The sequence below is a fragment of the Triturus cristatus genome, chromosome 7, assembly GCF_964204655.1.
Source record: "Triturus cristatus chromosome 7, aTriCri1.1, whole genome shotgun sequence".
In the NCBI taxonomy this organism is placed as follows: Eukaryota; Metazoa; Chordata; class Amphibia; order Caudata; family Salamandridae; genus Triturus; species Triturus cristatus.
In genome coordinates, this window is record NC_140590.1 from 1,717,053,890 (window position 1) to 1,717,342,247 (window position 288,358).

The following is a 288,358-nucleotide window of genomic DNA, read 5'->3' on the forward strand; positions in this document are numbered from 1 at the left end:
CCACACACATTTAGGGGTATATTAACAAGCTCCTTGCGCCACGGGTGCGTCACAAAAGGTGACGCACCGGAGACGCATTTTTTGCCCATTATTTCCAAGGCAGGAAAAGCCACCCGCGTGACTTTTCCTGGTCTTGTAAATATGGCCCATTTGCACACAGCACTTTGCGTGAAAGGGGCGTTCCATGGTTGCTGTGGGTGTTCCCACGTAACACCCATGAAACCAGACACATTTCCAGATTTACTAGAAATTGTAAATCTGGAAATGTGTCTAAATGCTATACCTCCCAAGGGGAGGCGTAGTGAGGCGCAACGAGGAGAAATGTATTAATTTCTCCTCGTTATTTTCCTCTTTCTATGCGTGTTGCATTCTGCAGCACACATAGAATGAGGTGTCCCTTCCTGCACATAAACAATCAGTAAAACAATGAAAATTTGCAAGTTCTATGTGTGCTAATGCAGCACACTTAAAAGTTGAAAAACGCCATTTCTGATTGTTTATGTGCAGGAAGGGAACCCTTCCTGCATATAAACAATCTCCCCACGACGCAGGAGTCCTTGCACCATGGTGCAAATGTGCCTGTGCAGGCGCATGGCAGCAGTTTGTGCACCAGCGCAGGGGGAAGCACAGAGATGCCCCATATTGTTGTAAATATGTCGCAACCCTGTGCTTTGAAAGTGACTCAATGCAGCACAGCCAAATGGCTTAAGGCACACACTGAGTCACTTTCCTTGTAAATCTGCACCATAGAGACAATGATTCATTTGTGTAAATTAGTGTATAGAAAATGTTACATAAGGCAAATGCAACTACAAGGTGCAGGATTCACATGTCAGTCATACTGGTAGGCATTTTTAAAGAGTGCTTGGTCTGCAGAAGCACAAACTCACGATTCAGCACATAACACAGTGGTTAGCATTGACTTTAACAATAAAAATGTATTTCCACCCAAATAAACCTTTTTAGCAGCATCAGGATAATGAAAGACTTGGAAAAAACATATGTTTCTAACTTGTACCATGCAGTTTGCAAGCAGCTCTTTGATGACAGTTTATAGGTCACTGTGCTAGATTATGATTGTCACTTATGAACTGCACAGTAACAAAAGAATCTCTGTGACAAAAGCAGTAACCCACTAACCTATGCACAAAAACTATTTTTTAAATGCATGGCACACGTTCTTTGCAGTAGGCATATTAACCCTCTGTGCTACATTAGATTAGTCAAAGCTGCCACTTGACAAAACTCTCATCTCTCTCCAGCAGGTACATTAATCACTGACGTTATCTTGACATTTTTATTGTTGCTGGAAAACTACTAATTCTACAAGGAACTTTGTTGTGCTTTTAAAATTACTGCCTGAGGACCCCCTGGGAATGTGTCACAGGCCCCTGGGGGTCCGCGGACCACAGTTTGGGAAACACTGGCATAAACGGTGACGCCAGTCAATGGAAAAGAGGGGCGGGGCTTAATGCCCTTTACAGAAAATACCCCATATCATTAAATCTCACCAGTGAGACTGCGCATGTGCGCAGCCTACGCCAGGCAAGACCTAAAAAGGGGGAGGAATTGCTATGATTTATCGTGACAATCTAAAAGCCTGCTGCAAGCCCATACCTAACAATGATTGTGAAGCTATCTCATTCAATGTAAAAATTGACAATAAATCCACTTTTGAAGGGATATTACTATATCGACCTCCAGGTAGCAAAGCAAGCTTTCTAAATACAGTTAAATCACTCATGGCAATGACAGGTCTTAGACAAATTGTCACAGGCCCCACTCATCAGGCAGGGCCTACTTTTGATGGTATTTTTTACTAATAATGACTCTACTTCACTCAAAGAAATCTTACCTCTGACCTGGACAGATCACTCAGCTATCTTTTTTGATCTATATAACTCTTCCACTTTGCTAGGGAATAGTTCTAAACATTTATCTGCAACCTACCGTAGCTGGAAACTAATTGACAGCAAAAGGCTGAATGGTCAATTACTGGAAAACCACTTTGAGCCCTCAAAAGATGCAGAAATTGCCTCTTTGCAATTTAACAATTGGCTTGCACAAGCATCCAACAAATTACCCCCCCTGAAAAAAGCAACAAACAAAAGAAAATCACCTACCTCCCCATGGTTCTCAGAGACTCTCAGAGCAAAATAAAAGAATGTAGGCGACAGGAAAGGCGTTGGAGAAATGATCATAACGCTCAGGACCTTGCCATTTATAAAACTCTTTTAACTGAATATAAAAATCTAATTAACGCAGAAAAATGCACCTACTTTACTAAACAAATTAATCAGGCAAAGAATTCCACTAGAGAACTCTTTCAAGTGGTTTCAAAGCTATCAGGTCCCTCAGAAACAAATTCTATTGAACCATCACAAAAATTCTGCGACTCTCTAGCACAACATTTCCTAAAGAAAGTGAAGCAAATCTATGACATCTTTGACACTAATATTAGCATAGACAACGATACTCCCATTAACATCTGTCCTTCTGAAGCCTCTAGCTTCTCTAAATTTGAATTTATCACTAATGATAAGGTTACCACTCTTATGCAACAGACTAAATCAGGCTACCCCATGACTCACTTCCCCCTAGTATCTTCATGCAAGCCTCCGAGATGCTAGCTCCTGGTCTTGCCGATATTTTTAACACTAAGTTCTCGCGTGGTGTTTTCCCTACCATATGGAAAACTGCTTCTATAGTACCTTTATTGAAGAAACCTAGTCTCGATCCCACACAACCTAATAATTATAGACCTATCTCTCAACTACCTTTTCCCGCTAAATCAGTGGAGAAAATCATGAATGAACAGCTGACTGATTATTTACTAAAAAAATATTATTATCTTGATGGGACACAGTTTGGTTTCAGAACAGAAGATAGCACTGAATCAGCTTTAATTAAAGCTACAGATGAAATTAGAGCGACTTTGGATTCGGGGGGAGCAGCCGCCTAGATTTAACTTGATCTTTCCGCGGCGTTTGACACCGTCAACCATGATCTTTTGATAAATCGTCTAATTTCTATTGGCATCTCAGATAAATCACTCACACTACTCTCATCCTTTCTGTCTGACAAAACACAATCAGTAGCCTTGGGAAGCTCTGAATCTCCGTCTTTCGTCCTCCCCTGCGGAGTCCCTCAGGGATCATCCTTAAGCCCCATGTTATTCAACATTTATATATCTGAACTGCCTAAGCTCATAAGAACCTTTGGGCTGGCAGTGACATCTTATGCAGACGATACACAAATTGTCTTATCTTTATCAAAAAAATATGCACCTCAAATGCAACATTTCAAGGATTGCATGCTTGCAGTCAGTTCATGGATGAAATCTCATTGTCTGAAATTAAACTCAGACAAAACAGAAGACATCACATTTGGCAATTTCCTACCTAACTGGTCACACAGCTGGTGGCCGGATGAACTGGGGTCGGCTCCGATTCCAGTCACCACAGCTAAGAACCTTGGCGTGATTTTTGATGATAGACTTAATTTTAAATCACAGGTAAATGCTGTCTCTTCATCGTATTTTTTCTTGTTAATAACCACAAAAAAGTACTCCCATTTATCCCCATGGACAGCAGAAAAACAGTGATCTCTTCTTTGATCCTGTACAAGTTAGACTACTGCAATGGTCTTTACATCAGCCTACCTGGGAAGCAACTCAATAAGCTACAGATGACTCAAAATGCAGCGGCGCGTCTTCTGTTGGGTATTCCTAAGCATTCATCTGTCAGAAATCATCTGCATAAACTGGATTGGCTCCCTCTCTCTGCATTACCTAAGGAGCACTCCAGAATACTGGCCCCATTTTTTTGGGGGGCGTCTGTTCTACTGGTATATTCCAAAAAGGCATCTACGCTCCGAAGGAGCTAAACTGCTAGCAACTCCGAGAATCTTTAAGGCCATATGGGGTGGCAGTAGCTTTAGGGCAGCTGTCCACAAACTCTGGAACAAACTCCCTTTTGCCATCAGATCCCTTCCAACTCTACTTGCATTCAGGAAGGCCTTGAAAACATGGCTGTTTGATAAATAGTCATCTTCATCTTTACAGAAACTGGCATTGTCCACGGGCCAGAGCCAAGACACCCCCGGGTAATCGTGCGCTTAACACATTTATTAACATAACTTAACATGTGACAAAGCAGTGTGGAGCACTGGAGCAAGACCAAGACTGGTCCATCAGGTGTTTCAAATAGGGTCGGTCTCCATCTGCAGTGACCCACACAACAAGCAGGGATGGACCAGTGGCTTGTTTTTGCTTTTCTCAGTGCGATGCCTCCAACTGAATTCGGTTTTCCTGTGCCATGGGACTCCAGCTGCATCACTGATGAGGACCAACAAGGCTGATCCAAGGATGTTTCTGTTTCCATTCAAAGGGGGCCTTGCCTGGCAGTTGCGCTGCTCTCCCTTCATTGGATCAGGACCAAGGCTCATTGCCCTGTGATTACTCCTGTCTGGTGGGATACGATGGGCAAAAAATGATGGACTGGAATGCAATATAGTGAATTTACTGACATCTGAGTTTAATTCAAGCGTTCTACCGTCTCTTTTTTACATTTATCTCGGTGAACCGATAATCACAGAATTTAATTGAACAGAGTGCGTACACCAGTGATGCGGCCACTGATGCCATGTCGTATTATGGCGAATATGAAACTGGATTCTCTCCTCAAAAGGAAACCAATCGGCTGAGAGAGATGTAGTTCAATTTCTTTACCTCAAGGCTTTGAATTCTCTGCTGCAGTCAGAATCCTTTTTTTGGGGGCCGCCCACCATTAATGTTGTTGCAGGTGTCTTTGTGCTTGTTGGCCTTAAGAGATTCGCCCATTGATCAGTTTGGAAGCTGGCGAGAACTCTCCTATGGAATATTTATTGGAAACTGGTTGTCGATGTCTTAAGGGCCATGGGGAACCTCTTCCATGGTGGCTTCTCCCACCCCCTCTTCCATCACCGCTACCCTCTGTTAATTAGTGACAATGTAGCACTACCCGGGTGTGTGCTGAACTTCGGGAAGAAGGAAAGAGCAGCACTGAGTGACCAGGCAGGGTGCCATCACAAGGTTGTGTATGACTGAAAACTAGCATGTGGTCACAGTGAAATCTAGACGGTCATTGTGGATTACCACAACTGCCTCTGCTCCTCCTTTCAATGAATATGAGGATGCTAAGGCTCCAGGGTAAAACATGGTCAAAGAAAGGTGGCTGTGTTCCAGTGTGTCTGCCAGGACCACAGCAGGGCACTTCACAAAAGCAACACGAACTCGTTACAAGGAAACTCTGATTGCATGAAGTAAGTGGCACTAAAAACCCACAATAAAAGGCCTCGTGTTTTGCAGTGCATTTATGAGCTATGGTTTCTAATAAAAATATTCTGGATAAAATTGTATGAATACAGATTAGTACAAAAGGGGGTGGTGATGGACGGAGCGTCAGAACCAATCAAACACTCACACCCAGTCAACAGATCTGGGTTTGATCCATCACCGTTCTTTAGCCCACTCTGCCACCCCAGTTCAGACATGACCATATGCAAATCAGTCTGACCCTGTGCCTCATGGGAACAGTCCAGCCCGAACTGCCAAGCCATGCCTTCCCTGGACCGGAAACAAGCTTCCTAGGACCGGTTTCTGGCATTTCAGCCATCTTCAGCCAGGCTTGCTTGAATCCAGTGTCAAAGTGAGCAAGGGACTCACGTCTGAGCATACCCTGCCAACTTATGGCGAACAAAGCGGTACAAAAGGGGGTGGTGATGGACGGAGCGTCAGAACCAATCAAACACTCACACCCAGTCAACAGATCTGGGTTTGATCCATCACCGTTCTTTAGCCCACTCTGCCACCCCAGTTCAGACATGACCATATGCAAATCAGTCTGACCCTGTGCCTCATGGGAACAGTCCAGCCCGAACTGCCAAGCCATGCCTTCCATGGACCGGAAACAAGCTTCCTAGGACCGGTTTCTGGCATTTCAGCCGTCTTCAGCCAGGCTTGCTTGAATCCAGTGGCAAAGTGAGCAAGGGACTCACGTCTGAGCATACCCTGCCAACTTATGGCGAACAAAGCGGTACAAAAGGGGGTGGTGATGGACGGAGCGTCAGAACCAATCAAACACTCACACCCAGTCAACAGATCTGGGTTTGATCCATCACCGTTCTTTAGCCCACTCTGCCACCCCAGTTCAGACATGACCATATGCAAATCAGTCTGACCCTGTGCCTCATGGGAACAGTCCAGCCCGAACTGCCAAGCCATGCCTTCCTGGGACCGGAAAAAAGCTTCCTAGGACCGGTTTCTGGCATTTCAGCCGTCTTCAGCCAGGCTTGCTTGAATCCAGTGGCAAAGTGAGCAAGGGACTCACGTCTGAGCATACCCTGCCAACTTATGGCGAACAAAGCGGTACAAAAGGGGGTGGTGATGGACGGAGCGTCAGAACCAATCAAACACTCACACCCAGTCAACAGATCTGGGTTTGATCCATCACCCTTCTTTAGCCCACTCTGCCACCCCAGTTCAGACATGACCATATGCAAATCAGTCTGACCCTGTGCCTCATGGGAACAGTCCAGCCCGAACTGCCAAGCCATGCCTTCCCTGGACCGGAAACAAGCTTCCTAGGACCGGTTTCTGGCATTTCAGCCGTCTTCAGCCAGGCTTGCTTGAATCCAGTGGCAAAGTGAGCAAGGGACTCACGTCTGAGCATACCCTGCCAACTTATGGCAAACAAAGCGGTACAAAAGGGGGTGGTGATGGACGGAGCGTCAGAACCAATCAAACACTCACACCCAGTCAACAGATCTGGGTTTGATCCATCACCGTTCTTTAGCCCACTCTGCCACCCTAGTTCAGACATGACCATATGCAAATCAGTCTGACCCTGTGCCTCATGGGAACAGTCCAGTCCGAACTGCCAAGCCATGCCTTCCCTGGACCGGAAACAAGCTTCCTAGGACCGGTTTCTGGCATTTCAGCCGTCTTCAGCCAGGCTTGTTTGAATCCAGTGGCAAAGTGAGCAAGAGACTCACGGCTGAGCATACCCTGCCAACTTATGGCGAACAAAGCGGTACAAAAGGGGGTGGTGATGGACAGAGCGTCAGAACCAATCAAACACTTACACCCAGTCAACAGATCTGGGTTTGATCCATCACCGTTCTTTAGCCCACTCTGCCACCCCAGTTCAGACATGACCATATGCAAATCAGTCTGACCCTGTGCCTCATGGGAACAGTCCAGCCCGAACTGCCAAGCCATGCCTTCCCTGGACCGGAAACAAGCTTCCTAGGACCGGTTTCTGGCATTTCAGCCGTCTTCAGCCAGGCTTGCTTGAATCCAGTGGCAAAGTGAGCAAGGGACTCACGTCTGAGGATACCCTGCCAACTTATGGCAAACAAAGCGGTACAAAAGGGGGTGGTGATGGACGGAGCGTCAGAACCAATCAAACACTCACACCCAGTCAACAGATCTGTGTTTGATCCATCACCGTTCTTTAGCCCACTCTGCCACCCCAGTTCAAACATGACCATATGCAAATCAGTCTGACCCTGTGCCTCATGGGAACAGTCCAGCCCGAACTGTCAAGCCATGCCTTCCCTGGACCGGAAACAAGCTTCCTAGGACAGGTTTCTGGCATTTCAGCCGTCTTCAGCCAGGCTTGCTTGAATCCAGTGGCAAAGTGAGCAAGGGACTCACGTCTGAGCATACCCTGCCAACTTATGGCGAAAGAAGCAGTACAAAAGGGGGTGGTGATGGACGGAGCGTCAGAACCAATCAAACACTCACACCCAGTCAACAGATCTGGGTTTGATCCATCACCGTTCTTTAGCCCACTCTGCCACCCCAGTTCAGACATGACCATATGCAAATCAGTCTGACCCTGTGCCTCATGGGAACAGTCCAGCCCGAACTGTCAAGCCATGCCTTCCCTGGACCGGAAACAAGCTTCCTAGGACCGGTTTCTGGCATTTCAGCCGTCTTCAGCCAGGCTTGCTTGAATCCAGTGGCAAAGTGAGCAAGGGACTCACGTCTGAGCATACCCTGCCAACTAATGGCGAACAAAGCTGTACAAAAGGGGGTGGTGATGGACGAAGCGTCAGAACCAATCAAACACTCCCACCCAGTCAACAGATCTGGGTTTGATCCATCACCGTTCTTTAGCCCACTCTGCCACCCCAGTTCAGACATGACCATATGCAAATCAGTCTGACCCTGTGCCTCATGGGAACAGTCCAGCCCGAACTGCCAAGCCATGCCTTCCCTGGACCAGAAACAAGCTTCCTAGGATCGTTTCTGGCATTTCAGCCGTCTTCAGCCAGGCTTGCTTGAATCCAGTGGCAAAGTGAGCAAGGGACTCACGTCTGAGCATACCCTGCCAACTGATTTGCATAAGGCCATGTCTGAACTGGGGTGGCAAAGTGGGCTAAAGAACGGTGATGGATCAAACCCAGATCTGTTGACTGGGTGTGAGTGTTTGATTGGTTCTGATGCTCCGTCCATCACCACCCCCTTTTGTACCGCTTTGTTCGCCATAAGTTGGCAGGGTATGCTCAGACGTGAGTTCCTTGCTTACTTTGCCACTGGATTCAAGCAAGCCTGGCTGAAGATGGCTGAAATGCCAGAAACCGGTCCTAGGAAGCTTGTTTCCGGTCCAGGGAAGGCATGGCTTGGCAGTTCGGGCTGGACTGTTCCCATGAGGCACAGGGTCAGATTGATTTGCATATGGCCATGTCTGAACTGGGGTGGCAAAGTGGGCTAAAGAACGGTGATGTATCAAACCCAGATCTGTTGACTGGGTGTGAGTGTTTGATTGGTTCTGATGCTCCGTCCATCACCACCCCCTTTTGAATACAGATTAGGCAAGGCACCACACACTTAGGTGAAAGCCTCCTTATTGACTGTAGATTAGTATTTTCATTATTTTGACAGATGCTGCGTAGTTTACAAACACTTACAACACACACTATGGTACAACGTCACCATGCTGTTGAACACAATATTACTACACAGCAGTTGTTACAACAGACTTATAAAGCTAGCCAAAGGATTCTGCCAGGGACCCCCTTTTCTGACCCTCACCTCATGGCCCTTCTCACAAAAGGGTCAACAGACAACAAACTCTTGTTGACTTTGTTGAAATCACCCTGTAGGACCCAGGAAGTCTTTGGAACTGGCCAATCAGGAGCTGGGTCAATATTTACCAGCTCCTGCCCTCTTCCTGCTGCCCTCACCTCCTGCCTACCCTGGTGTTTGTGCCTGTGGGCGAGCATGGGAGTAGGGGCAGTATATGAGGACAGGCTCTGGCCAGGACTCAGTCTGGCTGCCCCTCCTGACACCATGAAGGCCTGGGCCCTGGTCACCCTTCCCTGCCTCCTGCTGCTGAACCTGCTCACAGGATCCGAAGCCTCCCCGTGAGTTTTCACTACCTGGTGTATCCTCTCACCAGCTTTCTCTTGTCTTCTTTGAGTTATTTTTCCTGTCTCTTGTGAGCTATTACATGTTTCTACGAGTTTGAAAAAAAATCTTCTTTGAACCTTAACATGTTTCTTTAAGGTGTTTGAGCTTTCTTCTTTTTCCGTTGTCTCTTCTTTGAAGTTTCCATTGTCCTCTCTGAGCTTTCCCTGTATTTCTATGTTGCCCCTAGTCTCGTGTCTTCTTTGATTGGTCTCTAAGTATCTTCTTACGCCTTTCTTCGATAATTTGAGCTCTCTCTGTTGTCTTCTTTGAACCTTCCAACATTTTCGTTTTTTTAGGCTCTCTTGCGTTTTATCCTCAAGCTTTCTGTTTTGTCATCTTTGAACTTGTCCTCTGACATCGCTGAGTTTTCTCTACTGTCATCTTTGAAATGTCTTACTTGATCTCTTTAGACTCTCCTGTGCATCATTCTCTTAGGATTTCTTGAGTGGCTTCTTTGTGCCTTCATCTGTGCCTTCTTTCACCTTTGTATTCTGTACTCTGTGGTACTTCATTCTGGAAGCCTGGGTGAGTCTAGAAGACAAGGGAATGACTGAACAAGAATAGTCAGTGATCACTACAACGGTGTGGGTTGTTCTGGTGATAAAGTGTATGGAGAGTGTGTGTTTGGTGGAGTAAAGTCTGCAGTGCAGCATTAGCTGTAGATTGTGAACAGGAATAGATTGGAGTGATTTGGTGTTGATTGTGGCAATCTCTCCCTCTCTGGGTCTGCTTGTTCTTTACTGGAATACATTGGCAGGTGGGATTGCTTTCTGAACCTCTGGGGTATCGCTGTCTAGAAATCAGAATAACAATGCGATTTTTGGTGAGCAAATATAGTGCAGGCCACAATAGTGATTGTAGACTGAGCAGGAATTTAACAGCAGCAGCTAAGGTACGAGAGGCAGAATGCACTGTGACTGATTTGTGAGTCAGACTGGTTTGCATGGTTGTTGATGAGGGCTTAGGTGTAGGACAATGTTGCCCTGTTGGTTCATGGTGGTGGATGCACCTGGTTCTATTGTATGGCTGGTGGTTTGAGGAAGGGATCTTACTGAGGGTGAAGGGATTTTACTGAGAGTGTCAATTTTTTGATGCTGGTGCTTATCTACATTTTGCTTGGAGTGTGTCTGGATATATGCAGCACTGCATGCAACCAGAATGTTGTATGATGCTGTTTTAAGAGCAGTATGTTAGCAGTGACTGTGGCACATGTGCGTTGGACCACAGACTGCATCTGAAAGGATGAAGTCCTGCAGCTGGCACGGAGGAAGTCAGTGAGGAGTAAGTTAATGCGGTTAGTGTGAAACTATTGAAAGAAACCTAAAGCAGAGATGGGCTGTCGGATGGAGAAGAACTGTTGCTCAAGGATGTGGGCATATTTTATGGGGTGGGAATTGTTGTGTTTTGTGGTAAGATGTCTTATTTTCACATGCATTTCCTATAGTGTGGGGGCTTTCTGATAGTTTCCTTGAGGTGTGGCTGTGGTGGTGAACTGATTGTAAGCCTGCCATGCTTTGTAATTACCAGCAGATCATTGCACTGATATGAGTTTGCGGAGGCAATGATTGTTTTAAGATCAATGACAAATAACAATAAACACAGACCCAGCAAACCATAAAATAGGGCAACCAAAAGAAGGGCCCAAACATTGTCCTGTAACACCAGCCCTTTGTGCATGCCTGATTGTCCCATAGGCCAGTCCAAACCTGGGTTATATTGCCTTTTTTGGGTGTGCAGAGGGGGTGGCTGATGTGGTTGCAGATGTCATGTTCCATTGTTGTGACTGCAAGAGGGTGATTTAGTGGCTGTGTTCATATCATGCCATCTGAACTTTGGCTGTTTCATAGACATCTGGGCATGTGTATGAGGGTGAGTAGCTCAGCAAGTGGGGAGCAGCTGTATGGAAAGGTTTAACACGTATGGTGAATTCACTTGTGATGAGCAGTGTGAGTGTATAGCGAGGGCTAGAAGGTGATCCAGCGGTAATTACCTGGTAATTTCCCTATTCAAAACCTCATTACCTATGGTTTACCGCTGTAAAGGGTGAAAATGATGGACCTTTTGATGACCGTGTTTAACCAAACAGGAAACTTTACATAAATATGATAATTAAATGCAAACAATATTAAAGGCAATACTGAGAGTGGTGAGTTATTTTAAAGGGTTTTATTTTAAGTCAAAAGATAAGGTTCTCTGACTCTTTATTCATTAGTCAAATATCAATCAGGTTACAGAATTGAAAAATAGGAAAATAGCATTAATACAGAACATATTATAGTCTGCATATAAGCATCACATATAGGAAGGAAAATGTGGTGCAAATTGTCAGTCAAATTCTTAAAGAGTTTCTAAGGAAAAGAGTAAGTCTTACAATGTTAATCAATAATTAATAATGGCAAAAATATACCATAAGAGAAATAAATGCAGTTTAGCACCTGAAATCTAAATCTGTTCTGATCCTTTCAGTTCTTTCTCTCTCTTACCTCTGCTTCACTGTGCTAGTCTGTGTCTCAAGCTGCACCATAGCCCCCACAGAATGCAGCCCCTCCCTGTCTCTGTGTCCAGCACAGAAACTGGACCTGGCCCTCAGAAAAAAATGAAAAAAGAAGCAAGCCACTCCTCCCACTTGTAAGCCATATTTCAAGTAAAAGTTCACGTGCACAATCCTCATAGCTGGTCCAATCGGAACTTCAAGACACATCATCTCCCCATGGGCTGACTGGATACGTCATTAATCAGACTTGTTCCTGTTCAAATTTCAGTCTTGTGATTTATGAAAAAAAAATGTGTTTTTCTCTCCACGTTTAAACAGGCTACAAAAATATGCAACATTGTGAAGGTCGAAGGAAACTGTAGGCAGGATTTTTCAACAGAGCCCTTTCATTGAAAGTTGCTAGGGAAAGAGGAGTACATTCCATTCTGAGTGTCCAACGGCAAAAAAAACAAAAAAAAACCTACAAAAAACTGAGTCCACTAAAGTAAACTAAAATCACGTGGTTTTCTACACTGTGAAATACAATTCAGCACATTTCTACTCTTGCAAAAATACATGATGCCATTTTAAAAGTACAAATACATTTTCTAAATTAATGTGCATTCTATAGTGAGATTACATATGGATTAATCACATATAAACATGGCTGTTCAACTAATTAAGCATGTTTTCACATGAAAGCACCTCCAAACTGAAGCATTCTGATCAGGCCCTATGTTTTCATCTTGCTTGCGCCACAATCTGCGTGCCATTTTAGAATTCATGTCTGCAGCTTTTTGTCACACAATAATGCATACATTTTATAGGTGAAATCTAAGCTCTATCAAAGGCATGAAGGAATGTGGCATGCACAGGAGGTTTGGGGCTTGTGAGATATGGTAGCTGGGGGCATGGGTAGCTGAGACTGGTGTGAGTATTTGCTAGGCTGATTTTGGCAAGGTATTGTTTAAGGGTGTGCTGGACTGACTGAGATATTATGGCAGTTATGGCGATAGGGGCTTGTATATATGCCCCTCAGTTTGGGAACACCCAGTGACTTATTATGGACGGGGGGAGCTCTCTCTGACCTTGAGATAACCTCCCATCCAATTTGGGACCATTGTCCTTTTCTGCACATTATGAGGAAGGGTAAGGGAAATCTGGCTTCTGCCACTGCTTAAAAAACATGATGTCACAAATTTTAAAGAGGAGTGTTAACTGTTTCGAAGAATTTTGATAAGAATTGAATTGTTTGTAAAGCAGAAACAAATAAAAAGGGCCATGATATTTGTGAACTGTGCTCTGGAGAATTGTGAGGATCCTCATAGCGCTCTTTGGTCGCCAATCGCAGTGGCCTTCCTTGTATCTCTGAAATGGGATCATTTTTTATTCTTGTACATATTAGGTACTTTTTATACTCTTTCGAAGGTCTTTTCTGAAATGGAAAGATTGCTTGCTTCAAGGAGTGAGTTGAGTGACTGAGTTATTGACAGCGTCAAATCAGGATGTAGTCATGAAAGATTGAATTTCTCAGTGGTAAGCATTAGACTATCTCCTGGAGCAGGAGCATTTGTAGTGCTTTACAGCACAGGGATCCTTCCCAGTTTTTTAGGTGGCACTGATGGACTTTCTAGACGATTGGATCCAGTTAGACGGTTTGACCGCCCACTCCCATGTTGATTTTGGGACTTTAGTCAACTTTTGGTTGTCTGAGTAAACATTCAATAAATGATGACTGGTGTTTACAGAGACTATCCGTTAGATAACATGGTCACTGGACGAAGGGATTTTGCCCTGCGATGAGGCCATCTTGAATTTGGATTCTGACTTAAGGCAGTGGGGCCGCTTATCCACAACTTGGTTCAGGAAGGTCAGTTTTAGAGTGTATTTGGTTGCATATGTTGATGGTATGGCCTTGGCACAATCTATGCCCAATACTGAGTCCAACAGCACTAGACAGATGTGTTTCTGCAAGCAGAAGGCGGCTTGCAACAACGTACAAACAGGTGGAGCACTGATGGAGCCCAGTGGAGATACGTCTAATGGCAGAGTGGTGTGGGTGTCAACTCCACACACAGCACAACTGGGAGTTCACTGGAACACTAGCCTTGTAGCTTTCTTAGGACACTTCAGATCTCCTTCTGTTGTGCGACCAGCACGAGCCGTCTGCTGATAGTTACCAGTGACTGTTCTGGCAGCCCCCTTGAACCAAGTCACACATGTTCTGCACCTGCTGTGATTTTAATTAATTTTATAAAGCACCCATTAACCAACATAGGCATATTGGCACATAGGAGAAAGCATTAAACTTGTAAGGATGTAATACCAAGAGATAGGAAGAGACCAGCAGAAAAGGTGAGTTTCTAAGGAATTTCTGAAGGAAAGATTTGAGTGTTCTTAATTTGTAAAGGGGAGTTAATGCAGAGTTGAGAACCACGCAAAGGCCGCCCATCCAAGAATGTTTGAAATGGGCATTCAAGTGTAGGATCTGCTGGTTGGCGTGCATGGTTTTTGGAAGGGTGCAGTGGTAGAATCATGCAGGATGTGATTTCTCAGCTTCACAGAAAATTCTGTTCTTTATGACAATCTACAGCTCAATCAGTAGCCATTGGAGTTTAGCTGAGGCTTAATAGCATAGTCGAATTTACGCAACTTCTTACATTCCGTACTGTGAGGTTCGGTGTCCTCTGAAGCTTAACTAAGGAGGCCTCGAAGAGGCCCAGAAGAGCTTTGCTACAATAGTGAACTCTTAATAAATCACATGCTGAAACTACCTGAACATAAAGGTGATGTGGGAGGTATGCAACAATTGTCCTCAAGAGTGTTAAAGATTAGAAGCATGCTGAGGAAACAGTGTTAATCTGAGGTTTGAGGGAGAGATCTTGATCCCGCATAACTCCTAGAGACTATACTGTCTTTAACGGAAAGCAAACTTCTCTCATAGTCACAGGCCAGAGTGTATTTTGCACTTGCTCAATGTTGTTGCCCACTAACAAGACCTCAGTTTTATTAGCAATAAAGATGTTTTACAAAAGCCAAGTCCGAACTTCATGCAGACTTGTAGTTAGCCTGACTGCAGAGTTGGGTGCATGACTGCCCCTCTGTTCTTGGGTCCTCAAGTCTAATTGGCACCCTCACACCATTTCCCAGTCCTGTATCCCTATTGCGTGCTTGTCGGCCCCGATAAATTGCTGTGCATCCCCCTGGTCAATATAGTACAGGTGTGTGTTGTTTGAACAGCTTTGTATGTTTGCGTTATGTGTCCTTGCCTTTGTTTTTCAAAATGACGACACTTATCCTCGGATATAACTGGCACTACTGCAGGAGACACACCTAGTGGGTAATGAAGGCCAGCTTGTAGGATTCATGAGAGGCACTTGGGGACAGAGATGTATTCACGTACATCACTCTAATTCCAGGATTCAAAGAAATGACTATTCCTCAAAGGCATTTATGTTATGGCTACGGTTCAGTGGAGAGTTCACCAGGTGACAGAACTGTGGTGTATGTGCCACACCCACCTTACATGTGGAATCTGTGAACGTGATTGGTTGCATCATGACTGAAGTGTCAGACTCAATCCCGATTATTGGAGGGGACTTTAACAATGTCATAATTGAGGCTGAATTGAGGGTTGGGGCTTTTACTTCTGGGTGGTTTTTTGGTCTGATTGGCAAAGAGCAACTCTGGAAAATGTTGACTGCCTGGAGCATGTCTTCAGGATATATTTCAGTTCCTGGTGTGCTGCATATTTGAGCACAGGTGGATGTGGGCCCACAGACCAACTCTTCAAATGATTCAAGTGCACAATGGCTTGTCAGGGTTGTGTACTGGCCCCTGCCCTATCCGCGGACAGACTTACCGATTTATCTTAAAAGAAACGGCTTCTTTTTCTCCTAGAATAGGCAGGGTCCATATCTCATGTTTTCTACATGGAGACACTTTAGTAAATCAGTCTGCCAAGAAAGCAGGTGGCCCTGCCAGAATACTGCATTAATAATCACCTCACAGTAACATTTTGGGAAGAAATAATGGATATATTCCTGGCAGTTTAGAGGAAATCTGATGGAGAGCGAACATGCGTATAAATATAATGGCTTAAAATGTTCTGCTTCCTTAATCTAGGCAGTGAATTTAGATGAGTGATTTGTCCAGTCTATGATAACCTTGGGCGATTTAGCAAAGTTTAGTCGCAAATATGGGGACTATATACTAAGTCCATTTTATTAGCTTTTAAAGGTAAAGTACCACCCCTGGTTCAGTATGGTGCAGAACTACTGGCTTGTGACCATAGACTCTCCTGGAAGTCATCAAGAGAATCCCTTTGAAACATCTTCCACCCAATTCGGTGACTGAAGAGTCAAGCATGGACCTGGGCTCATATCAGGTCATGATCTGGAACGGGCAAGGCGAGTTAGATTTATACACTCTTTGGATTCTAGCATTCAAAATAAAATCTCCATCCTATGTTTGAGGGAGATATTAAAGAATGAGACCATGGGCCAGGTCAGTTTGAAGGCACAAAGACCTGCATTATGATTTTTGTTATATTCAGCAGTGGGGTGTTTTTTGCACCCATGCAAGCATTGAAGTGTTCAGCCATGAAATTTTGGTGGTGGTACACCTTCTTGCATGCACTGGTGACACGCTATCCTACATGCGCTGGTGGCACACTATCTTACATGCGCTGGTGGCACACCTTCCTACACATGCTGGTGGTACACCTTCTTGCATGCACTGGTGGCACACCTTCCTACATGGGCTAGTAGTACACCTTCTTGGATGCACTGGTGGCACATCTTCCTTAATATTACTCATGATATATGTGTGATGCAAAGAAGACGCAGAGGTAAGTGAAAGAAAGAGTCAATATTTGATAAGGAGTAATAAAGTGAGACCGTGACCCCCCTGCGCCCTATACTGTAATGAGCATTGTCCTAGAATCAGAATACCGCAATCACCAGAATATGTGGACATAGGGCGGTTGATTCCAGCACCCACTATTAAGGTTACCTCTGGTTGCCTTGTCTGGGCATCTCAGATTAAACCTTTGAAGAACTAAATCAATACCATGTTTATGAGTGAGTGGGTGATGATGAAGGACCGAGGAAGGTAGAGGGAAGAATGGCCCTAAAGGAGCCCATGTGAGTGTGATGGTACTAGTGAGAACAGAGCCTGACACGACCCTTGACCTCTGTATTCTTCCCTTCCAGGCACTATGCAGTACTGATCCCGGCAGAGATCCACTTTCCGCACACAGAACGGGCCTGCGTCCATCTCAACGGCCTCAATGGGACTGCACATTTGACAGTCAAACTTCACCTGCAGGAGGTCACCCTTACCCTCCTGGAAGAAAATGTTGAACCCTCCACATACTTCAAATGTGTCTCTTTCCAGGTACAGTATCCATGATGGTTGGCAGTGCCCAGGTCCTAGAGGTTAAAAGCCGACACAGCTATAGTACTGAATCCCCAGCTAGCTGCCTAGAATTGCAAGGTTCATGGTAAAGGTTAACGACTGAACGTACATGAAGGTGTATCACCACCTCACCCACAAGTGATAGATACTTCATAGTAAATACCCAAAGGCAGTACTTCATTTGATCCTGTGGTTTACGGTGCTCAGCACCGGGACTTATTTGTCAACACTGGCACTTATGACAGTCTGCCACAGTGTGGAGCTGTTTGTCTAATTTAGGTATGAGCACAGCGACAGTCATTTCTTAATTCAACATGCATTAAAAAGACTAATGCCTGAACCCAAGCCATTCTTATAGCTGATGAGGCTTGGAAAATTCTGAATTGTCACACTTGCAGGAGTGTGATGGTTTGTAGCTGTCTTGGTACTGGCATTGACTGCACTAGCAGGAGCAATGTGTAGAGCATGCCGCAGTAGCCTCCTGACAAGGGCCCTGGCACTTACATTTTTACAAATTAACCACTGCCTAAAGGCATCCTCATAGATTGTTCTGGTGAAACATTTAGGTACCTTTCGGTCTTTATGTCCATATTAAACATCTTACACCTCTTTTTCATCTTCAAACTACTTTTTAGAGGTGTTAATTTTCTTTTCTACTTTAGCTCTGGATGAGTTTAAACATTAGCTTCTCAGACTTAAGCCTATACTTAGCTCCAGAATGATGCTGGTCTGCATGGGCCTGGGTGTGTGCTGTTTAGGGGCCTTTACATCTGTCTGTAGTCACAGAATTCGCAGAAGCTGCAGAGGCACTAGGCTGATCCAACTGGATCCAAGAGGCACTCACATTATGCCACAGGTTAAAAATGTCTTAGAAGCTTGCGTATTCGTGCAATAATATGTTAAACTAAATATGTACTAACTTGTCTCACAACAGTACATATACAATGACCAAAACAATTACAACAAACCGCTGTATCACTGGTAGCCATTAGTTACTTATACCCCTGAGCTGAGTTTATATAAATAAAGGTGCTTTTATTATTTAGCATGAGTCCTTCAGTCTTCAAAAATGCTCACCATTGGCAAATTGCAGCAAAGATTCCAAGAGGATGCCACACCCAAGACATTCTCAGCAGAATATGTTTTCCATGTTTCAAGGCATATGCCCCTGTCAGCCTTTCCTATTTCTAGTCCATATGGAGGGAGGAATTCCTCAGAATCCATGCCTTCAGTTTACCCATACATGGTACATTCTCCAAGGTTCTTAAAGTACGCACTGAGCAGTATATACTCCTTTACTCACACTCACTCATTCCCGAAAGATCAGTAGTATCTTCTCTCTCTGAATCTGCATGTGGGCCTAGCCCACGAGGGCTTCACAGTTTATGAGCAGCATCAAACTTCTTGGGCTCGATTCACAAAGTGACTTACAACAAGTAGTAAAGCTATGAGTATGGGGTCTCCACACTCATGGCTGAACCTCTGCGCTTGTGGTGGAATCTCATTAACTCAGGCGGAATCTCCTCACGGCGCACTCTATGCAGTGTGTCATGCGGAGATTCCACCCCCAGTGCTCATCTTGGACATTCCACACAATGCTCACATCTCACTGCACCTCAACGCACTCCACTGGCTCCCAGTCCAGCAAAGATACCAATTCAAGCTGCTCATGTACTCCTACAAAGCCCTCAACAAAATCAGACCAGCATACCTCAACCACCGCCTCAACTTCTACCAACCCACCGGCCTACATGGTACTGTATGTACCCCTGCGGGGGACATTCCTTCTCACACATCGCAGCAAAAGCCTGGAACGACCTCCCGCTACACCTCAGAACTGCCTCCTCCCTCATGGACTTCCAAAAGGCGCTCAAGACCTGGCTCTTCCAGGAAAAAACAAACATAATTCTATCCATCCACCTTTCTCGGGTCCTCGCCCTACTCAGCACCTGGATACCCTCACTGGTCATTAGCCGTGCATTAGAAATCCACACAACATAACAGTGCAGAGATTCCACCACGAGTGCGGAGACTTTGAGACTTTGCACTTGTAACTTTACTACACGTAAGTCCCTCTGTGAATCGGGCCCCTTGTGTGGATCATGTCTTGAGTTGGTACAGCTGCCCAGATTCACTCTGTGGTTGCAGCCATCATGGGCCAGCCTCACTCCACATTAGTTGCCGGGCCTTGTCCTCCTGCCTCAAGTAATGCTCATAATCCTGGTTGTATGACAGCATGTCAGATACCACAGTATTATTTAGCATTTACCTTTCATCTAAGATATCACACATAATTAAATCATTTTTAGTATGAGTTACTCATTTTACTATTTTGTTGTCTACATTTATATTATGTTCCATTATACTATACTAAATGATTTTGTTAGTATTTATGTGCAGTATGTGTCCACACCTAGTCCCGACCCTTGACCTAATAGTTACATCACAACATACCTACCTATATGGGGTACAGATAATTTAAAAGCAGAAGGTATCATAATTCTCCATGCCATTGTGATGCAATTACAGTGATATTACTGTAGTACAATATTTTGTATGCAATATAGTGATTATGCACTGGGTGCATGAGGAACTGACACAGTGCTTAATTTGAGCCGGTGGTTTCTGGAGCTCGGCACCTGCACTTAATTGCTAACACCGGCACTTATGACAGTCTGCCACATGGTGGCACTGTTTGTTTATTTAGAGTTGAGCATAACAACAGTTGTATATTAATTCAATATATACGTTAAAAATAAAATACCTACAACCAAATCCATTCGTATAGCTTTGGGGGCCTTGAATAGCCTGAAGTGTACTACTTGTATGAGTGTGATGGTTAGTAGGTGTCTTCGTACTGTCGTTGGCAGCACTGTCAGGGGCGATGGATTGTGCTAGCTGCAGTGGCCATTGAGGAGCACCCTGGCACTTTATTCTTTTACAAATTAAGCAATGAATTGTCCATTATCTTCGCTGATGGACTGCTGTCAATCACACACTGTCTGCAGAGGTCATGATCCCCACTGTCTGTTCTCTCTAAATTTCTAGGTAAAGGGGTCTCTCTAACCTCCTTCATGTTCTGTCTCATCAGTTCCCGACAACAACTGGTCCAGATTATGAAAAGAAACCTTCAGGCGTTTTTGTGGCAAAATAGTGTGTAACTATGCCATGTCAGTTCACAGGCTCACAACTCAGTGACTTAAAAACTCAAGTCGACTCATAGACTGGAGCTTTTTCCCTCGAGTACCAACTCATCAACACATAAATCAATGATCCGAGCAAAACAAAAACAAAACATAGTGAAATTAAAACAATGTTTAATGTCAGTAAAATATGACAATTAGATAGTTGTAATGAAAAAACTAGAATGCAGTGGAAACCTCTTTACTTGTTGATGGAGGGGGTACGGGTAGTGAGTACAGCTGCCGGCTTTGGAACTGAGCACCCAAATCCGAATATCACCTTCAGCTCAACATCCAGTGATTTGGGGAAAATCACCTAATCTAACTGTGCCTCAACCAATAAAAAAGCGTGACGTTTTCTATTGTAAAGTGTCTTAATGCCCTCGGGCAAACATAGCTGTATCCAAAACTGCAAAAAAAAGAGTTTCAATCTGTAAGGAATACGTTTTGATCCACGGTGAGCATGGATACATTTTATAGTTTGCAAGATGCCCAAACATGTCAAAGTGCCTGCCGTGGACATCTGGCCTGATCTGCAGGCTATGCAGTTTTATCTTGGTAGGGCCAGCTCACCATTTCATCCTTCAGGGGTTTATAAATTAGGAAAAAATACGCTGAAACATTGTGGCAACTGTTATTTAAAGCGCTTCAAAGGGTAAAAATAGCAGTTTGAAGCACTACATAAAAGCAAATAAGAATCTATCACCATAATTTTAATTATTATAATTATATTAATGCAACTTTTAATTGTTCACATTTCGTCTCATGCTGTAAACTGTTTCTGTAATTCTGCAACCAGATTTTCTGAAAAAGCAAGATTGGGTTTTTACAGAGTGCGGCATTATTGACTTCTGCGCAAATCCTTATTCTGCTGATGGTAAACACAGCTCCCAATAAAAACTGCACTCAGTGGTATCAGTTTGTACCTGATGTGGTATTGTCTCTCCGAATACCATGTGGCATTGGTTTGTTTCCAAATCAGGATTCTAGACTTTGCTGCAATTACCACAACTTCAGTTTTTTCTGCAAATAACTTTCTGCCTGTAGAATTCATACAGAAGAAAACACATTGGGTCTGATTCACCAACTGCACTTTTGAGTAAGTTTACACTTTTGAATAAGTTTAGTACTTTTCCAAGCATAAGATTTAACAAGTATGCAGAACATTTTAAAAAGGACACAGCTACTACTAAGATGAAATGAATATGATTGCTTTTTATTACATTCATAATACAATTCTCAAAATACAGATTTTCAGACTTCTTTAGAACTGGCAAGTGAGAATGTTTTTTTAATAAAACAGAGATAGTATGGATAATTCTAGAAACGTTTCCAGTAATATTTTGGTTTAGCTGCAATATTCTGCTGGACTCAAAGAAATAGACTAATTAACAAAGCTGTTAATGATGCTGCCTTGCTTGCATTTGGTGAGGGGTAGCCCCTGTCAATGGTACCCTGAGAGGATGTGCAGTGAAATCTTTCATGTGTGATATGGTTTTGTTCCCTTACAGGTGCCGCTCCCCGCTGGTGGCTCCGAGGAGGTTGGGCAAGTGGGCATTTCTGTTGAGTCTGAGGGCCACACACTGAAAAACAAGAAGAAGGTGCTTTTGAGGACCGTCAAAAGTGGGACATTTGTGCAGACCGACAAGGCCGTGTACAAGCCGGGACAGACAGGTACCCCCAGGATATATCCTCCCTTCTGTGTTCAAGACAGAGCTTGGTTAGGAGTTTTGAGGAGTTCAAGCTCTAGACTCATTCGAACCTCACACAGTGTAGCGATATAAGCGAAGGAAAGAGTGAATGGAATGGAGTGAAAGTGAGGAAAGTTGCAAACTCAAAACTTTTGAACGATGAAAAGTGCAAAAGGAAGGATGACTAACAATTTAAAGCAGTACTGAAACATGAGTAAAAAAAAAGTGATAGCAAGAGTGAAGGAAGAAACAATCAGAAGAAATAGACATTGAAGGGATCAAAGAGGAAATAAAGGGCCAGTGAGTGATTGAAGGAATCATTGGCGGGAAAATGAGGGACAAGATGAGGAGGATGGGAAGTAACTTGTGTAGAAAAACTTGTTTGAAACCATGATGAAAGAAGTGCAAAGTTGAGGTTAATACACTTGTATGATTATGGACAATCAATGAAACTTAACATGATGTGGCAATGAAAAAGAGAAAGTGGATGTGTTACTTGGGGTCCAATTCACAATATTGTTTTCAGCGATTACGACAAATTTACTAATGACCAAAAGCTCAGTGAATTGGGCCTTCAGTACAGTACTGTGTGGGTGCTCCAACCTCCAGCTAAACTAGCTCCTGTCCCTCAACCATTTGAGAGCTGTGAGGTGAGACACACTCCTAGGCTCTGGAGGAAGGTGCACTTGAACTGATCTCAAGGTGTGGGGATTCTCATACCCAAAAGCCACCCACTAACACTCACTTCTTGTCCTTGCAGTGAAGTTTCGCATTGTGACTCTGAATGAGGACTTTATTGCGGAGAACAAGCCGGTAAGTAAATCTGAGCTGAGCAATGCGATGCTCTTCGTGGGCAAAGGAGAGCCATTAAATGTGTCAGATGGGTGTCTGCCTTGAATCACCTTTCCAATAGCCAGTGAGATAATTTCTGAATTAGAAGAAAAACCCAAGAGATCAGTGCAACTTATCTTATTACCTTGGTTCATACTTCTATGGAGTGTGCACAAACTGAAACAACTGGTAATGTCTAGTTGCATACTTAGAGCCTACGACACTCTGATCCTCAAAGGACGGTCCATTTCTCTATTCTTTTTGCACAACTCTCTCTCGAACTAGCTCTAAAACATAACAAATACAGAAAATGATCGTGTCTTAAAATAGCATTTCCCACATGGCTACATTTCAGTTTTCTTAGATATGAATTGCTTACTGGCATTTTTTGTTAATATTTGCTGTTAAGTTTCTTACAGACATAAAAGAATGCCTTAACTATAAGCTATCCTGTAGAACCGGTCTATACCCGTTCTATTATAAAAACTTGTATTCACGTTGATGTAGCACATACAGTGGAAACATTTGGTATCTGCCATTTCCTTTACTTTTTTGTCTCAATCCAAATTTCTCACTCATTTTTTTCTGTACAGAGGAGCAGCTAACATTTATGCAATATTTAACAAGCAGTTAGCACTTTCTTACCCAAAAACTGCCTACAACTCACTTCTATGGTTAGCAAATTTCTTTAGTATGCTGGCTTAAGAAGGATATATTTCACTCTCACAATTTTTCGGGCTTCAATCTATCACACCTTGTAGTTGAGATAAGCGCCCTGTTGAGTGCCCAGTAGTTTGTGCACCAATTTTACTTCAAACAAGGACAGCTCTTGAATTAGGAAAGTAACATGGATATTTAACTGCCTTCTTTCTAACAATCTCCTCTGTTCTCTTTCAGTACTCACTCGTGCAAATCCAGGTAAGAACTTTTAAGATGTCTGCTTTGTCCATCGTGCCTTTTAGTTGTTCACCTCCTTTTTGATTTATTATGTTTGGTATGTCTTGGCTGCTTTTTACAGATTTGTATTTTTTTTGTTATGCCGCACTTGTAAAGTTATGCAGTGCCTAACAGCTAACTGATTTGCCATAAAGCACTATTGATGACAAGAGGATTCCGCTGTGATGGTTAGTTGAATTAATGAGTCCGGTGACTCTTTCTGGCAGGTAGACGCAAGGAATGGCCAGTGGATGGAGAGCTGGATTGTGGATCCAAGGTTGTGGGTCTCATACCATGATGTTGCTCTCTTCTTTGATTAGGAATTGGGTTTCAGGGATGTTACAGAGGTCCAAGTATTTAGAAGAGGACATAATTCTACAAAGCTCTTGATTGGGATTTGACCATTACGTGGAATTGAGTCTTTCCGGTTGGCCATTATGGGTGAGAAGTACATGAGACCAGGTGGTAATAATATTGGACGATCTCCCTGCTGCCGTTGGTACATTTATCATAATGTCTTGATACGGCAGCTTGCAGCTGCATGGATTTTGGGTTGCACACTACCTATGGTCTACCCGAAGGTTGGTTAAGGAAGTGACTGCCTCAGTTTCACCTTTCAGTATTTTCAGTTTCATGAGGAGTTCTACATGAATTGTTGCTGTTCCAGAGTCTTTCTACCTACAACTTAATTAGTGCTTTCCAGAAGTCTAGATACTATAGTCATCGGCTGTCAGTCCCCTCCGAATTATGGGCTCCTTCCCCACCCCTGTTTGTAAACAAATATGCTTGTGTCACCAGATCTAGGTGACTTAATCTGCTTCACTATAAAATCATATCTACTTCTCATTGACTGTTGTGAATTTACGGGTCAATGTAAACTCAGGAATCTCACTGAAGACCCCTACAATTTCTCCCTCATGCTAACCATGTGCCATTTTTAATCACACCTGAGAGTCCGCTAATATTATTTCTGGCAAACAAGGGATTGACTCTGTTATCTCAACGCTGCATACTGGTATGAAAGCCTGACAGTACACTTAAAATTCTACCTATCGTAGGGCCTCCATCTAATTCATATCACTCTTGATGAGGGACAGAGGTTAGTTGACTAAAACACATTAAAGGTTTCAGGAACTATGAACCTACAATCTTCTGCACAACAGCAAACACACAGGCGAATGACGTGCAGTTAAATAACACAAAGAACAAACAAAAAAATGCTTTACCTTTGGTATAATCGTGGCACCCGCGCTTTACTGTAAATGTTATAAGTAAAGCGCGGGTGCCGCGATTATACCAAAAGTAAAGAAATGGATGTTTTTTTCTATTCCTTTACTTTTGGTATAATCGCGGCACCCTCGCTTTACTTATAACATTAAAAGTAAAGCGTGGGTGCCGCAATTATACCAAAAGTAAAGAAATAGAAAAAAAATCTATTTCTTTACCTTTGGTATAATCGTGGCACCCGAGCTTTACTTTCAAAGTTATAAGTAAATCGCGGGTGAAGCGCTTATACCAAAAGTAAAGAAAAGCAAGTGGCGCGCGCGTCACGCCTGACTCTGGGCACAATCATAGCTCCTCCCACGGCCTATTGGTGTCTATTACGCACTTGGTGCGCGTAATAGACACCAATAGGCTATGGGAGGAGCTATGCACACGCCTCTAGCCAATTGCGTGCAGTCTTTAAGACTAAGACGCACACAAGGGCCAATGAAAGAGCTGAAGAGAAAACGAACACGCACCAGCGTGTGCGATTCCAGGGTCCATTTCTGAACCCCGGCCTAAAGGACTCTCGCCTGCGCGATCACACTGCGCAGTGCAACGCAGGTCGCGAGACCTAAAAAGAACAGATCTTCAATCCCTATGCCTATTCCACAAAATGAATGTGCTATTTGTGGGCTTGGTGTTAGTACAATACATTGGTGCAAGGAAGACTTAGGTCATTGCCCCACTAAATACCATGGGTCTGATTCGCAAAGATATATAATATATAATTTGTGCTGGCACATTTACATATGTTGGTAGGAGATATCCATGCACAATTTGCATTCTTGTCAATTTACCTAACTTCTGACTATTTGTAAGGAATACATGATTTTTTATAAAAATCTTTGTGAATCTGGTCCTATGGATTCATCCAGCTACGGAAAAGTGTCCTTTAGTCATAATTCATGTTTTTTTTTAGAATAGCAGGACCCTTCGTGTCCTCACTTTATCAACAACGTGTTTAAAAAAAGCATCAATGCCTGAGCAATTAAATCAAGGACGGGACCGGTGTATCCAGCCAGTGGATCGTGAGCTATCAGTAGCTCCCAGTCACTTTCAGAGTAGCTCACAGCCTTGAGTTCATTTTTAAATAAGGGCGTATAAATTTTCCTTTTAAAGTTGAGGGAAGGCTGTGTTTATTTTACATTATTATCATCAGGTCTCAGATAGCATTGCCTTATAATGAGCAGTGCTCCGTCAGATTTATGAACGAAGGTGGGGCTGGGGCACAGGGGTGAACAACTGAAGCACTGAGGTATTTAAGTCTTAATCTAATGTCCTTGTCAACTCCGTATTGGAGCTGTGAACAAAATGATGATTCTGAATGCTTTTTAATGGGAGAAAATGAAAATGTAAGGTTACCTTAATGATTAAATAAACACTTCGGGGCAGATTTATGAGGTTTTGCCGTAGGGAAGCGCAGCAGGCCTTCCTGCTGCGCTTCCCTACGGCAAAAGAAAAGGGCAGGGATGCGCCGTATCTATAAAATGCGGCGCATTCCTGTCCTTTTCCCCTGCGCCGGCGCACAATGGGCTGCCTGCGCCAACGTAGGCACCTCTGCACCATGGTGCAAGGGTGCATGCGTTGCGGGGATGAATATTTTTGTATAGGAAGGGAAACCTTTCTGTACAAAAATAATCACAAGAGGTTTTTCCTCTTTGTATGGGTGCTGCAGAATGCAGCACACATAGAAAAAGGAAAAACGAGGAGAAATAAAGATATTTCTCCCCGTTGCGCCTCCCTTACGCCTCCCCTGGGGAGGCGTAAGCTTTTGGCGCTGCCTCAGATTTACGATTTCTCGTAAATCTGGGGCAGTGTCAAAAGGCCATGGGTGTTACTGGGAACGCCCCCAGCAACACCCATTGCACGCCCCTTTAACGCAGAACACTGCGTTAAAGGGACTGATATTTATGAAGCAGCATTAAGCCACAAAAAGTGGCTCAGTGCTGCCTGATAAATATCACGCAGGCTTCTGCGCCACGGAACGTCACAAAAAGTGACGTTCCGATGGCGCAACGGGCCTCATAGATCTGCCCCTTCATTTTTATTTTCTCCCATTTCAAAGAGCATTTACAAACAGCAGTCCCCTTACTCCCAGTGGCCAGTAGACACTGTGCCATAAGTATAACTATAAAATACAGCAAGGTTTTTTTAAATGAGTGAAATTTAAAGTGCAGAAAAATGTTCCATATTATGAACATTTTTGCAGAAAATTTTTCTGCACTTTAAATTTTTCCCATTAAAACAAATTATTGTATGTTTGTGTTACAGATGTAACGGTGCTACATATGGTGTAAGGTATGTCCTGTGCCACAAGTACATATGACACAGTCTCTCAGTCACCCGTAAACATATATCCCATTCATGCGCACGCATGTTCAAACATCCCCAAAGGCCACGCTCTCACTGACACACATGGCAGCCCTGTTATAGTGCCCCTAATCAAAGTATTTTGCTTAAACCATAGAATCTGGCTCTATGGACATGAGGCTTAAAAGAATTGAAGCTGGGTATGGGGGTGCCTGGTAACACTGCACAAGTTGTTTAGTATTCAGTAGCTGACAATGATTTTCTCTGATCAGAAGCAGCTCTCATTGCAGAAAAGGTTAGAGACTCTAAACCCACTTTTTATTACATAAAATTATATTTAAAAAGTGTTTCCACAGAAGCCCTGTATTCATGTATCTGTATGTAGTAATAGGATAGCGTGGGCCTCACCGCATTGATAGAGGAGTGATTTACATCTGAGTGGTAGTGGAGCTGTACAAGAGGGAAACCACAAAGACAGCGAAAAGCAGGAGAATCTACTAGACTTCAATTCCAGAAGGATAGTTTGTTCAAAATGTAGGTTTTGAACAGGGCTTTTTTAATGCCCACCAGTCAGTGGTAAACACAGATTATATTCTTTTCTATAAAACGGTTCCGAGGTATGAGTGCATATCATGAAATCCGTGTTTCAGAAATAGAAATGTTTCATTTAGGAATGGTGAGAAGGTGTTGTGGTTTACTTTTTGTGAACTTTGAGCCTCCACGCAGTGACATTTTCTCTTTGAGGTACGTAGGTATTACTCAAGACATTTATTACAGTGATCTGTACATTAAGAAGGAGATAATTATGTTTTATTAAAGGGGTTATATCATCAGACTTTGTTCCTCTCGATGTGATAATCTGCTGAGGGTAGAATGACATTGAAAGGGAATAAATAGTGGTTGGAGAACACTAGTAAGTCTCTTACTAAATCAATGTGGGGTTGAACAAAAGTTTGTACTCCATCACCCTATGCTCTGTTCCCTCATCTTTGAAGGGAGGCTTAATATTCAACTTATTGAAGAAACTGAATCAGGACGTTCACACCTTAAGTGATTACCAGTCTAATACTAATTTACAATCCTCACCAAACTGGTAGAGTATGTTCAGAGGGCCAACTCAAAATCTTTCATGACCCATACCACTACTGTTCCACGTTCAATCTAGCTTCTGGAATTTTGCCTTGGGATATGTTGATGGAGATCAAGCTACCATTGTTATAAAATGGGTTTGTGGTTGGCAGAGGTATGCACCCTGTCTAAGCAAGAACCATGATCCCAGTCAGGGTAAGCGAGATACATACTGAAAGAAAGCCTGTGCTCACCCTATGAGAGCTTGGCACAGAGCAGTCAGGCTTATATAAAGAGGCAATGTGTAAAGAATTTGTGCAACTTACAAACAGTAACACAATGAAATGACCACAAAAAAACTCCTAACAGTTTAGAAAAATAGATCACAATTTAATAAATAATTTATGGTGAAAATGACAAAAATACAATGTGTAGAAGTGGAGTTATTGAATAGCAGAAGAATGAAAGCAGTGTAGCACTTAGAAACAAATAACACAAAAATGGGTTATTTGGTCGCACTGGACCTGGGCAAAGTCAAAGTTCGGGCTGAATGGATGGAGCATAGGCCAACTACAGGACCCACGCTGGCCCCGGTGAACAGAGTACCTTTCCTGATTGCAACACAAGATGTATCGTGAGATGTGTTGATGCTGATCCCGCAAGTCGAAAGATGCATCAATCTTTTCCAGGCAGTGGCGGTGATGCGCCGGTTCCATAGACGAGGTGCTGGGCCGCGATGCGCTGATTCCGTAGCGTGATGCTCTGGGTTTCTTCAAGCAGTCGAGTGATGCACTGATCTCTCCGAGCTGCTTCAATTCCACTGAAGTTCAAACCAGCGTATTTGATAACTGAAAGTCCAGTAGCAAACACCTTGTGCCCTGAGTTTTTGAAATCCTCTGTTATCTTACTTGCACTGTTCACGAGCACTGTGCTATCACTTTCATGTGTTAACCAAACCAGCATAGTTGGGTGCGACAGACATTGTATCAGCATTCAAAATATCATTATTTTACTTCCATAGCATTAATTACACTAAAATTTGTTATTGCCCCTTTAAAAAAAATATATTGTCTTGTGGCAATAGACACCTATCGCATGTGTATGCATTTCTTGAAACATAAAAGCATGTGAAGTATTACTTACTAAATTCTGAAGGAACTGCAAGGACTTATGCTGTAGAAATAGAAATAAGACCTTATTTTTGCCAGGCGTATTTTTAAGACTGTAACTTCAGAATATCAGCTCTTTAGAAGTTACCATTTATTATTCTTATTTAAAACATGTACATGTCAATGAAGGTACTCTCTTCAAGTATCAAACTTTTTATAGTGTTCTTAAATTGGGATACAATTAAATGCTCTGGAAAGGCAAGTGTTATTTCTTGTTTCATGGTTTTATTTTGGGGTTTTACTTTCGTTATTATTTGGGTCTCTACTACTCATGGCATTCCCGTCTTAATATTCTCTGTATTTCTTGCAATGTTCTGTATTGTTGTACATCCCCAGCATTGTTATATTCGGTTCACTCAAGGTCTCCTTTTCTTGTTATTGTTCCTCGCCGATGGCTTTCTCTTCTATACACTCTATTGCATTCTTCATAACATCTTCTCCTTTTTGGGCTGGTCTATATTGTTCTTGAAATTCTATACTAATATTTATCTCCTATGAATGTTTGTAATCAGCTTTTGCACTCCTCTTTAGCAGCCATGTATTTTTATTTCCACATTTAAAGTGTGTATTATCCACATTGTTTTCAGTTTTGATCTATTGAATAACATTTGCTAATCATTTAGTTCCAGCACCTGTTTTTTGTTCAGTATTGTCTTTCCTAATCTTTGATTTTGCGCCTCTTCTTTTTTTTGGTTGTCTGCTATTCTTTTTATGCAGCTTCCTAATTATCCTGCTAGCTCCTTTGCTGTTTTCTTCTTTCTTTTTTTTTTTTAAGTTTGAGTTTATTGAGGAAATAGGAGGGGAAGGAAAGGGGGAGGGGAACAGGGTATAATCATCATGAAAAGCATATACAAAGAATAAACAATTCAATAAAAACTCTCATTAAAAACAAAAATAATAAGCATGTGAATTACATAAGCAGAACCAACTATGTAAATGAAAATACCATATAATATAGTAGAACGCAATATCATGGCAGAGAGGCATTAAAGAAACAAGGCAATCATGGCGGTTTACGCACCTCAACTGTGTCCAGGCCTGGAGAGGCGTGTGTTGGGGCAGAGGAGGAGAGATAGGATACCAGGGGAAGCCAAAGCAGATCACGTTTAATTGCTAGGGAAACGGGAGATACGTAACTGGTATCTAGGCGATGATGGAAACAAACTGCATTCCACCAAGATTGATAGGAGACATTTGCAGCTTGCTTCCAATTAGAAGTAATGATATGAAAAGCCACAGCCACTAGGAGATCTAGTAATAGATAATGGGAAGGAGATTGCGGGAGTGACGGTGAAAGGGAACCTAGAAAAACTTGCAAAGGGGAGAAGGGAGTTTGAAGTTGGAATATTTTTTGTATCTGCGTCCAAACTAGGTGCCAGAATTTGGAAATAGGAGGGCAATCAAACAGCATATGCTTGAGATCTGCAGTGGAACAAGAACAGGACCAACAAGTAGGGGACATGTCAGGAGAGAAGCGGGACAAAGTATGTGGAGTATATAAAGTTCTGTTATAGATAAAGTATAAGGTTTGGGTAGTATTAGCAGCTCTAGAGGTCTTATGAAGCTTAGCCCATATCTTGTCCCAACAAGCATTTACAATGCAATGGTCTCGGCATTGTTAAAGTTAGAGCTATTGGCATTGCTCATGACATTCTTTCCGTTTATGTTTTTTTATGTAAAACATTTAAAGAAACGGCATTGTTATTTACAACGTCAATAGCTTAATCACTCTCAAATGCGAGACGCATTGCATTTGCACCCACACAGAGCCACACACAAAGCCACCCACACACACAGAGCCACACACAAAGCCACCCACACACAGAGCCACCCACACACAGAGCCACTCACAGAGCAACCCCCCCCCACACACACACGCAGTAGCCCACTGACCTATTTACATTATGTGGTTTTCCGCGACTGTATAACATCGGCACAGCAGGCTTTGTAATCTGAATATTTCTTGATTAAATAATACTCAAAACAAATGAACCTCAATATAGATCTCACTATAAAGTGCAAGTGACTATTTACAGAAACATAATTGTCATAAAACAATGGCCAGCAAAAGATTTTTAACCAATCCCACAGTTCTGGCCTGAGGTTTCTAAGGCTAAAAAGAAGCATTTAATTACATTTAGCAGCATCTAGAGGATAACAAAGACCCACAGAGTGGTCTTCAGGCAACACTGCCAGCAACATGAGGATTCTTGGGGTTGAAGCGACTGTTGAAGATCCTGTTGCCGAAGTAACTGATGACATGTTCCTACCCCTTGTCAATAATCCACCTATCTCTGAAAGGCAGATTTAAAGGGCCACCCAATGAGTGATGTCACAGTAGGTCTCTACAGCCAAGCACACAAAATCTGGAATCCATGCTGCTGGTGATTAACAGTGCTACAGGGCATGATAAAGATACCCCCCCACACCCCTTATGTTGTATGACCCTTTTAACTAGTGCACTATTAGAACTTGACTTCACAATCTCCATTATGTTTTGGGCGTCCTCTCTTGTTGCCTTGATCATGCATGAGGTAGTAAGTGCGTAATACCTTGCACTGCTCTCGTCTGACATTCGGGCTCTCGGATGCAGCTATCGAACTCTGCCTTAAAATGGAAACATTTATGGTCTGCATCCCTGCTTTCAGGCTGCTGCACTGCCTCCTCTTACTTTTTATTCACCGTTTTGCCTTCAGGGTCCCACGAGGCTCCCTTATTATTTCCATCAATGAACTCCCCAGACCAAATCACCTACTTGGCTCGGCCTCTACACTTCTGAATGAGAGCGACTCTGTAGCACACACATTTACACAGAATCGCAAGTGCAACTGGCATATGTGATCACTGCTCTGTGCGCTCTACAGAGAGGCCAAGGACTGGATGCCAATGTGTTATGAACACCTTTTGGCCGACTGACAGACACTGAGAAACTCGCGCTGCCTTCACCCTTAACTCAAATATGGGACCTATCTTCACCTAGATGCGACTCAATTCAAAGCAGGCACTATACAAGAGTAATACGCTGCCTGAAAAAACTACCTTAACACATCCTGGAAGTAAAGCTCTTGGGGGAAAGAAGATATGTAAGGCATGCGAAATATAAACAGCGATGTCTTGCATTACCCTAACTTATTTACACTAGTTGTTCAGAAATCGATCTGATTTTTTGCCTGTAAAGTTAAGGATATGAATACAGTCCCCGAAATTGACCCATTTCAATGTCCGTTTATAAATACTTCCAGGTCCACTTAAAGCCCTGCGTTGGCATGTTTTTACCCCTCTTTGTAGAAACGCCGAACGCCATTAATACATACATTTCCAAAAGATTTTTTTGTGTGTTTAGGACGAGGCACAGAGGGGCCGTGAGAGGAAGTTAGACCGAGGAACCGCGCAAAAAAAGGTTTCTTACATCACCCGGGAAACATTGAGGTAGACATTTCCAGAACAGGCGCGTGACAGAGGAGAAATGCAAAACATAAAAATGCAAAAAAGCAATAATCACGATGACCCTTTTAGTGCACCGAGTCCAGTTTATTCGTGCAGCTGTTTCGCTGACCTCCGCATCAACCCAGCAAGATCATTTTCAAAGCGGCCCACAGCGAACACAAGCCAAGAAGCTGTTCCCGGCTCTCTGGAGGGATCCGCGCCCTGCTCCGGACATGAGGCAGAGATTAACAGGGGAGGCGGCACCGTAAATCAGGACGCAGGGGGGTGTTATTAACCCCACACCAGGAATGACAACACCGGTGTGAAGGGCACACCCCAGTCATATTACAGATTCTTCCCCCGCCTCTAGGCACATCCCTGGCCCCACTGCTCCTCTGTCCTCCCAGGCCCCGCTGGCTGAAGTTTACCGTCTTCATCTTGAATACCCAAACGTATACAAGCCGCCGCCTCCGTGATTATTTTTTTACAGACTTACAGCTTAACTGCTCGTTTACTGCTGCGTCCTGCCTTTGGCCTATGTACGCGCTGTACAAATATCCCATCCACACATAGCTGGGAGTCATTATTTACAACAACAAAATCCTACGAGGCACCCCCCTCCGCCCATGCACAGCCCCACACGAGCTCGCCACACGTACTTGCCTCAGAGGAACCGCCTGTGCCCATGAAGGGGCGGGAGCTAGCATGATAGGCAGACCCCATCCCTGCAGGAAGTGGTAATGTTCGTGACTCATCAACATGTTCAGTCACGAGCAGCCTTTCTGAAAATGAAAAACACTACACCACGACGCAGTAAAAGTCACTTCCGCTTTCAGGCCGCACCCAGCCCTTTAACTGCTTGTTTACTGCTGCGTCCTGCCTTTGACCTATGTACGCGCTGTACAAATATCACATCCACACATAGCTGGGAGTCATTTTTTACAACAACAAAATCCTACGAGGCACCCCCCTCCGCCCACGCACAGCCCCACACGAGCTCGCCACACGTACTTGCCTCCGAGGAACCGCCTGTCCACACATAGCTGGGAGTCATTTTTTACAACAACAAAATCCTACGAGGCACCCCCCTCCGCCCACGCACAGCCCCACACGAGCTCGCCACACGTACTTGCCTCCGAGGAACCGCCTGTGCCCATGAAGGGGCGGGAGCTAGCAATGATAGGCAGACCCAGCCCTGCAGGAAGTGGTAATGTTCGCGACATCTGTTGCAGATCCAGGCTCTGGATGAGATCATGTGTTTACTTCTCTTCCCGTTTTCACAAGTGTGGATGACACAAGGCGAGCTTTAGAGCAGGAGGAAGCAAACACCACAACTCCGTGATGATGCTAGGGTAGAAAACATCCGACTAGGCCGATTACGACCATCTCTCCATTCCCAGCCGATCCCCAGGGGCATAATATAATTAAACAGAAAATACGCAGATATTTAGGCAGTGAAATTCTGGGTTTCTACCGGGATGTACGTTTCGCAACAGAAGAGTAACCCGAAAACTGCCATGGGCCTAAACAACACACCACTGCCTTTCTCCGAGGTCAAGAAGAAATGCCTCGGAGAAACGCAGTGTCCTTTTCGGATTTGGGGGCGTGTTTGTCTTTTCTCTCCTCCAGCCATTGGCTGGAGGAGAGAATGAGACTTTCTTTAAAAAACACGCCCCCCGATCCGAAAAGGACGGGGCCTAATCGGAGTGACTGACCTCTTCTCCAGTGGCTGGCCAGCATTTACGAGGCCAGCCAATGGAGAACAGGAGAGAAGAGGGGCAGGTGCAAGCCCCTCTTCTCAAAGTCACTCAAACTCATTAAATCTCGGAGCGAGACTGCGCAAGCGCAGCCTTTCGCAGCCGAGACCTAAAAAGGTATTGGCCAGGTTTGAGAAAGATCCAATTCCCATGCAATTTCGAGTTTAAATTTTAGTCTGTCTGTGAAGTATCGAAAAGAGTTATAAATAGCAGAGGCTGAGGGAGACGACTCCAATAATAAAGAGGTAGCTTTGCGGGCTAGAGGAATGTCAGTAGATGGCGCCAAGGAGCGAAGATACAAAATCAAAACTGGAAGAAGGGCATTATATTGCGATTGAGCAGAAGAGGGCAGTGAGAAAAGGGATTGAAGATCTTGAAATGAGAGAGGAGTATCCTGGGAAATTAATTGAGAGATCCAACGTAATCCTCGAGAATGCCATGTCTTCCAGAATATGGTGCGACTACGGATTTTGATAAGAGAGTTATGCCATATCGGCTGTTCATGAATGGAAAGAAGAGAGGGATAAGATGATAATAGGTAAGGATAAAGGAGAGTATGGGAATGAGAAATAACAGGCGTACGAAAACGAACTAAAGAAGACGTGAAGGATAAGAACTCACGAAAGGTAAAGGGAGACAGAAAGAAAGATTCCATACTTAACCAGAGGGGCGGGTAATGCGGAAGGTCAGAAGAGAACCAACGGGACGATTGTTTCAGAGAAAATGCTCAATGATATTCTCTGAAATCTGGAAAACGCACACCAGATTGAGCTTTATCCCTGCGTAGTGAGGACAGAGCTATCCGAGAACGTTTGCCATTCCATAAGAATTTCAGCAACAAGGAGTCAATTCATTTAAAAAAGAAACCTGGAATGTGTATTGGAAGCATAGAAATGGTGTAGAGAAGAAGAGGGGATAGCATCATTTTTATAGAATTAAGCCGACCCCACCAGGATAAAAAGAGCGGGTGCCAACGCTGAATAGCCGTGTCCATTTTCTTAAAGACATAATCAAAATTAAATTTAAGCGTATCAGACAGGAGAGGAGCGAACCAAACCCCCAGATATTTGATCTTAGACGGTTGCTATGAGAAACCCGTTTGAGAAAAAAGATGTTTTTGACAAATAGGGTTTAACGGTAAAATCTCGCACTTATCAGGATTCAGGCGATAACCAGAGACCGCGGAGAAGGAAGACACCTGCTGAAGAAAAGAGGGAATAGAAGAGAGAGGATCAGAGCAATAAAAAAGAATGTCGTCAGCATAGACCGAGAGTTTAACCTGACGCGATACAAATTTAAAACCAGAGATACTGTTGTCCAAACGAATTTTAGTAAGAAAGGGTTCCAAGGCCAAAACAAAAAGTAGGGGGGAAAGGGGACAGCCTTGTCGCACTCCTCTGTGTAACGAGAAATAATCCGAGGACATCCCGTTAACAAAAATGGAGGCTTGAGGATGGGAGTAAAGTAAAGAAATAATAGATATGAATTTGGAAGAGAAACCGATCCAGCGTAAGGCTTGGAACATAAAATCCCAACCAATCCTGTCAAAAGCTTTCTCTGCGTCTAAAGAGATAGCCGCAAAGGGAAGCGACAGAGAGGAGGCCTTGTTGAGTATATTAAGAAAAACACGGGAGTTGTCAGAAGAGAGACGTCCTTTAACAAAGCCTGATTGTTCAGGGCCAATGAGGTCGGGTAGGAGGGGATCCATGCGTAATGCCAAAATTTTGGCCAGAATTTTGTAATCCGTATTAACCAGGGAAATTGGTCTGTAATTTTTGCATAATGTGTGATCCTTATCTTCTTTGGGAATCAAACAAATTAAAGCCTGTTGGAAAGAGCCGCTAGAAGAGCCCGCAATGAGGAAGGATTGGAATAATAGTAATTGTTTGGGAAGAAGTAGAGAAGCAAAGTGGCTGTAGAATTCAATAGTGAAACCATCAGGGCCTGGAGATTTACCGTGACGTAATTTGGAAACAGCATGGGAAATTTCAGAAAGCGAGATGTCCTGTTCCAGAGCGGTAAAATCAATGTGAGAAGCCGGGGGAGCGGGAAGTGAATGAAAATATGAAATAAGATCCATAGTCTCCGGGGTGTGTTCGGGAGTATAAAGATTATCATAGAATTTAACAAACTCAGAAAGAATGTCTTTATCTTTAAAACAGGAGTTCCCAGTGGAAGTCTTAATGGACGCAATCTTTGTACGCTCCTTCCTTATCTTTAAGTAATTGGCCAAAAGTTTCCCCATTTTGTTCTTGCCCCCATAATACCTGGAATTACATTTCAGCAGGATGTTAGAGGCAGCATCAGTTGTAAACTTATTGAAGGAGATTTTCGCATCAATAAGCTTTTTAAGAGAAGTCTCCGAATTAGAAGCATGGTAATCAAGCTCTAAAGTCTTAATGTTAGCTAAAATGCATTCGGATTTGGCTTTTCGGAGTTTCTTTCGGCGGGCAACAAAATTAATGATAAAACCTCTAGAGGCTGCTTTAAAGGAATCCCAAACAGTAACAAAAGAGGAGTCCAGAGTATGATTTAAGAGGAAAAATTCAGTGGCAAAGGCAGTAAATTCAGAACAAAAAGTAGGTTCCAAGAATAAGGCGTTGTTAAAACGCCAATTGCCAGAGTGAGGGGAGAAAGGAAGCAGGTCAAGGTCCACGTGGATCGGAGCATGGTCCGATATTAGAATGGAACCAATGTCAGAGCGTATAGCGTGTTGAGAGAGGGATTTACTAAGAAAGAGATGGTCAATGCGGGATTGTGATTGATGTGGAGGGGAGTAAAAACTGTATTCCATAAGGTCAGGGTTACACAATCGCCAGATATCCACCAAAGCATTATTTTGAAAGGTATTAACAAATTGAGAATGCATCTTGGAAGGAACAAATTTAACATTGGAATGGCGATCAAGGAAAGGATCAACAACTTGGTTACAATCTCCCCCAAGTAGTATGTAATCTCCAGAAAGAGAGGATAGCTTAGTTGAAATAGAGGGCCAAAATGATCTGTCAATCCTGGTTGGGGCATATACATTAAAAAGAGTAATGGGAATATTATCAATAAGCAATGTAACAATAACCCAACGGCCATCAACATCACATTCGTGAACAATTGAGGAAAGATTAAATTTTTTATGCAATATTATCACAACACCATTTTTCTTAGAAACTGTGGGAGAGCAAAAAACATGACCCACCCAACAACGCTTGAGTTTCAGAGCCTCTTTTTCTGAAAGATGAGTCTCCTGGAGGAGAGCAACATCAGACTCAAGTCTCGCTAAGTGTGATAAAACTCTTTGCCTCTTAATGGGATTATTTAAACTTTTAACGTTCCATGACGTAACACGGAATGGAACAGTAAAAAGAAACAACTAATAACAACATGCTTACCAGTGCGGAAAAAATAACTTGACGCAACTGAAGGAGTTGTAACAAATTGAGGGAGAGGAGAGGAAGGAAAAAGAAAAAGCGGAGAAAAAGAAAAGGAAAAGAGAAAAAGGAAGGAACCACTGTGAGTATAATAATGAGTCAAAAGAGAGGGAGAGACAAGAAGGGAAAAAGGGAGGAGAAGGAAAGAGAAAAAAGAGAAGAAAAAAGCAAGGGGTGGGAGATCAAGGAAAGAAAAAAGGACAGAAGCAGAAACCAACAAGAAGACAGTACACGTTCGAAACGAACGACTGAAAAACATACTTACGAACGAAAAACTCAAGGACGAGGATGGGGTGATAGCGCCGAAAGACAACGGCGGCGACATCCAGAGCAGACAACAAACCCCGGATATCACGAATCCAAAACACAACATAAAGAAAATAATGTGGCACATCAAGGTGAGAAGAAGGGAGAAGATATCTTCATTAACGATTCTAGCAGGGGGCGAAGGGTGCCACAGTGTAGCGGGGGTGTTCACATGTCGAAATCCGTGCTGTCCGCCTCCGAGGGTTCAAAGAGACTGCAAAATCCAGGCAAAAAATGCGCCGGTCTCACGGAGCTCACGGGAGGTCCGCCATTCTCCGTGGGCGCTAAGCCACGCCCCCCGCTGTTTCCTTCTTTCAATATTACATTTACAAATTAAGGGGCCCATTAGGATGGCAGGCAGTCCTGCACCTGCAATTAGGATGCCACCGCGGCGGTGGCATCCTCCATTCCCAGCACCGCCCGCCACAATGCTGGGAATGCACTGTGTGCATTGTCATGCACAAGGTGACAGGCACCGCGAGGTGCCTGCCACCATGTCCATGACAATGCATGGGTGTACCATAGGTACCCCCCCTGTGCACCCCCCACGCCCTCGACTACCCCGTGGGCCGGCAACAGGCCCCCAAAGGCAAAACCTCCTGCCTTTCCATGGCGTAGTCTCCGCCATGGAAAGCCAGTTCACCGCCACGATGATAATAAGAATGGCGGTGCCTGCAAGGCACCACCACCATATTCCTGGGCTTTTCCGCCCGGTAGGCAGTCGGCGGATTGTCTACCGGCGGAAAACCGGTGGACGGTCTTCCCGTCTGCCGGGGTCCCCCCGCCATCGTAATGTGGTGGGGGGGGGGTGGGGGGAAGTCATGCGGGCGGTAGATTTTAGTGGGCGGATCGTAATGACCCCCATAGTCTTTTTTGGTCAGCGTTTTTTGTGTGGTTCCTCTTGTCCTGATTGCATACCCCCTGGCTGTTATATTTCCTTCAAATTTCATTTTTAATGTTGATCGAACTTTTCTTCCATTCTGCTTGCTAAATAACAATATTTCTTTTTTCAGTTGTCATTTTCCTGACCTCCTGACATTCTTCAAATAGACAATTGTTTACTTTTTGATTATCCTTGAGTTCCTTCTTTATTGTTTGAGCTGTTCATTACATACTTACATAGGCATTTCATCTTTTGTTTATACATATGAGTGTGAAGTTTTTGGATTAGAAATGGTTTGCATGTTAAACATCTTTTCCTGTGGACAAGTCTGTGAGCATCACATGTTTCATTAGATTTCTCCCATCCTAAACTCCTCATGTGTATGTTTGGTCAGGACCCGAACAGTAACCGCATTAGTCAGTGGCTGGAAGTGGTTCCGAAGCATGGCATCGTTGATCTGTCCTTCCCGCTGTCAAGCGAGCCTCCGCAGGGGACCTACGTTATTAGTGTGGGAGATGCAGCTACGCATCATTTCCAAGTGGAGGAATATGGTAACGTATCATGGAGCATCCAGGCAGAAAGTGTTGGTTTGGAAATTTGGGCAGTAAAATGTGCTCAATAAAAGGCTCTACACCAAAGCGTTTTTCTTGGTAAAGTTACATTAAAGTACTCTTAGACCACATGTTGGACTGGGACAGAAAATAGACCCAGGTACCAAAATTAAAGTAGCCCCATTAGTGAATTAGAAAGCTGAAAGAAGTGGCTCATGTTTGCAAATTGGGGCAGTTTTGACCTTGTAAACACATGCCCTTATAAGTGTTTTCAAGGGATGGAACACTACATGGATATGAGCTTTCTGCAGGCAATGTTTGTTTCAGTATCAGGCAAATCAAAAGTAAATACTGGCCCAGCACACCATAAAACGGGCACACAAATAGCCAAAAGAAAGTCCCACTCACTGACCTGTCAGACCAGCCCATCAGACCCTGCCCGATTGCCCTATAGGCCAATCCAACCCAAACACCATGAGGGTGCTTCTTGAGTATCTGTGGGCTTGCAACAGCTGAAGCTGAGTTACTCCAACACAGGACGAGATTTAAAAGCATGCCCGGAAGCAAACTCATTAGAAGTGTTGTCAGGTAGGCTACAGCTGTTTGGTAAATGGTCCAGAGATTGCTTATGCACGTCTATGGTTTATTTTGGATTTGTAGTAACAAGAAGGCCAAATCCAGTTGATCAAAGGGAAAGTCTTCTTTGAAACTAGTAGCGTACAACAGACTGCTGCTAGATCACCTGGTGCACCATGCTGAAAATGTGACAGATCACTAATTTCTAAATAGCTAATGATCCTGTCACCAGTGGTTCAATGTGCCATTATGGGATTAGAGTCCATTAGAGATTCTTCACTTGTATATCTTATACTGGGCAGTTGCTGAGAGCAGGAGGCTAGATGCCTAGATGGAGACTACATAAGAACCATGGTAATTACCTGGGATCTTTCAGGCAAAAGTCACCTAGACTAGCCTAGCGTCTGGAGGTTTGCAATCTGACCATAAATGCTGTTTGGTCAAGCATATTCATTCATTACTTCTTTGCTGTCCATTGAGCTTTTTGTGCCATGAGGGCTCACCTTCCTGATGAAGCTTAACAAGACTGAAACGTGTCTGCAGTCGCTTGTGTTCCTCTTCAGAGCAGAAGCAGCCTAGACGGTTGCTCTGAAATGCCACTATGGGTGGGGCCAACACTGATTGGCATGTGGTTAGTCCTTTCCTGGTATAATATAGGCAAACGAAAAACAAGAGAATGGAATGCTGTCTAGAGGAATGATTAGTGAATGAGACTGAGTCGCAGTCCATGACTGTTTTCCATTTGAAGTGTAATTCATTCATTACTGCTGCTGCCAGGAGTGTGCCGGCATACGCCAGTTGAATATTGGCCAATAGTTTGAGAGATCCACTGGATTCACCTGGGGTTTCTTCAGACATTTAAAAATGGAATCAATAAAATATGGCTTATGATGTGGGGCCCAGATAACATGTGTAAAAGATGCACCTAATTGGCCCTTATGATTTTGCCTCCAACACTGATCCCAACTTAGACCAACTCTTCACAAATGCCACGTTTGTGCTCCTTACCTCCATCCTTATGCATGCCATGGAATCTTGTTCTTTTTCACGTTTGGTTTGTGAAGTTGCCTTTTAGTCAGATTGAGAAGGTGTGATTGATCGTGCGCTCATTTTTCTCTGTTTGTCTAATGTTTGACATGTATTTTGACATTGTTCGAGTGAAAGGGACCATGTAGACTTTGCCATGTTGGCCTTCTAAAGTATTTGCCTGTAGACATGAACAACCCAAGTTTGGTGGAAAGGGAAAATTCTCCTATCTGTGAAGTAAGTGCCTAATCCAGGGGACAATGCATCAACAGAATTTCCTCCTTTCTAGGAAGGTTATGGTGAGGGAAATTCCAGTGATGAATTCTGCTCTGGATATATAATTTCATTCAAAAAGGATTTTCTGTTACTACCCTATTCTTGATCAATCACTAAGTTAGTTTGGTGTATGGCTTCATTCCACATTGCCAGGTGAGGAACATGCAAAGGGATGCATAGTGCCTCACCAGTGTGCATGTTGCTGCATGAGAATGAGATGTTTTTGTCTATGCAGGTCTTAGAAAGAGGCAGCATCAGGCAGATATGTTGAGGGGTGGGGCAGGGTCCCGCACTAGTGCATGTTTGTTAAAAAATATCATGAATTTGGAAACCCACCAGATGTTTCACAAAATTTAAGAGATGCTGTGGAATATACATCATGCAGAGTGAAATTAAATTTAAATCTTATGATGTTTTTAGCACAATGAAAACTATTATTTATTTATGTTTTGAAGCAGTTATACCATGTCGCAATTTAGAGAAAGTTGAAGAGCATGTGCTTTATCTTTTGTTCGCCATGATATCTATGTACACAAACTCACTCTGAATGATCAAAATCCTCTTTCTCAACCCTCCCAGTCTTGCCCAGGTTTGAGGTCCAAATAGAGCTTCCCAAAGTTGTCAGCATTGTAGATGAATATTTGAAGATGCAGTTGTGTGCCAGGTGAGGTGAAGTAAAGTTTTGTGTTCCATTCCAGCTGTCACTGTGTATGATCCTTGGTGCAAGGGAAACATGTTTCTTTGTGTATACACCTGTGTGTTGAACTTCTTTGCTCCTTGCATTGGAATGTGCCAAATTTCAGCTTTGACTTTAGAAAATGTTTCACTGGAACTGAGGTAGTCCATTTTAGACTGAATATTTTTTGTGAGTGTACTCCTAAGCCAAAAATGTGCTAACCCGGCAGCTCCTACATGGCATTTTATCATGTTGAAATGCATCACTAGGGGTGTGCAAAGGTTTTTACTATGCAAGCATAGCGTGTTGTGACGTTACCGATTATCGACCTTCACACAATTCCTGGAATTTCTTCCCTTTCTTCTCAGTGCCCCAGTGTGGATTCTCCATGAACTCAGCGTGCATTTCCACAATGAACTGAGATGTTTCCAAAATGTTTGCGCTAGTGTTATTTGGTTCTTGTCACACCCAGTTTGTGATCCCTAGGATATGCAAGGGTTACTAGACCAAGTCGAGGGTACTGAGTTCGATTGCCTCTGGCGTGTTCGGAGGACTTACTAGGGCCTGAAATCTGGGTATTAAGTACTCCATGGTGGCGCAAGGACATTTGGCAATGGCGCAAGAAAACCTACTCATCTATGCAGATGCGTCAGTTCCTTGTAAATCTGCCCTTAAGTACTCCACTTTAGCTCTTAACTCTCAGGATAGAAGTTTTAGCACTCCTGGGCTTATCAAGGGAAGTAGCATTAGGTTAGAGACTCAGAACTCAACATCTCACAAAATAACTCCCAATAATAGGATGGTCCAGCCATAACTTTAACTTGGTAAGAAAAATAAACTTATTCTAAACATCATGGGCAATATCAATAGAGTTTAATATTGGGGGAAACACTAACATTACGCGAACTAGACAAATAGATCCTTACAAGGTAATAAGTGATTCAGTTTATGCCCTTTCCTTGACCCTGAAGGTCAACTCGTAAGCTTTCTGTGGCACTGCATTCTATCGCGATTGGCGGCTGCCCACCCATTGGCAAATATAACTGGCAGCCATTATGCAGGCGTGGTTCCAAGTGAGACTATTGACTTTGTGATGCAGTGCATGGCAACCAATCCAAGGAGAGCACTGTTTTCTTGCAGCTGCAGTATTACAGCTCCTTTGCTCGCATATCCCTGCCTCTTCTTCTCTGTTTTTAGCATTCTCACAGGGTAATCAAAGTTTGGCCGTGCAAAGTAGCAGATCTTCATACAGTGGTTACAGGCCCTAACAAACCCTCAGGTAAACAAGAAAGAATATTTGAGTAAATCAGGGGGTCTGCCAGGAAATTAATCTGTATATTGCAGGAGAACTAAAGTTGACTCTAGGAATTTGTTCTTTAGGATTGCCGGGCTGCAATGGTGAATGGGTACAAAAGTCATATGAGTAGACTCTGCGGCACTACACTTAGGGCCTGATTTAGAGCTTGGCGGACAGGTTACTCCATCACAACGGTGACGGATATGCACTCGGCCGAAATATAAATTCCAGTATATCCTATTGGATTTGTATTTCAGTGGATGGGATATCCGTCACCGTTTTGACGGAATAACCTGTCCCCCCAAGATCAAAATCAGGCCCCTAGCTCTTTCGGTCATAGAACAACCACTGGCCCTGGTCGTCCTAAGTAAATCACTATGCGCTTTGTTGAGCAAGGCCTGCTTGGTGACAGGAGATTCCTGCATGCGCAAAGTTCTGTAAATAGTTAATGACCAGTGCCATTTCAACTGGGCTATCCCCCCAAACACTTCCAGGCAATGGAGGACAGCAGAGATGTTGCTAAGATCTGGTTGGGTGCAGCGAGGTCATTCTCTTCCAGGTCATTACAGATCCTTACAGCAACGTTTATCCATTAATAGTTTTTTTCCGGAGTTTTAAATAGCGCAAACTTCACCCATAGGTATCAGAACGCTTTACATGAGCACCAGTTGCATTACAGACGGACACATTCATTTTTGTCAGGCACAGGGATGTTAAATGATTTGCCCAGAATCACAGGATGTTGAGCGTCACTGCAGAGACTCGAACCCGGTTCCCTAGATTAGAGATTGACCGCCCTAGCCATTAGGCTACATCCTCTCCCCACACTTCAAAAGGCAGTGGTTGTCTGTAGTTTCTAGTGCAACTCTCTGAGCAGGTTCTCACCATGCAGACACAGTTGGGTTCTCTGGGCAGACCCCTCCTGAAGGGACAATTCAAGCATCACTCTCTCAGCAGGATAGCAGGCTCATCCTCCAAGGTAGAGCCTCAGCACCTTCAGCAAAAAGTTGCAGACGTCACAAGGGAGGTTCCCTTGTCTGACTGGAAAGTTGACTCTCAAGTACATCAGTTCTGATCTCACAAGATTCTACATCAACAAACAGGGTGTTGCCTATAAAGATGAGAAAGACGTCCTGGAATGTTGACATAGGTTTCCAGTCTTTCTTACATCACATTAACAAGCAGTTTGTGTATTCCCCTGACTCAATCTGGGACTGGTTCGAGGCAGTGCTGTGATTTGTGTATCTACAGACAGGACAGCCATAGTCTTTGTTTTCAAAAGACAGCCTGAAAAAGGGGTGGCCCCTGCAATCTTTTCATTCAGAAAGACCCCAAAAGAGCGAGAATCATTCACACTCTACACTCATCAGGCTTTAGGGTACTGCACCTCCAGGAGAACAAAAGTGCAGGTCAGGGCCGAAGACTAACTCTGTATTTGTAAAGAAACATCTGTTTCCTGTACGTCCACATCACCTATCAACCTGATGAGTGTGATATCTAAAGGGAAAGGAAGGGCAGGACCTGACCAAAGGCTATCCCTGCACTTCTAAAGAGACCATTGTCTCCAGTTCTACTCCGTCATGTCTGGGGAACATCTCAAGGTTCAGGAATGTCTGCAATAAACATAATTAGTCTGGCTGGCATCCTCCAACCTCCAATTTGTACACCTTGCTTAGGTGGAGATCCAAAATCGATTACACTGTTGCACCCCTAGCTCATCCTACATCACACATACAATATGCATATGTGCTTAGCCATGCACACTGAATGGGGAAACAGCGTTTACAACGCTGTCATTACATCACAGTACTGTTACATTACAGTCATTACAGCGACCGCGTTGTTAGTATGCGATGCATTTACATCGCAAGTCATTATAATGACTTGCTGTAGCGGGCGCTGAGGTATTGGGAAATAATTCCAACACCTTCCCTACTGTTGCACTAACTGTAGTAGGAATAGTAAATAATAGTATTCCTAATTCCAGCGTGTGAGAATGTGCCATCTTTCTTGCATGGTATGCCCCCACTTTTTGCTGAATTGATGATGTACTTTGACTGAGTGTGCCCTGGGCTCCTGCCAATCAGGTACCCAGGGCCTGTGTTCCTTCCCTAAAACTGCATGAAGCCTAAACCCAATTGGCATCTCTGGCCACATGTCAGCCCCTGGTAAATGGTACCCAGGGCCCTGTGACCAGAGAAGGCCCCTAAGGGTTGCAACACTTATTGTGCCACCCTTAGAGGCCCTGTACCCTTTGCAGGCTGAGTGTATTGGTGCAGACCAAAACAGAGAGTCGACATGGCACACCCTATGTGCCATGCCCACAAACACACTGCCCTGGCATACCTCAGTCACCCCTCTAGATGGGTGCACTATGCCAATGGTGAGGGTACAAGTGCATGAGCCCTGTACCCCTACAGTACCCAGGGCCATTCCTGGGCACTGTAAGTGCAGTGCTGCCATTAAGAGTATATGGTGCTGGGAGGTAGTCATCATGAACTCCACAGCACCATGATGGATACACTGAAGACTGAGAAGTTTGGTATCAAGAAGAAAGAAGACCTGCCGTGCAGCTAACAAGAGGAAGACACCAACTGACTTGGCCCCAGCCCTACAGGCCTGTCGACCCTCGAACCTGCTCCTGCTAAACCCCGGCGTCTCCAGTGGTCAGCAACCTCAAAAACCCCGGAGGACCTGACTGCCTTGTGAGTCTAAAAAGACTGGGACTGGGAAAGCATGTAACAGACCCCTGGCACCAGCCTGGAACCGCGACTCCTGCACACTCTTCTTCCGAAAAGCCTGGCCTGTGCCAGAGTGAACAAAGACCATGAGGACGTCCCCCCGGTGACTGTGACCAAGAATCCAGCACCCAAGGACCCTCCTCGACGCTCCTGACGACACATGCAGCCTCAACACCAGAGACCCCCCCCCCCCCAACCGCGACCAGCTGAGGCTAAGATTTCCCAACGCGGCCCCCTGTGCCCAGCTCCTGGGTGCCTACCTAACCTACAGCTTCTAACTTACCTCTCAAAGTGGTGGTCGCACCTGAAGAATCTTCGTCCCCGAGCTTGCAGCCTTTGTTCATCTTGTAGCTTCTCCATAGAAATCCATTGAGCGCCCGACGGCTCAAAAGCACCCTGCACCCAGCCGCCCCAGTGCCCCTGAGAGTGCAACATCTATCCTAATCTACTTCCCCACATGCCCAGAGCAAGTGACCAGGAGCCCAGCTCCCACAGCCGCGTGGCCTGCTTGCCAGCAGCCACCAACCAAAGGCCCCCTGCCCGCCATAGGAAAACATTTGGCCTAACTTTCTCTGCACCCGGTTGCCCCTGTGCTGCTGACGGTGTAACAACTGTACCTACCTGACCCTGGGAGACCCCTGAGTCTGTGCCCAGAACCTTAACTCTGCCAGTCGAGTACTTACCCAAAAGCCGATAACTCACTTTTCCTCCATAGGGTAACATTGACTGGCTTCACTTGGAAACTCCTTCAAGTCCCGAGTTTTGAAACTTTAAAATATTTACTAAAAATCAGCCAATCAACGAAAACTAAATTACTCACCTGTTATCAGGAGAGATGCCAGTGCTGGATCTTGGTGCCCAGCACTGACCCTGAAAAGTAATCACAACTGTACTTACAGATAACTTAATTTTCCTCCATAGGATAACATTGCCTGGTTTTTGCATTTACTTAGAAATTCCCATTGAGCTCAATGTTAAAATTGTGTTTGAACTGTGTTGCCTATTGCAACAACTATAACTATTGCATTCAAAAGTCTATTGCCTATTGAAAGTATTTAACTAAAGCATCTCATTCTGAGAAAGTATATTTTGATACCTATTGTTGGTTCTAAAATAAAACAACGATATATTTTCATATACAAACCATTGGCCTAGAGTTCAGTTCTTGAGTGTGTGAGACCATTTGCTGACTGACTGTGTATAACAAATGCTTTACACTGTCCTCTGATACTGCCTTACTGCTCGACCAAGCTACCACTTTAGACAGTAAGGGTATATCTAAATTTAGCCTCTGCCAAACCTCTGGGGACTGTGCACTCTGTGCACACTGAACCTTACTTTGGTGCTGTGTATACAGAGCCACTTTCTTACACAGCGCCCCCCCCCCTTCTGCAAATTACTCCTGCATACAAAGTTGTGAAAATGGGTCACATGAAGGCTTACAAACCAAACAACGTTCCTTTTCCTGCAACATTAAGCATCGTAACCTTTGTTTATGTTCAGCCTTTTTGGCCAGAAATAAGCAAAAGCCACATGAATTAGTTTTTTACTTTTTACATTTCTTTATAATATACTTTAATACACATACATTAGAAAGACTGATAGTGTAATTATGAGATGTATGAGAGAAAAACACTTTTAAAGTCCACTGAAAAAGGAACAGATTTCCCCCAACAGGGAATGAAAATTTGTGTAAGTTATGAGTTAATCTGTGCATCTTAGTGGTGGTTTGTGATGCTTTATTAGCGCACTCGATGTGTACATGACATTCACTGCTAAATAAAAAACGTATAATTAAACTAAATCATGGAGCAACATCATACCTGCAACCTTTGTTTCACCCTATATTCAGGTTAAATAAGAAAGGAGGGCCAAATATGTCTACCCAATTCAAGAAATACCTATTTGAATGTTATTGGGACACTGTACTTTTGCTGATGGATTAAAGTGCGTAAAACCTGATGGACAAGGGTTTCAATGCCATCAGAGGATCATTTAGTTTTTTTTTAGGTGGATCAGTTGAGTTCCAGTGGGTTAGATATTACATATTTACCATGCTGTTCTGCGGTTTCAAATGCTACATGGAAATGCAACTTATTTAATGTGTGCCCATTTACTTTAGATTATATGTGCACAATCATTAAAATCCCTACCATATAACTATGTCCAGCTATATATATATTTTGGACATTTATGGACAGTTACAACTAGAGCTGTCAACTTTTGCACCAAAATCAACTCACATTGTTAAGTTCTCAAAAGTGACACAAGATACTTCAGTTTACACTCTTTCTAACAACTTTTTAAAAAAAAGAGATTTTCTCAGGTTATGTAAAATATGCGCCTTATTCTGAAACTGCCTCTTTAAGAACAAAATTTGCAGAACTACTGCTTGTTTGTATCTGAAGAGTGATGAGTTGAGTGCAGTGGCTCGGAAAGCCAGCTCTAGTCCTACATACTGGTTTAATACATTTTCTGAAAACAATATAATTTAATTATTTTTTGCTGGGACAATAAACCATCATTTGAGTTAAAGCGAAACTCACTATTTCTGAAAAGTTAAATTTATGTAAATCAGTATTCCTTTTCTGGAAATTTTCAGTGCCTTCCATCTGTATGGCAATAATTAGACTATTTTTTTTTTTCAAAAACAAGTACTGGTCATTTCTGAATTTGACCTAAAATGCCATTAAAGTTTCATGCTTGTCAGATTACTAAAGCCCACTAGACCTTACAATGCTTGAAGCTGTCCCAGTGGTTGGTGTACCAAAGCTTATAGAGCCTGATGTCCCACGGCTGTTGCATACTCACTGATATTATCAGGGGCCCTTCTCCTTTCGAGCCCTTCTCCGAAGGTGACGCAGCACCCTGTGTTTTCCTTCTGATCTTGCTTGGCTGACACATACTATCCAAAGACAGCACATCCTCCGCCACCACAGATAAAGGACATTGTTCAAGGGGTTGCACTACAGGGTTAAAGGGAGATGCCCTTATCTAGATAATATTGCCTTCATTTCCTTCATTACCCTCCTCAAGTTATGCTCTGTGTAGGAAGTTAGCTCTTTATGTTGTATACCAAAAAGAGGTATACTGTGCAAAGAGTTTTGGTATTCCCTTATGAGTGGACAGGGGATTGCTCTCGCAATTTTAGGTGGTCCTCTAGGGGGACGTGTCGTCAAGCAGCGTTAGGATTATCAGAGAGGAGTGTTAGACATATGCAAATACATACACAGTCAATAAATAATGCACACGACTCAATAAGGAGATCCACACCCATTTATAGAAATAACACATATCTTTATATATATTTAGGCACCCGAATCAATGCAATCAGGTAAGTACGTTTTGCAAGAGAATTACTTTTAGGTATTAATAGTCAACTCCGTGCATTTTTCAGAGGTTGCAATGTTATCCTATGGGAGGAAAAACAAATACGGCATACAGTTAGATTATAGCAACTCACTAGACCAATCTTCTGGACTTAAATTGAGTATGGGGCATGGTCCAAAGCAGCACCAAGAGGCCACACTGGGTGGCACTGGGGCGGTGAGGTGAGGGGCAGAGGTCCAATACAGCATCTGGTGCCCAATGTTAGTCTATGGGGATCGGTCTCTGTGAAAAGAAGCTGCAGGTTTGGACTAGGGGGGCCATTCGAGCTGAATCAACCATCTTAGGGTACGTGGGGACACCTTTGGTCATCTTCTTGAAGGCCAGAGGCGACGGGTGCAGAGGTGCCATTAGGTGTCGGGTTTTTGTCCCCAGGAGCAGTCGCTGTAGAGTGAGCCTGCAGACAGAGGATTCAGGTGATGTTGGTGGGCTTTGTCTCTGGAGGGCTGGGGGACCACTTTGGCACCATTGCCCAACTTCAACTCAGGCTTGCAGTGACTGGGGCAGTCGTGCTTTCCGGTGTTGGGTTTTTGCGGTCTTGGAGTCCTCTCAGGTTTCTTTGGGTACCTGCAGGATGCAGGGAAGCAAATCCGCTGCTTCACTGGAGTTCCTGAGTCTTTAGAGAAATGCTTGCAGTCCTCTCATGCTTTGGAAGATCAGCAGCTTCCAGAATGAGACGACTTTGGCACAATTGTCGAATAGGTGATCAGGCCGGCAGGGTTGGCACAAAGTCAGTTGGTTTGCCTTCAGTTCTTGCTTTCATGGTTCTTCGGCCATTCTTCTTCTTTTGGTTGGCAGGATCTAGTTACCTGGTGCCAGGAGCTCCCCTAAATACTAGCTTGAGGGGCTCTGGAGAGTGTGGGGTAGAAGCCAATGGGCTACTGATCCCTGGGGTCACTATGCCCCCTGTATGACCACTTACTGCGGGAAGTGGGTATAACCTTGTCCCAGAGTCCCTAAGTTTGCCATCACCAAGATGGCAGACTCCGAAAAGTCGTATCCACTTCAGGTAGCCCACCTTACGGGTGGTACTAGCCTGGGGGTGGGCTTGCCTATCTGACTACTAATTTTCCTGCCTGTCCCGGTGCCAAAGGGGCTCTGGACACAGGGGATCTGCATCCTCTCCTGTGAGGAGGGCCGGACTGGCTGTACTGTGCATCAGGTGTTTCCCCAGGAGACTGGAAGGGTGGGTGCCAGTTTTACAGCGGTGAGGGCAGATGTTGTTATTGGGGTCCAGTGGTGCTGCACTATCGGCCCCCAGTAACAAAAGCAGCAAGCGTTACCAGCCTCCCGGGGCCAGGCAGAGCTTCCCTAGGGGCTGGTCCAAGAAAATTGCCAGGGCTGCTTTTAGTTCTCAGTCCTACCTATGAGGGAAGCCTGATTTGCATACCAAAGGTGGCGGGCTCTTTGAAGCTCTCTGCCTTGGAATGCTAATTCACAGGTCATTCTGTGGGAGGGAGTGTAAACACCCTCTGCCCAAGCAGGCTTTATTCATTACGCCCTGAAAGCAAAGGCACTCATCCGTTGCGGTCAAACTCATCTGTGGTGGCAGGCTGGCTAAGATGACTCAGTCAGCACACTAGTAGTAGGTAGGTTTCCAGGGGACACCTCTAGTGAAGATGGTGATCCTCCCCAAGCTGAACTATTTGTTTGATAACATCCCTTAATCTTTTCCTATGGACAGCATAGATAAGATACAAGGGAGGATAGAGATCTTTTTTTGGACCTCTAAATGTCCTAGACTTAGTTGGAAGAAACATAGAAGGTAGTTAGTTAATGGCGGGGTAGCATTGCCAGGCGTTTTTCTTTAATACCTCTCCTTCCAATTCAGGAACTGCAGAATGGTCTTGGTGAACCCAGATAATTCTAGTAGAGGTAAAATCTATGCATGGCTGTTCAACTCGATTGGGCAGGAGGATATCCTGTACATGTTCGGGGAATAGAAGTACTTCAAGAAGGTCTGGCTTAAAGTACTGCAGGCCTTCTTGGAAGTTTGTTATTGTATGAAGAACATCCTTGGAATTGATTACTGCTCAGAGTTTGCCCCAGTTTGGAACTCCCCCGGTACTCCTCCTTTCTAGTTGGACAAACTGACCATCCCTCTGAATAAAGTGGGCATTAATTGCTGGGGCAGCTACAGGAAGATACTGGGCTAATTTTGTGGGTGGTGTTAAGTGCAGAAACCAACTATTTCTATTGGGTGCGTGTTGCATGTGAAGTCGGAGCTCCATCCCCCTTCATCACCAGGACTATTGGCTGAGGAGACTAATGCATCCCCTTGCAGAATCTGTGTATGAGCTCATAGCAAAGGTTAAAATTCTGGTGCATCAACCCAGCCGTTTATCCTTCAGAGGTTAATATAATGAGTACTGTTGAGTTGCTAATAAATAACATGAGAGCCAAGATGACCCAAAAGGGTGAGCATATACTTTACATCTACATATGCTATGTTATGTGAGGCTACGTCATCCTTACCCTCACTTCCGATAACCCCTCACAATATGAATACTATGTTGTAGATACAGTTACCAGTGATGAGATTACTATTAGGCTATAGAAAAGGCTATGCCAGTGACTTTCACTGGACCCATATCAGGTGTTTTGGTATCACTGCCATCTGGTCATGTTGTTACTTTACCCAGAATCCTGTGACTGATGCTCCTATTTCTCTCTGTTGATGACAGGTACACATACGGAAAGCCGGTCCAAGGACAGTACAGTGCTACTGTATGCCGCAAGCCATTTTATTACCTGTGGAGCTGGAGTTCCTTCAAGTACCCCCCAGATCTGTGCATGACAATGACAGGCAAGGTAATGGGGCATGGGTTAGGGGTCAGTGTTTTGAGAAGGAAGAGGAGAGTAGATTATAAATCAATGGCATTTGCGTGCAGCATTGTCTTCAGAGCTGATAGCCACTATTGCACTGTTACAGAAGGCACAACTTGCTCTTCTTCGGCTATTTTAAGAGTTTCGTCATTCTTTGTCCCTATTGCTTGCTGTCTTCCATTTGACCTGACTATCATCTGTATGACCCGTATTTCGGCTACGTCCAGAGAGGTCCTCAGAATTGTCTAATAATGCTGATCTTACTGTAGAGTTTCCATCTGAAATGACGCCGCTATCTGCACATAGTGGATTCTATTTTATTTTTGTTTGAAAAGCTTGATTTAAAAATTGAGAGCAATTGCGAAAACAATAAAAAGGAACAGAACTAGATAAGAAATAAATGAATGCGAAATACTGTACATTAAATTCAGCTCAATAAAGTAAAACATATCTCAAAGTGGACTAGATTTGAATGTATCCCATTATTGTTTTTAAATCTAAATTTTCTTCACAGCACACTACTTAATCCCTTTGGTACAGGCAGTATGCCAATAGTTTCGTTAAAATGCAGTTTGCTTAATTAAAGAGTTTCCTTGATTTCTCAGGCTCCTAAGACACGATCCTATTTTTTAAAGTTGCTTATTTTTAAGGCTGTGTTTCACTTTGCACCCCTTTCCCACCTCATGATGGTACGCCACTCTTGGAAATCTCTTAAACTTTTTATGGAAATTGCTCAATTCTGAGGAGATTGCACTGGCTGGGCTTACTCCACCATACTATGAAAATTGTGGAGATATTCAGTTGATGGCTTGCTCTTCATACTAAGGATTTTCACCAGAAATTAACTGGTCCATCAACAGCCTACAGCAAGGGGCCACGGTCACACTCAATAGAAAGTGTTGCTTCACTTGCTGCTGGTGTGTTGAGCCCTACAGTGGAGGTGAACACCTGTAGAAAGTAGCCAGTAAACAGCACTCATCTAAGTTGGTGTGTAAAACACACCTGAAAATACCCCGATAAACACCTGAAAATATCTTGATAAACACCTGAAAATATCCTGATAAACACCTGAAAATACCCTGATAAACACCTGAAAATACCCTGATAAACACCCTGATAAATACCTGAAAATACCCAATCATTTCCGGTCTTTTCAATCCTGCCTCTGTGACCTTAGCAGCAGTGAAGTGACAATCTATCTAAGAACTGAAGGCTTCTAGAACTGATAAAAGAAAATATGTTTTTATGTCATCGAATCAGTTGTTGCACCCATACATTATTTGTGTATTATTCCTTCAGGTTGTGTAATTTGACACTCTGCAACCGAATGTTAAATCTATTTGAGTATGCAAGTTTGACTTACACGTACAAGTAGATTTTTTTTACCAGAGTATAGCGACTTAAAAGATAGTTTTGTGTTTGTGAGGGTTTGCACAGGAATGGATGTTAACCTGTGGATTTATGAACATACACAAGCTTACACATTTGTGAGTACTCACAAACCTTTATACAACCTGTTCCATCTCCAGAATAGGTCAGGCATTTACTCCGGTCAAGGATAGGAGTAAGTCACTATGCAGATTTGCTGAAAGTTGGGAAGGGCATTTTTTCATGAGGGAAAATATTTTCCCTGTGGGGAAAAAAAGCTAAATAGTGCATTTTCACTGATGCTGAAGATTTTCTTGTGGGAAACAGGAAATTTATGTTCGATGGAATGTGTGGCTGTAGATAACACATGCTCTGCATACTCCTGCCATCTAGTGTTAGGTCCGGATGTGTGCAAGTTGCTTTTCTTCCAGGAGCTTATAGCTAGGGCAGCTGCATATCACCAGGCCCCTTTGCACAAAGACCCCATCAAGGAGGACTTTCTTTTTGAGACACTCTCTTCTACCACTGGAGCATGTCTATATCTGCCCATGCTAAAGGGGTTTTCTCCGTCACTCAAATGAAATCTTTAAAGATCGGGTGCAGGCACATACTATTGCACCAAGAGTAGACAAGAAATACAAAGCTGCACCCTCTGATCCACCTAACATCAAGGGCCAACTTTCCCCTGACTCGCTCATTGTATCTAATGCCCGCAAGAGGGCCATCTCCCATACATCAGCAGATGCCCCTTCATCCGACAAAGAGTATAAACTCATCTATGCTTTGGGGGAAAAGGGTGGCAGCATAGGCAGCCAACTATTGGTGAATTGTCAACACAGGTCCTATTGGGACGAAATGGGGTAACTCCTCCAACATCTCCCTGAGGAGCACAAGAAAAGAGGCCACCACATTGTCCAGGAAGGTAAATTAATTTCAAATAGTTCAATCCGATGCGCCCTCAACTCAGCGGACACAGCTGCCAGGGGGATAAATACAAGCATACTGCTGCATAGATATGCTTGGCCATGGATATCTGGCTTTAAATGAATGTCGCTCTTGACCAACAACATCTTTTTGGTCCCCAAGTGGATCAAACATTAGAAAAAAGGAAGAAGGAAACTGAGGTTGCCAAGTCAATGGGGGCACTTCAAATCCTCACTCACCAAGACAATTCCATGAGATACCTCTACCTTTTCCTATAGACAAAAGCATCAGACCTCCCCTTTAAGGGGATATTATAGAGGCACATATCAAGGAAATAATTATAAAGGGCGTGGACAGGTTGCCTCTCCTCACACCAAACCATCCACTTCCAAACAGTGACTCATTTCTCATCCCCCCGACCATTTAACACCTGTCAGGGGATGACTACAACTTTTCTTCCCTGTCTAGAAAACCATAACAACAGACCAGTGGGTGTTGGATATTATCCAACATGGTTATTGTCTGGAGCGCATCAAAACAGCTCCAAATATTCCACCTCACAGGCACATACTTTCCATATAACTCCAAACGTTGCTCAAACAAGAAGCACAGGGTCTATTGCAAAAAGGAGCCTTAGAACCTGTTCTTCCAGAACAACAAGGTTCAGGTGTATACTCTCTATACTTCCTCATTGCCAAAAAAGATGGCTCACTCCACCCCATATTATATCTCAGTCCTTTAAAATGTTATATCCTCTCAGAACACTTCCACATGATAACTCTTCAGGATGTGATTCCTCTATTACAACAGGGTGACTTTATGTCTGCACTGGATTTAAAGGTCATTAACTTTCACATCCAAATACATCCAGCTCACTGCAAATACCCCAGGTTCGTGATGGCAGGAACACAGTTTAAAGTGCTCCCATTCCGAGGCACTACCCCACCCCTGGTGGTCACCAAATGCCTAGCGGTACCCAAATCCAAAGGAACTCAACCTTGCGATTTGGCTCCTGAGGTCATAGCATTCAGTTGCCTTAATCTCTCACCAGAATTTATGACCATTCTCAGAGAAGCCCGTAAACCCACAACCAGAGCGTGTTATGTTGCAAAGAGGAGATGATTTGTTTTCTACTGCCGTAGGAAACACATTGACCCATTTGATGAAACTGTTCAAGACATTGTCTGCAAGATAGTGCATTTGCAGACTTTTGGACTACCATACCCTTCTAAATGCCTGCATCTAGCTGCAGTAGCTGCCAACCTGCAAAACAGACAAGGGTTATCATCGATCAAGATACCAGTTATTAAGGCATTCATGGAAGGTCTTAATAGAGTAATTCCGGCTAGGGTTCCCCCTGCCCCGGCTTGGAATCCCAAGATTGTACTCACCAGACTTATGGGTCCACCGTCCGAACCCTTGCATACTTGCCCTCTCCAATTCCTATCTTGAAGGTAGCCTTTTTAGTAGCCATCACTTCTCTTAGATGTGTCAGTGAGCTCCAGTCACTAACCTTGGAAGAACCTTTCTTCCAGCTACATAGAGTTAGGGTAGTCCTTCGAACTAACCCAAAATTCCTTCCAAAGCTAGTTTCTGCTTTTCAACTAAATCAATCAGTTGAATTACCAGTCGTCTTTCCGCAATCTGATTCAGTTGCAGCCAGGGCCCTTTATACACTAGATGTTAAAAGAGCTTTATTGTATTATATTGACAGAATTAAAAGAGTATCGTAAACCAAGCACCTCTTAGTGTCTTTTTCGCCCCCTCACATAGGAAAGCCCATATCAAAATCAGGTATTTCTAGATGGATAATTAAATGCATTCAGACATGTTAGGCCAAAGCTAAAATAACTTTGCTCACTCCTCCTAGAGCACATTCTACCTGCAAGATAGTAGCATCTACGGCTTTCCTGGGCAATACCAATATCTGAGATTTGAAAAAGAAGCTACATGGTCAACCTCACATACTTTCACTAAACAGTATTGTGTAGATGTATTAGCATGCCAACAGGCAAATGTAGGACATGCTGTCCTATGTACCCTTAGACAAACAACTGCACACCCACAGGTTAGCCACCACTTTCTGAAGGGCACTGCTTTATAGTCTATGCATAACATGTGTATCCACAGCCACACATGCCACTGAATGGATTATATCACCCTGTAAGCATCTATTCGTAGCATGTTGTGCTGTAGATTCACATGCGCTCACCCTCCTCCTGACACCTGTGGCCAATGCAGTACCTATATACACTATCAGATATATGTTCATCTCTTTACTAACACTTACTCACACTCCGTTCTCACCTGACTTCGGGAAAACAATCTAACAATGGAGTGGATGCCCATGCGCAATATCACCGAGAGGAGGAGTAACTTTGTCTTGTGACTCGAGTGTCTTTTTTGAAGAAAAACAACTTGCACACATCCAGACCCAACATTAGATGGCAGGAGTATGCAGAGCATGCAAATCTACAGCACTACATGCCACGAACAGATGCTTACAGGGTATGTAACAGTCAATTTTTTATGAGAAAAATTAATTAAAAAAATTAGAAATCTGCACCCCCCTGCGATAGGTAACCTGCGGTGCAGATTACCCCTTTTTTGGGGGGGGGGGGAATCGGGTCCAGTCTCTTTTCCTTACATATATTTTTTATTACATATATTTAGCGGTCAGTTACATTTTCCACAAGCCATTCAATGCTTATGAATTTCCTACCTGAGGTTGATGCATGCCTGCTCCCCCTCTCTGAGTCATTGTTGAGACACTTTAGGGATTGTTCCACAACCCCCTTGATCAATGGTCTGTATGAAATCAACACGTTTGCTTCTCAGCTCTTGAAGCTGAATAGTTTCTCATATGTTGACTTTTGTTCAGCTGGAAAGGTCTGGATGCTTTTCTAAGAAAGTGGAGCTGGACTTCTTCAACATGAAAGAACGCTCATATACAATGGCATTCGATGTAGAGGGCTCCGTGACTGAAGATGACACTGGTAAGTTGCAGACCAGGAAAGGAACCTGCTCCTGAAGCTCAGGTGAAGAACACCGCATCTGTAGACCAAGGTTTTGATAAGGGTTTCATATTCAGGAGCTAGACAGCTTCAGTTTGATGGTAGATATATTGGCTAGGGCATCTAGGCAGAAAGTTATAACTTTGCCGGCGATAAAAGCATCTTCTGCTGCCCATGGGCACTTTCATTGGCCAAAAGTTTGGGATTAATGTCATGTTAGATTGAATAAACACACCTGGGATATATGATTCATCTGAGTGTCTTCTTGAGGGGTTTTCCAGGTGATTCCTCATGACTGACTTCTTGCCCTCTACAGATGTGACTCTCTCTGGATCCAGGTCATGTACGATAGCTTCTGATATTGCAGCTGTGACGTTTGAAGGGACAGATGATTACTACAAGAAAGGCATACCCTACACTGGCTGGGTATGTAGGACTACAACTGGAGGAACGGGACGAAGCAGTCTTTGCGACACAGCTGTCCAAACTGTTTCATTCTTTCCTGCGTTGTCTTTCTTCCTCCTCAGACACCTGTCTTTCTTCTGTCTTATTTCAGATCTGTGTCTTCTTCCACTCTAACACTTGTTTTACTCTTTCTACTTTGAAGATATTTTCCACCCCTTTTACCTTCTCTTGGCCTTCTATAATATCACCGTTCACTGATCTCTCTATATCTTCTGTCTTTCTTTCCCCACCTTTCTCTCATCATCCACTTTACTCACAGCGCTTCTCTCTTTTTCCTCGTCCGCGTTTACAGCTCCATTTACCTCCTCATCAACATCTGTCACCAGCTGTCTTCCCTCGTGTGTCTGTATTCTCTGCCACTCACATATCTCTTTCACCTCTTTTTTCACATCTGTGACTTCTTTCACCTCTCTTTTCCACATACAAGTACCTGTCCTTCTCAATAGTCTCCATCCCATTTGTCTCTTAAACCCATCTCACCTTTCTTCTTGCACACTCTAGCCACCAATCTTCCATCCTTATCTTCTCTCATCTATCCGTCTTCATCCTAATGTCAAATATGCCTTCATCTTTTTTCTTATATCTGCATCCCACCTTTTAAGGAATATATTTTGCTTGGAAAAAAGGTTTATAGAAACGTATAAACTATAAAAAGTATAAAAAGTCTATTTGAATGTAAATAATATTTTGCTCTGTATGCTTTAAAAGTCTTGGTGCTTTTTCAATATCAGTAATGGAACTATTAATCAATAAAGGTCTCAGAACATAATGTGTTGAGTACTTTCTGGTTTGAGGCATGTAACTCCCTAACCTTCCTGTCATGAGATGAGGCCTATTTTCTGTGAGCCCTGAATTTGTGTTGCTGTCTTGAATTCTAAAACGGACATAGAGAAAGCACCCTTCACATCAATGACTGAACACACACGTTGCTTGTACAGAACAGTCATGTGCAGCAATGCCATGTTATTGGAGCACACTTCCTACAGTCAGCATTGGCACTGTGTATACTACAACCTTTATGGTTGAAGTGCCTTTGCAGGAATGGAAGTTAGATAGAAATGGGATTTTGCAGACCGTGGTTATGAAATATAATTGCAAAGTTCAGATAGTCAGTGACAACTTTAATAGAAAAAAAGATTTTTCTCTTGCTCAGTTCTGTTCACATCTTTACCCTCCCTATCACCTGACACATTTCTCTTTCTCACACATCTAATGTTCTCTCTTACACATCTAATGTTCTCCTCATCCCCATTTCCATGCGTCCTCTATCAATGCCTCTCTCTTCTCCTCTCAGTACCTTTTTCTTTATTTCCCACATCTTATGTCTCATCTCTCACTCTCCTGTTCTCTCCCTCTGTGCTGTCCTTTTTTAATCTCCTTCCTTTCTTTATTCTCTCAAACGTGGTACCATCCCTCTGCCCTCACATATCTCCTTCGTTATCCTCTCACCTGTGTTTCAATCCGGTCACACACCTTCTCACTTTCTTCACCGCCCTACCTACATTGTCTTTCCTTCTCTGACACAGTATCGCCTCATCTCCTAGACCTGAATTATTTCCTCCTTTCTCGCCTGACAGTTCTACCCTCTAGCAATTCTCTATTCCTCAGACCCACCTTTATCCCTTCGACCCTTCTCTTCAAGCCACTTTCCATTTTCTCATCTCCCTCTCTTGTTGCAGATGAAGCTTGCCAGTGCTGATGGCACCCCAATGAAAGGTCAGACCATCTACCTGTTTAGTGAGTGGGGTTCGCAGCGACTGAACCAATCATATGAGACCGATGATTCCGGAAGGGTGTTCTTTTCCCTGAATACCTCCGATTGGACCTCATCAGTCAACCTGAGGGTAAGTACTTCTCACTGAATACCTCCGATTGCTCTGTTTCAGTCAATCAGAGGGTGCATTCCGTTCCCTGAATACCTCCAGTTAGTCCTTCTCAGTCAACTGTTGGATAAATAGTTTTCCCTGAATACCTCCAATTGGTTTTTCTCAGTCAACCTTTGGGTAAGTTATTTTTTCCTGAATTCCTCTGATTGGTCCTTCTCAGTCAACCCAAGGGTAAGTTCTTCTCCCAGAATATCTTCAATTGGTCCTTCTCAGTCAACTTGAGTGCGAGTTAGCTTCTCAGAATACCTCTGATTGGTCCTTCTGAGTCACCCTTAGAATGAGTTCACACAAGTTGAGGTAGTCAGTCCCCAACAAACTTGCACCTTAGTGATAACGGCAAGAGAACCCAGATGTTAGGAGGTCATGAACTGCAACCTCCGGCAAGTTTCAGTCCCCCTAAAAGTCGAGAAATGAACTTCACGATTTTAGGAAAATCATTTTGCTTGCTTTCTGTTGGTTAGGAAAATCATTTCCCTTGCATCTGGTTGACAAATATATATAGACAATCAAGAGTCTTTGGTATTTCTCTCAAGAATGTATATTATTTAAATAACAAGTCCAATTTTTAACTTGTTTTGAAAATTTCTTAGAAGATTTTTAGAATTTCAAAAATACGGATATGTTTGATAAGTTACTTGGGAGTTAGATAAATGGCATCATGTCTAAATCATTTAGTTGCCTCTAACCAGTTTTTCCCCCCACTGTAACAGAGGGGTGTACATTTTGAAAGTCCAGCAAATTAAGAAATTCAAATACTTTTTAATTTTGCATGCAAGAAGCGCCTATACACACCATTACTTAAAATGTGGCACCACTCCAAAGCAGGGTCCAGGGACAGCCCCTTCTGATTCTTGTATTTTTGTCTCCAAAAACATGCTACTTAGTTCTGGGAGCAAATTTGCCACACCGTCACTTTTCCTTTCAACATTAGAGGTCACTGTGTTAGTTTTCTCTGTATAAGGTCAAGTAGAAGTGCTATAAAAGTGACTATATCTGGGGAAGACAGCCTGATCGTTTGTTTGCATTCCCTATGTTAATAAAAGTAAGCTATATCTACAACTTTGACACCTTTGCAGAAATGTCCTCGCAATTTAACAAAAAATATAATTTTGTCAGAGATCATTTTAAATCTCATTTTATGCCCGCAAGAGACACTGATACATTCATAATTTTGAATAGTGAAGAACCGTGCTCTTAATATTACTTCACACAGTTTTAGTAATATTCACCTAAAGAGCAAACAAAAAGTTTCAGAAATGTAGGGCTTCTTTCTGTCATTGGCAGTTGCACAACTTTTATTGGTATTTGATTTAAACTTTCTAAGATATATATTGCCTTCCAAAATTGTAGATTTCGCATTTGGTATTTTTCAAGCAGAGTTCCCCTTTTTGCCATAAATATAAACCAAAACATCTACAAAAAATAGGTGTGTCACTAACTTTGTCTTACTTAGTGGTGTGTGATTAAATTGGCACAAACAAGATTTTGGGAAGGTAATAAACTTTCCAAATTCATCGATCATCTTCTCTAAACTTATTTCTAGGAAAGGCGTTTAATTTTCGAATAAAAACGTGATTTTTCAAAACTCTGCACCAGCACCCATTGCCATGGTTGCAAAGTTAAAAAAAAAAATACTGACAGAAGTATTTTCTACTCTCCAAATTGAAATTACATAAATGTATCTGTAAGCACATTGTATCATCTTTACCAATGATGTTTACCAGCACAATGAAATGTTGTACATTGCTGTAGCTGTGCTATAGTCATCACATTTTCCTTGAATGCATTTTGCAAGCCTTATATGCAATAAACAATTTAACATGCCTCTAATGCACAGCTTCTTCCCTCTTATAACGCTCTACTTGATGAGGATTTATTTTCAACATTGTGAGACTCCCATACGCGAGTCCCCAATATCAAATGAATTCCCCCTTTTCAATTACAGTTGCAGGTACAGCAAAACGGATATCAAAGGTAATTTGGATGAATGAAGAGCAGTAGCTATACATGGCTCATTTGATTAGCTGTTTTGAGCAAGTTGTACTAATGTTGTGTTATGCAATGCTGTTAAGAATTTGTATTTCTCACAAACAAACAAGAGCGATCCATATGTCCTTGCGAACCAGGTATTGCTAATAAGCAGAAGCAATGTTCACAAGGAACTCATTTTTAATAGAAATTATTCATTTTTGCAGCAATTAGAATGCCCTGCTTGACTCAAACAGAACAGACAGATACAGAATCAGACCTTAACTCAATAAGGCATACCAATATTTTAACAAAGTTTTACGATAAAGGCCCACAGAACAAAATGTTTTGTAGTCCCCACATCAGCCAAAGTGAGTGTTATTTATTTTGCAAAGCAGTATTTCACATACAAAATGGCATAAAATATTTGCTGTCTGTGTATTTACATTATATACATTTTCACATTTGAAAGTGATTTGTGAACCCTAGTGAAATGACCATAACCAAACCAGTGAAATATATTTGGTGCTATTGGAAAACTTGTGGCGGTGGTTATTGGCAAATAAAAGAGGAGCCAATTGGAGATGTAATACAATCAGTTCTTCAAGGACAACTATATGATTTGTTGGGGCTCTCCCTTTTTAATAGTCCACGACGTTTCGACCCTCTCAGGGTATGAGGTCTCTTCAGGACAAAGATTCTGGGGACGAGCAACCCAATGAGGGTGCCCGAATAGTAGAAGTCCTTCTTAATAATTTTCTGGGTACTTCTCAATGATGGCAAGGATACTTAATTCCCTTTATACAAAAGCCACAGCTTGGCTTCAGTTGTTGTTCACAGTAACAGGATTACTGTAGGCCCAAGTCTTAGTTGTGAGTAGTGTCCAAGGATGAAGGTGGTGCTTCAGGAACCACTTTGAGGCATGGTGTTATGTATTAGACCGTGACCTTCAGTAAGGCTGTAATTAGCAGTGGAGGTCTCTTTTAAAGAGACAATGTCCGTTTCTGAGTTGTGAGTAGCATCAAAGTATTGAGGGTAATGCTTCAATAATATGCAAACAGTTTGCAGCAAACAAATGCCAGTAATAGCGCCTTGCCGTCTAGCTGATTCGTTTCCCTGACGGTCACCGATTATACCATTTCCGCGCTCCATGCCTCATATTATTGAAGCATTACCCTCAATACTTTGATGCTACTCACAACTGAGCAACACCCTTACAAAAAGCAGGGTTTAAGGACTTCATGGTTGAGAGGGTTCCAAACAAGAGGATCTCTCTAAAGATGAAGATAGTTCACCACTGCTCTTGAGAAGCCATATGTATATCATATTATATCATACTATTGTATATTATACTATACTATATCATGTTATATTATATTACACTATATTATACTATACTCTACTATATTGTATTATATTATATTATATTATATTATATTATATTATATTATATTATATTATATTATATTATATTATATTATATTATATTATACTATATTATATTTCAAGATTAGGGGTCCACCTCCAAAACAGGTCTGTCTTGTATTGAACATAATTCTGTACAGTGTTAGAGCAACTGTTAGGAAATTCAGAAGTGATAGTAAAAGCTTTGAGGCAAGTTATTTCTTTTAAGGCATTAAAGTGCTTGTGTAGAGTGAGATGCTTCCCAAATCTCTGCTTTCAAAATGACATGTGGGAGAAAGTGCCTCTTTTGCATGGTTAGCCCCCCAGTTTTTGCCTAGTTTTGATGTGGTTCCAAATGAAGTGCTCAGGGCTCCTGCAAATCAGGTCCCTTGTGCCAGTGCTTCTTCCCTAAAAACAAACTCCCAATTGGTACTTCTATCCTCTGTAAGTCCCTAGTAAATGGTACCCTGGGTACCTAGGGCCTGGGAGCTGAAGAGGGTCCCCTGGACCTGTGAAGGAGAAAACGACAAAGTTGACATGGCACCCTGTCTGGGTGTCTTTCCAACCAGCAGTGCCTACGGGCATAGGTAAGTCACCCCTCTGGCAGGCCCCACAGCCCTAAGGCAGGGTGCACTATACCACAGGTGAGGGCATATCTGCGTGAGCAGATATGTCCTTACAATATTGAGGCCCATTTTCCTAATATTGAATGTGCCGGGGAAGCCATAGAGAGTACATTGGCTAGGAACTCAACGACTCGAGTTCCACAGCACCATGATGGTTTCACTGAACCCAGGAGTGTTTGGTACCACACTACTACTTACAATAAATCCCCATTGATCCCAGTATGGGATTTACTGTAGCATGTACTCAGAGAGTGCCTAAGAGGTGCCCCCTCAAACCCTACCAACCCTGGTGTGGTCTCCGACTGGATGTAGGCAGCCAGCCAGCCACCACCAGATATATTTCTGGACCCCTGGGTATATAAAGCCCCTGCTCTCTGGAACCAGAAACAATGCACATCCTTGGGAGAGGTGTCATATCTCCTCCCCCAGGATGGGCAGTGCGGAAGCTTTAAAGGCCTGCCGCCTTTGTAAAGCGACTCTCCTCCTCTGCTGCTAGCAGCAGATGGCAGTCCCTGGTTTACATCCCCATTTTGGGTGGAACAATTCGCAGGAAAGATTCAAAAGAACAGAAGGTGTGCCCACCTCTGCCAATCCCACCCCTCAGGTGGGGAAGAGCACAACTTTTAAACCCCTCCATTTTAAAGATGGGAAGACCCCTCCAATCCGGACTAGGTCAATGCCTCCCTCCCACAGGAGGGTGGCATAATAGAGGGTGTAGTCACCCCAGATAAGGTGCCCATTGGCCCTATCTGCTACTGCTCTTAAACACCTCCTAAATGTAGTATTTATATGGCTCCCCCAAACCTAGAAACTAGATCTGTGACAACCTAAGAAAAAAGTAACCCTGGGCGGAGCCGGCGTAGTGTCTCTACGCAAAGTTTCACGGCGTTGGAAAGCAACCCCGTGGAACTTCACTCCGCGCCCTCCCAAAGTAATTAAAAAGGCACTTACCTGCCCCGTGGCTGCCTCCTCCTCAACATGGCCGCTCTCCCGCCTCCTGCTCGCTGTCCTTCTTCACTAATAACCACTACATTGTACGTCTTGCGTGTGCGCATGCACACTCGCAATATGTACAACGTAGGGGTTATCAACTTATCAGTGAAGATGGACGGTGAGGAGGAGGTAGGAGAGTGGCCGTGTCGAGGAGGCGGCAGCCACAGGGCAGGTAAGTGCCTTTTTAGTTACTTTGGGAGGGTAGAGGGGCCGGCTAACTACGCTCTGTAAGGAGTCGTAGATTTGCCTGAACTCCGTGTTCGCAATGGAACGGGGAGTATGCAAAACTCGCAACCTCCGCTGGCGGGTGTAGTTACCCACCTGGGCTTAGAACAAAGAAGACGACCTGCAGAGAAGACTGAAGACGGCCTGTCTCCAGCTTCTGTGGTCTTACAACCTGTCTTGCAACCAGCAACATCTGAAGGCCTGGGAGGACTGCTGCCTTCAAAAAAGACTTCAATCTCCCATGGACAGCGGACCTGTCCTGAAGAAACCTACTCCAATTACTCCGGATCCTGGTGGATCCGCGTCTCGTGCTCACTCTGCATCTGACGCCCACGGCCCGAGTATGAGTGGTTCACCTGTGCAGTGAAGTCCTCCGGCGATCCTGACCTCATATCCAGTGTTGTCTGACCTCTCCCGCTCTCAACAAATGTGCCTGTATTGTGAATCCAGAGGCTCCCGCCGACTGCGACCGGCTCCAGTAAGAAGGCTTCAAAGTCAAAAGGCACCCCTGCACCCAAAGCCCCTGGGCCTTGGTGAGCTGAACCAATGGTGCCCCTATGACCCCATACATCCCAACTTACCTCTGCTGTCGTTGGTCTTCCTCTTGCGACCTACGGTGCCACGCCTGCAGCCTCTTTGCCAGAAGAAGAATCCCTATTGAAAAGCATTGGGCCTCTGACGTCGAATTGGCACCATGCACCCGGCCGCCCCTGTGCCACTGGTGCTGCATGTTTGGTGATGCTTTGAAAGCTTGGCCCCTGCAACTGATCTACTTACCTGTATACAGTGTGGCTCTAGGCACCCCCTGTCTCCATTGGAAAGCATTGGGCTGAACTCCGATTTTGACCTTTGCAACCTGGGACTGTAAGTTTGATATTTACCTGTTTAACCGCAATATATTGTTCTCCATAGGATAAGATTGGACTGTGTTGAAAAGTTTCTAAGGATCGATTTTTGGAAGTGAAAAGTATTTTTAATTAAAAAAACATACTTACCTTCTCACGAAGATCTTGGTCTTAAAATAAAATACAAACAAAGTATATTTTTCTAAAATTGATCTGGATCTCCTTCTTGAAACGTGTGTCCATTATTGATCACTGTTGTGCAATAAATGTCTTACACTCCTCTGCATTAGGCCTCAGGCTGCTCACCCACACTTCCACTAATAGAGCACTTTGGGTTTCATATTGAGCCCTGTACAGTTTTGCAGAACACCTGGACTCTGTGCACAGTATTACCACCTAGTGGACATTGAGTAGCTTTGTGCACTTATAGCAGGTATCTATAGGTTTGGCAGAGGACTAAAATGTGTGTGTCAATGCTTTCACTGGTTTAAATTAGAGATGTTCCGCATCTGACCAGGTAGGAGAGCCTGTCCCTGCTTTGCAGATGTAGGAAACTGCATCTTACATTGCATCTGTTGCAAGGCATTGGAAGTCCCAGCAGTGTAGTACATAGTGCCGTCCACTTAAGTGGATCACTGGTAGATCCTACATATTCGCAAAGTGCAGAGATGTTAAGTATCTAAATAATTTTATACTTCTGTTCTATGCAGGGGAGCTTCAAGCTCGAGCAGCAACATTGGGAGTATGGGAAAGTGGTGCCCCGCTATCAGGATGCCCACATACGGCTGAAACCCTTCTACTCTAAGAGTAAGAGCTTCCTGAAGATACACTCTGCACAAGGAGAGCTGCCCTGCGGTCACACGCAGGACTTGCAAGTGGACTACATCATCCAGCGAAACCAGCTGCATGAGCACGCAGAACATATGGAGCTGTTCTACCTGGTAATGTCCTGGGAAATAGATTTGAGGAAATGGGGTTGAATTGAGGGATGAGGTTGACATGGGGAGATTGTGGTTTTATAAAGGAATAGGATCCACAAAGCTGAAGATATACACTGTAGCGGTGGTAGCCCACACAATTCCCTGTCTTTCTGTGAGTTGTGGGAGCTAAACCCTGATTCCACATCTAGTAACACTGCTAGTGATACACAGATTACTAGGCTTCATTTTATTTCTTCAGTGCTTGTCTTCACCCAAAGGTCCTTAACCAATGTCATACCCTGACTAGCTACTAGGGGACACTGCTATCTTAATTGCTATGTGGTTCATTCAATATCTCAGCTAAAAAGCACAGACTGCTGCTTCATTGTCTCCTCCCTCCATCCAATTCAACATTCCCAATATCCACTAGATGTCCAAGGGCCCCATAATGCAAGGTGCACTGTAGGGCTTGTAGAGTATGAGGGCCTGAGAAGGTTGCAGGTCTGGTAAGGACCACCTGTTTATCCTTTAAACCTCACAAATGACAGCTTGAATAGTCAAAGTCATGAGACCTTGTGAGAGTTAGCTAATGGACATATGTGCATGTGTCTGTTGGCTTAGAAGCATAGTCCTGGGCTCATCAGTAACCTGCATCATGGCTCTCGCTACCAGGACACCGATGCTGACTGGTTCAATCCCTCCCCCAGGTTTCATCCAAAGGAGGAATCATTCATGAAGGAACTAAGAAGATAGCAGTTGACAAAGAGCATGGTAGGTATTGTGGTCCTTTACTCTGTTTCTTCACTGTTGTGATCTCTGCACAGCTTCCTTCCTGCTCTGACCCCACAGCTTCCTGACTCGATAGCGATAAAAAGCTCCTTATTGAACAGATCTATGCACTTCTCCTCTTTGTGCATAGCTCATTGTCTCCCATGATTATCTCTAGACTGAAGATGTACCATCTAACCACCACCTTCTCTTTTCCTGATCTCGCCCCTCATCGCAGTTCTTAAGGGCACCTTTTCCCTTGAACTTCCTATAAGCACAGAGTTTGCGCCATTGGCCAAGGTGTTGATCTTCACCATGTTCGAGGACGGCGAGGTCACTGCTGCCACAACTAATCTCAATGTAGTGAAGTGCTTCAAGAATGAGGTGAGCACTCAGTGTCTTTCCTACACAACACAATAAATGTTAGTAATTTAGTAGATATCTTAACCACACTTTATAAAACCTGGCAAAAAATCATCTTATCGAAACAGAAACTTTAAAAACAATTGAGTTGACGTGTGATGAGAGGAGGTGACCTACAGAGTCTACCTTCTTTGTGATGTCATCTATAGCCTTTCCTAAACTGTGGTGGGGGGAGAGGGGAAAGGGGGGGTTTGTGTGGTCAAAGCACTTGTAGATGCAGTCTCACCCGAGGTCTGTTATTCTTAACTCTATCCTCACTTACATCAGTGTCTAGGATATTTTAGGTCTATCTTTTACAGCACACTTCTCAAAGAGACTCACTGTCTTTTAGTATGCATACCATGGCCTTTGGTACCTCACTTTCAACCCATCGTTTCTTGTATTAGCCTCTTTTAGTTATGATTGTCAAATCATGTCTCGGCTCAGCCAATTGGAGTATGTCTCGCTCACATGATGCTTTGGCTACTTAAATGAATCCTTCCGCTTCCAATAAAATGCTTGCATTGCAAAGCATTAGGGACTCTTTCCTGAAAGATTCGAAGTGATACGATTCCACCCGATGGCCGTGAAAATAAGCCGGCGATTGAGCACATAATACCTCATACATGGAATGGGACAGTAATTGTTAGAATATGGGTTCTCTGATTGGCACAGGTAGGTACTTGTGACAAGCAGGGAACCTTTCCTCTAGTCAGGGTAAGGAGTTACACTCCTAAAATAACCCCTGCTCACCCTCTAGGTAGCTTGGCGCGAGCAGACACGGCTTATCTCAGAGCGTTATAGGTTAAGCATTTGTGAACACATACAGTAACCAAGTGACAACACTACAAATGGACACCACACAGGTTTTATATTAAAAATAAGGATTCTTTATATAGAGTTACCACAAGACCATTAAACGACAAAAATACACAATACGGTTACTTTAGTTGGTAGAAGGTTGCTTAGTTCTCTTAAGTTCTTAAATGCGACACTTTAAGTCAATGTACCTTTTAGATGCGACACGCAGGGCAACTAAAGTGTTGCAACGATGTTGATGCGATGACATTTTTGGTGCAAAGAAATAAAGACGTGACGATCTTCCATATGCGTTACGCTTCTCCGATGTTGTGAGAAGACTCGACTCGATGCGTCGGCTGCAGCAGCGTCACCCCTTTACGCGATGCGATGACAGCAGCTCCGACGGCGGCGCGCTTCTCCGTGGATGCAAGGCGCTTTTCTTGATGCGGTGCAATGTGACAACTACGATGGCTGCGATGGCGACACGCTTCTTCCTCGAGGCGAGACTCTTCTCTTGATGCGGTGCAATGCGTCAGCTACGATGGCTGCGATTGCGATACGCTTCTTCGGCATTGCAAGACACTTCCGGAATGATGTGAGACGCTTCCGCTCGATGCGATGCTGCAGCGGCGACACCCTTTGCGAGATGCGACGACAACAGCTCCGACGGCGCACGCTTCTCCTTCTTGAGTCGCGCTTCCAGCTCCTTGCGACACGCAGTCCCTCAGAACAGCAGCAGGCACTTCCAAAGAACTCTGGGGAGCTGGGGGCTGAAGTCCACTGGTCCTGGGACTTCGTTCAAGGGGCAAGCTCAGCACAAGCCCTTGGAGATCTTTTAAGCACAAGTCGAAATAAAGTCTTTGTAGTCTTTCTGCTCTCCTTTCAGCAGCAAGGCAACCACTGCAGGCCAATCCCCCAGGTCAGGGACAGTACTCCTCCTTACAGCTTTCCCAGTTCCTTCTCCTCAGGCAGAGGTTCTTCTTGTCAAGCAGGATCTAATTTCTTGGGAGCAGGGTCCCAATACTTACACCCCTAATTCCTTTGTTCCTCTGGGGTAGAGGGGCCTTTGCCCAGTCCAAACCAGTTCCTGAGCACTTTGTTGACATGACTCTGACTTTCCATTCAGAGTGCAGGGCAGAGACATCAGCCGCTTCACAGGGGGTGGAGCCAGCAGTGTGGTGGCAGAGAACAGCCCTATTCAGAGTCCAGGTGTACTCCTCCCACCCATCTGGCTGTCAATCTCTCTATTCACCACCAGGCTACCTAGCCCTGCCCCTCTGGGTTTCTCCAGCCCTGTCACTCACACAAACCAGACAGGCAGATACACATCATAGCAGAGGCGGGCTGAAATGGTTAGGCAAGCAAATACCAACTTTCTAAAAGTGGTATTCGCAAACACAGAATATTAAAATAAACTTTACTAAAAGATGTATTTTATTATTCTGAGTTCAGGCATACTAAACTCGAATTTCTACCATGCTCCCTGGGTCTGTTAGGATCATAAGATGTAACAATTCTAACAGCCCATTCTGGCCTATGGGAACAGGTAGCCTTGCAATAATGAAAAACGAAAATGGCTGTAATTCACTATTAGGACATGCCACACACATCAGGGCTTGTCCTACCTTATGCTTACAATGCACCCTGCCCTTGGGCCTGCCATAGGGGTGACTAATATGAAGTTAAAGGAAGGTTTAGGGACTGGGAAGTGGGTGCACTTGCCCAGTCAGCATGACAGTACCAAACTGCATGCAGGTTCTGCAATGGTAGACCTTAGACACATTTTACTAGGCCGCTTCTGTGGGTGGCACAACCAGTGCTGCAAGCCCACCAGCAGCATTCGTATTTACAAGCCCTGGGCACTCCTGGTGCACTTTACTGGGGCCTGACAGTAAACCAAATAAGCCAATCATGGAATCCAACCAACATATACATTTAACAGTAGGGAGAGCATATGCACTTTAGCACTGATCAGCAGTGGTAAAGTGCCCAGAGTCATAGAACAGCCAACAACAGGTCAGAAAAAATACAGGAGGAAGGCAAAAAGTTTAGGGATGACCCTGCAAAAAGGGCCAAGTCCAATACTACCCCCTTCCAGCCAAAACGCAGGGCAGACCAATCACCACCGTGATGGTCTTCCCTGCTTGGGGCGATAGAACAAGGACCTGGCCCGCAACTGCAGGGGCAGACTCCAGTTCTACGCCAATCTGAACCTATTGGAATCCCTCTGTCCATACTCTCGGGGCCCACCAAGCCAATCCATGGGGAACCCTTCTCCTCACCTGTGGACACCCCCTGTGCAGCACCTAACCTTAACTGGCTCACAGGTGTGTCCCAACAGACAGACAGCAAAATGCTACAGTGGCCACTGACAGTAGTCAGGGATGAGACCCAGGCCATATGCCTCTCAGGGCTCTCAAACCTCTGTGGCGCCAGGGAGCGGGGGGCAGTAGCCCCAGGTGCTTGGCAACCTTTGTCAATTCTCCCTCCTGTCAGGTCAGGTATGACATCCTGGCACTGACCCACCAGCCCCAGGCCCGTACCCGGCGGCTGGACCAAAGACTGGGGTGGCCTCTCCCACACCCGGTCCTCCTCCTTGGGGCTCTGTACCCTCCCACTTGTAGTGGTACCCCCTTCCAGAATTGCCAGAGCACCTGTGGCAGGTGTCCTGCGCAATTCGCCCACCAGTTCAGGGGTTCTATCCTGCAACTGGGCGTCCAGGTCAGGGGGGACACCCTGAACCTGGCCCTCCAACCTAGGGTCTAAACCCTTCAGTTGAGCCGGGGTCAGAGGCGAGGACTCCCTCCCTCTGCACCCCCTTCCAGAGTACTGCACACTCCCAACTGGCGTGGTACCCCTAGAAGCAACATGGGTCAGGACACTGATTACAGTTGTCCCACCCTCCAGGTAAGACAACACCTGAACCTGGCTTCCCAGCCCTGGGACCAACCCATGCGGTTGAACGCTCGCCTGGCGCACCAGGACTAAGGGTGGGCGTAGTGAGCGTAGTGGGGCTACGTGAAGCAGCACGTAGTGTGCCCAAATCTACGCACACTACGCGCTTCGCGTAGCCCCACTACGCGCCACCTGCCACCCACCCACCCTACTTTTAAAAGATAAAATGAATTTGTAATAAAGCAAATTAAAGGCACTTACCCAACGCGCGGCGTCTCCCGGGGCTCCCTCTTCCTGTTTTTCAATTTTCCTGACAAATGCGCATGCGCGGACGCCCGCGCATGCGCATTTCTTGCGAGAAATGCGCATGCGCGGGCGTCCGCGCATGCGCATTTGTCAGGAAAATTGAAAAACAGGAAGAGGGAGCCCCGGGAGACGCCGCGCGTCAGGTGAGTGCCTAATTTGCTTTATTACAAATGTATTTTACCTTTTAAAAGTACGGCGGGCGGGAGGCGGGTGGTGGGCGGCAGGCAGCTACGCTTCGCCCACGTAGTGTACGTAGGCGCTGCCTGCTTCGCCTACTTCGAAAACTGCGAAGCAGGCAGCGCTACGTACACTACGTGGGCGAAGCGTAGTGTCGCGCCCAGGGTTAACCAGGACTTCGCGGGGAGCACGCATGCCCCCCCTGAGGGTGACACATAACTCCTGTGTCGTGTGACAGTCTGCCTGGCGCAGATCTCCCAACCCCTGTCCACCTGACAGTGCGCGAAGATCCCCCAGGACAGAAGTGGTGTCACCATGGTCATTCACTGGGGACGCAGCCCTTCTGGCTGGCCCCTGACCCACTGGTTCTTCTACTGGGGACTCCTTCCCCCTCTCACCCCTCACTCTGGACTTCTGCCCCCTCCCAACTGGAGCGGTACTGCCAGACACCAGAACTGATGGAGGCCTGCTTACAGACACTCCCCGTTCACCAGACACTAGGGGGTCCCGCACAATGGGCTGCCCCTCAGGACAGACTAGGCTCCCCACCTGGTGTTCCCTTAAAGAACCATCCAGGCTCTGAGACTGAGGTTGGACACTCCCGGGACATAACCCATTCTCACTCCTTCCCCTTAAAGATAGGACGTGAGGCCCCACACCCCTCTCACTACTACAGGACCTAGTTGGGCGGCTCTGAGCCACTTCCACCAAACTGGGTTTGAAGATACCTGAACCACTCATCTTGGGATCACTCCCCAAGGCTTTTCCAGACCCTTGGGACTCCACCAAAAGGTCTGCCTCCAATGTGAGCTCCCTGCGGTCAGAGAACTCACTCTCCGACAGGTGTTGGCATAGCTCTGGAAAACAGGGACTTACAATATGCTCTCCCATAAGAGGATCACACAGCCCCCTAGCAGGGTTGACCAAACTATCCTTCACCTCACCATCCAGTGCCTCGCACACGTACTCCACACCACTCTCCTGAGACTGGCAAGACAGGATCTGACTGTCTCTGTTACACAACCCACACTCTTCTGGGCGGTCTTCACACTCACATACCAGGACTTCAAATTTGGGGGAACCCCTCTCCCTGCACCTCTCATCTAGAGTCAGGAGAGTGTCCCTCCCACCACTAGGACCATGAACCCCTGCGCCAGATACCCTATTCCTCTCAGGGACACTGCACACTACTGGAGCTACCTCATGTCCTTGAACCTCCTGGTGTATGTTAACCCCCTCCTTCAAGTCAGGCGCCACATCTCTGGGTGGGTGTACTACTCTCTCAGCACTAGAAAATTCAATATTGCTGCCACCATCTGAGCTGGATTCCTCTGCCCACTCAGCAAAGCTCAATCTCTGAGCTACACACATTTCTTCTTGCTGGGCTGAGACACTCATGGTCTCAAGCCTCTCGAGCTCTAAGTCAAGCTTCCTCATAATCAACTCATGCTCCATTTCCATTTTCTTTTCCTCTAGGGCTAACTTTCTAATTTGCCATTCCAATTCTAACTGCCCTTTTAACTTGAGCTTGGTCAGCTCCATTTCGTGCATCCTACACTCTCTTCTATCTGCCAGCTCCTCTGGAGATAGACTTTTACCAGAAACACTGCTACCGGCAGGGGAAGGGGTCCTCCTTCCTCTTGGACCCACTGGCCCCTCCAGCTGCTCCTCTGCATTATCATTATCAGTGGCATTCCTTGCTTCTACCCAGGCCCTCAGCGCCTTGTAGAACTCTGCCTTGTTTTTACATCCAGTAGCAGAAACATTAAATTTCTTGCAGAAGAATTTCAGCTGCTTGGCAGTGTAGCTATCCAATTTCTCTTCTTCCCATTCAAATTCAGTATTCACAGAGACTATGGATGCTGCTTTCTCCACCATGGTTAAGCTTGGCAGTACTCAAAAATAGAAAGTCCCAAAAAGAAATCTACCACAGGTATTGGTTGCGTTTAAGGTCTGCACTCACTAAGTAGTGTCCACCAATTACTGTACATAAGTCAGAAATGCAATTCCAGAATCCCACCGTTGCCACCAATGTTAGAATCCGGGTTCTCTGATTGGCACAGGTAGGTACTTGTGACAAGCAGGGAACCATTCCTCTAGTCAGAGTAAGGGGTTACACTCCTAAAATAACCCCTGCTCACCCTCTAGGTAGCTTGGCGCGAGCAGACAAGGCTTATCTCAGAGCGTTATAGGTTAAGCATTTGTGAACACATACAGTAACCAAGTGACAACACTACAAATGGACACCACACAGGTTTTATATTAAAAATAAGGATTCTTTATATAGAGTTACCACAAGACCATTAAACGACAAAAATACACATTACGGGTACTTTAGTTGGTAGAAGGTTGCTTAGTTCTCTTAAGTTCTTAAATGCAACACTTTAAGTCAATGTACCTTTTAGATGCGACACGCAGGGCAACGAAAGTGTTGCAATGATGTTGATGCAATGAAGTTTTTGGTGCAAAGAAATAAAGATGTGAAGATCTTCCAGATGCGTTATGCTTCTCCGATGTTGTGAGAAGACTCGACTCGATGCGTCGGCTGCAGCGGTGTCACCCTTTACGTGATGCGACGACAGCGGCCTTGGCAGCGGCACTCTTCTCCGACGTTTGCGAGACGCTTCCGCTCGATGCGATGCTGCAGCGGCGACATCCCTTTATGCGATGCGACAACAGCAGCTCCGACGGCGGCACGCTTCTCCGTGGATGTAAGGCGCTTTTCTTGATGCGGTGCAATGCGACAACTACGATGGCTGGGATGGCGACACGCTTCTTCCTCGAGGTGAGACTTCTCTTGATGCGGTGCAATGCGTCAGCTACGATGGCTGCGATGGCGACACTTCTTCGGCATTGCGAGACACTTCCTGAATGATGCGAGACGCTTCCGCTCGATGCAATGCTGCAGCGGCAATACCCTTTGCGAGATGCGACGACAACAGCTCCGACGGCGGCACGCTTCTCCTTCTCGAGTCGCGCTTCCAGCTCCTTGCGACACGCAGTCCCTCAGAAGGCCCAACAACAGCAGCAGGCACTTCCAAAGAACTCTGGGGAGCTGGGGGGTGAAGTCCACTGGTCCTGGGACTTCGTTCAGGGGGCAAGCACAGCACAAGCCCTTAGAGATCTTTTAAGCACAAGTTGAAATAAAGTCTTTGTAGTCTTTCTCCTCTCCTTTCAGCAGCACGGCAACCACTGCAGGCCAATCCCCCAGGTCAGGGACAGTATTCCTACTTACAGCTTTCCCGGTTCCTTCTCCTCAGGCAGAGGTTCTTCTTGTCAAGCAGGATCTAATTTCTTGGGAGCAGGGTCCCAATACTTATACCCCTAATTCCTTTGTTCCTCTGGGGTAGAGGGGGCTTTGCCCAGTCCAAACCAGTTCCTGAGCACTTTGTTGACATGACTCTGACTTTCCATTCAGAGTGCAGGGTAGAGACATCAGCTGCTCCACAGGGGGTGGAGCCAGCATTGTGGTGGCAGAACACAGCCCTATTTAGAGTCCAGGTGTACACCTCCCACCCATCTGGCTGTCAATCTCTCTATTCACCACCAGGCTACCTAGCCCTGCCCCTCTGGGTTTCCCCAGCCCTGTCACTCACACAAACCAGACAGGCAGATACACATCATAGCAGAGGTGGGTTGAAATGGTTAGGCAAGCAAATACCAACTTTCTAAAAGTGGTATTCGCAAACACAGAATATTAAAATAAACTTTACTAAAAGATGTATTTTATTATTCTGAGTTCAGGCATACTAAACTTGAATTTCTACCATGTTCCCTGGGTCTGTTAGGATCATAGGATGTAACAATTCTAACAGCCCATTCTGGCCTATGGTAACAGGTAGCCTTGCAATAGTGAAAAACGAAAATGGCTGTAATTCACTATTAGGACATGGCACACACATCAGGGCTTGTCCTACCTTATGCTTACAATGCACCCTGCCCTTGGGCCTACCATAGGGGTGACTAATATGAAGTTAAGTGGGTGAACTTGCCCAGTCAGCATGACCGTACCAGACTGCACGCAGGTTCTGCAATGGCAGACCTTAGACACATTTTACTAGGCCACTTCTGTGGGTGGCACAACCAATGCCACCCACAGCAGCCCACCAGCAGCATTCGTATTTACAAGCCCTGGGCACTCCTGGTGCACTTTACTCGGGTCTGACAGTAAACCAAATAAGCCAATCATGGAATCCAACCAAAATATACATTTTACAGTAGGGAGAGCATATGCACTTTAGCACTGATCAGCAGTGGTAAAGTGCCCAGAGTCATAGAACAGCCAACAACAGGTCAGAAAAAATACAGGAGGAAGGCAAAAAGTTTAGGGATGACCCTGCAAAAAGGGCCAAGTCCAACAGTAATTAAGGACCATTGCATTTGGAACAAAAACGTGTTTGCAGACTCTGCGGTTAAGATTAAAGCATTTTGTGAAAGTGCCGTTCGACATGGGTTCACATCACATGGAATACAGTTCGTGGATTGTGTGAACTATTTCTTCGCCCTGAAGAAGCCCGCGAGGGTGAAATGCGTTGGCTGTTGTATGTTTAATAAAGAATAAAAGGATCTACAAAACCAAAAAGTGAAAGACTCGCCATTTCTGTCATCGCTTTCGTGCATCCTTTGTGGGATTTGAACCTTACGAACTTTTGTTCTTGTAATGATGCCTCTCCCAGTCTTTTGTATTTCAGCATTAGGGACTACTTTAAGACAAGTGATGTTAAAAGTACTAATTCCATCATGATACACCTGCCATAACAGGTTTCATTATGGTCAAATTCATGGATACTCAGTTAATCAACATTGACAAGTATGAAGCTGAGAGTCAGTCCTTCCACTAATTGAACTTATGGCATTCTGATCATGCACAAATATCGTCAGCAAGCAATTAATTCAAGGGCTCAATCAGTTGCCTTAATTAAATATTGTTCCTGTTCCTTTATGCAAATAGTCACTATTATTGGGGCAATGATGACTGAGCACTGCAATTAGGTTATTTTCTACTTAGTATCAAAATAAAGACAAATGGGAGCAAAACAAGTTTGTGCCCATCATTGTCAGCCTTTGGCATTACAGCTTCAAAGTGGAACACAAAGTGGTGCACTCTGAGCTGGAGCACATCGCTTCCCAAGCCATCCACTCCCAAGTATCTTCTTTTGTTTGGTAAATAAGCAAATAGAACAATCACTTGAGGCCTGATTTAGACTGGCGGATAGCCCTTCCGTCTTATTACAAGTGCATTTGGACGTACTACACTTGTAATTAAGCATGTAGTACACTTGTAATAAGGCGGACGTGATATCGATCATGTTTGTAATAGAGTCCTGTCCGCCAAACAGTAAATCATGCCCTTAGTTACTCTTCCATTTCAGAAAGGCCAACCTCCACCCACAAAACAAGTAAAACCAGTACCTCAACAGGGCAAACCTCCACCCACAACACAAGTAAAGCCAGTACCTCAACAGAGCAAACCTCCACCCACAACACAAGTAAAACCAGCACCTCAACAGGGCAAACCACCACCCACAACACAAGTAAAATCAGCCGTACAACAGGGCAAACCTGCACCCACAACAGAAGTAAAACCAGCACCACAGTGGGGCAAACCTCCACCGACAACACAAGTAAAACCAGCAGGACAACGGGGCAAAACGCCAACGACAAAACACATAAAACCAGCACCACAACAGGGTTAACCCACAGCACAAATAAAACCAGCACCACAACAGGGCAAACCTACAACCACAAAACACATAAAACCAGTATCACAACAGGGTTAACCCACCCCACAGCACAAGTAAAACCAGCACCACAACAGGGCAAACCTCCAACCACAGCACAAGTAAAACCAGCACCACAACAGGGCAAACCTCCAACCACAAAACACATAAAACCAGCACCACAACAGGGTTAATCCACACGCACAGCACAAGTAAAACCAGCACCACAGCGGGGCAAATCTCCACCCACAACACAAGTAAAACCAGCACCACAACGGGGCAAAACTCCAACCATGAAACACAGAAATCCAGCACCACAACAGAGTTAACCCACACCCACAGCACAAGTAAAACCAGCACCACAACAGGGCAAACCTACAACCACAACACAAGTAAAACCAGCACCACAACAAGGCAAACCTCCAACCACAAAACACATTAAACCAGCACCACAACAGGGTTAACCCACAGCACAAGTTAAACTAGCACCACAGCAGGGCAAACCTCCACCCAAAACACAAGTAAAACCAGCACCACAACAGCTGGTCAGCAGCACAGTCCTCTCCTCCTTTCTTTGCAACATAAAGATGGCACTAAACAGAAGTTTCTGAAGATGCCTGACCAGCCTGTACCCCTCTCAAACAGCAAGTCCTTCCAGTGCATTCCTTTCTTTGACTGGCAGTCCATGCAGAAGGAACAGTGGTGTAGTTTGGGTATTGTTGGGCAATTTGTTGCTGTGTGAATCACCCTGGTGAGATCAGAACACCCCATGCCCCCAGTGGGGTCCCCTGCTCATGGCTATGGCAGAGGACAAATATTTGCATCTTCTCTTGCAGTGTGCTAGGAAAGTCATTTCTATTTTACATGCAAACCAGATACAAGTTGGGATCATGCAAGGCAAACCTTTGCAAACTCCCTTGAAATGGATGAAATGGCCCACCTGCATGAGAGATATTCTGATTAACTAACACATACCTTGGCACACTGGGGGTGTGGGGGGGGGGAATCAACTATCAATGGTGCATAAGGCGCAGTGGCTGAAAGACCCAGAGGCCTAAATGGCCCACTTTACCCTAACTGTTATATTTTTCTACCCAAACAACAGTGATAGGATGAATTTCTTTTGCATTTCTTTGCTTTCAACAGGACTCGTGCCGCACCACTGCAGGACAAACAACATTAGTCAAATCATTAGCGGTTTAAAGAAGGAGGCCTACATTATTCCAGTCAAATATTTTTTTTTAAACAACATTCCCAGTCAGGCAAATCTCAAGCAATACTTTCCACAGGCTCAGTGTTAGATATTGCACGCCTCATTTGCTCAATCTCAGTTGTGGGAAGTTCAGTGTGCCCAGAATTGCAGTATTGCACTTGCTAAATATTGAATACGCGCACAACAGGTGTTCAAAAGGCTGCAGTTTGGTCATTGCACTTACCACATGCCTGGTATTTTGGATGATAAGATTTTAAGAGCCTTGTGATAGCAACTGAACATTTCACCAATATCAGTTATGGTCAATAATAGGCACCCATTAACAAGAATGCCCATTTTCATGTGCCTGCTAACAAGTATTACCAGTATCCAAATGCACCAAAAAAAAAGAGGTTGGCAGTTTCACATGATCTGGAAGAGATATTGCCAGTTTCCACGGTACCCGGTATCCAGGCATGCCTATTTGGGCATTTCAGTCCAAGACACTGGCAGCTTCCAAAGGTATCACAAGCTTCCATGTCCATGAATGCACTCTAGCCCCATCACCATCACTTCTTTCCTGACACTTCCAGTGAGGCAGTGAAGACTCATGCCATATTCTCATTTGGAGAAGACCTTAGTGCAGCAGTGGTGATCCCTGCTCCATGTTTCAATAGAGCAGCCCAGACAGATGCAAGCAAACAGAAGGCAGTGCCTAGCCACCGGAGGTTGCAACTGACCACTCACCAACTCAGGCAGTGTTCATGACAATAAGGGGGTAGAGGACCCTGCCAATAAAGGCTCAGCATCCAGACTCTTCAGAAAGCTTTCCAAATCCTTGCAGGCACTCTCATTTAAAAGGTTGGCTAGGATCAGACACCTGCATAGGTATGGGAAGGGTTCTTTAGGGGAGGTGTTTCAAAACCCATTCCTTTTTGTGGTTTTGACGAATTGCACATGGAGAAAAAGTCATATCATGACACTGTTAAAGGGCGCTTCTCTTACAGATGCCTAAGGTACTGAAGCTCGATCTGCTGCCTGTCTGGCAGGCTAGTGGCCATCTGCCTTTTCATGAGTCCTAGCGAACATACCTCCACTGTTGACCACATCCTACAGAGCTTGCTTTCTCAGTGAACTGTACTTTGTCAGCTCATCACATTGAGAGTCGGTCAATCTTAAAAGAGTTTACAGGGTAGCTTGTTGACTTGGCTTCAGACTGCAGTAAACAATGAGGACAGCCAATGCGGACTTATCTATGCTGAAGGTTCCACCTCAGTTAAGCAGCCTTTGCTCAACTGTGAAACTGATGCTCTTGTCCTTAGTTGGTAAAATAGTAGGTGTGGTCAAGTCTAAGTGTACATTTTCTTTGTATGTGTTGGGATGGGAGATGTACAATGGAGTCCTGGGTTGCAGTCTGGTGCAGGAGAGGCCCAGAGGCTTTCCCTGGTCAACAAGATCTTCTTTGGTCAACCAGGCAGTCAAGCTTAGTTTATTTCAGCCTTTTTTGGACACTTGCATAAAGATATCCTTGGAGGTACCAGGAAAAATGTCTTGCTGGGAGGACAGGACCATTTTCAGGCCAATCATTGCCATGCAAAAGAACCAGAGGTCTGCTGAGATCTGCTTAGAAAGGGTGGGAGGGAGAGGAAAGGGAAATGGGCTCTCAAGTCAAGGAAGAAACAGTAGGATTGAAGTGGGTCCGGATGGTAGGTGGAAAGAATGCCCTTTCCATGATGCTCCACCTGTAAACCCCAGTGAAGGATCAAGGTATCTCCACAGTAGTGTGAACTTGGTTGATAGTACTACCTTTTTAGTTATTTTTGGAAGCCCTAAACAGCAGCATTGGGGAATACATATTGAAATAGTGTTTATTATAAATATTATGCATAAATAATAGTTTGAAAATACTCAGGTTGATTGTCCATGCACAAGAGTATTGAGAATCTAATTTGTCGTGTTTCTATTTTATGCGGTGGCAAAGAGACGCCTCTTGACTTCTGTGTTGGGTTTTTGTAGGTGACCTTGGGATTCTCTCAAGAAGAGGCATTACCTGGGGCTGATATCTCCCTTCACCTGCACTCGGCTGCCGGCTCTCTATGCGCTGTCCATGCTGTGGATAAGAGCACGGTACTGATGAAACCCGAGGAGGAGCTCACAAGTGAAAAGGTGAGTAATGCTGCTGCTCCAGCCCAACCTGTTGGCATTGTCAACAGAAGATACTGAAGACAGAAAAGAGGCCATGTGCAGATTATAGGCATAGGGTTGAGGTCACCATGGAATTCCATTCTTCTCCGCCCTCCATCCCTCTGAAGGTGTTGAGACACTTGCATTTAGAATGGCTCATGATTCCTTTACTCAAGAAAGCTATTGAGCAGGATCCCACATCTCAGAGGAACAAAAGGATGCATTCTCACTAGTTTTCAGGCTAGAAGACAACTCCAGGTCTCTATTTTATATTGTATTATAGCAGGAAATGGTTTATTTGCCAAATTGACCATCAAATATTTCCTAATTTCCACCAGGAGAGTTGAAAAGCACCAAAAAAAGACTGACAGGATGCTTGATTCCATATTTCCACCTGCACATCACAGCAGACATTTCTCTGTTATCAAGTAAGAGTCACTCATTTGGTCTGTGGTCAGTACCTAGAGTGCTTTCCAAGCACTTGACAGTTGTATGTTCTAAGTGATATCACAGACAATAAAAGCCTCACTTTTGTTGTCTATTTGATGTCACTCAAAATCCCTCAGGGAAAAGCATTGCTGTTATTCAGTTACCCATCTATAATTTTATATGTTCCCTTAATCTGACATCCCTTTCATCTTTCATCACTCCCATCCATTCTCCTCTTTTAGCACAGCAGTCAATTAGATTAAAAAGTCACCATTCAGTTTAGTCAGTTCCATGAGTCCCTTCAGCACTCTGTGCAAAGTGTATATAAAACACACAAAAAATTGGTTATGCAATATGTATTTATATTGATTTTTATTTTTTAGTATGCACAAACAGTGACCCAGAGAGTTATGGTGGAGCTAGTGAGTCACAGATATGCCAAACTAACTCTACAGGCTGCTGGTCAAGATGAAAAGTATGGGCCAAATATTAAACTGTCTCCTAAATTTTGCATGACTGTATTCACTCCTTATCTGACAAAGAAGTTGCAAACAAAAATCCATCCATCTGCTCAGCTGCAACAAAATATGCTGGACAAATTAGCAGCTACAGATTTTGGATTACCTGAAGGTGCACACATCAGAAGTCAGAACTGCAGGAAGTGGGGACCTTGATCATGGAATGCTCTCTGTGCAATGCACACGCATTTAAAACAAAACATGTTCCGCAAAGGGCGGTCAATGAAGATTGGTTAAATGATGGGCCACTGTGTCCACTCTCCCAATGCCCAGAACTAATCTGGCTGCAAAACTGTATTGTCTGCAGGATCCGGGTCAGGGATTGAGGCAGACCAACCTACAGAGACTTGCCATAGTCCAATAAATCCATAAGTTGCACAGGCAACAGTTTCCTTGGAAACCTCAATGCATGAAGCTGTTGATTGATTAGTTGGAGGCTTTAAAGTCATACTACAATTGATAAAGTCTCAACCTCTTTCACCATCTCCTCAGCTGGCAGAGGCAAACTTTTTATAGTAGTCCTCCAATGATTGGACAAAAGGTAGTTTTTACTGCAAGCTACTAGGACCTCTTTATTGCACCGTAACTCCTACTCTTTTAATCATTTGGATATGTCCATTAAAGAACACTGAAAGCTCCCCTGGACAGTTTCAACTGAGGCCCTGCCCTCAGCTCGAAAGATCAAGCTGGTATTGTTCACCTATGGATAGAATTCAAACTCAAAGGAACTAATGATCACGGCTGAAGGTCTAACATTAATTCTCATCAGCAGGGTTCTGATAGAAGGAACTGGTGCTTGTTTTTGTATCCTTAGAGGGGGATCTGGGATTCTCCAAGGTGAAAGCTTGGGTCCTATATTTTAAAGCCAGTTTGGAACAATTCGTCCCAGTTCCCTGAATTGATGAAAGTGAATGGTTGGGAGAGGGCATAAAAATCCAGAAAGATAACAGCATTATCAGCAAATTGCTGTTTAAGGCAAAATTAAGATAATCAAAGCTGAAAATGTGTGGTTTAGTCTGAATCCGGCCTGCATCTGGTCAAGAATATTATTGTTTTCCAAACAGCCTGGCAACGGACAACATTGCTCTTTGCAACTTGATGATTACAAAGAGGAACTTACACAAAATACATGGTACAGACAATGGGCCCAATTCACAAAAGTAATCTGAGACAAAATCCTAACTTTCCTGCTTTCGGTATACACAAAAGGCATTTAGTAGTAGTAGTAAAGTTAGGATTATGTGTCCTACGCTAGGTGTGGCCAGGCCCCAGCTAATTTTTTTCACGTGGTTTGGACCTGCCCCGGCTGGCAGCTTTCTGGGGGGCCATTGAGGGGGAACTTACGGAGGTTTTGGGGTGGACAGTTCCCCACGATCCGCGAATACTCATTACTGGGGATAACAGATGGGCTGGACGGGTCCCGGAGTGACAAGCCCTTTTTTAACACAGCAATGATAGTTGCCAAGCGCGATATAGCGGCAGCATGGCTTTGTCCCGATCCACCAGCTCTGGGAAAGTGGCGAAAAGGTGTGGACTGGTGTGCGGCACAGGAAAAGTTTTTTTACACGGCACGCGGACGCCCCAAGAAATACCAAAGGGTGTGGGGCAAATGGCTGGGCGCAGTTGGGGGAAATTAATGAAGCTTCTAGTTTCCGGTGGTCGCATTACCTGTGGGGTTCCGTGGTGGGGCTGCGGGGGGTGGGGTAGGGGGGGTTCTTTCCCTGATGGATGTGCATATATATCCGCTATCCGTGATTATGCTGAACTGTTTTTAAATGTTGAAATCAATAAAAATTTGATTATCAAAAAAAAAAAATTAGGATTCCTAACTTTACTACTACTAAACAGAGACAAAATCCTAACTTTACGACTTTCAGTATTCACAAAAGGCATTTAGTAGTAGTAAAGTTAGGATTCCTAACTTTACTACTACTAAATACCTTTTGTGAATCCCGAAAGTTGTAAAGTTAGGATTTTGTCTCAGATTACTTTTGTGAATCGGGCCTAATATGTACTTTTAAAATAGAAGCACAAAATGGAAAACACTATCTTTAAATGGAGAAACAAATTGACAAAAGTTCGAAGTGATTGACTTCAATATAAATCAGCAATAGCTTTCTGTTCTTTATACTAGACACTGAAGTGTACCAGACAATGAATATTGCAGTATTCTACAATATACTAAAGGGGTAACCCAATTAATCCAACCGCATCTGGGTAAACAAGCACATGCAAATACAAATAATGCGTTGGAACCAATATATACTGAACAATAAATAGAAGGAAAACTTCAATTATTCCTTCCAACGAGATTCACTCTCCAGATTAATCATATACAAATTAATATCATTGACAAAAAGCAGTTTAAGCAAAAGTTTATGTGTCTATAGGCAAAAAAAGTGTGAAAAACGTTTTGTATTTAGCTATATATACATACAAACATAAATATAACATTATATACAATACATAATTTTTAAACCAAAACGTAAATCAAAAACAAAAGGAATATATCCTCTATTCCCTATTACCCTATTGGTAAATCTGGATGCTCTCACTTTTTTTAAAAGAGCATGCCGTTTATCAAAGATAACCCTAAAATAAAGTACTATGAGGAAAACCACTCAGCCCTCTAAACATTTTTTAGTACTTTTTAAAATCTTTTTTTGCAAACAATTTTAATTTAGCAAGGGCTTCAATTCCTAAAGTCGACGCATTTCAGCCCAACTGGTTTTGGGCCTCATCAGGACTACTGTGTATAAGGATGTCTTTCGGTAAGGACCCCTGAAAGATAAATGTACTATCTTATCTCCAAATATACATACATATATTTGCATCTATTTACATATATATATTATCTAGTTATAGTTAGGACCTATTTTCCATAAGAAATCCGCAACATTCTATTGGGAATATCTTTGGCGCCGATTGCCGAATCTTCGCAAAAGTTTCTAAACTTTTGTCCAGCTCCGCTCCGCTCCTACCCTGAAAGTTTCGCGGTGATTCGTCAAGCGGGGGCCGAGAAAAAAGGGGGGTCCCAAAACGCATTTTCCCCATGCAATTTCCCATAGGATCCGTTGTCGCAGCTACAGCCCGAACCGCTGAACGGAATGACACCAAATTTGGCAAAGAGGTAGTCCTCAGTTCAGACTCGTGCCTTTTGCATAAATGGTGTAAATCTGTTCAGTAGTTCCTGAGAAAATTAAGGTAAAAAAGTTAGTGATATCTATGGCCGTGGAGGATCCGCGGATCCTCCATGCACCCTCCCCGAACCCTCCCGAGCACGAGCTGAATGCTAATTGGCTGCCAACACTCTGAATCAGGAAGTGTTGGCAGCCATCTTGTGCCTCGGTAGAACAGAGGTACAAGAAAGCACAAAAACAAAGACGCAAAACGCAACAAGGGGGCAGGGTAGAAACACCCTGACCCCCTAGGCCTGCTCAGGGGGTCCCACAAGGACCCCCAATGCCCAAAAAAAATTATTTATTTTTTTTAAAAATCGCGGGATGCGCGTAGGGTCTGCGCATCCCGCTAACGACAAAAAAAAACGAAGCGCAGACCGCCACCTCCCCGGGGCACTGAATATGTAAAATAGGGGGTCCGTTACGGACCCCCAAGACCCGGGGACCACCACCCCCCGGGGCTTTAACTTAAGTGGGGGGGCCACGTGGCCCCCCCCGGAGCCAATGATAGCCCTGGTGACCGCCACCCCCCAGGGCCGGCTCCTGCCCACCCCCGGGACACTGCTGTTTGCTATGGCAGGGTGAGAGCCTCGCGGCTCCCGCCCTGCCAAAGCAAACTGCTTTGGTATTTGGAAGAGAGAGCAGGAAACCTGCTCTCTCTCCCAAATACCAAAGATGATTGCTTTTCCACACGGGGAGCAGCACGTTAGCTGCTCCCCATGTGGAAAAGCAATGCCGGCTCCCGCAGGACGCGGGGAGCCGGCAGATCCGTGGGGGGATTGGGGACCCCCCCACGGCCCCCAACGGAGGCCAGGCCCCGGGGGATGGGGTCCCCGGGGCCATAAGTGGCCCGGGAGGGGGGGCCACGCGGCCCCCCTCCCCAATTTTTTTTTTTTTTAAATGGCCCCGGGGGATGGGGTCCCCGGGGCCATAGGTGGCACAGGAGGGGGGCTATGCAGCCCCCCTCCATAAAAAAAATATTTTTTTTAAAAGGGGCCATGCCCCGGGGGATGGGGTCCCCGGGGCAAATTATGGCCTGGGGAGGAGGGCCACGCGGCCCCCTTCCCGTTTAAAAAAAAAAAACAGAGGGGGGAAAAAAAAAAGGATCGGGCCAGAGGCCACGCCCCCTCCTTACACCACTCTGCAAACGCGCCCCCTGGCGCGTTTGCAGAAGGGGAACGAATTCCCCTTCAATACTGGGGGTCCCTTGGGGCCAACTAGCCCACCAGGAACCTCCAGTATGTGCCAGGGGGCTGCGTTGCAGAGAGGTGTAATGAGGCCATGCCCCTTTTTACACATCTCTGCAACGCAGCTCCCTGGCGCTTACTGGAGGTACCTGGTGGGCTAGTTGGCCGCCAGGGGACCTCAGGATTCAAGGGGACTTAATCTCCCAACTTAAAACGCGCCACGGGGCGCGTTTGCACAGTGGTGAAGGTAGGGGGCGGGGCCTGAGGGGATACTGTGCAAACACGCCCTGTGGCGCGTTTTAAGTTGGGGAATTCATTCCTCTTCAATCCAGAGGTCCCTAGGGTACAAATAGCCCACCAGGTACCTCCACTAAGCGCCACGGAGCTGCGTTGCAGAGTGTTGTAAAAAGGGGTGTGGCCTCTTAAGACCTCTCTGCAAGGCAGCTCCCTCGCGCATACTGGAGGTACCTGGTGGGCTAGTTGGCCACCAGGGGACCTCAGGATTCAAGGGGACTTAATCCCCCAACTTAAAACACCCCACGGGGCGCGTTTGCACAGTGGTGAAGGTAGGGGGCGGGGCCTGAGGTGAGATCTGTGCAAACACGCACTGTGGCGCTTTTTAAGTTGGGGAATTAATTCCTCTTCAATCCTGAGGGTCCCTGGGGACCAACTAGCCCACCAGGTACCTCCAGTAAGCGCCACGGAGCTGTGTTGCAGAGTGTTGTAAAAAGGGGCGTGGCCTCTGAATACCTCTCTGCAATGCAGCTCCCTGGCGCATACTGGAGGTACCTGGTAGGCTAGTTGGCCCCCAGGGGACCTCAGGATTGAAGAGGAATTAATTTCCCCAACTTAAAACGCGCCACAGGGTGTGTTTGCACACGTCACCTCAGGCCCCTCCCCCTTCCTTCACCATTGTACAAATATTCCTCTAAAATCAGCCGAACTACGAATTCCGATTTACTCACCTGTAATCAGGAGAGAACCCAGTGCTGCATCTTTTAGCCCAGCACTGACCCTGAAAAGTAATTCTAAGCGTACTTACCAGTAACTTGTATTTCCTTCCATAGGAATCCATTGTGTGGGTTTCACCAGAAAATTTTCTAAGTGTCCATTTTTGAAACGTACAAATATTCCTCTAAAATCAGCCGAACTACAAATTCCGATTTACTCACCTGTAATCAGGAGAGAACCCAGTGCTGCATCTTTTTGCCCAGCACTGACCCTGAAAAGTAATTCTAAGCGTACTTACCAGTAACTTGTATTTCCTTCCATAGGAATCCATTGTGTGGTTTTCACCAGAAAATTTTCTAAGTGTCCATTTTTGAAACGTACAAATATTCCTCTAAAATCAGACGAATTACGAATTCCGATTTACTCACCTGTTATCAGGAGAGAACCCAGGGCTTCATCCTTTAGCTCAGCACTGACCCTGAAAAGTAATTCTAAGCGTACTTACCAGTAACTTGTATTTCCTTCCATAGGAATCCATTGTGTGGTTTTCACCAGAAAAGTTTCTAAGTGTCTATTTTCACAATCTAAAAATATTCCTAAAAAATCGTCTGTTTGACTTAAACACATTCTTTCAACTGTTTACAGGAGGTTGGCCAGTGCTGGATCCAGGATCCAACACTGAGTAAGAAAAAGTAACGATAACACTACTTACCTGCTAAGTAAATTTTCTGCCATAGGATAACATTGGTGATTCTATGGGAAAAAGTTTTTAAGTGTCAACTTTTAAAATACAATAATATTCCTTAAAAATCACTACTGTAACCAAAGCGCTTTTACTCAACTGTTTACAGGAGATGTCCAAGGACTGAATCTAGGATCCAGTCTTGTGGTTAGAAAAGTAATCCATAAAGTAACTCATTGCATTTAACTAGAAATTCACATTGAGCTCAATGTTGCTTTGTGTTTGAAATTGTGTTGCCCATTGCAACAACTGTAACTACTGTACTTAAAAGTCGGTTGCCTATTTGCCAAGTATTTAAACTAAAGTAATTAATTCTGAGAAAGTATATTTTGTATTGTAATGTATAATGTAATTATAATGTAATTAAAAAAAATATATCTAAAATAAATAATTTAAAAAATGTAGTAAATCAGTATAAAAAAATCAGTATAACAATTAATACATTCAAAATTGTCATTTAGAAAACCTTTGAAATTCACTGAAAAAACCATAGGTTTCAGGCCTGATATAGTTAGGAATTAGCATTTAAAAAATCTTTGAATTTCACTGAAAAAACCATAGGTTTCAGGGGCGTTATAGTTAGGAATTGGCATTTAAAAAACCTTAGAAATTCACTGAAAAAACCATAGGTTTCAGGGGCGTTATCGTTAGCTGGACATTTCCCTCGTACAAAACCCTAGAAATTCCCCTGTTATAGTTAGTTCAGCTAACTATAACTTGTGCCCCCGCAATGCACTGCTGATGACGTCACATATTACATCACTCATGACATGGTCAGTGACATCACTGATGACATCACTGATGACATCTCAAGTGACATCACTGATGACGTCATCCAGTGAGTATGTGTTTCTGTAAAGTTTCAATATCTTTTATATATTTATAGTGAAAGGCCTATGGAAGAATGAGTGGGTGTATAAGTGTGTGAATGGATGATTTTCTAGGTGCGTAACTGACTCTATAAGTGAGTCATTAAATGTATCTTACTGCAGACTAGTGACTAAACTGTGTGAATGTCTGTATGTGTCTGTGTGTTGGTGTATAAGTGGCTGCATGGTTTTGTGAATAGCTATATGAGTGTCTATATGGGTTATTGATTGGTTGTCTGAGTATCTGTATGGGTGCCTGAGTGTTTGTGTGGGTAGGGTGTGTGTGACTCTGTGACTAGATGTGTGAGTGGGTGATTCAGTGGGTGCATGGTTTTAAGAGTGCATCTGTGATGGACTGTATGGTTGGGTGACTGTATGTAAGGGTGTGTTAGTGATTGAATGTATATCTCAGTTGTACATGTGTCAGTAACTACATATGTGAAACGCAGTGTATATGTGTGTAAGAGTATATAACTATCTATATGTGAGAGTGTGTGATTTTGGGAGTGGCTGTATGCGCCATAGTGCAAGGATATCTGTGTCATGTGCTGTTTGCTTTTTCTGCAGGAAGACACAGAATTTGTTAGTATTTTTATGAGTAAGTGAACTTGAGTGTGTTTAACTGTATAGGTGAGTAAATTGGACTGTGATTAATTATTTGCATGACTGACTAGATGTGTCAGTACCTCAATGGATGATTGGCGGTGTGTGAGTGTCTATATAGGTGTATAAATGCACAGAGTGACTGTAAGTATGAGTGACTGTAGATGTGAGTGAGTGGACATGTATGTAGACCTAAAAGTCAATGAGTGGGTGAGTAGTTATTGGTATTGGAGTATCTATGGTTGTCAAAATGGCCATCTGAAATTTTGAGTCGATGTATCAAAGGTTATATTAGGGTGTGAGAAGATGCACTAATTTATCACATGGATGACGTAATCAGTGATGTCATTTGAGATGTCATCAGTGATGTCACTGACCATGTCATGAGTGATGTAAAATGTGACGTCATCAGCAGTGCATTGCGGGGGCGCGAGTTATAGTCAGCTGAACTAACTATAACAGGGGAATTTCTAGGGTTTTGTACGAGGGAAATGTCCAGCTAACTATAACGCCCCTGAAACCTATGGTTTTTTCAGTGAATATATATATATATACAGATAAACCAATACACAGGAACAATATGGACATATTAACCATATATATTTTTCTTACTCCTCTCTCGAGGTGGCAGTCCAGGAGAATATTTTATTTTCTACATGCACAACTCAGTGTCAGAAAGTGCAAAAATAGATAGACACCTTAACACCAAGAAAGATATATCATCCGTGACTTAACCAAAGTAACCAGAGGGAAAAAATAGAGGAACAAAAAGAGGAAGCCCCTTTAGAGAAATCAACCATCTCCTCATCACAAAGTATAAAAACTCCAAAAACTCGTGAATCAGAATGTGCCTAAATGAGCCAACAGAACTATGTAATGCCAAAATTCTAGAATTAGGTAGACATCAAAACCAGGTCCATAATTACCACTCTTTTTGAGTAATCCCGGCTTATTATATCATCTGAAATAAATAACCGCTGGCTTTAATGGGTATAACTCGATGGTGCTGCAGACATAAAAGAAAATGAAAAATATATGGCCATCTATGTAAAATATATTCTTTTTAAGTAAGTAACCATGGCGCATCTAAATGTAAACTAGTTACTTATCCAAAAATAAATCTTCATCAGTCCATTTAATACACTCATTCAAAACCTAACCGTTAATCTAATACCACTAGTTCATTAGTGATCCTTTGCGTTCTTAATTAAAAGTTTATTCAGTAAACATGACCCAGTATACCATATACTGCACTTCAGGCACCCTCAATTGGCAACAATCAAAGAGCAGTGTCACAACTGTTCTCACCGGCAAACAATGGAGAAAGTGCACCTTAAATCAAAAAACTCCATGTCACGTAATTGGAGTCACAAGACTTTTCCTCCTTGCTCCGTCGTTAATTCTATAAGAAAGTGAACTCATCATGATACCAATTCCCGATCTCTTGTAAAAAGAACTAAACCACTAACTCTTCTTCCATGACCCACTAATGAAAAAGGGCTGACTCTTACCGGTTCTTTCAGCGCTCTACGCGCGCAATGTCTGCCACCTTGCCTCTCAGTTCCGGGTCCATGGTACAAGTCACGTGACCGGGGCGTGCGTCCATACGACTATAAAGGCTATGTATTAACACTAAAAACAGACGTGCGCTGACGCTGAGGATAGACTCAAGTGAATCAATTTCATTAGTGTGAAATGGAGCTTTTCGTGATTCAAAAGATAAGAATAAAACAAACCAAAAATAAAAATTTGCAGACTTGTAGATTTTTAGAAAACTCGACCCAAAGCATTTAGAAAATTAAAATGAAAGGTAAAAGCAATTGATATTTGCACCTCGTATCCCGCATGTAAACTGCCACTCCGTACATTCTATCTAATCAATGTCTCACATTTAAACCACAAGTCAGTACAATCAATATGCAATTGCCATACAGTCAAAAATTCCTGGTACCAATATCTAGTCATACTGTCTCATCTATGGAAGCAAAGAAAACTGCTGTAAAAGTGACCAGATTTCATCCCGGTCATTAAGACCTTGTGTCGCTGTGTGATATTTTTCAATCAACCTTGCTTCTAGTCTATTCAGTTTGGCTTGTAATTCATAATTTGTTACATTTTGAAGCACAGTCAGTACAGACCAATGTATATCATTTTCCGAATGGTTTTTATTTTGAAAATGGTATACTGAGGGCGCTCCCTGAGTTTTGCACTTTATTCTTGATTTATGCTGCAAAATCCGTTTCTTCACTACTTGCGTCGTCTGGTCAATGTAAAACTTATTACATGGACATTTCAGACAGTTTATGGTATTTCTAGAATTACAGTTTGAAAAAACTCTTTGAACATGAGTATGGCCATTGAGTCCTCTGTCAGTCGACAGGCCACACAATTTTGGCATCTATGATGGCCGACTACAGGTGGTAGACTCAGTAAGCTCCTTAAATCATTTCTCGGGGGTTCTGTAACTCTTGCTGCTCTCACTAGTTGCTGTCGGATATTTTTTCCTTTTTTAAACGCAAACAAAGGCTTGAGAATGCCTAAGGTGTCAATTAATTTCCAATTAGTTTGAATGATTTTCTTGACTTTGTTTGCTTTTGGGCCATATGTAAGTACACATATTAGGGGTGTATTTTCATTATGTTGTTTAGGAGTAAGTAGTTCCTCTCTTGGCGTATACCACGCTCTTTTCAATGCCGTTTTGACCAATTTTTTAGGATATCCACGAGTAATCAGTTTAGTCTTTAAAATGTCTGCATTAATAAAATAATCCTCCTTATTTGTGCAATTCCTCCTAATTCGAAGGAATTGCCCATATGGTAAGTTTTCTTTTAAAGTACGTGGATGGCCACTGGTAAAGTGTAATAGCGCATTTCGGTCAGTAGGTTTAGTATATAAACTGACTTCCAAGTGACCATTTTCATGCTGACTAAAGACATCTAAGAAGTTTATCCTTTCACGATGTTTAGATACTGTGAATTTTAGCTCAAGTGTTCTCGTGTTTAACCAATCATCTCCTTCCCAAATCATAAATATGTCACTATATAATGACACCAAAATCCAACCTGGATCTTTAATGGGTTGGTGTCGCTATATATCCACCTTTTTTGAATTCGTCTATGACTAGATTCGCTTTCTCAGGTGCAGTATTCTAGGCTTTTAATAATAATTTGGAAGCCTGTAAATTAAAATTATCTTTTAAAGACCTAGGTGTTTCTGGGGGTCTTGTGAATAACCAGCCTTTGATCATATCTCCCTTTACTTGGGACCTCAATAAACCATTCATCTTTCTATCATTCCATTATCTCCTCTCCTCTCCTTTAGGTGTTTAACAAGATCCGGCCGGGTTTTTTTGGGGGCTACCCATACCAAGCGGAGGACCAGATGGAATCACCCTGCTCAGACTACCCTTTCTTTCCTGGAATAATGCCCCGTCCCGCTGATTTGGGTCGGCAATTATCATCCCGTAAAAGGCACACCGTTTTAGCTCCATGGCGGCCTCAGAGGGACCCCGATGTCTATAGCTTGGTGCAGGTAAGCTAAGTGTACATTGTGTAACCATTTCACACTTTCACTCATGTTGAAGCCCTCACTGAGCCCTAGGAGCAGCTTAAACACTAACAAACACTACCACCCACAAATGGAGTCTTAGAGCCCTCACTGAACCCTAGGAGCAGCTTTTACACTAACAAACACTGCCACCCACAAATGGAGTCTTAGAGCCCTCACTGAGCCCTGGGAGCAGCTTGTACACTAACAAACACTGCCACCCACAAATGGAGTCTACAAACACTGCCACCTACAAATGGAGTCTACAAACACCGCCACCCACAAATGGAGTCTACAAACAAAGCCACCCACAAATGGAGTCTTAGAGCCCTCACTGGGCCCTGGGAGCAGCTTGTACACTAACAAACACTGCCACCCACAAATTGAGTCTTACAGCCCTCACTGAGCCTTGGGAGCAGCTTGTACACTAACAAACACTGCCACACACAAATGGAGTCTACAAACCCTGCCACCCACAAATGGAGTCTTAGAGCCCTCACTGAACCCTTGGAGCAGCTTGTACACTAAAAAACCCTGCCACCCACAAATGGAGTCTTACAGCCCTCACTGAGCCCTGGGAGCAGCTTGTACACTAACAAACACTGCCCCCAAAATGGAGTCTGAGAGCCCTCACTGAGCCCCGAGAGCAGCTTGTACACTAACAAACCCTGCCACCCACAAATGGAGTCTTACAGCCCTCACTGAGCCCTGGGAGCAGCTTGTACACTAACAAACACTGCCACCCACAAATGGAGTCTACAAACAAAGCCACCCACAAATGGAGTCTTAGAGCCCTCACTGGGCCCTGGGAGCAGCTTGTACACTAACAAACACTGCCACCCACAAATGGAGTCTTACAGCCCTCACTGAGCCTTGGGAGCAGCTTGTACACTAACAAATGGAGTCAGCCAGTCATAAAGTCTTTATTCGGTTTAAGTGCAAACCATAAAAGCATACTACAATAAATACATATTTAAAAAACAGAATTCATTTTTGGTGGATTACCAAGCTTAAAAAGGAACACATTAACACAGATAGGTTTAACAAAGTAACGTGTCCAATAAAAAACATTAAAAGGGTACAGTTCATTTCTTCAAGGTGCGAATAACCACAGTTAAAAAATTTGCAATATTAAAAGTTTCCCAGACATTGTTTAACAGCTGTAGATACAAGAAAGCAGGTTTCACTTGAACAAAGCCTTTATCTCTTAATATTGGGATTATAAAACGTTTCCTGATGTCAATAAAGTGCTCACAAAAGAAAACAAGGTGTATCATATCCTGGGGGGAAAAATTATCACAAGAACAGGGGCCAGGGTCCAACGCCCTTTTCCAGTCTTTCTTAGTTCCAATCAATAGATGTAATTGATTCAGTCTAAATCTGGTTAAAAGAAAGCGATGATTTGCATTTGTTACATATCCAAGATAAGGTTCCATGGAGGATATTGTTTTACAGAGCTGGTGGGCCCTAACGGTGCCCTTAACCAGCTCCTTCTCTTCCCTTGCCGAGGTAGATATGTACATATGAGTTTCTTTGCACCAATTAATATCCCCTTTTGCCAGGGTCTCAGGAAAAAGAAACAATTCTGGTCTACCAAGCTTATTCGCCAGGTTCCGAATATATTTCAACCAGGGTATATGTAGCCCATGATCAAGCGACAAACAGTCTCTCAAAATTGTGTGATTCAGGTGTAAATCCGGGTTAAGCCAAATGTTGATCCATTTGAGCATCGGGGCCAGAGCAATACTATCTTCTAGAAAACCGATGCCAAGTTCCTGGTGAACGATATAGTTGGCAGTTGAGATCGGGACTGAGAGGAGGTTTTTTAAAAATCTATCCTCAACAGTCTGTATACTTTTGGCATTATTAATGCCCCAAACCTCAGCTCCGTACAAAGCTATGGAGAGACACTTAGCTTTGTACACCTGGATAAGGGCCTTCATTGGTCTAGCACCCAATTTTCTGGCGAAGCCCAGAACACCCACTGTTGCTCTTGAAAACACAATCTTTTTTGCCATTATTTGGGTTACCCCGGAATCTCGATCATCAAAAAGAACGCCCAAATAAGGAAAAGAAGAAACCCTGGATAGTTGATGACCCCCACATAAAAAGGTTTTAGATTTAGCAGATTTAGGGCCGATGACCATGACATGTGATTTGACAAAATTAACAGATAAGTCCAAAGCCTTCATAAAATCAGCAAATGAATTAAGCAGTAGCTGAAGGCCCACTCCCGTTCTGGCAATTAGGGCGGCATCGTCAGCATATAAGAGAGCAGGGACTAAATATTTCCCTGCACGGGGGATATCTTTACATGAGGCGATAAGGGTATTGTCTAAATCATTTATATACAGTGTAAAAAGGAGAGGTGCCAGGATGCACCCCTGCCTAACCCCATAAGATATGGGTATATCTTTTGTGCAATTACCCCTTTGATCGTAGCTAACTCTAGCTATTAACTCTCTATGTAGATCCGCTAAAAAGTGGACGATATCTTTGTCTACACCAAGTGCAAGGAGCATGGGCCATAGTTTTGATCTATTTACACGGTCAAAAGCCGATGACAAATCCATGAAAGCAACCAGCAGGGTTCCTTTCTTGGCCACCGTGTATTTACCAATTAAAAGTTGTAGATTTAAACATTGGTCTATGGTACCCATCCCTTTCCTAAATCCATACTGGACCTTGGAGAGTTTCCCTGGTTCCTCTAGCCAACCATTTAGTTGGGCGAGGACCACCCTCCCCAGGACTTTCACTGAAGAATCTATGAGGGAGATTGGACGATAACAGCTCGGGTCACCTCTATCCCCCTTTTTAAAAATAGGAACGATGACCGATTTCGCCCACGTTGATGGAAGGCCCAGTTGACAGGCATTTGTAAAAACATTAAAAAGGATTTTGGACCAGAGTTTTATATCTGATTTAAAAAGATCAGCCGGGACTCCATCAGGTCCCGGCGCCTTATTACTTGTCATTTGCAAAATTGCATTCGTGACCTCTAGTTCTGTGAAGGACAAGGTATAACTCTCAGAGTTAAATGAGGACCCCACCCTCGAGCCATCTCCATCATACACCTGTTTAAAATGGGTATACCATTTGTCCTCTTGGATACCGCATTCAAGCTCAGTATTGCTTTTACCGTTAAAAAAAGGCTTGTTTACGATAGACCAAAATTTCGCACTATTTTTAATGACATCAGTGGACAGGAGTTCATTCCATGCCTCATCTCTAATTTCATTTTTGCGTTTTTTCTGTGCCATTTTATAGGCCTTCCTACAAATGGCAATTTCTGCTCTATCAAGTGGAACCGCTTTAAGAGCTGACTTTAGCTTCCGTTGGGCGGATGAGCAACTGTGATCAAACCATTTCTCCCCAATTTTGGGTTTATCCTTACATACCTTTTTAAGATCACTATTTACCTGACAGCAAATTTTATCATAAGCTGTCAGAACTGCGTCACTACAGATCCCGTCTTGTAAACACAAAAGTATTTCATCCCCAACCGTGCCCCACAAGTTTTCAGTAAAGTCCTCTGGGACCAACTGACACCATTTCAGGCGTCGTGTTTGGTCAGTTGGCCTTATGTCCAGTATACTGACAGTAGGATTGTCAGATTCTCTTTTTTAGAGATCATCAGTGAGAATTAACTGGACGGGGTTGTGATCACTATAAACAGACCATTTTACCTTATATTGACTTACATTATCGGCTAAGTTAGATGTAGCAAAGATGTAGTCAATGGTGGATCCTGAGCCACTTCCTTTGTAGGTCGGGATGTCATTAATGTGATTGACGGGATAAACCATGGAATTCCCAACTAGAAGCTCATCTAAAAATATCCCCTGTGGTGTGTGTTCAAAATGTAGGTTTCCTTGATTGTGTGGACCTAGACTGTCCCTTATAAAACAGTTATTAAAACAGGAATGAACATTAAAATCACCAAGCACAATAACCGAATAAGGATTTTTACAAGATTCATTATACATTTGTAAAAAATCAAATAGACTGAGTAAGTGTTCATTTGGCGTATTCTTAATAAATGAATTATAAAAATTTACAATGAGCCAAATCCCATTAGAGTTGGAGTGGATTTCTACTGCTAAACAATAAGGCGAGCCTGTCTCCACTTTACTATATTTACCATCAATGGTCAATGCGATAAGGGTTAAAAGTCCGCCTTTAGCCCTCCCCCTACTAGAGGCCACTGCTGGTGACCAAAAAGCAGAAAACCCATCCAGCAAAAAGGTATTTTCAGTGTCCCAAGTTTCTTGTAGACCAATAATTTCGTGGCCTAATAGATTGTCCCTCCAAATAGGGTCATGAACTTTGTTGTTTAGGCCAGCTATATTCCAACTGAGGACACTTGTGCCTAAGGGCATTCGAGGGGCACCGACAGTATCATCCACTCTTTCATCACTGACAATCCCCATCGCAGGCATAACGTTTTGGATGCCCTCTCTACTTGTAACTGGCACAGAACCACTGGAAACCATGTCCTCTACCTCTATAGAGGATGAACTTTCCCTAATAAATCTAGAAGTAGCCCCAACAGAGTGCAGTCAATCATTAGAATCTAAGTTACTCAGAGCCTGAAAACGATTTGAGATAACAAGACCTTGAGGAAACTAGCCTTCAGGATGACATGCTCTGCCCTCCAATAGGACACTGCGGGGTAAATTTAACTGTTGTTTATAGAAATAACCCAATGAGTGAAGGGTAATGCCCTCGTCAGTGTGGGGGAGCAAAGTAGCTTTTGATAAGATATTATGCACTATGAAGGGATTTCTAAAGTTTATTACAACACAATCCCCCTTTATAGTCTTGCGCGAGCGGCCAACCCAGGAAACTCTTCTCGTTGTTAAAATCAGGTGGGCTAAGTGTGCTGGAAAACCATAATGCTTATTTAACCACGAGACTGATTTATTTTTAAGAGATTCATGGGTTTCAGAGAAAGATTTCTGGGCAACGTCCTTCAAGGGGGGTACATTTGTTAACACTACGACAAATGGTGCACAGTCAGGGGGAAGATCTGGTTTTGCTCCTCCTAAATGTGTGCCTGCCATTGCGTTATTACTACTTAAGCAACTTTCAGGAGGTAAAATGTTATTCTCATTTGTCGTGGGTTCGACAGCCAGTGGAGCTGTGCTGTTTAAAGTATCCTTTGGGGGCCTAGGGATGTCAGCAGAAACAGGTAGGCCCTCGGCTACTCTAGTCATATTCCCAGAGGAATTAATCTTACGTGCCAAAAGATTACGTAGGCCTTCAATCTCAGCAGATAGTTCATCAATCTTGGTAACTAAGGGTTCAACAATTTTCAAAATTTTGGACTCTAAGAGACCTAACAAGGAATCAAGTTGATGAGAGTCTAACTTAGCCATAGGGTTGTTAGGGATGGCTAGTTCCTTGGTAACCTGAGTTGTTGTAGTAGGACCCGTCTTTTTATGAGTGCTTCGTAGGCAACCCTGTTTCAAATGAGTGCGTTTACGAGATCTTAGCACTCTCTGGGTTGGCAGGTCCGAAGAGTCTTCTACGGTCTCATTAACATCAGTTACTAAATCCCTGTTAACCTCAGGCGATTCTTGTTCACTAGGAAGATGATCACCCAGGGTTAAGAAATCATTATTCTCATTTAAACAGTTCGTAGCATGAGATGGGGGAGAGGATAAGGTGACTGTGTTATTTAACAGAGGGCTAGTAGTCGTTATGTTTGAACCCTGTCCTAAAGATTTACGCCTATCGCTATTAATTTTGGTGACTACTTTGACTAAGTAGTTATCTAACGTTGACGTAGACGTGGATTTGCTGCCTGCTAAAGCTTTAGCCATATTTGGCAGACCCCTGGGAGAACCTAAAACTTAGATTAAACTTGAATTATACTTTTACACAGTGTGGCAACACCAACACATATGATGATACCTAATAGCCAAATATGAACAGATTACAACCAATACTACAGAACCAATATACCATAAGTAGGGCAGATCACCCCCACCCTGTAATTAATTATAGAGTCTTGTAAAGTCTTACACGTTAGTGAGGTGGCCCGTCCCGGCCTCAATCGGTCCTCTGAGGGCCACAGAGGGCCCGCCCTTTGCCCGGGCTTAGCCCGGCGTCGCCCGCGCGCGTCCCGCGACGCGGAGGAAGTGGATGACTTTTAAGCGCCTCCGGGCGCGTGGGTGACGTCGTTGTCCCAAGGGAGTCTGGGGGCGGTAGTCTCCCCCCGCTCCGAGCCGCGAGGTGCTGTGGCGGCGGCGGGGGAGACACGCAGTCCAGAAATGCCGGGAGATAGCGACCACAGGACCGGCCAGCAAAGCGTCCGACAGCACCCCCAGCAAGTGAGTAATCCGCGTTTCAAACTTTACCGCTCCCCAGAGGAAGCGGATGACTTTTAAGCGCCTCCGGGCGCGTGGGTGACGTCGTTGTCCCAAGGGAGTCTGGGGGCTGTAGTCTCCCCCCGCTCCGAGCCGCGAGGTGCTGTGGCGGCGGCGGGGGAGACACGCAGTCCAGAAATGCCGGGAGACAGCGACCACAGGACCGGCCAGCAAAGCGTCCGACAGCACCCCCAGCAAGTGAGTAATCCGCGTTTCAAACTTTCCCGCTCCCCAGAGGAAGCGGATGACTTTTAAGCGCCTCCGGGCGCGTGGGTGACGTCGTTGTCCCAAGGGAGTCTGGGGGCTGTAGTCTCCCCCCGCTCCGAGCCGCGAGGTGCTGTGGCGGCGGCGGGGGAGACACGCAGTCCAGAAATGCCGGGAGATAGCGACCACAGGACCGGCCAGCAAAGCGTCCGACAGCACCCCCAGCAAGTGAGTAATCCGCGTTTCAAACTTACAGCCCTAACTGAGCCCTGGGAGCAGCTTGTACACTAACAAACACTGCCACCCACAAATGGAGTCTACAAACACTGCCACCTACAAATGGAGTCTACAAACACCGCCACCCACAAATGGAGTCTACAAACAAAGCCACCCACAAATGGAGTCTTAGAGCCCTCACTGGGCCCTGGGAGCAGCTTGTACACTAACAAACACTGCCACCCACAAATTGAGTCTTACAGCCCTCACTGAGCCTTGGGAGCAGCTTGTACACTAACAAACACTGCCACACACAAATGGAGTCTACAAACCCTGCCACCCACAAATGGAGTCTTAGAGCCCTCACTGAACCCTTGGAGCAGCTTGTACACTAAAAAATCCTGCCACCCACAAATGGAGTCTTACAGCCCTCACTGAGCCCTGGGAGCAGCTTGTACATTAACAAACACTGCCACCCAAAATGGAGTCTTAGAGGCCTCACTGAGCCCTGGGAGCAGCTTGTACACTAACAAACACTGCCACCCACAAATGGAGTCTGTGAGGAAGTGCCATCTTTCTTGCATGGAATGCCCCCCACTTTTGGCTGAATTGCTGATGTACTTTGACAGAGTGTGCCCTGGGCTCCTGCCAATCAGGTACCCAGGGCCTATGTTCCTTCCCTAAAACTGTGTGAAACCTAAACTTAATTGACATCTCTGGCCACCTGTCAGCCCCTGGTAAATGGTACACTAAGTACCCAGGGTCTTGTGACCAGAGAAGGCCCCTAAGGCCTGCAGCACTTATTGTGCCACCCTTAGAGCCCCTGTACACTGACACACACACACTGCCCTTGCAGGCTGAGTGTCTGGGTGCAGAACAAAACAGAGTCGACATGGCACACATCCCTGTGTGCCATGCCTACAACACACACTGCCGTGGCATAGACCAGCCACCCCTCTAGCTGGGTACCCTATGCCAGTGGTGTGGGTACAGGTGCATGAGCCCTGTGCCCCTACAGTACCCAGGTCCATTCCTGGGCACTGTAAGTGCAGTGCTGCCATCTAAAAGTATGTGGTGCTGGGAGATCGTCAACACGAACTCCACAGCACCATAATGGCAACACTGAAGACTGAGAAGTTTGGTATCAAGCTTCTCAGCACATTAAACCTGCACTGATGCCAGTGTGGGATTTAATGTACAAAGCACGACAGAGGGCATCTTAGAGATGCCCCCTGAACCTAACCTTCAATTCACGTCTTGTCTGAGGGGCTGCCTAGGCTGCCACACAGCAGACATGTTGCTGGACCCCTGGGTAGAGAGCCATCCGCTCTCCTGGGCCTGCAACAATGCACATACTGGGCGAGGTGCCAGGTCTCCTCCCCCAATGTGGGCAGGGGAAGCTTCAAAGGCATGCCGCCTTTGTGAGCTTCTCCAGACCACTTGCTGTACTCAGCAACTGGCCCCTACCGGTTCTGACCCCCTCTCTGGCAGGAAGACTGGCCGGAAACCCCAAAGAAGGAAAGGGGGTGTGCCAGCCTCTGCCAACTCCACCCCTCAGGTGGGGGAGGCGAGGTGAAGCACATCTCTGGGCTCTCGCCATCTTGAAGATGGGAAGCCCTGCCCAATCAGGACTAGGCTACTGCCCCCCTCCCACAGGAGAGTGGCAGGATAGGGGCTGAGCCCACCCCAGGTCAGGGACCGACAGGTCCCTGCCCTTTACCTACCTGTAACGCCCCTAAATTTAGTATTTAGGGGCACCCTGAACCTTCCTTCCTCAGATCCAGATTCCAAAACAGCAAAGAAGATCAAGAGATAAGACCTGCCGCGCAGCTGCTAACAAGAGGAAGACACCATCTGCTTTGGCCCCAGCGCTACCGGCCTGTCAACCCTCGAACCTGCTACTGCTCAATCCCAAAAAGAACTATTGATGGACAGAATGCATAACAATGTCATACATTCACCCCAGTACAGAGATTTAGGCCTAAATCCATCGTTTTTTTGCTCACCATGCCATTCCAGTTTGGACCCAGCCATGTGCAAATCAGTCTTGACCCTGTTCCCAATTGGAACAGTTCAGCCCGAACTTTCTGATGGATACATCTGCTAGTGGATTCCTCACCTTGTGAATATCCCCTGCGCCAGCAACATTCGGAAACTTTTGTAGCAGTCCACGCCGATGAGGTCGAAGACGACGTCACAGAGGCACGGCTCCGCTCGCGACTCCGCTGACGTCACCGGCTCCATAAGAAGACCTCGTCGGCGTGATGACGTCAGTTCCCTTTTTTCCGCGCCGTCGACGCCAACGGATTTCGGGAATCTCTATCTGAAGCTTCACTGTTACTTTGTGTTTCTACTGGATTTCTCTGTCCTTTTTTTGTGAAAATGTCAACAAAGAAGTCGGGGTTCAAGCCCTGTCGCGAATGTGGAAAGCATATGTCCATCATGGATCCACATGACTACTGCGTATGGTGCCTATCCTCGGACCATGATGTGGATGGAAGCTCTTGCTGTCGCAAGATGAGCTCCAAGGCTCTCAAGGAGAGAGAAGCAAAGCTTTTCATAGCGAGGATGAAAAAAGAGAAGAGAAGTAGGAGAAAATCAAGAACGAGTTCAAGATCGAGGTCGAGATCGAGGTCGGTGCCGATGTCGACTTCGGGGCATGCTTCAAGATCTAAGAAGCACAAAAAGAAGAGGAGACATTCTTCTCGACGTCACTCTGACAAGAGTACGGCTCCGAAGTCGAAATCACCTTCTCGACGCCGTAAGGACTCTGTATCTCCCTCGCCCGTTCCGGATTCACCTGTTGGCCCTTCTTCTCCAGTGGCTTCACCGGTTCATTCTCTGGCTCCGGCTCCATCTCCGGCGCCGGTTCCATCTTCGACGCCGGTTCCATCTCCGGCTCCGGCTTCGTCTCCAGCTCCGGTTGAGGAGCTTCCAGTACCGGGTGAGCCTTCGACCCCGCAAATTCCACCGTCTGCGCCGATTGGCCCGAGTCCGGTGATGCCTGATCAGTACCCTGCTTTCCCTGGACCAGGTCAGGACCCCACGCAACATTTAAATGCAATGTACGGGGTATTTTCAAGAGCCATGTACTCCACTGGTGCACCTTCGGGTCCGATGGGTCCAATGGCCTTCAGTTTGGGGGTGCCTCAAGCCTATCCACAGGCCCCCTTCATGCCATTTTTTCCGGCGACGCCGTCTTGGCATCTACCGGCGCCGAGGACATCGACGCCGCTCCCTTCTTCACCGGCGCCGGCTCGACCTCGTTCGACGCCGGCTGCTCCTGTGGATCCACGTTCGGCACCGGCGCCGTCAGATTCGAACACGGCGCCGCCGACGCCGGTTGTAAGAATCCGGTCTAGGAGGGAGGCTCAAAGGGTGCTTGATGAGCAAAGGTACCTTTTGGAAGAGGCAGAAGAAGGAGAGCTTGTGGAGTCGGATGACGTTTTGGAAGAGCTAAAGGAGGCTAGTGGTTTGGATTTATCTCCTGAATGGGAAATTACTCCACCTTCTGATGAACCCTCAAAGGATGTGGCACCATATCATGCAGTCATAAGGAAGGCAGCTGAGCTGTTAGATCTGCAGTTGCCTTCTACTGAATTTAAGTCGAACATTTTGACAGAGGTGCTGCATTCTCCCACTACTGTTTCAGAACCCTTATTGCCCTTTAATGAGGCCATCATAGATCCTGTAATGGAAGTGTGGCGTAAGCCTTTTTCTGCTCCCGCAGTTTCGAAAACAGTTGCCAGGAGGTATAGGGCAGCTCCGGGGGACCCTGAGTTTTTAACTTTTCACCCGTCACCTGAGAGCCTGGTGGTTCAGGCTGCTTGTTCAGGGAAATCTAAAGGTGCTTTTTCCCAGGTTCCAAGTGACAGAGAGGCCAAGAAATTAGATCAATCGGCCAAAAAGGTTTTTTCATGGCTCTTAAGTCTACGAATGCCACTTGCCTTTTGGGACACTATATTCATGCGCTCATGGATTCTGCGAAGAAATTAGCTCCAAAACTATCAGAGGACAATAGGGTTGGTTTTAATGAGGTCCTGGCGGATGCCCAGGCGGCAGCGCGTCAGGTGATACAGAGTGGACTGGACACAGCTGATTCAGTAGCAAGAGTCATGGGGTCTTCTGTTGCCACTAGGAGGAGTGCGTGGCTTAAGTCTTCAGAGTTTTCCCCTGATGTACAATCAACGCTGTTAGACTTGCCTTTTGATGGCTCTGGACTCTTTGGCAAAAAGGCAGATGCTGCACTTGAACGTTTTAAAGAAAGTAAGGCTACGGCTAAGTCTTTGGGCCTTCAATCCCAGTCAAGGGGATTGTTTAAAAGATATAGGGGTTTCAGAAGGGCAACCTTTCGTTCCTACAGGCAGACCCAGCAGCAACAGCAGCAACAACAGCAGAGCTCTCTGTATAGGGGATACAGAGGCAGAATCAGGGGTCGCACACGTGGCCGTCAGCTCTCCTCCTCCTCCTCTTCCTCTTCCTCAGCCCCTCCTACCACCGCAAAGCAGCCCTAGATCCGCCATTCTGGATCATGCTGGTCCTGTGGGGGGCTGGCTTACTCATTTTCTACAAGATTGGGGATCTGTTACTACAGACCTTTGGGTTCTAGATCTTGTAGAAAATGGGTACGCCCTTCCCTTTCGGGAATTCCCTCCAAATTACCCTCCTTGTCAAGGGGCTTGCTCAGAGAACCACCGTCTTCTCCTACAGGAGGAAGTCCTGAAGTTACTACAGAAAGGTGCGATAGAGGTGGTTCCAGAGCAGGAGAGGGGTCAGGGATGCTACTCACGGTATTTCCTGATTCCGAAAAAGGACGGCAGATTGCGTCCGACATTGGACCTCAGGATCTTCAATCTTTATCTGAAGCAAGAGAAGTTCAAGATGCTCACCCTTGCGCAGGTTCTTCAGGCGCTGAATCAGGAGGACTGGATGGTGTCGATCGACTTGCAGGATGCGTATTTCCACATCCCCATCCTGAAGTCACACAGGAAGTATCTCCGGTTTACGGTAGGATCGCAACATTAGCAGTTTGCGGTCCTTCCGTTTGGTCTTACTACTGCAACCCGAGTCTTCACGAAGGTGATGGCAGTGGTAGCAGCCCATCTCAGAAGGTCGGGGATTTCAGTTTTCCCCTATCTGGACGACTGGCTCATCAAAGCGGAGTCGCCGGAGAAGGTGCTACATCATCTGCAGGATACAACTCGGCTGTTGTACAAATTGTGTTTCTCGATAAACGTGCCCAAATCTCGCCTGGTGCCCTCTCAGCGCAACCTGTTCATAGGTGCGGTACTGGACACTACTGTGTGTCGGGCATTCCCACCTCCACAAAGGATTCTCAACATACAGAATTTGATTCCTTTATTTTACAATGGAGCGGTCGTTCCAGTCCTGAAGGTCCTTCGCCTGCTCGGTCTGTTTGCTTCCTGCATTCTGTTGGTCAACCATGCACGCTGGCACATGAGGGCGCTCCAGTGGTGCCTCCGCGGGCATTGGTATCAGCACAAAGGATATCTCAGGGAGTCTGTGAGGATCTCCAGAGAAGCTGCAGCGGATCTGTCTTGGTGGAGCGTGGAGGGCAATCTGTCGCAAGGAAAGCCCTTCCATCTACCTCCATCGGTGGCCACGGTAATAACGGATGCATCCACTTTAGGGTGGGGTGCTCATCTGGGGAATCTGGAGATCAAGGGTCTTTGGTCTCCAGAGGAAAGGTTGCTTCACATCAACCTTCTGGAATTGCGGGCGATACGTTTGGCGCTCAAGGCCTTCCTCCCATCCCTTCGCGGTCAGTCGGTTCAAGTCCTGACGGACAACACTACCGCGATGTGGTATGTCAACAAGCAGGGAGGAGTGGGATCTCATTGTCTCTGCAGAGAGGCTCTGCGTCTCTGGTCCTGGGCTCAGGATCATCAGATTTGTCTGATGGCAAATCATCTGGCCGGGGTTCTGAACGTACGTGCAGACAGTCTCAGTCGGCAGTTCTCCGCCGACCACGAGTGGAGGCTTCATCCGGAGGTGGTTCGTCACGTCTTTCGGATGTGGGGAACTCCTCGGGTGGACCTGTTTGCCACTCTCATTGCCAGTCATTCTGCAGTCTCCAGTATCTGATGCAGGGAGAGTTGGGGGACGCGTTTCAGTTGAGTTGGGGCTCACAACTCCTTTACGCATTTCCTCCCATACACTTGATTCCTCTGGTTCTGAGGAAGATTCGCCAAGACCGGGCCCAAGTCATATTGATCGCCCTGGATTGGCCAAGAAGGGTGTGGTACACAGATCTTCTCCACCTCTCCTCATGCGCTCCGTCTCCCTCTGAGGGCAGACCTCCTCTCGCAGTCTGAGGGGCAGGTTCTACACCCCCACCTCCAGAGCTTACACCTTCATGCCTGGAGATTGAACGGGGCAATCTGAATTATTTTTCTCTCCCGCCTGATGTGGTAGATGTAATTTTGTCTGCCAGACGTCATTCCACCAAATCTATCTATTCCTATAGGTGGTCTAAATTTGTACTTTGGTGTGGAGAGAAGTCAGTTGATCCTTTGAGGGCTCGCTTATCTGATATTCTGCAGTTTGCCCTTTCTCTTGCTCAGCAAGGATTTACTGTGGCTACTGTTAAGGGATACTTATCGGCCTTGTCGGCTTTCCTTTGCTTGCCAGATCAGCCGTCTTTGTTCAAATCGCCTATTGTTCTACGATTTCTTAAGGGCCTTACAAACAGGTTTCCTCCTACTCCCTTTATTGTGCCTCAATGGGACTTAAACCTTGTCTTAACTTATCTTATGGGTTCTCCTTACACAAGTGTCCTATGACACTGTTGTCTTTCAAGACGGGTTTTCTCATTGCAATCACCTCGGCAAGGAGGGTAAGTGAGCTTCAAGGTCTGAGTTCAAAACCCCCGTTTTTGACCATTCATGCTGAAAGAATGGTACTCAGGACCAGGGCTGCATTTCTGCCTAAAGTGGTAACTCCCTTCCATTTGGGGCAGTCCATTACCCTTCCTACCTTCTATCCTCCCCCTACCCTTCCAAGGAGGAGGAGAGACTTCACCGCTTGGACCCTAAGAGGGCGGTGAGCTTCTACCTTGACAGGACAAAAGACTTTCGAGTTGATGACCAGCTCTTCGTGGGCTTTGTTGGCTGCAGGAAAGGCAGAGTGGTGCACAAGCGCACCCTTTCCAGATGGATTGTCTTGCGCATCAAGATATGCTACTCTTTTGGTTGGTAAGGAACCTCCAGAGGGTTTAAGAGCCCATTCCACTAGAGCTAAGTCTTCCACTTCTGCCTTGTCTAGGGGTGTTCCTGTGGAGGACATTTGTAGGGCGGCAACTTGGGCCTCCCTCCACACTTTTGCACAACATTATTGTTTAGACTCCGAGGTGAGGAGGGAGGGACATTTTGCTCTTTCCGTCCTTCAGGACTTTCTGGTATAGAAGGGTGGACACCCTCCTCCGGGAGTGGGGACTGCTGTGGGGATCTATTCACAAGGTGAGGAATCCACTGGCAGATGTATCCATCAGAAGAACAAGTTACTTACCTTCGGTAACGCTTTTTCTTGTGGATACAGTATCTGCCTGTGGATTCGATTTGGGAAAAAGGGGGTGGTGATGGACAGAGTTTCTGAATGATGCAGAATACTCTTACCAAGTCAAGAGATCATGGTTTTAATCCATCACCATTTTTTAGCTCACTGCACCATCCCAGCTCAGAACCTGGCTACATGCAAATTAGTCTGTACCTGTCCCAGTGCATGATGGGAACAGGGCAAACCAAACTACCAAGCCAATTCTTATACTGGGAAGGAAACAAGCTTCCGGGGACCGGTTTCTGGCATCACAGCCTTCGTCGGCCCGGCTTGCCTGAATCCTGATGGTGCAATGAGCAAGGGACTCACGTCTGAGCATACCCTCCCACACTGAGTGTGGATAAAATCGATTTGGAAAAAAGGGGGTGGTGATGGACAGAGTTTCTGAATGATGCAGAATACTCTTACCAAGTCAAGAGACCATGGTTTTAATCCATCACCGTTTTTTAGCTCACTGCACCATCCCAGCTCAGAACCTGGCTACATGCAAATTAGTCTGTACCTGTCCCAGTGCATGATGGGAACAGGGCAAACCAAACTACCAAGCCAATTCTTATACTGGGAAGGAAACAAGCTTCCGGGGACCGGTTTCTGGCATCACAGCCTTCGTCGGCCCGGCTTGCCTGAATCCTGATGGTGCAATGAGCAAGGGACTCACGTCTGAGCATACCCTCCCACACTGAGTGTGGATAAAATCGATTTGGGAAAAAGGGGGTGGTGATGGACAGAGTTTCTGAATGATGCAGAATACTCTTACCAAGTCAAGAGATCATGGTTTTAATCCATCACCGTTTTTTAGCTCACTGCACCATCCCAGCTCAGAACCTGGCTACATGCAAATTAGTCTGTACCTGTCCCAGTGCATGATGGGAACAGGGCAAACCAAACTACCAAGCCAATTCTTATACTGGGAAGGAAACAAGCTTCCGGGGACCGGTTTCTGGCATCACAGCCTTCGTCGGCCCGGCTTGCCTGAATCCTGATGGTGCAATGAGCAAGGGACTCACGTCTGAGCATACCCTCCCACACTGAGTGTGGATAAAATCGATTTGGGAAAAAGGGGGTGGTGATGGACAGAGTTTCTGAATGATGCAGAATACTCTTACCAAGTCAAGAGATCATGGTTTTAATCCATCACCGTTTCTTAGCTCACTGCACCATCCCAGCTCAGAACCTGGCTACATGCAAATTAGTCTGTACCTGTCCCAGTGCATGATGGGAACAGGGCAAACCAAACTACCAAGCCAATTCTTATACTGGGAAGGAAACAAGCTTCCGGGGACCGGTTTCTGGCATCACAGCCTTCGTCGGCCCGGCTTGCCTGAATCCTGATGGTGCAATGAGCAAGGGACTCACGTCTGAGCATACCCTCCCACACTGAGTGTGGATAAAATCGATTTGGGAAAAAGGGGGTGGTGATGGACAGAGTTTCTGAATGATGCAGAATACTCTTACCAAGTCAAGAGATCATGGTTTTAATCCATCACCGTTTTTTAGCTCACTGCACCATCCCAGCTCAGAACCTGGCTACATGCAAATTAGTCTGTACCTGTCCCAGTGCATGATGGGAACAGGGCAAACCAAACTACCAAGCCAATTCTTATACTGGGAAGGAAACAAGCTTCCGGGGACCGGTTTCTGGCATCACAGCCTTCGTCGGCCCGGCTTGCCTGAATCCTGATGGTGCAATGAGCAAGGGACTCACGTCTGAGCATACCCTCCCACACTGAGTGTGGATAAAATCGATTTGGGAAAAAGGGGGTGGTGATGGACAGAGTTTCTGAATGATGCAGAATACTCTTACCAAGTCAAGAGATCATGGTTGTAATCAGGGCTGCATTTCTGCCTAAAGTGGTAACTCCCTTCCATTTGGGGCAGTCCATTACCCTTCCTACCTTCTATCCTCCCCCTCACCCTTCCAAGGAGGAGGAGAGACTTCACCGCTTGGACCCTAAGAGGGCGGTGAGCTTCTACCTTGACAGGACAAAAGACTTTCGAGTTGATGACCAGCTCTTCGTGGGCTTTGTTGGCTGCAGGAAAGGCAGAGTGGTGCACAAGTGCACCCTTTCCAGATGGATTGTCTTGCGCATCAAGATATGCTACTCTTTTGGTTGGTAAGGAACCTCCAGAGGGTTTAAGAGCCCATTCCACTAGAACTAAGTCTTCCACTTCTGCCTTGTCTAGGGGTGTTCCTGTGGAGGACATTTGTAGGGCGGCAACTTGGGCCTCCCTCCACACTTTTGCACAACATTATTGTTTAGACTCCGAGGTGAGGCGGGAGGGACATTTTGCTCTTTCCGTCCTTCAGGACTTTCTGGTATAGAAGGGTGGACACCCTCCTCCGGGAGTGGGGACTGCTGTGGGAATCTATTCACAAGGTGAGGAATCCACTGGCAGATGTATCCATCAGAAGAACAAGTTTCTTACCTTCGGTAACGCTTTTTCTTGTGGATACAGTATCTGCCTGTGGATTCCTCACTGAGCCACCCGCCTCCCCATTGTCCACCCTTGTATACCTTCAGTATATGATGGTGTTTCAAAATGTATTTGTTACTATCAAAGGCATTGTGTTATTTCTTTTGCCTTTCTATTCATTCTCCACACTGTGTGTGTTGATTTGTCTATTATGTACTGTGTATACTGTGTATATATATTGCTGTCAGTCCGTCCGTGTGCCTCGAAGGCACGGAAAAAAGGGCGGAACTGATGTCATCACGCCGACGAGGTCTTCTTATGGAGCCGGTGACGTCAGCGGAGTCGCGAGCGGAGCCGTGCCTCTGTGACGTCGTCTTCGACCTCATCGGCGTGGACTGCTACAAAAGTTTCTGAATCTTGCTGGCGCAGGAGATATTCACAAGGTGAGGAATCCACAGGCAGATACTGTATCCACCAGAAAAAGCGTTACCGAAGGTAAGTAACTTGTTCGCCAGGCCAGGTCCTCCCTGGACTGGAAACAAGCATCCTAGGACCGGTTCCGGGGTTTCACCCCTCTTCAGCCATGATAACTTGATTCCAGTGGCATGGAGAGCATGGGACTCACGTCTGAGCATACCCGTCCCACTCGGGGTGACACATGCAAAAAGAACTATTGATGGACAGAATGCAGAACAATGTCATACATTCACCCAAGTACAGAGATCTGGGCCTAAATCCATCGTTTTTTGCTCACCATGCCATTCCAGTTTGGACCCAGCCATATGCAAATTGGTCTTGACCCTGTGCCCTATGGGAACAGTCCAGCCCGAACTGCCAGGGTCCCTTGCTCACTTTGCCTCTGGATTCAAGATAGCCTGGCTGATGAGGGTTATGAACCCGAAACCGGTCCCAGGATGCTTGTTTCCGGTCCAGGGAAGACATGGCTTGGCATTTCGGCCTGGACTGTTCCCAGGAGGCACATGGTCAGACTGATTTGCAAATGGCCATGTCTGAACTGGGGTGGTGGAGTGAGCTAAAGAATGATGATGGATTAAACCCAGATCAGTTGACTGGGGGTGAGTCTTTGATTTGCTCAAATGCTCCGTCCATCATCCCCTTTGGTATCGCTTTGTTCGCCCTAAGTTAGTAGGGTATGCCCAGACGTGGGTCCCTTGCTCACTTTGCCACTGGATTCAAGATAGCCTGGCTGATGAGGGTTATGAACCCGAAACTAGTCCCGGGATGATTGTTTCCAGTCCAGGGAAGACATGGCTTGGCAGTTTGGGCTGGACTGTTCCCATGAGGCACAGGGTCAGACTGATTTGCATATGGCCATGTCTGAACTGGGGTGGTGGCGTGAGCTAAAGAATGATGATGGATTAAACCCAGATCAGTTGACTGGGGGTGATTGTTTGATTTGCTCAAACGCTCCGTCCATCATCCCCTTTGGTATCGCTTTGTTCGCCCTAAGTTGGCAGGGTATGCCCAGACGTGGGTCCCTTGCTAACTTTGCCACGGGATTCAAGATTGCCTGGCTGATGAGGGTTATGAACCCGAAACCGGTCCCAGGATGCTTGTTTTCAGTCCAGGAAAGACATGGCTTGGCAGTTCGGGCTCGACTGCTCCCATGAGGCACAGGGTCAGACTGATTTGCGTATGGCCATGTCTGAACTGGGGTGGTGGAGTGAGCTAAAGAATGATGATGGATTAAACCCAGATAAGTTGACTGGGGATGAGTGTTTGATTTGCTCAAACTCTCTGTCCATCATCCCCTTTGGTATCGCCCTGCTCAATCCCGGCATCTCCCGTGGCCAGCAACCTCACAAACCCCGGAGGACCTGGCTACTTTGTGACTCTAAGCATCTGGGACTCCCACGAGCAGTGGTACTGCTCAAAGCAAGTAACTGAGCCCTGGCATCTGCCAGGAACCGCAAACCCTGCACACTCTGCACTCTCCAAGCCTGGCCTGTGCTGGAGTGGATAAAGACCACGAGGACGTCCCCCCGGCAACTGTGACCCCGAATCCAGCACCCAAGGACCCACCTCGACGCTCCCTACGATGCCTGCAGCCTCAGAACCAGGGACCCCCCAACCGCGATCAGCAGAGGGTAAGATTTCCCGACACCAAAAGGCACCCCTGCACCCGGCGCCCTGCGGCTCCCTGTGCCCATCTCCTGGGTACCTACCTATCCTCCAACTACCCAACTTACCTCTCAAAGTGGTGGTCGCACCTGAAGAATCTTCGTCCCCGAGCCTGCAGCCTTTGTTCGTCCTTGAGCTTCTCCATTGAAATCCATTGAGCGCCCGACGGCTCAAAAGCACCCTGCCGCCTGAGTGCCCCTGGCAGTGCAACCTCTACTCTAACCTACTTCCCCATTTGCCCTGAGCAAGTGATCAGGAGCCCAGCTCCCACAGCCGCGTAGCCTGCTAGCCAGCAGCCACCAACCAAGGGCCCCCTGCCTCCCATAGGATAACATTGGGCCTAACTCACTCTGCACCCGGCTGCCCCTGTGCCGCTGAGGGTGTAACAACTGTACTTACCTGACCCTGGGAGACCCCTGAGTCTATGCCCAGAACCTTAACTCTGCCAGTCGGGTACTTACCCAAAAGCTGATAACTCTCTTTTCTTCCATAGGGTAACATTGACTGGTTTCACTTGGAATTTCTTTTAAGTGTGGAGTTTCTAAACTTTCAAATATTCACCTAAAATCAACCGAGTAACGAAAATTAGAATACTCATCTGCTATCAGGAGACATCCCAGTGCTGGATCTTGGTGCCCAGCACTGACCCTGAAAAGTAATTACAACCATACTTACCGCTAACCCAATTTTCTTCCATAGGAAGCCATTGACTGTTTTTCTGTGAAATTTCTTTTGTGTCGATTTCTGCAAACTACAAATATTCTTTAAAAATCGCACCAACTGTGAAAACGTAATTACTTACCTGTTTTAGATAGATGCCCCAGTGCTAAACCTAGGAGCTCAGCACTGGATTACAAAAGTAACGAGAACATACTTTACCGGTAACTTGAATTTCCTTCCATAGGATAACATTGCCTGGTTTTTGCTGAAAAAGTTTCTGTCGATTTTGCAAACTTATATTAGTTAAAAATATTAGCTATCACCTGTATAACCAAAACACATTCTTGCAACTGTTTACAGGTGGTGCCCCAGTGCTGGATCCAACACTGACTTAGAAAAAGTAACCATAACCCCACTTAACCTGCTAAGTGAAATTCCTCCCATAGGATAACATTGGTGATTCTATGAGAAAAAGTTTGTGTCAACTTTTAAAATACCAGAATATTGCTTAAAAATCACAACTGTAACCAAAACGCTTTGACTCAATTGTTTACAGGAACTGTCCCAGGACTGAATCTAGGATCCAGTACTGGAGTTAGAGAAGTAATTCTAAAAGTAATCAATTGCATTTAACTTGAAATTCCCATTGAGCTCAAGGTATTATTGTGTTTGAAATTGTGTTGCCTATTGCAACCATTGTACCTGTTATATTCAAAAGTCTATTGTCTATTGAAAAGGATTTAACTAAAGCATCTCATTCTGAGAAAGTATATTTTGATACCTATTGTTGGTTCTAAAATAAAACAACTATATATTTTTATACCAAAACCATTGGCCTAGAGTTCAGTTCTTGAGTGTGTGAGACCATTTGCTGACTGAGTGTGTACAACAAATGCTTTACACTGTCCTCTGATACTGCCTTACTGCTCGACCAAGCTACAACTTTAGAGAGTGAGGTTATATCTAACTTTAGCCTCTGCCAAACTTCTGGGGACTGTGCACACTGTACCTTTTTGGGAACAGTATATACAGAGCCACTTTCTCACAGGGTCTTACAGCCCTCACTGAGCCTTGGGAGCAGTCTGTACATAATTGTACCACCCAGGGGAGGCCTTAGGGCCTCCACCGAGTGAAGAGAGCAGCCAGTGTGTCATATCACAATTTTATCTAAAGAGAGAGTGCGAGAGCCCACAGTGAGTGTTGGGAGTAGTGAGTGTGTCACCTCACATTCTCACCCACAGAAAGAGTGTAAATGTCCTCACTGAATGTAGAGGGCAGACCAGTGCTTACTTTGTAAATAAATAAGTGCCAGGGCCCTAGGCTCCCTACTAAACATCACACTCCTATTAATGTGACAGTTTGGACAATTTCAGGACACCCAAAGCAGTAAGAGCAGCCTGAACGCTATAGAATTGTATTTTAAATATGTATATATTTGTTAAACTGATGTACTCTGTACAAAAATAGACAGATAGCACCACCAAGCTATCATAAGTAAGTGTGAGTGCCAGGCACCTGCAAACACCGGCACAAATTAAGCATTGGAGCAGGCCGTACACTTCCTCCAACTGCTACCCCCAGAGGGAGTGTTAAAGTCCATACTGAGTGCAGAGAGCAGTCTGTACAAAAGCCTCAGAGAGTTGAGGGAGTGCCTTGTGCTTCACCTCACATTCTCATCCTCAGAGGAAGAATAAAAGTCCTCATTGAATGCAGGGAGGAATCTCTGCATCTCCTCGGACACTCAACTCTCACTGAATGCAGGAAGCAATCTCTGCATCTCCTCGGACACTCAACTCTCACTGAATGCAGGGAGCAAGCTGTACATCTGCTCGCGCAGTCAACTCTCATTGAATATAGGAAGCAATCTCAGCATTTCTTCGCTTCGCCAACTCTCACTGAATGCAGAGAGCAATCTCTGCATCTGCTTGGACACTCAACTATCGCTGAATGCAGGGAGATGTATGTGCATCTCACACAGTCCAGTCTCACTGAATGCAGGGTCTGTAATCTCCTCGCACAGTGAACTTTCATTGAATTCTGGGAGCAGTCAGTAATCTCCTTGCAAAGTCAACTTATATTGAAAGCAGGAAGCAGTCTCTGCATCTTCTCGTATATTCACCCCCAATTTAGTGCACGGGACAGTCTGTACGTCTCTTCATTCACTCAGAGTGAATGTTACTGCTCTTGCTGAGTGCAGGGAGCCATCTGTTCATCACTTCACACTCACCAACAGAGGTAGAGCTGTCACTAAGTTTTGGAACACCCTATGTGGCACCTCACACTGTCACCCCTCAATGAGTGCAGGGTGCAGTGTGTATCCATTCACAGGCAAAACCAGGGTGCTACAGCCCTCTCTAAGTGCAGAAAGCCATCTGTACATGATCTCACACTCACTACAGTGTTACAGCCTTCATAAAGTGCATGGGGTCCTTTGTATATCCCTTCACACATTTACTAACAGTGTGTGAGAATCCTCACCGGTTGGAGGAAGCCATCTCTACATCACTTCACACTCACTAACTCTGTTCTCACTCTGAGCGTCAGAGCCATCATTTAGTGTGGGAACAGTGTGTAGGTCGCTTTACACTGTCACTGACAGAGTTACGTGCAAGGAGTCAGTCATTGCATTCAGTACTGACCCATGCCCAATTAAAGGGTCTCTGGCAAGAGACTATACCTCTGCCTGATTGAGAAGAAAGGGATGATACTGTCACAAGAACAACATGTTTGTAGCATGTGTCGCTGTAAATACACATGCTCTGTATACTCCTGCCACCTAGTGTTGGGCTCAGACATTTGCAAGTTCTTTTCTTTGAAGAAATCTGTCTAGTAACGAGGTACAGTGGTTCCTCCCTTTGTTTGGAATGAACATGGGCATCGACTTCCTGTTAGATCATTTGTTCGAGGCATATGAGCTGCAGATTACACACTTGTGCATAGATCGCCATGTGGTGTTGGGCCCGGATGTTTGCAGTTTGTTTTTCCTCTTGGAAAGTCTTTGGGAGTCACGAGGTCGGTGACTCCTCCTTTGGATCGTATTGCGCATGGGCTTCGGGTCCATCCTCAGATTGTTTTTTTCCGCCATCGGGCTCGGATGTAATCTTCACGCTCCGGTTCCGAACAGCTTCCAGTTCGACGATCGACGCGCAATCCTCACCCCAAATCGCGGTATTTATTCGATCGCGATCTCCCCACTCGACGCGCCTTCTCATCGGCACACACCTTCGGTTCCAGTCTTCGACTGCGGCCCTCGGGCCTACCCAAGCTCCGGTCCTGGCTAATGTAAAGGACTCCATTTAAAAAGTGCCCTCGATGTGGGTCCAAATTTCCCCACACCGATCTCCATGAGGTATGCAATCTCTGCCTCTCCCCTGCACATGAGGCTCGAGACTGTGCTGCGTGTAAGTCTTTCCGGTCCAAAAAGACTATTCGAGACCGAAGAGCCAGAAGAACAATGGCACACTCCTCGACGAGGATTCCGGATGACATCTTCGGAGAAGGCGTCGACGCTCCTGAACAGCATCACACCGACAAAGGCCTCGTCAGCGCTTCCGAAGCCGACGACTCAGATGTGGAGGACATCACTCCGGCGCAGAGGGTCGTGAGTACCGATCTACCCCCCACCACACCCTCGCCGGCACCAAAAAAGGCTTCGGTCACGCCTTCGCCTCCGAGCCTAGGCGAGACCAAAGACACTGCTTCACACACCGCACCTTCGGGCCCGGTAAAGAAGCCAAGTAAGCCTTCCGGCGGCTCGGGCTCGAGCCAGCCCACCGACGGTGCCGATAAACACGCTTCGGGCCCGAAAAAGAAACCGGCCTCTACCTCGACACCGAGCCCCGCACCGAAGCACTCGGGGTCGAAACCCAGCTCTTCGGTACCGACACCATCCTCAGTACCGACCAAAGCACACAAGGCCACCGGCACCGACACTTCAAAGCCGAAACCCATCTCGGCGCCTACCAAACAACCGGAGGTTCCCAAGCAGGGTTCCAAACAACAAACCGGCACAGAAAAGCCTAAAAAACCACCGGCCCCGACGCCTTCGGCGCCGACGGACCAACCAACCTCACCAGAACTATTTACACCGGATCCCTTGCAAAAAACATTGACCAAGGATCCCAAAACTGGACATTTTACGCTCTCTAGCAAAAAGAGACTTTTAGAGAAACCTGCTCCGCCTCCACCTCCAAAGAGGAAGGACTCTGCTACTTCTCCCTTCAGAATACCTTCCCCACCTCCTCCACCTTCTCCGCCTCCACCCCCTTCCCCTTCCCCTTCTCCACCCCAACCTCATCGTTTCTCGCCCCCGTCTCCGGACGATGATGATCAGGGGGACCCATATGATGACATAGGGGATGTGCCCCGGACATACCCACAGGGGACCCCACCCCTACAGGATCCCCAGACCCAATATCCCTGATATCCCCAATGTCCCACAAGACGATCTTTACCCTTCCAGACCTTCTCCACCAGAAGACTCATTGGGGTTCAACCACCTACTGCAAAGGGCGGCACACTATCACAGGGTAGATTTACACACCGACCCCGTGGAGGAAGATTTCCTCCTAGACACATTCGACACCACACATAGGTCCACCTCCATATTGCCTATGCTCAAAGGGGTGGTAAAACAAGCGCCAGAGATCTTTAAGGACCCAGTTAGAGCCAGGGTCATTAACCCGCTCATCGAGAAAAAATACAAAGCCGCCCCCACAGATCCCTCTTACATCAGAGGGCCAGCACCACTAGATTCCCTGGTAGTATCCACCGCACGTAAAAGGGCAAACTCCCAGGCGTCAGGCGAAGCACCACCACCTGACAAAGAATCTAAACTATTGGACGCATCAGGCAAGCGTACTGCATCCCAAGCTGCCAATATATGGCGTATTGCTAATACTCTAGCACTACTAGCCAGATACGACAGGGCCCATTATGACGAAATAGAAAGCATAATGAACCACCTCCCTGATAAATATAAAGCTAGGGCCAACGAACTAATTCAGGAGGGCAAAACTATTACTAACACCTCCATACGTTGTGCCCTAGATGCAGCAGACACAGCTTCCAGGGCCATTAATACTAGCGTCCTCCTCCGTCGCCATGCCTGGCTAAGGATTTCAGGGTTTAAACCGGAGGTCCAAGCCTCCATCCTCAACCATCCCTTTGACCAAGAACATCTATTTGGCCCAAAAGTGGATGAGGCCCTAGAAAAATTGAAAAAGAATACGGACAATGCAACATCTATGGGAGCCTTGCAATCACACCCTCCCAGACGCTCCTTTAGCCGCTCTTCCTTTCGGAGCATATCCAGAGGCTACTCCTCAGACACCGCGTCCACTTCATACAAATCCCCTACTCAGTCCACCTTTACAAGGGGTTATCAAAGAGGCGGCTACAGGGGTAACAATAACAAAGGCAGAGGCAAAACCAACACCGCCCGCTCTGCCACACCGCCTACCCAATGACTTCCCCCCGCTCCCCCCAGGCCATCCCACTCCGGTCCGGGGCAGACTCCAACATTTCCTTCCTGTCTGGGCTACCATCACCTCAGACAAATGGGTAATACAAATAATTTGGTCAGGCTACTGCCTAGAACTAATATCTACCACCCCAAACATTCCACCCACACAACGCCCAATCTCACCAGAAAATCCACTGTTACTGAAGCAGGAGGTAATCTCCCTCCTACAAAAACAGGCAATAGAATACGTTCCTACCAACCAACAAAATATAGGCGTCTACTCCCTATATTTTCTCATACCAAAAAGGGACGAGACTCCTCGACCCATCCTAGATCTCCGGCCCCTAAACACATACATGCACTCAGATGATTTTCACATGGTAACGCTTCAGCAGGTACTTCCGCTCCTCTCCCAAAACGACTTCCTCACCACTCTGGACTTAAAAGACGCTTATTTCCACATTCCAGTGCACAATGCTCACAGAAAGTACCTCAGATTTGTAGTGGACTGACAACACTACCAATTCAAAGTGCTCCCGTTCGGAGTCACAACAGCGCCACGAGTATTCACCAAGTGCCTAGCAGTGGTGGCAGCACATTTACGAAGACAACACATTCACGTCTTCCCATACTTAGACGACTGGCTGATAAAAGCCAGGTCATACAATCAGTGTGTACAACACACCTCCACCACTATCCAACTTCTTCACCAACTGGGCTTCACGGTAAACCACGAGAAGTACCATCTACAACCATCCCACATAAAACAATACCTCGGTGCCACCATAGACACCTCAAGAGCGCTAGCTTACCCCAATCCTGCCAGGATTGCAAGCATTCAAGCTCTGCGCGCAAAGTTCATAGCACAACACTCCCTTCCAGCTCGGGTGTTCATGCAACTAATAGGGATGATGGCCTCTTGCATCTTCATAGTACCTCAAGCAAAACTCCAGATTCGTCCTCTCCACGAGTGCTTGGCGCGCCAGTGAAACCAGGCCCAGGGTCAACTAACAGATCTGGTGTTGGTAGACGGCCGCACCCATCGCTCTCTGCAGTGGTGGAACACCACACACCTTTCAAAAGGTCGACCGTTTCTGGACCCGGTTCCTCAGATAGTACTAACAACGGACGCATCGCTCTCCGGCTGGGGAGCTCATCTGTTACATCTCACCATGCAGGGCAAATGGACACCTCAACAAAAGTTACTCCATATCAACCATCTGGAGTTACGAGCAATATTCTTAGCCCTAAAATCCTTTCAAACACAAGTTTCAGGAAAGTCAATCCTGATACGCACAGACAACATGACAGCCATGTACTATATTCAGAAACAAGGCGGCACACACTCTCCACAGCTCTCTCAACTAGCTCAGAGCATATGGAGAAGGGCCATACCCCAGAAAATCTTTCTCCTAGCTCAGCATGTCCCAGGAGTCCAAAACACTGTGGCGGATCTGCTCAGCAGACAGACACAACAGATCCACGAGTGGGAGCTTCACCCGCAAGTTCTTCACCCGTACTTTCAAATGTAAGGACATCCACAGATAGACCTCTTCGCCACCCACGAAAACGCCAAATGCCCAAGCTTCGCCGCCAGATACCCACACCCATTGTCCAAAGGAAATGCGATATGGATGAACTGGTCAGGCAGATTTGCGTACGCTTTTCCACCTCTCCCACTCATTCCACTAGTGGTGCGCAAACTACAACAACACTCCCTCACACTAATCCTAGTAGCTCTAACGTGGGCCAGACAACCGTGGTACACCACACTGCTGGAACTTTCTGTAGTACCGCACCAAAAACTACACCTCTCTCCACACCTCTTAACCCAGAACCATGGAGAGATCAGACACCCGGACCCAGCTCAGCTCAACCTTGCGATCTGGCTCCTGAAATCTTAGAATTCGGGTACCTAAATCTTCCCCCTGACTGTATGAACGTCATCAGAGAAGCTAGACGACCCACCACTAGAGCCTGCTACGCCACCAAGTGGAAACGCTTTGTTTTCTATTGCCATAACAACACCATCGATCCCCTTGACGTGTCCATTCAACACATCATAGGCTACTTACTCCACCTACAAAGGTGCAATCTCGTCTATACGTCCATTCGACTACACCTCGCAGCTATGGCAGCTTACCTACAAAACAGGCAACATCTATCACTCTTTAGAGTACCTGCCATTAAAGCCTTCATGGAAGGCCTTAAAAGGATAATCCCCCCCAGAGTGCCACCCTCACCTGTGTGGAACTTAAATATCGTTCTCACAAGGCTAATGGGGCCTTCCTTCGAACCTCTGCACAAATGTGAACTACAATTCCTAACATGGAAAACTGCTTTTCTTGTAGCCATCACTTCCCTTAGAAGGGTCAGTGAGATACAAGCAATTACCATTCAAGAACCTTATCTCCAAATGCACCATAACAAGGTTGTTCTCCGTACCAACCCAAAATTCCTCCCTAAAGTTATTTCTCCCTTTCACCTAAACCAATCAGTAGAACTACCAGTATTTTTCTTGCAACCACAGACCGTTGCAGAAAGAGCTCTTCACACACTAGATGTTAAACGAGCCTTACTCTACTACATCAAGAGAACACAACCATTTCGTAAGACCAAACAACTGTTTGTCTCTTTCTCTCCACCACACAAAGGCAACCCCATCTCAAAATCAGGGATAGCTAGGTGGATTGTAAAATGCATTCAAATTTGCTACCACAAAGCAAAACGAACGCTATCCGTTCCCCCTAAAGCCCATTCTACACGAATGATAGGGGCTTCTATGGCATTCTTAGGGAACATCCCATTAGATGGTAACTGCAAAGCAGCTACATGGTCAACACCGCACACTTTCACTAAACACTATTGTGTAGATGTGCAAACTAAGCAACAAGCTAGTGTGGTCCAGGCTGTACTCAAAACATTATTTCAAACCACTACAACAGATACGGGTGGTCGCCGCTAAGGTTGGGAACTGCTATATAATCTATGCACAAGTGTGTAATCTGCAGCTCATATGCCTCGAACGGAATATGCTACTTACCAGTATGCCTCTGTTCTTGGCATGTAGAGCTGCAGATCTACACACACCCACCCGCCTCCCCGGCTACCTGTATCTGTTCCAGTTTATCTTATTTAGATACACACACACATGGGCATCTTCACTGTTATTACTACGCTCCATCTTTCCCTGCTGGCGAAAAACAATCTGAGGATGGAGCCAAAGCCCATGCGCAATACGATCCAAAGGAGGTGTCACCGACCTCGTGACTTCCAAAGACTTTCCAAGAGGAAAAACAAACTGCAAACATCCGGGCCCAACACCAGATGGCGATCTATGCACAAGTGTGTAGCTCTGCAGCTCTACATGCCAAGAACAGATGCATACTGGTAAGTAGCATATTCCTTCTCCACCATCGGCTTTGGACGTGTACTGATAGATCTCAGTGTTTGGCAACTTGCAGCTCTTTCATTTGACCAAAACAGTTGTTCTACATTCCAGTGTAAAAGAAACTCATCTCAGCAGTGGATCTTTGGCTCCACTTAGCTTTCAATAGGTTGTTCCACAACCAATGGCCTTCCAAGGACGCCTCACCGCCAAGGCCTTTTGACCCCTTCCCAAGACTCCGCTCATCCCGTCTGGAAGACTTTGTCTTCATGATTACATGTACAGTAATGGAATGGACCCCCTTCCAGTCCTGCCCCCAGTGCCACTTGAAATTCCTGTGGACCGACCAGGAACTGTGTAATCTCTGCCACTTCCTTGACCACGACGACACCATGTGTAATGCCTGCCTCACCTTCCAGTAAAAGAAGACTCTTCGGTGTTGACTCAAGCGGAGGTGGGCACACCAAAGGATGCAGAGGCAGGCGTCCAATGACATGCTCCACAGCTCAGGGGAAGGCAGTGTTGAAGCAAAGGCACCCGGTCCTTCGGGGGCACAGTCCCTCTAGTCATCACCCAGTGAGGAGGCAACCTTTTCCTCTGACTCTGGTGCCTCACAGCCACAGACAAAAACTTGAAAATTTGTTCTGTGAGTTTTGTTGGCAGCAACATACATATCAGTCCAGCTTAGTGGCCCCTGAGTTGAGGCAATGCACTGCTCCCAAGGGGGTCAAGTGTCAAGGCTGTTGCCTACAAAAATTCAGAGGGCCACCACTGCCTTCAGTCCATGGTTGTCACTGACCGAAGTCTCGGAGCCGACAATGCCTCCTCCTCTAGGGGCCAAGCCAGCTTCTTGTCAAGCCTGAAGATACTCCACAAGCCTGGGGACCTTTTGAGCTGAAAGGCCCCTCTGTCCACATTGGCATAGAGACTCACGGCAGTTCCTAAACCAGTCTCAAACTCCTTTGGCTCCAAAGGCACACGCAGTGCTGAAAAGACCTTTGGTGACTGGTTCTGAAGAGTCGAAGAGCCAGCAGCTGCAGGAAGAGTTGGATACATGCCACAAGTGTATGCTGATTCATTTGCAGATTGGCAAAATCTACACTAAGCTGCCTCTAAAGCCAACAGAGACTTTGCCATGGAAAAGGAGGCTAATCTTCGAGGAGGAAGTTGCTATTGAGCCTCCATCCTCCAAGCACAAACTATGTAGAGATAGGGGCTCTATCCCTGTCCATATTACACCTCATCTTCAACCTCCTCCTCTTCTGCCATCTATTCCTCCACCACCACCTCCACATACATCACCTCTACAATACTCACCAGAGGAATCACCCCACTCCTCTTATGGGGAGGGAAGTTGACATCTACAATGCACCTTTTGACCTGATGCCTACTGACGACCCGTCGCTTGGACGACTATAATTTCGATACTCAAGGGATGGTACAGACCCAGACCTGTTCCCAGCTAGTCCTCCCTCCTTCAGATGATACCACAGTGTATCATAAAATGATACAAAGGGCATCCAAATACAATAAGATGGACATGCAGTCCTCCAGGAGGATGATGACTTTCCACTGGAGACTCTGACTAAGACCTTGTGCACAGTACAGTTCCTCCCTGTGCTAAAAGCCACCACAGACATCTTCAAAGAGCTGTCAAAGCGAGTAGAGTAACACCCCGGGTGGACAAAAATATAAGCCCTCTCCGAATGACATATCTTAGATACATGGTAATGTACTCCCTGACTCCCTCGTCGTCCACACCGTAAGCAAGCGCACAAACACCCAGGCCACAGGAGATGCCCCTCCTACTCCTCCTTCTCCTCCTCCTCACCTAAGACAAGGAGAGCAAGAAAACAGATGCAGCGAGGAAGAGGGTAGCGTTGGCCTGCTCTCCCGATATGGCATGGCACATTAGGATGACATGCAGGTTCTCTTTAACCATCTCCCCGAGGAGTATAGGCAAAGAGGAGAGGAATTGGTGTTGGAAGGGAAGACCATCTCTAACACCAACATCTGTGGTGCCCTAGAAGCAACTTACACTGAAGCATTGGGGAAGAGAAGTAGGTGGAGGAGGAGGTACGATTCCATGTCTCCATTTACCATCTACCCTTAGATGGTGAATATCTCTTTGCCCAGCAAGTTGACCAGATGCTGAAAAAGACACAGAAACCGCCAAGGCCATGGGTGCCTTCCAAACATCTCTCCCTAGGGCATCCTCCCATGCGTCGTGAGGAAGATGCGGCAAACATCACAGACCCTTCTTAGCTTAGTGGCCTCCACCTGGCCTAGACAGCCCTGGTACTCAGCCCACCTTGAAATGTCAGTCAGCCCATACAAGAAGCTCCCCAGGAGGCCGAAACTTCTCGGCAGAAACAATGGCCAGATCAGGGATCTAGATTTCAAGCAACTCAATCTAGTGATCTGGCATCTGAGGCCTTAGATTCGGCAACCTGTCACCCTCAGGAATGCAAGGACATCCTTCGGCAATCTTGCAGGCCTACCACACGTGCATGCTGTGCAGTAATGTGGAAAAAATGTGTCCACTACTGAATTGACAATAAGCTAGACCCCTAAAGCCTGCTGTGTAAGATATTATTAGCTATTTGCTCCACCTTCGAAAGTCGGTGCTAGCCTACTCCTCGATACAACTCCATTTGGCCACTATAGTTGCATTAGTACAAAACAAGGAGCATTCCTCCCTCTTCCGCATACCTGTAATCGAGGCATTCATGGAAGGCCTTAAAAAGGTCATCCTCCAAGAGTTCCCCCAGCACAACTTTAGAACATTAATATTGTTCTTCCCATACTCATAGGTCTATCGTTTGAGCCCTTACATAATTGCTCATTCCAGTATTTTTGATGGAAGGTAGCCTTCCTAGGTGTAATAACTTCTTTGTGACGCATTAGTGAATTGCAAGTCCTTACATTGCAAGACCCCTTCATCCAAGTCCACAAGTAGAGAGTAGTGCTCAGGACAAACCCTAACTTCCTTCCTAGGGTGGTGTTTCCTTTCCACCTTAACCAGACCATAGAGCTACCAGTGTTGTGTGTTTCTTGTATGGCCCAATGTTGTTTTCCCTATCTTAGCCTAATTGTGCACTTTGTAGGTCACTTTTGTTTCATTCACGTTATTCAATAACACGCTTGCTTTTGTGCCAAACTGTATTTTCACACAGAACCAGCACATGTTTTTGCATTTTATTGTTTTCCTGGGATTTAGTGTGAATAGCCTAGGCATGGTCAAACAACATTGCCCCTTATTATTCTCTTTGGTCAGACAGTAGCACCTAGACATATAGGAGAATGCAGCTGCTGTTTGGAATACACATATCTTGTCACATAACTAGGGACAGGGTTCTGGAAAACAAAGACACACAGAGCGAAGGTCCTGAGACAAGAGTGCTGCATCAGCTGAGATGTAGAACATCCAACTATGTATGCTAAGGTATGGAGTTTGCCACTAAACCCAGAGCTCTAAAATGTATAACCACTTAGCTTTAGCAGTTGGGAGGGTTTAGGTAGATCTGTAAGATAAAATTACAGGGCTTTTTATTGTATATGGTTTATTAAGCATCCTGATGACATTATTGACATGTATTTGTTTTCTAATTTTAGCACATTTATTGCATCTTACTAGTACTAGTGAGAGAACAAAAGAGTGTGTCCTGTTACCGCGATCCCTGAGAGGGCCGAGAGTGTTATGTTTTGGGGTTGCCAATCGCTTATCTCTCTGGAAAGGTTAGGAGGGTAATAGAGGAACTATGGCTAGTCGTACTCGGGCTCATAGATACTAATGTGGTGTGGTGACTCAGTCCCCTACATACTGATGTTCTATGGTCCCAAGCATAGTTCTGTTCCTGAGTAGGATCCTTGCGACACCAGTCTTCTTTCCCCAACCAGACTGGGTGGCGAAAGATCGCTTCATACTCTAGATGTCAAGTGTGCCTCACCATAGAAAGAACAAAACCTTTCGTAAAGCAGACCAACTGTTTGCAGCCTTAGAAAAACCCCTCAAGCTCAACCAATATCTAAGGCAGGAATTGCTAGATGAATAGTCCAGTGTATCCAAACTTCCTATCAAATAGCTGAGAGAACACTCCTTATCACTCCCAGGGCACATTCTATTCAGAACACGGCTGCAAACATGGCCTTCTTAGGAAACATTCTCCTAGATGACCTATCCAAGGCACTGCTTGGTCACCTCCACACCCACACACATTTACTAAATACTAGTGTATGGATGTTCTAGCCAGGCAACAGGCTCTGGTTAGCCACTCTGTCTTAAGGACCTTTTTTCGGACACCGGCATCATCCACATGCAAGCCACTGCTTATGGAAGGGTTTTGCTTTACAGTCCATGTAGACCATGTGTATCTACAGCAATGAATCCTTTTAATGAAAAATGTTACTCTGTAAGCATCTATTCATAGCGCGCAGTGCTGTAGATTCACGTACGTCCACCCTCCTCCCCAGATGTGTGTGACTCTGATCACAAATCTTTCTTTCAGTTACTATCCTTTGCATGCAATACACATGTGCATCATATTATGTTCACTCACCACTCCCTACTACTATCACCTGTTGTGCAGAAAGCAATGGAGTTGATGCCCATGTATATTTCCAAATAACAGAGGAGTCAATATACCTCATGAGTCGAAAGACTTCTTCAAAGAAAAACAACCTGCAAAAGTCTGAGCCCAAGACTAGATTGCAGGAGTATGCAAAGCATGTGACTCCATAGCACTTCACGCTAGTAACTGATGTTTATGGAGTAAGTAACATTTTCCTTCACCGTCTGAGGCCACTCTCATCTTTCCCTACAGGCCATGGGCATAAAGATGATAACCAACGCTAACATACGGCAGCCGGTGAAATGTCTTGAACACCCTATGTTCATGAATCGACTCGTCGGACTTGCGGGACCTCCAGGAGGGGCTGGTGTAGGACTGGGTCTGGCTGACCGTGGTCCTATGGTATTTGGTAAGTATTCCCTATCCCCTATCTCCTCTCTCCTTCCATTACTGTATTCACTGCTCGCTGTTCCATCACTTTCTGCTTCATACTGTAAACATCTTGTTTAGGTTACACCTAAGGACAGCTTTACCTATCTGGCAGGAGGTATTGTCACCACACAAGACATTACACACACATACACATTACAAATATACATATACAATAAAATAGAATATACAGAGAAGGTATATTTGAACATCTGTTTGTACCCAGTGGCTACTGTGATTTAGCTGGCTTTTCCAAACAGATCAGAAGGTGGTCCATTAGCACTGGTATCATACCAGGACATTTTGTGAATGTTAACATCTGAAAAGCACTTTCTTATTTCATTTGTACACAGATACACACAAAAAATCAAACAGCCCTGCCACTACCCCAACACACACACATTCATGAACCTCCTCGAACTGAGCCTAAGCCTCACCCCACTGCTGTGGTCTTGTGCTCCCTAGCTCATTCCAGTCCTGCTTTGGTGTTCCCCCGCCTGTTTCGTCTCTTCCTGTTTCTCAAGCCAGAGGAGGCCTTCTTGAGGTTGCTCCTGCGTTCATGTTTAAGATCCATGGTAAGCAAACCTGTCTTTTCTGTATCTTGCAACCTGTGCAAGCCGTGGTCTGTGAGTGCAGATTCCCTGCTCTACATTCAGCGGGGACAATGCCACCCAACACAGGCATGTGGTGACCAGGAGGGCAAGGTGCCTGCAGTCCATCTGAAGATAGAATAGAAGGGGTGACCAGATGTCCCGGATCTTCCTGAAGGGTCCCTGGTTTTTCAGGATCTGTCCTGGCAGGCCAGCAGTTGTCATTCAGATAAATCAATGTCTTGATTTTGAATAGAGGTTCAGGTGTATATAAATAATGTCCCGGGTGATCCACACCTGTCTTTCCTGTTCCTCACACCTTGCACAGAGAGTAATTGCTTCACAGTCTCATTTGACGTGCTGCTTCACCTCATTTCTGAAGTAAAACAGGATTTAAATAAAAATCTATCTTATTACAAAGGTGCCTTGAGCTAAGTCCACGTTTACAAACCTTCCTCTGAGCTTTGTCTCAGTCTAGGGAGGGAAAAGGGAGTGGCTTATTTAATAATAGCATTATTTGGAAGTGTTGTGACATAAACATGCACATTATTGATACTATGTGAACTTTTAAATATGTGCCTATCAATCAATCAATCAATCAATCATGGAATTTGTATAGCGCACTACTCACCCGTAGGGTCTCAAGGCGCTGGGGGGGGGAACGTTACTGCTCGAACAGCCAGGTCTTGAGTTGCTTCCTGAAGGCGAGGTGGTCCTGGGTTGTCCGGAGGTGGATGGGGAGGGAGTTCCATGTCTTGGCAGCCAGGTAGGAGAAGGATCTTCCTCCGGCGGTGGTTCTGTGGATGCGTGGAACGGCGGCGAGGGCGAGGCTGGCGGAGCGGAGCTGGCGGGTGGGCGTGTGGAAGGTCAGGCGGGTGTTGATGAGCTTGGGGCCCAGGTCGTGGAGGGCCTTGTGTGCGTGGGTGAGGAGTCTGAACGTGATCCTCTTGCTGACAGGGAGCCAGTGCAGGTCTCTCAGGTGTCCGGAGATGTGGCTGTGCAGGGGGATGTCCAGGACGAGTCGTGCTGAGGCGTTCTGGATTCGTTGGAGTTTCCTCTGGAGTTTGGCGGTGGTGCCGGCGTAGAGGGTGTTTCCATAGTCCAGCCGGCTGGTGACGAGTGCCTGGGTGACCGTCTTCCTAGTCTCGGTGGGGATCCACCGGAAGATCTTTCGAAGCATGCGCAAGGTGTTGAAGCATGAAGATGAGACGGCGTTGACTTGTCTGGTCATCGACAGGGAGGAGTCCAGGATGAAGCCCAGGTTGCGTGCGTGGTCCGTTGGCTTGGGGGTGGTGCCCAGGGCAGGGGGCCACCAGGAGTCGTCCCAGGCTGAGGGTGATGATCCCAGGATGAGGACCTGCTGTCTATGTTCTATGTTTTTTCATTACGTCTGGCATTAGGTAAGCCGTTTTGACTTTTGTAAAATTATATGTTTAAAATACTTATCGGGGCTTTTCAGTCAGTCCTCTTTATCTTTTAGTCTCTTATTGTGTCATTCACAATTCTCTTCCACCCACTACAGCATACAGCATGGGGCACACCACTTCCGCCATCGGCTGTCTTCACTGTGAGCGATGGCATTCTGTCCTTTAACAAGGAACACATCCACACACAAAGGGCCCAACATCCTGGGTTTCCCTCCATCCTGGGTTTCCCTCCGAACGCTGTATTTTGATGAACCCGTCAGGACAGGAGCAGAATAGTAATCCCAATAATGACAGTGGAGCCAGGCTCAGCTCGGCCATCAGGATTATGATGTCAGTTTCCGACAGCCAATCGATGTTGACCTTTCCAACATTGTTTGGCATTCAAAAACGGACTTTGGGGCCCCCCCTAGCAGGGCCCCTTCCCCCCCACTGGCCCTCTGCAATAGGGCCTAAAGGTGCCCCCCTCAACATCAGTGCACTGTGTGGCAGGCAGGTATGTTTCAAAACCTCAATTACTCAATGCAAGCTTGTGCTACGGGCCTTTTCGGCCCACCGCACAAGCTTTCATTGAGAAATGGAGGTTTGCGACCCCCTTATGGGCAGTCGCATCAAAACACTATGGTTGGTTTCTTTCTGCAACGGTGTTTCGTCTGCCCGACATCGTACTAAGGCCAAAAGTAGTTCACCTTCAGTGCCAGGGACTATTCTGGCAATGTGTTCTTTGTGAAACCAATGTATAGTTTTGATTTTGGCAGATGTTGCTTGTATCTGCCTTGAGCAGGGCCTAGAAACTTCCTAGCAAAGCCAAAAATCTGGCAGCCAACCCCAGACCTATTGGCTTGTTTGTATACCTGGGCACCCTCAGAATAAAGCTCCAGAGAACATTTTTAATACCTTCTGTGCTAGTGTGAGGAAACATGAACTACTAATTGGAGATCCCTTGCAGCATCACATTTTGTTCCACCCACTCATCATTATGTGGTCCTGTGTCTCTTGTTTCAAGCTTCTTTCAATAGATGACTGAGAGGAGAGGATGTGGCCTCAAGACTAGAGCGATCGACCTGGTAGCTGGGGAATAGGATTCGAGTCTCGGCAGGGACGCTCAACATACTGTGGTTTTGGGAAAATCGCGAATTCTCTCCATGTCTAACAAAATGAATGTGTCCATCTGTAACGCAACTCGTGCTCATGTAAAGCGCTCTGATACCTTTGGGTCGAGTTCACAATATATATATAAACTCGAAAAAAAAGAGGAAACCATCATGGTAACACCTGCAAAGGCTGGCATGTGCAGGCTCAGAAAGTGCAATGTAGAAAATATACGAGGCACCCATCTGCCAGATGTTTCCAAGTCCCTGGACGCCATATTTTCATTCCTTGCCTTTGCGTTTACAAATCACAATCAGTTTTGTTGGGGTGCTTAAAATGAACCAAGACTACAACTCCCAGAATGCACTGATATGTAAAAGCACAGTCCATAAATGGAAAACTGGTGTCCTGCTGAAATGGAGCCATCTAGTCACCCTAGGCACATCAGCAAAAACACCTCAGCAAAAATATCAGCCTGCATGTATGCAGCATGTTTGGAGAAACTGCTTACAGTTCATGGTTATTATGAGGCTTTCCAAAGATAAATTGGCACTAAACATTTCTACAGGAAACAAGACTCGCAGTAGAATTATTGTGTTATTGTCGGAGGACTTCCTCAACTAAAAGCCACCGCACCGTCAGCCCCTGAGAATGCGCTCTAAATTACTTTGCACGTGTCTGTAATAAACCCCTTTTTTGCGTCCTACGTTCATCAGTAATTGGTTTCTATCTATGCGGCGTGACTTATAGCTTTACCTGGGCTGTCTTTTAAAATCTGACTATCCACGTGCATAAAATGAGGGTGCAACACCGGCTGATATGAACTAGACGCCCCTGGGTTTGCTACGTCCGTTTGTCCATCAGTTGGAGGCACATTTCTTTACAGGACATACCTATACCACACCCTCAGCTTCTCCACTAACAGTTGTGACAGTTACCCCCAACCAACAGTACCATGATGAATGCATCAGTGTTGTTCTTTCAATATCCTGCATTTTAGGTCTAGGGTTAGTAGAACCTTCAGATTTTTTTTTAATTACACACACAATATGCTGATGTGTACACCAGTCAGCCTGCCCTCTTCATCCATTTGTCTGTTGTTGTGTCATTCACATTTTTATTTTGCTCATGGGGCTCATTACAGCATGGGGAAGTGACTCAGTCCACTTCAGCCATTGGCTAACCTCACTCTGAATGGCGGCATTCAGCCATTTCACAAGGAATTCATTCACACACAAAGTAGTTCCCTCAAGTTCCAGAGACTGTTCTGGCAATGTTTGCTTTTTGAGAACAAAAAGATATATTCGTAGCATGTGCTGGCTGCAGATAACCATGCCATTCACACTACTGGCACCTAGTGTGGGGCCCGGACCTTACAACTTGTATAGAATTCTTTGTTGCCGACATGACAATGAGACGACTCCTCTTCGAGTAAATGCGCATTGCTCAACAGCTCCATTGTTAGATCGATGTTTTTTTTTTCTGCCATTGGACTCGCCATATAGCACTGAAGCTCTGTGCAACTTCATCGTCCTCAAGATTTGGAAACAATGGAACGAAATTGAACTACAACCCTGTCGGTGATCGTGGACATTGTATCTGGCGACATTCTTCAAAACTCCACAGAGGTGGCTGCCTTGACAATACCTCTTCCTCCATGCCACGAGAATGCTCGACTTCAAGAAATGGATGGTAAAAAAGACAGGCTCTTTCAAAAGTGCCAACAGTATGGGGTGCAGTATGTGTACTCGAATCAGCATGACATTTACAACTTTTGCCTTTCGCCAGAGCATAACAAAGAGGATTGTAGAGCCAGCAATCTGTTCAATAACAAGAAAACACTTTGCTCTCGATGTGATCAACGCTTAGGTCACAACAAAGAGATGGTGGCGAGGCAGAATTCTCTGCGGAAGCATAACTCCTAGACACTGGCAGCAAAGAAAGGATTAAGCCTCTTCACAACTTCTAGAGCTCCATGAAGATCCCACGACTAAAAGATCTGGTCATCAGACCCACCCACACATCTCACAGTTACCTCGAACGTCCATTCAAAACCGCCTCGGTTCTCCACAGCCTTCGGGCTGTGATCGACATCAATAGCCCAATGGAGCCGAGATAGGATGATGGTGTCGAACTCAATTGGGCTCAGGGCATACAGGACAAAACTGAAGGGGACTTTCAGCCCTCAAAGCCAAAGCAACATTCTGTGCTGACAATGCCATTGATGCCTTCATAGCTTTTGATGCCGAGTATACTATTGGCGCCACTTACCTCTTCGGTGCCGGCAAATTCATCAGAGTCGACTATACCTATGAAGTCGAGTATGTAAACATCATCGAGGCATAAAAAGTCATCTGAATCACAGTCAAAAATGACAATGGCTTCAGTCCCACAGGAGCACACAAAAAAATGATTTGCTACATCAGAAGGTTCAAGTCACATTCAACGTTGAGGATGAGGGCAATGTCTTTGAAAATCTCTAAGGACTTATGAACATGAAAAGACTTTTGGAGGCTGAAAATTACTAAAATAAATCAAGCTATAAAAGGACACAGCAGGCTATTGCTCAAAACCAGCCTCCTCCGCAGATAAAGACTATGGAACACAAAGCAACTAACCCTATGCCACTTGACACTTCAGGTGACATTGATACAGGCAGCCCTGCACAGTAAACTCAGGACGATGACTATCAGGGAGTGCCCCCAGATAGTTCAGATCCATGGGGAGCCTATGACGTTGTTCTACCAGACCCAGTCATAGATGTACAGACAACAGCCAAGGCATCACCACTAGATGCCACTACATCATTTCATAGTGCTCTACAGCGCACAGCTATCCCAAAGTTCTTATACACACCACGGAGGAGGAGGAGAATTTTTAGTTGAAACACATTCTCAAAGACTGAGCGCTCAGTGCAGTATTTGTTTATGATAGGGTCAATGCTTAAAGTCTCTACAGAAGTATTTAAAGACCCAGTTGACTGAAGGGTATTAACACCTCGTAATTAGCGAAAATACAAACCTTCACCCAATGATCCACTCTTTATTTAGGGACATCCTACAGCAGATTTCCGAGTCACAACAGCTAGGAAAAGGGCAGCTTCCCAGAGTACGGGTGGCACACATCCTCCAGATAAGGACAATAAGTGAATAGATGCAGCAGGCAAACAAGTGGCGGTAGGACTTGTCAATCGTTGGTGCATAACCAGTTTAGTCGACCTCCTCTCATGTTACAACTGAGCAACATGGGATGAAATCGAGGGACTGTTACAATATCTCCTGGATCAGTACAAACCAAGAGATGAGGAATTAGTGTTTGAGGGCAAAGAACAAGTTACTTACCTTCGGTAACGCTTTTTTCTGGTGGATACAGTATCTGCTTGTGGATTCCTCACCTTGTGAATATCCCCTGCGCCAGCATTCCACAGAACTTTTTTCCCCAGCTCTCTACGCCGACATTGACGTCATAATGCATCGGCTCCGCTCGCGACTCCGTATGACGTCACCGGAGCCATAAGAGAGCCACGTCGGCGTGATGACGTCAGTTCCACCCATTTTTTCCGTGCCTCCGAGGCGCACAGGTGGACCAACGACAGATTCAAAGTATACATAGTATACAATATACAATCAAATATACATAGTAGATACCAGAAAGCATAATAACATCTCAAGCAAGACATCTTTTAAGGTATACAAAGGTGGACAACGGGGAGGCGGGTGGGCCAGTGAGGAATCCACAGGCAGATACTGTATCCACCAGAAACCGAAGGTAAGTAACTTGTTCTTCTGATGGATACATCTGCCAGTGGATTCCTCACCTTGTGAATAGATTCCCACAGCAGTCCCACTCCCGGAGGAGGGTGTCCACCTTCCTATACCAAAAAGTCTTGCAAGACAGAGCGCGCAAAGTGGCCCTCCCTCCTCATCTTAGAGTCCAAGCAATAATGCTTTGCGAAAGTATGGAGGGAGGCCCAAGTCGTGGCTTTACAAATGTCTGCCACAGGAACACCCCTGGCCAAAGCAGAAGTAGAAGATTTAGCCCTAGTTGAATGAGCTCTAATACCCTCAGGAGGAACCTTACCAGCCAGGGCATAGCAGATCTTGATGGTAAGGATGATCCATCTCGATAGAGTGCGCTTGTGCACAGCTCTTCCTTTAGAATGTCCAACATAACCCACGAAGAGCTGATCGTCCAGACAAAAGTCTTTAGTTCTATCCAAGTAAAAGCTCACAGCTCTTTTTGGGTCCAGACGATGAAGCCTTTCCTCCTCTTTGGAGGGATGAGGAGGTGGATAAAAAACAGGGAGAGTAATAGACTGCCCCAAATGAAACAGAGTAACTACTTTAGGCAGGAAAGCAGCCCTGGTCCTGAGTACCATCCTTTCAGCGTGTAATGTTAAAAAAGGGGGTTTAGAACTAAGAGCTTGAAGACCTTGCCGAGGTTATGGCTACAAGAAAGACCGTCTTAAAAGACAACAGCCTCAAAGGACAACTATGAAGAGGCTCAAACGGAGACCCCATCAGAAAAGTTAAGACAAGAATAAGGTCCCACTGTGGCATTACAAAAGGAGTAGGTGGAAACCTGTTTGTAAGGCCTTTGATAAACCTTAGTACAATAGGAGATTTAAATAATGACGGTTGATCAGGAAGACATAGAAAAGCCGATAAGGCCGATAGATAGCCCTTGACCGTGGCCACAGCACAGCCCTGCTGAGCCAAGGAATCCTTTCGCTTGTTGCAATCGTCTGTTGTGTATTGTTGAGCAAGCGTTGGCGGAACTTGTAACTGTCAATAGAGTTTATTGACAGTTACAAGTTCCGCCAACGCGGAAGTTCCGCCAACGCTTGCTCAACAATACACAACAGACGATTGCAACAAGCGAAAGGATTCCCCCCAAGAATGCTTGCTCATTTCCGGCAACCTCAATACAACAACATATGAACACTACAAGATAAACCATTACATCACGGTAGCAAAATAGTGAAAGGAACACGCAATATAGAAAACGAACTCACTGGTCCCCAATACGAAGGGTAACACCCGTGATACGACAAATAAGCACAAAGAAGCGAAGGAAGACACCAGCCGCAAACATACCGAATGTTGCCATAACAACACAACGAGAACAACATCGGACGTAGCCACGCCGGAAACATAAATCAACCAATCACCACACTCCATTGAAACGGAGCGTTTTCCAACAGCTGAGGAGGTAGACGAAGGAAACACCGCACAAGATACAAGCCGGCACCCACATTTTTTCGAATAACAAGGTATGAAAATCATTGAGAAACTGTCTGTAATCCTCACGCGACAACGAGGCGGCATGCACGAGCACTCGATACTAACAAACGCCGCCACGGATAACGAGCACTCCAGCAACGCCATGATTCCTCAAAATAATATGCACAAAGCTTGCTTATTTTTTCGTTAAAAAATATATATTCACGGAACATAAGTGGTAGCCCGAGTCTATTCCCCCAGACATCACGAACAATGAGGAACGAAAGACCACCACTTAACGAGAGTGACTAACGCATGAGACCGAGGTGTTCCAAAGGAGCGTTCCATAATCACAGCCACCAGCAAAGATAATGAGCACCTCAGTACAACGAAAGCACAAAGCACCTTTCACGTAAATTTTTTGTACACCAACAGTTTACGTGACATAGGAGCCGAACCGAGTTTATTAAAATTTACAAGGTAGCATTAGCTGCACAAGTAGACATCCAGAGGTTTCCGCTCTTCCCTCACTACAGCGTCACCTTTCATTTGCATTCACAGGGTCTCCAGCTGCCCAAAGTGAGATTGGACCAGAACCACATGTCAGTCCCCTTCCCTATGAACGAACCCAAAGGGTACGTAAAAATTATTTATATACAGCCCTGTTCCACAATGCCAATAAACGACAAAACCACCAGAGAACCATCTATTTCATAGATCTGTTCTCCTTTGTGTGTCATAGGTAAAGAAGATGACAGCAACCCACATCCGTTAGTACGTACGTTTCTCCAATAACAAGGTTTTTTAAAAAAAGAAAAGAATCTAGCTTTACAACATATATTAAGAGTAGATATATTATTATTTTTACAGGAAAAAGATGTCCATTTGGAATCACATATGAGCCCTGACGAAGACCTTATGAATAAAATACAGGTCCACAACAACACAGGTCGAAACGCGTCGGCTAGCAGAGAACGAGACACGTTTGGGATAAAAATTACACAATAACGTCCCCAGAAGAGCGAAAACAACATACTCAGTCAATGCTCTCCACAACTACTATGAAATATTTCTCTCTGACCCTGCATAGGACCACAACAAGCATTTAACGTTGAGGCAACAATAAGTTTGAGTCCCCACACTCTATAAAATAGGATATCTTAGTACTGAAGTGCAACAATTTTCCTGTTTGTTTAAAATATTTTGTTTATGTTCGTCGAGTTGTCATTAAGTTATTGTGAAAAATGTAAAGTTTGTTTAATGTTTTATGTAAAGGACATGTATTTGTCACAATGAAGAAGTGTTCTCTCTTTTTCAAAGTAGCTCAGATTGTCATAAATGAAATACAACTCGCAGTCAATAAATAGGCTCGCTGAGAAAAGTGAAAATTGTGATTCATGGTGTCAGAGGCATTTGCATTACAAAAAGTTATACTATAGATTCCGGCCCCTGAAAACCTCACAGAATCTCCCCCGTGTTATATATCCCTCAGAGGGAGATGGAGCGGAGGGCACGAGGAGAGGTGGAGAAGATCCGTATACCACACCCTTCTTGGCCAATCCGGGGCGACCAAAATAACTTGGGCCCGGTCTTGGCGAATCTTCCTCAGAACCCGAGGAATCAAGGGTATAGGAGGAAACGCATAAAGAAGTTGTGAGCCCCAACACAACTGAAACGCGTCCCCCAACGCTCCCTGCATCGGATACTGGAGACTGCAAAATGACGGGCAGTGCGCGTTCTCGCGGGTGGCGAATAGGTCCACCCGAGGTGTCCCCCACGTCCAAAAGACGTGACGAACCACCTCCGGATGGAGCCTCCACTCGTGGTCGGCGGAGAACTGCCGACTGAGACTGTCCGCACGTACGTTCAGCACCCCAGCCAAATGACAAATCTGATGATCCTGAGCCCAGGACCAGAGACGCAGAACCTCTCTGCAGAGACAATGAGACCCCACTCCTCCCTGCTTGTTGACATACCACATCGCGGTAGTGTTGTCCGTCAGGACTTGAACAGACTGACCGCAAAGGGAAGGGAGGAAGGCCTTGAGTGCCAAACGAATCGCCCGCAAGTCCAGAAGGTTGATGTGAAGCAACCTTTCCTCTGGAGACCAAAGACCCTTGATCTCCAGATTCCCCAGATGAGCACCCCACCCTAGGGTGGAGGCATCCGTTATCACTGTGGCCACCGATGGAGACAGATGGAAGGGCTTCCCTTGAGACAGATTGCCCCCCACGCTCCACCAAGATAGATCCGCTGCAGCTTCTCTGGAGATCCTGATCGACTCCCTGAGATCTCCGCTGTGCTGATACCACTGCCTGCGGAGGCACCACTGGAGCGCCCTCATGTGCGAACGTGCATGGTTGACCAACAGAATGCAGGAAGCGAACAGACCGAGCAGACGAAGGACCTTCAGAACTGGAACAACCGCTCCATTGTGAAATAAAGGGATCATCTCCTGAATGTCGAGAATTCTTTGAGGAGGAGGAAATGCTCGACACACAGTAGTGTCCAGTACCGCCCCTATGAACAGGTTGCGTTGAGAGGGCACCAGGTGAGATTTGGGCACATTGATCGAAAAACCCAAGTCGAATAACAGCTGAGATGTTACCTGCAGATGATATTGCACCATCTCTGGGGACTCTGCCTTCAGAAGCCAGTCGTCCAGGTAGGGGAAAACCGGAATCCCTGACCTCCTGAGATGAGCAGCCACCACCGCCATCACCTTCGTGAAGACTCGAGGTGCGGTAGTAAGACCAAACGGGAGGACCGCAAACTGGTAATGTTGCGACCCAACCGTAAAACGGAGATACTTCCTGTGCGACTTCAGGATTGGGAAATGGAAGTACGCGTCCTGCAAGTCGATCAACACCATCCAGTCTCCTTGCTGCAACGCTTGAAGAACCTGCGCAAGGGTCAACATCTTGAATTTCTCCTGTTTCAGGTAAAAGTTCAAGACTCTGAGGTCCAGAATCGGACGCAATCTGCCGTCCTTCTTGGGAATCAGGAAATACCGGGAGTAGCATCCCTGACCCCTTTCATGCTCTGGAACCACCTCTATCGCACCTTTTTGAAGCAAAGCTAGAACCTCCTTCTGCAGAAGAAGCAGATGGTCTTCTGAGCAGTAACCCTGGCAAGGAGGGTAAGGGGGAGGAAACTCCCGAAAGGGAAGGGTGTACCCAGTCTCCACGAGGTTTAAAACCCAAAGGTCGGTTGTAACAGATTTCCAACCTCGCAGAAAGTGGGACACCCGACCCCCCACAGGTCTCACATGATCTAGGATGTGGGATCTAGGGCTGCTTCCCTGAAGCTTCATTGGGAGCAGAGGAGGCAGAAGATGAAGATTGGTTGCGGCCAGAACCTCTCCGGCCCCTCTGCCTTTCTCTATACGACCTATAGAGGGGATTCTGCTGCTGCTGCTGCTGATGAGGTTGCCAGAAGGAACGAAATGAGGATCTCCCAAAGCCTCTGAATTTCCTAAGATCAAATCCCTTAGGAGGAGTCTGTAATCCTAAAGATTTCGCCGTTACCCTGCTCTCTTTAAATCTTTGCAAGGCGGAACCAGCCTTTTCGCCAAAAGGTTTTTGTCCGTCAAAAGGCAAATCTACCAAAGTGGCTTGAACATCAGTAGAGAAGCCAGAAGAACGAAGCCATGCTTGCCTCCTAGTGGCTATCGACGACCCCATTATCCTTGCCACAGAATCAGCCGTGTCAAGCCCCAACTGAATTACCTGCCTTGCAGCAGCCTGAGTGTCAGTGACCACCTCCATAAAAGAAGCCTTATCTCCTCCTGGCAGCTTTGGGGCTAATGATTTCATAGAGTCCATAAGAGCATGAACGTAGCACCCTAATAAGCAGGTGGCATTAGTGGATTTAAGCGCCATGCTCCCTGAAGAAAAGGTCTTTTTAGCTGCGTGATCAGTCTTTTTAGACTCCCTATCCGCAGGAGTCTGAGGGAAGGCGCCTGAAGAATGCTTCGAACATGAAGCTTGCACCACCAGGCTTTCTGTAGAAGGGTGGGAAGATAGATAACTTGGATCCCCAGGAGCCACCCTATATCTCCTTGCCACCTGTCTGGATACTGCCGGCTAAGAGAGTGGCTCACGCCAGACGTCCATAACTGGCTCCAAGATAGCCTCATTAAAAGGCAACAAGGCTTCAATAGTTGAAGCTGGCGAATGTAGTACTTCAGTCAGAAGGTTTGGTTTATATTCAGCAGAGGGCAACTGCAAGTCCAGCAACTCTGCGGACTTCTTAATAACAAAATGATAAGGAGCCAGTTCCTGCGGTGGAGAGGATCTAGTAGAAGAATGCTCCCACTCCGGAGTTGTATCAAAACCACTAGCCTCTTGAATCCCTTCAAAGTCATCAGAAGATGTATCCACCTCACCTTCTTCCACTTCCTCCCTATAACGCTCCTCTTCCAAAACTCTCTGAGCCTCTCTCCTTGAGCGTATCCGAGGAACCGGCGCCGGCGGCGCCGTACGCGGAGTCGGTGGAAGTCGGCGGCGGCGGAGTTGGCGGCGACGGACGCGGAGCCGAGGGAGTCGGCAACGGCGTCGAGGAGGGCTCCGAAGAAGGCCGATCCAAACGAAGCCGAGATGGATCCCCAGACGGCGCCGGAAACTGCCACGAAGGTGCCATCGGCAAAAAGGGCATAAACGGGGCCTGAGCACGATGCTGTGGCACTCCCAAGGTGTATGCCATAGGACCCATGGGACCAGAAGGTGCGCCGGATGGGAAGGCAGCCCGTTGAAAAATCCCATACATGGCATTAAGAAAATGCGTCGAATCCGCACCCGGAGTCGGGAACTGCGGATAAGGGATTGATCCTGAATCCGGCTGAGGAGTACCTGGAACCGGAGCCGAAATGTCCTCGACAGGAGCCACAGTATCACCCGGCTCTGGAGAAAGCTCCTTTTCCTGTTCTTGCTCGACATCAGAAGCAGAAGACTCCACTGGCGCCGGAGACTGCGCGGGTGACTGCGCCGGAGACTGCGCCAGGGACCGCACCGGAGTCCGCTTCGGCGAAGGTGACCTCTCTGGAGACTTCCTAGGAGATGGAGAAGGAGATACATCCTTACTTCGACGTCGAGGCGACGTCGATCTCGAAGCCTTGCTCTTCGAAGACCGGTGCCGAGAGCTATGCTTTCTTTTCTTCTGGTGCTTCTTCGACTTCGAAGAATGTGAAGTCAACGACTCCGGCCTCGATCTCTCCTTCTTCCTACCTCTCTTTTCCTTCTTCGCCTTGGCCATGAAGAGCTCCGCCTCTCTCTCCTTTAAGGCCTTGGGGTTCATTCTTCTGCAGCTCGAACAGTCCTCCATGTCGTGGTCAGAAGAAAGGCACCACAAACAATCTTCATGGGGGTCTGTCATTGACATGCGGCCCCCACATTCCCTACAAGGTTTGAAATCTGACTTCCTAGTCGAAGACATGATGAATTCACCAACAGTAACCCACTACAAGACTACAAAGTAGCAGGAGAGTGCTGGAAAACCGTTACCCGTCGACGGCGTGGAAAAAGGGAACTGACGTCATCACGCCGACGTGGCTCTCTTATGGCTCCGGTGACGTCATACGGAGTCGCGAGCGGAGCCGATGCATTATGACGTCCACGTCGGCGTAGAGAGCTGGGGAAAAAAGTTCCGTGGAATGCTGGCGCAGGGGATATTCACAAGGTGAGGAATCTACTGGCAGATGTATCCATCAGAATTAATCTCCAACACAACTATTCGCGGCACCTTGGCCTGCACAAGGAATTAACTCCTCAAACATTCTACACAGGAATGCTTGGCTATGCATATCAGGCTTTAAATCTGAGATTCTGCAGCACCTCTTAAAAGTCCCTTTCGATGGGGAACACCTTTTTGGCCCAGAGGTGGATACCCAATTAGAATTTGTTTTAAACAAATACACTGCAACCGTGAAATTCATGGGGGGCCCACATTCCACAACACCCAGACAGCAGCCTTTTCACGGGTTTCAGGGCAGGAATGCAGCCAAAACCACCTCCACTGACACACAGTCCTGCCAGAAACAACAGAAGGCATACCACCAGCAAACTGCTAGGGGATACTATAGAGGTGAATGAAATTGGGGTAGTCAAAGAGGGAGAGTTTAAGGTACCACCGGAAAGGGAGCCTCTATCTCAAAACAATGACTCACCACAACTTCCCCCGATCATACAGCACCTGTTGGGGAACATTACAGCAGTACCATTACCTCTGGCCCGAAATAACAACTGACCAGTGGGTGCTGTCCATTGTTTATCGTGGACACTACCTAGAACTTACTTCACAACCTCCAAACATACCACCACACAGACAGACACTCAACCCTCAACCCTCAGCACCTTCACCTTTTTAAAGAGGAGGTAAAATCTCTGCTATTAAAAGACTCCATAGAACTTTTCCAAAAGAACATCTTGGAAGAGGCGTGTATTCCATATACTTTTTGATGCCCAAGAAGGACGGCACGTTGAGACCAATATTGGATCTCTGCCCTCTTAATCAATATATATTATCGGAACACTTCCATTTGGTAAGGACGCTTACTTTCACATCCCCATTCATCCAGCACATGGTCCCTACATCAGATTTATGATAAGTGGACATCATTACCAGTTCAATGTGCTGCACTTTGGGTGAAGACAGCTCCAAGAGTCTTTACCAAATGCCTGGCAGTTGTAGCAGCACATTTGAGAAGACACAACATTCTTGTGTTCCCATACCTGGATGATTGGCTCATAAAGAGTGCAAATGCCTGCAAGATATACAGACTACCATCAGCTTGTTGGCCAAATTGGGTTTCACAATCAATGCAACAAAATATCACTTACCACCTCTCCAGATACAAATGTGTATAGGAGCGACTCTAAACTCTCTTACAGCCAAAGCTGCTCTCCAGAACCAACTGGCTATTTTCCAGCCACATCTGCCAGGCAGAGTAGTGATGCACCTCTAGGGTATGATGGCATCCTGTATAGCGATTGCCCCGCATGCCAGGCTTCACATGCATCCCCTACAAGAGTGTCTAGTATCTGAATGGTCACCGGCGAACGGCAGTTTAGATGATCAGGTGTTGATTCCACTCACGGTCCATCGGTCACTGCAAAGGTGGTTCACAGCCAATCTACTCAAGGGCATACCTTTTTTGGCCCAATACCACAACTGACAATTACCACAGATGCATCACTCTTAGGATGGGGAGCGCATATGGAGGATATCATAGTCCATGGTACATGGACCGATCAGCAACAAACTCTACACATTGCGTATTAGAACTTGTAGCCAGCCAGTTAGCATTAAAAAGCCTTTGTCACCACTGTGACTCAGAAAGCTGTTCTCTGATCAGACAACATGACGGCAATGTATTACATAAAAAAGCTGGGGGGGGAGGGCACCCATTCAATACAGTTGCCTCGTTTGGTGCAGGAGACACTTGGCATTGGTCTCTTTGCCCTCACATCCAACTCCTTGCAGAATATCTTCCGGGATAGGACAATTCGGTAGCAGACCTGCTCAGCAGAACGCAGCAACAAGTCCACAAGTGGGAATTCCACCCCGAAGTAATCCAATTCGACTTTTCACGTGGGTCGCACTCCGCTCGACCTCCACTGCATGGGCGACACCAGACATGTAACTATGCCTCATGAGAAGCTTTCCAACACACCAGACCTTCTCACTCGCAGCGGACGAGAGCCAGTCACCGCAACCCCTAACAACTGAACCACGGGATTTGGCCCCTGAAGTCATATAATTTGGATACTTGCATTTGCTTCCAGAGTGTATGGACATTCTTAAAGAGGCACGGCATCCAACAACTTGAGCCTGCTATGCTGCTAAACGGAAAAGATTTGTCCATTACTGTAAGGCTCAACACATAGACCTATGTGTACCCATGTTACAAAAGATGGTATGTTATCTGCTACACCTCCAAAAATAGCATACACTTCCATACAACTGCACCTTGCAATTGCAGCATACCTGGAAAATCGTAAGGACGGTTCTCTTTATCGCGTACAGGTCATTAAAGCCTTCATGGAAGGCCCGAAAATAATTATCCCTCCGTGAGCACTCTAGTCCCAGCATGGAATTTTAATGTGTAACTTACAAGACTTATGTCCACACCTTTTGAATCTTTGCATTCCTGCCCCTACAGTTCCTGTCATGGAAGGTTACTTTCTTGGTAGTTATCACATCATTGACAGGGGTTAGCGAATTACATGCCTTCACAATAGAAGGACCGTACTTTCAGGTTTTCCAAGACAAGGTGCGACTACGGATGAACCCACAGCTTCTTCCAAAAGTCGTACCTCCTTAAATAAGACACTAGACCTCCCTGTGTATTTTTCTAAACTGGAGACAGTTGCAGAAAGATTCCTACACACACTTGATGTTAAAAGAGCATTTTCTGTATTACATTGATAGGACTAAAACCTTTAGGAAAACACAGCAGTTATTTGTTGCGCTCTCAAACCCTAGAAACTTAAACACAATTTCAAAAGCAGGAATTGCATGATGGATAGTACAACGCATCCACATATGTTACATTAAACCCAAATGTACATTACCATCGATCCACAAGCACCTTCTACTAGAAAGAGAGGTGATTCTAGGTAACATTGCTTTAGCTGGCATATGTAAGACAGCTACTTGGACTAATCCACATACATTTAAAAAACACTTAGTTGGTGTCCAATCAAGAAAACAAGCTCTGGTTGGTCAAAAAGTGTTAAAACGTTGGGGCCAATTATGATATCGGTGGGACCAACACTGACATACCATTCGGTCCCACTGACATCTCTAACCTCGGTCAGACCGCTGCATTAGGATGCGGTCAATCCGACCACATTGGCCCAGAGACCGACTGACAGCTTCCAACTGGCTTTTTGAGTCAGTCGGTCCGATCGCATTCCCCACAATGGAGGCAGTGCCTTCTCAGGCACTGCCATGGGGATTACAATCCACCTTTCCGCCAGCCATTTCACGTTGGTTCTTCAGAGGTGAAAAAGCTGGCGGAAAGGCTTTTTTGAGGCCGGTAGCAGGGCCCCTGTCTCCCATAGCCTACATGGGCCTTGGGCGGCACTTGTGGTGCTCCCATAAACATCCCTGCATGGGATGTTTGAAAACATGCCTGTTTGCATTGGGACTTGTGCTACGGCACTTCTACGGGCCACAGCACAAGCCTCTATACAAATAGGCATGTTTCCGAGCACCTCCATGGCGGTCAGATCCTAATTTGGCAGGTGGGACCACCGGCTACCTGTAGGTGTATCCCGTTCTGCAACGATAGCAGTCAGACGCTTGTCTGACATCCATGTTAATCGGCCCCTTTATTCCAGACATCTGCACAAACTGATACTTGAGAGGCAGAGACAGGCAGTGATAGTGAAAAAGAATGAGTGGATGAGAAGCATTTTCTACACTCAATAATACATTTTTCACCAAATTTCACACAAACATGTTGTCAAATCCTCAATCTTTGACTGATAAATCATATCAAAGAGACTGTATCAGGACTGTGCAGCGAGAGAGATTTATTGCACGCTCTAGACCTCCTACCTGGATCTCACTCAGCTGGTCTATCCGGTGGTTCATTGAGGCAAAATATCACGGTCTTCTGCTCAGTTACAATAGTTGTCTTTATTTTCTCTTAGCATCCATGCCAGAAAGCTCAGTTCCGCAGGCCAATGTCCTACCCGAATTTCAACCGAAGTTGGAAGAGCAGGTCCGGAAGCATTTCCCAGAGACTTGGATCTGGGACCTGACAGCAGTTGGGTATGTTATCTTTACTTTAGTAGAATCTCTTGATGATATTTTATGTTCTTGATTCACAGTGGATGGCCTGTTGCTTAAGTTGGAATCAACTATTGCTTCATTGTCCACTGTCCAGGGTTTGTGTTACGCTGAGTTCAAAATATTGTGGTACATAAACATCAGAAAAAATATTGTGATGCAAAAATATCTCGGTATAGAATATTGTTATCAAGAAATTTTTTATATTTGTTAGATAATATCGTTTTTAAGAATATTGTTGTTTGAAATATTGTTTTCAGCAAAATAGGGTCCGAGTCTTATGTCGGATGGAAGGTCTCCGCCCGACGGTCGGAGCCCTTCAGCCCGCATCGGAACGTGCCCTTCGGATTCCTTTCCAACCAATCCCACTCGGATTTGCGGATTGCTTACGACGGGCTCGGAGAGCCCGTCCGCCATCCGGAAACCCTTTAGTACTCCCCCGGCCGCCTATTTCCAACCGAGTGAGTACGATGGCAGTTTCTCACTGCCTTTGCGTGCCAGTGTTTCCAGCATGAAAAGGCAGTTGGAAATTGTCTTTGGGGGCCCCCAGTAGGGCTCCCATGGGTGCGAAGGCACCTATGGGTGCAGGGATGAACTACATCCCTGCATTTCACAATGCGAGCATGCATTCCGTTTGGGATGCGTGCGCCCATTGTGAAGTATACGAGTGCCGCATCATACTTGCAGGTGCGTAACCGACGACAGTAGGTCGGTCGGTTACAGATCGTGACCGATGTCAGACGGACTCCGGTCCGTCGGACATCGGAATCGGCCCCTAGTTGTGTGTTACTGTATTAATTTTAGATGCTAGTATTTTTGGCATAATTGTTATTAAATGTATAAAATGTACAACTGCGGGCTAAAATTTTAGCTCATCATGTTTTTTCTTTCCTGTTTTGTATTGATATAATGGATGTCAACAGCTTAGATGTAATACTGAAGAATCATGTTTGTACCGCACTATGTATGGTTGTTGACACAATAAAATTTGTTTTGAAAAAAAAATGTATAAAATGCAGTTTGTAAATTTAAGTGATTTCGTTTTTTTAATGTTATTAGTTATTTATAATGTTGCAGTGAGTTGTTGGTTTTGTAGGGGGATAGGGTGGGAAGTTATTTAAATTAGAAATATTTTAATTAATGGTAATTAGTTTTTTATTGTTGATACTTTTTTTATTGACTAATTGTGTAAATTGTTTAATTGTATTATATTTTGAATTTGAAATTGTAATGTACATTTTTATTTGAGATTTATTTTTAGCAATAGTAAAATATGCTTTAGTTTGTCAAACTATATATAAATGTGTGTGTGTATGTTCATATAAATATATATTTAAATATCGTATTAAATGGTGGAATTTATTTACTTTACATTATATTAATTTTATATTTTATAATATTTTACATTTACTACTATCAACTTTGTAAATAGAATTTAAACCATTTTTTGCCTGTTTGTGGATCATATTACTGTCAGCTATGTATTTTTTGAATATTTTTGGTATTTCCGTTATAAGTTATGGAACATAATATTGTCGTAGTCAATTAAGAACTCTTTATAAATCAAGCAGGAGGAGGTTTGGAGGCCTGAAAGTGAGAGCATAAGGCCAGCTCAGCAGAGTCAGCATAGTAGCTAGCAGTTCCAGCATAAGGAAGTGGGGTAGGGCTGGGCAATTATTTTTCCAGTTCCAGGGCATACCCGCCTTTTCCAGCACCTGCTTCAGTTTAGCGTACAGTGGACAAAAAGCATGAGTAGCCTGGTGGTACCTGTATCGATCCACACACTGATGCAAGATGACTTGCCTGCTCATCCCATCATGGACAGAACATGATGGTATGAGCGTGCAGACACATGAGGATCCTGATGCCACGGTTTTCACCTCAGTGACCTGTTTTGGTTTGGGGGCAGTGGGCTCAGTATATAAAATTCAGTAGATTGATGACAAGAATGTTGCATCCACTACATCGACCTTCCACTGCTTTGTTGGGTAAGTATATGATTTCTGTTCATACGTCTACTTCTACTCATCTCCTAAGGTAAGTTTGAGTAGGGTTAAGAAGAGTTATTATATACTTACCCTAGGATGTTGTGATAGGAGATAGCCTGGAAGTGATGTTAGTGTAGGTCAATACTGTTAATATCTAAAGAACAACATACAACTGTTTTGCCTGAACCTGAGTGGTTTTTCTGTGTTACTGAGCAAAGAATCTGCCCTTTTTTCTAGTTCTTCTGAGAAGTGCATGTTGGCATATTTAGTCACAGCCACTGTGTTGGCATAATGAAAAACATTGGAAAATCACATGGATCTAGCAGACCATTTCACTGCACCAATGCTGTATGCTGATGCTGTGCAGCCTCAGCGAAATTTAAAAAAGAGACGCAAATGTGCCACTGCTGTTGCTGGTTGCATCACCCTTTAGGCGCGTCCATGCATTAAGACATATGCTTGCGCATACATTACAAAGTATGTGCACACATGAATGAATCCTCCTACAGAATGACACAGACACCGTTTTCTTTATTTTTAGGGACCAATGTTAGATTACGGACACCGTTTAGGTGAGTAAATTGAAAGAAAGTAAGTGCGTAAGAGTGCTTTTTTTGTAGCATAGTTCACAGCATCAAATTGCAGCTGCAAGTCGCTTCAATAGCATGCTAGTTGGAGGAGGAGAAGTAAAGTAACAAGAAGTGGTGGTGTGCCAGTAAAAATACAGCCTGGTGGGCCACTGAAGGGAAAAACAGCACACGAGAGAGACAGCAACATGGAAATTGAGTGACAGGGATTGGCAAAAGAGAAGCACATGAGCGAGAAAGCAGCACAGGAGGCAGAGAGCAACACGGAACAAGGTGGCATGGTCTTTTTGGGACAGAGAGAAGCACGCAAAGCACTAGAAAACATATCACTCTCCTGGATTGATTCAAGAAAAATAAAAAAGAAGTTCCCTGTAAGTGAGCAGTGATGGGATACAAGACAGCCAGTCAAAAGGATGGTGAAGAGGCTGTCCTCCGGAAGAGGGACAAGAAAGAGAAGAGGAAGGAAAGCCATTGAATAAGTAGCAAGCAAATGAGAGCGACACAACCAGCCAATGAAAATTGTGAGCAGGCTGTAAGTCCATTGTAAGTTCTTGGTATATCCCACAGAAAGTCATAACCAGAGTTTAAGTTCTGCTGTAGCCTGTAGACCTTCCTGAACAGTGTGGTTTCAGGAATTTTCAGAATCTTCAGAAGTCAGCTTTGAGCTCCATAGAAAGAGGGCAAGAGTAGAGTAATGTCATCTACTGATAATGATGTGTCCAAAATCTAAGCTGTAGACCACCACACTGTGATCACTGCCCAAAGCTTTGCTGAAATACTTTCCATTTCGAATCTGGCTGTGCCTGAGACGTGATGCCCAAACTGGATAAAAATTCATGAAGGATATTGTAACATTGTGCCATATCCATCAAGCCATTAACAGAATGCTGTGTCCAGGCCTGTTAGTTTTAAGGGCCAGTAACCATGTTCACATAGAGTGTTGCCAACAATAACATAGCACCCACCTTCAATGGTACTCCACCGTGATGCCAAGGGGGTACCTGTTGATGCTCGATCTTCTCTAACACGCAAATCCTGCTTATCGCGCCTTTTGAATTAGTAAAAAGAAATACAAAGATATTAGCTTGTGGTAGACACTTTGGCAAGAGTGGAGTGAAGAATGTGGAGCTTGCTATAGGAGAAGGTCCTTTTTTGCCAAGTGGTACACTTTGACGGTTGACACCATGGACAGGCAGCTTGGGCAAAGCTGACAACGCACCAATTTAGGAGTTAAATGGACATGTTGAGTGAGCCTAGTATTGTGTGTCTGTCACCCAAGGCCCCATTTGCCCTAAAATAAATTCCAGTAGAATCACTTGCAAGTGAAAATATGTCCATAAAACGGACTTCTGGGGGGGGGGGGGCCAACCGCCGAAGATGGCGGATGCACATCTCTAGTGCTCCGACTGGGTCCCCGAAAAACCGTGCACCATCTGGCATAATCTATGTCGCAAGGGGGAGCTGTACCACTATCCCTGTGTGGGGACACCCTCCTTACGCCCTTAGAGCCACTTGGGACAAAATTGATTAAGCGTGAGCCGGCGCATGAATGCAGACTGACCAACTGCATGGAAGATGGCCCAGTGGCTGCACTGCATGGCCGTAGCGGTTTCTGCCTTCCTCTGACCCGCCCTAGCCGGTGCTAAGGGTACACTGGGAGTGCCGATATACATAAAGGTCTGGTTTTCTTTCCCGTGCTGCCCTGGACAATCAAGCAACTGGGCAAATGCTCTGGGGCCCAGACGTGGGAGGGAGAGAGGTCTGCGGCGTGGGATGCCACAGACGCCTAACGCAGTCAGCAGGAAGACCGACCAAGGGGATTCACTTGGTTCGGAGACAGGCTAACTGGGGGTCCTCTCTGATTTTCCCATTCTGCTGTCCTGGGCCGTTGAGCAGCTCAGTGGACATTCGGGGGCCCACATGCAGCATGAGTAGCGAGCCCGGGGGATTCGCTTTATTCTGCAACAAACTCGCCATGAACCATACTGGCGCTGGGAGTGGTAGATCACACCTGTTGACCGCCTTCCTCCCCAGCCTGAGCGGCAGTGCTGCTTGGGCATGCTCCTGCCGATAACACCACTGACAATACATGTGAACCTGGCCGGGCGGGCCGCAGGGATAGGATCAACGGTGTTGTGTGGCCCTCCCAGGCCCTCAACCTCTCCGGCACCTTTGTGCTCCTTACTAAACACGTCCCCACTGAGGAGCTTCCTCCTATTCTTGTGGGGGCACTGCAGCACTCAGGGTCTCATGACCTGAAGCGTACAGCTGCTGTAATTTTGGGCCTACTTTCATTCCATCTGAATGAACCATCGATTTCGTGGGGTTCTTCTCCAACAGCCCAGGAGTGCCCTTCTGTATTGCTTTCCACTAATAACAGTGCTACGATCAGTAGTGTGGGCAGCATACCAATTCAACCTGACATGACTTTCTGATAACTGAGGGCCATTCCCTAATGCATGAGCCTGGCACACCATAGACTCTATATATTTTAATTCTAACAACTCTACAGGGGTCCTTCGTCTCCCACAGCACTTGCTACCATTCGACATGGGCCGTTCCAAATCTACCATGTCATCGTCCCATCCAGGCCAGGGGATGTCTCAACGTAACCTTTCTGAGGGCTCCTAAACCCAAATGCTGGCAGACTGCAATCCGCCCACAGCATTGGATCCTTCTCCTGATAAACTGGACATCATCCTCCAAGAAATCCATGACTCCAGAGCAGCCATTGAACACCGCATTGGTACACTGGCAACAGACTTAGGCCTAATAAGAGATGAGCACCATAAGTTATCATTTAAGGTTAAGTTAGCTGAAACATCCTTAACTACGCTAGCTCCCGAACAAGCATCACAGTTTGCCAATATAGATGTCTTCTGTCAACAACTTACAGTCCTGCAGGACAGAGTGGAGGATGCTTAAGGCCAGGCATGCCTTAATTATGTGCGCATCATTAGAATGAGGGAGGGGGTGGAAGGGTCCAACGCTACGTTGTTTATTGCATAATGGTTGAAGACGGAGGTTGCCCCGCAGGGATTCTCTGCCTTGTTTACAGTGGAAAGAGCAAATAGGGTGCATCACCCTCCCCTGGTGGCACCACCGAGATTTATAGTTGCACACATTCTCAATTTCAGAAACGGAGATGTAGTCCTACAGAAGGCCAGAGAGAATGCCCCAAAAATTATGGACAATATCAACATGTCTCAGTTTCTGGATTACACCTTGGCAGTCCAGCGCCAATGGGCATCCTTCCTGCCTGTCAAAAACAACTCAGGATGGAGGGACTCACCTAACCACTGATATTCCCAGCCCCGTTGAGGGTCATCCATGAGCAACGCACTCCCTTTTTTGTCACCCCAGAGGCTGTATGGTACTGGTTGGACCAGCATTACCCTAATGCATGCAATCATCCTCCAGTGGAGCAATCATCTCAGGGGGCGTGGAGGCCTCCCAAGTTGTGCTGACCAGGCGCCGCCCGCACAGTGACATCTAGAGTAGTTCCCTATTCACAACAAGCCCCGGAGAGCAGATGGGCCATGATTGCAACAATGTCTTCCAATAGAACACAACAGCTGCTGCTCCCATTGAGTTCTTTAACAAGATCAGATTTGCCCTCCAGTTATTCTCAGAAGAAGACAGTTTTATTACCAGTATTTTAGTCTTCATGGTCATCAGTAGTTTTGGAGAAGACCCTGCATTGGGTAAAGTGAAGGCAGTTTTGATAGAACATTGTTTGTACAGCTTATTTCAAGTATACACAACGCACCAGGTAATGTATATAGAGTACAATTTGTTAGTAATATTCCACATATTTTTGTACCGTTGAAGTGTGGAGATTACTCCAAGTTTTTACGATGGAGGACCGTTTGTGTAGAACATGAGTGTATATTTATCCGAAGACAGCTGGAGTGGTATTTTGTGCAGCGAAACATCTGATGGGTGTACCACTCACAGCTGTTGCTTGGATGAACGAAGCTGAAAGTGGTATCCTTAGTCCTGTGGACCATGGTACATTATGGCCTGAAATGATGTGGTGTTCTGGCTCTTGTCACTATGGGATACTGTGTTCCTCCTGTGATTGGCGTCGCATTACTGAATGTTGCACGACTGGAAAGAGTGATTGATGCTAATCTCCCTCTCTTGACCTCAAGGCCTAGAGATCCCTCTGATTGCACCTTTCCCCTTTCTCGTTCTAGAGAGTCTGGGACAGCTACAGTCCCCGTCACCGTCCCCGACACCATCACAGATTGGGTTGCCGGTACCTTCTGTCTGGCGGATATCGGTTTTGGGATGTCTTCCCCAGTGACGCTGAGGGCTTTCAAGACTTTCTTCGCGGAGCTCTCACTGCCATACTCAGTGGTGCGGGACGAGACCTTCACCCTCAAGGCCAGCGTCTTCAACTATATGAAGGAGTCCATAAAGGCGAGTACCTAGAGAGCAGGTCAGAGCGATGAGGCCAAGTCCTGAGACCTCGATGGGAATTCCACAGAGATGCATCTTCTTGTGCAACCAATAATTTATCATGGATGGGGCAGGCTGATGGGCGTGCTCCAGTAAAGACGACTGTCAGTATCTGCAAGGATTACCGACAGAGCTATTCACCAACATCTGTTGGTTGGTGTTAATGTTGACTATGTATAATATTTAAGGGTCATCTTTGTCAAATCCCTTTTTCAGTTCCTTTCTTCCAATTGTTTAATGAATAGGTCTCAGTGTTATTCTGGGAAGGACAGTTCAGTTTTTTCAATGTTTTGAAGAACAGTAGATATATCTTTGGTAATGTTGTCCAATATCCCTAACAGATGACCCCTTTCTGCACATTCAGGGGGAATTAATCAACTATTGGAATTAAAAGCAAAGTTAGTTGCTAGTTGCCAGAAAGTGAAAAAATATTAAAGGTCATCTAAAAATCAATGTGGCAGAAAGATGACAAAATTAGGACTGCAGCTGATGTTTAGTAAAAGATGCAGCAGTTAGGGACAACTAGAGAATGCGAAGTCTTATGTAATGTGTTGGTCCCGTGCAGATCCAAATACATCTTTTCAAATCAGAGGAGTTCAAGGTGGAAGCCCATCCTAAAAGCGAGTACACCTCCTGCCTCGGTCCCAGCGAAGGGAAGACATTCTCTTGGTCGGTCACTGCGTTGAAACTGGGTAATGCTACTTCTTGCTTCAGTGTTCCTTCCTTTCTTCTGCTGTTAATTCCTTTTCTCCATTCTTACACCTTTTAATTGCTTCCTTTTTTCGGTTGTCTGTTCCCTTATTTTCTTCATTCCTTCCTTCCTTACTGCTTCCTTCTTTATAATTGTTCTTTTTTCTTTCAGCTAAAGTCTTTATCTCTTCGTTAAATTGTTTAATTCCTCAGACTTTCCTTGTAAGCAGCTTTCTCATCTCTTCATTCCCTCTCTCATTCACACCCTCCCCATCTTATTTCCCTAAATCATCCTTCTCATCTTCCACTTCCTCCATCCTGATCCCGTTCATCCTCTGTAGTCATTCTATTGCGTCTCTTCATTTCACACTCACTTTAAGTCTCCTGTGATCAGACCAAGCCCAATTCATCAACACTTTCTTTCATTCTCCTACTTTATCCTTCTCATTTTCCCCACGAAATTAATGAATCTTTTTAATCTTTAATCTCCTGCCTTTGTCCCGTGATGCTTTTTCCCTCCATGCATAATTCTGAGGGTTTTCGGGCAGCATTAACGCCCCCACAGATTTGTGGCTGTAGAGCCCACTGATTTATATTGCCCAGGTCACCACCATTTACAGCCGCATCAACATGGCGACACAGGGCCATGCTAAGCACGGTGGTGCTTGCAGGAACAGGCTGCGGGTGTCATGCTCACCTGGAATGACTGTACTGCTAATCTATGTCCTGTAGGAACATATATGTGATTGTCGATTCTTTATCAAATGTCATTTAATTCAATTTAAAATGAGGCACAGACTGAAAAATATTTACAAGAAAAAACCTGAACAGACTCAAGATAGCCTTAAATGGGGAGAAGGATTATCTGATTCTTCAAAGTCAAAGTTAGTTTGTTTTAGCGCCCGAATCTCGCTGTCGCATCCAGAGTCTTAAAGTAATGTAATCCTATAGATTAGGATTGTGTCTCGAAGATATCTAGTTAAACCGAAAGTCAGTCCTTACTTGCAGGATATCATTCCTAAAACTCTATCCATGGGTCCCCCTGGGGTGACGACAAACACAAACATCACCCCCCATAGGGTCCAGATATAAATATCATGCCAGTTGACACAGCCCATTCAATAAATGTATTTTGTCCGTAAAGGACTAACCAGGAGATGTGTTGTAAGTCAGTTTTGACAAGACTATAATTCAAAACTATAATTGCAAATTATTTATAACGTCATTTTCTCAATGAGACAAGATTAAAATTGATGGTCAAAAAGTGTCTGTATCACCTTCCGCTCCTGCCATCTCCATTGTAGAACAAACTTTAACATTTATCCAGAACAACAGAAAACTAGACAGAAAAAGCTAAAACACCAAGAAGTGGCTACAAAATGGCCAGCTCGAGAAAGATTTGTTCACTCTGTTAACATCAGAAGGGCTCCTGCCATAGTTCTTGATTGGTCGGAGCAGCCCTCGGTTTCTTTGTCATGCCACACACTTTCTACGTCCTCAGGACATCAGGAATATCTGTTTCTGTGCCAGGAAATGATGAAGCTGTGTGGTTGCCTCAAGGGGCACTTCACATGCCAGTGAGCGGCTGACTGTCAATGATTAGGAACTATCACTATGCAAGTAGTGTGCAAAGTTTAAAAACTGAAAAAAACTTGCTCCTCGAGAAAAACGCTGCTAACAGCATTTTTAGTGCAGGAGTTGTTTAGGTGAGTGAAGGGGGGGGGGGGGGGGGGGACTTCCCGGAATTAGCAACATCAAAAACAGCAGTTTCCCAACTTCACTGGACAACTAACACCATTCACTCACTGCTGCCCTTTGGTTGTTGGTATGGTATATATGGAAGTCGATTGACTCACCAAAATCGTTGGAATGGTTTGCAGAAATCTCTTACAGAACTCTTTCTGGGATCTCATGAAGCACCTCCCGTGACCAGCATGGAAGGTGCTCCCCGGCCATATCTTGGCGAAGAAGTGGCCATTAGCTCATGTGTTTGGATTCAGGCTCAGGTGTTTCAGGGCTTCCACTCATTTGTGGTAGTAACTTGTAGTCTCTCTTGAAACCTGGGGTTTTCACATCACTGTGTGCTCCTCCTGTCTGAGCAGTGGTCGCGCTTGATGAAAGATTTTTCATTGTTTCCTATCGCATTGAGGTTGGGGACGTGGGTTTCTGCTCAGTATGTTTCACCCTTGTTCGTTCATTTGCGTCTGCGCTGAATGAGCCGCAGGCAGTAAATTACAGATGGCTCCGTGGAGCTGCAGAGGAAAGGAGTAGTCATGCCAGAAACATTAACATTTTCCAGTGGTTTTGCCCAATCCTCCAATGGGGGTTTTACTCTGTTTTAAGATGGAGGAAACACAAACCCTCCACATGAAAATCTGCCAAGGCAAGAGGACAGCAACTTCCTCCTCCCCACTTACTTTTCCTGTAAGCCACACTTACTAAGGGGACCTTATATGACGAAGAAGATGCTGTGTAACAATGCAGTCAAAGTGTAATTTTCATGGGGTTCCTACCTTCTTGCTATATATTTCAGCCCTAAGGTTTTTGCTGGATTTTTCTTTATCTCTGCAGATTTTAGTTCCTCTGGTTGGTTCTGTTATTGTTCTATTAGCTATTCTTACATTCAATTAAATGTGGTCTGCAGTCCCAAATTGCTTGGGGTATTTCTGTCTTTTGAGTTTTTTCCCCCATAAACTGACACTTTCAAGGAAGTACCTCTCTTTACCAAGAACATTTGGAATCTGGTAAGACAAAGAGGCTTCAGAGGGAGTCTTTCTTACATCAGGCAATCTAAGCAATGAATACTGAAGCATCCTTACAGCCTGTCTTTGATAGGCCTCTTCTCTGCACTCCTGCTCATATTCAACACAGGAAATTCAGCCCACATACTGAATCTAAACACCATTATTTGAAACTGATACAAGTTGATACGTTAAGTTAGCTGAGTTGAGTGCAGAGTTAAAACACCATAAAATCAGGTGGGCATTTTGGGCAATGTGATGATATTGTTAAATGCACATTTTTAATAAGGGGCCAGGCAACCATAACACACTGCTTTGCAAAATACATCTTTTGACATCAGTAGTGACTTCATATTTTCTTCCCTACAGTCCATTTTATTCCTGACCTCTTTGCTCCATTCTTCTTTCCTTCTTGACTTCAACCCTCTTTTGCCTACTTTACTCCTGCTGGTATCCCTCCTCCTCTTTCATTGACCACTTATTTTTTTTTCTCTCTATTCATCTGCTCAGTAGACCCTGCCACTCCCCGTCACCTCGCCAGCCTATCTCACCCAGTGTCCTCTCCCACTTTTCAGGTGAAGTGAACCTGACGGTCACCACGGAAGCTCTGGACTCCAAAGACGCATGCGGCAATGAGATCACTGTGACACCCACTGAAGGGCGCATTGACACAATCATCAAACCCATTCTTGTCAAGGTAAGTGTTCCCATGAGTCATTACTCCCTCCAGCTGTTTCCTTGCCATATAGGACTCTATTTCATTTCTTCTTCATTGTTTACAGTGTTGCGGTCTTGCTACAGACAGTTTTAGCTGTCTGTTGCAGGTAGTGTTGTGACCAATACGTTATTGTATACTTAATAGTGTGAAGTGGGTCAGCCTTTTGGTTATGATTTGATGGCTTTCTTGTCTATTTCAATTCCCTCCTCCTGATATGATGGCCTTCCTCCCTGTTCTTGCAGTTGTCTTGCCCCGGAGCAGGTTCATCCTGCTTTTTGATTGGTTCAGTGTGTCCTCCCACCACAGACTTAAGGGAACTGATTTTCTTTCATTCTTTTTTGTTCCATTTGAGCTTTAGCACTCAATGGGAGCGCATGACCTGCTCCTTAGTCTTTTTTCTCTTTTTCTGACACACGCTTTCTTTCTTTCTTTCCATCCCGCTGTCTACTGTAAGATGGTAGACACCATCTTGAAAGTATAGAAAATAATGTTCCAAGCATTACTAATACCCGCAGTGAAATTTTACAATTGATTGCAAGGATTTGTAAATCCAAAAGCAACAGTGTTGGCCTTCTTTGAACATTGTTTTTGTTACGTCACAAAAAGCCATCATCTAGATGCCGTATGGAATGTAATTAGAAGTAAAGGAAATGATGTTGGTGATTTGCTATGCTTCTAAGTTGGATACACTTTGCATCTGTAAGGTTCCTGTAAGTAGCCCCCAGGGCCAGATGTAGACCCACCAATTTGCAAATTGGAATGTATAACAGTGTCTCACACTGTTTGCGATTCCTAATGGCGTCTCAAATTGCATGCCTCATGAATATTAATGAGGTAGGTCGCAATTTGCGACCCCATTGGGAATGGCTAGGATTCCCAGGGGTGGTGGCCTGCTGGAGTCAGCAGAACACCATGTCTGAGACTGCTTTTAAATAAAGCAGTTTTTTGTTTTTTTTTAAATGCAGCCCGTTTTCCTCAAAGTGAAACGGGATGCATTTAAAAAAGGAAAATTAAACTTTTCAGTTTCGCTTTTTTAAGGGCAGGCAGTGGTCCCTGGAACCACTCCCTGCCCTTAAAAATATTTTTTCACAAACTCTGAAAGGGGAAGCGGTCCCCTGGGGAACCCCTCCCGTTTGCAAGTGGTTTACCGCCTACTTGAAGTAGGTGGTAAACTGCGAGTGTTTTGCAGCCTCAAATGCAGTTGCAAAACAATTGTACATGGCATGGCGCTATTAGGAAGGGATGCCCTTTCCTAATAGCGAGAGTCGCAAATGCTATTTTGCGAGTCAGTGACTAGCAAAATAGCATTTGTAAATGCCATTACCCTTTTTTGCAGTCGCAAACAGGAGGATCTCCTGTTTGTAGCTGCAAAAAAGGGTCGTACATCTGGCCCTAAGCCTCTTCCACCAAGCGAGCCGGTGTAGAAAAACTGATGCAAATCCCGTTATGTTTTTTCAAAAGGCTAGGTGTCCGAGTTGGGACACAAAATATTCAGCATCCACAGTCGTAAAGTTTCCAAAGATTTAATAGGCAACGCGTTTCAACCAACTGGCCTTATAGTGCACAATTTCCATATAAAACATGCCATAAACAATAGAACTAGAAAAAAAAACTATGTGCTTTTTTGTGGTGTGGGGTATCTTTCTCATACTGAGAATACATTTGGGGAAGAACAGGGGAAGGTTACAAAGCTGGGGATGCTGTAGACGTTTCAAGGTGGATATGTATTGCAAAAATGGTGCATATTACTGCCATTATTTGACCTTTGTTATATAGTATGATCTGTTGTCATCTCTGTTTCTAGACGTTGGGTGAAGGCGCACAATTCATCATGTTGTGGCGAACACTTGTGTGATTTTTTGCCACTAGGCAGATGCTCTCGTCTGCTTGCATTTCCATTAAAAGGGCCGCTTGGCTGTCAAACCTGCACTCTGTCCTTTTCTGTGCTGCTAAAAGTTGAATGTGCATTGTGAGCACGTGACCTGCCATGGTGGCAGTAAGCGCGCGAACAAAGAAACAAATTCTCCTATCCATTGCAGCTTCACATGATTCCCCCATCATGTTCCTGTTGTTTTATTTTACGGTGAAACAGGACTAACTAGACGATGCGCGCACGCGCTTTAAATAGAACTAAAATAGTGCATTTATGAGTTTTTAAAGCATTCAGAAATAGTAACGCTAGGAAACATATATATATATCTTTTTTATATGTTGGTGTTATTTGTTGATGAATCTGGCAATGTTATAAGAACGATTCTCTTTTATGTGGCTATATACGTGACCTGCATATATTCAGAAATAACCTGCAATTAATCAAACTTACAAATGTTTTTCTATGTGTCATACGAACCAAACTCACATAGGCATTTTCTATGTCTATTGTTTATTGCACGTTTTATAAGGAAATTGTGCACTCACTATAAGTGTTCAAGGCCGTGAGGAAGGCCGGTTGGTTGAAACGCGTTGCCTTATAAATCTCTGGAAACTTTAGACTGTGGAGTGCGGAAAACTTTGTGTCCTGACTCCGACACTTTTCCTTTTGAAAACACTCTCCATCTATATGCAATCTGATAGCTATTTTGAAAATATGCACAATAACAATCCAAGAATGGTGTCTAACACTATTGGATTTCCCAAATTCTGTTCGTATTACGATGGAGTGATAAAACCAGAAGTTACATTCAATATGATTTACAAGATAAGTGTACATTTGTTTCTGATTTTAAATGAAACCACTTTGTCTTTACTTGGTTACAACAACAATAAAGATAGTGTGTTGTTCTGTTTCTTTTATTTGTCACTTGAGTAAAGTAGTTCATTTTTCAAATGGATATGTAACCCTTTACCTCCTTTATGGGATGGTTCTTTTGGGATATTCTAGCCATGGAAATCAAGAAGAGATAATGAAGTAGTGTGGGAGAGGGAAGGAAAGAGAGAGAATAAAGGAGAGAGAGATAGAGAGAAAGCAAGGGAAAGAGAGAAATAGTGAGAGGAAAAGCTAGTGCTGTGAGTCATGTTAATCAATATGTCATGGTTTGGTTAGGTCTGTCAACATGTGGGATTTAGCACTGTTTCCACTCACTCACACACTCACTCACTCACGCACTCAGTTTGACATCACTTAAGGAGCACGGCAGGAGATTGAAATGTTACTCCAAGAACGTAATATCAGAATGTGGCATTACTCTAGGAATATGATGCCTTCCTCTGAACCAGTTTCAGGACACTTAAGTCTGACTGTAATATCACATTATAAAACTGGTGTCAAATTAGTATCCTTCTGAAAATCCTGACATCACGCTGCTTCAGAATCTGAGAACCCAGACTCCATTCAGACTCCAGTAACCTGCCTTCTGGCTGTAACTCTACTCCAGGAATCTGATGTCATACTAGGGCTTCTAATGGAGGCCTTGCGTCTATCTGGGTCATCACATCCCTATTAGGGTGAAATACGGGTCCCTGCAGCAAAGATGGGGCCAGCTAGTCAGTGGTACCTTACTTGATCCAACAGCTATGTATGTCTCTGAAGTGCTAACTTACTTGGAAGTTCTCTGATTGTTTCCTCTTCTGTCTTTTCAGCCCGGTGGCGTCCTGCTGGAGAAGGCTCACAGCTCTATCCTCTGTGCAGAAGGTAAAGCTCTGACCGCCATTTTATGGGAGGGACATGTGGAAATGTCACCACTGGAACCAACTAAGATATAGAAAGGCATGCTTGCTTCAGATTCAGCAGAGGGTCAGTTTCCTCCCTGGATGAGATTGGCGGAGATTGTCTTATTGAAAGGGAATGTAAAACACCCAAAAGATGATGATAGGAAAGCTTGCAAATAGTCTAACCACTCTGAGATGCCTGGGCAGCGCTCCAACCAATCGTTTTCTGCCCACTTTGCTGCCTTAGTTTAGACCCAGCCATATGCAAATCCGCCTTGGTCGTGTTCGAATACAAACATTCCAGCTCAAACTGCCAAACCAGGCTCTCTCTGAACCGGAACCCAGGCAACCAAAGCCCTTTTCGACATATTTGGGCCTCTTCAGTCGGGGGCAACTTGTTGACTCACGCCTGAGCATCCACTTGGCCACTTAGGGCATGACATCAAACATACAAAGATGATGGGAGGAACAGCCTAACTACTGGAAATCATTTGTTTCTTTTTTAACCGACTGTGCCACCTCAGATTAGACCCAGTCATACACAAATCAGCCTTGGTCCTGCTCCTGAAGGAACATTGCAAACCCAGACTGCCTGGTCAGGTCCTCTCCTAACAAGGAACACACACAATCCAAGACCGGTTTTGGGCTAGTTGGGTCTCTTCAGTCAGATGCATCTTGGTTCCAGTGGCACAGTGATCACATAACTCATGTCTAGGCATACCCTTGGCCATTTAGAGCGTTACATCAAAACACATAAAAGGTGATGGGAGGAATGCTTGCAAATAGTCTGGCAATAACTAGGGGTAGCATTCCAACCTGTCATTTTTTAGCCCGCTACTTTTACTCACAGTTTCTGTGTTTAATGAGAGGGAATTATCAAAGATTGGGGTGAGAAGGCTAGAGGGCAAATGAGTGAGTGGGGGCAAATGGTAGAGCACACCCACAGATTCATGGATGAGTAAGTGTTTTAATAGTTGGAACTGAATGCAATCTGAAAAGTTGAAACTCTTGCTCAAGATGGGCAGATCAATAATCAAAATTGTGAAGGATCTGGACTGTAAAAACAGATATGACCAGCAGCAGCTGCATACTATATGTATCAAACTAACAAGAAGACTGGATCTTTGAGGGGACAGTAAAAAGAAAGAAAGTGTGGGGAACAAAGTGGGGCGCTTTCCTGGCAAGATACTGCTAGCAATGAATATGTCCAATACAATTTATGGTGGTTATAGACAACCCAAAATTTGATCCATAATCCACTGATGAGACCCATTTCAGTCTTTGTGGCCCTTGAGACTTCTTTCCCACCAGCAAAACTCCACTGAATGAATGAAAAAGCTTTATTCGGCGAGGCAGTTACAAACCATAAAAGCGTTTACGTAAAAAACAATTACATTAATACGTTTAATATCAATTTTTGATACATTTGAGGAGAGAAAAAAGATTTAATTCTAAGATAAAAAGATGTTTTTGCCTACAGAGTAAGAGTATGTGCAAATTAACAATTATAAGTGCATATACATTTCATAGTCATTTGTCTATAGATGAGTTATATAAACGTTAGGATTAAAGAGACGGAACAAAACAAACCCCCCAGGAGCAGATTTAAGATGCATAGGGGGGTGATCCCAATTCATCGTAGGGTATGTTTTGATTTATTGGTGGTAACCGTCTTTTAATAATTTTAAATATATGTTACTGTATGGGGGATGATTAAAATACCTTCTAAAAAACAAGTTTCTGTTTAGAGATTTGTTCTATGCCGCACACAGAATTTTAAAAACTTCGTCATATTTATTGCCACTGATTCTGTTTCTAACATTTGGAGAGCCATTAGGGCTGGTCGACATTGCTTTAGGCCCAACAGTTTCAATAGAGAAATCAGGTATAACAAATGAGTGAGTGGGGGCAAATGGTAGAGCAAACACACAGATTCATGGATGAGTAAGTGTTTTAATAGTTGGAACTGAATGCAATCTGAAAAGTTGAAACTCTTGCTCAAGATGGGCAGATCAATAATCACAATTGTGAAGGATCTGGACTGTAAAAACAGATATGACCAGCAGCAGCTGCATACTATATGTATCAAACTAACAAGAAGACTGGATCTTTGAGGGGACAGTAAAAAGAAAGAAAGTGTGGGGAACAAAGTGGGGCGCTTTCCTGGCAAGATACTGCTAGCAATGAATATGTCCAATACAATTTATGGTGGTTATAGACAACCCAAAATTTGATCCATAATCCACTGATGAGACCCATTTCAGTCTTTGTGGCCCTTGAGACTTCTTTCCCACCAGCAAAACTCCACTGACTTTTGTTGATCTTTTGTTAATTTGAAACACAGTGGGAAGAAGAGACATAGCGTTAGGTTTCTAAATTCAAAGGTTTCTAGCCACTACCGGTGATATGTTATTGCTGTTTCTTGATGTTTTTACCCTAGGAGACGGTGAGGCATCAGAGGTGGTCTCTCTGAAGCTCCCAGAGAACATTCTCAAGGATTCAGAGCGAGCACATGTATCGGCCCTGGGTAAGAAAGACTATCCTTATCTTGACTTGCTTTTTTGCAGAGCTTTATGTTTATTGAATCACTTCCTGTCTTCTTATATCATATCCTATATCCTTGTATTCCACCATTGTAAAAAGGCATGATTCAATATATTCTTCCATGGTTCATTGCAGGAATTATTAGTTTGTTGCAACACTTCCAACGTCAGAAATTCTCTTGGTGTTTCACTACATCCACATTGATTTTCTGGCCCACTTCCTGCATGCATCATTGCATCCCTTCATGTCTTAGTCGAGAATTTCCTGATACACTGATTTCTTTCCCCATCGCCTTGTTTCATGTCTCACTGCATCTCTTCATGGCTCATTGCATTGGATAATGGTTCAGTGCCACCTTCCTTTCTTTCCTTTATGCCATTCTTCCCTTTTTCCGACCACTCTCCCTTTTGCCAGCCGTTCCACTTTTGCTTCCTCCTTTTCCCTTCCTTACTCCCTTCTGTTTGCCTTTTTTTAATCCAGCTCTTATTTCCTATTACCACACACACACTTCACTCTTCTCTTCACTGCCACATTTTTTCTCTTTCACACCCTTCTTCCCTCTTGATTGTTTTCTCTTTCACTCCCCTTCTCTCTTTTCCACTATTTTCAGTTTTTTGCCCCCTTCTTCTTCCTTTCTTTTCCCATTTCCTCTCTCCTCTCTTCTGTTCATTCCTCTCAATCCCTTTCTTTATGATGCATGTGTTCCCTCCTTCTTTTATCAATACCCCTCATAGTACCACCCATGGTTTCCATTCCACATCCCCAATCTCATAAACATTGAAGTAAAATTACATCATTACTGCCTTAGGTTTCTCCACTAAAACTTAACATTGATGTTAATAACCGTGAGCTTGTGTTCAGTGCTGTTGTTTGTGTGTGTCCATTCTCATCACTGCACTTCCCTTATTCTGTATAGGTGACATCATGGGCACTGCCCTGCAGAACATCGACAAACTCCTGACCATGCCCTATGGCTGTGGCGAGCAGAACATGGTCAAGTTTGCCCCAAATATCTACATCATGCAGTACCTAACACGGACCAATCAAATGACACCGGAGATTAAACAAAAGGCAGAGGAGTACCTGAAGAGCGGTGAGTGCAGAATGGCTGAGATAAATGCGTCATTGTTTCCTGTAAAGGGCATCTCCTAGGGCTTGGGCATTATTTTGCTTCGGGTGGGCATCCTGGGTGAAGGTATTCCTGACCCTAGGCTGAGCAGGTGTGGAAGTGGTGCATGCAAGTCCTTAAAGAAAGGGACAGGTTGTTATTTAGGGAACCAATCCATGCATTCAATAAATGCAGTTGGTATTAGGTGTACACACTTTGTTGTGGGGACTACAGTTTGCCCAAAATGAAAAGGTCATTATTTGGGAAAGCAGATTAGTTTTGTCTGGAAATTTCAAGCTGCTTTTGTGAATAAAATGTTTGCTTATCCAGGGGTCTATGATACACTTATTTGTGTTATTATTCCTGCTAACTTGGGGACACTTTTTGCTGATACTTCTTCCTTGGTGCTGGACGGCAATGAATGCTTCCGCTGCTCTTTTATGTCTTATATGGAGGCATTACTTCATCTATATTGATAAATATCATCAGTGCTGCTGTCTGAAGCAAAAATCTGTAACATTGGTGCAGTCTTATGGCCATGCCTGCTGGCTGCCTGTAGTGTCACAGTAACCCCAGTTGAACTTCTAGTGTCTGAGCTTGTGGGATCTGTCTAACCTGAGGGAGAAGCGAGCCTATGCAGTCTACAGATTGTATGAGATTTTGTAATGTGTCAATCCCCCTCCTGCCTCCTTACAGTAGATTCTCATTCTTAATATATGCCTTCATCCATAAAGAGTTTGAAGGTAGAGTTGAATACAAATGCTATACAGATCTTTCAATGATTGGAGGCTATGTAAGATTGCATACCAAAATTACAAAAACTGCTTTTAAAAGGTTTGACTTTAAAACCAATTTCTAGGCAACCTACATTGAGAACTACTCCATTGTGCAAACATTTAGCCAAGGTTTATTGGAAAGGGGAGCCCCTCAATGCCTCCTGGGTGGATCTGATGATTCTGGCATTGCATACAAGCATGTAAAATATTTCATGAGTTTCTTTTCAGAATTGCGTATAAAAAGTGTGATTTAGGCCAAATTAATTAATAATTAAGATGTGAAACGCACAATTTGGCCTCATTATTTTAAACATTATCTCGGAAGCTGTACCCCGCGTGGAGACTCTTTACTTGTTATATAGCATGCGCCCCCTACTCATCACTTCATTGTCTTAGTTCATGTGTATGTTCTGGGCCAGCTCCACATTGTAACACCTATTATGAAACATAAAAGGACTGATATCACCTGATTGTTGTATTCTAGGTTTCTGTCCTTTATTGATGACAGTTTTGCAGGTTGTCCAGTTGTGGTCCACAAAGACTGAAGCAATATCTTTCTTTCAGAATATTTACCTAAGTTCACCTGATCTTCACCTTTTTTTCTGTGAAGAAGACCTTTCCCTTAAATCCTTATACATTTTGGGTTTGTTATCTTCCCACAGTGGGATTAATTTATTTTTGCCTTTTATAGGAGTAAATCCCTGGCTGTCTCCAGGGCAGGGATGGGTTACAGAGAAGTAATTTTGTGACTACCCAAAAACTCTTAGGTTTGTTGGTTCTCCCAGGCTTTTTAAGGCACTCCCTCCTTGCTGAATTATCCAGTCATCGCCCATGGGAGGTGAGTTACCCATACATAATAATTTGCATCACTCATTACGTGTTAAATGACAACATTGATGACAGCACTCATTAAACTTAAAGAACAGTATTGTTCAAATTATTAATGAGTGCCGCTGCCCCCAGGTAATGTGTGAGGTAATAATCAGTACTTGATGTGGCACAATGTAAGTAAAGTAAATTAACTAAATTCTAACTGGCATACTTTAGTGTTTTTTTTATATTTTTGAATGTTAATTCTTTTCTCATTTTAACATCTAACTATAACATCACATGGAAGGGAGCATGAAGGTGGTGGTGGGAGGGAAGCAACAGGCAGCAGATGAGGGGAGGAACAGAAGGGGCAGAATAATAAAAAAACAATATTACAAATCAAAAAAGGAGGAAGAACTGGGCAGGGTGGGTAAGGAGGGAGTAATACAATGGGATTCAGAGGGCAGGTCAAAGAGAAAACAGCACACAAAGGAGAGAGCAAATGAGGAGAGAGAACAGCAGGAAGCACTCTGGGGCAGGGGTTGTGGGATTTGGTGGAGAAGAAGCAGCACACGATTGAGAGATCCCAGAAAAACATGCACTCTCATGGAGCGCTCACAGAAAAAGAAAGAAAAAGTTCCTTAAATGTGAGCTGTGAAAGGATGCAAGTCTGAGAATCAAAAAGATTGTTAAGAGGCTATGCTTTGGGGGAAAGAGCGTGGGTGCAAAATACCTTACTCTGGTGAATCAAGCACCTGTAGTTCGGACCCATAGATGCAAACAGCTTTGTGAATTGGGCCCACTAAGTACTATGGGGCATCAGTTACACATTGGTCATCCTGAAAATTGGGCTTGAAGTCCGCTGTGTTGACAAAGGTGGAATGCCTCTGTTTTGTGGGTTTGCAACAGAACCTCATGTTGGTGGAATGTCACCACGAAGATGCTGCTGATGAGTCTTTCCGAGGCAGACGGTTAATCTGCCTGGGCGAGATGCCAGGATGGTCGTGTGCTGTCTCTGGTGAATCAACCTACAGAATTACTTCGACTGACACTCGTCGCATGTTTATTCCCAAGATGCTTCAGAACATCTTGCCTTTTTTCTTTCCTTACATATTCCCTCAAACAGCTTTGAGGCCCTTACCCTCCAATGACTAGGGATGTGATGTCACTTGCAGGAAGCAGAATAAATGTCCTTCCAAAAATGTATGTGAGAAATATGGCCTCTCACTTGAATTATTTTTCTGCAGGGTACCAGAGGCAGCTCAACTACAAGCACGATGATGGGTCCTACAGCGCCTTTGGCAAAAGCGATCAGGAGGGGAACACCTGGTACGTTTGTCTGTGCAACTGTATCCCTACCTGTAAATGTGATCCAGGAAAGTGTATGGAGGGGGCCCCTTTTCAGAGCTGTGTCCAGTTTTGTTCACAAATGGTCAGTATTTGTTGTGTCAGGAGTGGCTCCTGTTCCAATCACAACTTGTGATAGATGGATGGATGGAAAGGTTGATGGGTGGATGGCTGTGAGATGAATAAATCAATGGAACTGCACATGAATCCAGTGAAAAAACAATGAGGTGAATGAAAATATGAATCTGGATAGATGGAAGAATGAATCCAAGTGGGAAATTGATGACTGAATCGGTGAGTGATTGTTTTAGGATGGATGAATGCATGTATCATTGAATACGTACAGGGAGAAGGGGAGAAGAGTTGATAAATCTGTGTGTAAAGAGACCTAAATGAAAGAAGAGAACGGATAGGTGGGTGGATAGGAGTGTTAAGCAAGTAATAGATGATAGGATGATGAAACATACACGTGTGGGAAAATGAATGCTTGAACGTTTGAGAATGAATGTATAAATAACGTGGATGCATGAAAGAATAAGAGCGCAAGGAATCACACATTAAAGGATTGGTGAATGAACAGAGAAGAGAAGAATAAAGCAGTAATTTTCAGGGACAGCAGTATTTTGCATTTGACACAACGGCTAAGATGGCTGACTTCCTACACTAAGTGCACCAGGAAAGGCGCAAACTTCTGAAACGGCCTCTAGCAAGGAGAGGGGGACAGGGGAAGAAGGGGAGGCTAGAGGGGTGATCCCAAATGTTGTGCTATACATACGCTGAATCTCACCTGGAAAGATATAAGTAACACCTTACTGTTTACACTCACACACCAAGAAAGAGAGCCACATGGACAGGGTGGAGGCAGCCCTGCTCCCGCCCTTGCACCATATCCAAGGCTCCTGGCAAACAGCTTCAAGGCCACCCCCACATTAGACGTTTGAAGGAAATAACTTGGGACACTTGCACACACACCCATCTGTTCCTGTTTCCCCAGTGGAGGTCCTTCCTCCATTTTCTTAGCACCTGATATGACGAGTAGTGACTTTAGAAAGGATGATGGCGCCCAGACTTTTATATTTGTCCCTTCTCTTTTCGTACACACAAAAAACAGTCATTGGTCAAATTTGGTAAACAAAATGTATTTGCTATAGAATAGAAAAAATGGACCTGGCCTGACAATGGGGTAGCTGGGTGACATGGAAGAGAAACACATTTTTTCAGAAGCCACCTCCTTCATCAGGTGATAGAAACTGTCCCAGCTTTCTTACACGCCTGTCTCTGACCCATGGGGAAATGTGGTGTGGAATAATTACATATTAAAAACCTTATAGGTATTTGAACCACTCTAGTACCTGATTATTGTGTCCTCACATCCTGCTCCACATTACAATGCCCTCTGCTGCCCTCTCACCCTCTGCCTGTGACGTGGTGCCTTCCCTCAAAGAAGCAGGTAACATGCTTATAAGAGAGCAGGGACTGGGGTGAGTGGTTTCAAACCCCAACACTAACCCCTTTGCTGCCCCTTGTTGTGGGTAGCCAGGGCTTACACTGCTATCCCTGGCTTGCACATGATGCCCCTGGCACTGCCATTGCTACCCGTGTTATGAGAAGTTATAAAAGCAGCAGAACATAACATATAGAGCTGTAAGATCCCTGATTACTTCTGTAGTTTGCTCCCTGCAGGTCCACCAGCATCTCATGTTGAGGGGTTAACAGTAGGACATGGTGTCAAGACTTTGGACATTATTCTCAAAGGTCCTCCCCACTTGTGTCGGAGGCCGCACAGTCAGGGCGGGGGGCTCACAGTCAGGGCGGGAGGCTCGTAGTCGGGGCAGGGGGGCCAGCAGTCGGGCGGGACCTCCGCAATGATAAACTGCAATGTGGAAGTCCCACGACAAGTGCGGGGCCTCATTTTCAATCGGGACCTGAATTTTTCTTGGGGGGAGGTAAAGAGTACATAATTTCATTTCTGTTATGCCTGGAATTTTGCTAAATTTACACCCATAACTGTACCTGTTGAGTAGGTTTGTCTAGTCAGTGTTTGCCCCTCAGAAGTGCTAGGAATACTGGACCCTACCGTGACAGGAGCCAGTTCTTGAATGAGATTCCGGCTTGTGGGATGTGGCACCGACTAGGATTCACTGTCCTTCTTCCTTCTATATGTAAATTAACAACAATGAGCTGTTTCACAGTACAGTGCATCTGTGATCTGATGGTCATCTCAACACACTCTAGGACCATTCTCTAAAGCCTTGGGTGTGAGGTTAGTGCCCGTTAAAGGTGGTAATCTGACAAACTATGTTCCCTAGTACCCCGCAAGCTTCTCCAGACAGCTGGTTTGTGTACACCAATCCTCCTGAACATGGGAACAGGGTACCTCTGACACTAGACTCATCATGTCATGATAGCTCTGTTAAAATCCATATTAAGGAACCACTGTGGTATAATATTCAATTTTATTTCAGGTCTTTGCCTCCTTCCCTTTTCTCAGATCGTCACCTAGTATATAATTTCCTGTATTCTACCTTCCCTTGCCTCCACATCCCCTTCCAGCTCATCGCTGTGTCATCCGTCAATTCTCTTTACCTCCTTTTCTCCCCTCTTGCCTGTCCTTTTGCAATCCTGTCCCAACATCTACAGGCCGCCCTTTCCCACCTGGCCTCGTCATTTGCCTCATTTTTCTCCAATCTCCAGGATCATCGCTCCTGTTTCTTCGTGTTCCTTGTCAACGCTCACACTTTTCCTTTCCTTCATCTCATTCCTTCCCCTATCTTTCCCTCCAACTCTCTATAGCTACTATGTTCCATCCTTCTCACCCTTTCATTCTCTGTCTCCTCAGGCTCACTGCTTTCGTCATGAAGTCCTTTGGTCAGGCCCAGGACTACATATACATTGACAAGGTGTACATCCAGCAAGCCCTCCACCATCTGAAGGAGCATCAAGTGGAGAGCGGCGGCTTCAACAGTTCTGGCAAACTCTTAAACAACGCTCTAAAGGTATGGAGGCTCCACAAAATGGTGCCTTACCCCTTCCAGGAACGTTGCCTTTCCTTGGGCTTTAATGTATAGCATGCCAAGTGGAAGTGAATAACTCTAAGTTTGCTTGCAAGTACAAGATAAGACATTTCCTCATGTGCATTTTGAGGGTCTTGCAAGTCATTGAAGAGTTGTAGAGGAATGTGGATAAAGTCCCAGCTCCTTTACAAAGTCTAGGAGCTCTGAGTTGATTTGCATTATTTTTATTGATGAAAGATGTTTGTAAAGTACAACTGTCACCCAGCGTGGTGTGATGGCACTGAAGGAAAGGGGCTGTAGAATCACAATGTAGGTCAATTAAAGAGAGGATCAGGAAAGTAGAGCTGTCAGAGATTTGAGGCAAGATCGACCAATCAGATGGATAGTGAGGGATAGAAAAAGGAAGAGAGTGCCAGTGTTTGGCCTCTAGAAACATGAACGATGACCCCTCAATTTGAGAATAACCTATTCTAGGTGAGATGAAAAAAAAAAGCAGTGGCAGACATGAGAGAGCAAGAAGGAGAATCGTGCCAAAATTTTTACTGAAGATACCTGGGTCCTTTTTCGTGAAAGGCATGATGGCAAAACAAAGATAATTGAGTTTATGTATGTGCATTTTTGTATTTCTAAAGCATGAACCTAGCTGGCTAGTGATGATGCCCTGTACAGGGGACAAGGCACAGGGAGGAAAGGTTGAAGGGGTGAGAATTGAGCCTATCTCAGATAGTTTTCTTGAAGAGGTGAGCTTCTAGTTTCTGCTAGAATTGTAGTAGGGTTTGTGGTAAATATTTAATTACCTGTACTATTTTTGATGCGGTAAATCTAGTAAGAATAACTCAGTAAAATAAGAGGCAGAATCCGTGGTATTAGAGGTTCTGAAAGGGCTTTATTCCTTTACAGTTCGAACTGCAGGCATCATATTCCATCACCACGGGGGTTCAGGAAGGGAAGGCAATACATTATTGACAGGTAATCATTTTTATAGAAAAGGCATTATAGTGAAACAGATGCAGAAGGCGTAACAGCTGATAAGACAGATAAAAATATGCATGCGTAACTAGAATAGGCGGACATATAGGCGTAACTAGAAAACGTCATTATACATGATGTCACAAATGGGTGGATCCATAAGAGAATCCTGCAATGTCAGCAGAAATAATTGGCAGAGATGCGCGCGCAGCCGCATGACGTGTGATTGACGTGCAACTAGGGGGTGAAGGGGACTTGACATTTAGCTCTACATGTGGAGACAGAAGTCTGGGGGGTCAAGTCAACCTAATCCCAAATCATATCTAACATCCTATGTTTAAAGAACTGTGTTATCCAAAAGGAAAGGTCTCTCGGACGAAATCTATCCTATACTGACTGTTAGTGCGTGTACAAGCGTCTAAGTGTCTACATGAGATGCGAGGGGGCAGGAATCTTCCATGGTAACAGGGGCTATGAATTACTTGCATGAAGACAGAGAAGCCGGGCCCTTTGCTCGGTAGCTGGAAGGATGTTTACCTAAACTACTAGACAGGAATGCATTGGATGAGGAGCGGAGCAGATAATCTTGAAGGTGAAATACAGTTTTTGGCAAGCAGACAGGCCGAGTCAGGCACCGTTAGCCGCGCAGGGAGTAGGACAAAGTTCATGGATACAGATGCGAGCTCAGACTGAAGCTGTCAGAGGTAGAAAGCAGGAAAAGACTTGATGGCAGAATTCAGGGCCTACTCGCCTGAACTGCAAAATGGAGTAAATGAACCATATAAGGCCGGTGGCCTTTCATACTTAGGAATGGAATATCCGGCCCATTCATGGCGGATCCGAAAGAGGACATGTTGACGGTGGACGCACATGTGTTTGCGTCTTCATAACTGGAACTGGAGGGAACATACATGTACTTATAGCATATACATGGAGCCGTTGGGGTCTAAGATAGGGGACATAACTGATCACAAAATTCATATTTCCTCAATCCCTCCTTGTCCCCTACGGACCCTCAGGAGATATCAATCTTCATCAATCCATCGATCTGTTCATATAGCATCATTTGTTCTTCTTTCTTCATTCGGGATCTTGAGCGAAAACTTGGATGTGGAATACACGATGTGGCACACAGACCACAAATCGCTGGCCCACATTGTAGACATAAGCAGCAACTGAATAGTATGAGAAAGCCAATACCTAGGAAGGATAGGATCCTCCATCCCCAGACTGACAACACGCTCCAGAACCAACCGGACCAAGTCCAGGTGCCTGGATTCTGGTGTATCTGGCTTACAATCTTGTGGAGACGAGTTATGGCTTTATATACAGATGGCGAGTTTTCTGGGATGAATACGCAGCAACTTGATCCGATGACCCTACAAGCTCCGCCCCTATCGGCCAGGATGACGTCAAGGACAAGACGATTTTGAAGAACAACAATCCGCATCGCAGACTGCTCCTCTGTTAAGTTGCCTAAGGCGGAAGTAGTTTCATTTACTACTGCTTCAAGGGTTCTAGTTAATCTACGTATCAGTTTACTATTGGTGACTGTACCTATATAGGGAAAGAAACCTTTATTGAAATCTGTATATTTTTCCCATGCCGTTTCAGTGTAATCGACAATTGGGAGATCTCTCCGTTCTCTATTGTGTACTAAATGGGTATTTCTGTGATAATCAGGAGGGGCTAGGAAAACAGGTGGCAAAAGGAATGCGATGTAACAGGTACCATCCCAATCTAGAGGCAAACGTATATATGCAGTCTGACCACATACGAAGTAGGAATGACGGGAAGCTCTAAATGTAGACTTGCCTTGATCACTGATTTCTATTACAGTAGTGCATTTACTATGGCCCATATGTATTGAACCATTCTTTCTTACACATAATTCACCTTTAACTGGAAATACTGACATAGCGGGCAAAACTGGTGCAGCTTCGGATTCAACATTCAGGATCATGAGGTTAAGCGTAAAATTACCTAATCCATATACTTCATTCTCTAGATCAGTTCCTGTTCTTTTGGGAAGTCCCTCCTTGTTAGGGTAGCAGACTTTAAGCAAAACTAGGTGCAGGTTTCCCCATACCCAATTGTCTTGGTAAATTGCTGAATTTGAATCTAAGGAATTAATCAAACTAAACCATGCTCCACAGGAGCCATTGTGTGTGAACGGATACGGAAAGAGAGGCAGAACTCCCTTATAGTTCTGATAGGGAGGAAGTCGGCCACATATCCAACAATTGGTAGCATTGCTGGTCTGATGGGAATGATGTAACATACTAATGAAAGTGTTATTGCGTAGCGCGAATCTATAGGACAACTCATGCGGGGGTAATTCGCTAAAAGAATGTTCAGCAGTAACATTGTAAGCACGTCTAGAAATAGGGTAATATATATGAAACAATATACTGATCATGATAATCAGAAGACTTAGGAAAAACAAAATTAATAATGTTACTGTGCAATGACTACGCAGTGATTTACAATACGCATGCTTTTTAAGCTGCATCTGTCGATTTCTTTCTCTATTCAGATCTAGAGGATACATGTCAGAGACAAATTCAACCGATTCACCTTGGAGAGGACTTAAACAATCAAATTGTCTGACTTGCTAGACCTTAATTTCAGTTTGTAAAGTTCTGTATCCGATTGTTCAACCAAGGGGAGCTTTGAATCAATCTGTGAAGAAATGCAAGGCGTAATGTTCACATCGGACGGTAGTCCATGAAATTTCTTGATATGACTCGAGTGTAACCACCCTTTACGTCCCTCGATCTTCACGGCTGTCCTTGTAGTTAGCAGAACGAGTTTAGGCGATTTCCACCTAGGCTCCAGTTGGGTCTTCCGGTCGAAATTCCTCACTAACACAAGATCCCCTGGAACCACGTTATGGGGTTTCACCTCAGTGTTATCGGGAAAAGCTGCAGCTACCTGTGAACGACAAGATTGTAGTGCAGACATCAAGGAAGCCGGGTAATCTGTCAGCATATTACAGTCAACATCAGTTATTTTACGGGGTATAGGCGTCCCCCACATATTTGGTGGTCTACCGAAGATCACTTCATACGGGGATAGCCCTGTTCGAGAATGTGCTACCATTCTCATGTAAAAGAGTGCAACTGGTAAGGCTACTACCCAATCGACACCTTTCTCTCTACATATTTTAGACAATCTAATTTTCAGAGTTTGATTATGGCGTTCCACGAGACCTGCTGCCTCGGGGTGTCGGACACAGTGGAATTTCCATTGGTAACCTATCAAAAGTAAAACGTGTTTCATCAGTTCGGATGAGAACGGCTGGCCGTTATCTGAGTAGACAACACGTGGTAAACCATACCGTGGGAAGAATTCTCGAACTAACTGTTTGGCAGTAGTCGGGGCAGTGTAATCTGAAACCGGGTAGGCTTCTGTCCAACGGGAAAGAGCACAGACGACTACGAGAACATATTTGAATCCTCGACATCGTTCCATCTGGATATAATCCATCTGGAGGACTTCAAAAGGGTGATCAGGAGGCTGAAATCCACCCTGTTCTACGGGAATGCTTTTACCTGGGTTAAACTGACAACATATCATACAGGTACGAACTTTTTGTTTAGCAGCTGCTCGCAAATGTTTGTTGAACCAAATGTGTTGAACGCTGTCTAGCATAGCTTTTTCTCCTAGGTGCGCTGGACTATGTATTGTGTTAATGATGACTTGAACCATAGAGTCAGGAAGAAACCATATAGATTTTTCCTTCGTCATCCATCCTCCTAATTCAGTCCATTTCTTTATTTCATCTGGTGTAGCATGTGTCTGTATGTCAATTACATCAAGAGCGGGATCCTTAACTGTCATGCACTGTGTTGGTGTCGGAGCTATTGTCTTTGTCACGTCAGTTGTGTGAGTTTGAGCAGTTTGTTTAGCTGTTCTGTCAGCTAGGTCATTACCCTGAGAAATGATATCGGTAACTTTCGTATGGGCTTTGCATTTCATAATCGATATAGCAGTGGGTAGATGGATTGCATCTAATAGAGCATGAATGAGGGGTCCGTGCTGAATGTGGGCACCGTGAGAAGTTAAATAACCTCTCTCTCGCCACAGCACGCCGAAGTCATGTACAACTCCGAATGCATAACGTGAATCTGTGTATATGTTGACTTTTTTATTTGTGGCTTGAATACAGGCTTGTGTCAGAGCGATGAGCTCCGCTGCTTGAGCTGACAAGGTGTTAATACAATTTGTTTCAATGACTTCAGTGTCTGTTGTGACTGCATACGCGGCCACTAACTCTCCTGTACTTGTTTGAACCGTCTACATACAACGTCAGGTCTGGTTCTAACAATGGGACGTCTGTCAAGTCTTGTCTGGGTTTAGTCGTTATAGTAATGACTTCAATACAATCATGTGCTAGTGGGTCTGTTCCATTTACTGGCAAAAGTGTAGCAGGATTTAATGTATTACAACGTCTGATTTCTATGTGTGGCTGAAACAATGTTAATTCATAACCGGTGAGTCTTGCTATAGTCAAGTGTTGTGTTTGCGTTCGGTTCAAAAGAACCTCTACTGCATGTGGTACTTGTACTGTCAATGGATGTCCTAACACTATGGCATCGCTTTGTCTGATTGCTAAAGCTGTTGCTGCCACTGATTTCAGGCACGCAGGAAGAGCCTGAGCTACGGGATCTAATGTACTGGAAAAATAAGCACATGGTTTGTGTGAGCCTGCTTGTTCCTGAGTGAGTACTGACAAAGCAGTACCTTCGCGTTCTGTAACAAAAAGTGTAAAACGTTTGCTATAACATGGTGTTGCTAAAACAGGTGCTTGACATAAAGCTTTCTTTAAGCTTTCAAAGGCTTGTGTATGTTCCTGAGTCCAAGGGAGGACAGTCGATGTGGCTGCCTCCTGTGTTGTCAACTGAATGAGTGGTTTTGCTAGAAATGCATATTGAGGGATCCACTGCCTACAGTATGAAGTGAGGCCTATAAAAGCCCGCACCTCCTTTTGTGTCTTGGGTATTGGCATGTTAGCAATTAACTGGATGCGATCAGGTGTAAGCTGTCTTCCCTCCTTGGACAGCGAGTGCCCAAGATAAACAACTTGCTGGACACAAAATTGCAGCTTAGAAGGGGACACCTTGTGCCCCTTTTCGGCCAGAAATTGTAAAACCTTCAGTGATGCTTTTTCACATTCATGTTCGCTTCGGGCGGTGATCAGCAGATCATCGACATATTGAAGCAGGGCAGTGTTAACTGGCATGTGGATACTGTCAAGTTCTCGTTTCAGTGCTTGGCTATAGATGCTGGGGCTTTCTGTGAATCCTTGAGGTGCGCGGGTGAATTTAAAGCTTCGTCCATTTAAACTAAATCCGAATAAATATTGGCTTTCCGGATCAATTGGGACGCTAAAGAAAGCATTCTTGAGGTCAATTACAGTAAAGAACGTTGCTCCTGAATCAATAGCTGTTAGTAATGAAGAGATGTCTGGGACCACAGGGTATTGTGGTACAATGCATTTATTTAATTCGCGCAGATCAATAACTAATCGATATACTGGCGGAGCTTTTGGATCCGTTCTTTTGAGAATCGGAATTATCGGGGAATTACATACATCTGAGTCGGTTTCCACAACCACTCCTTGTGCAATGAGCTCGTCAATGATTTGCAGTAAAGCCACTACAGCATCTGGTGGTAATTTGTATTGTCGCATTCGTGGTAGTACCACTCCTGCTTTTAATGTGACTCGATATGGTGTAATGTTCATGCAACCAACATCAGTGGGGCCTTGTGCCCATAAATGTGTAGGTAAATTCTGTAGTCGGTGATCCATATCTCTGGACACGTAGTGACCTTTGAAGTCACGTAAAAATAATCTTACTCCTTCCGGAGAACAACATATTATAGCTCCTAGAGCCTTCAAAGTTTTTATACCTAACAGGTTTTCTGGACATGATTTAGTAAGCAATAGATCTGTAGTTCGTGTCAATGGACCAACCGTGAGTGGGAGGGGTTGTGATACTTCATTAATGATAGGCTTTCCTGAGAATCCAAGGGAAATATTCTGTGAGCCTGAGAGAGGTGCCCCTGGAACTTCACTGCGTCGTATGGTTGTTCTGCTTGCCCCTGTATCAAGTAAAAACTTTCTGTCTTGGCCTAATAGTTCACTATGTACATAAGGTCCCTCTTGATCTACAGGAACCTCGATAAGGGGTAAGCCAACTTCCCTCTCTAGGCTATTTCATGTGTATCGCTGATAATCGGGATAATCTGCTTGTGCATACTGATACATTTGTTGCGTTGTTGCTTGTGTGGCAGCAATAGGCTGCTGCTGTGATGTAACTACGTTCCGTTGTGGAGCTGGCATAGATTGTGGAACTGACATAGATTGTGCATGCTGGGGGGTTTGTTGTTGTTTCTGATCCTGTCTAGGTGGACGTGGTCTTTCCTGTGTTCTCCCTGTGGCGATATTATGTTTCAAGACTGCACAATCGTGTATATAATGACCTGGTTGTTTACAATAGTTGCATGTCCCTTTTGCAGGACCTGTGGTATCACCCTTTTTATGACCGTCAACTGGAACTGACTGTGCCACAAGCATTTTCATTTTCGTGTCTTTCATACGTCTTTGTTCATGTTCTTGTTCCTCTCTAATTCTATTGTGGTGATATTGCAACATTTGTAACATTTGTGACGGGATGTTACCTTGCCAGGTACTCTCGAATTTCAATACTCTATTCTTAACTTGGGGCAGGGAATTTTCAACTAATTTTGTCACAAACAGATGTGGATATGACTCGCTACTTGCTTTTATGCCACTATTTATACCAAAACACTTTTCGAATCGGGAATAGAAGTCACTGGTGTCTTCATCTTGCTTTTGTTTACAGGCTGAGATTGCACCCCAGTCTTCCTTTTTCGTACTTAATAAACGTGGCAGTACCTGTACTAGTAAACCTGGTAGTGTTTTAGTCTTTTCCCCAAGCCCTGAACCTGGAGCTCGGGCCTTCTCTTCGGTTTCTAATGCTGTCCAATCTATCTTTTGGTCTCCCACCTCCAAATCTTTTTCTTTGAGTTTTTCGTAAATGCCAGCAGGCATTAATACTTTCAATATTTTCATAATGTCGGGGTAGGTATATTCTCCCATAAGTAGCATGTCTTTGATCTCACGGTGGAAACCCGCTGGGTCTTTGTCATGACTAGGTACTACTTTCTTCATTTCTAATAATTCAATTTTAGATATAGGCGTGTACACAAACACGCGTTTGAAATTGTCATCATCCAGTTTGATAGGGTGTACTTCGCGTAAGGGATTCTGTCTGTCCATATAATACGTCGTTCTTTCCTTGATGGGAAGTGAGACATGTTCTGGGCATACAAAAAGAATATACTGGTTTCTGAATTCTAGTATTTCTCTAATTAAATCAGTACCTGAACCTCTCCATTTATTCGTGAGTAATTCAGTCAATATATCAGGTAAGGGACCAGGATCGGAGTGTTGGCTTTTATATAATATAAGGAGTTGTTGAATCATGTATATACCAGTTAAACGCTGTTCGTCTGGGGTAAGGTTCAAAAACGTGTGTGCTAGTGCATCATCACTATATTTTCCGGGACTGTCAGCCCATAGGACTGCTGACCTGGCTAATTCTTGTTCGTCCATAGAATCGAGCATATGATACCCCCTTCGTTCTCGGAGTAAATTATCAGCAGCTTGAAATAGGTGTTCAGGAGACCTTATATTTATTATAGGGGTTTGGAAATTTCTGTTACATTCTGGGCGTGTCGGACGTATTGGATCATTAAAGCATCTAGTATTATTATGAGATCTTCCTCTACCTACATAAGCCATCGTTTCTAATTGTCCTGCGGCTATTTCTGATTCTTGCTCCTCCTCTCCCTCTGATTCAATTCTGACTGCTTCTCGTCTTTCTTTATGTATTCGCTCTACTTCCTTGCGGATCTTCCGGCACATAGCTACTATACTCGCCTGTCTATCATGTTTCTCTCCTGATATGTTCTGACCCCATTTGGCCAATTGTTCCATGGTGTCGTGATCTGCCCCGGGCCTGTCTTGATTCCTGATCACACAGTTTATAAAAAATCGTAGTAGTTGTCTTTGTACATCCACTTTCTGGTATTCCATAGCTTCGTTAATACATTCAGGGCCTCGCCCTGTTTGGACAAAGTGATATATATTGTCTAGATGTTCGACCATTCCTGGTATCGTCATTAAATACAATGTAGCTCGTCGTATACGTAGTGATGACAGTAGCAGTCTATCCTGCTTACCTGGCACTGGATCATATCTACAATCAATAAGATGCTCTTTAAACATGTCGATTGTTGCTAGTTGGGGTGTACGTTGGAGTGCTAAATCTCTAAGGGTCTGTTTATTTCGTGGCGGTGTGGCAAATATGTCTGTCGTACCTCCTGTAGCACCATCTGAGGTGCTGGCCAAGAAAGGATTTGTTGGATGTAGAATAGAAATTGTAGATGCGGGAAAAGCGGTAGAAACGGACGGACCTGTGGAAATGGGCGTAGGAGTTTGTTGTTGCGGGGCTACAATCGGATGATCTTGGCGTTGAACATCATCGACAAGCGGTCTGTGTGGTGCGGTATTAACATACTCGGGAGCTACGTCACCTAAATAGGAGGAAAGGAAAACATCTTCTGCGGTTTTGGGATGCCCTTTGGGATGTGCTTTTATCGGGAGCAATGGAGGTGGCAAGTCTTTTGGTATCTTCGGGGTAGCCTTAGGTAACCCTTCGGCCAGAAGAGGATACATACCATTCATAAGGGCGTTTCTTTGTCTGTCTACTTGTTCTGATTTTACTCGGGTACCTTCCTCAATTAAGAGATTTTCTCGGGCTTTATTTGAATTCTCCTTACTTTTCTCTTCTTGTCTGAGTGCTTTTTCTGTACGTCTATATGATTCTTTACGCCATAATTCAATGGCATCTTTCTGTGACTGTCTGGCTTTCTTTTTCCATAATTCTTCCTCTACTCTCATGATGCAATCTGCATCCCAGGTCCCAGCTGCGGGCCACCTCTGACTTTCTGGTAATTCCTTGGTGTAGTCCACCCATAAATCAAGAAATAATACGGCGTCTAGGCCATGTTTATGATACATGAAGTACCCTGGAGTGTCCCTAGGAGGAATGGGAACAGCTTCTTCGAGTACCCCTTTTCTAGTTTTGATCTGTCTTAATTTCGAAAAGAGCGGCATTTTGAGATCTGGTTACTTAGTCTTGAACACACTTAATACAGTAAACACAATAATGAACAGTCATTCACACCACAATATGTAGAACGTATTAAACATTTAACATTTAACATTTTAACGAACAATGATGACTATAGGGAACTAGTTACTGGTATAATATTAACACTAGATGATACTGAATTATATACTAGACATACTCGATATACTGCTAAACAGTACAGATACACTGCTGAAACAGTGCAGACCGGATTTGTGTACCCAAACCCGTCTTGACCGGCACAGACTATGTGCACGTGTAAATGCCTCCCCGGCAATGGTACTCACCGGGTAGCTCGGAACGGAAGGCCTCGGAACTGAACTGAACTGGACTGGACCGGACTGGACTCGACGCGGAACTTCGGAATCTGGTGGGCCTCTGTATACCTCGGATCTTGCTCTCTCAGCTAGGCTCTGGTCGGGATACTTCGCACTTCTCACTGCCTCGTCTGGGTGTTGATCGCAGCCTCAGTCGCCCCCGCTTGGCAGGAGGGAGATACAGGAAATCCTGCGGGTACGCGTTGTTGTCCGTCCAGCTGTGGCAGGAGACCGGGCCTACAACGCACCTCCGGCGCGTGAGATGAGAAAGTGTCCCTGTTCGGGCGCCAATTTATGTGGTAAATATTTAATTACCTGTACTATTTTTGATGCGGTAAATCTAGTAAGAATAACTCAGTAAAATAAGAGGCAGAATCCGTGGTATTAGAGGTTCTGAAAGGGCTTTATTCCTTTACAGTTCGAACTGCAGGCATCATATTCCATCACCACGGGGGTTCAGGAAGGGAAGGCAATACATTATTGACAGGTAATCATTTTTATAGAAAAGGCATTATAGTGAAACAGATGCAGAAGGCGTAACAGCTGATAAGACAGATAAAAATATGCATGCGTAACTAGAATAGGCGAACATATAGGCGTAACTAGAAAACGTCATTATACATGATGTCACAAATGGGTGGATCCATAAGAGAATCCTGCAATGTCAGCAGAAATAATTGGCAGAGATGCGCGCGCAGCCGCATGACGTGTGATTGACGTGCAACTAGGGGGTGAAGGGGACTTGACATTTAGCTCTACATGTGGAGACAGAAGTCTGGGGGGTCAAGTCAACCTAATCCCAAATCATATCTAACATCCTATGTTTAAAGAACTGTGTTATCCAAAAGGAAAGGTCTCTCGGACGAAATCTATCCTATACTGACTGTTAGTGCGTGTACAAGCATCTAAGTGTCTACATGAGATGCGAGGGGGCAGGAATCTTCCATGGTAACAGGGGCTATGAATTACTTGCATGAAGACAGAGAAGCCGGGCCCTTTGCTCGGTAGCTGGAAGGATGTTTACCTAAACTACTAGACAGGAATGCATTGGATGAGGAGCGGAGCAGATAATCTTGAAGGTGAAATACAGTTTTTGGCAGGCAGACAGGCCGAGTCAGGCACCGTTAGCCGCGCAGGGAGTAGGACAAAGTTCATGGATACAGATGCGAGCTCAGACTGAAGCTGTCAGAGGTAGAAAGCAGGAAAAGACTTGATGGCAGAATTCAGGGCCTACTCGCCTGAACTGCAAAATGGAGGTAATGAACCATATAAGGCCGGTGGCCTTTCATACTTAGGAATGGAATATCCGGCCCATTCATGGCGGATCCGAAAGAGGACATGTTGACGGTGGACGCACATGTGTTTGCGTCTTCATAACTGGAACTGGAGGGAACATACATGTACTTATAGAATATACATGGAGCCGTTGGGGTCTAAGATAGGGGACATAACTGATCACAAAATTCATATTTCCTCAGGTTGGTACTGTTTTAATTTAGTAGGGGATGTGTCTCTGGGGCATAGACTAGGAAATCTCATTTTCTTTTCAGTATACTGCAGGGTTTCTGGTGATGTTGAAACTCCTTGTTTGGTGTTAACCTACCAATTTTATTAGTTTGTCAGCTAGGTAAACAGGGGTCTTGGTGTAGAATGACTTGTAGTGATGCCAGGCTTGCAGGGGAACCACTGTCTATACTTTAGAATCAGTGGCGGGCATTAAGGTCCAAAGTGGCTGGGGGGTGGTTAAATTAAAAATGTGAAAACATCACTTACCTGATCTCGCCGCCATCTTTCCATCGCCGCGTCTCTCCCACGTTAAGTGAGTCCTTTGCCTTTGCCAGGGCCGGTTTTGGTTCCCAGTCCGGTCCTGACTGTGATGTATATCAACACACCGTTATTTGACGCTTCCAGGAATTATACAATTTGTCTAAGGTTCAGCCAAAAATCACACATCTAAAGAGGCTCTTTAGGGCACCGTTTTTTAACCTTTTTACTTCTATGGACCCTCATGGAATTTGTACAAGAAGCCGGGTATGCCTGCCAAAGCAAATTCAACCTCAAAACAAGTCTTAAGGTTAAGAACCACCATTTTAGAGTGTTTTAGGGTGTTGCAAGCGATTAGTTGCTGTATTGAGACAGTGTACTGTGAATTTTCTCCCACTAATCCGTGAAGAGTCCGGATATCCTTTCCTTGCTTTAAATGTTGTTATGGTGTTAACACATATTTACGCACAATCTTAAGGATGACCCCTGTCGTTGTCATATTGCAGTCCCAATTACTGCTGGTGCATACTTTTGCAATGTTGACAAACACCAGTGCATGTATTGCATTATATTGCAATACAGAATTTTGAAATTATCTATTGTTTCGCGCCCAGATGAGGCCACCAAGAACTCATTGAGTTCCTTGGAGGCTGTTACCGAGTGCTTGATTGGAGGTGGAGGGAATATTAGAAATTGATCTATAAGGAAGTGTTGGGAGTGGTGCATGGGGACCAAAGTGATGCTCCAATCATGATGTGATAGCTCCACGTAAGCATGAAGTGTTTTAGAAAAATGTGAACACAGATGAAGGTCGCACATGCAAGAATGTATCATCTGCATTAGGAAAGATATATATCGTACAATTATTTCAATGTGAAAAAATCTGTTTTTAAACAGAGGTAGGCAAAATTGTGTTTTTTTTAACACCTGTGTTGCAGGCAGCTTTCATGCAAATTGTAGGAAAAGACACCTTTTACATGGAATGAAATTGGCCCATATTACATGGTAAAATTGTACATGAGAACATAACTCTTGTAAAAAACACAAGCACAAAAAAGCATCACTGCAGAAATCATAACTGTTGAAAAAGCATAACTGTAGAAACAAATGAGGTAAAAGCCTGTAATCAAGAATTATGTGAGATTAACTGCGAATACAAATGTAATTTTTTTTATATATATAAACAACAGAAATAGCTGTTTGCCAACAATCGATTTCCAGATTGAACAGTTTACTGGACAACAGAAGGATTAAGTTATTTTTCAGGAGGGAGGAAGGAACTGAGGGCAGAGGTCAGAGTAGTCCTACCGAGCCTACTTGCATCAGTAGTAAGAGTCAATAAAGAAACTAAAAACCAATGGTTTGACAAGCCAGCGCGGTGGTGTGTCCTTCACCCATATAACCCCAAGACTCTGGACCAAGATCGCCTCCTGCGTTCCATGTTGCAGACTCAACGTAAGCCCGGCTTTTCGCTCTTCTGAGAGTTACCTATGGTTCTTCTTTGTTACATACCATGAAGACAAGTAACTAGAACTCATTAAGACAGTATAACGCATAGTTCCAGGCTCCTCTTCTTTCCTCCAATGCATTTTGCATGGGATTTTTTTTTATCCAACATCACTGGGTTCACTATGACGCCAAATTCTAGAATTTGAGATGGGGCTGCGAGGAAGAATACTGGACTGGACCCACTATCGTCGATTGGAAGCGAACTTTCCCCCTTCATCTGCAGCATTCAGAAGTAATATAAAGTTGACATGCAGTGCTACATAAAATATCTTAATAAAAAATATCCTGCCATTGGTTAGATATGGAAAAAGGTTAGGTGAAAGCAAACAATGAATATAGAATGTAATTAATACTTGCAATTTGAAGATCAAGAGAAAGAAAAATATAGTGGGGGACAAACCTGTATCCAAAACATAGAGGTGAACGAAGAGAAACAAACAATCAGGCAAGGCACAAGGCTTGTTTTGAAATGTGAAAAGTTAGACAAGCGGGATAAAAAACACAACCATTACATAAAGATAAATTCATGTGTAAGGTGTCAAGCAAGTCAACGGCTTATCGATCCCTTTTAAAAGGATAATGAGATCATCATCAGGACAGATTTGGATGGATGCCTGAAGGACATACAACCTGGACAACAATACCTACAGTACACTGGGTGTGTGTTAGGAAAATGGAATGTGAGGAAGCGAATTAGCCTCCGTTGCGGGTGATGGGGTAATTAACGTGGTTCTGGTGGTGTGCTTGAGGGGAAGGCGGAAGCGAATCCTCGGTTCCTGGATAAATTAACAGCAACGGCTCGATGACCGTGGCGAAATTATGGTGTCTGGGGTTTGCCCATTGAGCCACTGAGCACTGCGCAGACCGATTTCTCCTGGCTCGGGACCACATGCCTTGAGCACCGCTCATAACTCCCGATCATAGAATTCTGTGCCTCTTCAAGCCATCGCGCCAGATTGATTACCTGCTCTCGCACAGGTTACCATCCTCCCCGGACACCCTCCGTCCCGCCACGGTCATCGAGCCGGTTCTGCCACTTTGCAAACACATTGATTGCCTGTTCTCGCACAGGTTCCCCTCAACCCCTGACACCACACAAATCTCAATGAGGTCCGAAGACAAGGGGAACCCACACTTTTATTTTTGTGGCAACAGATCCCCTTCCATGCATTGACAATGCCTGTGGTGCATGCTAGACTTACCGTAAATGCACCACCCAAGTGTACTGATGCATCTTCTCGTACTAACAATAATCTAAGAATTAATTTACCTCTTTAAAAATATTATGTGAAAACACAATGATTTCGGGGCTACAAGATGGTTCATGTAGAAAGTCTAACTTTGTCCCCATGATAAGTCCCTGCAGATTACTTTCAAAGGGACTCCTGATGCTTGTGACATTCAAGTGCAACTTGTAAGAGGCAGCAGGCTCCCCACACCTGCAACAGAAGCAGAAGATTGACCAATCAGCTCTGGACAGGGCCCTCTGCATTAAAGGAGTAGGCTGTGACTTCACCAGCACAGTGTACGGCATGCACACCCAGTGAATGTTGCTTGGAAGATGCCACGGTACACTGGACGTCAGCCCTTCCGTGCCACGGAAGGTTCTAAACGTCATGGGCTGCAAACAGCAGAGAGGCCCGTCAGCCCCCATTCGCTAGTCCATGTTTATTCAATCACTCAATCAATCAATCAATCAGTTAATTTGTAAAGCGCACTACTTACCCGTAAGGGTTTTAAGGCGCTGGGGGGGGGGGGTGCTGCTGTTACTGGTCGAAAAGCCAGGTCTTGAGTTGTCTCCTGAAGGTCAGCAGGTCTTCGGTTTGTCGTAGGTAGAGGGGGAGGGTGTTCCAGGTCTTGGCGGCGCGGTGGGAGAAGGACCTGCCTTCGGAAGTGGGTCTGCGGATGCGCGGGACCGTGGCCAGGGCGTGGTCAGTGGAGCGGAGTTTCCTGTTGGGTATGTAGAAGGAGAGTTGACTGTTGAGGTAGGCTGGGCCGGTTTTGTGGAGTGCCTTGTGTGCGTGGATCCGGAGCTTGAAGGAGATTCTTCTGTCGACGGGGAGCCAGTGCAGGTTCCTCAGGTGGGGGGGTGATGTGGTCGCGGCGCGGAATGTCGAGGATCAGGCTTGCAGAGGCGTTCTGAATTCTTTGTAGTCTGTTGATGAGCTTGGATGAGGCTCCAGCGTAGAGGGCGTTTCCGTAGTCGAGTCTGCTGCTGACTAGGGCCTGTGTTTTCCTCGTGTTTGTCGGGATCCATCTGTAGATCTTGCGGAGCATGCGGAGGGTGTTGAAGCAGGTGGAGGAGACTGCATTGACTTGTTTGGTCATGGTGAGTTTTGAGTCGAGGATGACTCCCAGGTTGCGTGCGTGGTTGGTAGGGGTCGGGGGGGGGTCCCCAGTGATGCGGGCCACCATGAGTCCCATGCTGAGGTGTTGGGCCCGAGGATGAGGATCTCCGTCTTGTCTGAGTTCAGCTTAAGTCGACTTTCCTTCATCCAGTCGGTGACGGCCTTCATTCCCTGGTGGAGGTTGGATTTGGTGGTGAGAGGGTCCTTGGTGATCGAGAGGATCAGCGGCGTGTCGTCGGCGTAGGAGATTATGTTGAGGTCGTGCTGTCAGGCTATGCGTGCTAGTGGTGCAATGTAGACGATGAACAGCGTCGGGCTGAGGGAGGATCCCTGTGGGACGCTGCAGGTGATCTCGGAGGCCTTGGACCGGAAAGGGGGGAGACGGACTCTCTGGGTTCTGCCGGAGAGGAAGGAGGTGGTCCAGTCCAAGGCCTTCTCCCAGATCCCTGCGTTTTGGAGGCGCTTGCTTGGTGTGTGGTGGCAGACGGTGTTGAAGGCGGTGGAGAGATCCAGGAGGATGAGGGCCACCGTCTCGCCGTTGTCTAGAAGGATCCTGATGTCGTCTGTGGCGGCGATGAGGGCGGTCTCTGTGCTGTGGTTGCTGCGGAATCCTGATTGGGAGGGGTCCAGGATGTTGCTGTCTTCGATGGTGACGGGTGAGCTGGATGTTAACTATCTTCTCGATTACCTTTGCTGGGAACGGAAGCAGGGAGATGGGCCGGAAGTTCTTGAGGTCGCTCGGATCCGTCTTGGGTTTCTTCATTAGGGCGTTGATCTCTGCGTGCTTCCAGTTCTCAGAGAAGGTAGCGGTCTTGAAGGAGAGGATGATGATGTTGCACAGGTGGGGTGCGATGGAACTGCCGGCTTTGTTGAAGATGTGGTGTGGGAGAGGGTCGGCCGGGGATCCGGAGTGGAATGTGCCCATGGTCTTGATTGTGTCCTCGATGCTCACGTTGGCCCAGGTTGTCAGGGAGTCGTGGACGGTGGGGTGCGGTGGGTCCGGTGCGACGAGGCCCGCAGGGGTTGTCCGGGGTTTGAAACTGTCATGGATGTCGATGAGTTTTCGGTGAAAGAAGGTGGCGAGGGAGTCGCACAGGGCTTGCGATGGCGGGATGTCGTTGGCGCTGGAGCTGGGGTTGGAGAGTTCCTTCACAATGTTGAAGAGCTCCTTGCTGTTGTGTGCGATGTTGTCAAGGAGGTCTGTGAAGGAGGTCGTTTTGGCGGTCCTGATGAGGTGGTGGTGGTTGCAGATGGCGTCTTTGTGGGTAGCGCGGCTGTCCGGCGTCTTGTCGCTGTGCCATATGTTCTCCAATTTCCGGCAGGTGCGCTTTGAGGCGAGGAGTTCCGGGGTGAACCAGCTGGCTCTTTTGCTGGCGTCTCTGTTGGTGGGTTTTTTCAGCGGGGCTACGGTGTTGGCGCAGTCGTTCATCCAGCATTCGAGGGTGAGTGCACCATCATCTGGGTTGGTGGGGTTGGTCGTAGGGTTGAGTGCGAGGCTTGTCTGTAGTTGTTCTTCAGTGACTTTGCCCCAGCAGCGGCGGGGGATCTGTAGGGTGCGGTAGTGTGTGAGGGGTTTTCGAAAGGAGAAGTGGATGCAGTGGTGGTCTGTCCAGGTGAGTTCGGAGGCGTGGCTGAAGGTGACGAGGGGGCTTGAGGAGAAGATGGCATGAAGTGTGTGACCGGCGATGTGGGTCGGCGTCATGACAAGCTGTTTTAGTCCGAGGTTGGCGAGGTTGTCGATCAGGGTGGAGGAGTTGTTGTCGTTGTTGTTCTCCAGATGATAGTTCAGGTCTCTGAGGAGGATGTAGTCGGTGGAGGTCAGCGCATGCGTGCGGATGAGGTCGGCGATGGAGTCACAGAATTGAGGCCGATGTCTGGCGAGGAGGCTTCGTTCATCCAGGTCGAGTAGGTCCCAGAGCTCGACGGCATGTTTGCGTGCGGAGCGGGTGTTGATCAGGATGCATCTAAGCTGGTTGGGTTCTGTCGTGGCGGGTGTCTCGGCGCCTTCAAGGCAGGAGAAGCTGCAGTTCAGGCAGGTGAAGGGACCGTGGGTGCGCTTCGGGGTGGCCTTGCAGCAGGTGTGGGTCCTTCCTGGGTTGAGAGCGACGAGGGTGTTGGCATTGTAGCGGAGGCGGTCTTCGTGGCTGGTGCGGGGGGCAGGGGTTCTGGCGCTGGGTGCGGTCCAGGCGCAGACGGGCTTGCCTTAGGCGCGCCTTTGACGCGGCCGCATAGCGGGCGCCATATATGGGGAAGGAGGAGCAGCTGGGAGGCGGGAGGTGTGTTGCGGGGCAGCAAATGGGCGCGGAGGGGGCGGGGCTGGGGGCAGGGAAGCGGAGCGGAGCGCCCCCGGGAAGGAGGCAGGCAAGGAGCAAGGATCCAGAGGGCACAGAAGTCAGCAAAAGGGGCACAGAATCAAAAAAGGGGGCCAACAGCAGTCAGAAACGGGGCACAAGAATCAAAAGGGGGCAACAGCAGTCAGAAACGGGGCACAAGATTCAAAAGGGGGCAAAAGCAGTCAGAAACGAGGCACAAGAATCAAAAGGGGGCGACAGAAGTCAGGAAAACGGGGCACTGAATCAAAAAAAGGGGGCACAGAGCAACGGTGAGCGGGGGCAGGGGGGCACAGAAGAGGAGCGGGCAGACAGAGATAAGGCACAGCAGAGCGGATAAAAAACCTAAGGCCACCACTGGCCACCAGGGATGAGGCGCAGGTGGAAGCCTGCGGGTGGTGGAGGGCCTCAACTTCGGCGGCGGTCAGTAGTCCTCAGTGGGGGTGCAGGCGGAGCTGCAGCGGGGGGGGGGGAGCGACCTACCAGGAAGGTCAAGGGTCGCTCTCCTCACCGCGCAGCGGCCGCCATATATGGGGAGGTGGGGAGGGAGGAGCAGCTGGGAGGCGGGAGGTGTGTTGCGGGGGCAGCGAATGGGCGCGGAGGGGGCGGGCCGCAGGGGAAGCAGTGGCGGGGACGGGGGCAGGGAAACGGAGCGGAGCAACCGCGGGAAGGAGGCAGGCAAGGGGCAAGGATCCAGAGGGCACAGAAGTCAGCAAAAGGGGCACAGAATCAAAAAAGGGGGCAACAGCAGTCAGAAACGGGGCACAAGAATCAAAAGGGGGCAACAGCAGTCAGAAACGGGGCACAAGAATCAAAAGGGGGCAACAGCAGTCAGGAAAACGGGGCACAGAATCAAAGAAAGGAGGCACAGAGCAAAACGGCGAGCGGGGGACAGGGGGACACAGAAGAGGAGCGGGCAGACAGAGATAAGGCACAGCAGAGCGGATACAAACCTAAGGCCACCACTGGCCACCAGGGATGAGGCGCAGGTGGAAGCCTGCGGGTGGTGGAGGGCCTCAACCTCAGCGGCAGTCAGTAGTCCTCAGCGGGGGTGCAGGCGGAGCTGCAGCGGGGGGGAGCGACCTACCAGGAAGGTCAAGGGTCGCTCAGCTCAGGGTAAGACCTTTCAAGGACAGAAACGGAAGGAACGGATGTGGAAGTGATGTCAGAGTTAAAAACCTCCCCACCATCCTCCAATAATAAACAGGATCCACTGTCACACTGACATGCTTGTTGCATGCCATTGGAATGCTTACTTATGTTGATACACAGCAACCTGATGCTAACAACTTTAATAAAAGTAATTACAACAATAACGTGTGTTGATAGATGTCATTACAATGCTTGCATGAAACCGTTGATACATGTCAATATATGTTGTTGGCATGCCTATATGCCTTTTATTTGTATGCTGAAGCACACACGTGCACGTTTTGTGGGGTAATATCCACCTATTGGCGAGTTAATTGGCTTTCTACAAACTTCCAGCACAACTCACCACGCAACATGTTTTTTCATTTTCTTTTTTTTGTGGTTTAGGATAGTTTGGCCTAATCCAACAGCATACACTGAAGACATCCCATTGCACAAGCATGTCCATGACACAGCGCATTACACCCTTTTACCATCGTATATATCCAAACCATTCAGAACATGTTAAATATACCACACTCATGTGAACAACATTACCTTAAAGGTATTTAATCTACTAATCATAGCTCCAGACTGAAGAGCCACCCTAGCCCGAGCAATGAACCACTGTGCACCACAGCTGAGTAAAACAAATGGCAAAGGCCATGGGCAACATATCCATCAACATACTACATAGATCTATAACCGGGTCTCGTCCGTAACCACCTAATGTAAACATTACAAAATAAAATAGTTCTACCGTAGACAGCCCCTTTCCTTGGTGAACCATTGCTAAACAGTACATTAGCCAATTCTGCCCCCGCTGACCCGTATGAGCCATCACAGAACCGGTCCTTACACATGTCCCTACTTACTTTTCATTTAAATGTCCCTTGTTGACATGTGCCACCAGAGCAGACGAAAATGTGGGCAAGTGTGTCTTATAGGGCAACATAACACAGGCCCCATGATCTCCATGTGCAGGAGTAAATCAGTAAAATGTATTTACAGATTTGTAACTGTAAGCAAACCTGCTGCATTCATCAATAATGAGTCAGTTTACATGCTTTATGTAAGATGCCAAGTTTTCCCTTTATTAATACTTAGAAATAGGTTCTCATGGCACCTTCCAATAACCGCTGACAGTTACATGCCTGTGTCGAAGCCATGTAAATACAAATCAGGGCAAAACATTGTAACCTGTCTGTAGGAAAGTGCCCCTTTTTGACATGGCCACCCCCACATTTTACCTGGTATTAGATGTGATTTCGACTGAAAGTGCACTGGGTTCCTGCTAACCAGGTTCCTAGTGCCAGATCCCTTTCCCAAACTGTACAATTGTTTCCCCCAATTGGCAAAACCTTTAGCACCCTCTGAAAGTCCTGGTAACTAGTACTAACAAGCATTGGCAATGCCAATCGGTCTCGCCATTAGGATCTTATATGTATTTAACTATGCAGCATAGTGACAGGGCTGGGTTTTAATACTCACTCACTAATTTGATCCAATTTTTGTGCTCGAAATGTCTGGCTTAGCTTCCCTTCCACCATTCTTACCTTGATTGAGCTAAGAATCTGGGGTGCATCTATGAACAGTGCAGCAGGTGCAGTGGCACCGGAGACCAGGAATGTTGGCTATCAAGCTCAACTAGGGCTGTGTTACTACAAACTGTGCAGAGCGGGTGGTTGGAGGGAGTATTTTCACTGTTTGCAGGAGGGCCCATTGACCCCTTGCTATGCCACTGCTGAAAATTCAACATTAGGTTATTACACTGACGTCCACAGTGCTGACATAATCTCACACGTAGCTATGTGCTTAAGACCATTGAAATCCTTAAACAAAATGGTGCTATGAAAGAACACAGTCCGTCATCAGTTACGTTAGAAGACTAAAGCTGTGATGTCTTACTACCATATAGCAAACAGGTTTGCATTCCTAATTGCAAAGCTGTCCGTTCACAGGTGAGTAGGTGCAGTATAATCACCTGTCTCTCCCATGCCTTTCTTGTTCTGCTCGGTCAAGCTTCTTAGGTCATGCGCCTAGATTTACTAGGATTGCGCAAGCACTTGTGCGCTGATACACAACGAACGCTGCATTTTTAGGCCTTTTTAATGGTCAGTAAATCGACTAAATGCTTTTTGTTGCTTTGCGCCATGAGAACACCCATGCAAAGCCGCTGTAAATAACTCAGTTGGAATGTTGGTGTGCCACTGTGTAGCTGGGTTGGTATGTAGTGTTAATGAGCTGCATAGGGCGAATGCTGCTCCAGGCGGGACATCCTACTTTTGCCTTCATTATGAGCAACAAAGCATGCATCAGGGTTGACTAAATTATGCGGCAAGAAAAGCCAAAAACAAGTAGGTTACAACCAGCGCCACTGGAATTATGTAATTTTGTAAATGCAGCATTTTCCGCATAATTAGGGATAATGGATTTACCACATTGACACATAACCCTCCATTTACTAACTTGAAAATGTCAACAAAAACTAATTTTAGTTCGCACAGATAAAAAGTTTCCAAATAAACGAGAACACTTAGACCCAGAGAGACTCGTTACAGTTCTTTCACAGTCTCACCATTTCAAAACTGAAGCGTTTTCAATATGCTATACAATGAAGCCATAGTTGTTGCTTATTTATCTTATGCAACTAACAACCATTGGCAAAGCCAAAGCCCTGGCTTGTTGGAGGTGTAATGTCACTTGTTGTATCATATATCTGGATAGAATGACAGAAGCAGAAAAATACCAGTCAGGCGCCACACTAAGCTAAATATAGATTTTCAGCATACCGGTTTTTAAGCCACGTCCTTAATTACATCGACCAAGCCCCTTTGAGAGACCCCCCCCCCCCAGTTTTTTTTATCCTACTTAAAGCCCTGCATAACACCCTACCTCGGCCCCGACAGGTGGGCAAAGTATCCAACCCAGGTTTCTCTTTTACGTGTTTCTATGGTCTGTGCAAATCATCTCTCTACAAACCTGTAAATAAGTGCAACCATAAAACCTGCAGTTGCTACTGCACACCACGAAATGAATGTCCTCCTAAACATTTAATTACAGCACCACAAACTGAGTGGAACACTTTCCATCTGCCACAAAGGGGTGAGAGGTTGAGATGGCTCAGTGGATTTAAACCAACGGCTTCCAACCTCTCTCTCGCTCTCACTGGAAATTATTTTTTAAAACAGAGCTATGGTCTGGCTCAAACCACTGAAATTTGCCAGAAAAACACTTTACTGCCTCAGAAACTGCATGTAACAATTGCTTTATATAAGGAAACTACTGAGTTCTCTTCGCTATGATTGTACCAAGCTGCACATGTAAGGGCTTGCATCCTGGTTTTAGTTAATTATTAGCATATTACACTGTGCGAACCTAAGTGTATTTAAAATACATGCACTTTTAACTGGAACTCCCAAAAGGGCACCAGGGAAATTCTCAGGAGCGCAGAATCTCACGCAGTCCCTTTTGAGACGCTATCGAGTAATTTTCGGATTCTTCCTTCAAAGGTTTTTACAATGGGTTCAGAATTTCGCCAATCTGGTCTCACACCGGCGTCATGTTTAAGTGTATAGCAAGACATAATAAAACCACAAACAGCAATGACACCGGTGTCAGAGGGCTGCAGCAAATGACACACACCAGCCCAAGTGTGTATTCCTCTGGGAAAGTGTCTGCCTTTTTCCCCTACGCAACGCATTCTTTGCATACATATAACATGTGATAACAACCGAACAGGAGCCCCTGTGAAGTTTTAACTCGGTTTAATCCCCTTCCTTTTCGTAGGTGCCTCATACCACTGCCATGCAGCACCACCCACCCCGGTAAGCCCACGCTCCCAAAAATAGCCCCTAGCTATCCAGCTCAGTATCCCAGCATGGCCATTTGTAGCAATGCCATCTCTGAAGTACTTAGGTCCGTTCGACTCCTTGGCACGGGCCCCATGAGTGCGAATCTTCTCAAACGCCAGAAAAAGGCACACCTTGTTGTCGCACAAAAAGACAGAAAATGGAAATGATAAAAGCCACACTGCGACATCAGACGCAGGCATGGATTGGCAGAGCAAATTACGAGCAATATAACTTTTGAAGTGTAGATCTGGGGAGTGCCTGACCTGCTCTGTTTCTAAACAACAGTCCCATATTTTTTAATGAATACATTAAAACATGACTGAAAAATAACACCGTTAGGCACACTGAATCCACATCTGTTGTAGCCTACAGCAGCTGTGGGAAAAAAACATTACTTACAGTCTCCGGGTTTGCAATAAGCTGCTTGCATTATGTTCGAACGGTCTGTTCAAAGTACACCAGCGGCACTTTCTCGTTTTGAAGATAATGTTAGATGTTGTCCAATAGTAACGCTCCAAATGGCCCTACAATTGCGCATAACCGAAAAGACCCGCAGTGCATGCTCTTGTAGCTAGCTGGCAGACACGTTACAAGGGAGGAGAAGTGCGTTCCAAGCCTCGTTCTGGGAAAAGAAATTTAATTGGTAAAAAATAAAGGAAGGGCTAGGCTATGTAGCGCGAATTCGACCTGGAGGTTTGGAAATTTATATGAGCACTACTTGCTTGCATCACACAAGAACAAATTCATTTGTGTGTATTTTTAGGCATTGTGATATTAAATAAATGGCCCAGGATTTCAAGATGCTGAGCCGATGCAAGACTCGAACTGGGTTCCCTACTTACTGCCCACTCCCTGCCTATCTCCCTCATTCCTGGCTGACGTCAGGGCTCCCCGCACTGGTGTCTGACCCCCGGACAGCAGAAAAGTAAAACATCCTGGGTTGCCTTGCGAGGATGTATGATAGTACATCGCAAACCATTACAACGCGTGCTTTCAGCACGCAGTTTCCACATCGCAAAGACTTTTACTTCACACGATTTTCCACCGCATGGCGTTTCAAACGCTAATGTTGTTTACCCTATAGCACAATCCATTAGGACGCATACAGAAATATCGCACGCCATTACAACGCGTAATGTTTTATCTTTTTGGCTCGTAAACTATGCTGTCTCGCCTTTGGGGCCTTATAAGTATTTAGCCTCCAGCATATTTTCTACAGCTGAGGGCCAGTAGTGCTTCCACCAGCAAGCACTAACAAGTATCAAGCACTGTGGCTAGTTGTTGGCTAGGAGCAGACAGTGGTGCTTTGAGCTTTGACTTTACCTATATTTGTGGACTGGTTCACCATTCTAGCTTAATGGGTTACTGGGGGTCATCCGGAGTGAATTGTTTTTAATGATCCCCTGATTCATGTAACTAGATACCACGTAGCCCCACCTTATGCCCATTCAGTCTGCCATGCTCCTGGGCCACAGTCTGTATCTAGGTGAGTCAGCAGCACCTCTGAGTTAATGGGTTGGTGCTCCCCTTAGCATGACTGGTGGGTCCTGATTGGCATTATGGTATCATGACTGGTTCCTGGCTGGGGTGAGATGTGCCTGCACTAGATTTAGTGCTCGCCCTCTCAGTCTGGATCCCACAGGCCATACAAGCATCTGCAAGGAGCGCTGCTGTTTAGAGTTCTTTGGGCGTATCTGATTTCTGTGCCAGTGTAATGTGGAGCCTCACCAGCAGCTCCTTGTCCCAACCCATACCTGAGGCCACAGCTCATACCTCAGCCAGTATGAGTCTCTTGTGGCCCAGCCCGTTCTGGCAGCACTTGTCTGCTATGTCATCAAAGTCCTGTGTCACCACCCACCAGGAGCTGTGGTCTGTAAAGTGAGAGCCCCGGTGTATTGGGTCCGGCTCCTCCATTCTTGAGCTGTTTCCGTTTGGTTACTGTATGCCTCAGCTCACTGTCAGATGCCCTTGGAGGAAAAGACAGCCTTCAACACATGGGTCCTAGACTGACTTTCCCATTGCTTGGGACGCTGCCTCAAGCCGCCATTTTGGGTTGATCGCCTTGCACTGGGCAGGTTCTCCTCCAATTTGTGCCAGAATGCAGCATTGCAGCACCCACTATTTGTCGCCGGATGTGGGTTGCTCCAGTGGGACCTTGTTGATGTTGTTTGGATCCTAGGGCAGCAGCATGATCGTAAATTGCTAAATCAGCCTGACAGAGATTGGAAATGTGTGTCGTATTGCCCCACCATCTTTGCCACGCCCCCAGGAGGTACTTCATCTCATATATAATATTCTTGCATTTATTTTAATTGAAATATATGTGAATACATATGAATTGTAATAAGTCATCTTCATTCTAGGTCAGACTGTCAATACAAAATGAGATGATCTTACTTAGATCACTGATTTAGTTCTGTTACTGTCAGTGGTATTACTATAAATGTATTCACCTGCTGCTGTTAGAAATGAAGATTCCCGGGAAGCGATCAGGGTATTGTTTGTTGTGGTCAAACAGGCACATGCTTAATACAACTTCTCCCCTTTCTAATGGCACTAATAACCCCTGCCTCCCACAATCTCAGCCAGTTACACAGGTACTCCCCTCAATGAGTAAACTGGTAGCATCATTCCTAGAAGGACTGGCATTATTTCTATGAATAAATGACCAGGGCTACAGTTCTAGTTTGGATTTGATTTTGAATGCGTCATAAATTAGTGAACAACTGCTAAGAAAATGTTATTAACAGCCAAGAAAGGAAAACATAACGTGACATCTGTTTGTCTCTAAAGTAGTACAAACGTTAATTGTAATATTACACCCCTCCAGTAAATTTCTGTAAACATCCTAGGCAACTTTGACTGCCCGAGGAATTTTGTGTTAATAACTCATGGAAACAAATTTGATGCCAGTAATTTAAAAAAAAACGCTGACAAGTTCTATATATTGTGCACATTTCTGAGGGCGATATTTGATTTGTACAAATACCAAGACGCTTCTGCAACATTTACGAGACAAGTTAAAACCAAACCGTCGCATGGATCACATTCATCCAACAACACAAAGGGCTAATCTTTACGTTTGTCTTTAAAAAGCACATTCCTCCTTCTTCTTCTGCGCAAATCGCTGCCTATCAAGAGCTTTATTTTCTTGTCATGTTTTAGCAGCTGAAGGCTGAATTAGAACTATGACCTTCTGCTAATCTATAAAAACACAGGCGCCTACTAATAGTTTCTCAACATTAGGTTCACAGAGAGTGCAGGCCAGTATATTGTAAAAGATTAAGGGAAGTATGAATAAATGCCAAATTACATATATGTTAACGCATACTTAACACTCCATGTTTCCTCACGTCCGAAAATGCTTTCTGGGCAAAATCTCTGTGCAAATCTGCAGCCTGCCTCGCAGAGACGATACCAGTTAACTGTTTCCCGGAGTGAAAACACACCGATTTGCATACTTGACACTCCGTGTCTCCTCACTTCCGAAAATGCTTTCCGGGCAAAATATCTGTGAAAATGTACAGCCTGCCCCGCAGAGACGATACCAGTTAACTGTTTCCAGGAGTGAAAACACGCCAATTTGCATACCTGACAATCCGTGTCTCCTCACGTCTGAAAATGCTTTCCGGGCGAAATCTCTGTGAAAATGTGAAGCCTGCTTCACAGAGACGAATTAAAGTCAACTGTTTCCCAGAGTGAAAACACGCCAGTTTATAATGTTAATCGGTAAACAGAATGTTTAATCCGAGCCAATTGACACAGTATTGTAGAGAAAGTGCAGAATGCTGTTTGATGGGCATGCGCGCGCGCGAAAACACGCCGATTTATAATGTTCATCGGTGATCAAAATGTTTAATCCGACACAATTGCTTGCGTTGTAAATGTTACCGAAGTAAATGTGCACGCGATCTAAAAACCTGCGGTGTTAAGCCTCCCGCGATGTAAAAGCCGAGTTGCAAAGGCAGCGCGTGAATACAGAGTCGTTGTAATGAGTGTTTCCCCCTTGCGATCGTGAAATTCGACATCCGTCCACTCCTGCAGCCTCGCGTGCGCACTCACACACATGTAGTGATTGGGCCCTCAGGCCCTCATGCATACAAATGAAGGACGCAGGACACTGGATTACTGGTGCAGTAAACTGGCCAGGAGCACGTGCGCTCGGCCCCTTTTATTGTCAGGGTCACCTGACTCGTGACGCCTGTGGTGGGTGGGTGTTCAGTGTGGGTTACAGTAAAGTGGAACACTAGAACGTATCCAGCCGGATACTACATCCCTCCCAAACTTTAATGAAAGTTCAACCAAAATGAAGTCCGAACCTGTGGGAGAAAACGCACAAGTTACAAACAAAACATTAGCTGGCGAGCAGGACTTCCACGCAGTCTCTTGGCTGATGGTCAACTGCCGGCGAGGGTGTTCTGACAGCCGGGACCACTCTGTCTCCTTGGCACAATGTCCGAGTGCTCTGTGGATGCGTGATTTTGGACTTACAACGTGGAAGTGCGCTTCACAGTCTCTTTCTTGTACCGCCGTCGGTGGAAGTGTGGGTGGAATGATGGTGGACCCTCGTTATTCGACTTTCCGCGGTACGCCCTGGTAGAGGTGTTTCCTCCAACTAGTAGTTGTCTTCTTACAGGACTCCCCGTTGCAGGATATCCCTCTCACGGATACCCCTCTCTCGTGGGTGTCCCCTCTCACGGGACGACCCGGAGGCCCTTTTGTTGCCAGGCTTCCACTGGAACGGTTGACCGCGCCTGGTCGCTCCAATCGCGTTGGAGGAGTCGCTACGGGTCCTCTTTCCGTGTCCGAAGTTCCACCTAAAAGGGTGCTGTTGGCACTTGGTCCTTCGCGCTCTGCCTCTGTTCTCCTAGGATCTCCAGATCCAGCTTCAACAGTCCATCTCTCGTTGTGGGATCCGCTGCCACAGGTGTCCCTGAGGCCTCTGCCCCTTGGATGTCCACGGTCCTGTTTCCGTGACTTCCCAGAGGTGGTTGTTACCAACGGACCGGCCTGCTCGTCTGTCATCCCCGGGTGACCTTCGGGTTAGCGCATCGACGTATACTCCCAGTGGGGCTGATGTTGTTTTCCAGGTACTGGGTCTGGGTGTCCATACACCTTCTCACTCCCCTCTTCGGGTACTCCTTCCGGTGTGTGTGTTGATCTGTCACGCACACCTCTGTGCTCTTCTCCTTTCTTCTTCGGGTGTTCTCCTTCTGGTGTGTGCGTGTTGATCTGTTACGCACACCGCTGTGCTCTTCTCCTTTCCTCTGCGACGTGATCCAGCCTTCCTGCCTTCTGGCTCGTCCTTACCAGGCTTCTTCGTGTAGCGTGCACTCTACGCGTTTCTGTCTGGTCTTGTCCCGCCACTAGGACACTGTCTTCCTTTCCCTCTGTGACTGGACCGAGCATCGCGACCATCTGTCTCGTAGTTGCTTCTGATTTCGAGTGATGTTGATGTTGCTGGACCTCTTGTCATTCTCCTCCTGGTCCTCTTTGCGGACCTCTCCTGGGGTCCTCTTCGTTGACGTCCCTCCGGACTTCCTCTTCTCTCCAGCTCTGACCTCTTGGCAGGTCAGTGTGCTCTCCGACCTCTTGTCGGTCTGCATCCTCTTTGCGACCAACTGGTGGTCATCGTCGTCCTCCTTGCGACCATCTTGCTGGTCGGCTTCTTCCTCCTTGCGACCATCTTGCTGGTCGGCTTCTCCCTCCTTGCGACCATCTTGATGGTTGGCTTCGTCCTCCTTGCGACCATCTTGCTGGTCGGCTTCTTCCTCCTTGCGACCATCGTGGTGGTCGGCAACCTTCGCGCGACCATCTGGGTGGTCGGCAACCTTCGCGCGACCATCTGGGTGGTCGGCAACCTTCGCGCGAACATCTGGGTGGTCGGCAACCTTCGCGCGACCATCTGGGTGGCCGGCAACCTTCGCGCGACCATCTGGGTGGCCGGCTTCACGAGGTGCGTCACGTCGTGCGACTACCTGTGTTTGCTGAATTGTCGAGTGCTGGTGCAAGCTTCTCTTCGTACCGTCGCGGTACATCTTCAGAGTCGCGTTGCTCCTTGCGCCATGTGGTTTCTTGACGTGGTGGCTTCTTGGCTCCACTGGGTGTACTTCTTCATCCTTAGCCCGCCAGTGTCGGATACTTGCTGCGCGCATCTTCGTCAGTGAGCTCCTCTTCCTAGGCGCTGCTGTGTACCTTCCGCGTCCGGGGTACATCTGCGCTGAGTCCTTTAGTTCGCTCGAGGGTTCCGCTCCACTTGATGCGGCGACAGCACAGTCCTTGCTGGGGTGGATGTGGCTTGACACCATTATTCTTTCACCTTGTCTTGCTGTGGGATGGCGCGGCATCCCAGTGACACACTGTCTCTTCTTCCTGCTCTTCTGGCGCAGTCCTGCGCGCCTCCGTCGCGTTCCCGTGCACTCCCCATTGTGCATCCGTCTGACCTTGCGGTGCATGCCTCGCTGCCTCTTCTCCATGCCTCTCCATTCCATTCCTGCAGCTGGTGCAATGCTGCTCTCCGGCCACTAGATGGCAGTGCAGGGTTTTCACTTTACTTCCCTCAGCAGCAACCTTCTCTGCTGCAAACCAGTTCTTCCTTGAATGTTCTTTCATTTTCCAGGCTCCGGTGGAGTGCAGAGGGCAGGAGCCACAGCCGAGCAGTGGAGTGCAGGACAGGGGCTGGGCAGCAGGTAAGTCTCTTTTTTTCCTTCATTTATTTGCTAAGGCAGAGGGGCCACAGGCATGGACAGCGCTGCACAGGGGGGGGTGAAATGCTCCTTGTGTGGATGGCGGCTGGCTCAGTGTCTTTTACCTTTATTTATCTCCCCCAGCACCAGCCGGGCACAGTCACTGTGTGCACACGTGATCGGGGTACATCTCCTTACGTGATCGGGGCACTTCTCCTTTCTCTCCCGCCCCCTCGGCAGCTCCTGCATTCGCTCGCTGACCGGGGCGGGGGAGTGGTGCTGTGGCTGCGGGTAGGCTCCGCTTTTGCTGCCTCACTGCTTGCCAGCGCTGGGCGCCTGCAGACGTCCCCACCTGGGGCACCTCGCGCTCCTCACACTTCAATAAGGTGTCCGCGCTACGAGGCGCCTTTGATCTGGGATCTGTCCCGCCCCCGCAGCCGGCCTCCTCGTTGCTCGGGCCCTGGGGGGGGGGTGTGTGTGTGTGAAGCTGGGCTGGCGCCACCTCATGCGGTGACGGACCTCACCTCCAGGCACGGTCACGCTGCTCCCCTGTCTTCGCGCCTCATTGCGCCGCTGGCCATCCGCTGCCTGTCCGATGCTCTCCCCGCCCGCAGCAGCTTCTTCATTCGCTCGCTGCCCGGGGTGGGGAGTGGTGGTGCCGATGTGCAGGGCAGTGAGTTGGGGCGGATGAGACCGGGTCGCAGCTTGGCGTCGCGGGTGGGCTCCGCATTTGGTTTCGCTTCCTCATCGCTGTCCCCCGCAGGCTCCCTCGGCTTGCGTTCAGCGCGGAGAGCGGGCGGAGGCGACAGGGGTCTCGGTGTGGTGCTTCTCCTTCACCCGCTGTGCGGCGGTGACTTACTTTCTGCAGTTCCCCACTTTCGACCTGCGGCCTTCGCCTTCACGCGGGTGGGCTCCGCTTAGCTCGCACTTCCCCACCGGGGCACCGCAGCAGGCTCGACGGGGTCGGGGTGGGCACCCGACTTCCTCTTGCAGGGGTCACAGCGTGGCGGCCGCTGCGGGTGGGCTCCGCTCGGCTTGCTCTTCGTTCGGGGCAATACCCCACCAGGGACACGGCGGCCGGCTCATGAGGTGCGGGGTGGACTCCCGGTCACCTCGGTCTCTTGCTACAGGCCCGGGGCTCGCCACATGCTCCGCAGGCCTTCCGGCGGTTGGCACCTTCCTCGCAGGGGGGGGGTGCCGATTCCACGCGGCAGCTCTCTTCCTCTCCCCCTTTTTCCTCGGCCTCAAACTTCCCCCACCAGGACCGGGGGATGCGAGGCCACCGCACACGTGGGATAGGACCCACTCGTCGCCATTGTAGTGATTGGGCCCTCAGGCCCTCATGCATACAAATGAAGGACGCAGGACACTGGATTACTGGTGCAGTAAACTGGCCAGGAGCACGTGCGCTCGGCCCCTTTTATTGTCAGGGTCACCTGACTCGTGACGCCTGTGGTGGGTGGGTGTTCAGTGTGGGTTACAGTAAAGTGGAACACTAGAACGTATCCAGTCGGATACTACAACACACACACACAGCTTCCACTCATCACACGCTTGCTTAGACCTGAAGTGGATGCCTGCTTGTGCCCCGGGGGGACCGCGCAAAGTGCATTCTGATAGAGAAGCACTGAAGTAGGTCCCTGCTTGTGCCCCAGGGGCACTGTAAAGTGCACGCAATGGAAACAGAGATAAACCCCTTTAAGGGGCTTGTCTTGAAGCCAGGGAGGTGGTGTATCACATAAGGCTGCCGACGTTGGAGCTGCAGAGCAGAGTTCTATCCTCGGCTTGGGCTGTATTAATTATAAATAAAAAGGTCCCGTGGAGTGGGCTGCATTAATCAGAAATAATTAAACAAATCTCAGATGAGAGTTGCGAGAGACAAATAAAACGAGCATTGTGGGGAGAAACAAATAAAACAAGCATTGGCAATGAAATACAATCATTGGTAAATCAGATGAGAGTGGGGACGGGAGAAAAAAAAAAAACAAGCATTGGCAATGTAATCATAGGGGGTGAGAAGGCATTGTAAGAAGTAGTCTGTGCAGTAAAGGGGCCAATAACCATGGAAGGACACAAAGGAGGGACTAACATGCCTACAGCCAATTGGAAGTCACCATTTAAGACACCAACCAATGAAAATGATTGGTGGAGAGTGGGTGGAGCTTGTATACACTATAGTGTATACTGCATGTCTCAACGAGACAGCGCAAGCGCTGCCTAGGCGAGACCTAAAAAGGGCCTTGGGTACTAAGGGCTGCACCACAAATTGTGCCACCCTAAGGGACTCCTTACCAAACCCATGCAAGGCTGTCGTTGCAGGCTACGTGTCTTGGTGCGGACAAAAGTGAAAACAGGACATGTCACACATCCCTGTGTGCATGTCCTCTAAAACTACATGGACTATTTTTAAGTCACCCATACAGCAAACCTCACGACCATAAGGCAGGATGCTTAATGTTACCTGTGAGAGCATACCTGCATGAGCAGATATACCCCTGTGCCGGTCAGTTATATTCATGCGAGTGACCAGGGAGGCTATTCTAAACCATGTACTGGACACTGGTGAAAACGAGTTCCCCAGCTATATGATAGCTACACTGAAGATAGGGATGTTTGATTTCAAACATGTCATACTGATGAACCCATACTGTTTCCAGTGTTGGATTTATCAATACATGCACCCAGAGGGCACCTTAGAGGTGCACCCTGAAAACCTACCGGCCTCTGGTATGTTAGCTGACTGGTCTGTGCTAGCCTACAGCCCGAGACGAGTGTCTCACCTCCTAGGATGAGAGCCTTTTGCTCTCAGGAGGTCAGGAACAAAGCCTGCCCGGGAAGAGAGTGTCACAGCCCCTCCCACAGGACGACCTGCTGATTAGACTTCCTAGGCCGGCAAGCTTCAAACAGCAGTTGGCTTCGAAATATGAATCTGGCTCCCCTCACAGGAGAGAAAACTGACCCCCTTTAGCACCTGGATGGACGGGAAATTGAGCCAGTCAGGTAGGCATGCCACCCCCAGGCTAGTACCACCACTAAGGTGTCAAATCTGAGGTGTACATGACTTTTCAGAAGTAGCCATCTCTATGATGGCAAACGAAGGAACTCTGGGACAGAGTTATGCCCACTTTCCATAGGGGGTGTAGTGACCCCAAGGGTCAGTAGACCATTGGCTATCACCCTACACTTCCCTAAAGCCCCTAAATTCAGTATTAAGGGGAGCACCTGGCACCAGAAAATCCGATTCTGATGGCCAAAAGAAGAAAGAGGACCAAAAAGTAGTGAAAAGCAAAAACTGTTGAAGAGGAAACTGACTTGGCGCCAACCCTGCCTGCTTGTTTGCTGTTGCCGACGATTGCGCCAAAGTTGGCTCACCCTGCAAGCTGCTGTGCCTCCAAAAGCCTAGGAGGACTGCCAGCACTTCTGTCAAGACTCAGGAACTCCCGTGGAGCAGGGGATCTGCTTCCCCATCACCCCAAGAGAACTGTGAGGACTCCGAACTGCTGATGGAGGCAGTATCCAGATGCCTCAAAGTGCCACTGCACCCCCACTCCAGAGGCTGAGCTCAAGTGGGCCAACAGTGTCAGCGTGGTCCCCTGACCATCCAGAGATTAAGCCCACCTTGGGTTTGACCACTGTGGGCCTTCTGATGTCACCTGAAGAATCTATGTGCCTGACCCCACTACTGCGACCGCTGCCGGTGATGAAAATCCGACACCGCAAAACACCTTTGCACCCAGCTGCTCTAGCCTGAGGAGAAAATTACCAGAGGTGTCCCTACGTCCCCAGCCTCATGTAACCTGAGTCCCCTTGTTGGTTCTGCCAGACTGGACCCCCAGTCCAGCCCTGCAGCCTCTGTGTGCGGGCTCACCTCTACCACGGCGGCTGACGGTGATGGAAATCCAACGCCTCTACCCCTGACCCGCCCTGACCCATGAAAAAGAGGACCAAAGGTGTCCCCATGTCCCTAACCAGTGCGAGGCCTGAGCCCTTCTGTTGGTTCAGACCGACTGGCCTCCCAGTCCAAACCCTCAGCCACAAAGACTGATCCTCATAGACTAACATTGGGCACCCAACGCTGTATTGCACCTCTGCACCTGGCCACCCCAGTGCTGCCCAGTCTAACTGCTTGGTGCTGCCTTGGACCTTAGCCCATACTCACCTTAACTCCTGGAGATTGGTCCCGTAAGTTGCTGTACTGTACCTGAATGTCGCACTTGCTTTTCCTCCCATTGGATAACATTTAAGCTACTAAAAATTGCACTGTGTCGATTTTTTAAACTCAAAGGTTTTTCTTGTTAAAAACGTAGTTTCCTGAACAAATTGATTCTGGTACCTAAACATATATAAAGATACCCGTTGTTTTGATAAATTAGTGTGGATCTCCTTATGGAGTCATGCGTATCACTTGTTGACTATTTTGTGTATTTGCAAATGTCTTGCACTCATCTCTGATACGTCTAAGGCTGCTCAACTACACTACCCCTATAAGAGTACCTTGGGATTTCTAAAGCAAGCCCTTGTCCACTCATAGGGAACCCCTGGACTCTTTCCTCGATATATCTCATTTTGATATAAAATATCACTTTGGTCCTGAAGAAGGCTCACAGACCCGTTAGGGCAAACTAGGGCCGAAAGATGTTAACCTACCACAACCTAATACCAGGTGCGGTGGAACATTAACACTCCACCATAGCACCCTCCACCCCTTTTAATCTTGTCCCTTTCTTGGTAAATAAAAGACCAAACTAAGGAATGGAGGTAATTTTAATCTTCTTCACTCTCTAATCACAGCTGTCTAAAAACCAGATGGTCTTCCTCCAGGTGGCGAAACGTAGATTTTTTGGAGAACTGAGCACTCATTTGATTAAAGACCCAATGATGATGCTATTCACCTTATCAACAAAGCGGAGAATCAACATATATCACACCCTGAGTTTAATGTGAATGAGGGTCTCCAAAACATGAGTTTGCAAGACTCTGGCAAAAACAGGATATTCTCCTCTGATTCTAATAATATGATATAAAGAAACAGTTTCCTATACTGACTCTCAATAATACATGCATTTATTAAGATGGCAGATAGAATTAGTGTGATTTTAGTGCATTCACGTCATTCTGCATCCTTGGATGTCAGTATGAGCTACTCTAGTTTGGCCAATTGGAAATAAACTTTGCTTGCTGTTACATGAAATAAATTACAACAAAAAATAGATCATTTGGCTCACATCTACCTGAAAAATTTGCTTGCCAGAATGAACTAAAAATTCCAAATTTTCAACAGATTGGTGAGATTACATTTGTTGCACAAAGAAGTTTTGAAGAGAAGCCTTTTGCAACAGTAATTGAATTAGAGATATTTAACATGCAAGCAAGAGCTGCACAATATGTTGATTGTTACTGCTGAGAGAAGGGAGGGGTGGGAGAGAACTCTGAAAAGGTGTGTTTATATGTGTGACAACTGTGCTCTGTCCCTCACAGGGGGGCATTGAAGATAACCTCTCGCTTTCGGCCTACATCACAGCAGCCATGCTCGAACTGGGGATGAATGATACGGTGAGTTCTGTTCAAGTCTTTACCATGGCTTAAGACACACCTGGGTTTGGGGAGGAGGAGGATGGAAGAGAGCCTTTAAAACAATGATCAGGGGATTGGAAACCCGCAGGTTCATGCTAAATTTGACAGTCTTTTAGTAATGGCCAATCTTCAACTTTCCATCTTGATGAGATGTGTTCATGGGTCTAAAAGGAGAGTCCAATGGATAGTTCAGGAGATACTGGTAGCTGGCCAGTACCCTGGAAATAGCTCACTGAAGTGGGGTTCAGCACACTGCTCAAATCAGATGGTCTGGTACTGCCATACTGAAGAAGGTCACATTGCAAGTAATGGACAGGACTTTCTTAGAGCATAGTGCAACAAACCAATACTGAGAAACAAACATGCTAATGTTTGAAAATCAAAATGGTTCAAAATCCATAATATTCTTAAGCTGTTTTGTGAATTATAGGTCATATTGAGTTGTGTAGATGTAAACCTTTTATTATTTCCTTTGTGCCAATAGCCACATGCTGCTGTTGCTGTTATTGTATTAATCACCTGGAGGCATTTTATTATGCTGACGGTTTTCCTGACATAGTTAGTAACTGCATCTTATGCATTGGCGTGGTTCTACCACAATACCGCATTTTAAATATTGGCAGCCAATATATTGTATCCAGAATATAGACTACCACAATATCATGAAGGTAAGTATATAAAAGTAGGTATAGTTTTATTTACATTCTTAACTCCAAACCTATTTATGTTGAAGGTATACAGATCTTCATGTTTACATAATGTAGAGTTTGGAATAGTAGATATATATTTAACCGTACATGCACCTTCAGAATATTGTATTAGTCAATATTCAGGATATAATATTATGCTGTAAACCAATCCACACTTATTCAAAAGAGAGATAAAGGGGGTTTGCTCAGTAATTGAGCATCCATCTAACTCTAGAGGTGGTCATGGTGAAGAGCAGCCAAGAATGGTAGGGAGATGAAGAGGGAACGCCCACCCTTCATCTTTTTAAACCCATCAAGAGGTCACAATTTGAGTGTAACTGGAAACATAACACCCCCTCCAGTCCCCTCAAAGATAATCTCCATATAGTGGGACCCTAGACTGAGTGGGTAAGGAGACTAGACACTCATCCTCTGCAATATCACGTTCATAATCTGGCTGCGATGTGTGTTTTGCGGTGAAATATTTGGAAGCATATGATGGCATCACTAGGTCCAAGTGACCAACCTCCACTTCAATTACTCCCTGCAGGACAACACCGTGAAGCATGCTCTAGCCTACCTGAAAGAGTCTTTGCCCACTGTTACCAACACCTACACACTAGCTCTGATGGCCTACACCTTCACCCTCGCTGACTACAAGGAGGCGCGTGATAAAGTGATAGCAGAGCTGAATGAGCAAGCCGTCAAATCAGGTAAGGAGAAGCATATTCCCACAAAAGTTATTGAGACCCCAACCATTTTAAGGTAGCAGAACAGCAGGTTTTGTGAGTGATTCATCCTAAATATATATTTAACTTGCTCAATAAATTCTTATTATTTGACTTTTTTGTGCTTGAAATTATGTATTAAAAATTGGACACTCAATTCTGAAAAGAGAAATAAACACCTCCCTGTCCTAGAGATGTGTAACACATGGCATATAGATATTTAATTTAAAAAAATGTTCACCAAGACACAGATTTTTGCCTAAATGGGGAAAAAGTTATTCTGTTCTTCAATTAACACTTTCAATAAGGTTCCCCAAAAATACATGCTTGATTCATCTGTTTTACATTTGCCTTTGTAGCATATTTTTAAAATAAAAAACAGATTGCTTATTATAATTTAAATTGCTGGGTGTGGTGTTACCTCTCCAATCTGAGCTGTGTACGTCAGAATGGGGACTAAACCAGGAAAACTCCACGTTCTCCTCTGCCCAAGCCCTTTCTGTGCTTCAGACCTCTGCAGTACTGCTGTAAATACCATTTTACTCCATGCCGTCCAGCTTTGTATTTTTTACAATCACTACCTAATGAACTAGTATGTTGTAGTGTGGCCTCATATCTACTTCTCTCATGGAAGACTAGGCGGCGGGACCACTCCGTTTCATGAATTAGGAAATATATATTTTAGTCCTGTTTTTAAATCTAATGTCCGTCATCAAATTACTGTTACTGTTTCTTATTGTGAAAGCTGTATCCTCTCTTTTAACTGTGCATGTTTGTACTTTTATGATCTTAAAAATGTTTTAAGTATCGAGTCATGTGACAGTACTGCAGTATTTCCTGCACAAATTCCAGGCGGTTGTTGTTAGCAAAATGTGTGCTGGGAATTACTATGCAATGTATGCCCTCGTTATAATGCTGATTATAGAGGAAACTCCTATTGGAACTACTGTGTTCAATGGAGTGCTGACCCTAATGGGGACTGGTAATGATCAAGAGATTTCAGTCCTTATTGAATAATAACTCTACTTTCAAACAGCTGCGTAAAGCAACAGGGGTTTTTATATACCATGAGAAATTCGCCTTATTGCTATTTTGTGACAAATATTTATTAAGTAACTTATAACAATAGCCGAAAAATAAATAAGGACCTTACAATCTACTTCATAAGCAGAGGAACCCAACAGGCTACGACTGACACTAAATGTACTAATACATAAAAGAAAAGACAAGATACAGAAAGAAGGGTGTTGGTCTGACATCTAAAAATGTAAAAGGTAGATTAAAGAACTAGATTAAAATAATGATATAATGGAGTCTAGCATATCAGAAAAGGAACATAAATGAAACACTACAGTTGCACAAGATGTTCTTGAATATAACAGAAGCAATAAGTGTTTTGTAAAGTGAGTTGGTTGTGGCTGGTTTCATGCAGTTAAGGCTTGTGAATCCATATACCATGACTCTACACCATGATTAAACATGGCTAGCATGACCACATCCTTCTAGACCTAACCAGGGATCAATCTATTGTATCCCATGTAATGCTGTTTCAGCATCAGATGTAAAAGTTAAAAGCTCTTCTTATGAGCTATGATAGATACGTCTACCTGAAGGTCCCTCATCTCCTGAACCTCCCCCAAGAATCAGACTGTATCTGGAAGCATTGAAGTAGCTCCCCCATGGAGGAAGGTAGCAGCACCGCTCCAACTTTACTGTGAGATCCTCTCAGGACACGATGTCACAGAGCTGTATATTGCACCACTCCAGCATGCTGATGTCATTTGCTTTTTTTCCACCACCTTCGATGTGGATCCGGAGTTGCACTCCTCAAATGTTTTCATGCAAAAAGATTTCAGGGTTTATATGGTACAATTCCTTCTTTCCACAAGCAGATGTTGATGTCTGACCCTCATGACATCTTTTTCTGGTGCTTGCATCCAAAAACACATACTGATTCATGTGAAAAGTAGATCTCATGACTGACAATGTCATCAAGTAGTAGTGGGTTGAACTCTTCATGGTGCGGGCCTTCAAAAAACACCCAACCCAACTCTACTACGGGTTTCACTCGAAATCTCTCTCTAGCTTGCTTATGACAGCTAAGTTTTCAAAGTGGCCTGCTTCCAAGAACAAAGACAAGTCATCTCGCAAGAAGCACCACAACAGGGATTGTTCCACTTTTAGACATTGTTCCAGTTCGAAGGGGAGGTTTTCTGTTAAGCTGCAGGGTTCCCGGACTCAAGCCTTAACATCGTCCTCGAAGCCTGTATTGGTAGTGGTGTAGTTGGTGCCAGACTTCACTCCAGTATTGTAGCTAATCCTGGGCGTAGTTCGCGAAGTAGCGCTACGCGTAGCTACGCAAAGTGCACTTCGCACTACGCGAGCTACGCGTAGCACTTCGCGAATTGCGTAGTACCCTGTTCGCACTGTGCAAGATGCCGTTTTCAATGATTGCATAGTGCGGACAAGTATCCGGCACTGTGCAATCATTGAAAACGGCATCTTGCACAGTGCGAGCTGTAGTTTTCTGCCGCTTGAGTAGATTTTTACTCGAGCGGCAGCTTTCTCAATGCGGACTGGTAGTTTCTCATCGCGAACGGTCGCGAGCATACGCGACCACTCGCAATGAGAAAAATGACCTCGAAACGTTGAGAATCTCGCCGGGAGGTTTATTTTCCACGCTCGCGATCGCCAACTTGATGTTGCTGATCGCGAACAAGGAAAAAGTCTCGCCGGGATGTCATTTTGCTTGCTCGCGGTTGCCAACTTGACGTTGAGGACCACGAGCAAGCAAAAAATGACCGCTGCACTACGTAACGCAACGCTACGTGTGTTTGCTCTGTGCTACGTGCAATTCGGGTAGTGCAAAATAGTGCAAACTTCGCAAACTACGCGAGCGTAGCGCTTTGCCATTTGTAGCCCCTTTTCTGAAGTTTCAGTGCAGATCAGCTTAGGTCACATCTGTCACACATGCTATGGTGGCAATATTCTGCCCTGTTCTGAATCTCTATTGTGTGCCTTCCAGTCCTATGGAGTCTTCAGGACGCCCAACCAAGCTTCAGCTGGTAGCTCCATCCCCGGCAGCAGTCAACCTCTCTCTGCCCCCTTTTTATGAGGTTCCGGTGCTGGCTGTGGTTCTTCAGCTGCCAAATATTTTTTCGATTGCTCTGACATCAGCATCATTTCTAGGCCTATCCTTGGTGCATCCTTCACTGGGAATGGATTCTTTACTGAAACTGATGAAGTTTCCAAAGACTAATGCCTTTTGATCAGATTAAGACACAAAGGGCATCCGCTGCTTGAGGAGGAAAATCCTTGCATGCCCTTGCCCATTGATAAGTACTTTGAGCATCTTGAGGAACTCTCTAGCTCTGACTCTGATCTTGTCTCTCGTAATGTATGGATACACTTGATTATTTAACTCTGTAGAGTGCCAGAGGATAGAAACGTACCTAAATGTTGATCTGAAGTGCCCTCTCATGGCCTCTCACTGTGTAGGTGGCCCCATTAATGGCCATTTTGGACAAAACTGTGGAAGTTCTACAATTGCCTGTATCACTGCAGTTGAACAAAGATAGCCTTCTCATGGGAATCCCGTGGCATACTTGCTTCCCTTGAACAAAGCTTCGATGGACCTCATCTTCGTCACAAGGAGGAAACTTGCTTCTCCTCCAGCACTGAATCTACAAACTGCCCTCAGCCATTGTCCAGTGCTTGGAAACTTAAGGTTCTTGATCGGTGAAAAATAGAGTGCAGGAACGGGCAGAGAAGAGGCAAAAAAACAAGCAAAAAATTAGCAGAAGCAAGGCAGAAAAATTAGCAGGAAAAAGGGAAAAAGCAAGCAGAGGAGCACAACACGAAGGTAGCAGAGGGTAGCGGACTGCGGGCATGCTGTACAGGAGAATTGTCGCAGGAGGAGATTGCGCTGGGACCTGCTCAATTGGTTAATGCTACGGCCTCCAGTAAGTAGGTCCTAGAAGGAGGGCAGGCCCTGAGTGGGGAGAGGAGGGAAATGGCAGGAAATGTGCAGAAAGAGGCAAAATAAAGGTCAGAAACGAGCAGAAAGAGGTAAAATAAAGGTCAGAAACAAGCAGAAAGTGGCAGAATAATGGGCAGTTTGAGCAGAAAGAGGCAAAATAGAGGGCAGGAGCGACCAGTGAACAGGCATAAAAATGAGCAGAAAGCGAGCAGAGAGGGCACAAACAAAAGGCAACAGAGGGTGGTGGACTGTGCGGGCAAGCTTGACAGGTGAACTAACGTAGGGTAGACGGCGCAATACCTTTAAACATGACTCATGCCTGCCATTGCACCCTGTGTGTGCCGTTTAAAAATGTAATTTTGACCTGGCAAGATAAACCTCTTGCTAGACCCAAACTTTCCTTTTTAATACATATGTCACCCATAAGGTATACCCAAAACAGCCCAGAGAGCAGGGGGCAGTGCATTTAAAAACGTGCACATGTACCTTTGAGTTTTCATGTGTCCTGGTAGAGAAGAACTCCTAAATCTGTTTTTTACTACTATGAGGTCTACCCCTACCATAGGATATTCAGTGCTAACATTTCATTGGGAACAGGTAGAAATATCATAGTTGGGCTCAAAAGAGGTATCATTTAAAATCTTCTTTAACAGTAAAGATGGAGTTTAAGTCACAATTCTAAAAACACCACTTTTAGAAAGTTGGCATTTTCTTGTCCTAACCATTAGGTGCCAGTAGCATTTGCCACATGACTGTGAATACGCAGTTGGTCTTTGTGTATTCATCCCAAACACTGAGACAAAGGGGGACTAGGTGTTGTCACAATGGGACATCCTGTGGTCAGAAGTTCTAGATTGGAACATTCAGGATATCACATCTTCCCCAACAGATGTCCTGGGAATCACCGCATCCAATAAAAAGGCACTTCTTCCCTTCATTAAAAATGTAAGCTAGTAAAACCTACATATTTGGTGAAAACTATGATAATTAATTAAACTTCATCTTCTCTCTTTGATGGTCATCTTCCTCAATGATGTGCCGTACTGTTCACTGTTAGGGCTCCCTAAACCCCCGGATTCTAATTTGTATTTTTACAGAGGGACAGATCCACTGGGAGCGCAAAGACAAACCCAAGCAAGAAGATGTGCCCTACTGGTATCAAGCACCCTCTGCGGAGGTAGAGATGACATCCTACGTGCTCCTGGCATACATGTCTCAATCCCATGTGTCCAAAGAAGACCTTGGCACAGCATCACAGATCGTGAGCTGGCTCTCCAAGCAGCAGAACCCATATGGGGGCTTCTCTTCAACCCAGGTAAAAGGCGCAAAGAGTGACAATGAAAGTGCTCCATTAAATAACAATGTCCAAATATCACATCCGTAAGATGTCTTTTGTTTGTTATTGAACCTTATTTCATAGAGGGCTGGTCTGTTAATGGGACAAAGACATCTACCTCTAAATATGATGCTCTGCCACGTTGCCTTTTTACTTCTCTGGTTCTTCAAAAGGTCTCGCAATCACAGGGGTGAAGGTTTAATTTCCCTTCCATCGAAACATGAATGTCCTCACTAATGCACAACATTATCTGTGAACAATTTTAGGCCATTAAACCCTGACAGAGAGTGATCTCCCAGGATTATTTTAACACTTCAGATCATTGACGGGCAGGGAGCGGTTTGTCTTGGCCCTGTGACACTTTAAGGCCTTGAAGGATGGGATGGCAATGGTTTTCCATGCTCAGGTTAATAGGTAGGCCATGTTGGTCTTCCAGAGGAGAGATCTACCTGATTCATGAACTGCTTAAATGCTATTCTGAGCTAATAGTGAATGGTGGCCATACCTCACAGACTACATCTAGTTCAATAGGGTGTCGTTTTCTGAGATATGGGTGGCTGATGCAGAAACCTGCGTCTTCATGGATGGTTTCACAGAATAAACAGAAGCTGCCCCAAAAAGATTTGTGATGTCACTTGTAGCAGAATATTGCATGTACTAGTCAGTTCCCACCATTCTGAGAATCTGTAGTCTCTTTCATTTTCTTGCCAGTAGGTAGGTGCTGGTGCGTTGCCACTTTCAGGTGCATATAGGTGTGCGGATGGTGATGTAGGAGAATCGTGAAACTCCCAATCAGTCATTGTGTGGGCAGAGGCTTGTAGCAATGATTGGCTTCTGTTAGTGTTTGTACAGGTGAATAGACCTGATCTGTGTGAGTGCTTCCGATGATCCACTGTTCTAAAGGTGCTAGTGTGGTAGCGCAGTGGCACTCCAGCCAGTAAGGGGGTGGTGGTCCGTGGTCACTGTTAGAACAATTCTGCTTGTGTATGGGCACTTTCCAGTAACCATGTTGCCTCCATGTTCCTAGGACACAGTGGTAGCTCTCATGGCTCTGGCCAGATATGCTGGGGCCACCTTCAGTGAAAAGGGAGATGTCACTGTGACTGTCAAAAGAGGGGACGAGATCCAACAGCAGTTCCATGTGGACAACAAAAATCGGCTTCTGATGCAGCAAGCACCGCTCGCGAAGGTTCCAGGAGAATACACAATATCAGCAGCAGGGCAGGGCTGTGTGTATGTGCAGGTAAGGGAGGACTCACATTTTGGGATCTTTTTGTTATAAACAGTATCCTGACAGAGAACTTAGGAATTCTCCACACAGGCGCTCTCTATGAGGAATAGTTCGGGATCTCTGGTATGTCGTTGCAGGACTGCTGTGTCACCCCAGGCTTATTTAGGTAGAAGAAAGAGGTCTCTGAAATGTCAGGCACTGTAGAATGCAAGCCTCAGATTTTTGTAGACAAGAGATACATGCAATTACAGAAATAGATGGTTCAACGATAGTTTTTTTTATCAGTTAGAGGTGCATGAATTTCTAGGAAGGAAGGCCCAATATTTCTTGGTGGTTAGAGTGGAATTCTTCTTTCGTCTGTAGAAGAGCCCAGCAGATGTGCATTAGTTGGCATGAGACATGCTGAGTTATGCAGACAGGCTTCACTCCCAAATATAGCAGTTTGTTTACTGAATGAGTTTACAGGCATTTCCTGAATAAAAACTCCTCTTGTAGACGATTGTTCTGGTTACAAATTCTTAAGATATCATCTTGGAGGCATTTAGGTTTATTCAGTACTTAAGTTGAGCCGGTGGTTGCAGGTGGGGTCACCGACATTCATTTTTGGGGACCGGATCATTTTTCCTCATCAGACCTTTACCCAGTACAAGAGAAAGAAAACACAAAAGGAGGAAAGGAAGAGGAGAAATACAGTAAAACCGTGACAAAGAAAGGAAGCAGGGATGACAAAGAACCCAAAATAGTGAGATAAAAGAGCTGGAACTCTCTGATGGAGGATGAAAAGGCATGGGGTGGATTCAAGACTAACGTGACTTGGGGTTCTGAGCCATCACATTTTGTAGCATCTGCCATGGGCTTCTGAGCTAAAGGTTTTGGCCCTGCACTTATTCTGTTACAAATTAAGCACTGGGTTTATGCAAATATATGGATATGAACTTGCAATGAAGCCTGGAGCTTCCTGCGATTGGAGCCCCCATCCCTCTTGGCCATTTTTGAGGAAAATTATTAAATCCCATTTGTCAAAAATGTAGCACATGAATCTTTAACAAATTACTTCTCTGCAATTCATTGAAATTTATATTCTTGAGATTTTTCCAAAATTAAAAACTAAATTCAGTTAAGTCGGAACCCAGTTCAAAAGGTTTTTCCCTGAAGACACAGTTGGAATGTCAGTTTCACAATGGGATAGTAATCTAGACCTTTGCCGCATGCAGTTGTAGAATCCTTTTACCAGAACGTCCCATTGTCCCATTCTTGTCCTGGGTTTTAACCAGGATTTTCTTGATGAGATCCATCAAATTTCCTAGAATGGATTGCAACACCTTCAGCGTGAAACCAACAGTTAATTTCCATGAACGTTATTCATCTACAGGTCTAGGCTTTCCCTCTGGTGCTCTGTATTTTCAAGTATAAGAGCCGACAACGTACAAAACCTTCCTTTTGTGAGATTCTAGAGTATCAAAGCCCAGAAACACACACTCCTCAAGGCTTTTCCTAGGTTAAATCTATTGATTTAGCATAATCTGCTTCTTGATGTTTCTACTCTTTTTATGGATCAGATTCTTGGACTGTATCAGGCATTTATTTTCTAAGTGAGCTCTTTCGCATAATACATTCCATGAGCAGAAATACCCTTCAACTGAATTTTTCTCCTGGATGGGCCAGCTGGTGTTTCGTGGACAGTGGACCTTAATTTTTCAAATTTTTCTGTATCTGTTTCCTCTAAGACTAAGGAGATGAGACCGGAATACTCAACGATTCGTTTAAGTTCCATTAATGAAATATTTTGCAAAGGATTCTCAATTGCAGCAAATATACCTTCTGAAAACTACCCCCATTTTTATTTGGACCTCTGGGCTTTCACTTTTTGCCACTCTCTCTGATTTTCTCCATTCTCTTATTAATATTTTTTTCTGGCAGACAACTTTGAGGTACAACATTCCGCCTCCGAAGAGCGATGCCACTTTCAAGCTGGCTGTAACTACAGATCCAGAGACTTGCACAGAAGCAGCAAAATCAAAGTTCGGGATCACAGTCACTGCCAGGTGAGAATCTCTTACATCATGATTATACCACATACTTAACAGGATTCTAGCCACCATGGAAATGTGCTGCAGTAGAGGAAGCCTATCAATGGGGGAATTAAGTAAAGCTTCAAATTGAAATGTACCTGTGCAATTGTGTAAAATGTAAATTTTTACGTAAGCAAAATATCTCTAAAATATAGTTGGATTTGTCTTTATCCTCAGGAAAATAAGTAGAAAATGCTTAATAAATTGTCTAGATCTGCATTTTGACTTGGGAAAAGAACATTTTTATAATATATATAATTTTTATATCTAATAACTATACAATGGTAAATTTAGAAAACAGTACAATGTCAAAACCCAACCCACATTCATGAAATGTTGCTGGGAGCACAGGTAATGCTGCACCTGGTTACCTCTGAAATTTCATTGAGATGGGTGGCAATTAGAGTCAGTTAGCAACATTAGTAACCACAATTGACTCTCTGGAGGCATTAGGAAGCTACCTTAATAGAAGATACTGGAGAGGACAGGCCTGGTGGCTCTGCAATTCTCCAAGACGGACCGACCTGTAGAATGTTCATCTCCAACTCTTCCTGCCCCACTTGGTGCTTGTTTCATGTAAGGGAAAGATGGAAGGTCGCTCCAAGGTTACCTTCTATTTTCTATCCTAAAATCTCAGAGTAAGCCATCTTGGAGGAAGGCTCCTACTACTGAAAGAAGTACTGCTGCTTCCTCAGATGTTTTCCTTTGGTTAGTAACACTGAGCTTTCTTTTAGTAGAGGACTTAAACTTAAAGGTGGTCTCCAGCAAGGTGATATGTCTGTGCTAAGTGAACCTTGCATATCCATTTGACAATAGCATCACTATTGGGTCTGAAACACTCTTCAATAGCAACTGTGATGACATATAGATTGAAAAAACGGGAAGGTTATAATAATTTGGATGAAATTAGGCATTACTCAACAGTAACACATTAACCAAAGAACTTTGTATTACAAAACTACATTTCTTTGCCACAAAGTAAACTTCTTTTCAGTGTAGTATGATTTTCCACCATACCCGTGGCTGTTGTAGTGTTTTGGTTCCCGCTCACTGTTGCCACCAAGGGATCCACTTGGATCCACTCCTCCATGTGTCCACAGCACAATGATTCTTTGATGGTTAGGAAATGTAACAATCATAAATGTGGATTAAATAAGCGACAGAGAAGATGACTCTGATGGATTCTAATGTGAAAATGGGCCTACTTCTACATATTTGGAAAGTTTTAAAAAGCAGAGTGGGGCAGAATGGAGCACAGCCAGGATTTTGTCGAGAAACAACTCGGCAAAACGTACTTTTAGAAGATGAATTTTACAGCATAAAACATTTTGTGGGAAAACTGTTGAAAAAAGCGTTTCTGTTGGAAAATTTCCAACAAAAACTTTTTTCACTGGATAGCTGACCTCATAGGTGCAGTACAACTTCCCTAAAACCTCATGCATAGAAAACATGAAGTTCTCTGATGGAATGATAGGGGGTAAGTTGCCAATTTTGCATGGGAGAGCCAAAGTCACTTGCCAGTGAGGAGATGCAGTGCAGTTGCGCCCTCTATCATCTTCATAGGCCACAACCATAACGCTTGTGAAGCTGAATGGTCTCTTCTATCATCTTTGTTTTTCGGAAACCACATGACTATGAAGGAGCTGTGAAAGAATCCATCCTCCAAGCTTCTTTTTCCTGATTAAATAGTTTGTTTGTCTTTTGTTGTAATGCACGTATTAGCGGTGTCACCAGGCTTCAACAAGTAGTAACAGCGACTTACAGACTGTGCCATAACTTAATCAATTCCTTATCAATTACAACTTGCAGAAAAGGAACATCATCTGTCTCAATTTAGATACGCCTGTGCCAAATAGGAAATATACATTAGATGTTGATACAACATAGTATGGGTGAAGTTCAATCACCATGGTGCATTCTTTCCCTCTCTAAAACTTGGTCTCTATAGACTTTTAGGGCAAGAGAAATGGGCCTATATTTAGAGGATTTGTATAGCCTTATGACAGTTATGGCTTGTTGTGTTAATTTCAAAGAGCTGTTGTCCACCTGGCAAGACCATATGGGCTGATGGCCATGGATTTAGTTTATTGGTGATTGGTCTCCAACCCGCGGTCATTGCAGAAAGACCGGAATCTATCTACAAGGTGTGTAGGCTTGACGGCATCTTAGATGTAAGTGAAGTATAATCTGCAAACAATGACAAGGGTTTCTTACTTCCAATCAGCCTAGGAGGGTCGTTTTCGCAGTTTTCAAGGTTTGCAATCACATCGTTTAGGTATAAAGAAAACAAAGCGGGCACAAGAATGCATCCCTCGTGTACACCTTTCTTGACATCAACCTTCTCAGTCAGTTCAACCCCAGAGAACTAGGGCTTATGTATCCTGATGAAGTTGATTAAGTATATCCAACAAGTCTAATGGGAACTTATTGTTCTTCAATGTGTCCCATAGCTTAGAATGAGGGACTAGGTCAAACTTGGATTTGAGGTCCCCAAACACCAGGTACAAGTGGGACTTTTCAAGTAGAATAGTTTTCCAGTAGATGGTAATAAGCCGGAAAGTCAGGTCCCCTGGCTTCTGAAGCCCGCTTGGAGATGCGACAAAGCACTGTGTTCCTCTATCCAATGGTGAGATGATACAATATCTTGTGCAAAAGTTCTTTTGAGTCTCGTCAATTAGACTAATAGGTCTAAATTTAAGGAGGGAATCCCTTGAGCCACAGGAACAATCTCAGCTGCTTTCGAACTAGGGGGGGTGGCCATCCCTTTCACAATTAAGTTGCTTTGCGTGTCCATATAGGCAGCCCGGTTGTTTGGATCAGAAAGATAAAGATCACCAGGAACTTCATTGGGCCCAGCAGCTTTACCTGCAGCCACAGGCATTATGGCCCTCAAGGTATCTTTAAATTCAATAATTAGATCACGTTGGCGTGTCTGGTCTATAGTTTTAGATATAGTTGTTCCTAGGAGAATCCTATCATCCAGGGTATCTAGCTGCGTAGTTGTGTAAAGGTCTGAGAAATGCTTGTGCCACACATCACGCTGAATAGTATCAGCTAGGCGTTCAGTGGCACTATGACACTTATTGGCGACAAGCTGCCAAAACTTTCTAGTATCTTTTTGGTTTGGGGCCTCATCTATGTTATCCCAATCCTTAATATCCCAATCTTGCTGGCCCTTAAACTAAGCCACTCTACACAATTTCCTACAAGCTCTAATGTCGTCCACCTTGCCACCCAATAGGGCCTGCCTCAGATTGGATTTTGCCGTACTACAGTCCTTATTAAACCATGTTTGATAATGTTTGATTTTCCTGTGTCTATTAGTGGTCTGCCGAGTAAAGCATGCTCTCAAGGTATCATACAAATTTTCATGGGCCACAGTAAGGGCATCATAGGTAGCCTGTTGTGGGCAAATAGAGCTGGCAAGATGCGTAGGAGCGCTATCCAAAGCCCCATTCGTTTTAACTATGAAAACGGGCTTAAAGGCAACAATGGGCCATGTCACTCTACGCTAATCGTTGGAAGGGATTAAATCCACTGTATGTGAAAAGAGAATGCTTACAAAGTGCCTGAATATATTATTCAATGTGCAGTGCAGGGCATTATGATCGCTATCTACCCCAGAAATCACTTTTATGTCTATACCAAAGTTCCAGAGGGGAAGAGCAATCAGTACATAGTCGATCCTGCTAAAGGTACCTGGCCGATTAAATGTGTAAAGGGCAGTGGAAACAGAGAGGGTGGGGCACCCATTACAGGCCCTCAGCCCCAATGTTAGTGTGAGTGTCAATAGCTGGAGCGTTGCATCTGTCCAGCACTTTATTGCGGGGGGGCAGTTAATGAAGTAACAACCCAGGATTCATCCTCAGTTTCAAGGATGATATTAGTGTCACTGTCAAAACATTGAAATCACCAGCCCTAATTAAATTATCCTGGGTGTCAAATCCTCTCCTGTGAGTGGCCAGATGTGGGATAGTCACTGTTGCTTCACTCCCCCCCCCTTAGACCTTGGTTTTAAACGTTGTGCCTATATATATATATATATATATATATATATATATATATATATATAATATATTGTATCCAGTATTTGTATTGTGAAAGGGAGGCGGAGATTTTATTTTTGACGGCAATTTTAATCTTGCCTACTCTTGACTCTTGATGGAGTCCAAACAGGGTGGCAGAGATCCTGCATTACAAATATCTCACTCCTCTGTCTGCTTCCACAGCTACATTGGTAACCGGGAGACTTCGAACATGGCCCTCATCGTGGTGGACATGGTGTCAGGGTTTATTCCTGTGAAGAGCTCTGTGCGAGAGGTGAGATGGGGCAATTACGGCTCAAGGTGAAAGGTGGTGGTGGGATCTTGTTCCATCCGGAATCTGGGTTGTAAATTAGCTATTTCCTCTAGATTTCCTTTCCTGAATGGAGCACATTTCTGACTGTCACAACATTCACAAAAATACCCATCCTGAAAATATGACAGTGGTAGATTTCCTGGAGCCCTTTAAGGAGCACAAAGTAATCATGCAGGCTTTTCACCTAGTGAAACATTAGGATACTGAAATGTGCATGGTCACATTTGTCACATTTTATTTTGTAGGTTTTCTCTTATTTTCATCATGTGGACACATCTCTTAATCTACACACCATGAAATATGAGAGATTTCTGTTCCTTTTCAACCTGTTCCTTTCAAGGCCACCCCACTTATAATGCACACTTTCATGTCACTGACCTTAACACATGAATGCAACATGCTCTGCCATAATGGTGGATTTTTCAGAAAGACAAACTTGACTTGGCCAACCATTACAATACATCCCAAAATCATGCGCTTGAAATGGATGCAGATTGGCTGGGGCGAGGGGGAGATAGAGGTTGACAGGAGTATTCCCGAATGTAACAGTTTCCATTAAAATTCCTAATTATTTTTTTGTCAACTTTGTTGCGAAAAACACTATATATTTGCACCAATTGGGCACTACAATTTGATGCTCGGTCCATCCTGATTTATTTGCTGCAAAAGTGGTCAGTGTTTTTCTTAATTTCTTTTAAAATATTCGGCATTAAAAAAATGCAGTCTTAGGCTGGAATCCAATTGACGTTTAAGTGCCTTCCTTTGGTCAGCGCTGGTTTGATAATGTATTCCTCAGAAGTATGTCTGCTGGATATCTGTGCTCTTGGGTGGTAATATCTATAAATGTTCCCTCTTCTCTACCTATTTCCATCACAAGTGGAATTAGAAATGGCCGCCCCTCTTCCACATGCTTTCTATATGGAACCTTTCATCATTTCACTTCTTCAAGCACCAGCAGTGGTATCTGCCAAGGGTAGAAGGCAAAGGGCTGACATTTGTTAATGATATTTAATCTAGATCCAACTGCATCCTTCCCGTTCACTGAGACTCTTGTCTACCAATGTGAGATTAGATCCCGCTAAGGGGTAAAGGGGGCTTATTTACAAACCACTTGCAACGCCAGTGCGTCACTTTGTGTCGCACCAGCGGCGCATTTTGCTGCCCCATATGTACGAGGACATGACGAGCCAACCTGCTTGGCTTTTCGTGTCCTTCTAAATACGGCCCCTTTACACGCAGCACTTTGCGTGAAAGGGACATTCCATGGGTGTTGCTGTGGGTGTCCCCACGCAACACCAATGGAACCAGACACATTTTCAGATTTACTAGGAATTGTAAATCTGGAAATGCGTGTGAATACTAAGCCTCCCCAAGGGAGGCGTAGGGAGCCGCAATGAGGAGAAATGTATTCATTTTGCCTCTTTCTATTTCCCTTTTCTATACGTGCTGCATTCTGCAACACACATAGAACACGGAAATCACCTCTTGTGATTATTTATGTGTAGGTAGGTGTTCTTCTTGCACATAAACAATCATTAAAAAAAAATACGTTTTACAAGTTCTATGTGTGCTAATGCAGCACACATTGAAGTTGAAAAACACCTTTTCAGATTGGTTTTGTGCAGAAGTGACCCCTTCCTGCACATAAACAATCATCCCCGTGATGCAGGCATCCTTGCACCATGGTGCAAGGGTGCCTGCGTCGGCACATGGCACTTAATTGTGTGCCAGCGCAGGGGAGAGCAGAGGGATCCTTCATGTCCCTGTGCTTTGAAAGTGCCACAGTGTGGTGCAGCCAAAAAGCCTGCGGTGGCGCGCTGCGGCACTTTATTGAAAATGAGGCCCAAAGTGAGAAAACTCAAGCTACGATGATTGCTGAATCTAGATTCCCAGATCTGGTGATCATGAGTATCCTGGAAATCGTGAGTCCCTCTCACCAATGATTTCCCTAGAATATTTTCATAAAATCTGATAACTATAGTCATATTTTAAGTTGTTGGAGAATTTACCCCTGCATCACAATTATTCATATTTGGCCGCTGTACATGGCTTGAGCCAAAACAATATTTAATGCACGATGCCACATTAGTTACTGATACAGGAAAAGATAGGTATGGTTAAGTTTGGGTTGAGCGCAAAAGAGAGGAGAGAGTCTCAGACCGATATAAGATGCATCTAGTCAGTGACAGAAGATGGTGTACTAAGTGAGTTGTGGGGACTGAGTGGGCAGATATACAAAGAGAGACAGGATGGGACAGAGATAGATGACCGCAAGACACCGAGAGAGCAAGTAACAGGGATGAGAGGGAGACAAAAAGCATAGCCACAAAAGGTGACGGATGCATGGAAGCATTGAGTGTGACAGAGCGGCAGCATCCTGTAGTAGTGACGTGCACATAAACAGGTGGTCAGGTGGGTGGAAAAGCTGCATAATAATAGGAGGGGCTCAAGGACCCTGGGATGCACACACTCAACTGTGCTTTTTTGCTCACAGCTAAAGGACAAGAAGGATGTTAAGAAAGTGGAAATCACACCAGATCAAGTCACCATCTACCTGGATCAGGTGAGAGCTGCTCTTTTCTTCAGTTTCTTATATTCAGTTGGACATTGAGGGCCTGATTCACAAATGTAACGTATGACTTTTGGTCTGAGTTTAGCCCTAACGTCTACCTTTACTACTTTTTGGTATTCACATAGGTAAGTTATGATTAGTATCTTGACGTGCGCACTCGGGGTGGAAACTCTGCACCCGGGGTGGAGATCTGCCTGAGTGAGGAGATTTCCCCCAAGTGTGGAAATTCCACTCTGGATGCAGAGTGGATTTTCACACCCAGGCAGAGATCCTACCCGAGTGCGGAAACTCTGCCCCGAGTGTGGACTCCTAACTAACCTTTGTGAATACCAAAAGTCGTAACCTTAAGACTTTTGGTCTAAGTTTACCTTTGTTAATCGGGCTTTAAATCTAAAAGGAATTGAGATTATAGGAACACTGAACAGGGGGGTTTACATGAGATGACCTTGACCGTATCAACATAATTTACTTCTCCTAGAATCAATTTCTCATTCTCATTATCTATTCAGTGACATTTGGATTGACTGGCGGCCTGATTTAGAGTTGGAAGGCAATGGGAAATGATCTGATTTCTGGAGGCAATGCTAAGTGTTGCAGAGACTCTACTAATGGACTTATATCCACCAGGAAGATGGGAGTAAACCTCACCCGTGGCTGCTCCGCCAGATTTTTCATTTATCAAACAAACTCGAAGTCAGGCGACGAGTCCAGTGTGCACAGATTTAGGATAGTGTCATGAGTGTTTGCCTTAATACTAGAATTCAGGAGGCTATGAAGTTCTGGGAGACTCAGTCACCTCAAAATTTAGCACAAAGTCCATCTTTAATTTTACTTCTACATGGGAGACTCTGCGTTACGGGAAACATTGTGAGGTGCATCCTGTGGTGGATACTTTGAGAGAAGTAGCCTTTGCTTATAAAGACGAGTCCGGAGTGTAGCCTGTGACTCTTGGTTACAGGCAGAAAGCGTTAAAAGTAGCTTTAATCCAGAGGTCCATGAAGTGGCTTTTTCCACCTCATATAATTTGAATCTCCTAAGGTAAAGCTCAAATGCCTACGACTTATGCGCCTAATAAATACCCTTCCCTTGTTGAAACTGCCAGTGGTGTCTGAATACTTTTATTTGCCCCATTGTTGGTGCAGGTTTATCTCTGAAGCCATTAAATATCTTGCAGGTTTTCTGTGGCAAACATGTTCCTCACATTTCTTTGGTTGTGTCTCTGTTAGCTTGACAAGACCCCACATCAGTTCAGCTTCTCACTGGAGCAGGACAGTGAGGTGAAGGACATGAAGCCAGCCACGGTGATGGTCTACGACTACTACGAGAAAGGTGAGACCTCATGGTAAAAGAGCGGCAGCCAATGGTAGGAGCTGCTGTCCTGGTCACAGCCCCTGCTACCTTGGTCTCAGTGTTCATGAAGGCAGCAGTAAGATCAGAAAGTAAATGATATGTAGACCAATGTTTGTTCTTTGTACTTTCAAATCCTTTCACTCCTCGTAGCCCATCAGCAGCAAACAGGAGGCAGCTGCATGACTGAGGTTGGGACAAAGGGTCAAGCGTGAGTCAGAGTGGGCGAAGCCACTTCTACTAACCCTGAATCAACATTTTCATGAATAGCAACAGATCATGCGAGCTTCACTCCTTTCTGAGAAGATGCTGTGTATCAGGTCCAAGCCTGCCAGCAACATTTCTTCTTTTTTAAGATTAAACTCCAAAAGGGAGCTGATTCTTGAAAAACCAAAATCTATTATTCTGAGGGACAAAGAATTTCTCCCTTCATGCGAGGCCTTTGAACACATTCTCTGCCCAGGAAGGCCGTGTTTTACATGCCGGTCCTGCCCTCTATGGCTGCCCCAAGCAGGCAGATCTAGTGGTCCTTAACCCGCCCGGGTTAAGGCGTGGCAGCCTCTTAGCATGACGTGAGGGCCCTGTGGGAGAAGGCTGTTTCCGATGGTGGAGCTGTCGAAACCCAGCACTGTCCCTTTCACTATAAAGTGGGGGAACCATGGGTTAGGCCTGGAAGGAGCACCCTGATTTACGCCAGTGCTTGTGCTTTACCAACCTGTAACTGACTCCCTATGTCTTTATAAATCATCATTGTGGAATTGTGCCCTGCATGAGACAATAGATATCTGCTCAAGCATGCTGTGAAATGATCCCTTCTAGCAGACAGTGAGCCCTGCAAGCAAATAACGCCTCCCATACAGCAGTCGTTCCCTCTTACCATGGGACAGCTGCTCCCGCAAGCTAGCCCTACTTACTAGGCGCTAGCCTCCCTTAGGCGGCTTGTGTATTCAGGGAAGCAGGACCATTTTCCCATGTAATCCCTGCCTTTTGTGTTATCCGCCCTAGTTTTGTAACGGGGGTAAATTGATTTTATTTTGTTTGCAGGACAGTTTTGACAAATCTATCTCTGCAGGAGAAGAGAGACGACCCATTAATTGAGCCTTTTCTGACCCTTGTTTCTCCTTCCCTTGCAGGTGACAATGCAGTAGCAGAGTACAACGCCCCCTGCAGTGCAGGTAGGTGTACTGGTGAAGGGCAGGCTCCTCCCTGCAGACACATGGCTAACACCCCCCTCGGTGGTTCCTGCTCTTGTTGTCTCTGTTTTACCCACTCCATCTCTTGCTCTTCTTTCCCTTTCCTGCCCCCACCTCGCCTTAGGTGCTAGACTGTCTCTGTTCCTATCATACCTGCTGCTATGCCCTATCAGCAGTTCACTGTGCACGCTGCTTGTGTACATAAGCCTCCCAGCTGTGTATATTTACATCAGTAGTATTTTGGCTCTGCACAGTTAACACCACATTTCTTGGCAATGAACATTTACATGAAGTTTTCTGTAAGTGCAGCTTTACAGCAGATCTAATAGCAGTGTATGTTCCAATCCAGTTTCTATACACCTGGTCTCTTGACACTGTTACTTACAGCAGCTCTCTTGGTAAAGTACCTTTACTGGAGGTCTCTTGGTAGTGTAACTGTACATCAAATGTCCTGCCAGTGTAACTGTATTGCCACTGTACATTCACAGCAGGTCTCACACCAGAGATCACAGTAGCGTACACTTCCATCACACTTTCTGGCAAGGTGACTTTACTACAGGTCTTTGGGCAGTGCAATTTAACATCAGGTCTCCTGTCAGTGATGCTATATGGGCGGTCTCCTGGAAGTTTAAATATAGTCCAGTTCACCCTAGTTCTCCTTGCAGTGTAAAGTTCCACCACTTCTACTGACAGTGTAAAGTTGCACCAGTTCTCCTGACAGTGTAAAGTTACATTGGGTGCCCTGGCAGTGTAAAGTTACATCCGGTTTCCTGCCAGTGTAAAGTTACATCCGGTGACCTGGCAGCGTGAGGTTACACCAGTTCTCCTGACAGTGTAAACTTGCATCCGGTGTCCCGGCAGTGTAAAGTTACACCAGTTCCCCTGACAGTGTTAATTTACATCCAGTGTCCTGGCAGTCTAAAATTACATCCAGTGTCCTAACAGTGGAAAGTTACATCTGGTGTCCTGGCATGGAAAAGGTACATGCTGTTTCCTGCCAGTGTAAAGTTACATCTGGTGTCTCGGCAGTGTAAAGTTACACCAGTTCTCCTGACAGTGTAAAGTTACACCAGTTCTGCTGTCAGTGCAAAGTTACACCAGTTATCCTGGCAGTGTAAAGTTACACCAGTTATCCTGGCAGTGTAAAGTTACACCAGTTCTGCTGGCAGTGCAAAGTTACACCAGTTCTCCTGGCAGTGTACAGTTACACCAGTTCTCCTGGCAGTGTACAGTTACACCAGATCTCCTGACAGAATAAAGTTACATCCAGTGTCCTGGCAACGTAAAGTTAGCCCAGTTCTCTTGACAGTGTAAAGTTACACCAGTTCTGCTGGCAGTGCAAAGTTACCCCAGTTCTCTTGACAGTGTAAAGTTACACCAGTTCTGCTGGCAGTGCAAAGTTACCCCAGTTCTCCTGGCAGTGTAAAGTTACCCCAGTTCTGCTGGCAGTGCAAAGTTACACCAGATCTCCTGGCAGTGTACAGTTGCACCAGTCCTGCTGACAGTATAAAGTTACATCTCGTGTCCTGTCAATGTAAAGTTCTGTGCGGTGTTCTGGCAGTATAACTTACACTGGTTCTGCTGGCAGTGTAAAGTTGCACCAGTTCTCCTGGCAGTGTAAAGTTACACCTAATGCACAGGTAGAGTAACATTCACTGCAGGTCTCATGTTTGGCCTCTATGGGGCGCTGTAGGTTTGAAAGACGGTTTGCTTCTTGTATATTTTTAATGATGGATCTTTGGCAGTAATATTTACATCATGTCATTTAGCACTGTAAGGTCACAGAAGGTTGTATGACGATGCACGCTTATACTTGGTTCCCTGCAGCTGTACATTTACACCAACCAGCCAGCAGCCTAGAAGCACACGTCTCCAAGTCTGGGAGCCAGGCCCGGTTCTAGCGGGTGGGCCGGGTGGGCCAGGCCCACCCAAACATGCGCCTGGCCCACCCAAACAGGAGCCTTGGCCCTCGCAGTGAGGGCTTGAAGGCAGGCGCGCAACGCCATTGTGCTCAAAGGGCAGTCTGTGTGTGTGTGCGCCCGGGCTGAGACAGCTTCCCGGGCGAACACACACACACAGCTTTTGAGGTTATCGCAGCCGCACCCGAGTACTTCACAGGTCTTTAAAAGACCATTTACATGTTAACGAGGCTTTGTTTATTTTTTCACCCCTTCATCTCCACATGGCGAAAGGCGACAAATCCTTACTTTGACAAGGGTAACCTTTGCCTACTGTCCTGCTGCATGGATATTTCTTTTCCTATGCAGCGCAGGAGAAAATAAGTTTCTTTATTCCTATTCACCTTTCCTGACCCCTGCAGCGGCTTATCACATCAGGCTGTGACACAAAGTTTGACTAATGGAGTAGTAGGTAAGGGAATATGTGACTATTTATTTTTCTTTTAAAAATCTGCACAGGCCCAGCAGTACACATACTTCGTGTGCGCTTCATTTAAACAGTGTTTATCATTATCATGGCTGATGCAGGACAACAATACGACAATAAAAAATGCACCAATAACGCTGGTGATTAATGATCCGCTGGAAAGCAATCCTTTGTCTGTTAGTAGTTTTTAAATGCAGATGAACTGTATTTTATGTGGAAGCTCAGTGGGTTACTGCCTTTGTCACAGAGATCCTTGTGTTACTTGCAGTTTAGAAGTTGCAATCCTAACATAGGACAGTGACCTATGAACTGTTATCAAAGAGCTGCATACAGACATGAATGGTATAGTTAGAACTTCGCTTTCTTTTTTTGTGATTTAGTTAGAACTTCCTCAGTCTTTCATAATTCTAATGTTGCTAAAATGAGTATGTTTGGGCAGAGATACATTTTTATCAGTAAAGCTGACCCCCATGGAATACTCTTTAAATCCTAAGGTTGTGTTTCCCCAGAGCAAACCCTCTCAAAATATACTGCCCACCAGTATGGATGACATGTGATTCCTACATCATGTAATCCTCATTGGCTTATGTGACATTCCCTGCAGACTGATTTACATACTTGTATGATTTTTACCTTTATTTTAATATTGCTCTCCCCTGAGGCGGAAGCCGGGGGATTCTCTCTCTATCCTTTATTTTTAAAACTTGTACCTGCACTTGTACCAGCTGATATTGTCCGTGCATAGGGCAATGATTAGTTCGATGTATTTTTAAATACATTTTGGGTGGCTAAACCTTGGCGCTTACCTTCTATAAATCATCGCGCGCTGCAAAGCGCGACTGCAGCTTTCATCCCCAACAGCGCTGCCCTCTCGGTCGCGGTCACGTGACTTCTCCTACCTCACCCGCCATCTTGAGGAGGGAAGGGCTGCGCTCCAGTCTATCCAGCGCTCCCGCCCTCTTAGACTACTTAAGGGGCGTTTCTTCTACCACCGGCAAAAACCTTTATTTTAATATTGCTCTCCCCTGAGGCGGAAGCCGGGGGATTCTCTCTCTATCCTTTATTTTTAAAACTTGTACCTGCACTTGTACCAGCTGATCTTGTCCGTGCATAGGGCAATGATTAGTTCGATGTATTTTTAAATACATTTTGGGTGGCTAAACCTTGGCGCTTACCTTCTATAAATCATCGCGCGCTGCAAAGCGCGACTGCAGCTTTCATCCCCAACAGCGCTGCCCTCTCGGTCGCGGTCACGTGACTTCTCCTACCTCACCCGCCATCTTGAGGAGGGAAGGGCTGCGCTCCAGTCTATCCAGCACTCCCCCCCTTCCCGCCCCCTCGATGTATAAAAGTATAGGCACTTCCCGTCCGCGCAGCGGGCGGGCGCAGCGGGCGTGCCGGCGGCGCGCCGGAGGCGCGCCAGAGGCGAGCCCGTCTGCGCCCGTCCGCGCCGGGACCGGGCCCAGGGCCACAACCCCTGCCCAAAAGGTATCAGGAGACTTTAAAACATACACCAGCCATAACCTACATGCGCTTCGACCACTCAATATGGCCAAATGTTCAAAAATCAAACCCTCAGAGATCCATAAGGATACTGCCATCATTTGCCCTCACTGTTATGACACTATCCCATTAATACTTCCCCAAACTAACGGCTCTTCAACCAAACATGATGTAGGTGCTGTCACTTCCATAGCCCTTATAAATGCTCGCTCACTCGGTAAGCATAGGCAGGAAATATTTGATCTGATAACTGATTTTAAACTCGATATACTGTTTATCACCGAAACATGGACAGATGATACTTCACAGCCAGACTTGGTCATCGCCGTTCCAGAGGGATTTAAAGCCTACTGTCAGGACAGGCCTAAACAAAGAGGGGGTGGGCTGGCCATAATTGCCAGAGATTCATATCCTGTCAGAACGACATCTATTCCATCCACTTCCTGTGAGGCCATGCAATTTGCTATCAACATTTCCCCCCTGTTTAATTTCAAGGGTATACTAATATATCGTCCTCCAGGATCAAAGACGACCTTCCTGTCCAACATAAACACCATGATGGAATCTGTAGCCACAGAAAGTAGCTTCACGGTTTTAGGTGACCTGAACTTTCACTTAGATCTAGGTCACCTTACCGATTCTGCCGCCCTCATCTCTGATCTAGGTACCCTAGGGCTAAAACAACTTGTCACATCCTCTACCCATCAAGCAGGCCACATTTTAGACCCCATCTTTTCTAACCTAGAAGGACTGCAAATCACCAATATTTTGCCTATGCCTTGGACCGACCACTCTGCAATTTTTGCAAATATAGCCACCAATAATCACGGTAATAATAATCCTCAACCTATACCTAAACAATCTTTTAAAGATTGGAAAAATATAAATCAAGAAGATTTGAAGTTCATACTAGAACAAACCCACCCAGTGTTCGCTTCAGACCCCAATTTAGCGCTCCAGCAATTATACGACTGGATGGGCCAGGCAACACACCAATCAGCCCCTTCTAAAGAACACTCTAGTAATAGAGCTAAACCCACCGCACCTTGGTACAATGACAAACTAAGGACACAAAAACAGATAAATCGTAGCAAGGAAAGAACTTGGAGAAAAGACTATGATACTAGTAGTAAATCTGTCTATAAGGAATCCTTAGCACTATACAAAAACATGATAGCGGAAGCAAAAAAAAATACTACAGTGATCAAATTGAGAAAGCTAAGAACTCCAGCAAACAACTATTCTTAATCACCAAAGCATTATCAGGCAATTCCCCAGACCTCACTCCCCCCCCGTCACAATTTTTGTGTGACTCTCTTGCCTCTTTTTTCTACACTAAAGTAGATGATATCTACCAGGCGTTCTCTTCCAAATCACCTCCGGGTTCAATCTCATCTACCACTCTCCCCCCAGCTAACACGTTCCCTTGCTTCCAACCAGTCACCCCGGACCAAATAAAAAATACATTATCTACCATTAAATCAGGTTCACCCCTGGACCCCTGCCCTTTATCTGTACTTAGACCAGTAATGGATGCCATTATACCGGCACTCACGCAGGTTTGCAATTCAATATTGCTGTCGGGCAATTATCCGGTCCTTCTCAAAAACACTTTACTAAAACCTCTGCTAAAAAAACCCTCACTGGACAAAAGTGAGTTAAAAAACTATCGACCAATTGCTAGTCTACCCTTCATGGCAAAGATGATTGAAAAAATCATGAATACCCAGATTTCCGAGTTTATTGAAAAACATCAGCTTCTCGACAACACGCAGTTTGGGTTTAGAAAACATCACGGGACAGAGACAGCCTTGATCAAAGCCGCTGATGATATCAGGGTCATCAGGGACCAGGGTGGCACTGCCATACTGGTTCTGCTAGATTTATCAGCGGCTTTCGACACGGTCGACCACAACACCTTGGTCGACCGTGTCCAAGGACTTGGCATCTGCCACACTGCCAAAAACCTTATAGCGTCCTTCCTAGCCAAAAGAACGCAGGCTGTCATTCTGGGACCCTTTCAATCAGCTCAACTCTCTGCTCCCTGCGGAGTTCCTCAAGGCTCATCCCTGAGTCCGACACTTTTCAACATCTATGTGTCGGACCTTGCTAAGACCATCAGAGCACATGGGATGAGCCTAACCTCTTACGCCGACGACACCCAACTAGTGTTGGGGATTAAAGGCGACGGAGAGCAAGTAGCTGAAAAATTTAAGAAAGGGCTCCTAGATATAGGAGACTGGATGGCTACAAACTGCCTAAAGCTAAACTCGGAAAAAACCGAGGTACTCATCTTCGGTCCACTCTCTCCAGCCTGGTCCACCTGTTGGTGGCCAGAGACCTTCGGTACTCCTCCTACGCCCACCTCGAAGGTTAGGAACCTTGGTGTCATCTTTGATGATGGACTAAATTTCATGAACCACGCCAACAAAACAGTATCAACAGCACACTTGAAGTTAAAAATGATCCGGAAAATACGCCCTTTTCTCCCTGACTCTGCCATTAAGACACTGGTTTCTGCCCTGGTCCTCTCATCCCTGGACTATTGCAATGGGCTATTCCTCAATGCTCAAACCAGAGTAATTGCAAAACTTCAAACAATACAAAATGCGGCAGCTCGCCTTCTTACCGGCAAAACAAAGTTTGAACCCATTTCCAAAAACATAAAGATCTTCATTGGCTTACTGTGCAAAAAAGAATTCATTTCAAATCACTCTGCATAGTATTTAAAACTATCAATAATCAAGGACCACATTTTCTAAGAGACCAATTACAATCTTACAAACCCACAAGAGCTTTACGATCAGCTACTCTTAGCCAACTGGTCGTCCCTCGCACCAAAACAGTTACCTGGGGTGACCGACGCTTTTTGGTGGCGGCCCCCAGAGTCTGGAACACCTTGCCCCTTAACATCAGACAAAGTGTTACACTGCTTCAGTTCCGCAAACTCTTGAAAACCTGGCTGTTCTCTCATTAACCTCTTTTTCTTTTCTTCCCTCACATCTGTTCAATTAACTGGTTTACCCCTTCACATTTCCTTAGTCAATATTGGTTTTTAGCGCCAAGACGCCTACGGGTATATGCAGCGCTTTACAAATATTAAAAATAAATAAATAAATAAATAAATAAGATTCATTGTCTCTGTATAATGTGTGTGTGGTGTAAAGTACTGACACACACTACACTGATATGAGTAGCGCTATACAACAAATGAAATGCATATGAGAGAGGGGCTACGGAACGATGAGGGGCACTGGTGGAGGGTGGCAGTGAGGGAATCTAAGGAGGAGGTAGTGGGAGGGGCTGTGGAGCGATGAGGGGCACTGGTGGAGGGTGATAGCAGGGCTCGAGTCGGGGTACCACCGGGTGGACGGCGTCCGCCCACTTATTTTACCGGGAGCTCGATAACTGAAGCAAATGGAGCCACACATTCACTCTTTGGCCTCTCTGGGGCGAGATCGGAGCTCATTCAGAATGCTGCTCACGCGCTGGCTTCTCTGATGCAATGGCATCTAAGGCAATGAGTCGGATGGTGCAAGCCACCTTTCGCGATGTCACTTCCTGTCGTTTTTTTTTTTTTGAAAACCTTTATTAACCATAGTTGCATCAATTGGCAATGTACAGTTCTGCGCCAGAGCATCAGGTCGGCAATGTTCGAACACATACAGTCAAATGATTAAACACAGCCGTTTAGCCGACAACCCGGAGGTCCGGCGGCGGAGTTCAGTTGAACATAGATAGAGGATTCAGGTGTGTGCATTGCGTATAAGCGAAGCGATGGTGCTTTTCTGGTATGTGTCGCGTCGTTTCTCAGCTAAAGCGCATTGTCTGCGTGTGAGGGGGGCGCTGTGTAGCAGCCCGCTGCGCAGCATTGTCAGCTAGCCCCTAGGGTCACAGGAGGATGTGTGCTGGGTGCTGGGTTGTCTGTCAAGTGCCCTGATTTGTGGGCATCGGAGTCCCGGTGGCCCGCGTGGAGCGTGGGTTGGAGCGCGACAAGGAGGTTGCAGCATAGCTCGCAAGGATGCACGTGGCGACCGTTGTTGTGATGGAACACGTGCTCTGCTAGGGAGCGTAGCCAGTCGCCGAGCTGTTCCCCGGGTGTGCAACATAAACTTAGGGATCAAGGCCAGGGTCGAGAACTCGGGTGGGGGCTAGAATAAGAGGGGTGAGGGGTAGGGGGGGGAAAAGTGGAGATCCGCTTGCAGCAGTGTGTGAGGAGATAGGGGCTGTCCAGCGGGGCGAAACCGGGCCGCCCGGGGAGCGCGTCGAGCGGCTGGTCGCGGGGGGGGGGGGGAGAAGGGAGGGGTCACTAGTGCGCGCGCCCTCTCGAGCAGCAGCGGCGGTAAGTCCCGCGCGCGCGCCATGACACAGCGCAGGAAATATCCGACATTGGTAGCCTGTCGCGCAGTACACGAGATGTGCCAGGGAAATAAACAGACCGAGAGGGCCGGGAGCTATCCCCGCCAGGGTCTCAGATATGTCGCCATCGAGCTAATAGTGTATCGGTGCCCACCTAGTGTTTAGGTTATCCCACGGGTTCGGCAGGCCGTCTGAAAGGTGGCAAGGAGGCCATCCCAAAGGTGGGCGATGGGGTACTGCCTGAGTCCCGCAGTTTTTCTCACGGAGGAGCACTGCACTTTTCGCCTGCGCCCAGTTGACGAAGGATGCCCTCCAGTGCCTGATGTGCGGAGGGGCCGTCGCCTTCCAATGCTTGGTGAGCAAGCGTTTGGCCGTAACAAGCCCCATGTCCCAGAAGCGCGCCTGTACTCTATTCGCTTTTGTGCGCCTGTACAGGCCCAAGATACATGCCTCCCACGTGCGTGGCAGCCGTCCATCCGCGCCGCGCTCTATCAGTGACAGCACGTCGCTCCAATATGTCCGCACGTCAGCGCAATGCCAGAGCATGTGCAAAAGGTCCGCTCCTGGTGACGAGCACCGTGGGCAGGCGGCATCCGTCCGCGAGAAATATCTATTGATCTTCTCAGGAGTGAGATACGCTCGCTGTAGTATGTAATATTGTATGAGTTTGAAGCGGGGGTTGCGTGGAACATTAGTCGGGCTGGCCAGTATCATCGCCCATTCTTTATCCGTCCAGTCTCTGCCCCTGTCCGTCGCCCAGCGCTCCCTTAGTATCGAGGTGGACAGTCGCGAATGTGCGAGGAGTGCCTGCACCAGCCAGTGTATGACATGTGCGCCGTTTCCCATAATATGTAGATATTGGATGAAGGTATGTGTCGGCAGCTCCGTCGTCATGTCACCCCAAGAAGCCGAGAGCGTCTGCATGAGGGAGGCATGTAGGAGGAACTGTCCTGCCGGGAGCGCCGTGCCGTCAGCCAGGGCGGCAAACGTCAGCAAGTCGCCATCCTCATACAGGTCACCTAGCGTATCTACACCTGCCTGTTCCCACCCTGCCAAATGGGCCTCCGTGAGGGGTCCCGTCGGGCCAGGCATGCCCAGTAACGGTAACTCCGGAGCGTACGGTGTGGTCGCGCGTGTGAGGCGAAGGCACCTCTGGAAACACCTGCGCGCCACCGCCAGGTAAACCTGGGAGGGGCAGGGCGCACGAGTCAGCGGATGAAACAGCGTGTGGACTTGCGTCCGCGTCCAGGCAGCCACATACGAGGCAGTGTCCTCTAGTTGCTTGCCGCTCAGCCATCCCGCCACCCATTGCATCTGCGCTGCTAGATAATATAGCTCCATATTGGGGACCGCTAGGCCCCCAGAGTCAGTGGGCATGTACATTTTGGCCAGTGCTACCCGCGGCCTCCCCTTGTTCCAGATGAGGTTGCGCAGCAATACCTCCAGGTCGCGGAATAATTTGGCGGGCACATACAAGGGCAGGTTTGCGAAGTAGTACAATAGGCGGGGCAGCACTATCATTTTAGTCAGTGCTACCCTGCTAGGCACGCTGAGGGGCAGGGTGTTCCAGTAGCTAACCTGCGTACGCACGGATGTGATCGCTCTGAGGAGATTTCCATCTAGGACGTCCGCCGGGGATCTGTAGATCCGTATCCCCAGGTAGCGGAAGGTGGTGGGGTACCACCGCAGCCTGTCCCCCCCCAGTCGGACGTCGCACTCAGGTGTCTCCGGGCCAAAGGGGTAGGCTCCCGACTTGGCCCAGTTAACCCTCAGGCCCGACAGTGCCTCGAAGGTGCGGAATACGTCAGCGAGGGAAGCAGGGATGGCGGTCATGTCTCTGACGTATAGCAGCAGGTCATCTGCGTATAGGGACACCGTGTGTAGGCCATCCGGCAATGGGATTCCCCATTCCAGTCCGTGGTCACTTCCTGTCGTGACGTCAGCATCCCCCTACTTCTTTTTTTAGGACTTGTGCCCTGGGTGACAGTGAGGGAATCTGAGGAAGAGTTCATGGGGTGAAGGGGAAGCTAGGGAGACATGAGGGGCACTGGTGCAGGGTGGTAGTGAGGGAGTCTGAGGAGGAGGGGTTACAGAGAGATAAGGGGCACTGGTGGATGATGGCAGCGAGGGAGTCCGAGGAGGAGGTCATTAGGGGGAGGGGCTATGGGGAGATGAGGGGCACTTGTGGCGTGAGGCAGTGAGGGAATCTGAGGAGGAGGTCAATAGGGGGGCCATGGAGGGATGAGGGACACTGTTGGAAGGTGGTAGTAAAGGTATTTACGGAGAAAGAGGTTATTAGTGTGGCGCCAAAAAAGACTTTCTGGGCTACTGTGGAACATACTTTAAAGTGCGTGCTAATTATATGTCCTGCGATATTCAATGTTTTAAGTTTGAAGGTGATTTTACTAATGTTTTTACCGGGAAAAATGAAAGTGGAGCCCGATGGTGCCTGATATGGGGCTGGGGCCCAAGGTCAGCTGTGAGATAAGGTGCACTGGAGAGGAGTAGTGGGTAATCAAGCCTGGAAGGGAGTGCGTTGCAGAGTCAGGGGTCAGGTGGAGGTAGTAATGAAGAGGGATTCTCCCTAAAGGCTCGCACAGAGGGAGCCCGAGAATTGTCACTTGCCTGATACTCCCTCCTCAGAAACCTTTTCTTCCCATCAAAGGAACATTACATGAAAAAAACACTTTTTGAGAGTGATAATATTTAGAAAGAGATTTGGAAAAGAGTGCGCTTTACTGGGCCTTGTAAGACTAAGAAGAGATAAAGGAGGGCCCTGAAGCAGGCCTGCCCAGACATATATGCGACAAATCGAGCCCGTAGTGGCCCACCCAAATGCACCCTTGGCTCACCCAAATAAAAATTCCTGGAGCCGGGCCTGCTGGGAGCTAAGTTTCTGATCTGTATTTTTTCTCTCCCTTACAGGTGACTCCACGAGCAAAACCACCGAATAGTGGACGTGGGCCGCTTCTCCTCTGGCCCCACCCGAAGCCCCAGCCTTCCTGTTGCTTCGCCTCTCCCCCCTCACCCTCTCTGTACAGTCCCCTCCCTTTTCCTCGTCCACTCTACACGTCACTCTTCCTCTCCAGCAGGGGGTTCCTTAGTGAAACTGGAGACGATCCGAATGGAATTCATACAATTGGAAATAAACCAGCTTCGTATTAAAAGCGGGTGTGTGGTGCCTTCTGATTCTACTCCAAGCACGTTGTGTGGGGGAGGGGCATCTGTGGTTAGGTCTCTCACACTTTTGGGCAAGGATGCAGTCAATGCACTTTAGTGAAAACACCGCGTGACTCTCCAAGCAGCATCCGCAGGTGTTACAGAAACATAATGACTGGTGTAAATGTACACCCTGTCTCTTTCCAGGGCATATTTACATCACACCTACAAGTGTGATGTAAATATCCCGGTGTCACATTTTCTGGCACTTTAACATTACACTTTCCAGGTTCACTATAAAACGAATTGCATTTTGGGGTCCTTTGTAGGTTCAGCCAGGGCGCAGGAGTTCGAAGTGGGGCAGATACACACACTAGGGAGGATAGAGAACAATTATAAAGAAGATTTGTCAAAGCCAATAGTCCTAACCCGTAGCATTATCAAAGCCCACAGAGCTAGCCCATAACCTTGCCGTGCAGACTTGCAGAATTTACCAGTGCTTGTTTTTTTAGAGATGGCCGCTGTGCGTGCTCACAAATGTGTGGCAGTCATATTGGAATTGTTTTTTTCGTTGCTCTGAGGGCATCCAGCCCAGATGTCATTTAACTTGTAGAGTGGTTAATAACATCAGTAACAAAGCAAGAATATTAATAATAAAAATACTTTCTGGCATAAATATTTTGGCAAAAATATTAAATTTAAAAAATCATTGGCAAAGCCAATAGGTCTGGCCCTGACATCCTGGAGCAGTGATACATTTGTTTTCAGTTTTTATTTCAGGCGTATGTCATAAAAGGAAAGAAAACAGACAGTCACCTAAAGTGGCACCACATCCTTGCAATACAATTTAAAAAAACATTACTGATGCGACTGTTTTACTAGTGATGATCTTTTAAAAAAAAAATGCCTTTATGTGTTGTCATGCATTTCACAGTTTCGTTTTTGAAGGTGACAATAAGAAAGAATCACGCAACAAATTGCCATTTAGCTGGGCACCTGAAGTGCTAGGAAAATAAATATCCATTTTTTAACATCGCTTTGAAAGAGCTTTTTCACTGAAGAAAATGAACTATTTTTAAACCGAGGTGAACAATGTGCTCAAGCTTTGTGCAGTCACTTAAAGTGAAAGGCATCAATAAGTAAAGTGTGCCACGCGTTATGCTGTGATTGGTGGAAGCTTAATGTGATGAAACCTGCTGTCCCAAAACCAGCTAAAGGTATGTATATATATTTTTGAAGTTTTGGGAAAATAACAGACTTCCAAGACAGCTAAAGCGGCCTCAAACGCTAAACCTAAATTATTGCTCCATTGGATGGAGGTTTTGTATTATTAACTCCAGTATGGTGATATTTTTAAAAAACATTTTTAGGGCACATTTTTTTGTCAGATCATATTTAGGCCTCAATATTCTAGTAGCATTCCATGGTGTCTTCTTGTGGTGTCTTCATTGTTTGGGCAAGACCACTGACCTGGTCAGTGTGACCCCTCTACCCCGCGCAGCTTCACCACTGAGTGCTGAGCCCTGAGCGCTCTACTGCTGGGTGTTCGAGGCCCTCCCCCACCTGCAGGCTCCTGCCTGCACCTCATCCCTGGTTATCCAGTGGGAGAGCACTCTGCGCTTCTGCTGTTCTGCCTCTATTGCCTTTTTTCTCTCTGCCCTCTTTTTTTCTTTCATTTTCCTCCTCTTCCCTTTTTTCCTTGCTGCTTCTTCTGCTGTACTGCCTCGCTTGCCTTTTTTCTCTGTGCCCTCTTTCTCTCTCTCTCTCTTCCCTTTTTCTTCATTTACCCGTGTATTCTCCCTGCCGCTGCTGCCCCTGCGGCCCCTTCCCCTCCAGTGTGTACCTTCCGCCTCCCAGCTAACTCACCGTCCCCCGATCCCTACTTAATGGTGGCTACTGTGCGGCTGTGCAGTGGAAGTGCGCAGCGGGCACACCAAAGGCAAGCCCGTCTGTGCCCGTCTGTAACCCGACCGCGATCAGTGCCAGGGACCCTGGTCCTCTGACCCGCCTTGGCTACTACTCCAGCACCCTCCATGATCTCAACCCCGGACGCAACAACAACTGCCTGCTCTCGACACAGAACAACACCCAAGCCCCTCTCTCCTGTCTACACTGCTGCCGCACCTTCACCCACTTCTGTACACCAGCAGCATCTTCCGGCCTAACGGACTTCACTGCTCACAAACCACTCAACTGCATCCTCCTCAACATACGCTCCCTACACAAGCATGCCATAGAAATCTGGGACTTCCTCAACACCTACTCGCCCGACGTTGCCTTCCTCACAGAAGCCTGGACCAATGCCAACTCCACACCCGACATCACTACCGCCATTCCGAACGGATACAAGATCAAGTGCAAGGACCGCCCCATCCATCCAGGAGGCATCGCCATCGTCTACAAAAACATCCTCTGCATGACCACTGTCCGGGACAACACAACGATCCTCATGGAACACCTCCACTTCCAGATCCAGACCAATCCACCAACGACCTTTCCCGGAACCCTCATCTGCAGACCGCCCTGCCCCAGCACTCTCTTCATCAACGCCATCACTCACCTCAACACACTCCACACCCTCGCCTCCATAGACTACATCCTACTTGGAGACCGCAACAGAGAATTTGGCACTCAGCACTTTGGCCCGAGCCCCTGCCTTGAATCGCAAGCACCCAGCACTTTCCACACGGTCCCTGGAGGGACGATAAAGCGACGGCGGCGGTCCCGCAGCGCGGGAGACCGCAACAGAGAATTTGGCACTCAGCACTTTAGCCCGAGCCGCTGCCTTGAATCGCAAGCACCCAGCACTTTCCACACGGTCCCTGGAGGGACGATAAAGCGACGGCGGCGGTCCCGCAGCGCGGGAGACCGCAACAGAGAATTTGGCACTCAGCACTTTAGCCCGAGCCCCTACCTTGAATCGCAAGCACCCAGCACTTTCCACACGGTCCCTGGAGGGACGATAAAGCGACGGCGGCAGTCCCGCAGCGCGGGACGCGCGTGGGCGTGCCCGGGCGAAGACCGGGCCAAGACGGGCCCGTCTTAGCCCATCATAGACCGAAGTAGACTGGACTGGGCCTCTGCACAAGAGCCTGTAAGGTATTGTGGAAGTGGGTTATCGCTGTCATTACTGTTTGATATTGTGCTCTTTGTTCTCGACGATGTGACTATACCCGGTCCTCCAGCTGTATCCCGCATCCACGGAAGTAGACCCACACCATTTAGGTCAAACTGTGTAATTATGGGCAAAAGAAAGGCACAAACTGCTCCTCAAAATATTAACAACAGGCAGCCTAATACACAAACGCGCTCACGCCAGACACTACTCACTTACTTGACAGGGGCAGTGGGAGTAATTGAGCAGCAGATTCTAACTGTAGAGGAGTCATTGAGCACGGCTAATTTAGAACCGGCTTCAAACCCAATAACTGATAATAGTACACGGGGGTGCCTTGATTTACCAATTGAAAGTTCGCCATTAAAAACTAATGGGCCTAGTGTGGATATATCAGGTCATATTACAGGGAGTGACCATGATCAAGAAGGACAACCACCTCCCAAGCGAGCCAGAAATCCTGCTTCCATTCCTAAAACAATGGGGACCCTAGGTGCACTACCGGCGATACCTCAACTTAAAACACGAAAAAAGGTCTACAAAAAGTGTTTATCGCTAGTCTCGCAGAAACCAGGGGATAGGGGTAAACATGTAGTCACCCCGAATACTCATATTGAAAAGGAGGTGACCAAGACTAACGATGAACTGCATTCCCTGGATATCTATCTTAGAGCAACATTAGATAACTTATCAAGCAGAATTGGGAAGCTGGAAGATCTAGTACTTACCAGTCTTAGCAAAACACAGCAACTCCTCGAGGATTTATTAGATGTGCATAAGCGCAAGAAAGTATCAAGTGACAATGGAGAGAATTGTCAAACTGCTGGTATATTACCCATCAGTAATAATGAACAGACCAGAGGCTTATTACGTAGACCAGAGAACAACTTTACCTCGAATCAAGAGGCCCATCTTAGTACTCACCCTCTAGTCCCGCCCGTATCTATAAAGCCCCCTGGCTCCAATCTTAGCTCTATTAGCATTGGGCAGGGCATTGAAGGTGATCAACGAAACAACAACCCGGATCTACACCCCCTACGTAGTCGTGCTAACAAACGTACCGAGTCCACAGAAGGGGAGCCCAAAATCATGGGAAATCTAAGAAATAAATCACTACACTGGCTAGGCTCTAGGACAGGACTCACAGAAAGGCTGTATGATGACTTTAAGATGGCCAGAAGGGCCCCGTCGATTGGCAAAGGCCGGAAGATCATGAGGGGGGACTGTGTGATATTGACATTTAAATCTCCAAAATTAGTCCGTGAAATACTGAACAGAGCTGGGTCTCGTACCATCTTTACCCAGGGTATTAAGCTGGTACCATTAGGCTTTTTTTACCACCCAGACAGTATTAATAAATGTACCCACTCCAGGGAAGTACCAACCCCGGGTCCTACGAGTCAGTTCAATGTCCCTGTTCATAACCGATTTGAAACATTCTCTAACCTTGACCTAGTTGATTGACAACAAATGGGGGAACCTTGCTGTACAGTTACAACTAATACTATGGATCGGGTGCCCAGTACGAGTCATCATGACCTGCCACTTATTAACATATTAGACGAGCCTCTTGAACCGGAAAGACCCAGCCCAGAGCGGGAAACGGAGGCCATCAGCACATTGGAGGGAATCCCTAGCCCAACACAAAACATTCGTTACTCTCAGCCATATGTTCAAAATGCCAGGATAAATGACACTGGAAGAGACCCAGAGGATAGGAGCCAAATACTATTCTGGAACATTGCAGGATTAAAATCCAAGGAAGATAATACTCTGTGGATTGAGTTTATTAACAATTTTAACATTATTAACCTACAAGAAACTTGGATGAAAGATCCTCTACACATCAGAGGCTACAAAACATTCCACAGCTATTGCAACTACATCTGGCAGAGCCAAGGGGGGGGCTGTGCACATATGTCTCACACTATCTCATTGTTGGAAAAATTGAATTTATAACCACTGAACCTCATTATCATATAGTGATCTTTCACGTGGATAGAACTTTTTGTTTGGTAATTGTGAACTTTTATAACAATTTGATACCTGCTCTGGTTACAGACACTCTGAGATCATTGAGCTGTTCTATACACACTTTAATTACCCGATTAAAGAAGGAGGTCTTTGTGATTTGGGGTGGGGATTTTAACTCACCCGTTTGTAAATATACTGGTGAAGATGTCTGTGGACTAACGTACGGAAATGGGGAAAGCTTTGTTCATTTTCCGCACACATTATATGGGGACTCCTTGAATTACATAATGTTCACTTTTGATTTAGGGTTTGCTAATAGTTTATGTACCCCCACGATTCCTTTTACCCCTACTTTTAACGCACGAGGTTCAACATCTACAATAGATTTTATTCTATCTTCATGCAGATATTCCGCCTGTATTAATAACTTTACGACACATGAGATAGCCCTAAGTGATCACTTCCCCCTTAGCGTAGATGTTACCATGCTCAAACAGAGCACAAATGCTAGACTAATAGCCGCTGAAAACGTTAACCATATTGTTGGGATTAGGCAAAATGGCTTCGCACTAAAATGGGCCAATGTAAACACCAATAAACTCACCCTAAAAATTGTTCTTAATTGCAAAAGCATGCTTTTGACATGCTTAGATGAAAGTACACCTAGCAAGGAGATTAGGGAAAACTTCCTGGCTATTTCAAAATATATGAATGAGTCACTTTTTATCAAAAAGACCAGGACCTCGACAAGAAAACAAGGGTGGTTCAATGCTGAATGCACTGAAGCATACACTAACCTTAAAAACTGTATTCATGCCTCCGACAAAAATATTGAACATATCAGGGAGGCAAGACGCATTTATAAAACTGCCATTAAAGATAGTAAGTCTATCCTAAAACAAAATACATGGCGGGCTCTACACGATGCTGCTGATAGCCGCGATTTTTCTGCCTTTTGGAAAGTGGTGAATTCCCCTTTCATGGCAAATAAGGAACTGGCAGTTATGGAGATTGCCATCTCCGAACCTGAATGGGTAAAACATTATTCTAATTTATATAAAAACCCGATTTTAGAGGACCAACATTGCGCATTTAATACAGTAGGTACAGCACATGATTATAAAATGAACTTTACCCTAAATGAGATTACTGTAGCAATTAATTCTAGTCCTGCTGGTAAAGCCCCAGGCCAAGATGGTATTCCCGTGGACCTTTTTAAATCAAACGTGGCATTATGGGGTCCACTCCTAACTCAGGTCTCTAATGCATGTAACAACAGTGGTTTTTTACCAACTTGGTACGAATCTGTGATCGTACCAATTTTTAAGAAGGGAGACAGATCGAACCCAGCTTGCTACCGCCCGAGATCGCTGCTGGATTCCACTGCTAAGATTATCGGGCGGGTTCTATTGAACAGACTGCAGATCTGGGCTGATGAACAATATATCATTAGTGACCTACAATATGGGTTTTGTGAGGGTCTGGGCACTGTTGAACAGGGATTAAATTTGCATATTTTAATGGACAAGTATATAAGGTCAAAAAAGGGCATACTTTTTATGACTTTTGTGGATTTGACGGCAGCTTTCGACTGTGTTATACATGATAAGCTGTGGGTGATTTTAGAAGGGCTGGGTGTAGACTTATTAATTATCAGTTTTTTAAGGGAACTTTATTCTGGAGCAAGGGCAAAGGTGAGATATGGGAGGGGCGGAGAATGCACAAGCCACTTTGGAATTGAGAGAGGGGTGCGACAGGGCTGTGTCCTTGCCCCATTTCTCTTCACTTTGTATATAAATGGTCTGGAATCCATTTTAATTAAAGAGTGCAGGGACCTACCCAATGCGGGCAAGCGACCTATCCCTGCACTTTTGTATGCAGATGATGCAGTCTTAATGGCCCGTACACCACTTGCACTTCAAGGGGTTGTTAATTAATTTACTAGCTTTATGTCCAATTTGGGACTTTCAATAAACTGCTCCAAAACGTACACAATGAACTGTGGGGCAGGGACAAACAAGAGGGTCAAAACTGTATATATTAACGCCAGTCCAATAGAGTACACTAAAACATTTTCTTATTTAGGGATTTTGTTCGACAGGACAGGGAGCTGGACCGAGGTGATTAAAACTAGGCGCCTGTTGTTTACTAGGGCATTAGCGGCCCTGTCAAACTTCACCCGCAAACTAGGTAAGCGCCCGCCGGTTGAACTTTTATACATTTACAAGGCCAAATGTGTGTCTATTGCTACATATGGAGCGGGTGTATGGGGCTACGCAGACATAAAGGTCATGCAGACCATGGAAAACATGTTTCTGAAGTTTCTTCTGGCAGTGCCCCAAAGCAGCTCAAATTATATATCCCCTATGGAACTGGGTATCCCATATCTAGAAGACATAATTAAGACCCAACCTGTTCTTCTTTGGCACAGAATTTGTCTGTCAGACGAAACTGGTTTTAACCGCTACCTACTGACTTACGTATTGAAGTCTGAGGGTGTTAAGTCTATTAAGTGGCTGGAGTACGTGAAAAGGTTTTTGTCAGACATAGGTCATCCTGAATACTACACAAATCCCAGTTTGAGGCGTAGCATATCCAGGAAAGACCTCAAGGCTTGTTGTATGGACTTTTTGGGCGAAAACAGAACAGCCATAGAGATGAGAAGACCGACGGTCCAAGCCCACTATTTAACTCTGCCGTCACCCACTATTCAATTATAATTATCTCTAACTGTTTATGACTTTGACCGTTTTTTGCTGACCCGTTTTAGATTTAATATTTTATTTAGATTTCTAAGTTTTCCAGTGATGAACGATTGGACTAGAGACTTGTGTAAATGTCCTTGTGATGGAGCCTCATTACAATCCACTATCCACATAATGTTCTTTTGTAAATATTACGATATATTAAGAAAGAGATGGATTATTCCGGTTTTAAAGAGCTTTGGTTTGAGACGTTGCCGCCCGGCTCTTTTAGCATTGCAATTTTTAGAGAACGAATTTGTTATTGCATCTGTTACTGTATTCCTTAAAAATGCTTTTAGATGCCGGAAATCAATGCTAATGTGATCTGCAAATTAGCATTGTGCTGATCAGGAATTTACTGTTTTAAAAACTGTTTTAATACTGTGCTTTGATGGTTATTGTATCTTATAACCGAATAAAGTTATTATTATTATTATTATTATTATTATTACTTGGAGACCTAAACTTCCACCTGGACAACAACGAGGACTCGTACACCACCTCCCTCCTAGAGAACCTCTTTTTTTTTTTTTTTGCAAAAACAATTTTTATTGCTTTACCCGATTACAATTGACATCATCACACCCCTGGTCATATCCAGCATGTAGGAACCAGTGCATAATACAGTCTAAACCACTTCCAGCTAGTAAGTCACTGTCCCCCAGAACTCCCATATGCAATTACACCCTCCCCTCACCCACATGTCAGTGTGCCATAACACCAGGTACCAGGAGAAGTCTCTCTTTTGAAGTAGCCGTGTTAGTGGCTGCAGGCCACTCCCCACCCCCATAGTCAGGCTCAAAGCAGTAAGGAGAAGGAAAGCCCTCCCGCCCTCCCGCGTGGTCTATCGAGTACCTCTCTACGATTCCGCTTCTACAGGCCGCTCCTGTGCTTCAGTGCCCTCCTCCACATCTGCTCCCCACCCTCGGAGTTCAACCACTAGTGCTTCCCATGTATGTGCCATGGCCAGCGCCTTTTCATCGTTTCCCCGCAGCGCTAGCTGCAGCCGAAGTGTGCCCTCACTATCCGCCCATTTGGTGAAGGCCGCTCTCCATCTCGTAAAGCTGGGACCAGCTCCTGATTTCCAGTGCAGGGTGATTTCTCTTTTAGCCACAACCAGCCCTAGGTCGCAAAACTTGCTCGTGATTTTCGTGCGCGGCGTGTGGGGAAACCATAACAACAGACAAACTCCCATTTCCACCCCCAGTTCGCGCCCTGTCACTTGGGACAAGCAATCGATTACCTCCTCCCAGTAGCGACTTACTGCTCCACAGGACCAGAACATGTGTTTGAAGTCAGCCCCCTCCTCCCCGCAATGGGGGCATTGCGGTGTGGGGCCCCCAAAGTACTGAAATAATTTAACTGGCGTCAAGTATGCCCTATGCAAGATGAAGTACTGCACCAGTTGAAACCGGGCTCCCTCCTAGAGAACCTCACCAACATAGGACTGAAACAACTAGTCATCACGCACACAGTGGGGCACATACTCGGCCCCGTCCTCGCCGAAGGAAACAGCGTCTACTACAGCCACAACACGGAACTCCTCTGGACAGATCCCCGCTGCATCTACTTCTCCTTCAAAAAACCCATTGTACACAAGCATGCCCACTGCCTCCCTCGCAGAAGCTGGAACACGGTCACCTGAAGACCAGCTCATCCCCGCCCTTATCAGCATCCCACCACCGATTACAGCAGACACAAACACCGCAGCAAGCAACCTCTACTGCTACATCTTTAACTGCGCAGACACACTCGCCCCCCTCAAGTTAGCCACTGCAAGACATTTCAAGAAAGTGAGCTGGTTCACCCCTGCACTCCAAGAATCCAGACACTCCTGCAGACGCCTCAAACAGACATGGGGGAACAACAAAACCTCAGAAACATGCCCCGCCTACAAAGCAGCTACCACCACACACCGCCAGCTCATCAGATCCACAAGGAAGAAATCCCTCCAAGACAGAATCCTCAGCAATGCTCACAGCACCAAACAACTCTTCTCCATCATCAAGGAATTCGCCAAACCCGGCAGCGAAACAGACGTCCTACCCTTCCAAGAACTCTGCAACAGACTCAGCACCCTCTTCCACCATAAGATTACCATGATCTACAACAACTTCCAAAACCAAGGCCTCCTCAACACTGCAGCCCCCCCCCCTCCATGAAACGCCACCCAACAGACCCTGCTAAAATGGACCCCTATCCCGACAGAAGACACCCTGAAGACCATGAAAAGCATCCACTCTGGAACACCAGCGGACCCCTGCCCACACCACATCTTCCAAAGAGCCACCTCCATCATCGCATCCGAACTATGATACACAATCAACTGCTCCTTCGAGACCGCCACCTTCCTGACTGGAAACACTGCATGAAGCAGCACACATAAAAGTGACAGAATGGCATTTTAGGATTGTTTATTTGCAGGAAGGGGCACCTTCCTACACAAAAACAATCCTCCCCTACATGCAGACACTATTGCACTATGGTGTAAGGGTGCCTGCGTTTGCGCTAAGTTGCTAAACTTAGCGCCATCACAGGGGGAAATGCAAGGCTGCACCACAATCTTGTAAATATGGTGCAGCCTTGCGTTTCAGAAGTGGCGTGGAGAGGCGTTAAGCCAGGAAGTCTAACGCCTCACTTCGCCACTTCATTGTACATATGGCCCTAAGTTTAGACCAAAAGTTTAACTTTACGACTTTTCGCTGTTCACAGAGGTAAGTTACAAGAAGTATCTTCAAGTGCAGAGATTCTACTCCGAATGCGGAGATTCAGCTTCGAGTGTGGAACCCCGTTTCCGAGTGCAGAACCTCCACAGTCTTGAAGATACTACTTGTAACTTACCTTTGTGAATACGAAAACAGTAGTACAGTTAGACTTTTGGTCTAAACTTTACTTTTGTGAATCGGGCCCTAGATCGATATCTACTATATATTATGGTATTAATATGTTGGAATTTACATATTAATAACATATTATAACCCAAATCTCGCGTGTTACCACCCTTCAATTCCTCCCTCGTGGGTTGCGCTATGCTGTCTCAGAAGTAATTTAGTAGACAAAGTTACGTAACAAAGACACATTTGTAAGTCAGTAGAATACCTCATGCATCATCAGTTGACGCCTCTCATCAGACGCCTTCAGGATGTTCCATTGAGTGAGTCCATGTCCGAGGCTGCGTGATACCTTGTTCACTGCTGTTATTCCACCTTTGGAGTAGTCCTGTGGCAGACTAGAGCCTGATTTAGCCACCAAGGCGATCAATATCACATCCCAATCAGTGGTTGGGTCAGTTCCACCCCGCTTTGCCAACAATTTGGCCCTGCTCCCTCGACCAGGGTGCTATACTGAGTGCCCCTTCACTTCTCCAACACTTAGCTATGCCATGATTGGCCAGTACTAGGGAGAAATCTGTAGATCTACCTGTTTCGTTCGATCCTTTGGGTCTGTTTTGGCGACCCAGCAAACAGACCGCCGCACTGAGCCCCACCATCCTACCATTAACCTCATCGATCTATTTTACTGTAATTTCCCAGTAATTCCAGATCACTCTACAATCCCAGTCCATATGATAAAAATCCGTTCCAAAAGACCACACTTTTGGCAGAGGTCAGTGGCCCCAGGATACACGCACCCTTTTTTTGGGGGATACCCCATAGATCTATATAGTTAATCTTTATGTATAATGCCCATTTCCATAGGCTGCTCAATGCCGCTCCTGTACGGGCCCCTGCGTGAACTCCTCTGTGCATATGCTACGGCTAGTTACATGATTTGCATTCGTGTGGTTCGCTCCCTTGCCTCCTGGGTCGGCTCCTCAGAACATACAAAATACATTTCATTAAGCTGGAAAAACCAATGGCAATGCCACAGTTGCAAAAAAAAAAAAGCATTGGCAATGCCAATCTGTTTTGTCTTGCCAATAATTGATTCCTATAAGTAATGGATTTCTCTAATGTGGAATTCTGAAGCTTGCCGATATGAATAAGAAAGAAAATACATTTTGAATTGCGCTAAAGCGGATTTCATCAAGCGGAATGGCCAAGCAGCAAATGGCAGCTGTCAGGCCCCACCCAAGAAATGTACCAGAATTATATTTATAGATATGAAAAACAAAACCATTTGTGATCAACATTCCCTTTTATGAATCATTCATTGAAGGCTTTTCACGCCAAACATTTTATCTTGTCACTCATCACAGACATTGAATGACACGTCCATAAGTCCAGTAACTTTCAAGCTGAATTCTATTGTATAAATCTGTCCTCTCTCTGTGGTGTGCCTTCCAGCAGTGCCTGAGCTGTGCCTTACTATCTTCACTATTAAACCAGTCCTCATTTAGTATTGTATTGTATGATTTATACACTACTTACTACCCCTACGCAGGGCACTTATCAGATATCCTACATGGCTAGTACGCTACACCGTGAAGGGTGAGTTGTTGAAAGGGTGTCATCTTTGTTTTGAACCTATATGAGAAGTGTTTCCATGTCGTTTTTAATGACCACCGAGGTGCAGTTATTGAGTAATGCAGCACATAGCAGTGTGGACGGAGGAAGAAGTGTCAGAGGTACATCAATGTATTCACTAAACTGGCAGCTTTCATCAGCTCTGCTGATCCATTTGGATTTGATTCTAGTTTGCAATCTTGTGAAAGGAGATGCACAGTTTGGCTTGAGCCTGCGCTCTTTAAATGTGAATAAAATCCCACACTAGCCATGACAATAAAAGCCAAGGGTGCTTCCTACTAGCAAGGCAAGTGAACATCTGAAATTAACTAGGTAGGAAACAACAAGTTGGCAAACATGAACTGGAGGCACTACTGGGGTGGACTGTATGTGCACTGTTTAATGTGTTTCTTTTGATGTGCGGAAAACCGATACAAATATATATATTTTTCAAATAATTGACAAACATATTGGAGGTAGGCCAAATATACTGGGATAGCCTAGAATATTGCATGATTGTGTACATATAAAGGAAACAAGAAGTACAATGACAATTAGTGATGTTTAAGGCAGAAGTTAGGTATCACAAACATGCTATTACATTTTTTGCTGAAAGACTTGTGAAAACAACAAGCATTGGCAAAGTCAATTGGTCTCGCCTATGCAAGAGCTATTAACTTTGCCAATATGGTTTAGCAATGTTGTACACCAGACTGGCTGCTGCTCAGCATGGCTAAAAGTTAACAGAGTAAAGGAGAGTGGAGTGGAGTGTTGTAAAGTGGAGAGTTGTAAAGTGGAGAGTTGTAAAGTGGAGAGTTATGGAGTGTCGTAGAGTGGCGTGGAGTGGTATACAGTAGAGCTGCATGGAGAGGAGTGAAGTGGAGTGTCATGGAGTAGTGTACAGTCTTTGGAGTGTTGTGGAGGGAGTAGAGTCATAGCGTGGAAGGGCGTAGAGTTGAGTGGCATAGAGTGGATCACAGTGTCAGAGTTGAGTATAGTGGAGTGCCATAAAGTGTTGTGGAGGTTTCAGAATTCAGCAGATGCTGCACTAAATGCTGCATGTGAGCAACCAAACCTGTGTTACTGTAAAGAGTCACATCCTACATAGGATGAAAGTATTTTTACCCAGATTCCATAAGGAAATGTACAGAGACAACTATACTTGTTACTACGTACACAAAGAATAAAGAAACAAGCCCCAAAGAAGTCCTGGATTGGACAAAATGTGTTGGCTGTGGCTACAGAGAGAAGAAGTGTTGCAGGGATTCTGCTCATGAACAGAACTATGCTTGGGACCATAGAACATCAGCATGTAGGGACTGAGTCACCGTACTATCTCAGTACCATGAGCCAGAGTCCAACTAGCTATAGTTACTCACTTTTCCTCCTACTCATATCTAGAAAGATAAGCGAATTGACACCCCAGAACACAACACTCCCAACCCTCTCAGGGATTGCAGTAACAGGACACCCCCTTTCGCTCTCACACTCGTACTCATCCACAATAAGATATAACAGAGACATGAAGGAAGTATAAATTATTTATTAAAACTATTGTGCTCTAGAATGCAGTATACGTGCCACAATCAGAAAACAACTGCCTAGCAAAAGTACCAGCAGCATAGTCAGTAAACTGTATATTATGAAAAGCCCTGTCATATTATGACAGAGTAGCCTAACCTCACCTCCCCTTCTACAGAAGCAAAATGATTATATTACAAAGATCTCTGTGATTAGCAGCTGACCTTGTACCTTAGCATACACAGATAGACGTTCTACATTTCAGATACAGTTGTGATCATCTCTCCAAAACATCTCTCTGTGTGTGATACATTACTGTGCGTACCTATATGACAAGGCGTACATGATCATAAACAACAGCTGCATTCTTGTGTTGTGTCTAGATGCTAGTGCCTGACCAGAACAAAATAACAAGGGACATTGTTGTTTGACCTTGTGTGTTTTGTTCAGACTAAATCCCAGGAAAGAACAGAATGAGAAAACAACTACAGATTATGTGTGAAAATACAATGTGGCACAAAAGCAAACATGTTTATATAGTAACGTGTGCAAAGCAAATGCAGCCTGTGTCGTGCAGTTAGGCTAACATAGGGAAAACTACAATGGGCTATATACAGAACACACAAAACCCTCCCCTTGCTCAGGAAGGTAGCATGTAAAGGGATAACAAAAATCTGAGGATAAACAAATTCAAAGAAATTACTAAGAGTTATTCGATTTTGGAAAACCACAAATGGCAGATTGGAAAGAGAAAAAAAACAAAATAATGCGTGTCAGAGGAATCCAGTATATAATCAATCATTGTATAATCAAAGGACTCCATAATGGGGTCTGACCACATGTAGATGGACAAATCAGCAGCCCAGTTCAGAAGCTCCAAAGAGCAGACATGATTCTCAGCTCCAACCGATGCAGGCACTGTTACCGGGTAACCTGCGTTAACTTCAACGAAACATTGATCTAATAATCGCTGTGCCGATGCACAGGAACTCCCATTGGCCATTTGCTCCAGACTCGGATTGGACAGAGGTCGCACACCCAAAGAACAGTCCTGTTAATGGGCCACTAAGGGACTCATCAGCAGTTCGAGATACAGGGCAATGGGCATCTATACAGCCAAGCATGTGTCCAGTGCCCATTGAAAGAGGCACCAGATGCAGTGAAGTACAGGTTGCACACAGGTGAAGTAAGCCCGGTGGATTATTAAGCACCAATTTACAGCCAATGCTGGCAGTGGAACCATTCCAAAGAGCTGAACCATACGCTCACGGAAGTGCTGTAGCGATGCCAGTTTCGGGGCGGCTGCAGAGGGAATATCCATTGCGGAATGGCAGTACAAGGATGAGAATGCAGCAAACAACGAACAGCAATAATGGAAAACCACTGAACACGCTAGAAAAAATAGAGTGTTTAAAAGAGGGAATTACTTCAAAAACTGTTTGAAAAGAAGTCATGAGGCCAGAGCCTACTAGTTTAAAAAAGTGGACTACGCCCACTGTATCAGAGGCATTAAATATTTGATGTATCAATTCCCCGAAACGCAGGGGCAGATTTGTATTTAACAATGACCGTATTTCAACAGTAGTTCTAGCCACCTGCAATTCGAAGGTCTTGCGGGCAGATGTAAGAGTGACTTCTTGTTGAAATAATAATGCTTTGAGTTTGCTTAGCTTGTTGAAATCTGCCTTCAAAGTTGGAATGGAAGGCCACAGGCAGTTGTCTACAATTCCTTATGGGGGGGGGAAACAGGACGTTGTTACAGCAAGTGACTATCTGGGAAATGAACACAATATACGGGACTCCCGCCCACATACTGCAACAGTCCTGGTTATTAAGCATGAGATAGCTTTCATTAGAAAGTACTGTAATGAAGGGAAGAATAACAGGAACTGGAGTTCCTTTTAAATAACAAGCCAAATTAGGCACCAATACATTACACGAGCCATTAATTTTAATGTGTTGACAAACAAGGGAATGGCCAGCAGGGAGTCACACTCCTCTCCCGTGAGAAATACTTCTCTATCAGCACGCTCACAGCGATAGGTGAAGGGCAGGGACCACAGTTCATGTATGTAGCTGCTCCCAAGGGATTCATATCTACCTATTCGAAAATGTTTCCTGCAAGCTGTAAACTAAAATGTTGACATGGGCAATTAAATAACTCCATGTATTAATTACACCGCTAAAGGCATTTGGCGATAGTGAATAAGAGTTTTTGCATATTCTCTAAATGTAGCATGGTGTAAGTTGCTTCTTTCGTAGCCATTGATTGTTGTTTGTGTATTAGATTGAAAGGCAGGAACAAAGCAGTACAGTCAAGGTAATGCCAAGGAACACGTCCATTTTTGAGTGTTTGAAGTGTCCAACTAAACTGCATAATGGATCTGAACTAACTCTGACCATGAAACAAAGTTGACATATTCTGTACAATATCAATAACAGACGACACAATGCTATTCAAATTATAAATACGGTACGATAACGTATTAATACTGTTGTCTGCTACAGCAGGTCCTTTATCTAAATTATCTTGATCAATTTGTCTCAAAGAAAAAGCAGCTTCCACTTATGAAAATTTTCAAATTTCATTGTAAGACGCATATAGAAATCTTTTAAAATGAGGGAACTTGGGGCCTAATAAAAATATGATAGATTCATGTCCTCGGACAGAAGAGAAATATGTTGTTTCACTGCAGATAAAGTAGAATGGTCTCACCATTGCTGGCATAGCTTGCCCACTGAATAGGTGGTAATAGTGTTTGAATGGGGTGACTGTAAATACCGTTGATCAGGTCTACTTGATTTGAAACCAGGTGTGGAGTTAAGGAATCGGGCATGACAGCTATTGGTGTCCACTGGCCCCAATAACCACCCACCAAGATTAAAAAATGATGCGTCAAATGTACCATTTTGTATCATACTATTTAACTGGGCTTCTGTATAATTTCTGTAAGATTGCCAGTCTTGAAAGAGGGCAATTGAAGGAACAGTCAGGGCATTCAATTCTTAAATTTTTGCCAATCCCAGACAAGTAGTCTGTTGGATCATTTCGTTGAGGAAAATAATTTGAATGGGAACTAAACATGCTAGAAATAAAGTTTCTGTGCCCTGAACCTGCTAAGATTTTGCACCCCAAATTGATTTCAAAGCAATATTGTTTTTCTAATAATCATAGCCTTTATGGGCCAGCTCATCAACAAAAGAAGCCACATATATCAACTTGGTCTGAGTAAGCATGTACTTTTTAAAATGAGTTGGAACCAACTTGAAATAGTATGATGTCAAGTCTGAAAGGTTATAACTTGTAAAATATGTGAACTTGTCTGCTTGAGTTTTTGAACTCCCCTGAGGTGGAGTTGGACAATGTTCCCACTGTGTATATTATAATGAGGATGCTGTGCACCTGCCATATGCAGAAAATGATGTCCATAATTGTGTTAAAAGAACGTCTCGGCGTATTTAGCGGAATTAAGGTATAAATCTTCTGATTCAAACACAGTATAATATTCTAATTCAAAAAGCATTGAATTCACAGTGTCAACATCCCAATCATCTGATTGTGACCCTGGTACTATTAAAACTCATAGAAACCTTGAACACATATGGCACCACAGGGTCTCCGTAGGACCAAATAAATCGAAAGGAACTTTATCCCAAACAATTCCATCAGTCACTGGAATGGCTGAAATGTTGACTAGGAACAAGTCTCTTTTCATTTTATGTGAGGAGGAATGTGGAGCCAGCACCTGGTCAACCAGTTCTGTAGCTGAACGTTCTGAAAGGTAATGGCCATAAAGCCGAAGGAAAAAAACTGTCACAAATCCAATCCACATGAATAAAAGAACCAAAGAAAAAAATGATCCAAATGTGTATCCAAGGAGGAAATTGATAAGTGTGATTCAACCAGGAAATAAAAACACAAATCCACGCTACAGGTGGATGCAGAACACAAGAGATTGAAAAATTATCAGACGAGAAATGGTCCGGATCCATATAGTATCCGGAGGAACTCAAATTGAAAAGAGGAGGCTGTGACTCAGCAGTCGGATTTGAACAATGTAACTCAGTAGGGATATCCAACTGCAGATCAGTATAAAAAGCATCCAATGTAGAAGACGGAGAAGTAGGAAAAGGTACCAAGTCAACAGAGGTTTCAGCCTTCCCCACCCGAAAGCCGGGGTGAAGCAGCAACGCTGGTATTCACGAGCTGCAAATGAAAGTCTTTGGGGGACCACACCTGGGGCATACTATGGAGAAAGAGCCAAATGGTGTAGTTTGACATGTTCAATGGAAACAAAGCGATTTTCTTTTATGTCCTGGAAGTGGTGACAAAATCAGAGTTTGTGTACCCTGGATACCAAGGACCAGAACAGGGGCACGGTACCTTGGGCTGAATTCCTTCTTGAGGAACACTTTTTCGCGAGAAAGGTCTCCAACTTTGGGAAGAGAGATGCAGGCAAATACGTGCAAGCCAGGGTATCGAAGCACTTTTGTAGATCCTCCAAGACAGTATAGTGGTTATCTACTTCAAAGGTCGCGGCAGCCACCACAGCGTCTGGACCATCAAGGTCTAGAACATTCATCTTGATTCCAAAGAGCATTTAATATTGGGTCCTCCCACCCACAGATCTTTTGGGACATTATTTAATGCTTGTTAATCCCCATTGGAATGATTCAACCAACCACACCCTGCACCTAATACTCTAGCTGTTAAGGATTGCCTTAAGTCATGGTTCATTCCCTTCACAACAGAGTTGTCCTCAGAACTATACGGAGAATAAAAATGCACTTGCACACCCATGGACTTCATTGAATCCCGGTAAGCCTTAGAGGCAAAAGCCAGGCCTTGGTCCAGGGGGAATGCACGACAGGCATAAGTCCCAACAAAGACTCGCAAAGGTGTAATAACAGTGCGAGCATCAGCCGAGCACTGTGGTCAAACCTAGAGGAATCTAGAGCAAGAATCAACTGCAGCCAGAATACATTTAAATGCAGTATTGGAATTTAAAGGACCCCAATGGTCTATATAAACACAACCGAAAGGTTGATTGCAAATAAATGTCTGCGGTGGTCTAGACACAGTAGAACTTTTGGTTTGTTGACAAATGTCACAACATAAGACATATTTTGGGGTTTGCTGGTACACACCCTGTCACCATTGTTGTGGTAAAAGTGAAATTGTGGCAGCCACCCCTGCATGTGCTGAAGCGACTCCTTCATGAGCAGCAACTATTAAAAAATGTCCACGGTCAAGGATGGATATCATGCAATAGCCAACCACAGGTATAGATACAAAAGGAATGTGATGTTCATTCAGGGTATAAGAAACTTGGAAAGAAAACCTTTTGGTAAAGTGGTGCCGGCTTGAAAAGCACAGATGGCAGCCAAATTGTCATTTTTGGGGGGAGGCGGAGTTTTATATAGCACAAATTCGACCCAAACGTATCAAAGCACTTTACATTACCGACGAACATGTTTTTTTATTATTAGGCACGGGGAGATTACGTGAGTTGCCCAGAATCACAGGATGTTGAGTGTCCCTGCCGAGAGTCGAACTCAGTTCCCCAACTTCTAGGTCGGCCGCTCTAGCCATTAGACCACATCCTCTCCCATCAGCGCGAATGTTACCAAGCCTAACTGCTACTATCTTACATGTGGTTACTGCAGATTTGACAGCCTCATCAGCTATTTAATTTCCTACTGCATGTGATCTCACATGTTGATGACCCAATGTATGAATTACATGAGCTTGTGGAAATGTATCTTTAATATTTCCCAACTTAACCCAAAGCATTTTATGCTTAATTGTGCTACCTTTGGAATCCTTAAAGTCATTTTGGCTCCAAAATGCAAATTATCATTAAATGATTGTACACAGTAAAACAAATCACACACTATAAGTGTGGGGAACTCAGGATTCAAGAAGCAAAGCTAATCAGTTCAGCTATCTGAGCAGTACAGTCTCCTAGAGACCAAGAGTGTGTAGTAGTAGGCCAAAAATGCAATACAACATAGTGCCTAAAACAATGGTGCATTCCGCACAGTATTGCTGCTTAGAACCTATTGCCAGTTGTGCTGAAGCACTGGTGTAAATAATAAACTTGTATTCATCAAGTGGAAGAATTGTAGAGGGTACTGGATAAACATGCTGATATTGCAAAAATTCTTGTGTCTGTAAAGAAGGGTCAAAAACAAAGCTGACATTAACTGCTTTTAAGAACGTAGCCCATTGTATTCATCGGGGATGGAATGTTTTTGAGTCAGGAATGCTAGCTTTCATGACAGCCTCTGAGGCAGGCACAGGAGAAACAAGAATAATGCGTTTACTTTGAGCCAAAGATCGTTCTTTGAGGACGGCCCTTTTGACTGCTGTCAGTATTTTTCAATTGATAAAAAAAACTTCTGTCAAGGGATACAAATGAAATTTATATGCAATAGGTACCGTTTCACCTTCATTAAATTTAATATAGGTAAATCCAATTGTACCCCGTAAAATCCTGATAACTAAATTTGTTGTATTAAGACGTGTAATAAATGTCTTGTTAAAAGCAAATCAGATAGTAAAGATCTGAGAATCTCAGTGTGTTCAGGCATCCAGCAGGACGCCGCAAAATTTGGACGCAACAAAGCATAAAGGGATTTGATACGTTGAGCATAGTCAGAAATTAAAAAACCCCAGCAAAGATTGTAATTTCTTAAGAGTATTAGGAGGTTGCGAATGAGCAAATTTTTCTAAAAAGTGAGGGGCCAAGCTCCTATCATCAGCACTTAATTTATAACCAAGGAAAAGGACACAGAGGAAAGCAATGTGAGATTTAGCAAAATGTAACTTATAACCAAGGTCAGATTTTGTGATCTACTCTCACCAAATGTGTTAAGTAAATGTCATCGACATAGGGTAAAGCATCTGGGTCAATCCCATATAGAATCGAAACAATCTGTGCCGCAGACACCTGGGCTATTCTATATCCCATAAGGCATCCGAAGGTTGTAAATGCAGACCAATCATTGGGTCTCATAAACCAGATTGTGACATAAACAAACATTGGAAATATCGCGTGGTTTTACATTTTTTATGAACAATATTATTAATAAGTGCTGTACTATGGATATTCTGGCCTGCTAAGGTTCGGGTGTAACTATTCAGATGTCAATAATCCCATACAATGCGAAAATACTGATCAGGTTTAGAAACCGGAAAAATATGATTATTCATCTGAGATACACAGAGTTCAATTACTCCCTGGAACTCCAATGAACTAAAAATGTCTTTAACGGTCACTTTGACATCACGTTTAATCAGATACAACGACTGAGGCTGCGGAGTGGAACGTATAGGAATAACATGAGAAGGAGATTCCTCATCCCACCCAGCTAGTTTGCAATACAAAGTGGGGGCCAATGCAAGGGCCCATTCAGAAGCATATGCTTGTTAAAATGCATCTGGAATTATATACGAAAATGAAAGGAGAATAACATTTTCACCTTGGGGACAAGCAAGAATAAAATGAGGAGGCCAATCAAACTCTGCCAAAAGAATATCATACAAAGAAGTCAAATTGTCCCAAAAAATTGCTTTAATGGTGCGTTTAATGTCACCTTCAATTTGAATATCCAATCACGGGGCACAACGCAGGTGTCCACAGTCTCTACAGAGACAAAAGTGTCCGTTTTTCCCGCCTCCAGAAGCTAGAGGAGTGTCTTGCCCATTATGGTGACATCTGCCGTGCTGTCAAGGAGAGTCTCCGTCCAGCTCCTGTCCAGGAGAAGGGTTCTCACCGTCTGGGGTATATTTGGCTGTTAAGGCTGCAACCTTCTTTTTCTGAAAAGGGGGCTCATAAGGAGGTGGTTGATCGTCCTTCTCGATGTTTACGTCAAAAGAGTGTTATGTGTCCCATTTAGGTTGCACGCACTCTCCTTGTCTGCGTTCAGATCGTCCTCCTCTGTCGTACTGTTGATCAGACAAATCCTCTAAGGAACAAGCATAAAGGGGGTCAGGAACCTGAAATTAATCAGGAGTTTTAATCTTAGAGTGGTCCTGAAAATCGTAACACTGTTCAGAGTATTCCTGGGGTGGTATACAGCCAAGAGGTCTACCCTTGGTTTAGATTTAACCAATGTTTCTTTGGAAAATCACAGGCAGTGCAAGCATCTTTGTCAGAAGATGGTTTTACAAGGGTCGAAACAGAAGGTATGGACCCCAAACTATTAAGTCCTAAGGACATATCCACCTGAGAAATGATAATAAGCAACTCGAGTTCACTGTCGGCAATAGCCAGCGGAGTAAGTCGCTGGCGTATAGCCAAATAAGCTGATTTACTTTTATCATTAGAAATAATAATTTTGGGGACAACAGGAATATTTTCAACAAGTTTCCTCCTCAAATCTAGGGCAGGGTCAGCCCTATGTTCATTCTGTATCTGTTTAAGGACGTTCGGTAGAACGCCCATTGAGCGAGTGCCATAACAAAGAGTATACACTGTAGCAAAAACAGTCCCCCAGGTCAGTCAGCTAAAGAGGGAACCAAACCATTAGGCAAACACATAGTTCAAATTGTATGTTTTTCTTGGGGTCCTGAAAGGGGAGACACAGCATCAAGTTGATGAATTTTCTGGGCAATCTAAAAGAGAATGTCCTCATGAGTATGTGGGCGTTTGCCCATAACCGAATGTGCAATGACCGAACTGATTACAAGTCCTACTGCTTGTTGTGCCTGTGCAGGTGCACCAGCCCTAGCAGGGCTGGCTGGGAAAGCGCGAGAAAAAAATGGATCAAGCGTCCCTACAAAAGAACTACTTGGTTACAAAATACACACGTTTCAGCCAAATTTAGCACAGCCAAATTCGGGAAAGGTGTAAAGCCTGCAAAAGTAGCCCAAGTGTCCCTGTCAATACTTAAGGGGCCCATACGAACATGGGAAAGGGCGCCATTGAATCAAGTCTGGTGCTCCAAGACCGTAAGAGGAATTTCAATAAATGCATAAGGACGATAAACGTTTGGTGCTGCAGCAGCAGTATATATATGAAACATATTGTCATTAGCGTCAATAGCTGAAAATGTTACCCAAGAATAAAAAACTTCAGAGCGGTACGCAGCATCCACCTCAATCCCGAAAACCAGAGGAGCCCCTGCATTAGGGAAACCATGCTGGAGCAAGTGTAGAGTAATTGCTGGGTGGCAATTACTCATAAGTAAAGGATTCACAAAGGCAGCACAAAAGGGGGTAGAAACCTTTTAATAACCAAGCTTGAAAAACCAACAGAACTAGGTGGAGGATAGATTCCAGACACCACAGATGTCTCCACAGAACGGTGCAAAGGTATTGTGGACAAGCACAAGGGCTACTCAGGGTTCCCGCAAATCAGTACCTGACCAAACGTTGGTGGCGCCATGTTGCAGGGATTCTGCTCATGAACAGAACTGTGCTTGGGACCATAGAACATCAATAGATAGAGGCTGAGTCACTGTATCACCTCAGTACCAAGAGCCCGAGTCTGACTAGCTATAGTGTCTCACTTGCCCTCCTACTCATATCCAGAGAGACAAGTGAATTGATGCCCCAGAACACAACACTCCAGACCCTCTCAGGGATCGTGGTAACAGGACACCCCTTTCGCTCTTACACTCACACTCATCCACAATAAGATATAACAGAGTACAAAGGAAGTTAAAAATGTTTATCAAAACTATTGTGCTCTAGAATACAGTATATGTGCCACAATAAGGAAACAACTGCCTAACAAAAATACCATCAGCATAGTCAGTAAACTGTATATTATGAAAAGACCTGTTATATTATAAAATAGATAGGCCAAACCCCCCTCCCCTTCTACAGAAGCGAAATGATTATATAACAAAGATCTCTAGGATTAGCAGCAGACCCCATACCCTAGCATACACAGCAGTGGTGTAACGAAACATGAGGGGGAAACCCTGCAAAGTACATGGAGGGGCCCCCCTCCAGACCTACTCAGGAGCGCTCAGGCCCTCGTACTGTGCTAAGGGAGCCCCACTGGAGCTCGGGCCCCCGCACTGCGGGGGCTGCGGGGGCCTTTGTTATGCCACTGAAACATAGATACAGCTGTGATCATCTCTCAGAAAATCTCTCTCTGTGTGATAAATTACTCTGTGTACCTATATGACAAGGCATACATGCTCATGAACAAGATTGTTGTGTATAGGTGCTAGTGCCTCGCCAGAATAAAATAACAAGGGACATTGTTGTTTGACCTTGTCTGTAGTGTTCAGACTAAATCCCAGGAAAGAATAGAACGAGAAAACAAAAACGAGAATAAGTGAAGTAGCATAGAGTGCAGTGGCGTAGAGTACAACCAACAACAAAGGCACCCATAATTGCTCAAAGAAAACCTAGTCAAAGGCCTTCTCAGTGTCTAATAGTATCATACCGATCCTAATACCTGTTAACTTGGCAACGTTAAAAACGGCAACGCTGAATTCGTGTGGCTAGTGGTATCTCTACCAGGTATAAAACCATATTGTTGCGCCAAAACCAAATACTGGACCAGGGAGGCCAGCTGTGAGGCTAAACCTTTGTCAAAACATTTTGCATCAAAGTTGACCAAAGACATAGGCCAATTTGACCCTTTCTCTGCCGGAGGTTTCTCTTTCTTTAAGAAGAACCGCTATATCAGTACACCTCCAGGAAGCGGGGCTCTCTCCACCATCATCAACATTCATTACCAGCTTCATGAATTCTGGGAGGAGTATCTCACTGATTGTCTTATAAATTTCCAAGGGGATAGTGTCTTGGCCCGCTACCTTCCCCGTTGGCAAAAATCTATTTGCCACCTCATCTTCATGGATAGTAATATCAACTTCTAATACTGGAACCTGATGAGGATCAAGAATGGGTAAGTTTGCCCCCTGTAAGTATTCATTAATCTCAGACTGTCTGCTTGGCTGTACTTGGCCATAGAGGTCCCTTTAAAAATCGCTAAACTGCTTCGCCATGGCTTGAGCACCGTAGTGAAGAGTGCCACTTTTGGCTAAAAACATTATATTACATTTCTGTATTTTCTTTCTGTGATTTGATGAGCTAACACCCTTACTATGTCATCCCCGTATTCATATTGAAGCAGCTTCTTCCTATGATATTTAACTTCCATCGGTGCTCAAGCCATAGCGAAGCAGTTTAGCGATTTTTATAGGGACCTCTGTGGCCAAGTACAGCCAAGCTGACAGTCTGAGATTAATGAATACTTACAGGGGACACGTGTTAGACCTGGCACCTTGGTGTGAGTCTCCCTTCCACTTTTTGTCGCTGTGCCTCATGTGTTTTGCTGGTGTTGGCTGCTCAGAGCACTGTGCCACTGCCAACCAGTGCCACAGTGCAAGTGCTCCCTATTTAAAATGTATATGTTGGTTGGATTCCATGATTGGCTTATTTGGTTTACTGTCAGACCCCAGTAAAGTGCACCAGGAGTGCCCAGGGCTTGTAAATACAAATGCTGCTGGTGGGCTTGCAGCACTGGTTGTGCCACCCACAGAAGCAGCCTAGTAAAATGTGTCTAAGGTCTGCCATTGCAGAACCTGCGTGCAGTCTGGTACTGTCATGCTGACTGGGCAAGTGCACCCACTTCCCAGTCCCTAAACCTTCCCTTAACTTCATATTAGTCACCCCTATGGTAGGCCCAAGGACAGGGTGCATTGTAAGCATAAGGTAGGACAAGCCCTGATGTGTGTGGCATGTCCTAATAGTGAATTACAGCCATTTTCGTTTTTCACTATTGTAAGGCTACCTGTTCTCCATAGGCCAGAATGGGCTGTTGGAATTGTTACATCCTATGATCCTAACAGACCCAGGGAACATGGTAGAAATTCGAGTTTAGTATGCCTGAACTCAGAATAATGAAATACATCTTTTAGTAAAGTTTATTTTAATATTCTGTGTTTGCAAATACCACTTTTAGAAAGTTGGTATTTGCTTGCCTGACCATTTCGGCCCGCCTCTGCTATGATGTGTATCTGCCTGTCTGGTTTGTGTGAGTGACAGGGCTGGGGAAACCCAGAGGGGCAGGGCTAGGTAGCCTGGTGGTGAATAGGAAGATTGGCAGCCAGATGGGTGGGAGGAGTACACCTGGGCTCTGAATAGGGCTGTGCTCTGCTACCACAATGCTGGCTCCACCTCCTGTGGAGCGGCTGATGTCTCTGCCCTGCACCCTGAATAGAAAAGCAGAGTCATGTCAACAGAGTGCTCAAGAACTGGTTTGGACTGGACAATGGCCCCTCTACCCCAGAGGAACAAAAGAATTAGGGGTATAAGTATTGGGACCCTGCTCCCAAGAAATTAGACCCTGCTGAAACAAGAAGAACCTCTGCCAGAAGAGAAGGAACTGGAAAAGCTATAGGAGGAGTACTGTCCCTGACATGGGGGATTGGCCTGCATTGGTTGCCTTGCTGCTGGAGGAGAGGAGAAAGACTACTAAAGACTTTGCTTCAACTTGTGCTTTAAAAAGATTTCCAAGGGCTTGAACTGAGCTTGCCCCCTGAACGAAGTCCCAGGACCAGTGGACTTCACCCTCCAGCTCCCCAAAGTCTTTTGGAAGTGCCTGCTGCTGTTGTTGGGCCTTCTGAGGGACTGCGTGTCGCAAGGAACTTTAAGCGCGACTCAAGGGCGAGAAGCGTGCTGCCGTCGGAGCCGCTGTCGTCGCATCTCGCAGAGAGTGCCGCCGCTGCGGCATCGCATCGAGCGGAAGCGTCTCGCATCATCCGCAAGTGTCTCGCAACGCCGAAGAAGTGTGTCGCCATCGCAGCCATCGTAGCTGTCGCATTGCACTGCATCGAGAGAAGAGTCTCGCATCGAGGAGGAAGCGTGTCGCCATCGCAGCCATCGTAGTTGTCGCATTGCACCGCATCCAGAAAAGCGCCTCGCATCCACGGAGAAGCGTGCCGCCGTCGGAGCTGCTGTCGTCGCATCGCATAAAGGGGTGACGCCGCTGCAGCATCGCATCGAGCGGAGGCGTCTCGCAAATGTCGGAGAAGAGTGCCGCTGCCAAGGCCGCTGTCGTCGCATCTCGTCAAGGGTGACGCCGCTGTAGCTGACGCATCGAGTCGAGTCTTCTCGCAACATCGGAGAAGCGTAACGCATCTGGAAGATCCCGTCTTTATTTCTTTTGCACCAAGAACTTCATCGCATCAACATCGTTGCAACACTTTCGTTGCCCTGCGTGTCGCATCTCAGGTATATTGACTTAAAGTGTCGCATTTAAGAACTTAAGAGAACTAAGCAAACTTCTACCATCTAAAGTAACAGTATTGCGTATTTTTGTCGTTTAATGGTCTTGTGGTAACTCTATATAAAGAATCCTTATTTTTAATATAAAAACCTGTGTGGTGTCCATTTGTAGTGTTGTCACTTGGTTACTGTATGTGTTCACAAATGCTTAACCTATAACGCCCTGAGATAAGCCTTGTCTGCTCGCGCCAAGCTACCTAGAGGGTGAGCAGGGGTTATTTTAGGAGTGTAACCCCTTACCCTGACTAGAGGAAAGGTTCCCTGCTTGTCACAAGTACCTACCTGTGCCAACCAGAGAACCCGGATTCTAACACATGTTCTCAGGGGAACCAAAATGCGGACGGAGCGTAAGCCCCACTCTCAGTAGAACTCTCAAAGCCTTTTTAATTGTTGCTCACAACAAACTGCACTGCCGAACCAGACCTAAAAAGTTAGATTGTTTTTCTGAAATGTGGGTGTGTCTCCCTTGTAGAATTTCACCAAGCAAATGGTTTCAGGACTGGACGATTTCATGAGGACCTGATCTGTCCCTGACACAATAAGTTAATCAACCAATCAGTCAAGCCATCAGAATATAATGACAATTATGTATTTCAAACAATTTAAGCATCATGCATAAAATGTAAACACAATGTACACATTTTATGAAATAACGGCATGCATTATCTAATAACCAAGACCTAACTTCACATCTAAGAAGAGCACATCAGCTAAAAGTTTAACTGGTACCACGCGTACCCCTACATCACCACTACAATGCTGGTACGGGCCGTACCCACGCTCTGAGGGCGTGGGTACGGCGCGTACACCTGCATCACCACTACAATGCTGGTACGGGCCGTACACACGCCCCCAAAGCGTGGGTACGGCCCATACCACACGTACCCCTACATCACCACTACAATGCTGGTACGGGCCGTACCCACGCTTTGGGGGCGTCGGTACGGCCCGTACCACCATTGTAGTGGTGATGTAGGGGTACGCGTGGTACGGACCGTACCCAACCTATGAATGCGGGGTTACGGACCGCATCACCCGTACCCCTAGGGCACCAGTACATTTGTGATACAAGGCGTACACACGCCACAAATGTTTGCTTAGGGCCTGGTGCAGCACATAACCAGTATTTTGGGGTGTGTTCATGGGCAGGACAGCAGTGTACAGCACCAAGGGTGGGTGGGTGTCTGCCTAGGAGTCCCAGCAGTGGACAGAGACATGTGGGGGGTGGGTGCAGAGGAATAGCAGCAGTGGACAGAGACATGTGAGGGGTGGGTGCCTATCACTCCCAGCAGTGTACAGAGACATGGGGGTAGGTGCAGAGGAATACCAGCAGTGGACAGAGACATGTGAGGGGTGGGAGCAGAGGAATACCAGCAGTGGACAGAGACATGTGAGGCGTGGGTGCCTATCACTCCCAGCAGTGGACAGAGACATGGGGGTGGGTGCAGAGGAATACCAGCAGTGGACAGAGACATGTGAGGGGTGGGTGCAGAGGAATACCAGCAGTGGACAGAGACATGTGAGGGATGGGTGCAGAGGAATACCAGCAGTGGACAGAGACATGTGAGGGGTGGGTGCAGAGGAATACCAGCAGTGGACAGAGACATTTAAGGGGTGGGTGCAGAGGAATACCAGCAGTGGACAGAGACATGTGAGGGGTGGGTGCAGAGGAATACCAGCAGTGGACAGAGACATGTGAGGGGTGGCTGCAGAAGAATACCAGCAGTGGACAGAGACATTTGAGGGGTGGGTGCAGAGGAATACCAGCAGTGGACAGAGACATGGGGGTGGGTGCAGAGGAATACCAGCAGTGGACAGAGACTTGTGAGGGGTGGGTGCAGAGGAATACCAGCAGTGGACAGAGATATGTGAGGGTGGGTGCAGAGGAATACCAGCAGTGGACAGAGACATGTGAGGGGTGGGTGCAGAGGAATACCAGCAGTGGACAGAGACATGTGAGGGGTGGGTGCAGAGGAATACCAGCAGTGGACAGAGACATGTGAGGGGTGGGTACATCATTATCAGATGACCACAACTCCATGGGTGTATGTACGCATCCCTAATGTTCAACTATGTTGATAGTACCATAACAACACACCACTGACAGCAGTGTCCCACTCCCATGAGGATGGATGTCTTAACCCCACTGCATGACACACCACATGTGGGTGTGAGCACAAATGACACATGCATACCCACCCCTTGCGGATGCAGCACAATACACACACAGAGATCATGCCACAAGACTGTATAGTCATGTCAATGCCTACTAAACTAAGAGAGCCAAAGGGAACACACACTGTCACGCACATCCCAGGACTGATAGGAATGTACAGGTGCTGGGACAGCCACCAAGATGTTGCCTCTCATGGAAGGAATAGGGTGGAGTTCCCACAGATACAATGCCCACAATGGTCAGTCAGGTGCCCAAATACCCTGCAGAACAAGTACCAATTGTGTGCTAGGCTGGGATAACACACATGCATAGTGCGGAAAAATGAGAATTTCGCCACTAAGGCATTACAATATACTCAATACACAAGTACAGTGATTAGCAAGGATGGCACAGACGATGCAGCCGGAGACATTGCTGAGCAGGCATGGCCATAGTTGAAGGGATCCGTCAGCAACAAAGGAAATGTAGACACAGGTCAGCACAACAATTGTGCAACTCCCTGCAGGGAAGATGTCAGGTGCCACAGAGGAAGGAACACTCCTTGGGACAATGTCTCCAAACACAAATAGCACACACGACCAAAGATTCTTTGCAGAGCCCTTGTGATGGCATGCAGATACCATGGTCCACCCCATGAGCAGCAGACTACAACATTTCCCTGAAACATAACACATCACCAGAACCCCAACTACTGGAGCATCCGCACCCACATCAATACCTGAAATGCAATAGTGTTCAAAGTGAAAAGAAAATGCTTTATTCAGCATTAAAAGGAAAATTATAAAAGGACACTATTTACAAAGGCACATGGCCAGTCCAGATCAGAAGTCCTTGGGGGGGGACACATGGCCACGCGTCTCCCCTAGCTTGCCTGCACATTAGAACCCTCAGGTTAATCGACTGGGGGGGGGGGGGGCATCATGTGGGGAAGGACCAGGCACCGCAGGGACTGGAGGTGTAAGGGTAGGTGTGGTGGGTGCAGGGACGGACGCCTCCACCACAGGGGGTGGGGCAGCGCTAAAGGTGGAGGTGAGCTCGGCGCTGCACACTGCTGCCAGCTCATCCAGCGTATCCCCTGCACCCGAAGAAGCCACAGGCTCAAAGGAGGGGAGGGGTCGGAGGGATGGGGTGCAGCGCTACTGGGGGAGGGGGTGGACAGGGGGGGGACTCAACTCCCCTACCCGTGGAGTCCCTCGCCCGCTTGTGGGCTGGTGAGCCAGAGGGGCTGAGGCCCAGCACAGAAAAGTAGGCCTCCTTGTCAGATTGTGTGGTAGGGGAGCCAAGGGGAGTGCCATTGGAGGGACTGGGTAGTGCGGCATGCGGACTCGGACTGTGGCTGCGTGTATGCCTGTGTGCCCCAGGCCCAGTGGGTGTGCCTTCCTCCCCCTGAGTGTGCGTGCGAGGAGGTGTGCGCTTGCCCTTACGTGTTGGTGTGCTGCCTGTGTCTGGTGGGGTGCGTGCTTGGGAATGTCTGGGTGTGCTTGGGACAGGCATGGGAGTGGGAAGTGTGGATGGTGCAGGGGTAGGGGGGGACGAAGCGCTGCAGGAGACTCACTGCTGCCGTCAGTGAAGAGTCCATGGACCTCAGCAACATCCGTTGGTCAGACATCGCTGATGACATGCCCTCCATGTACGACACCATCTGTGTCAGCAGTCTGGTGTGGCCATGGCGGACATTCAGCATCGATGTCTGGCCAACCTGCAACTGCCGCTGAATGTCCGCAGACTCTGCAGTGAGGGCAGCAGGGGGGACAGGGGCAGGGGTGCGGTGCCTGGCACGAAGGAGACATGGTGGTGCCTTGCACGGACAGAAGGGACCGGAGCAACTGGGAGGGCGGTGATGGGAATGAAGGGGGCGGTGACAGATGTATTGCTGCTGCCAGCTGTTGTAGCAGCCTCCACCCCCTCGAGAAGTTCAGCCTCGGACCCGTCAGCGTCGTAGTCAGTGTTGCCACTAGACAGGTCCTCCGCCTGACTCCCCTCACCCTCCGTGTCACTTGCTCCCGCAGACTCGCCCGCAGTGGTGGCAGCGGTGCTGGATCCCTCCTCCACGTCCGTGCAGGTGTCTCCCTCGGTGTCCTCCGATGATGCTGTGGGCAAGGTGAAGATACAGAAAATAATCAGTCACCTGTATACATCTGACACATGAGTACAAACAAAATATGTCACAGTGCCCATCAGGAAATGCATCATGAGTAGGCTGTCCGGAATTCGGTTTTAACCGAATCTGACCGACAGTACACTACCGGACGAAAATCAGCGGACTCGGTTTAAACCGAGTGTCACTGATTTTCGTTGCTGTTACACCACTTGGCCACTTGATGGAGCCAAAGCATTATAAACTGTGGTGCCTGGCGCCGAGGTGTCAGGGGAAAACAGTGCATCTGGGCCGGTCAGGCACACGGGGAGCTATGGTGTGAATGGCCCAAGGGCAACACCAGGCCCCCTGCCTGGCTCACATGGGGGGAGAGAAGCTGTTGTGCTCTGCTGCCTTACTGTGGCCGGCCGCACCCGAGTACTTCACAGGTCTTTAAAAAGACCATTTACTTAACAAGGCTTTGATGTTGTTAACAAAGGAGTGGGCGACGGGGGTGGGCACCGGGGAAAGAGGCGGCATGCTTACGTTTCTTGCACCACTCGCGGGCTAGTCATATCTGGTCTCTCACTCGTCTCCTCTGGCTCAGCTTTTTCCTCGCCTTCAGCTTTATAACCTCTCTCTCCTGACGCGCGCTCTCTCTCTCGCTTGTGTTTTGCCATTCCGTCTCTGCACAGTGCTCGCTCTGTTATAGTGGCGGCAGGATGGCTCAGTGAGTTAGACGGTGGTCTCATCTGCCAGTCACAGGTTGTACTCCAGCCAAGGGCAACGCAGGCTTTCGTTCGTCTCAGATTAGTGCGTTGTAATCATTAAGCGGGATAGCATCTGTTAGTGTTACCTCTTACAAATGCCACGAAGCGCTACGTAAAAACATTATTCATTGCTTACAACTATTATTTAAGTTGAGTAGACACTGTATGAAGTGCAATATAAAAGTGCGTTATTCAGTGGGGAAATAATAAGAGCAGTGCCTAGATATTGTTGGAGGCGTTTGAAATGAAACTTATTGTCAAGTTAAGCTATAGAGACCCATAATGAGTGGGTGGTGGCAAACATTTGCCACGCATTTCATGGGGTGTCCCTCACTTTGAAGTTGCATAAAAGCGCGTATTATACCTTGGTCAAAGCAACAACATTTATATAGCACACTCTACCAAGTGCCTTGTTTCTCGGCGCTCAGAAAACGTGTTATGACAAACCAGGCGCGCAACACCCATTGGACTCACAGGGCTTCAGCCCCCCCCCCTCGTGTGTGGCAGCCCGGGATGAGACACCTTCCCGGGCAAAAAAGCAGCCGCACCCGAGCACTTCACAGGTCTTTAAAAGACCATTTGCATGTTAATGAGGCCTCGCTGTTGTTTCACCCCTTCTAAGAGCCCCTGCAGCTCCACTCTGCCTATTGCTTAAAGTTCAGCCCACCCCCGAAATTTTTGCTCAGCCCCCCCCCGAAATTTTTGCTCAGCCCCCCCCCCCCCCCCGAAATCTGGCTCTAGTTGCGCTTCTGTGACAAACGAATTCACTTTTAAAAAGATGATATGTTGAGTGAAACATTGGACTTTCAAATCGCCCACAGACCTCTGCAGTAGTTGCAGCACCAGTACACCGAGGGTTCTCAAGTTTTTTTCGCCTGAAGGTGACTTAGAAAGTGTGTGCTGTGAAATTAATTCTTGTGATCTTCACGCCTGCTTGCAAAAGCCAAAAGCCACTGCTTAGTTAGAACTTTCACCAGCAGATTACGTGCTGATAGCGCAGATAACGCTCCCAGCTACAAGCAAGGTCGGCTTTAGCGCTGGTAATGCCTGTCGCGATAATGTTTTTGGTGCCCCCACCAATTACCTCTTTTACAGATTGCCTCATGAACTGCTATCCCAAAAGGGTTCTCTGCGACAAAAGCAACCACCCACTGAGCTATATATCCACAATAAATACTTATGATGACGTAGGAGATGCTTTCAAGTGCATGTACCTTGCAATCGGGGTAAAGTGGTGGCTAAATTAATGCTCCTCGAAGCCGTGGCTTAGGGTATGAAGGGGTGCTGTCCGAGGACGCCTCTTTACTGTTCACCCTCCCCCATCCCCCAATCTAGCTTTGACCACCTTGGCAACTCAGCCGCAGTACCGGACCCACGTGCCATGGATGGGTGGCTGACTAAATGGGCGAGCAGCTGTATTTCTTTTGCACACCCTGCGGTCTGACCAGGCCTGAACTACCGTGTGGGATTCCAAGCACTGTCTTCAGTTTTGGGGCTAGTGGCCCTTGGATAGCGCTCGGTGCTAGTGGGGAGGAGGGGGGCTGGGTGCTGCTCTCGCTCTTCACTACACTCTTCCTTTCAAGATCTCCCTGGTTTTGGGGGGCCAGTCCGCAGGTCTTGGCTGAAACTCCTGACAGGTGATGACACCTTCAGTTGTCTTGTGTTTTGGCAGTAGCCAATAGGATGAGGACGCCTGCTGGCTGGGAGGGCCCCCTTTTCTACTGAAGCGAGTATGTGCTTCCACAGAGCAGGTTTTTATGAGGGGGGGGGGCACATTTGTTAGGTCTATTGTAGAGCTCAGTGGGCGCTCGACTGCATAATCACCCATCTAAGCAGGCTATTATTCAGTTTAAGTCCCCATCGGAGCCCTGTAGGATTGGTTAGAGGGGGTGGGGGTGGCTGGGTGAGGCGCACACTGATTTTAGATAAGACTAGAAGATCATTTTACGAGCACACAACTATCTCTTATTGGCCTTAAATTACTCCGACCTCAACTCAACTTTGTGGTTGTCCCTTGGGTTGCATTTTATCGAGCCTGGTCGCCATTTCAAACGTCTGTCCCATGGGTGGGTGGGGGGGGGGGGTGTCTATTCAACATGCTCACCAGGCAAGCAGCCCAGTCTTTGGCCTGCGGATCGAACTGATCTCCAACATGCACACTGGGCTAGAATGGTGTGAGGATTACAGATCTGTGCACCATACACACTAGTCCAGCATTTCACCCTTTGGTGTGAGGGTTACACAGATTTGTGCAACATGGCACCCTGGGACAGTATTTCAACCTGTGGCTCGCAGGTTCCATCGCTCTCCACACCGTGCACACTAGGCCAACATGTATCCTGTTTAGTCTGCAGTTTACAGATCTGTGCACCATGCACACACTACACCAGTATTTCAACCTTCTGCTTTCATGTTGAAAAATTCTGTGCTATTCGCACAGTGGGGAAACTTGCAACGGTTACGAGTTTAAAGTTCCGGAATAATTTTGTAAAACTGTTATTCCGGGGGAAAAGTCTTCGCAAAGCCCAACTTTTGATACTGAATCACTTACAGGAAAAACACATGAGCTAAATCCTTCTTTCCAGCAAAGTTTTCCACTCTTTCCGGCAGTCACAAAATGCAAACGTTACATTGCTCCTCAACCCATATCTTTTCGGAGGGCACACAGCTTTGCTCTCTGGTGTACCAGAGGGCCGCACTGATGCCTGCAGGGGGGGTAGGCTGGGACAGTGGGGCTGTAAGGTGGGTGTAGGGGAAGCAAAGCATGTAAATCTAATTGCTGAATTGAATTGCCCAATGTGGAACCATAAAACCTGGGGTCCATGCCTGCTTCCCCCCAGTTGACCACATTGTGTGATCCTAGGCTAGTGATACTCAAAGCAGGGCCCGAGGACTGCATGTGGCCCTCCTACCTTTTACATGCGGGACCCTGGTCTACAGCTGCGCTGGGCTGCTTTTTATTAGATTCAGCTCTAACATTAAAAAGATGTTGATTAGATAGGTAAGCATTTTTTGGAGGTTATTTGAAGTTTAAGAAAGGAATTAGCACCACTCAACTTTAGGAACATCCACATTTTTACAGCCATCTTGCAGCAAAAGTGTAAAATGGTCTCTTCAAAATTAAAGTGTATTTCAGAACTGTTTCACTTTAGTACATCAGATTATATCAGTGCACTGAAGTCTTGTTAGGTCTCGCCTACGCAAAAAAAATCAAGTGCAATAACAAAGCCCCAAATACTTATTATTTTGTTTTGCTAGAGGAAGTCTTTTTCTTAACCCCATTTTTTTGACTTGAATATGCCCCTTCGGCCACACTGCAATTTCATCTTAGCATTAAAAAAAATTCTCTATGTATATTTATTGACAAACACTGAGTGACCAATTCACGCTTTCATTTAAAACAAGCATTTGCAATGCAATAGGTCTCGCATTTACGCGAGTTTGAGCTGTTGACATTGCAAATAACAATGCCTTTTATTTTTGTTTTCGTTTTTAAAACATAAATAAAAGGCTTTGTCATTTACAATGCCAATAGCTTAAATAGCTTAAACTCGCATAAATGAGAGACCTATTGCATTGCAAATGCTTGTTAAATCTGTGCTGCAGAATCAAAGGACAATGGAAAGTATTTCATGACTGAATTAACTTCTGAAATGTAGAGCAGTATACAATTTCTGAAGAAAATGGAAAAAGCAATAATAAGAGCGAAGCGTCACATAAACACCGGTAAAACACTGTTTCAGTTGATTTTTTTGGCGCGAAAATGAGTAACCACTGAAAAGCACTGTTTTTTTAAGGTATGGAAATCACTGGAAAACACTGAAAAAACACCACCAGAATTTACCAAAAATAGAAACTGAAAACAGGAAAGCCTAATCATGAGTAACATCTAGAATACTCGGCACATATGTAACCCTGCACTCCCCAGTTGGTTGACCCACGATGCCACTTGGAAACAATGAAGATTATGACACAACAGCAAATAACTTGATATCGAATTATACTGAGAAGCTAGTGTCTGGGAACAGTTGAGCACAGCAATACTATGAAGGCATGCCACTTCTTGTTCACTGTGAACGAAACAGTATTGGTGCACACAAGGCCAAATAACAGACCTCAAAGCTGAAGGTGTCCCCACACTCAGAGACCTGTGAGTACTTTTGAAACCCAAACGAAATACATTGTGATCCCTTGGGACTCACAACACTTTACACAATGTACATGTTTCGAATGTGTGAATGTGCCACTTTGTGAACAGAACACACATGTGCCTGTATAACAGAAGTCACACAAGGAGGTGCACACAACACTACATTTACACAGTCATTGTATGAGCTGCCAGACGAATTCAAAAAAGCCACTGTAAAGAAGAAATGGGGTATCAGTAAGTACATATACATGGCACCACGTTGGTCTGGATGACTTGACACTCGTAAGTTGGTATCAGCAACAACCAAGGACTTACCCAAATGCAAACACACTGTGGGAACATGGATATGTATAATCAGAAAACAATTGTTAATCAAACTGTGCCTTCCTTTAAAATGTGCCAGCGTGTCCCCAGAAAGTGTAAAGGTACTTTCTTTTGCACTTCCTTGGGAGACATCTGTCATGCAGGCTTATTATTGTCCTTCACAACAAAACATCAAAGTAAAGCATATGAAAAATTGAGACATGTTGACAAGTGTTATCAGTGCCAAGGTACAATACTTCTTGACTAACAACTTGGATCATGTCACCTGTCACATGGCCATCCGTACCATGATGACACAGTTGGCAACACATCTGACCCACTGCCTGTCATGTGGAGTGGCACACATGTCCAAACACATGACAATGCATTAGCTAATGTGCCTGCAATAGTTTCGGGATAAGGAGCACCTGCACTGAGGAGACACCCTCATGGGAAAAAAGAATGTCCACACAGATGTCAGCACACACAGACCAAACTACATAGCATCTCGACCACACACTGGTGTCAAAAATGGATGAGCATGAACCATGTATTTAAAATTTTTACACATGCTGCAAAGCACAAACATTAAAGCCTGCACAACATGACTGGGTCACTGCATGTTGAGTGTCTGTCCAGACAATTATCACACACAGGTCAGACCTGGCAAGGAGACATAAGGTTTGGACATGTAGGCCTTGCCCGCACAAACCCCCCATATACCTGAGACAATGTGATTGAGACAGATCATAAAGTTACACCTCTTAATCGGGGTTTACTAAAATGTGCATCAAGAATTCCTAAATGTACTACACATCACCTCGTGAGGCTGCCAACACATATTTGTGACAAACAACCATCAACAGATATTTGTACATAGACACACAGGCACTGCCCAGTGTGAGGATGCACAAGACAAATGGGGTCAGCCTGTACAATGGGCACATGTAGCACACTTTAGATAAATACAAATGAGGCCAGGGAACAATGCCACAGAGGCCAACCTATGCTGAACACACAGAGAATGGGCACAGTGTTGGATGACACACATGATTCCGAGGCAAGGGTGTCTTAGGGGACTGTAGTCGGCACCCTGCTCCATGGTCCTGGAATGATCTGACCGTAACATGAGCAACCGTCCCGGCACTATGCATATCTCCCACTCATGCACATCATGTCTGAGGCCACAACATCGGTCATGCATGCTGCAAGTCTGTTCATTTGAAACCTCACACTCCTATGTTGAGACTCAGCATCAGTGCCAACTAATATGGATCCCCAAATGACTGAACAGGACAGGGCACAGGAAAGGTAACAACACATGTCTCAGACCCCCCCCCCCCCCACATGATGCATGAAGCAATGTGCACTTGGATTAACTGGCAGCCTAAATGACAATAGTGATTCCACACAGAAAAGGCAATACATGTCAAGGAGGGGAAGGGAGGAAGAACAGCACCGGTTGACTTGGGGGAACAGGATATGCACTGCACATATAAACCCTCGCAGTGTATCCAGGCGACTGAGCACTTCCAAAAGCTGGTGACACACATGTACCTACCCCTTCCTGCTGCTGCATCTCCTGTAACCGCCTATCCAGGTAAGGGAAGACCACCGCCAGGACATGCTTCATTTGGTGGGTCAGGCGTCGGCACCTGCCGTGCTTGCGTGGAGGTGAGTCCTTCAGCTGGCACCGGGCGATCCTCTGGGTCCAGCACCGGATGTCCTGCCAGCGTTTCCTCACTTGGGCTAGGCGCCGACTGTGACCCTCCACCGATATCACGGCCCTGACGGCCCGCTTCCATATCTTCCCCTTCTCGTAGGCAGTTACCTGTGAGGATGACAAAGTGAGACAACATCACTACACCTGCTCCATGTCACAGAGACACACATTTGAACATCTTTGATATGTTGAACAGGGCATAGTATGCTGCCAACGTTTAGCACCTTTGTCATAGGGACATTACCCTCTGTAGAAGCCCCAATGCACTACATGGCATTGAAAGTACACAGGTGGCATGAGGGGTGCGACACACTCCCTGATCATGGCACACACTGTGCATCACAAGCAACACCAGGCTGATGGACAGTACCTCAAAGCAGTCACATGCCCCAGGCCACTGACGCAACCTCAGCAGAGTACACAGACACACACAGGCACAGATCAATCACCTGACATTGGCAACAGCGGATACAAACCTCACTCTGCACATGTGCCACTTGCCTTTGGGGTGTCACAGGTGTGGGGCCAGCTCAGCAAGTCAGACACACAGCACGGCTTACTTCTCACATCAGATGGGTAGAGCTGTTGCCTCCTCCATGCAGCTGTGGTGCAACACTCCATATAGACACTCACCCACATGACAAGGAACATTCACACACATTAATGTCCAGGGGGCATACACATCAAATGGACGCTCTCACCACAGCTCCACTCAACTCACACACATCTGTGGGTACAGTCACCTGTCACACCGGGGGGACCACTGATTCACCTCAGGACTATAGAACAAAAATGGCCCAAAGGATTAGCCAGGCTGAATGTGCCATGCACTATGCAGTGAGGAGTGCACACATGAACTACATCATGCTCTGCATGAGAGACATAAGCCATTCCCACCCCTGGGACCCACTATGAACAACATTGCATGTCTGTCACACATGGACACAATGCCAGAAGTGACAGTCACAAAAAAGGTGCACAGTCAAAGGTACTGGAGTCAGCACTCACCTGCTCCCCTGGCCTCCCATACAGGCTGGGGTACTGTGGGAGGATGACGTCCAGCAAGGCCTCATTCTCCTCCTGGGTGAATGGCTGGGCCCTCTCCACAGACCTTGACATGGTGCCAGAGGAAGCACAGACAGCAGCAGTGGTGTCGACTGAAAGGTTGTGCAGGCAAGTGCCCTCTCATGGGTTCTGGCTGACTTATATCTGCCTTGCTGGGCTGTTTCATTTACAGGAGTACAGAGTGATTGGTCAGACTCATTTGCATCCTATGTTTCCTCCAATCCCTTTAAACAAACACCAGTGAGTGTCTTTGCATGGTTCAAAATTTGAGCATCATGTGCAGTCAACACCGACTTTGCAACATTGTATTTATTTCCCAACTGACTTTTCCAGGCCACCTGATGTAAAAATTTGAAATGGAAACTCGGTATCCATGACAACCAGCATGCATTTAGGCCCTAATACTTGTCGCTCATGTGTCCCGATGTAATTTTTAAATCCACACACAGGTACGGTGCGTTTCACACGTACCCCTACGGCACCAGTTGCACAGTGCGTTTGACAGGTACGTGTACTACGGTAGTACACGTACATGTACGACCAGTGTGTACACGTACGTGCAGTGTGTACACGTACGTGTACGACCAGTGTGTACACGTACGTGTACTACAGTAGTACAAATACGTGTACGACCAGTGTGTACACGTACATGTACGATCAGTGTTACCATAGTACACGTACGTGTACACACTGGTAGTAGACGTACGTGTGTACGGTCCGTACACACACGCGTACTCCGGTGGCAACACCAATATAATGATACGGTCCGTTCACACGCCCTCAGAGCATGTGTACGGGGCGTTTCACAGCTTACATTGGTGATAGGAGGTGCACACAAAAGGTATGGAGGTGTCAGACTCGCGCAAGGCTGTACATCAAGTCATTGTCATTGCAGTCCTTCATGTGCAGGGCCTAGGTGTGTCAGGCAGTGATATGGCACATGTTTCCTCATGTTTTAGCACAATAGATGTGTGATGACCTGTGTACACATGTCATGTGTGATGGGGCACTATGTGGCACACTTCCCCTTCCCACTTTGCACATCTGTGCATGTAGTACAAACGTGTCAAGCACTGCATCACTGGTATGGCACAGTCACCAACACCCGCAACTATCCCCTGATGACTGGGACAGGGACACTAACACCTGACATCTAAGTACCAGTGTGCCCCGATGTGACTATGTCATGTGTGTGTCATGTGTTCCCATGAGCTTTCTGTTGGTGTTCCGTCAACTGCATCTGCTGTTGCTGCATCCAACATGTGTCTGTGTGTAGATGGGCATGGCACACATATACGCACACCATGCCACATGTGGATTCACACGTTACGTGTGTCAGGATGCTTTAAAGATGAATTTTTTGACATGAGGACATATCTGCGCCGTATCCATGTCTGTGTTTCCGTTTATCACGTGTACCCCTTCATCGCAATGTGTGTGATCTGTAAATTTTCAATGACATGTGACCTGTGTGTCTAGCTTACCGCCAGCTGTCTGTATGAGATGACATTCTTCAAATGCAGATATGTGGATGTATGTCACTCCTGTGATGTCTCTGGCTGTTCACTTACACTGGCCCACAGCGAGTTTTGGGGCATGTCATGTAGAACTTGACAATCAACGGGTGTAGCTGGCTTTTTGTAGGAGTATCATCTGGCTGGCATACGTGTCCTGGATGTATTGCACAGACCAGACTTTGTATTTAGCAGATGTGTAGTAGCAGTTGAGCATGTGCTCAGTTCATTGACATTGATGTTGTTATGTACTCACTCTTCGGTATTCCTTCCAATTTTCTGCAGGGCACCGCCTGTCCCCCGACCAATGCCAGACTTGGGTGCCATGAGGGAACGTGACTGCATAAGACGTTACCGCTTCTCGCAACAGTTGATTGAGAACTTGACCGCAAAGCTGGAACCACACCTCCAACCGCGACACAGGTATCCTACTGCGCTGACCCCCAAGATGAAGGTGATGGCAGCCCTACATTTTTTTGCCACCGGTACATTTCAATTCACCATAGCTGATGTTGGTGGCATGTCACAGACCATGTTCAGCCGTGTCCTGCATGATGTTTTAGAAGCCATGTTGGAGCACCTGGATGAATCCATCCATTTTCCGACTCGTGAGCAGTTGACAGGTGTCAAGGGTGAGTTCTATGCCCTGGAAGGGATGCCCCATGTAATTGGGTCTATTGATGGGACACATGTGGCTTTGGTACCACCACAGGCACAGGAGGTCGCCTATCGCAACCGTAAACATTACCACTCTATAAATGCCCTTGTGGTGTGTTTTGCTAACATGCTGATTTCCCATGTCTGTGCACGTTTTCTAGTGTCAGCACACAATGCCTACATCATGAGGCGTAGCAGGGTGCCATAAATGATGCTGCGGCTGCACAACGAACGAGCATGTCTTGTTGGTGGGTATACTCTGTTTGTCCTTTGTTTAGCCCTATCTTTGTATCTTATGGCATCTCCTGACCCACTTCTTTACATGATGTTTCCATGTAGGGGACTCTGGCTATCCCAACATGCCATGGCTGATGACGCCTCTCCGCAACACCAGAACAGCTGCAGATCACCGCTACAACAATGCACATGGGCAGACCAGGCGGGTAATTGAGAGGACGTTTGGCCTCCTGAAGAGCCGATTCCGGTGCCTTCCCAAGACAGGCGGGTCCCTCCCATATGCACTGGTGAAGGTCTGCAAAATCTTCCTTGTGTGCTGCATGCTGCACAACATGGCAGTGGAGAAGGCTGTGCCACTCATCCTGCATCCGGATGAGCAGGAACATCCACCTGTGGAGGATGAAGGGCTTGGTCACGAGGCAAGTGAGGATGAGGATGAGGAGGAGGACGACATCCGGAGTCAGCTCATACGCAACTTCTTCTCATAATGGTGAGTCCCTGGGTCTGAGTGTGCACGCTTGGAGCCTTGTGTGGCATGTGTTGCAATGTGTGTGTCCAGCTGACTGTATGCTAAGTGACTTAGAGGTGTGTTCAGCTGTGTCACTCGAGTGATGATGTCATTCCACACATTTTAGCAGAGACACTCAATTTTAAAATAGCATGGTGACACACTTATTCCTGTAGAGTAAATGACCATGCATGCGGATGACAATCTTTTCGCTGACTTCTTGTGTGTCTGTCATCCCCAGGTAGTTGCGCATGCTGTCGGCTCGTGTCATCCTTGGCCTCCCGCTATTCCTCATGAGTATTGCAACGTGTGCTGAATCAGCGTTCCATGCACGGACATGGTGAAAAGTATTTTTGGTTAAGGATTGCTGCAAGGGATTTTGGTGTTGGTAGGTGTTTGGAATGTGTGGGCACTGCTCCTGTGCATGTTGTGTTACGATACATACATGTCGACTCACCATGGGGCACATGACATGTTGCATGACTCCCATGAATTGATAGGCACCCTTCGTAACAGTCATCTGTAATGGGACTGTGGATTCTGATGAAGGCATCAATCTGTGTACAACTTCCCTCTGAAACATACGGGATGCTACGGGTGGACATAGTGTGGGACATCCCCATGAGAGGATCAATGGGGAATTGCAGCCCCTCCGTGTGCAGCAGGGGGTGTTTGGCTCACCCCCTTCACTTGTGTGCCAGTTCAATGGATTTACAGCATCTGTGTTGTGAAGGGGGTGTCCAGTGTAGGTCCCACATGTGCAGCCAAATGACCTGTGAGTCTGTTCATATTGATGCATTTCCCTAGGTGTGAACCTGAGTAGTAAAGGTGTTCCTCACCCTCCAAGGTGCCTCATCTCTGTCAATGCATGTCTCTTGCCACTTTGCATGCGGCATCTCTGGCATAGTTGTCACAGATTGTGCATATGAGTCTATGTGTAGTTTAGCAACATGCATGCAGTTCTTCATGGATTAGAATCTCTATTGTGCATGATGTCCATGGTTGTGTATGTATTTGGGCATGTTGGTTACCACAACGGGCCGTCAACACCTGCTGAGGGTGTGTATCTAGTGCGCAGCTCGCCCTTCAGTTTCCTGATCCTGGTTCAGTCATCTTTGGTGATTGTGCATCCATTGTCTCTGGGTGTGCCATGGGAAACCGGACACTCCTTCCTTTACATACGCCTGTTGCAGTTGTCCTTTCTGACATCCTTGTCTTTGTGTGCAACTTGTGGCATTTTCCAGGACATGCCGCCTGCTGCTCCGGCCCCTGCAGCAAGGGCCCACAGAGTTTTCGGATTCAGCAACACACACACCTCAAAGATGCTCCTCCCTTCCTCCCTCCACCCATTCATTTGCCTGTCATCAGCTTGTCTGTGTCACTGTTGCGGCCACACGGTGCCAAAGGCTGGACCGTCAGCGCATGCAACGTGCACATTGCACGACCCTTATGTCCTTGCATGACCCACATCACACTACAGTCTGATGTTGCAGCCACCCTCCAAGTATTGTCCATCCGCAATTCTATCACCTGCTCTCAGGCATACCCTAGGGGCACACACGACACCTTTGCATGATGAGTGTGCAACTCCAACTGCCTACACAACGCTGGCCCGCCTTCCAAGCCCTGTCACACCAACCAGGTCCTGTCCCTCCTACTCCCCACCGGCTCCGTACACCAGCAAGGCCAAGGGAGTGGGACTCAAGCATTCAGCATGTAGAATATGGGCATCATCTGGCACATGGCCCAGGTATCATCTCTGAGCGTGTCAATCTTCAATGTGTCCAGGTCCTCCTCTCCGCCATCACATGCGCACAGCACCTCATCATCAGCTCGTATGCCATTGACAGCCAGGTGCTCCTCACCCTCACAAAATACGCAGCCATTGCCTGTTCCAACATTCAAGAAGGCATGAGATCCATTGATGAATGGCTGAACATCAGCCACCTGAGACTGGACTTGTACAGGACTGAGGTATCATCTGAGGATTGTCCCCTTACAGCTGGGTCAACTGCTTGTGTCCCACCCGCAAGAGCCCTGCACATGCACCCAGTGGCCACACACACAAGATGTTGTGCATCATGGATTCGTCACTCACATTTGCCATGCTAATCACCAGCATTTGTACCTCAGGGTGCAACACCCTCTGCATGATGCACATGATCCACTGATAGATCCACTCCAAGGAAAGACAGACCATCCCCCAGGCCCACGACACCAGCCGTGCCAACTACTGCCCCACCCTCTACGGAGCAAGTACATCCAAACTCCCGGGAAACTTGTCCACATCCAGGCTGCATGTGCACACCTCAGCTTCAACATCCCGCGCCCCTGCCACATCACCGTTAACCAGAGATAGCTGCAATGGATCAGTGTCTGCTGCAGGATGACCTTCAGACTCCTCACCCACACTCAGGAGGCAGTCCACAACCCCAGACCCCAAACCGACCTTGGCCGTCTGTCATCCGAGACCCCGTTGTGCCAGCTGCGTGCATCCAACCTTGCCCTGGCCACCATTCTTCACATCCACCGTACTCCAGCATGCAGGACATAGTTATCCCACCTGGCAAGACATACATGCTACTCCCTCCCCGGCAACATCCACATGAGCCATGACCTCTACGCCTTCATGATACTCTTCCCAATTGGTCCGTCCGCACAGTATTGCATGCCCCCCCTCAGCAGCTTGAGGCCATCACGGGTGAGTATTGTGCTCCATGTCTGTATTGTATGATACATTGTGACCCATGTGTGTCCTGTACCAGACTCAGATTCCAGGGTATGGATGGAACACTCATGCATAGTTTGACATTTCCCCACACGTAGGTTGTGTACTCATGCAAAATCAATGCAACATCTTGTTGAAGAAATTTAAATGTATTCTCGGTGGGGGGCGTGTTTAGTGTGGACAAATATGTGCTATACAGTGTGCATGGAATCCAAAGTTCACAGGGGAAGATGGGATCCTTGTCATTTGGAGTCATCAGAGTCCAGACCACGGTGTTGGTCATCATTGGTCAGACTGTGACCAGCAAGTCCATGTGGCAGAGAATGTCATTGGATGAGGTGCTGCTGTTGCGCCAGAGGGCCAGGTGCCAGGCCAGGTGACCTGGGAGATGTGGATGGTCCGCTGCCGCTCACGGTTTTTTCCGTGGACGACCCACCTTCCTCGCGGGACCCTCAGATGCAGGCCTTGACGATGCTTGTGATGCTCCGGCGGACGATTCCTCCTCCTCCTCCCTCCCTGTGGCTGGTGGTGGTCTTCGCCTGGGGTCACAGGGAAGGTTGGCCATGTTGTAGGCGATCCGACGGAGTGAACGGCTTATTTCCGTTTGCACCACCAGCAGCTCAGCCAGTCTTGCCTCCATCCGTCCTTGGTGTTGTTGTTGACAGGCGTGTTGCTCGGCCTGCTGGTTCTTGATCTCATTGAGGGTCTCCACTACCTGGCTGATGCCCCTGGTGTCACGCCGGTATGTGTCCAAGATGTGGCGTATGTGTGACATACCGGTTCCCTCAGCTGGCTGGTCAGGTTCACGCCTCCGCCTGCCTCCACTCCCACCACCCCTGCCCACACGAGCCTGGCCTGCCGTTGTGGGCACATCAGGTCTACCGGACCCCTGAGGGATGGCATTTGCAGGGTTGTCTGCCTCCTCCTGGGTGGCCTGAGAACCTTGTCCCTCCAGGTCAGACTGGCTCAGTTGTTCTGTGCGGGCAGGGCTCCTGGGTGTCTCCTGGGATGTGGCAAGAATGGGGGTGGTGGTTGGCACAGATGTACCTGATGCAAGTGCTGCAGGGGCTTGGGCACCAGAGGGTCCAGGTTGGTTGGGGTCATCCACAGAGTGCTGAGAGTCGTCGCTGCCGGTGAGATCATCTTCCTGACGAGCCTGGGCCTGTGATTGTTCCCCCCCAGTGTTGGGGGGAGATCCATGACGTTGCCCTGTGTGTGAGAGAGAGATAATGTTAATGCTGTTTCATGCGACATCCATGTTTCATACATATTCTAGTTGCCACAGTTCCTCAAGGTAATTGTATGTGCCTAGCATTCACATCAATGTTAACTTGCGGATGGGTATGTTGCAGGGGACTGATTGGAATGTTAGCCAGGGTGTTTGACATGTCGCATTTGTCCTTGGATGCTTTTTTGGCTGTGGCTTGATCTTGTGGTTTCACATGTCCATTGTGAGAGTGTGTGACTCCATTGGCTGGGTGTGTGCTTGTGTAAGGGGTGAGTGATCATCCCTCAGCCTGACGCTGTTCAACATCCACATGGCCCCCCTCACACAAGTGGCCCGCCGTCACATCCCCAAAAACATCTCCTACGCCGACGACACCCAGCTCATCCTCTCCCTCACCAAGGACCTTCACACCGCCAAGACAAACATCCACAAGGGTCTGAGGGCCATCGCCAACTGGATGCGGAGCGGCCATCTGAAACAGACCTCGGACAAGACGGAAGTCCTCATCCTCGGACCCACACCCTCAGCCTGGGACGACTCCTGGTGGCCGATCGCTCTGGAGACATCACCAACACCCACCAAACACGCACGCAACCTAGGATTGATCCTCGCATCCTCACTCTCCATGTCCAAGCAGGTCAACGGCGTCTCCTCCTCCTGCTACGACACCCTACGCACGCTCCGCCGGATCTACTGGTGGATCCCGACCTAAACAAGTAGAACAGTGACACAGGTCCTCGTCAGCAGCTGACTGGACTACGCCACTACACTCTACAAAGGACTCCCATCCACACACCAACGGCGGCTACAACGCTTCGGAAACGCCTCGGCACAACTGATCGTCAACGCCTCCTGCCACAGCCACATCACCCCCCTCCTGAGTGACCTGCACTGGCTCCACATCGACAAGAGGATCACCTGTAAGGTCCTCACCCACGCACACAAGGCACTCCACACTGCCGGACATGCCTACCTGCACATCAGACTCAGCTTCTACACCCCCACCCGCCAGCTCCGCTCCGGCAGCCTCGCCCTCGCAGCTGTCCCCCGCATCCAACATACGCCCGACTGCAGCAGATCCTTCTCCTACCTCGCTGCAAAGACCTGGAAGACCCTCCCAACCCACCTATGACTGACCCAATACCTACTTGCCTTCAGGAGACTCCTCAAGACCTGGCTCTTGAAGCAGTGGTGGTACCCCCCCCCCCCTCAGCGCCTTGAGACCCTCACAGGTAAGTAGCGCGCCTTACAAGTACCCTGATCGATTGTTGATCGTTTGACGGTGCCTGCTGGTGGGTGTGGTGTGATTTTGTAGTGGGTCTCCCAGGTGATGTATCTGTCCCACCATGGCACATGCTGCCATGTCAGTGAGTGTGAGTTCCTGCCCTAGATTTCTGAGCTTGTTGTGTTTGTGTTGGAGTTTGCAGTTGTGACAGGAGGGCCTTGTGCTGCCTACAGCAGGGCCAAGTGTCAGCTACCTTGTCAGTACTTTGCCAGTCCCTGTGCATTGCGCATGGTGCATGGGTATGTACCTGGGCAATATGGGCTGAGGGCAATGGTGTCTGTTTCAGTGTTGTACAATATGTTTGGTGATCCCCACCCTCCCAGCATCCCAGACATCCTGTCTTGGGTTTGTGGTTTGTGTAGGCTGGGACATGGCATGCTTGCTTGCTTTGTGAATGGGGCATACTCATGTTAGTGGCATGAGCGTTGTTTAGAGTGTGGTTGTGTCAGGTGAGGGCTTGGGGTAGGTGAGTGCATTTGTTGTAGTTGGGGTGTGGATGCCATTACCCCATGTTACGTAAGTTGTTGGTGTACTCACCAGGCTCTGCGACTCCTTCAACTCCGTGTACTCCCACCAGTGGAAGCAGGGCCATCACCTTTTCCTCCCAGGGATGGTAATGTACCGGTCTGCAGGGCAGCCCACCTCCTGTGATGTTACTCTGGGCGTAGTCCTCGTTCATTTTGCGCTTGACTGCCCTCCGCAGATCGTACCACCTGGCTTGGCATTCATTCCTGGTCCTTCTGATGGGCGCAACAGCATTCACCCGATCGACGATCCTCTGCCACAGGCTAGTTTTTTGTGATATGCTGGTCTGTCTGACCAATGTTCCAAAGAGCTGTGACTCGACTCTGATGACTTCGTTGACAAGGATGTCCAGCTCCTCCTTTGTGAACTTTGGATTCTTGTCTGTGGGCATGGTGTGGGGTGTGGATGTGGATGGTTGTGGGTGTGAATGTGTAGGTGTGTGTGTATGTGTAGAGGGGGTCTGTGTGAAGGAGGTTGTGTGAAGGTGTGTAACTTAAGGTGTATGGGTGCAGTTGTTTGTGTGTGATGTCTGTCAGCAGTGGGTCTGTCGCAAAGGCTCATGGTTTGTGATTGTGGGCCCTTTTTATTGGTCCATTTGTGGGTGTGGCTGGGTTTGAACTTTTGGTGGGTGTGTTATAAGAGGTGGTTGTGAGTTTGGGCCTCTGTTTGCCTGTTTGGATGTGCCAGGTCAGACTTTTAGAAGTTTTGTGTCCTGTAGACGTGTTTTGTGGTGTTGTGCGAGTCGAATTGACCCTCCTTGGGCAGTTTTACAGTGTCCTGGTTCAGTACGAGTCGTTTTCGCGTATGTAAGGTGCGTCCATTGCTATGGTGTTGTACAGTGATCACATATGCAATGGTGTTGTACGATTCGTACATACGCGATGCTGGGGTACGGTGTCGGGGTACGGTGCGTCCAAGTACGGGGCTGGGGTGGGGGTACGGGGCGTACATACGCAGGTGCTGTGGTGGGGGGTACGGCGTTTACATACGCGTGTGCTGGGGTACGGCACGTACATACGCATGTGCTGGGGTACGGCGCGTACATACACGTGTGCTGTGGTACAGCGTGTACATACGCGGGTGCTGGTGTATGGCGCGTACATGTGCGTGTGCTGGGGGTACGGCGCGTACATACGCGGGTGCTTGGGTATGGCGCGTACATATGCGGGTGCTGGGGTGGGGGGGTACGGCGCATACATACGCGGGTGCTGGGGTGCGGGGTATGGCGCGGACATGCGTGGGTGGGGTGGGGGGGCCGTACGACTCGTACCCCGGGCCCAAGTGTACCCGGGGTAGGGGTCGTACAAAGTTCGGTCCGTACGGGACGTTTTCCATACGCTTGTGTATTCGGGACGCCGGTACGGATCGGACTTGTGCGCTCAGACTTCAGTTTTAAGACTCGTATGTAAAACTGTCCGGGGACGTCTCGTAGACTTTTCCCGATGCAATTCGTATGTATTTTTACAGTACGAATCGTACTTCGCCGTTTGTACGGGACTTGTACGACTTGTACGTAAAAAAATACGGATACGAGTCGTACGGGAAAAAAAACATACAGGATCGGAATCGGCACCATAATGATATTAATACATTTTCATTGCAAAGGTTTTCAATGATCAAGCATTTTGACATACTATTTATAAAAGTCCTTCCACTCTTTCTACACAATCACATTACCCAATCAGATCTCAAAATGGCTGATATGCCACACGCCAACAGACCGAAATATGTGGTTAAACACACACTTTATTATTTTTTTAATTTAACAAAATTACTCAGGTATTATTTTTAATGCTGAGTATTTGTTTTTTACAGCTCTTTTCCTCTCTACTAGAGAGGATATGCGAAGTGCTGGCAGGCTACCCAAAGCTTTGGTGGCTCTTTAGCTTTCAGGACGAGTCACTCTGTTGCGATTGTCGAGAGAGTTGCTAGCAGGCAGGGTTTCACACCAAACAGTCGACAGCTCTTCTGCTGTTCTCGCCATGCAGTGACTCTGCTGCATCCATCTTCTCTTGATCCGTCTGATCTGAGTTCTTGGGGTCAAGGGTACCACCTAAATACTCAATTTAGGGACGTTAAGGGGAGTGACAGGTAGTAGCCATGGGGCTACCTACCTTTAAGGTGTCTACGCCCTCTATATAACCACCTCCTGTGGGAAGTGGCCATAACCCTGACCCTAGAATACTAATTCCATCCAAAATAACGTAGAAGAATCTGAAAAGTGGTGTCCACATCCGCTACTCCTCCTGAGAGGTTGTCCTGGCTTGATGTTGGCCTGCCTCCTAATTTTATTAATTTTCCCGCCTGTCTTGCCACCAAAACATGGGATGAGGAAAGGGGGTGGGCATCTCCACTATCTAGAGAGGCCTTGGTTGCATAACAAAGGTGGCAAGACCTTTGAAGCTTCCCGCCCTGGAAGGCACATCCACTTCGAGGAGGTGTGAATGTCTCCGCCCAGAGCAGATTTTGTTTCTGGCCATCAAGACTGATGCCTCTCACCTCTGGAGGTCAGACACTTGTTTCTGGTGGCTTGCTGGTCGAGACGAACGCCAGGGGGCGCGTTTGCAGAGTGGTGTAAGGAGGGGGCGTGGCCTCCGGCCCAATCCCGTTTTATTTTTGTTCCTCCTTTTTTTTTAAAGGGGGGCTGTGTAGCCTCCCTTCTTTTTTCTATTTTTTTGGCCCTGGGGACCCCATCCCCCAGGGCCTGACCCCAATTTTTATATTTGAAAAAAAAAATCAGGAAGGGGGCTGAGTGGACCCCCTCCCGAGGCCATAATTTGCCCCGGGGACCCCATCCCCCGGGGCATGGGTCTTCTTAAAAAAAGAAAATGATGGAGGGGGCTGCATAGCCCCCCTCCTCTGGCCACTTTAAGGCCCCGGGGACCCCATCCCCCGGGGCCAGCCATTGTTTTTTTTTATATATATTTTTTTATTTTATGGGGGAGGGGGCCACGTGGCCCCCCTCCCGGGCCACTTTTGGCCCCAGGGACTCCATCCCCCGGGGCCTGGCCTCTCGTTGGAGACCGTGGGGGGGTCCCCAATCCCCCCACGGTCCCAGCCGGCTTCCAGCCTCCTGCGGGAGCCGGCATTGCTTTTCCACATGGGGAGCAGTTAACATGCTGCTCCCCATGTGGAAAAGCAATCTGCTTTGCTTCATTGAAGCGAGAGCAGGTTTCCCTGCTCTCGCTTCAATGAAGCAAAGCAGTTTGCAATGGCAGGGTGGGAGCCACAAGGCTCCCGCCCTGCCATTGCAAACAGCAGGGTCCCGGGGGTGGGCACCCCGGGACACTGCAGGAGCCAGCCGTGGGGGGTGGTGGTCCCCAGGGCCAATACAAGGCTCCAGGAGGGGGGCCGCATGGCCCCCCTCCAACGTGTACAAATTGCCCCAAGGGGTGGGGGTCCCTGGGGCTGGAGGGGCTGCGAGCCCCCCACCTATGGTAATGAAGCCCCCGGGGTGGTGATCCCCGGGGCTGCGGGGGGGCCGTGTGCCCCCCTGCATATACAATCTTGGAGCTCCGGGGGTGGCGGTCCCCGTGGCAGTGTGGGGGGGATTGAGACCCCCCACACTTTTTTTTTTAATTATGCCCCCGGGATTTGGCCCCCGGGGGCAAAATAGAATATTCAGCACCAGAGCCCGCACTGAATTCTTTTTTTTTTCAGCCGAA

General features: G+C 45.9%; 1 protein-coding gene and 1 long non-coding RNA gene across 2 annotated transcripts; one reads left to right on the top strand and one right to left on the bottom strand.

Moving 5' to 3' along the window:
• The first annotated feature begins 9,258 nt into the window (after positions 1 to 9,258).
• Positions 9,259 to 236,701, top strand: LOC146812870 (alpha-2-macroglobulin-like protein 1). Its single transcript, XM_085619944.1, has 36 exons — positions 9,259 to 9,411; positions 17,144 to 17,327; positions 22,042 to 22,204; positions 22,982 to 23,034; positions 23,950 to 23,970; positions 39,993 to 40,149; positions 42,607 to 42,691; positions 52,813 to 52,939; positions 58,128 to 58,242; positions 58,577 to 58,686; positions 60,405 to 60,569; positions 67,383 to 67,613; positions 68,300 to 68,363; positions 68,599 to 68,744; positions 81,870 to 82,019; positions 93,837 to 94,046; positions 127,320 to 127,476; positions 145,481 to 145,601; positions 152,394 to 152,619; positions 153,224 to 153,350; positions 156,665 to 156,786; positions 160,387 to 160,438; positions 162,896 to 162,982; positions 163,916 to 164,092; positions 166,941 to 167,022; positions 169,880 to 170,036; positions 205,686 to 205,760; positions 207,021 to 207,183; positions 212,275 to 212,492; positions 213,541 to 213,756; positions 215,665 to 215,789; positions 220,046 to 220,136; positions 222,670 to 222,738; positions 223,974 to 224,076; positions 225,228 to 225,269; positions 236,460 to 236,701. The coding sequence occupies exons 1-36, from the start codon at positions 9,269 to 9,271 to the stop codon at positions 236,486 to 236,488; spliced, it is 4,563 nt and encodes a 1,520-aa protein (XP_085476070.1). The 5' UTR covers positions 9,259 to 9,268; the 3' UTR covers positions 236,489 to 236,701.
• Positions 21,474 to 92,082, bottom strand: LOC146812871 (uncharacterized). Its single transcript, XR_014966930.1, has 3 exons — positions 92,027 to 92,082; positions 91,442 to 91,521; positions 21,474 to 21,571 (listed from the first exon to the last, which is right to left on the bottom strand). It is a non-coding gene; the product is annotated as an uncharacterized LOC146812871 (long non-coding RNA).
• Positions 236,702 to 288,358: the final 51,657 nt, after the last annotated feature.

Coding starts and splice junctions, on each gene's coding strand:
- LOC146812870 (XM_085619944.1), top strand. CDS start 9,269: ATGGGAGTAGGGGCAGTATATGAGGACAGGCTCTGGCCAGGACTCAGT. Junction 127,477..145,480: donor CCGTGGTCCTATGGTATTTG/GTAAGTATTCCC, acceptor ATTTTCTCTTAG/CATCCATGCCAGAAAGCTCA. Junction 205,761..207,020: donor AACTGGGGATGAATGATACG/GTGAGTTCTGTT, acceptor TACTCCCTGCAG/GACAACACCGTGAAGCATGC.